At 41.4% G+C, this 288,358-nt stretch overlaps 2 protein-coding genes across 4 annotated transcripts in view; both read right to left on the reverse strand.

The window, feature by feature from the left end:
* ARHGAP15 (Rho GTPase activating protein 15) overlaps positions 1–13,617 on the reverse strand; it is a 487,468-nt gene extending 473,851 nt beyond the window's left edge. For both annotated transcript variants that reach the window (XM_063116582.1, XM_063116583.1), the window contains exons 1-2: positions 13,502–13,617; positions 8,865–9,044 (exon numbers count right to left, since the gene is read on the reverse strand). In XM_063116582.1, the coding sequence (XP_062972652.1) occupies positions 8,865–9,029 (165 nt within the window). In that variant the 5' untranslated portion in view covers positions 9,030–9,044; positions 13,502–13,617. The remainder of the gene's footprint in view (positions 1–8,864; positions 9,045–13,501) is intronic.
* A 31,360-nt stretch (positions 13,618–44,977) lies between these two features.
* On the reverse strand, positions 44,978–167,905 carry KYNU (kynureninase). Of its 2 annotated transcripts, none has more exons than XM_063116586.1 (14): positions 167,864–167,905; positions 163,570–163,761; positions 139,631–139,751; positions 122,341–122,363; positions 115,459–115,520; positions 111,592–111,663; positions 109,349–109,423; positions 105,404–105,550; positions 87,159–87,257; positions 86,641–86,714; positions 56,908–56,960; positions 55,475–55,560; positions 49,793–50,023; positions 44,978–47,429 (listed from the first exon to the last, which is right to left on the reverse strand). In XM_063116586.1, the coding sequence occupies exons 2-14, from the start codon at positions 163,736–163,738 to the stop codon at positions 47,313–47,315; spliced, it is 1,329 nt and encodes a 442-aa protein (XP_062972656.1). In that variant the 5' UTR covers positions 163,739–163,761; positions 167,864–167,905; the 3' UTR covers positions 44,978–47,312. The 2 variants fall into 2 exon arrangements, with proteins under 2 accessions (XP_062972656.1, XP_062972655.1); XM_063116585.1 differs by having other exon boundaries at positions 122,281–122,363.
* Positions 167,906–288,358: the final 120,453 nt, after the last annotated feature.

Consider the following 288,358-nt stretch of genomic DNA (forward strand, 5'->3'; position numbering starts at 1 on the left):
AATTAGTGAAAACATCCCAGTTAAAGCTCTGACTATGGTATTCATCATATACCCACCTTGTAAGTTGGGTTCTGATAAATTGTTCTGATAATTTAGAACAATTATAAGTTCTGATAAATTGCAAACATGTGGTAAAATTATCTTCTGGTTTACAGGGATGATATGAACATTACAGTGTCAGCCAGAATTTATCCCTTTGGATATTGTCATTTTGTCCCATGGCACGTTACAGTAAACATCAAAATGGTAGTGCAATATAATTCAATTCAGTGTTTGTCGTGTGCAATGTCTATGTGTTAACTACAGGTTGAGAAAATCAGATGGCATAAGCAGTAAAGGCACAATCCTATGCAGGTTTAGACAGAAAAAGTCCTACAACTCATGACATTCCCCAGCCAGCCATTCTGGTAGATCATGCTGGGAGATGTAAAACTTTTTTTTCTGTTTAAACATGCATAGGATTATGCTCTAAAAGAATTTACGTTTTGAGGTAATCTGAAGCAGCAATTTTTTATTAGAAAACAGAACCTTATGGGCATCTTGCCCAGTCTTGCTTGAGAAAATGTTTTTGCCAGTGTCTATATTTTCCCCCTAGGAAAGTACAAAGTAGAAAGCAAAACAAATTGCCAAAAAAGAAAAGAAAAAAGAGAAGAGCCCTTCCATTAAATATGCTCCTCCAAAAATGTGTTCTAATGATTTTTCCAAGAAGGAAATAATCCATTTTTCAACTAAAACTACCTGCAGCTATAACCAGGGGTGGTGTGGTGGTGGGGGGGTGAAGGCTCATGGAACTGGAAACATTTTTCTGAAAGGACTGCAGACTCTTTTAATTAACACTAAACAGATCACATATTTACACGGAAGTCAAAATATTTTGGAAGCCGATAATCCTGTAAGCCTTAACGCTGTAGAAAAACAAGAAATAAATGCAAAGTGTTGCTGTTACACATGCCTGCCTGATCAATGGAGTTCACATATTGATCTATAAATGGAGTTGACAGTCTGTGTTGGCTGCACATTTTCCAAGCAGCTCTATTTTTGTACAAAACCAATACGGGCAATTACCTTTCTTTGAGATGCCAACTCTTATCAATTCAATGTGATTTAATGTCATTTTAATTAAATATCAGGATCTACTTCAGGACAATTTCCACAAACAAAGCCTCAAACTTCACTATAAGCTTGATATGAAGTAAACACACACAACAGCCTTGCCTCTGCTGACGTGGCTCAAAAAACTCCACTCAACAGAAGGGCTGGTAATTTTAGCCATTTTATTTGTCTCTTTGACTACTCATAACTTTTGCAAGTAGTTGAGAAGGGAGGGAAGTATGCAAGAAACAAAGGGAAATTGCTTACTACTTGTGTGATACTGTATTAGAGAAATAAATAAGACAACCAAGCCTATTTCATCCAATAAAAAAGAACTCTAATCCATTAACGTTTGGGAATGACTAAACAGATTCTAACGCTTCATGTGTTGAATGAGACAAAATGCACTTCTGTGAGATTTTAAACATGGAAATGGTGAATATACATAGACACCAAGGGAACAAATATTAACAGGGAACACAGGAAGACCTCTTGCTTAATAGAGTCAATGCCCAGCCTTAAGATTAGTGCTATTTAGATGAGGCACATAAGAAAAGAGCCATGCTAAATCCGATCAAGGGTCTATCTAGTCCAGGATTCGGTTCACACCAGCTGTCTGTGGAAAGCCTACAAGTAGGACACAAGTGCAATATCACTTCTCATGCATGTTTCCCAACAACTGTATACAGAGGCATTTAATCCATCACTGCCTACCCTTAGCAGCATGGACATTCCCATTGTAAACCAGTTACAACTACAGAAAACTTAGGGCTCATCTTCACCAAGCAGGATATTCCACTATGAAAGCAGATTTATTATTATTATTATTATTATTATTTATTTATTTATTTATTTATTTATTTATAATAATATAGTGGTATATAGTGGTAGTACTGAACTGCACTGACAGCTGTTGGGGCCCATGACACATCTACATCAAGTAGGATATAGAGGTATGAAAGCAGTATATGGTATGTGTCAATGGGCCCCAACAGTTGTCAGTGCACTTCAATGCTACTATAAAGCAGTAGTGTGGCTCCTGCCGTTTATATACCGCTTTCATAGTGTAATATCCTGCTTAGTGTAGATGAGCCCTTAGTATCTTCACGCTCCAACTTACTAGCTGACAACATTAGTCCTATACAATTACCTCAGATGTCTTTTAGAAACATTATATCCCATCCATCTCCCTTATTACATGTAATGCTGAAAGCAAGATGACCTCAAACACAACTCTAAATGTTAGACAGCCATACACACAAATAAAATGAAGCATTGTACTGGATCAAATGAACTTTGATAGGTCATGATTGTGTTGCAAGATCTTATAGGTACATTTTATTTTTTTTCAACTATGTTTTATTTGTTTGTTTGTTTGGGTATGGCTGGCAGCAGGTTTTGAAGGGTTAGACAAATTCAGTGGGCAGTATCTAATGCTGCTCTCGTGCTAGTGGGACCAACCGCTAGCACAATGGTCATTCTGCCATGCCCAGCATAGCCTGGGCATGGGGAGGCATTTGTGGGCGGGGGAGAGTGGAGACGTGCCCAGCCAAGATTGGCTGGGTGCTGGTATGGTGCCACATAGGGGAGGGGTGACAGACCTCATAAATTGGGGGCTCTCTCTCCCTTCCCCCTCTTTGCTGTGCTGCTCCCTCCCTCCCTCCCTCCCTGTAGGCAGTGTGAGCTTGCTGGTTGCCTTTAGGAGCTGAGTAGGAATTTTTTACTCTTGAACTGAATTGTGCAGGAGTTTTTTCATCTACTCCACAATGTGATACAGTTTGGGTGTATTAATAGGTTAATCTGATGCTAATTTGGTCACATTTTTCTATTTGGCGCTAGGTACGGGCATCCAGAGTGGGAGTGGGAATGGTGAGCATTCAATTGACACATTTCACAGTGACTGGTAAATCTGAGGCTCCCAGCTTTGAACCCCGCGGCCTGCCTGGGAGATAAGCCTTACCTTTGGGGCCAACCCTACTCACCCACTCACAGCTGGACAGCCTGAGATAGGGCGTGACAAAAGAAGGTCCACTGACCCCACAAGGGGCAGGCCCGGGGAAGGTGAAAGACGCAGCGCCTACCCTTGGGCCATGAATGCCTCGCCCAACTTCAGGGGCCTGGCAACAGGCCATACTGGATGCCTGTTAGGATTCATACCCTCTTGCAGATCATTTAATAAAATGTGGCCCTGTTTAAATCCAACTGTTGTTGTTTCGTCTCCTTAATTATCGACCTTCTCACCACAATAGAAAGATAGTGGTTCTGGGAACAATCAGAAATGAACAGATCACTCATTTCCAGAATGGGGCAGGTGAGTGGAGCTCACAGAGGGACCATTGCTGAACTGTCCCATTACAGAAACAAGCATTTCTCCTAATTTCTGGGGTTGCTTTAGGAAGTACTAGCTCCTGTTGCACTAGCAGTTGGTCCTGCAGGCACAACAGAATGAGTGGAGGCGCAATATTAGAACATAAGTGTCATATTGGATACTGACCACTGAGTTGGATAAGAATAATTGGCCCAGAATCAAACGTTCCAATACGGCAGGCTTGGTATGATATAGTAGATGGCTATAAATGAATATAAGGGAAAATAACTAGAGTTGATCATACAGCTTTTATTGATTAATGGATTAATCAATTAAGCCTGCATATATATTTCTATAAATATATTAATTGCTTTAAACAATTTAATCAATTTCTAAGTTTTCAGATGAAGCAATCAGGTATCATAGAAGGCACCATGTTAGAAGCACCATGAAAGCACCATGGTCCCTCCTGTTTTGGGTAGTAGGGCCAAAGTCTCTTCTAGGATGACACCTGCTACCTGCAGTTCTTTTAAGTACTTCTATTAAAAAAATAATTCACCATTTAACGATTTTTAAAAAGGTCATGCCTGATTAATTGGGCGGCACTTTCTTAGTTGATCAACGCAGTTTAAACAAATTATATAACCAATGAATTACTGGAATGTTGCAGCATAAAAATGACTGTACAATTCTAGTGAAACAGAGTGAATAAGCGAACAGAGTACTGGATTTAGAAGTTATGAGTTCCTTTTCTCCATTTTACGATCTGTAAGTTGTACTGACACTTTGTTATTGTATAATAAGTATGTGAAGAATTTTTTATTAAAATGAATATGAAAATATCACTCATGAATTAGCGAATATTGCATAGGATAATTTACTATTTACAATAACGGTTGTAAAGTGAAATTAGAACCAATTGTGCAGATTTTTAGAGGTTCCTCATTAAAATGGTCATTAACAAGTCCTGTTAAAATCATAAGTATTCAGGAGAATAGGAGAAAAGTACATGTCTTTTACCATGAAGCTGATTATAACAAATTCCAACTCCTTTTGCTTTGTCTCCTATTATTGACGTATGTTTTTGTATCTTGCCAAATGTAAAAAGGAACATGTAGTCTTAAAATCCCACAAATTGCAATCTAATGTGTGTAGTGTACAAATGGAACAGATATTATTTAATTTCCAAAAATATGGGGAAGAGAAACATTTTTTCTGGAAAAGGTTTTCTTTTATAGGACTTTCATTAAAGATCCATTATGAATCATGCCTTTCTGCTCTGATATGTTGACACTCAAGCAATACCAAATTATATGTAAATCTTTCCAATTCAGAATCCCTCTGGTTTCTCAGGATATATTTTGAAATGTTTGGATTTTTCGCTTAAGACTTTGGCCTTTCCCGTTTGCCTTTCGCCAGCCACTTAACAGGCTTGCTCAAGCAAATATGCCAAAATACTTTTCATTCTGTCAATATCTAGTCAAAAACTCTGCATGAAAAAAAAATAGAGAGATGAAAATACTAGAAAGAGCGAGGAAATTATGAGCATGGCAAGCTTTCAATCTATTATATCAGAGCCAAGTTTGCATGGTGAAATGACATACCCTGCGTCTCTATAATTAGCTGCTAAGAAAACACAACTTTTTCAGCTCCCTACAAAAGAACACAAATTGCAACTGCTATGCTTATGGAAAACCCAGCAGCAAATGTTTGCTTCTGATGCAACTTTGAGAATCCCATTTTTAAAAAAAAAACAAAAAAATCATCCCTACATATTCTCCCCCTCCCCCACCAACACAGAAAGTTATGTAACAAGGTAATACCAACAATGAGAAACTGCATGATAAAATCCTGCCCAAAAGTGAAAAATGCTAATTTTGTCTCATTTAGCAGCTGGATACAGAAATGCTCATTAGTTTTAAGAGGGTTAATCCTTTTAACTTTTGCATATTGATATGCCAATTATGCCTAATTGTACAAGAGGCATCAGTCAAGGTAATAGTGCATAAACACATGAAAGTTATTAAGTACATCCCAACATGTAATAAAGTAGGTGTTAATTGGTAGCTGAGTTCTGCAGGCTATTGAGGTGGATAATTCATTGAGAGATGGATCACTTGTAATTTCTCTACATAATTCCTTTTGCAGTCTCATGCTGTGATGTTTTCATGCTTGTCAAAAACAACTGCAGCCTAGTGCCTTTTGTTAAACACAGCCAATAAAATATGTTAGGCATCATTAAATATACTTAACTTTTAAACTTTTTCAAAGGTACAGTTCTTACTGATAATACATTATACTATTTCCAAATAAATTACTGTAAGCACTATTTTAACTTCCTAGCTGAAGAACATCTCAATTATGGGTTTTCTGGGTGTGTGTTTTTAAAGAGCTACGTGCAAATGTGTCACAGGCAAGTGATAGTCTTAAATTGGAAAGTAAACATAAGGAAATGAATGTTTCATCAGTCACTGCATTGATATCTACGAATGGTTTTTCCCCCAGTCCCGAAATGTTGCACCAGTTTCTCTGAGCTAAACATTCACTTCAGCTAACTGAGAGAAGAATAATTAAAATCACGTCTTTGCTGAGCTATGCTGATGAAACGGCTGTGGTTAATTTTGCATTTGAACATGGGGGTAAAAATAGCAGGGTGAAGGAAAAAAACCTCACAACTGCAGGAGGCTTATTCCATTTACTACCTCAGTTAAAGAGCTGAATATTTCATATGGGTTCATCATACCAGCAAAAGAGCCAATTAATAGTTCACATGCCTCGGAAGAGCGAAACAGAAAGTATGTGTGTTGTGGTGGGGATCCTAGTACGGTTTTTGAAATATGACTTGTTTGCTATGAGCCGAAAAGCAGAGCTGGAACCCCAAACAAGTGACTAACATTGCATAAATAATTTTGCAACATCATATGGCCTCAGCTGCAAGTTGCAGCCATTATAGAGGAAAATTAACCAAGGGAGGCTCATACCAATCAGTTTGTTTAGCAGCACAGGATGAGTAAAGGGGAAGGGACATGACTGGCAACAGAGTTCACCTCTAAAGTATTTGTGTTTAAATCTTTTTAGAAGGGATAAAAAATAAATCCATGGCCATTTGGCTCTACCTGCTGTTTAAGCATTACAGTCCTTTCAGACTCCATTTTTAAACTATTGCTAATTCCCTCAAGTTTTACCTACTAGGAAGAGTCTTCATTTTTCTTTTACCTGTCTTGGTACAATTTTAGGCTGCATCTCTCAGAAGCAAAATCCTTTGTTGCAATGCTTAAAACAGACACTGCTTGCAATCCAAAACGCCACTGTGTACAGGCTTCTCTTTGCTTTCTAGGTCAAAGACATGCATGAGGGGATCAAATTCTTCGCTATCATAGATATCAAAAAGACAAAACCCCATTGAATGAATGGGCTACCGTTGGTGCACTGTGACCACAGTTTCAATGTTTTTCACATTAATTATTTGAAGTACCACTTTATTCACTTATTTTAAAGACTGCCTACACTCCTATGAACTGCCCATGTCATAAGGTTGGCATTGGTGGTCCTGTACATTGGCCCACCATAAGGTTCAGTTATGTTGTTAGATACTAGAGATGGAGCCTTTTCAGTGGTGGCTCCTAATGTATGGAACTCCCAAACGTTACACAGTTGGCCCCCATCAGTCCTGGCCATCAAAGTAGATTTAAAATATCATCTGTGTCAATTGACTTTTAATTAGGGTGACCACATGGAAAGGAAGACAGGGCTCCTGTATCTTTAACAGTTGAATAGAAAAGGAATTAAAAGTTGAAAAGGGCTCCTGCAGCTTTAATTGTTGTGCTGAAGAGGGAATTTTACCAGGTGCTGCATGCGTACAAATGACACCTGCTGAAATCCCCTTTTCTGTTCAACTGTTAAAGATACAGGAGCCCTGTCCTCCTTTTCATATGGTCACTCAACTTTTAATTGAGATTATTATTATTTGGTGTATTGCAGGCTGTTAAAATTGTTGGAAGTGAAATGATTAGATTTTAAATTTTTGGCTTTTGAACAGCATTTAGATTGCTGGGTAATGGTTGCAATATTGGTTTTGAACTTTTTTTAAGGTTTATATGCTTTACTTATTTTGATGTTTATATGACCTGATTGCCATGATCATTGCATCTTAAAGTGTTGTTGTTGTTATTATTATTATTATTCATTACATTTTTATGTGAACTGCCCAGAGAACTTTGGCTATTGGGCGGTATAAAAATGTAATAAATAAATAAAATAAAATATACCGCCCCATAGCTGAAGCTCTCTGAGCGGTTTACAAAGAAGCCACAGGGCATGCTAGCTGCCATCTGCCTAAGTAATTACCCACTCGAGCATGACTTGTTGTGTCAACTGGACCCAGGTGGATGGCTTGTTTGAGGGGAAACAACCTTCAAATGACCTATGGCATGTAATCATCTGTTATTTTAAGTTGTATCTCTTAATCAGTTGTGATTTTCTTGTTTAATATTTTATTGTTTAATATGTCCGTAAACTGCCTTGAGGGGATTATGGGCACTATCCAACTGTGTAATTCCGTTAGTGCAAATCATTTTGTGCTAGCAGAAACTAGGTTCTGAACTAGGGGCAAGAGAAGAACCCAACTAAAGTCATGGTTGCACAACAACGATTGTTGCACGTAACTCATGGGCAGCCACTTGCACAATGCAAAGATTCAATGAAGCTCTGCTAGCACTATATGAGTTTGAAGAAGGACACTGTGGGGTATTGCTCTAGGTAAGCTAAAGACATTTAAAATAAGTTAATAAATAAGAGCCAGTAGGGAGGATGGAACACTATTGGTGTGATAAGTGGCAGTGAGTGCTATAGCAGAGACAAAGCTTCAGATGCGAGGAAGGTGAATTCGATGCCTATAGTCTATTTCTCTTTCTGGTATGTCCTCTGGACTCCATAATACTGGTGGCCTTACTAAACTACCCTCAAGTCTTAAGCAGTTGTCCAACACAGCTTTAAGTGTCTGGATTTGCCCGAGAAATTGAGATAGGATTAGGATTGTGTTAATTACCACTCCTGCTCCCCGCCAAACAGTCTCTCTGCCCAAGCTGACACAGTGCTGACTTGTACATCGACATGTGTCAGTTATTTATTTATTTATTTATTTTATTTTATTTGTAGCCCACCTTTCTACCAAGAAAAATGGCATTCAAAGCAGCTTACAATCATAAACTCAAGTAAAACAATAACAAAAAAAATGCATTAAAACTCGTTGGGATTTACTCCCAGGTAAGTGCGTATAAGATTAAAGCTTTAAGAACCTAAGAGCCATGTTGAATCCGACTGAAGCCCCATTGAGTCCAGCTTTTGTGAAGAATAGGCTACCCTAAATGGGAGCAGATATTCTTGTTGATTTCAGAACCTTTCCAAAACAGCATTAATGAAAAATAATAGCAGAGAAAGAAAATCCATATGGGACAGTACTTACAGGTTCAGTGACCTTCAGATTATCAGACAGTATCATAGATTTGGTTTGGCTGTGTCTGTCATGGGGGCTGTTAGCACTTTTGAGTCTCATCTGAATAGCACCTGTGCTTTCATGGGATGGATGCAGCTTTTCAGCACTGATATCAGAAGACGCTAACTGATGCATGATTAATATGTCAACCTGAAAAATACAACAGTTGATAATGTTAAACTATGCATTATTCCAGGCTTTATTCCAGGATATTCAATAATAGGAACATAATGGAACTAGCTGGATATCTCTAAATATCAGGGTATCTTATTGGTAGGATCAATAATCTAAGGCACCTTATTACTCACCAACTCATCCAAGCTGTCTTGGAGGAAGAGTGCAGTTTACATAAAAGATTATCCTTATCTCAAAAGCCATTCTTCTGTTGTGTAATCTTTCAATAACCTTTCCAGTACATCCAGCTGGCAGGCATTATAATTTGCCTTTGCTCTTCCCATAGTCACATTTGAGAGAGATATCTCAAATTTGCTCACAGGCTAAAAATGAAGTGTTTGGCCTCCATTGAGGAACTTGTATGCAGATCTGTGTTTTTAAAATTAACCTATAAACCGTGGCCTTAGCTAGACGGGGCTTTATCCCAGGGCGAACCCCAGGATTGTCCCTGTGCATCCACATGGTGCACAGGGGATCCCGGGATCAGGGAGGGATGATCCCTCCCTTGCCCGGGGATAGAGCCCTCCACTTTGGGCCTGGTTTTTCCATGGTCTCGGGCTGAACCCAAGACCACGGAACGTGTGGCCCTTTGCCGTGGGTTGATCTGGCTTCGCACAATTCCTTGTGCAGTGCCGGGAGCCACGCATGGGGCACAGCACTCCTCAGGAGCGCTGCGTCCATCGGGGGTAGGGTGGGGGGAGCAGGGAAATTAAAAGTTTTTTTAAATAAAAAAAACCCCTTACCTTTCGGTGCTTGAGCGCTCCTGTCACTTTAAAAAAAATGGCGGGTGCGACACCTGTCCTCCTGAGGTTGTCGCACCTCACGTGTAAATGGAGAAGGGATCTCGCAATAATCACATCGTGGGATCTTCCCTCCTCCGTCATGGATTAAAAGGTAGGTCTAGCTAAGGCCTCTCTTATGCACCTACTAAAATAACATGTGGACATGTAACAAATGACTGCCAGTAGAGTGTAGAGGACAAAGTATAGGTTTTGGGGTAGAAGGGGAGGTCTCAGATTCAGACATGGAGATCACGCGTAGTGACATTACCATCTCGTATTCACACGGGCAAGTGCAAGAAACAGCTTACACATGAAAATGTCCAAAGTTATTACATCACAGAAAATACTAGTTTTTAACATCTTTGATGTAATAACTTGAAGATGTTCATGTGGAGACAATCTCAGACAAAGACTAAAATGAGATGGTAAAGAATGTATATTTAAACTTTACTACCTCCAAAATTAATGTAAGAAGTCTGCTTCTCCTGAAGTAAAATAGGACTACATTTAACTCTAATAAGCAAAGTGAACTAGATTGGTAAGATATTACTGAGGCAGATATCCACAACACAAAATATTAATAATGTTCACAGATCCGCTTCTGCACTTTCAAAATGCTAAACCTGCTTATCTGGTCTGAGACACATAAAATATTTTGTAGCTTCAGCCATTTCACTTATATTGTGGGCATGATATTTTTCTTACTTGGGACCTTGGGCTATTATTAAATCTGTCAGCTCTCATAACTATAGGGTTGTCAGGCCCTATTTGTACTTAGGTGGGAAATCTGTAAGAAAAGCCTAAGAGCTGCAGGAAGCATGGACACTTTGATGCAACGAATGCCATCTTCCGGATGAAATGCAAAGCAACATTTGCCAAACATTTGCCAGCAATTCTCTGGCTGCACCAGCTGCTTTTTATGTGATATGTGCAGCAAAATGTAACACAACTAGCTGGTGCAAGCCATACTGCATCCTCTCCTGTCCAAGCCTTCATGTATGCAGCTCGTTGCTTGCATTGGCACCTCAAAAGGTACCAAACATAGAATCATAGAATAGTTGAGCTGGAAGGAGCCTATAAGGCCATCAAGTCCAACCCCCTGCTCAATGTAGGAATCCACATTAAACCATGCCTCACAGCTGTCCAGCTGCATTTTGAATGCCTCTAGTATGAGAGAGCCCATTACCTCCCTAGGTAATTGGTTCCATTGTTGTACTGCTCAAATGGTTGGGAAGTTTTTCCTGATGTCCAGCTGGAATCTGGCTTCCTGTAACTTCAGCCCATTATTCTGTGTCCTGCACTCAGGGATGATCAAGAAGAGATCCTGGCCCTCCTCTGTGTGACAATGTTTCAAGTACTTCAAGAGTGCTATCATGTCTCCCCTCAGTCAACTTTTCTCAAGGTTAAACATACCCAGTTCTTTCAGTCTCTTCTCATTAGGCTTTGTTTCCGGACCACTGATCATCCTCGTTGCCCTCCTCTGGACCCCCTCCAGCTTGTCAACATCCTTCTTGAAGTGTGGTGCCCAGAACTGAACACAGTACTCAAGCTAACTGGGGGGGGGGACAAGGGGGGAAGAATGGGGTGCTCCCTCCCTTGTGGGATTTCCAACCCCCCCTTTAAATTGTATTTATTTTTCCTTAACAAGGCTCCGCAGAGATGTGGAGCCTTGCTCCAATCTAAAAAAGTTGGGGTAAATCCCCGACTTCTTTATTGTGGAGCTTCGGGGCTTTGCCCTTGGATTGATTCAGAGTGGCAGCTGCGTCATGTAGATCATGTGCCACCACTCCGAAGCAATGCAGGGGCAAACCGCCCATGTGGACGAGCCCCTGGGCAATAAAGCACTGGAACTGGAAGAAAGATGCTATTTCCACAAGCCAATAGGTCTCAGTTGAAAACTTCTTGGTCAGCCCTAGGTCTCCTGAAATGGCTTGCTTTCCAGAAACACCTGGTTCAGGAAGCTCCAGGTCATCCTCTGTTGAGGTTTCCTCTGAGGGTGGAAGGTGGCATGACACATATACTGGACTAGAAATCCACTTTACATTTGGGAGTGGAGAGTGTATCTTCCTCTCCTCTCGCTTGTCCCATACACCTGTGAAGAGTTCCATCAAAGTGTCAGCTCAAATGTGTGGAAGTCCAAAGTTGTATTATCTCTCCTTCACCAATTGTAACATGGTAAGAATATTATGAATATATATGGGCCTCTAGCATCACACAGAGAATGGGTTTGCACCACATGCTAAGCTATACTCAGTGTTTGAGGGTGGGTTGTTGATGAATGTGGGCTGTTGGTTGAACCATAGGTTAACATGTTCTCTGAACCCAGGATATTTTCCACAGGGTGGCTTGTAAACCATGCAGTGTGCCTTATTTTTCTCAAACAAGCCACTCTGAGAACCTATGCTTCATTGCTGAGCTGTTCAGAGAGGTTAACAAGCCACCCTGTGGAAAATGTCCTGGGTTCAGACAACACACTAACCCATGGTTCAACAATAAACCACATTCAACCACTGAGGCAGTTTCTTACGTTCCTATGAGAGATCATCAACCCTGGAAATGCAGACACTAGGAAGTAGAACAGGTTAATGCGACTTTTGAGACTCGTTCTGTATGTTTAAAAGGTTACTTTAGAAATAGCCTTTAGCTGTGCAGATTCCCTGCAATTATACCCACCTAAATATTCATTCTATGGTGCTGGTGAGAATGTGAAATTACCAAGGAAGTGCAAGGGGGAGGATTCTTTCAATGAGATAGTTGGTGGCAGATGAGATAGCTGCCTAACATTTGAGGATATGGGGTGGAAGGGAAAGTGGCATAAGGACAAGGAGAATCTTTGGAGATGTAAACTTTTCAGAAAAACAACAACTTGCCATTGCTCAAGAATTTGTAACTCTGGGGTTCTAGTTAATGATGCAGGAGGCAGCAGTTTCCACCCTATCTCTTCATGAGCACTGTAGAGCAAAACTGGTATGTGCTCCCTCTGCCTCTGTTGGACATTTTTGCATCAGCATTTAGAGAACTCTCTTACGCTTCTAGTATCGCTGATATGGCTCCACCACTGATTTTTAATACAAATGTGCTGCTGTAGCTAAGCACGTTTTTCATTCTTAATGATATGCCCACAGGAAACTATTTTTTTACTAGCATTCCCACTGTTTATTACGATTGCTGCTGTACTTCAGCAGTGGGGTATCCTACCAAAAGTTGCTAATGCAGCTTTTGTCATCGTGCCAGAATTTCTTTTAATTTCTGTTAATTTCTTCAGTATTTCACTGGTCCTATACCCACCATCCCTTTTTCAGAAATGGTCCTCCAATAAGTGTTTGCTGACCATGTTTCTAAAACAAGTGATATTCCAAAGTTGGCTAACATTTTATGGCAAAGAAAGGCCAAGCATTTGAAAATGTAAAAATAATTCTCAGCTGTGCAGCCAGTATAAATATTGATAGCAATATATGGACCTTTCTTCACATTAAGCCTTTGCGTGTGCGCATGGGTCTGGGGGTCTGAATAAGTTGTGTGTGTACTATATTTAATATAACAATGTATTGGTATCTTTCTGTTTCTCTCTCTCTCTCCCTTCCTCCCCCTCCCTCCACAACATACAACAGGTTGCATGTAAGGGTTTAGAAGTACATTAGTTGTACTTACCTACAGATTGCTGCACATCATCTTCTCAGCCAACATCCAGTTGCAACTTTAAAGCAGGAAATGGAAAATATGAAAACGGTTACATATCTGAAGGCTACCACTCTCCTTTCGCCTGAAGCAACAGTAAGCAAGCAAGGAGGAAAACACAATGAAACCACTTCCTGTTTGAGGGAGTTGAACACCCCCACAGTAAGTCATACATGCAGTTTTACATATAGGACTCAAGTGAACACTATTACCGGCAAACACTCTAGCATGAAAATTAAAGAAAGTTAAACTTATTACACATTTTCAGAAGGCAAGCAGTACAATGAAAAGGAAATACAATGAGGAATTAGCATAGCTGGTTTGAACCAACTTCCTTTTCCTCTGCTTTCTTTAGAAAATAAAACTTGCAAAAATTTACTTGGGCATGTTGCAGGCAGATACTTGGTTCGGTTGCCTTTTGCCATCTAATTATTTCTTGAATTGCAGCTCAAACTTCTACAAGTAATTTACGTTTGCACACAAAATTAAGATTTCGGTTTTGCGTCTCAGGCAAGCTTAATGTGCAACTCTTAATGATTCTGCTTTATCAATTTCCTGTTTGAAAATTACCTACATGAGAGATTTTAAGCTCTGGATCTTCGTTCTACTAGACAAAGCCTAAAAATTACTACTGTCTTTAATAATTTTCTAAAATTAGGGCACAAGCCACTACGAAGATGCAATTTCCATTTATGTCAATGTGGCTTATGTGGGAGAATTTTCTAGTGGTTAATCAGCAGTGGTTCACTGAATGGTGACCAGCTTCCACAGCTGCTGCATGCTGACACCTTGGCTTGAGGAAATTGTGAGGCACAGGGCTTGCTACCACAGATTTATGCAAGCACACAGCTGTTGAATGGGTAGAAGAGCTCTGGGCAGGCCATCCACACTACACACTTCTCCCTACTCAGCTGTACAGTGCCGAGGTAACAAGGCCTGTGGTTGTGGTATTACATTGTGATGCTGTCCAGCTTTGCCATCAAGCTTCTTGCTCCATGCAGTAGCAATCAAAAGTGAAGGATTGTACCTTGCAGCAAACAGCTGCCTATTGTCTCTTTATCATTCAGACTCTAGAAATTAGGAATGTGAAACTTTTATTTATTTCGTTTATTTATTACATTTTTATACTGCCCATCAGCTGAAGCTCTCTGGGCAGTGCACAATTAAAACCCATAAAATACAAGTATAAATTTAAAACATTAAAAGTTTAAAACCAGCTACATTAAAGACCAGGGAAAGCCTGTGTAAAAAGGTATGTCTTCAGGAGACGTTTAAAAGATTTTCTGCCTCCTGAACTGCACAAGGGAGGGTCCTCCAGAGGGTGGGTGCCACCACAGAGAAGGCCCGCCACCGAGATTCTTCCTGGCAGCATTCCAGTCATCTCAGAATAAACTTTTGGCTTATATCAGGAATGGGCCAAATTTGGCCTGCCAGATCTTCCCTTATAGCCTGCCAGATTTCTGCTGAGGCCCCTCCCTACAGCTCTTTCCCCCCCCACCCCCAAGAAGGGAGTAGAGTTAGGGTGACCATATGAAAAGGAGGACAGGACTCCTGTATCTTTAACACTTGAATAGAAAAGGGAATTTCAGCAGGTGTCATTTGTATATATGGAGAACCTGCTGAAATTCCCTCTTCATCACAACAGTTAAAGTGCAGGAGCTATACTAGAGTGACCAGATTTAAAAGAGGGCAGGGCACCTGCAGCTTTAACTATTGTGATGAAGAGGAAATTCACCAGGTTTCCCATAAATACAAACAACACCTGCTGAAATTTCCTTTTCTATGCAACTGTTAAAGATACAGGAGCCCTGTCCTCCTTTTCATATGGTTACCCTAAGTAGAGTGCCATTTGGTGCCACAGCCACAAGGTGCCTGAAGCACCTCAAAGTGGTGATTCCCAAGCCTCAACTGAGCTGTAGGGAAAGGCAAGGGCCGAGCTAAAATGCCTCACTGGAGTGCCGGGAGCCCATTGAAGCGGAAGCACTTCCAAGAAAATTGAGGGCTGAGTGAAGCTGGCTTACCAGGGAACTGTAGTGTTTGTGATAGGCCCATTCCTTGAGCCAAGCCAGGATTTCTGAATGACCTGGATTAAGCACAAATAATCCATGAAGGAAGGAGCGCTTGTCTCTCGAAAAGGTCTCCTCAGGAGAAAGTGCCCCCTTAGAAGTAGGGGTCTGGAAAGTGAGCTCTGAGTCCAGCAGACTTTGAACTTAAAAGCCTTCACTAGAAACCAGCCAACTTTGGAACAACTTGGTCTATCCTTCTTTTATCTTGAATCCTGAACAGTGCCTGTGACTGATGCCGTTTCCTGACCTTTTGGACTACCTAACAACTGCTTCTGGACTGCGTAACATGTGTGACTGATTTACTGTGTTTGATTTCTTGCTTGTTATCCGGAATCCTGACCACTCCTGTTGTTTCCTGTTCCTCTTCTCTGGCTGACTATGCTGTGACCTCTGCCTAGATTTAAACCACCTGTAGGCTTGTTTGCTGACTCAACTGCGTTTAGAACTTGCTAGAGCCAAAGCAGGACATTACTATTATTTACATAAGAGCTGTGCTGGATCAGACCAAGCTCCTTCTAGTCCAGCTAACCAGCTGCCCACAGGGAACCCACAAGCAGGACATGAGTGCAACAGCACCTTCCTGCCCATGTTTCCCAGAAGCTGGTGTACATAGGCATACTGCCGCTGCTACTGGAGGTAGCTTATAGCTATCATGACTAGTAGACATTGATAGCCCCATCCTCCAAGAATTTGTCCAATCCCCTTTTAATTCTTTCCAAATTGGTGGCCATCACTATATCTTGTGGAAGTGAATTCGTCATTTAACTATGTGCTGTGTATTTATTTTATTTATTTATTTATTACCTTTTTATACCGCCCAATAGCCAAAGCTCTCTGGGCAGTTCACAAAAAAGGCTGTACTTTTTTTGTACAGGCTGTAAAGAAGTACTTCCTTTTATCAGTCCTGAATCTCCCACCAATCAGCTTCATGGGGTGATCCCGGGTTCTACTGTTGTGAGAGAAGGACACACCCAGAATAACATTGTACACCTTTATCACCCCTTACTCACCTCTTTTCTAAGCTAAACAGGTACTGGGGATTTATGTATTGCTTCTTGCCAAAAATGTAATGTAAATTGCTTAGAGAATTTAATATACTAAGTATATTATGGTATTTATTTATAAATAGTATAAATAAATACCATAAAATATAATCCAAAATAAACCCCATACAATGTGAAAAGTGTTCATCCATAATTAGTGCCGGCTCCAGGTTTTTGAGGTCCCTTGGACAAGGTATCCTCAATGGGGGCCCTCCCTCACTAAGTATGTTCTCACTGCCATTGACTGGGTTCGTATGACACAACAATCCATCATGGGTAACTACAAACCTAGACTATTCAACCATCTGAACATAGACTGCTTCCTGCATTATTTTTGAGCATCAAGCACCCTGACAACATGTGGCTTGTTCTAGGGCTTGTTCAACCCATGACGGGTTGGCATGTTGTTCAAACCCAGCAGAGCCAATCCATCATTGGTTGCGACGATTGGGCACAGAGCCGCTCAGCAGGAGCAGCAAACTGCCCTGCAGCTCTTCTCGATTGCGCCTGCCCGTTTGTCTCAAGCCTCCTCCGCTAATGACTGCCCCTCCAATGATGTCCAAAAGGCACTTTGGAGGGGCTGTCACTTGTTCCCCAAGCCCTTTTAAAAAATTACTTTGGCAACAGAAATGTGTTCAATGGGCCATAAGGTTTTTGTTTGTTTGTTTTGTTTTTAAATCTTCTTTTGTTGGTCTATATGCAGTTTCATCTTGCCAATTTTTGTGTGTGCCTCCTAATATACTTCATTCCTTTGACAGCTGAAACATACAAGGGCTTTGAGAAGGCAAAGCTATACATGTTGGACAGCCGCAAGTGTGCACCTGCACAACTCTGAAAGACCGACAAATCATCATCATCATCAGATGATGATAATAATAATAATAATAATAATAATAATAATAATAATGGCCCCATTTATGCAAATTTCTGCCCCAATTTTTTTTAAAATTATTACAGCCCCATTTGCACAAATTACTGGGGCTGGTTGTTGTTGTTGTTGTTATTTTTAAAGCCAGGGAAGGAAAGGGGGCCACAATCAGAACAGGGAGGGGTACAGGAGGAACTTTTCCTAATGACTGCAGAACTTAACAGGAAATGCTAGGAAATGAACTTCTAAAGAACATATACCAACCAGGGGAGCTGCATGTTACATGCTCTTTGATCTTTTAACTTTTTAAAAATCTTTTATTTTTTTTATCTCAGCCTGTTGCTGTTTTATCTTAGCGTGTGGTTGTTTTGCTGTTGTTGTTTTATAATCTTTGACGTGGAAAAGGCTCGAACAAGGGTCAGCTGGCTCTGGAATTGTTTAACTGCTTAATCTTGGCATAGTTGAAACTCCCTCCTCCATGGTTGGGAGGGGTACAGAACAGGCAGACAATGAATCTTCTTTCATAAAGAATGCTAGGTTATTGGTTGGAGGTTTGAGGGGGAAGGATGGGCAGAATAAGCCACCATGAGGCTGATTGTTGGGAGCACCATGGGTTGTTCTGAAAATATTCCACAGTGCGTAGCTGAATCGCAGGATAGGTTGTCATCTTGTGAGAACCTGCACATTGTCACCAGTTGGTATTGCGGCTCATTCTCACCATTGCTACCACTTGCAGAGAGCCCATGAGCAAGCAACAGTATTTACTGCTCCTCCTTCTCACCACCACTGTTGTCTGGGCAACAGCAAGAGAAAGGTGAACAAGCAGGTTGCAAAGATGAAGAGGAGGACCAACTCCTTGTCCTGTTAGGGTGTGGGACCTTGGCTGGTCCCAAACCACACCTATACTTGATGCCAACCCGGTCCACAATTCAGAATAATACCCTCCTCCCTACCAAGAATAAATACCATAAAAACAGCACAGAACTATTGGGCTATAATTAATGTCCGAATGCCTGGGGAAATAAATACATCTTTTGCTGGTGTAGAAAAGATGACAGTGTCAGTACCAGGTGAGCTTCCTTGGAGAAACCATTCCATAACTGGGGCATACACAGAAGGACCTCTGAAGCTGACCTCGGGAACTGGGCAGGCTCATACAAAGAGAAGCAGTCCTTGAAGTATTGGGATGCCAAACCATGTATGGCTTTACATGCACTTATGCAGAAGCCATTTGTAGTAGTTCACCAGGCTGACTTTATATCACAAGGGCTACTGAGATAGAAGAGTCTTTGGGAGCCACTGGGCGAGTTGCTATGATCCTAAAAGCAGGATTGAAGATGCCAGGGATTAAGAAAATAAGGAGGTAGGGAAATCAATGGCAAAAAGAAAGCATAGTCCATACCCAGAAATGTTGTGAAGGGCCTTATTGCAAAATAGTCAGATATAATTTGATTGTTCAAATCGGGCTTTTCAGGTCGCTGACATTCAGATATCTCCTCAATCGGTGCTCTTACATCTTCAGCTGTCCAAAACAGATCAGGAAGGGGTAGGGACCCATATTTCATTATCCAAAGCTAGCATGGAAGAATTGTGCCCGGTGAGGGCTTTGTCCAAATATTTGATCATTCAAGGGGACAGGCCTGGCCCTTTGTTTTGTCATCACAATGCACCCTTAACTAAATTCCAATTTTGGGCGGTGTCTAAGAAGGCCTTGTTAGCCTTGGGCTTGCACAATGTAAAATTTGGCACCCATTCGTTTCGGATAGGGGCAGCATCAACGGCGGCTGCCATGGGCTTTTCCACTGACAGGATTCAGGCAATTGGAAGGCGGCGGTCCAAAGCCTTCAAATCATACGTCAGAAAGTTGCATGACTGAAGGTCACAGGTTGCCAAATTATTAATTTCTACATGTCTGTCCTAGAGCACTGGAGAGGCCATGCCCCAGTTCGAGTGCTTTTATGCGGTCACAGCATGGTCTTTTGGGCCAGCAGGAGGGCTGCCAGTTCAACCTTTGGAACCCAGTTGGTTATGTGCCGGCAAGCCAGCATTCAATGGATGGGCAGACATGGCATGCACTGGGAGCGTCTCCTGCCCACCTTATTCCAGCAGGTGGTGAGTGCCCCGCCCCAGGTTCTTGTTATACACCTGGCTGGAAATGAGCTGGGGTTGCTGAAAGGCAAAGCCCTCAGCTTACAGGCGGTGGCTAATTTCCAGGTTATATGGCAACGCTGGCCTGGAGTGGTTATTGTGTGGTCTTGTGTGCTGCCCAGATTCATCTGGCGTAACGGCCACAACCACGGGGCTATGGAAAGAGCCTGTAAGAAGGTAAACACGGCAATATTCAGAGAACTGGCCAAACTTGGGGATTTCAGCATTCGGCATCCTGATATTCTGTTAAGTAGGAGGGAGCTATATAGGCAAGTTGGTGTGCATTTGTCTGACGCAGGTAATGACATTTTCTTGAGAGATTTGCAGAGGGAACTCACCCAAATAATTTTAGCTAGGTTTGTGGGGGAGAGCATCTAACCAAGTTGCTTGTTCTCTGTGGTGCTAGGTACGGGCATTCAGAGTGGTGGGGGAATGGTGAGCATTCACTTGGCACTGTTCACAGTGACTGGTAAGTCCGAGGCTCCCAGCTTTGAGCCCCATGGCCTGCCTGGGAGATACGACTTACCTTTGGGGCTGACTGTACTCACCCACTTCAAGCTGGACGGCGTGAGTTAGGGCGTGACAAAGGAAGGTTCCTCAACCCCACAAGGGGCAGGCCCGGGGGAAGGCGAAAGATGTGGCGCCTACCCTTGGGCCCCGAATGGCTCGCCCAACTTCAGGGGCCTGGCAACAGGTCATACTGAATGCCCGTTAGGATTCATTCCCTCTTGCAGATCATATAATAAATGTGGCCCTGTTTAAATCCAGCTGTAAAGTTGTTTCGTCTCTTATTTATTGTCGCGTCTTCTTATTCTTGATCTTCACCCCCACAATAAGGAGGTAGGGAAATCAATGGCAAAAAGGAAGCGTAGTCTATACCCAGAAATGTTGTGGAGGGCCTTATTGCAAAGTAGTCAGATATAAATATAGGTAACAATGTATTTAAAGTTAATTTATTAAATCTTAACAACGTTTAGGCTGTAATCCTATGCAAGTTTAGATAAAAAGGCCCTACGTCTCCCAACATTGGGATTGTAGGACTTTTTACTGTCTAAACATGCACAGGACAGTGATTTTAATTTGATAAATTAAAGTGCTTTCCAGTTTACAGCAGGGCAGTACACTACCTGCATAGTTTTCTTTAAATTGCACAGGTACAATCACTGGAGAGTTACTGTTATTTTAATAATAGCTGAACATTCAGGGAGGAGCCTGGAATAGCCATGGCAGTGGGATGGGAACAGGCCCCATGGGAACATGGGGCCTTCTGTACATACAGCCCTGATGAAACAGTATTTATAAAATGAGGCCTATAGACCCAAGGGAGTAGTGTTTAGGAAATGAAAACTAAAGCATTTAGAAAATGAGGCCTGAAGCTTTGAGTGTGTCCTTTATGTTACCAAAATACGGAACTTCTTTAAAAAAAATGCTCCACTTCTAAACTAATACCATGGTGAAGGAAGTATTGTGTAAACTCTGAGGTATTGTGTAAACTCTCTGAAATACTGCTTCCTCTTGTCACAGATAGTACAAGTCAGTACCACTCATATACTATTAAAAAAGATATTTGCATATTGCTTAAACTTGAGCCTCCCTAGCTTCCTGTCTAAAAATATCTGAAATTTCGATATGAATGTGAGAAAAGGGTTACTAGAATTGAAAGCTCTATCAATTTTAATAGTTTCCCTTCCCTCATAAATATACATTTTACTTCTAGGCTACAATCTTGTACAAAACTGGCAATAACTGGTACTTTTGAACTCAATTGGGCTTAGTCTGTAAATCAGGGGATGATCAAGGGAAGCACAACAAACCTGAAGTTTAAATTGTACCAAAATGAGTGTCCCAGACAGAAAATGAAATATTGTGATTGTATACCTCATGAAATAATATGAAAGATCATCAAGAAAGTTTTTTTTTTTCAATTCCAGGGTTTTTGGGGGAAAAAAGATTGTAAGAAGTTTTGAAATGACCAGAGCTAACATAATAATAATAATAATAATAATAATAATAATAATAATAATAATAATAATAGGAATTTTGTAAGAGTTCCCAAGATTTCATACAAGCTCATTGTAAGGGGCCTAATGTTTACTATAACACTGAATCAAAGAATAAATTGAATTGATTAATGAATGGAAAAGCATTAATCCTATAACACTAAATTAATTAATGCTTTTCTCTGTTGCTTGCAGCTTTTGGGTACCACTGAAAAACAAACAAGTCTAAATGGGGTTAGGATGCCAATTCGGCTGCACAACTTCAGACTGCAGGTGCATCAAAAAAGTCCCTCAAAAACCATTGACATCGTTTTCTGTGTGGAAACAATTATTTTGTATTGTCATCTCTCTCTCTCTCTCTCTCTCTCTCTCTCTCTCTCTCTCTCTCTCTCTCTCTCTCTCTCTCATACACACACACACACACACACACACACACACACACACACAGAGGTTTACCCTTACCAGTGAGCTGAGTAGTTTTAAGCATAAGCACCCAGCACTGTGGCCAATTATATACATATGGGTAAATGCCTGATGAACTAAAATAGGGGTAGACAACAGTGTACCTTAACATTCTTGGCACTTGCAGAGGTAAATTACCTGTTCCATTTTTTTATTATTTTATTCATAATGGCAGCTGGGAGCAATTCAAAGCAAAGTAAGAGCTTCCAGCTGCTGCCACCTTTAATTCCCATGAATGTCTCTGCACCACACATGGGGTTTAGATATGTCCTTAGACAACGAATATGGTGGGCAGATGTAGTCTGATGCTTTCCTCTGCACCATGCCCAGCCATGAGGGATGGGGGGAGGGGAACAGAAAAAAGGTCCCACGTCTGCTTGGTAAGCTGAGTGGTAGAGGTGGAGACAGCAGCGGTGGGGAGGTCTAGGGAGAGCAGCAGGATGTCAGAGGGGTCCAGGGGAGCCACCTGTGAACAATCTGGGCAAGGGGAAGTGGATGGTACGTTTGCAAATCTGAATGGATGGGGGCTTCATGTTTGTGTGTGAGAAAGAGGCTGAGTTTGGACAACACACTAATCAATGGTTGTTTCCCATTCTGTGCCTATTACCCTGCCCCCCCCCCCCAGTTGATTAGTGTGTCAGCAGAACTCAGCCAGAGAGAAAGGGTTTAGGCTGTAGGGTGACCCTATAGAAAGGAGGACAGGGCTCCTGTATCTTTAACAGTTGCAGAGAAAAGGGAATTTCAGCAGGTGTCACTTGGATGCATGCAGCGCCTGGTGAAATTCCCACTTCATCACAACAATTAAGCTGACCTCTTTTGTAACTTTAGGGGGATTTTGGAGAAATCGTGAAACAGATCAGACTTTTTCATGTGCTTGCAGTGAGGAGGGGGAGGGAAGAATGTGTGTGTGCTGGGGGACATGGGGGTGCGTGCATATGTGGAAGAGAGAGGGGGAAGGGAGGGAGCAAGTGTATGGGTGGAGAGCTGTGCTGAGAGAGTGTTTATAGGGGAGAATGAGTTGGTTGCATAGGTGTGCGCAGCACATTTCATTAGGGTGTGCCCCCAGGGATTTTTTTTAAAGTAAACATTTATTTTCATTCATCAAACAAGCTAAAGAAACTTCTTAGTGTGGCAGGAGGGGGGAGGGAATTACTTTCCAATTGGAGTGAAGGAGGGGACATTGCACTTTCCTGCCCTCCCTGCTCCAATCAGGGCCTTTCCCCTCCACATGCCCCCCCCCCGATTGGAGTAGTGGGGTGGCTGAGAAAGCATCTCAAACTCTCCTTGCAACACTAATGGTTGATTGGGTTTGGGTTGGAGAAAGGGAAAGCTGAAGGGGGGGTTGTGGCAGGGAAGAGTGTTTTCTATCCAGGGCCTCTGGAAACAGCCCCCTCCCTCTGTGGCCTCCTCTGCCTCCTTCCTTGCACACCCATCGCCCAAGGAAGATGCAGCCACTCAAAGTGGGTGTCACGCCTTGTCTCACCTCCCAAGTCCTGACCTTGCCTGCCCGCTGCCAGGCAACTTACTTTTCCACAGCGCATCTGTCCTGAGAGTGGCTCCAGGACCTGGGGCTGCACGCTGGAAGGAGCTCAGTGGAAAATTAAGTTGCCTGGCCGGTGCCTTTCATGGGGTTTTTTCACACATATGAGACCTGCTCAGGCTGCCTCATTCACAGGAACTCAATCTGAAGCACAGGGTGAGCCAAAGCCCCTGTGTGCCCCTCCATGAGCGAGGCCCTCGGGGATTGGGGGGGCTTCCTTGCAAGGAGACATGCCCAGGGGAGGGCAGTGGCTGGGAAGCTTCCAACTCACCTGAGGCCTCTCTGGGATAACCGCAGCTCCCTGTCTCCACTTTCCCACCTGCAGCAGGAAATTAGGGGAGGATAGTGCTGGGATGGGCATCTCTTGGTGGCGGCCCAGCGCACCCCTGGGACGGAGCCATCCTCAGGGCTCTGGCACTCCCGTGGTCCCCCTGGGCCGAAGTCCAGCGTGGAGGGACCTGCCTCACCTCAAGCCTGCCTTACCTGCTCAGCGTCCTTTGCTGGGGCAGCTGTTCAAGGCACCAGGCCCACGGCAGTAGGAGAAAAAGGCGTGTCAGCTAAGGAAAGTCAGCCAGTGGGCCAACAGAGATGGGAGCGGGAGGCACTGTGCCTGCTTTATTTCTGGAAAGCACACTGGCTGTCACCGATGGGAGTGGGATGGGTGGGAAAGTGTAGGGCCCTCTGAAGATATTAAGGTGTGCCTGGGCACACCCTGTGTGCACACCTATGATTGGCCAGAAGAAGGTGATGGGGTTGGGGAGATAATAAGTTTGCCTTCTGTGAAATAGGTTTCTGTTGACACTAAAAGCTATGGGTTCAAAGGGCCTGTTTAGTAGGAGGGAACTCAGGCCCATCTCTACCTAGTACTGAATGTTTTGGATAGGTTAATTTGTTGTAAATCACCATCAGAAGCCGGGTCAAACAACACTGGATCCAGGAAAGCATCAAAGAGTAGTCAGGGTCCGGTCCAAGGTCAAGATAAGTCCAGGCAAGTTCAAGGCGCTGGTATGCAAGCGACAAAGTCAAGGCACCAAGAACAATAGATGCTTCCAGCGTCACTTCTGAGTTCTGGCAAGTCTTTTATGGGGATTGTGGTGATTGGGGATTGTTGACAGCTGCATGGGCCTTCAGCTAGCTTCTGCCTGTTCCCGTGAAGGGCCACCCCCCAAACACTCCCAGGCTCAGCTGTTCCTCCTTTGTTTAATCCCTCAAACTGAAGCGCCACATAATTGTCCTTTGCATGTGGCTGCCATTTTGTGGTGGCACCCCCTCTTCCCCCAAATACACGGAACCAGTGAAAAGTGAGTTTTGCTTGCTAAAAGGAGATATTCCCTGTCCCACAACACACACAAAAGGTTATAGAAGCCTAGCTTCTATAATGAAACTTTTGATTAAAGTTCTAGTAGAAAATAATTTAGCATTACTTCCAAATTTTCTCTCCATACATTTATTTTTGTGGCGACACTAAGTTTCAGCACCAAATATATTGGATTCTGTAAAACACAGCTAGAGGCTTCTCTGATGCCCCCCCCCCGTGTAACCCATCATAATTATTTCTGTAGAGGTGTGCTAGAAGTGGTCAAATAATGTGTGAATATCCCTCCTCACCCACCCATAAGTAAGCTGCGAGCAACTGTGCATCCTCTCATTTAGGGGTTGCTGTCATTAAAAGACATTGTCAGAGAACTGATATTTGACAAGCTGGAAGCTGTGCCTGGCGCCATTCACAACAAACCTTCACTTATAATAGCCAACGTGTATGTATAAAGCCAGCACCACAAACACATGCTGATGCATTATTTAAAGAATGGTTTTGACAGGGTTTAGGAACATGTCAACTGCAAATGCAGAGTGTCCTCATTTGTGAGAACATTAGACCTTTGGGTGCTAAGAGCACCATGACAGAAGTACTGTGGTGAAAAAAAGAAGTGGGGAAAGAAATTCAGTTTAAACAATGAGCCTCTCTTGAAAAATATGTCAGGTTCTTTACCACTGTCAATATTCTGAAAAGATTGACTGATTACTATGATATTGGTGTGGAAATTGTACTTACTTTTAGAAGTACAATTAACTTTTAACTTTTATCCTTTAAAGCAAAGTTATTTCTTAGGAATAGTAACACAAGTATTCACCAACCACAAAGGTTCAGAATAATTCAATTTCCCATTGTTTTTTTTTAAGTCACAGATATTGAAAGGGCATATCTGAAAGGGGTATTCCCCCCCCCCCAGAAGCAGGAGTGAACTTTTGAAAACCATGCGGTGCTCTATAACAGGACAGTGCTCTATCCCCTTAAGGCAGGGAGGCACAAGATACGATCTTCCAAGCCAATGAAAGCCTACCTGCCACACCTCATGATCTTCCAGATGATTGGCTGCACCTCCCGTTCATTTCACATTCTCATACAGATAGCAGAAATGCATTATTGAACACTAGTAATCCACCATACATGGTTGGCAAGCTGTGTTCAAGTCGGTGGGGCTGAGCCCGGATGGATCACAGGAATTACTGGCCTGCTGTAAGTTCAAATTTGTGGCAAAGCAACAAGACTTAGAGAATCCTGCACCTCAGTCCTGACAAGGGTGAATTTGCAGGGTCTTCAGCACTTACTGAGACTTCCGTTTCCTAGAAGAAGAGTACTGGAGACCTGTGGTGTTTCTTTTATTAAAAAATAATAATGTTTATTTACACTGTGCTCAGGGTGAAGGTCTACAACATCACAAAGCCAAGCAAAACACTGCTTCCTCTCAGCTGACCAAGGATCTTTTCCCAGACAAAAGCCACTCTCCTTTCATCTTAGATTCTCCCTTGCCCCTGATTCATTTCCCCCCTCCCCCCCTCAGGCCTTGTAGAACAAAGGTTACCAATGAAAGTAAACCTTTGGATAGGAAAGGAAAGGAACCTCTTGTGCAAGCACTTGAGTCATTGCTGACTCCTAGAGGGACGCCTGCTTTTGCTGACGTTTTCTTGGCAGACTTTGTAGCGGGGTGGTTTGCCATTGCCTTCCCCAGTCGCAGTTATCTTTCTCCCAGCTAGCTGGGTACTCATTTTACTGACCTCGGAAGGATGAAAGGCTGAGTCGACCTGAGCTGGCTGCCTGAGAACCAGCTTCCACTGGGATCGAACTCAGGCCGTGGGGAGAGTTTCGGCTGCAGTAACTGCCACTTAACACTCTGTGCCACACGAGGCTCTAAACCTTTGGATAACTTGCCCAAAAAGACTGCATTGGGGGGCAAATCTTCTGTCTCTTTGTACTCTGCAGCACTGAAAGGTAAGGGAACCATGGAGGTAATATAGACTAAGCCCAAACACTTAACAGTATTATCTTTGGGTACTGTTTACCTGGAACATGGACAAGGAGGTTTGGCATGGGTATGAAGGATATCATTTGGGAAGGACCATATTTTAATAACAGATGAAGTATTTTGGATGCAGATTCAATCCAATGCTTAATTATAGAGAGAAATGTAGAGAGTCTCTTAATAAAATCTACAAGCCCATCTCCATTCAATTTTAGTCAAATGATGCCCCCTCCCAAGAGCCTTCTAGAAACAGTAGTGAAGGGGGAGTCACAAAACGTAAGGGGTTGAGTCCCCTCAGGCATGCCTATAATTATAGCATTGGCTCAATCCCTGGCATCAATATTAGGTAGCATGTGATGTGAAAAACTTAACATCTAAATTAGAATTGTTCCAATTGGTTCATCCACAATGTGTCGTTATTTCCTTGTGTCTCCCTCTATCCACAACTTGGAGACTGCTGAAACCTCACAGTAGTTAAGTAATTTACATAGACCACTATATACATTAGACATAAAAGAAGAAAAGCATTGTCTCGAAGGATGCATTTTACCTCTTTTACCAATAACGTTCGATAATCCGATCCTTTGCAAGTATTTCATTTTGAATTTGCACTTTAAGTACTTTGCCTTTTGATTCATAATAGTTTAATTTACCATAATTTGATTTGCCTTTTAGTTTGAATTTGTAAAATTTGTCTTCATTTGTGAAAATTGGTTAATGCATCTGTTTAGTGTGCCTAATTAATCTAATTCATCATTGTGAAAGAGAAACTGACATAACCAAGCCTAGAAATATTAAGAAATTTAATATAAATCAACCTCGTCCCATCCGTGTGTCACATATGCATGTATTTTATTCTACTGTTGAATGATGTAATTAACAAAATCAAAATTTCATTTCATTTTGTGATGTCCTAATTTTTGATATTTGTGACATTCCAAGTTCTTTATTAAAACGAAATTCTATACAATTTCAAACAACACAATTAAAAAGAAATTAATAAGTGTGAGCCAAATTCTGCATGAGTTCTTAAAATATTACTATGTATACAAATATACTTCCTCCATCTCATGTATTTAGTATTAGCTATATGCACATATATACAAAGACTCTTCTGCCATTTCATATCAGGCTGGTTCAGTGTGGTTTAGTGTTATGCGGAGAAGCCATGGCCTTGCACATTTGTCCCATCCCTCTCTTGCAGCTGTGAGATTGGAAGCATCCACTCTTGCTTTTAAATTACATAGAGTTTCCTGCTATATCTGAACTTGGGGAACTATGGCTAGTTTAAACTAGAGTTAGTAAACAAACCAGGAACATAATTCATGGTTTGATTCTGGCTTGTTTACACAAACAATACTCCAAATTAACCAGAATTCTCCCAAGACCTGGTGTAATGGGGAACTATTTGTATTTTAAAAGTAAATGCAGAAGTTTCTAATCTCCCCACAGTCTCACCAGACGAGGCAGGGAGAGCATGAGAACCAAAGGCTCATTCACATGTAATCTGAATACGCTTTTTTATGCTTTTTATGCTTTTAAGTTTTGTATATTTGTTTTTAATGTTCTGTGTTTTAATCTTTGTAAACTGCCCAGAGATCTTCAGCTATGGGGCAGTATATAAATGTAAATAATAATAATAATAATAACAACAATAGTAATAATAATAACAGTAATAATAATAAAAATAATAAGGGATGTGCTCCGCTCCGATTAGAATCGGAGAATCAGAAGCGAATTGGCCTGCTCCGCCTTGCCCAGAGGCGGAGTAGAAGCGGACCGTGGACCCTTAGAAGCAAGGCGAAGAGAAGCACCCATAGGCGGAGCGCTTCTCTTTCCGTGGAGTGCTCCGATCGCCATTTTGAAAAATTTTGCCCATAGGATTGCATTGTGGAAAAGAAAAGGGGATAACTGTCTTGTTTTTTAAGCTATCTTTCTGAAACTTCTTGTGCTTAGAGAGTCGTGGCTGGGGGTCATTTTGAGCCTACTCTCAGCTCTCTGCGTGGTGCAGTTCGCTTGCTAGAACTTTTTGAAAAAATATGTAAAAAAAACCGGGAAAAGGTACCTTTTCGAAGGTCTGAGGGGCAGAGTCAACTCCCGGTCATGATCACATGATCCCAAAGTTGGAGGAGGGGATAGGCAAAATGGGTAACTTGGGATTCTGGGAAACCTCTCTTTCTACTCTGAAGGGACTTTTCCCAGTGTTTTTTAAAACAGTAGCCTCTAACGTTCACAGCAAACACAGCACTGCTACCCACCATAACCTTGGGGAACAACTGAATAGATGTGGTGCAAGGGGATGAGGTCCCCTAGGGCATGTGGACGTGCCCTGTGCTGAAGCTAATGCCTGTCGTGAGTTGAAGTAACAGGTAGCTTCTTGGCATAGAAGCAGCTGAGCTAATGCCTTTCATGAGTTGAAGTGAAAGGTTACTTCTTAATCCCCCTCCCCTTGCGCACGTCCACTTCCCTCTTACTGGTAAAAGACAGATATAGCCTTTTAAAAAAAATTCTTCTTGTTGTTTATTCAGCAGCACTGCTGCTTTTAATTCCACCCCTCCTTTATTTATTTATTTATTCCATTTTACACCCCATAGCCCAAGCTCTCCTGGCTTTTCCTCTTCAGTGAAGTCAGGCAGGCTTTCATTGTGGTTCAACTCCTTATTGTTGTTGTTGTTGTTGTTGTTATTAATTGCTATTAATATTAATTAGTACTGCGATTATTAACATTATTATTTTGTTGTTTAGTAATGGCTGTGATCACAGTGCAGTCAATCAACTCTGAAGCAAAGATCACAAAGCTTTACTCTTATCCTCCTAGCCTCCTAGTAGTTATAGGATGCAAAAGAAAAAGCATCTCTCTGTGCTGCTCCCACCTCACAGGGATGGTTTGCATTACTGGCTTTGAAATTATCCTTGGCTCATTTCCTTATGCCCCCAGAAATGTCTGCTGCCTGCCTGCCTTCCCTCCCTCCTCCCCTGCCCACCTCGCAGGGATGGTTTGTGTGTGTCTTGCTTTGACTCAGGGCATAAGTCCTTCCTGCGCTCACTTAGACTTTTGAAAGTTCCAAATCAATTTTTCAAGTGTGGAAGAAGATTCATATAGGTTTATCTCTACTCCCCAATTCATGGCATGTTGGGATTTCCTTTGAAATGGCCCCATTGAGCTGTCTGCAGCTTTAAATCCCTGAGATACTGGGGTGTCCGATTTTCATAAATTCCCCAAAAATCAGGGGATGATGGGATTGGCTTGAGTCTTGGCATGCATGTGTATCCATGGATAAGCTATCATGGTGCCAAGTTTGAGGTTTCTAACGTGAAAATTGTCAGAGATATCAAAAGGGGTGTGAATTGGGGTTAGGGGTGGTGCGTTAGAGGCTTAAGCCCCGCCAAAAAACAGGTGATGATGGGATTTGCTTGAAACTTGGCATGAATATGGATCTAGATGGCATCTGTGAGGGTGCCCACTTGTCGGAGAACAGTCCATGCCTGAAAATGGGGGGTCCAATTTTCATAAATTCCCAAAAAAACAGGGGATGATGGGATTGGCTTGAGGCTTGGCAACTTGCAAGCATGTATGGATAAGCTATTATGGTGCCGAGTTTGAGGTTTTACTTTCTAACGTGAAAATTGACGGAGATATAGAAAAGGGGTGTTTGTTTGAATTGCGGCTAGGGGTGCTGCGTTGGAGGTTAAAGGTCCTCCCCAAATCAGGGGATGATGGAATCTGCTTGAAACTTGCCATGAATGCGGATGTGCCTGCTTCCAAGGTTTTTTATCTGTCAAAATGTCGGAGAACAGTCCATGTCTGAAAATGGGGTGTCCGATTTTCATAAATTCCCCTAACATCAGGGGATGATGGGATTGGCTTGAAACTTGGTGTCCATGTGGACACATGGATAAGCTGTCTTGGCACCAAACGTGAGGTTTCTGACGTGTAAATTGACGTAGTTCTAGCATGGGACTTGATTTGGGGTGAGTTAAAAGGTTTAAGCCCCGCCAAAAATCAGGGGATGATGGGATTTGCTTGAAACTTGGCATGAATGTGGATATAGATGGCATCTGTGAGAGGGTGCCTGCTTCCAAGTTTTTATCTTTCAAAATGTCGGAGAACAGTCCATGTCTGAAAATGGGGTGTCTGGTTTTCATAAATTCCCCAAAAATCAGGGGAGGCTTGGATTGGCTTGAGTATTGGCATACATGTGTATACTTGCATGAGGTGTCATGGTGCCAAACTTGAGGTTTCTAACTTTAACAGAAAAAAAAATTGTATACTTTTTTGGATTTCAATGCAAGCCTATGGGGGAAAAGCGGAGCTCCGATCCGGATCTGGAGCTCCGCAGCGGAGCGGAGCAGACTATAGGCGGAGCGGGACGGAGCAAAGCGGCCCGATCCGCAAATTGCAGATCTGGAAGAGAAGCGGATCGGGGGTCCGTGCACACCCCTAATAATAATAATAATAATAATAATAATAATAATAATAGGAAAGTACAGTTTATCATTAAGGCTGAAAAGCACCTTTGTGTCCCAATTCAATATTACATCCTCCCATGTCAATTTATAACTCTAATCACTTAAAACTGTCAAGCTTCTCTATTGCCCTTCTTGTTGACCCTTCCTTCTTGAAATCTGATATAAAATATGTTGTTGAAGAAGAAAAGTTGCTCTTTCCATTACAACCAAGTGAAATGGGACTGAAAATTATGTAGGTGATTCTATTCCAGGCCTCCACAGATTGCTACTAGCCAAATGCTAGTGGATCACAACTGCAAAATGGGGTGGGGGTGGGTAGGGGACACAAGTTGTTAAACATAAGGGTTAGAATCCAATGAGGTCCTCCTGGTAATGGAATGGCTTTTGTCAGTGAAACTGGCGGAGAGGCCATTTCCGCTGCCGCTCCTGTGTCCTCAAAATCTGCTCCAGAATAGTATAGAGGAGTGCAGAGGGGCTGCAAGGGGGAAAGAGAGCAGGAGAAAGCCCCTGTGATGTTTTACTGTTTAGAGTTAAGTTGTAAAGTATAAAGTATTAAGAATTGTAGAGTTTAAAAGGTAGTACTTACAGTGTGTATGTTGCAGGTTGGTAAGTATGAGTCATGAAAGAGTTAATGAGTGCTGGATGAATGTAAGTGTTGATTGGATGATGTTATTATTATTATTATTATTATTATTTATATAGCACCATCAATGTACATGGTGCTGTACAGAGTAAAACAGTAAATAGCAAGACTCTGCCGCATAGGCTTACAATCTAATAAAATCATAGTAAAACAATAAGGAGGGGAAGAGAATGCAAACAGGCACAGGGTAGGGTAAGCAGGCACAGGGTAGGGGAAAACTAACAGTATAAAGTCTGCGCAACATCAAGTTTTAAAAGCTTTAGGAAAAAGAAAAGTTTTTAGTTGAGCTTTAAAAGCTGCGATTGAACTTGTAGTTCTCAAATGTTCTGGAAGAGCGTTCCAGGCGTAAGGGGCAGCAGAAGAAAATGGACGGAGCCGAGCAAGGGAAGTAGAGGCCCTTGGGCAGGCGAGAAACATGGCATCAGAGGAGCGAAGAGCACGAGCGGGGCAATAGTGTGAGATGAGAGAGGAGAGATAGGAAGGAGCTAGACCGTGAAAAGCTTTGAAGGTTAACAGGAGAAGTTTATATTGGATTCTGAAGTGAATTGGAAGCCAATGAAGAGATTTCAGAAGCGGAGTAACATGGTCAGAGCGGCGAGCCAAGAAGATGATCTTTGCGGCAGAGTGGTGAACAGAAACCAACGGACTGATGTGAGAAGAAGGAAGGCCAGAGAGAAGAAGGTTGCAGTAGTCCAACCGTGAAATAACCAGTGCATGAACAAGCATCTTGGCGGAAGAGACAGACAAAAATGATCGAATCCTGGCAATATTATACAGGAAAAAACGACAAGATTTAGCTACTGCCTCAATATGAGGAATAAAGGAGAGCGAGGAGTCAAATATAAAGCCAAGGCTACGAGCTTCCTTGACCGGAGTAAGCGTAACATCATTGACAGTAAGAGAGAACGAGAGATGAGGAGAAGGTTTAGGAGGAAAAATGAGCAATTCAGTCTTTGCCATATTGAGTTTCAAACGACGATGAAGCAGCCAAGCTGAGATATCTGAAAGACATGCCGAGATACGATCGTGAACATCAGGAGAAAGTTCCGGAGATGACAGATATAGTTGTGTATCATCGGCATACAGATGATATTGGAGGCCATGAGATTGAATAAGCTTGCCCAAGGGCAACATGTATAAGGAAAACAACAACGGGCCAAGCACCGAGCCTTGCGGGACCCCTACTGAAAGTGGAAAGGAGGAAGACGAGCTGCCATTAGCCAACACGCTGAAAGAGCGACCCGCTAGATAGGAGACAAACCAGTTATAGACAGAGCCACAAAATCCAAGGTCATGAAGGGAATCTAAGAGAAGATCATGATCAACCGTGTCAAAGGCTTCAGTTAGATCAAGGAGAATAAGAACGGAATAATGGCCTTTAGACTTGGCAGTAAGGAGATCATTGGTGATCTTAGTAAGGGCTGTTTCGGTGGAATGCAGAGGACGGAATCCAGATTGAAGTGGATCCAAAGCAGAGTTACTAGAAAGAAAGTCAAGACAGCGAGAGTAGACCGCCCGCTCCAGGATCTTTGAAACAAACGGCAACAAAGAGACAGGTCGGTAGTTAGACAGAGATAGCCTATCAAGAGTAGGTTTCTTGAGAATGGGAGAGACTGTAGCATGTTTAAAAGCAGAAGGAAATGAACCAGAGGACAGAGAAAGATTAATAATATGAAGCAAGGAAGGGAGGATAGCAGGAATAAGATTAATAAAGACACGAGAAGGAATCGGATCACGAGAACAAGTGGAAGGCTTCGAAGAGCGCAGTATTGGTGGGGAGTGCCTGGATTAGCTGTGTGTGAAAGGGGGAGGAGTCAGAAGACTGAGCTGAATAAAAGAGAACTGCTTCTGAGGTAAAGTGTGGAGAGAGAAAGGTTTGAGTTAAGAAGGGTTTGCGTGTTTTGGGAGATCAAAGGGTGGGAAGAGGATAGTGTAGTTAGAGTGGGTAGAGTAGGCAGGAGGACTACTGAAAGTTATATTGTGAAACGTTTAAGTGAATGAACCAAAGAAACCATTACGCTCTGTGCTTGTAACCATACACTTGTAACTGAAGGAAAACAATATGCTTTGAACCTGAACAATCTTCTTGTTAAATAAATATCATTTAATTAATCCTGGTGTGGACAGTGAAGTACCTGAGAAAGGGTATGAGTGAAATCTATGGTGGCAGCGGAAGGGAGAAGGTTTGGATAAAGTTGTTGATCTGGGCTGATGTGGGGCCTAAGCTGAAGCAGGCGCGCCACAGAGACAGACTTGGCATCTATAGCCCTAACTTGTGCACCTGAGGTGGGTCCTTTGGAGTCGCAAAAGTAGTGAAGTGATCTAGGAGGCTACCCAGTGGAGGGTGGACATCTCTCCCGTGGCAGCAGGTGGATTAAGAAGGGTCTTAGGGCCAAGGGAGAGTGTCACAGCCCCATCACGCAATCAAGTTCGATTCCAGCCATAATGTCACAATACATAGCTGAGAGGCCACATTTGGACAAATAGGTTACAAGTTGTACAAGCTATTCGCATAACTCATTAAGTTAAAAGTTAAGAGACTGTTTGGATCTTTAGAAACTTGGACATAGCTGTTATAATGAAGACTACTTACATGCTAGAGAAAAATCAAATGTATGATACTAATTTTGTTAAAAACACACACCATGAGATTCATAATTTAGAATGATAATTTTCATGACATCCTTATTGACTTTTTGTTTTTTTTAAAAAATGAAGACAATCACATGGATTTTTTAAAATTCCCTTTAAGCATTGCTAGTGAGATCCTTATTTTTCAATCATATCAATTTACCACAATACCTTAATAATTCTGATTTTCTTTTATTTTTAAATATTTGCTTTTGGTTTTTATATGTGTATATATCAGCGGGCTTCCTATTCCTAGTATTTGCATCAATATATGGAAAAGTATGTCTAGGATAATTTACATTTCTGCTACTACCTTTATCAGCATTATTAATATTACTAATGCTATCGACATTTTATGTATCATAAGGTTTTTTATATATTTGTATTTTTCTCTTTTTATATAGAAATTGAGATACATTAAGTACATTTAATAAATTAAAAGACATTAAAAAAGGAACAAATGAAGTAAGTGATTAAGGACTATCAGATGAAAGTTGAGTGAGACCACTGCATGTCCTACGTAAGACATTTGTGCAAATAAGATGGTACAGAAATATTCTTGATGATGATGATGATGATGATGATGATGATGATGATGATGATAGCAAGGTATAAGTTTACTTAGACTAGAATTCTATACCCACTCACCTTGGAGTAGGCCTTGTTGAACTCAGTGAGACTTACATCTGAGTAGCCATGTATAGAATTGCACTGTAAATAAATATAGAGCCATGGGTTGTTGATTTTTTTAAAAATAGCATTCATAAATTTCACAAGGTCAGTTGGCAGCAAGTGCCCCTTAATCCATTTACTTAACAACAAAAAACCTCTCATCAGCATGAAGTCAATCGCACACATTTTAAATTGATAAGAGAATAAGCCAGTAAATTTGTATTTCTTCCACTTTTTCCAGTGTTTAAATTTAAAAAGAAAGATACTGAAGGGAAATGGAAAATGACACCATTTCCCCCTATGGTCTTTTGAAGACTGAATGATTTCATACACATACATACACGATTCTACACGAAACAGATTCTGGGCTAATTTTTCTTTCTAGAAGCTTTAAAGTACAAAACTCATCAAACATCTTGTCCTCTGAGACAATGTCATCACAGTTCAAAGAATGAACAGCCTTGCAAAAACAATGTCTTATTTCACTGCATGCTTGAGCTGATGAAATTAAACTAGTTTTTATCTACTCCATAACTAAAAAAAGACAAGGAATAATAAAGCCTTCAAAGCCTCTGAAAAACAATATTTTACACATTCAGTAACATGTATATAAAAATGTACACCAGAAGGTAAAACTTTCTTTTTAATATTTTTTCTAGAGGATTCGTTTGTAAGATTCTACATTCTTAAATTGAAAACAAAAGTTATACAAGTTATTCATGTTAATGAGGGACCTTGTAATTAATTCTGATTTAGAGATTAATGAACTTCAAACATATTTAAATTTGGTCAGGAATTTCACTGTATTCCTTTCAACTGAACCTTGCTTCAAAATACACTTGTAACCAGCCTATCTCACTGTATTTTCAAGATCTTGTTCATAGGATACCACACAGAAGATATTAACATGTTTATTTTATTTTACTTTTAAAACTTTTTTGATATATTTCTTAGACATCTTTCAAGACTACAACCTTTCCAAGATGACTTACAATATAGAATACAACCCAATATCAATATAACAAGGTCATTAGGTTTAAATAAATGTAAGAATGAACCAGTTAAAATCTGAAAACTTAATCAACAAAAGTAATTTATATATATATATATATATATATATATATATATATATATGCCAAACAAAACAATACCTGTTTAAACCTGCATAAAAATAACCAATCATATATATCTCAGTAGGAAATGGCATAGGGCAGGGACCATTTTTGAGAAGTCTTTATTTCTAGAGCCTGCTAACCTTACAGCTCTTAACTGTGGACCAGTGAGTAGGGCCTCAGATGATTTTAACACACAGGCAGTTGATAAGGGAGTAGGCATTTCTGCAAATAACCTGGGCACAAACCATTTAAGATTTTAAAGCTCGAAACCAGCACCTTGAATTGGTGCCAGAAATGTGATGGCCAGGGCAACTGGTATAGAAGTCGTATAGTATGACCCACCTGACTAACCCTTTCAAGAATGTGAGTGGCTATATTCTGAAGCAGCCGAAGTTTCTGAGTAATCTTCAAATACAGCCCCACATAGAGTGCATTACAGTAGTATAGACTGGATGTAACTAACACATGTGTAACTTTGGCTAGGTCAACATGGTGCCTCCTGAAAATGTTGTTGCTCTGGGAAGCCTTCCTAATGACCAGCCACGGTTTATCTTGCACTTGGTTTCTTTTAAAAATGTACTTTAAATGTGTTTTTATTCTGTTTTTATTCTATTTTATTTTGTCCACCACTCTGGAATTCTAAATGGTGAGCGGTATATAAATATTGTAAATAAATAAATAAAATAAACTTCCTAGAGAAGGCCTCAGCTGATATGTTGTTAAAAAGTTGTTAAAAAGGCTCAGGCTCAGTTTCAGGTTATCTGAAAGACCGTATTCTCCCATATGAGCCTGCCCGTGCCCCGAGATCTTCTGGGGAGGCCTTTCTCTCAGTCCCACCAACATCCTACGCATGCCTCATGGGTACGCAGGGGAGGGCCTTGGTGGCTGCTCCAATGCTCTGGAATTCCCTTCCCAGGGAGGCTAGGCTGGCTCCCTCTGTGCTACAGTTTTGGAAGCAGGCAAAACTTTTTTGTTTCAGCAGTCTTTTGGAACTATACTGGACCTGTGTTGATGTATTGGACCCCCCCCCTTTTTAAACCTGTTACAGTTTTTAAATTTTTAACATGTTTTTAATTTTACTGTAGGTTTTAACTTTTGTAATTTATATTTATAAGTTTTAATTGTACATGTTTTAATCTTGTAAACCGCCGAGTCCCAGTACTGGGGAAAAGGCGGGATAATAATAATAATGAAGAGGAGGAGGAGGAGGAGGAGGAGGAACTCCTGGATATTGCTGCCAGCTGTACTTCCATGGGCAGTGATAAGCCTAGAAGCAACTCCTAGAAGCGCTGCAGAGGCCACCAGTGAGGGAGGAAGCAGCAGCCAGGCACCTCTCCACCGTGCCTGGGTCCAGCTCCAGCTGAGAGACCCCTCCCTCCTGCTACCAACTGTCAACTGCTGAACTTTCCAACTAAGATTGTAGTGCCTGAATTTGCTTTCCTTTCCCCCTCCCACTCCTCCCTCCCAATCCCCTTTCTTTTTGTGTCATGTCTTTTAGATTGTAAGCCTGTGGGCAGGGACTGTCAAGAAATACTTTTGTAAGCCGCTGTGAGAGCCTTTTTTGGCTGAATGGCGGCATAAAAATCCTTAAATAAATAAATAAATAAATAAATAAAACTCCTAGCTTTGGACTTGGCCTTTCAGGGAGAGTGTGGCCTATCTAACAGCACCTGAATCCTTCTACCCAGACCTGCAGATTTCCTCACCCACAGCAGTTCCATATTGTCTGGATTAAGCTTCAGTTTAGACACACTCATCCGTCCATTAGGGAGGGGTCATAGAGCACAGAGCCCCTGCTTTGCATTCAGAAGGCCCCAAGTTAAATCCCCAGCAACTCCAGGTAGGGCTGGGACAGAATCCTGCCTGAAATCCTGGAAAGCGGATACCAGTCAGTGTTGACAATACTGGGCTTGATGGATCAAGGGTCTAACTCAGTATAAGGGAGTTTCCTCTGTTCCATCCCAAAACTATCCCCTAAACACCAACTTTAGAGTTTGTTTGCTTGTTTAAAATATTTATTATAAACCACTTAACATTCTAAAATACCTAAGTGCTGTACAAAGTAAACCTCAGTTAAAACACAATAAAACCGTAAAATATAAATTCAGTGCAATACTGTGGCTGGTAATATACATAGCTAAAATCTTGGAAGACATGCTTGAATTAAAAAAGAAGAAGCTGTTAATAGGTGCTAAACACAATGTATTATATCCATGAGAAGAGAGTTACACAAAACTGAAGCTGCTACACTAAAAGCCTTGCTCTGAGTAGTCACAGTGTGACCACAGGAGCATGTGGTTCTACCAAAAGAGCTTCTGTAGATGATCACAGTGAGCGGGCAGGAGTATAAGAGGCTTAACAGTCCCTCAAGAAACCTAGTCCCAACTGGGCCTCCCTGGGATTAATAGGTGGAAAACAAGTTGAGCTTCACATTATCCACATATTGGTGAAGTGACACTGCAGCCCAAACCTCCGAATGACTCCCCACCAGCCGTTTCATGTAGATGTTGATTAGTATGTGAAGACTGAGCCATGATATGTGCTCCAAAGAGCAAACTGCTCCCTTTCACCACTTATCAGTCAAGTCTGAAATGGATAAGGGATGACAACAGGGAATTCCAATTTGCTATCAATTCTCTGTGGTATCATGAACAAATTATTATCTTTCACCCTTAGTTTGTCAACTGTAAAACAGAAATAACAAGAAGGGCTCTGTGTCAAAGACAAGCATAGCTAGGCACCTTCTAAGGGCCCACACCCCAGCAGGAAGAGCCCCTGGAATTGCTCCTCCTCTTCACCATTGCAACCTGCTTGTTTACCTGCCTCTCACTCTGGCCCAGACAATACTGGTGGTGGTGGTGATGATGGTGGTGAGAAGCACTAGATGCACTGCCTGCTTGCTTATTGATGAGAAAGAGGATGAGGAGCGAAAACAGCTGAAGACAGTGGTGGTGAGAGGTAGACTCACTGAGAAGGGGGCCCATTGAGGGTCTCTTGACCCCCAAACCTGGAGCTAGCACTAGCTCTGGAAGAAATTCCAGGCTGCTGACACACTCAGTTTTAGCGAACACAATGGTAACATCTGCATGTTGCTGCCTTCTGCTGTTCAATTGAGGGAAATGCACCCACCCCAGTGCTGCAGTTTTAAGGGTACCCCCATCCCCCAGTCTTCTGCATGCATGGAGGAATATAGAAAGAAAGGTCACAAATAGAACAATAGAATTGGACGAGATCTTGGTGGCCCATCTCGTTAAGCTTCCTGGTCCATGCAGGATCTGCAATGCAGGTTCCAACTACAGCAACCCTGATCCTTTGCAAACTGTAAGCAGAACAGTTTGTTCAGAAGTCTCCATAGACGGTTCTTTGGGTTGTCTACATGCTGCTGACTGCACAAATCTGAAAAGTAGGGGTGTGCTCCGCTCCGATTAGAATCAGAGAATCAGAAGCGAATTGGCCTGCTCCGCCTTGCCCAGAGGCGGAGTAGAAGCAGACCATGGACCCTTAGAAGCATGGTGAAGAGAAGCAGCCATAGGAGAAGCGCTTCTCTTTTCGCGGAGCGCTCCGCCCGCCATTTTGGATCATTTCGCCCATAGGATTGCATTGTGGAAAAGAATAGTGGATAACTGTGTTGTTTTTTAAGCTATCTTTCTGAAACTTCTTGTGCTTAGAGAGTCGTGGCTGGGGGTCATTTTGAGCCTACTCTCAGCTCTCTGCGTGGTGCGGTTCGCTTGCTATAATTTTTTAAAAAAATATGTAAAAAAACCAGGAAAGGGTAAAAGTGGCGGTTGTTGTTGTTTTTTAGCGATGACAGGCACATTCAGCTCCCAATCCTGATGAGAATTGATCACCTCATGAAGCATCCTCCAATCCCAGCATTGGAGGGGGGACTAAGGCAGAGCCACCCTGAGAGCTTTCTCCTTCAGCCTCTTTGTGGTTTGGCGTTCATGGAGAGAGGAGTTAGTTTATAGGTGCTGCTGCTGTGTTTGGAGTTGGAGGAGATTAGGTTAGGAGTTAGCTTGGGTTGTGTGAGTGTTTGTTTGCTTGTTTCAAGCAAATCCCATCATCCCCTGATTTTTGGCGGGGCTTTAACCTCTAACACATCACCCGTAACCCCAATTCACACCCCTTTCAATATCTCCGTCAATTTTCACATTAGAAACCTTAAACTCGGAACCATGATATCTTATCCATGTATACACATGCATGCCAAGCCTCAAGCCAATCTAAGCCTCCCCTGATTTTGAGGGAATTTTTGAAAATCGGACACCCCAGTATCTCAGGGATTTAAAGCTGCAGACAGCTCAATGGGGCCATTTCAAAGGAAATCCCAACATGCCATGAATTGGGGAGTAGATAAACCTATATGAATCTTCTTCCACACTTGAGAAATTGATTTGGAACTTCAAAAAGTCTAAGTGAGCGCAGGAAGGACTTATCCCCTGAGTCAAAGCAAGACACACACAAACCATCCCTGCGAGGCGGTCACAGAGGAGGAGGACAGGGGGGCAGATCTAGTATGGGGGAGTCAGTCCCGGCAGATGCCCCACCACAGCAGCACACCAGGGGGAAGGCACGCAGGCAGGCAGGCAGCTGACATTTCTGGGGGCACAAGGAAGTGATGCAAGGATGGCTTGTTTCTTTCTAAGCCAGCAGTAACACATTGCAAAGTGCAAACCATCCCTGCGAGGCGGTCACAGAGGAGGAGGAGGACAGGCGGGTAGAGAGCCAGGCAGAGATACGCCATAGATCTAGTATGGGGGAGTCAGTCCCGGCAGATGCCCCACCACGGACTTGCCCGTTTGATTTTCACAGCAGGAGAGGCGGCCTGCTTACTGGTGCCAGCCTGAGCCTTCCCTTGACCACCACTGCTTTCAGCACGCCCAGCCACAGACGTGCTCCCTCTTCTCATGATAATAATATAATACTAATACTAATACTACTACTAATAATATGTATAATAATATAATACTAATACTAATACTAATACTAATACTAATATGTATTTAGGGAAATGCGACAAGTGTGTATGCTTCAAACTGGATTTGAAATGCTCAAACTGTATTGGCTGTTTTGCACTTCACAAGCAGTGCACACAGCACACTCACACAATAACACAGTCACACACACAGTCCAAGTAACACACAGAGAGAGAGAGAGAGAGAACAAATTTCACCATCGCCATTTCTCCCAACCTACTGGTTTCATTCTGGCAGGACATAGGAATCTTGGAAGCCTCCATGTTTGTGGCCATCCGAGCAGCGAGGGCAGTCCATTGGATTCTGCCCTTAGTAAATCAATAATATATTCACTGGGAAAAGTAACTTAGTATAATTTGCTTCAGCCAAGTAGATCACTTGATATTTGTATTGCTATTTAACAAGTTATCAGTGAAATTATACTGTCAATGTTAATACAAGAAACTGACAAGGAACTGGATGGAACAATTTCCCTATGTATTTATGTGTATTTGGCAATATGGTGGCAAAAATTACACTTTTTTTAAAGTGAAGGATTTGTAACATTTCCCCCATAATTCATGAGTGTCAAATAGTTGCTATATTATGCTTATTGAGCCTTGATGTCACTTTTTGGAAGATTTGTTGAGATAGAGAGAGACACAGAGAGAGAGAGAGAGAGAGAATTTTGTAATGTATCTAACACACACACACACACACACACACACACACACACACACACACACACACATATATATATATATATATATATATATATATATATATATGAGCAAATTCTAAGTAAAATAAAAATGTCCTTCTGCTCATTAAGTGATTTTATGCATGTACTGTACCCTTCAATCATATTACCTTGCAAAAAAAAAACAACTTCTGGAATGCACATTTTGAATGCATGATCCATTGCTTAGTTGTTCTTTTCTTTTTTTAAAAAAAAAGCTGTTTCATATTATTTGATTAATGGCTCAAAACTGAATACAAAGATAAAGGGGACTTTGAAATTCATACCTTGGAGTATTAAAATGTACTTTGGACTAGATGTAAATGTCAGGGAGAAAAAAGATCTAATGAACTCTTTATTGGCAAAATACAGCTCTGCAGCTGCATTGAATTTAAAACATTTTTCTTTTTTGTGTGTGTAGAGCATTTGATTTCAGTTCAGAAGTAACCATTGAGAAGTGTACTTACTGTATGGGCCCTCATCTAGCATTTATAATGCCTTGGTTTAAGGTCCGTACAAGGCTGGATCTACACTACTGCTTTAAAGTGCTTTAAAGCGCTTTACAACAGTTTTGACAACTGTATATGCAGTGTGTCCTGGGCCCCAACAGTTGTCAAAACTGTTATAAAGTGCTTTTAAAGCAGTAGTGCAGAAACTAACACATTTTGTTGACATATAGTGGATGCTACCAGAAGTGATGATGTGCAGCCACAAAAGTATTTTCCTTTCAGGAAAATTACAGCACCATAAGTTTCCATTTTCCCCTGATGTCTTTGTGGCCATAATAATGGTTTCAGGATTTAAATTCTTTGCTGTTATTGTGACTTCAAAGCTTTAAAAAAACTGCAATTGAATGAAGCAGTTCATCTGTCATTATTCAAATAAGAAGCAATTATGATGAAATGAAGATAGAATTCCATGGAGAAATGCCCCAATCAATTTTCACTTATATTTAACAGGAAACATAAAATGATGCATAGAAGAGTACATTTAAGGAATAAAAAACTAGGAACATTAAGAATAAGGAATTACTGTTCTTTATCATGTTTGATAGAACCATAGGAGCCCTGTAAATGTTTCACAAATATTGACAGAAGTTTAGTCTTGTAGGCAGCAATTCTCACACAGGTTTAAAGTCCACTCGTTTTACTCTGAAGAAAAATAACCCAAGGATTACACCTATAATAGACAACCCCATAAACGTGTTACTAAACTCACACATTAAAATTTCAAGATCTGATTAAAACGTTCATTTCCATTAGGACTATTTCAAACAGTACACCTGTACTGAATTTCACTTCAACTAAATCTAAAACTATTTATTAAGATTTTTTTAGTGAAGTAAAAGCAGCTTTTCAAGCAGCACAAGGGTTGCTTTTGAAATATTTTTTTTAAAAAAGTTAAAATTCCCACTTTTGCATATCATGTTAGTTACGTACTAATTACCGTGTGCCCCAAGATTTCACTACAATCATTTTGGCAGTGATAGATTTATTTATTTATTTATTTATTTATTTATGGCATTTTTATACCGCCCAATAGCCGAAGCTCTCTGGACGGTTCAGAAAAAATAATTTACACAATCAGCAAGTTAATCATGACTGTCACATTCCACTAGTTTAAATGTGTTTTAGTCATGACTAGCTTTTGCTGGATACTGCCGAACAAAGTTTTATATATCTTTCTGTTGTTTTCACTTGTTTCTTCTCCTTAAATGCCTTCCACCTATCATTTCAACCAGGAAAGAACATTGCACAATTAAGTGCAAGGCAGTTCTTTATTTTAAATATGATGTTACCATGTGTTACATGTGGACAGAGCTAAGAATTTGATGTCCTACTTGCCACAAACACTGTTTTTTTTGTTTCCAATGCTGTCAAAAGACAGCTTTAGAAATGTAAGTTTAAACCCTTTATTTTCTGTGTGGTAGCTCTTCTAGTAGATATATTCTCACTAAATAATATGTAAAATGCTGACACCTAATGTTAAGTTTGAGTATTATCCATGAGATGTATTTTTTTAAAATTCAGGAACAAAATTATTGTGCTATAGTTGCTGGAAAGTCCCACTGCTGATATCAAAGTACCAAGAAAAAGCATAGTAACTGGCTGCTCTGTTACATCACCTTCTCACAGCTGGATATAGCTAAATGCTCCAGGTGAGCATGAAATGTAAACAAGCATGAAGTTTGCTTCAGCTATGAGTATAGTCATAGTTCAATAGTAGGACACATTCTTTGTATTCCCAAGGACCCAGATACAACTCCTGGTGACTCCAGTTTTTTTAAAAAAATCTCAGGTATCAGAGATGGAGACTTCTGCCTCAAATTCTGAAGACTACTGCCAGCCAGAATAGATAGTACTGGAAAATATATCAGTCCTATGTCTGTCAGCATTTAAGCCTGCAGCAGGTCTTGAACTACTACCCTGAGGGATGTCAGGAAGAAGTTCAGCCTGTGCAGCCCCACCCAGCCCTTTCTCAAGAAGGAAATTGTAGGGAGATTAGTCATGGCAATCTCCTTAAACTAATAGGAGGTAATCAGAGGCCATGTCTACACTGGGGAGGGGAGGGGGGAGGATCTCACGATATGCTGATCGTGAGATCCTCCCCTTTGTCCACACATGGTGCACGACATCCAGGGAGGAAGGAGGACATCGCGCCTGCCATTTTTTTCTACTGAAGATAAGCGCACGAGAGCTCCAACGAAAAGGTCAGTTTAAAAAAACACAATCCCTCTCCCCCCACCTCACCCCACCCCTCCCCCGATGAGGATATTTGTGAGGAGCTGGGATGAAACTGGGACAGCCACCCACACCTCCCATGGTCTCTGGACAGTCCTGAGACTGCAGGAATAATTGCGCTAAAAGCCGTCCCAGTTATTCTGGGGAAATGGAGGGATCTTCCCTCCCTGCCCCCAAGATCCCCTGTGCGTCATGTGGATGCACAGGGATAATCCTGGGGTGATCCCCAGGATAAGGCATGGTCTAGACATGCCCAGAGACTCATCACACAGGGGAAAATAAAGTTTTCTTACTGTTGCTTCTCAGCCCATGCGTTTGTCCCTCATTACTTCCTCTTTTGAAAGAGGAAGTAAACAACGTGTACATGGTCCATTCAGTGGGCTGTTTTGATTGCGCTGCTTCTCCTGCACACAGCAGGAAATTGCGGCAACTTCCGTCTCAAAAAATAAGTCGGATTTACTGGGGTGTTTTTTTGTGGCGCGAAGAAGGCTAGAAGGGGTGAGAGGCAGGTAGGAGGCAAACATCACTGTGAGAGGGACCTGCAAAAATCTGTGAGTGCCCAGCAATGAGCATACAACAAAACACTCATCTGATGGAGTTGTCAATTAGGCGATATTCCCTGACCTCTATAAATATTCTTGTCAGTGCGTATGGAGAGAAGTGGAGATCCTAAGTAGGTGGGGGGCAGCTTTACTGGGCATTTTAGTCTGACAAAACTTTTTTAAAAAAATCCCCACAGCATCCTGGAACTAATGGGGAAAGTTATGGCTGGCAGAGTGAAGGGCCCATTCTGGGCATTCTCTTGGACCACAGAGGGGCTTTGGTTTCAAATTAAAGATCCTGCTCTGGAACACTCCATTTGTGTGGGGTGGGGGGATTACATACATGTAGCTTTCTGCAGACAGACCATCAGTTTGCTAGTGGAGCTCCTCTCCGCCATATCCTAAACACCCTGGAACAGCTCTCAGAACTGTTCACAATCATTCTTCATCTTCCCATTCCTTTTAGGGTAACTTCCACGCTCATTCATATTGCCATGTTCATCTCATATAGAACATGCTCTTTATGGATTATATTTACCTATAGGCATCATGCAGGGGAAATTAAAATATAAGACCAATATAAAAGTTTGCCACAATGGCAGGAATGAATCTGGTTAGATATACTGTGATGGTAGAAGTACAAGATCACTGCGTGATGCTGGCCTCTTGTTGCTCCTTACATATTCAGAGAGCATAGCGTCTAAATATTTTTCGTATGGCCCACTGGTTTGACAAGGTGCTAGTTTATAGTGAGTTTACTAAGAAGCAAACACTTCCCTCTTTAAGAGCACCTGTGGAATACCTTTATACCCATGATTCAATACTGAAGCAGGAGTGAAACCCTATTTACTTCATGAAAGTGTCCCACAAATCATTGAGCACTTGAAAATCAGAAGTGTGATATCACAGCATACCAAAAAGTGACTGCCATTCTTTGAAAACTGGTAAAGCAATGAAGAATGTCAGAGGTATGACATTAACACACATGCCCCCATGATCATGGAAACCCAACTCTATCAGGGGTGACCTGTATCTGATGTATATGGCATATTTTTCTCTTACTACTGACCTTTTAGAAAAAGCTGGTTTTTGGTTCACAGTGTAATGTAAATTCCCTTCAAAAAATACTCTTTTTCTGCTGTTGATCCCATGATCTTTAAGAAGTTACTTTGAAACACAGAAACAACAGCATATAGATTTAAAATCATATAATATCATCGGTAAAGGATAGGAGATTTTGAATGTAAATCTCCTGAAAACTCATGTATGGAAAGTAGATTAGGTTTACTCCCTCTTCCATCCCATGGAATATTATACAAATACCAGTTCCATCTTGTATAAATTCTGCCCATCAACAATACCTCAAAAATGGCCAGAAATGAATGGAACAATTTAAAGACCTTTAAACCAACAAAATGTTGAGATGCACAGCATATAAGAGATCATTTTTACATTCTTAATTTATTTATTATTTATTTATTTATTGCATTTCTATACCGCCCAATAACCGGCGCTCTCTTAAATTCTGGTTATATGATGAATAGGAATGTGTGAATTTAGTTTAACACAAATTCAAATGCCCTTTAATATAAATTGTGATTAAAATATAAAGCACATTAATTTCTGGAGTCCAAATGAGTGGAAATACTAGTTTCAATAAAAAGTACATTGAAAATAACTATTCAAGTAAAATCAGTTTTTAGGAGTAAATCAGTGGAACTTAGCCCAGTCTAGCAGAAACAAACAAACAAAATTATCAAATACATTGATGCAACTTAGGTATAAGTAGTTTAAAAGATATAGCAGCACCAGCTATAAGATCAAGAAAGTAGTGTAGTGTTTTCTCCTTATTTTGCAGATGTAATTGCAGATCCCAAGATTTCAATAAATCTGTGTACGTCATGGAATGAATTGTAGAGAGGAACAGGGGCAAAGCGGAGAGCATTGGGTTCCCGCAAGTCACACTGCAAAAACAGAAAATAAACATGCTGTAATTTTTTTTAAAGCTTTTACCCTTTGCTTGGTACCATTAGAATACAACAGAATGCTTGCAGCTGTTCCCTCTTTGTCTCCAAACTGTTCATTTCACAGTGAACCCATGGCATGTAGAGGCTTCTGAGCAGCAGTGGTTATGGTTCCAGTGCAGGAGACAGTCACTAATGCAGGAATAATGGGATGAGGAATCCCACTGCTTTGGGAGCACGTTTCGGTTTCTGCTATAAAGCAGAGAACACGGTAAAGCTGACTTTCATACATGTACAACGAAGAATAACTAATTTTGATTTTCAGGCAGGGGTTCTAAAAAGAAAAGGAAAGTAAGGAAAACGGCAGGCAGAGCTTTGATGTTCCTATCTCCAATACCTATGTGCGAGAAACGAACAGTGCGCTGGCGGCCCCAGAAGGCCTGGTGTTCTAGAACGTTGGGTGCTCGGGGATTCTGAGAATTCTTGTGAAGAGAACGGATAGTGGGTGGGAAATACGTTTAATATAATGGGGGGAAAGTAAGAATTATAAAGTAGGTCAGGTCAGAGTAGTTTCCTTTGCCTCTATGAATTATACTCTGACAAGTAAGTAGTAGTTTATAGTCTTTCATGGCAGTGACTCAGTGAAAGAAGTATACTCATTTCAAATTATACATTACGAAGTCACTTTTAATAGATTCATAAGCACTGCTATGAACAGACTAATGGTCCATCCATCTCACTTCTGTGTTTTGTCAATAGACAACAAGATACAGAGAGGGTACAGTAAGATATTAAATCCAACATGACCTGACTAGACTTCTCCTTGCTCTTCTCGGCCTTGCAGCCCCCTGCGGGCCTTCCAAACCTGCTCAAACCTGCCTAACAAACGTCTCTCGTTACAAATATATTCTTTTAGGAAAACAATCATATATTGACAAACTAAAACCCTACACTGTGTGATATTTATTGCCGCAAAAAAGAAAGAAAAGAACAGAAAAAATTCTGTCAGAGTTTAGACTCATATATGCCACCTTGATTCCTTACCCACAATTTCCATCTCTCCAAACTTGCCTTGCTTGAGCTCTTCCTTCTCCCTAGTCCTACTTTCTAGCTTTGCCCAATGTTTGTTTTCTTCTAGGGTTGAACCAAATCTGTACCCCCAATTCACCTCCCAAATGTCTGCCAGCAAATGGCATGTTTCGGGGGAAAGGTATTTTCAGTGGCTTTTGAGGGGGAAATGGTTTGGGTGATTTAGGTGTGGAGAGGAGATGGGGCACTTATTTTTTTTACTGTAGTGGTGGTATGGTGCTGCTGCTGCTTTTTTACTCTAGAAGAAATGGTGATTGCTGCTTCAATAACAACTCTTTTAATTTTTTTATAGTTAAAAAAGCCATCAGTGGTTGGACCAGAGAGCAATATTCCCCCCATCCCTTAAAATTACCATGGAACGACGCAGGTCACAATCTCTTCAATATTTCCTGGGTCCCTGATGTTCAGCCAACTATTAAGCCATTAGGGATGTATGAGAAATTAGTTCGTTTATTTTTTAAACTTTTTTTTTACCAGAATTGATCCAATTTGCACTTCCCGGACCTGAGAACATACTCAAATGCAATTTGTGGTCAAAGTCCATACCTTTCCAAGCTTGCAATTTAATTCAAGTGGGTAGGAAGAGCTTAGTAACTGACTGTAACAAGGTGGCCCAAGGGCTTTTCAATTTTTTTTGTCTACATCATCATCATCTAATTATTATTAATATTAATATTATTCATCCAGTGTCCCTGAAATAACACTATTGCATCACACAGCATCGTTTCCAGGAACATTCTTCCACTCCCATTTTGGGAGCATGCAGTAAGAGTTGTTCTTCTTAGCTGCTCAATGTGGCTTTTGTCTTTAAAGAAGCTTCAAAAACAGAAGAAAAAAAATAGATATAAAATCGTTGGACCACTTCATTTAACTGTAACCTAGCTAGATTCCTGCACAGCCAGAAGCACCCACCCACCTGCTGAATATTCCGTTTTCGGGATTTTCATACCAGTCTTAGTGTTTTGGTTTAAGCCTTATGCTTGAAAATTCTCATCAAGTTATGCCTTTTATGGGAAATTTCCCCAGCAAAAAAGAAATACACTGGTGCAAGAAAAGGTATAATCTTACCAATTTTGTTTATCTTGTTCCATGGAAACTGCATGGTAGCACTACCATAAATACATTTATTTATAATGATTGAAGAAGAATCATATCAGTATTCTGACATCTTACCCACCATTACTCTTCCCTAAACATCACAATACACAAGTAATTCTAGAATTATTAACCCATGGGATGAAAGGAATCAGCAACATAAAGCCTTGATTACTTACAGCGACTCCTCTTTTTTCTAATTCTTTAAACACAGATTTAATTGGAATGGAGAAAGCCACTGTGAGCTGGCATCCTCTTTCTTCAGTATGAGAAGGTGTGATTATTTTTACAAAGGGCTTCTCAGGGTCATTTCTATCTTCGCTGTAGTAATGCTTTATCAAGTATTCCAAATAACCAGTAAGAAGAATGGATTTTCTTCTCAGAAGTTTCATTGTAGTTTTGCCAAAGATCTAAATTTAAAATAAAGAAAACAACTACATCATTGTCAGTATAACAACCAAAACTGTAGAGTAATACTCCATTCCCGACACAGACAATGTTATATGGATTACTTTAACTATGCAAAAACAAAACAAAAAACCATTTGATAATTGTATGGCTTGTTCAAAAAACAAGGACAGTAACCTTAATATGTTAAATAAGTCCTCTTTCTAAACAGAACATCTGCATGTTGTTTTGAGATTTAGGACAGATTCAAGAATTCATGTTCACCAATTTTCTTCCCACCCTACAGTGCTGAAGTAACATTCCAAGAAGACGTGTCAAAATACTTATACCGTAAGTACAAAACATTTAACTATCTGGACATCTTACAAAAGTTGTGGCTTCTCCAAAACTGCTAGCCCTATGCACAACTGGTGGGGTGTTTAGGGGATAGCAGCCCCTCAAAACTCATTTTCAGGGCTAATAATTACCTCACAAGGTACAGGGGTGAAACCAGCAGCATCTATTTGGGAACAGTGTATATAATGGCCAATCTAATTGACTTTGTTGGGACATCCCCACCCCCTATTTTCTGACTCTTCCAAAATGGGGGCTGTTAATTACATCGTAAGGTACATGGCTGAGATACTTTGTAGTGGTACCTTCCTGTATCTTAAAATATCCAAACTGCTTTATATGCAGCCAAGGTCAATAGTGGCAAAAATGGGTCCTCCTTGATTGTGGTATCCTAGTTCTGGAATTCTCTCCCCAAGGAGTCTTTGTTGCCAGGTTGTCTTGGCATTTTATGGGATGTGACCAATACTGCTCAAGTGCCAGCAGAACACAATGCTTGGGTAATGGGGACTTAGTGCTTTGGATAGGAATCGGAAACAAATTGAGATGCCCATTTCTGGAATGGGCAAGATCAACGGAGCATGAATCAGGAAATTATGCCTTATGCTATTTTATTGTTGATCATTGTTTTAAACTTTCTATCTAAGTTCCTTTCAAGCTGAAGTGTGGATCTAAATTCTAAAAATTAGGGAGCAATTCTATGGCCCCTAAATAGCATCTGAGGACCATAGGATTGTTTGGAGTCCCTACTCTGAGGATTTGAATGTTCACCACCTGGCCTCAGCTTGGCATGTCATGTAATGTGAACATAAGGGGGTAAAAATATTGCTTGCCTCTTTGTGGAAGGTAACCAGAGGTAAGCTACTGTTGCACAAACTTTGGGAAACCAGGAGATTTTAGATTCCTCCCTGCTGATGTAGCCCGTATAAAACCTGTTCACTTGAGATTTTGCAAAAGAAATATATGCTGCTAGGAAAAATGTCCGCACAGCAAACAACCTTTCCTTGTAAAAGGCAAGAAATCATTCTTGCTGTGCATTAGCGCTTATATTGTTTAGCATTTCCTTTAGAAAATGCTCCCTCTGTTTAATGTATCCCAGTGCAAGATGGCAGACAGTTTTGTAAGCCATCTCTTGCTAGAGACAGATACTATTTCACTGCACTACAGCAATTAGCACAAGGGAATCCTGATTGTGCCAAAAGAGTAATGCAGGCACAGAAAGGCAAGTCCATAGAAACTGATGAGCTCTCATTGCCTTTGACCCCCTGCCGAGGGCGAAATGGCAGATCCCCCTCCCTGTTTTGAAGAGCACCATCTGGGTCAGAGCACAGTAGCATCTCTAAGGTCACATAACGTTTACAAAAATACAAAAGATGTTTAAAGACAAACAAAATTAATTGCCAAACAGAAAAAAGTATTGCTATGCTCCTTTGCAGTTTCACAGTGTAGAATTTAACACTGGGGGGGGGGAGAGGAAACTAAAATTACTGGTAATTCTCTGGTTTATTTATTTTAGAAAATTATTTCCTATTTCCAGATGGTTTGAGAATGTCCCTAACCAAGACTGTACAGGCTGAGATGAGTAAAAACTTTGAAAATTGCAGGATATGAAAAATTATAAACCATATTCTTTATTCAAGGATGTGTTCACAAAATTAGCTTCTGAGAAATATCAGCATTTAAACGCAATAAGAGTCAACATATTATGCAGCTCCAAATATTGTGAATTGTTCTCTATCAGCAATTGCAGATAGCAGCAAAGTACACTGGACCTTCTGTGCACAGAAATTACATTTTATACAATCTTTGCATTAATTTCCCTGACCTGGGATTAGGAACGCAGCTATTTATTTATTGAAAGTTATTTTTAGGCCACCTTTAAGGGTAAAACCTTAAATGAGAGGAAAAAGAAGTTCTATGAGAAGGAAGTTGAAATAAGAGTATTCCCTTTGTCAAGTGAACATTAGGTCAAGGTATATTAACTGCTCCAATTTTTCCCCCAACATTTTACTGAAATTTGGGGAGTCTGCTTGGTATTTGGTGTATAGGTTACTTCAAACATTCTCTGTAGGAACCCAGCAGAGTCACTGCTGACATCCTTATAACACTTTTAAAGTTTCCACCCACCTTCATTCTGTTCTCCCAAGCACTGACAGATAAATTCATAAAGGGCGTTAAAGTATCTGATTCTACATTATAGATGAACTGTCAGATGTAAATCTAGGTGTAAACAACTGTGCTCAAAGTGTCTGGCTTTTTTGTATATGGCCCAGGTCATCTCCTAATCAACTAGCAGTTAAAATAGAAAGCTAACCTTAAATACAATGGAATTACTGTGGTATTTTATGAGCCCAAGTGGTATTACTTTGTAGCCATTATAACTATAAGACAAACTTGACCTAATGACTTGGCACTATGTGTGTTTTAGAGTAGAGAACAGTGCAATTTATTTTGTAAGGCAAAATTTCAACATTACATAATGTTAAGTAAAACCAGTGACCTACTGCACCAAGGTATGACTAGGTAAGTCTGATCAATATTTCAGAGTCAGACCCACATAAGTTTAAAATGAAGCTTATGTTCATTTCCCCCACCTTTAAAGGCCCATTCACACCCTGAAAAGTTGAGAGAGGGCATTATGTCATTTTTTCCCCAAGGGACAGGAGAAAATCTGTAAATATTCAGGAGAGCAGGGCTGACTAGTGGCAACAGCAGCTCCCCCCTTTCCTGTAAATCAGAGATGACCAGAAAGTAGATCTCCAGAGGTTTTGGACTTCAATTCCCAGCATTCCTCACTATTGGTTAGGGCTTCTGGAAGTTGAAGTCCAAAACATATGCAGATCTATCTTCTGCCCACACCTAGTTTAAGTCATACTTTTGCCTCCACTGCACGCAGCAACAGCACTACTATCAGCACCCATGTTCCTCCACATTACCTCACTTGGAACACTATGTCATGATGTACTGTCATTGGACAATGGTGTGTGTGTGTGTGTGTGTGTGTGTGTGTGTGTGTAAGGGTGACCCCTACCACTGGCAGTGGGGGAAGTAAAAGTATATTTTTTAAAGCAAGAAGCCAGAATGCTACTGCCACCACTTTTCATGGTAAGCTCCTCACACAAATCCCCTCTCTAATTTCCATATTTTCTTCCTCCTTCCTGGCCTCAAGCCCACCCACTCCAATTTTCACAGAAAATGTTCCTTGCAGGACGTTTGGCTCAGCATCAGCTGCAGACTACACCCTATTTGTCTTTACTGCGTCCTTGGTTGTTGTTGTTGTAAAAAATCCATATATGAATATGCAAGTGCAACTTTTATATAACAAGTAATATCAGGCTGGAGACAGATGTAGGGACAGGTGAATCTGTCAAGCTTGGTCTTGTTCAGGAACTCATCCACAGCTAGGCTTGTTCTGGCTTGTTCTGCATTGGATCATAAGCCTTTGTTTCATGTACAGAAATGTGAACATATTTCTGTATGCCTTTTTCAAAAATGTGTGCATTTTATTGTTTTGCATATATACATCCATTGACTACAGTGTGTTTTTCTGCATATTTTGAAAGTGAATATTTTCAAATGTATATTCATTTGCCTATTTTCAAATAGGCACATTTTTTAGTGTATTTTCTTCCGTTTTGCAAAATCCATCACAAATTTGGAAAAGTATAGATTTCCAACCACAAATTGTTTTCAGCTCTGTGTTTGGTTCTGGAAGATATGAATGGGGTAATCTTGCATAAATATGCAAACCCAACACATTTCTCACCTATGCCTAGACAGATGTAATACAAAAGAGCTCACGGTGCTAGAACACACTTCCTTTAAAAATGAATAATAGAATCAGAGTTGGAAGTGACCTTGGAGATCATCTAACCCAACCCTCTGCTCAGTGCACGTTCTGCAATGCAGGATGCAGCTACAGCATCCCTGACAGAAGTCCATCCAGCCTATGCTTAAATGTCTACACAAAGGAGAACCCACCACTTGCCAAGGCAGTCTATTGCACTGCCGCATAGCCTTCACTTTTAGGATGTTTCTCCTAACGTTTAGCCAAAATCTGTTTCCTTTGGAGTAACTGAGAACAACTCTGCTCTATCTTCTGCATGACAGCCTTTCCGATATTTGCAGACTATCACAGCTCTAGTAGGAATGTCTGAGAAGTCTGGTTTGGGGGTTGAGCTTGGCAAGTTTTTGTCAGCTCAGCCCCCAAGACCCCGGCTCACAGATCCCTGATCTGGCTCGACTTGATGCATTCCGAATCAGGCAAGCGCATGTTTTCCTGCTTGTTTTTTGTTTGTGTGGAATTTGCAGAAATAACAATTTGCACAAATTTGCAGCCGTAAATAGCACAATTTGTACAAAATTGCAGTTGTAAATGCTCCTTTACATCTACATTTTATGAACACAATTTTGGACAAATTGCAATTTCTGTAAATATTCCCAGCTGTGAATTTGCACAAATCAAAGTTTGTTGACAAAAAAGACGCAAACTTTCACTGGGCACCTGCAGACTGTCTGGTGGCTCGCCCCACATGCATACTGGGGTTGGGCAAATGCCAAGCAGAGCATGATTAGGACTCAGAGGAGTTCACCCATCCCCTGCTACCTTCTCCTACAAACAGAGTGCTCTGCGGCTTTGTGTCTCAAATGGAAGCAGTGAAACCTCCACTTTTCTCAGCTGAAAGAGGAAGATGTGGCAGAAGTAGTAACCTGTCAGACAAGCAAGCAAAAGCAATAAGAATCTAGAGGCAGATGTCAAAGCACTTTTATATACATTTGTCTTCAGCCATAGTTTTATTACCATATGGAAGACAATGGTCCCATTCAGAAGACACCTTAAACCATGGCTTTAACCATGGTGGTTAAGCCAGAAAGCCAGGCTGTATTCAGAAAGCACCATAAACCATGGCTTTAACCACGGTGGTTAAGTCAGAAAGCCTTATTCACCTTGGTTAAAGCCATGGTTTAAGGTGTCTTCTGAACACATCCTGGCTTTCTAGCTTAACCACTGTGGTTAAAGCCGTGGTTTAACGTGTCTTCTGAATGGGGCCACCGTTTGTTAATAATACAGAAGTTGCTTCTTATGTTAGTGCTTTATCTATCACGATACAGTATTTACTCACCTCTAAACTAGCATGAAGAGCACACACCAATAAAATGGGAGGATTTGATAATCGAAATCCATCGATTCCAGGACTCAGTTGCAATTCTGTAAGATGAATATGTTCTATTAGATTCCTAGCTTTTGTGGGTTTGTTGAAATATTTTTCTTAGTGAAATCTGTGATGAGAAAAGTAGTACCCTCGTTTTAAGAATCTTAGACCTTTTGAAAAACTTTATAACAGCTACTGGCCCAGTTCAGACATAATAACCCCAGTTCAATAAACTAAGGTTTACCAAACCAGGAACAAGTCATGCCCTCCTGTCTCACAACTCCTCTTTCCTCTTCCTTTTTCTCTAACATCTTAATTCAATATGTCCAAAATTGGCTAAACCACAGTTTCTTGAGGCACCTAAACCAGGAAACAGGTTTAAATAGTCCTTACAAACCAGCATATCAAGCCACAAATATCAAGTGACTGTACAAACCGAGTTAGACACTATTAAAATAGTAAAATCAAATGCATATATACCTCACATAAAAGACAGACGGTTTATGTGATAAATGGGCTGTATCAACTGGTAAATTATGGGAACAGAGGATGTAAGGAACTTGTTGAATTTGCCTTGATGGGAATCATGGTGTTGCTCTGTGCTATTCTTACCTAAGTATCTGATCAGTTCTGACTATAGTTGTGTATTATAATGTGCATGCTTTAAGTTTATGAAATGGCAGTATATGGATGTAATGATTTGGACAGAAAATTGCAATATCTATTTATCCATCCGTCTGAATGGCATTTTTCTTAACATGCTAGTTCTTGGCCTCCTCTCTTTTTTCTAGCAGGCGGTTTGTTTGTTTCCCCCCTTATTTTTAAATTGATATCCTACCCTTTAAAGGGCTGTGCCCTCAGGGCAAATCACAATAGAAGCAAAACAATATAATATATCTTTAAAAACCCAATATATAGTTACTTTTCAAGCTGTTACAGACTACGGCAATTAATTTAGCAATATGTGATGAGCTTCACCGATCCCAAATATTTTTTTAGGTTTGGCTGACAGCTTAAAGTCGTTTATAGTTGTTTTTAGACGTATGTTTTTTGTGTATGCTGCATGTTTTTATGGTTTTAAATTTTGTATATTGTTTTTAATTGTTTTAATCTTATGTAAACTGCCCAGAGAGCTTCGGCTATGTGACGGTATAGAAATGTAAACCACAACAACAACACGTACATACATAAAGAGGACCACAGTGAAGATCCTCTAAATGAGTAGTAGTAATTTGGTCTTGATAAATTTTTGGTCATTTTAAAAAAAAAACTTTTTAGGGCTGTCTTGAGAGAGGATTGATGACCATCTTGCAGGAGCTTCCTTACTCCTGCTGCAATCTATATAACTGGAAATAAAACATAATATAAACCCTTATGTAAAACTGAATGGGAAATATACATACTGTTTTCCATGAGAAACCTGGTTTTGAATTCATGACCCCACCATCCTATTAACCTTCAACAAATAAAGGGGAAAAGGGTAATGGCAGAATTAGTGACAGAATTAAATATTTCTTTCACATTTTATAATAAGATATACATGAAGAAACTATATGCATGGTGTCAATGATGCAGTTCCTCAAATACCACACAGCCAGGGTCAGGCTTGGATACGAGTTTTAGGATCTGAGAAAGCTTCTCAGAAAGAAGAGATCACCATTGCCGCCCCCTGAATTCTGCTCATTTTAAAATCTGAGCTGGAGAAAAATTGTCTCTTCATACCCAGCCAGCGTTAACCTTATGTAATGGCCATGCTGTGTAAATTCAGTCTTGTTTAATTTCAGAACCTACACCAAATGGGTAACCAAGCTAACTCCAAGCAGGCAAACATCACCACAGATAAAATTGCAAATTGAAATATTTAAGGCTTTATTTTAGAAAATTACAAATTTAAAGGAAGTACCATGGTGGTTATATGAGCATTAGAAATATCCTCTGAGAAAGAGAATGTAACAAAATATGAAATTAATTAAAAGATTTGCAATTGACAAAGCTGGCACTACAAATGTAGCTAGCGAGATCACAACTTGAACTGTCATTGAACATTGTTATGACTCCTTCTTATCCTCCTGTTTACTACTTGCAGTTTAAAGCTAAACTAAATACACTAAACATTATTCATTCTCCCGTTTACTTCCTCCTGCACATTCCTTGAATATAAAACTTAGCATTGCTAAGTTCCTCTAGGCATGTGAAGAATTACAAGTAGAAACTAGAGGGAAAGGAAAAACTGAAGATTTGGGAATAATTCTAAATTCCATCGTCAGAAATAACTCTTAATTCCCAACCTCTGAAAATACTCCAAGTTCTAACTTCAAAAATAATTTTAAGTTCTAAATTTTAAGAGTCTAGAGAGGTCCATAGTTATCGAAATCCTTGGGTCCAGTGGTCCAGAGAAGATTAGAGGCAAAGCTGCAAAAGAGCTAAGTGAGTTGCAGGCCTCACTATACACTTGTTCTTGTCAAAGATGGGGGTGGGAAATAAGTGATGAGACAACCGTCTTCCAATCCAAAATGGGGTGCATGAGTGATTATACCATTCATTCACCAATTAGAACCAAAGTGTCTATTTATTCCCGCCAGTAACATAGCATTTTATGCTCATGTGGTTTGGGAATATTTTAGGCACCTGTATAAAAGAGTTAATCAGAGACCTAGGCACATTGTCTTGATCATATCTCACTTGTACGTCTTTCTAGAGCTCACGTTCATCTTTGGTCATATCATTCCCAATATTTCTATTCGTGCTTTGTTATGATTTCTTAACCAATAGGCATTGAGCTTCAGCATTTTTATTAGCATATGTACAACAGTAACTTTGTCAAATGCTATTTTTCCTCCTCAGTTCTTCTGTTTACTCATACACTCATATCAGCTGTCTGCCAGCACATCTTGGTCTGTGAAGCCACTTGTAAAGACAACTGCATTTCCCCCCTCTTCTTCAAAGTAAGTCCTGCAAAGTCTTAGAGTTGTTATAAGGCAGTAGTCAACTGCGTCATTCTGTTAGTGCAAATGACATTGAGCAAGCAAAAACTAGGTTTTGAACTATGCGCAAGAGAAGAATTCAACTAAAGTTAGATTTGCACAAGCATGGTTGCGCAAGCAGTTTTGTATTATGCTTGTGCAACCCATTGTGATATCTGTTGCGCAACTGCTTTGCACCCATTGTGCAACTGCTTCACAACCAGTTGCACAAGAGTAATGGGCAACCACTTGCACAATGAAAAGATTCAGCAGCACTTCACAATTGAATTTGTGGAATGTCACCATTGGATGCTGTCCATAATGCCCTAGCACCTATTAGTATAGAATCAAAACTTCAAAGTCTTCTTACCCATGGGTCAGGGGTCTAAAATATAAGTCTGGGTGCTTCTTAAATATGAGTCTAGAGTCTTTTAGGGGATCTTCTTGTAGATCTCCCAGAAACCCTCATTCAGGTCATTCAACCAGTCCAGATCAAATTGGCCATCTAATTAGCCATCTTCAGAACAAAATTAGCCATCTTCAGAGCAAAATGATTTAACCTTTTAGAACCAAATTAACACTTTGTGTGGCCAGGAAAAGTTCCCACCAAGGGACCTCTCCTGGCTCTGAAAAGTATTTGAAAGCTGGAATCTTGAAGACTCTTCCCTAATCGCCAGCTGCAACTGACAACATTCTGTGGGAATGAGCAACTTTCACCAAGACCTCTCCTGGCTGTCTCAAACTGTCAAAAGCAACCATGAAAATGGGGTTCCTGTATGCAATGTAACTACAAAAGAGGTGGATTTGAAAATGCCACACCTGTTGTGGGAAAAGCATGCCCCCTCTTGGTCCAGAGAGTTTCCTGAGAACAGCCTATTTACCCAAGCCTGATCACATTTGATTGCCTGAGATATGTGGGAACAATCCCTGACTGCAATGGTGAAACTAGAGCTGGATGTTGGGGTCAAAATCCAACCCCCCCCCAAATATTCATCCAGACAGCAGCAAGTGATGGGGGCAGGGGCAAACAGTCCCCGCATTAGCACTTGGACCAGAATGGACATGAAGGGACCCATCAGACCCGACATTGTTGGCCGCAGGAACCTTTCTTCATTAAAAAAAAAATGAATTAGAGTTAGGAGACACCTGACTGTGCATGTCCCTTGTTATAGATGCTCATTCTAATATTTTTACTTTAAAACATATCCTTTTCTACTAATACTACTACTACTAATAATAATGCTTATTCTCAAATAAATGTGTTTAGCATCAGGGCAGCAGAAGCAAACTCCATTTTATTCCTGTAATCATAATGGAGTTTTTTGTTGTTGAAAGGAATGCATTTGTGCTCCTGTTTGTCCCAAAAGGACAAACTGAGGGTTCAGTTTAAATGCTCACAAAAGGCTTGCAGGTACCCGAAAAGCACTCACCCCCCGCCAACTCCTACCTTACCTTTTGGGTCAGAGAAAGAAGTGGTGAAGGTAGTAGGTGCTCTAGAGGCTCCAGAATTTGTTTTCCCACTGGGAATAGGAATGCAACTACCTGTCCCATAATCCATGGTAGGGAATGGACATAATTTGCATCATTTCCATGGGGCCATTGGAGGAGTCTTTGGGATGGCATAGGTCAATTAATGATACCAGTGCAACACAAGAACCAGTCATAATGTTGTGCTGCAACAGTAGTCACTATATTCTATCCTGAATATATATTTCATGTAACTCGTTTTATTTATTTATTTATTTATTTACTTACAGGATTTATACATCGCTCTAAATCTAATAAGTTTCCTAAGTGGTGAACTCCTGGGATTTGGCTTTTAGTCAATCACCCTATATACAAATGACTATTAGAATATCTTGTACCAAATAAAGTGTTTGATTTTTTAAAACTTGTGAATATTATACTTCTGGGGAAATAAATTCTTTACAATCCTCTCTAATCTATAGCAGAGTATCATTACAAACAGCAGAGTTGTGAAACATCACACTAGTGCTTAGTATTATTGCTGCCATTCAAATTTCTATTGAAACCACTAACAAAATAATAGCATTTGTTTATGACATAACATTACATTGTCAAAATATATAAAACACAATAAAATTAATGCCCGAGAGATCTGAATCCGGATGCTTTGAATCACATACAAAACGTCAGCAACGGCTTTACAGTTTCAAGGTACACTATATTTTACCATAAAACACAGTGTTAGTACATATTACTGTTATTACAACATCCCAATCTAGTCAACGTTGCAAGTCTTACATCATTTTAATAGGCTTTGTTTAGCAAAACAAAAAAGAAACAAAAAAAACATTAACAGATTATCATGTTTCACAAAAAGAAGTTCTAAGATAAAAAAAATGTTAGAGTAAGAAAATGACTTAAATAAACCATCTCAGAATGTTTAGTGGATAATATTAGTTTGATCATTGGGCAGGTAAGACATTAATCTTGAGTGCCGGCCATTAGGGGACATTGCAACCAGGTCACAGCCTTCCATGATTTTACCTGTGTTAGTATTTGTCCGAGCCCTTATAACAGCTAAAAGAAAGTTATTATCACGTTGGAAGGATTAATGTTCACCTCCCATAATGCAATGGACTGAGGATTTAAGAATTCTATCAATATCTGAATGGGTGGTATATAGATGCCACTTGCAAGTGGATAAATGTGGATATTTGGTCTGCTTTTCCAGAAACCAATGCATAACTCTCTCCCCCTGTTTTTTAATGAATGGTGTATCCTATGCATGTAATGCTTGTACTTTTTCTTTCCCACAATTTTTTTTCTGTTCTGTTTTCTTAAATTCACAAGAAAAAAATAAAATAAAAGATGAAGGAAGATGAGAGAGAAAAAAGAGACTGTTTTGTGATCTCTATATAACCACTGTATAATCTACCAAGTACTGATTAAAAGCCCTCATGTGGGCTCTATACTTCTTCCCTATGTTAATCAGCAAAATGGCCATGAAAGAAAAAGGTCATTTGTCAGCTCTGCTACAACAACCCCAAAAACACTGAAAGGAGAATAAGAAATACAGGTTGGAAGGATAGGAGCCAGGAAGAGAGAGCATAAAGGGAGGAGGAGGCGGCAATATGGGTCAGTCATGAAGGCCTTGAGTATTCATCAAAACCACAAACAAAACCACAAACTTGTACTCTAATTCTTAGTCAGGCAGCACATATTCAATGTTCAATAGCATTTTTTCTACACAAATGGTAGGTGAAACAGGAAGAACCAACACAGAATCAGTTTACTGAAAAAGCTGAAAACCTCCAAGTATTTCTGAAGGCCAACATAACTCATTACTTTATGAATAAAATTGTTCCATGCATTATATACGCCAGATGCTGGGGAATATGGGTGGGAGGGTGTGCTGTTGTGGGTCCCTGGTCGACAGCTGGTTGGCCACTGTGTGAACAGAGTGCTGGATTAGATGTACCCTTGGCCTGATCCAGTAGGGCTCATCTTATTATCATTCATTAGCACTTTTCTTGAATACCAGAAGGAAGCAGCTACATAAGAAAGGTGATATTGGATGCAGATCAGTCCCAGGGGGACAACTGAGTACTGAGACTGCTCCCTACATTTTATTTCTTCTTCCAAGATCAAAATTAAAACCAAAACAACAAACAAATCAGGAATAAAACACCCGATTGATTCCACACATTTTCTCACTAAGAGGACAACATATGAATCAGTTTTGTAACCTTTGTGACAATATTCCAAAACTAGTCTAGAGTAGAAACATTCTTGGTAATGATGGGACAAAAATTAGAGAACAAAATTATAAAGAGAACTGAAATCTCCAAATGCTTGAGAAGTTAGCTTTTGATGGTGACCTTATTATCCTTCAACATTCTGCCCACCCCCTTCTCCACCTAAAACACAGAATATGTTGTTTTATAACTCCTTAGATACAACTCGGGATGTTATAGTTGCATTTAATTCTCAGTTGTTCTTAGTTGTACATTTGGGTCTATTCTACCTTCATCTTAATGGCCTACATAAATATTTATGACTGGAGAAGGGGCTGAAAAATTGGAACTCTCAAGAAGTATTGATCTTGAAAGGGGTGAGGGAGAAACATAAAATTAAGTCTGCTACCTTCCTGCCAAATATCAGCCTGTTATTCAAAATAGCTGAGGTGTTAAGACATAACTATAATGGTTTATAAATATATGTTATAAAAATAAGAGGCAGCAAAATTGCATGGTAAGATACTATACTAAAACTGATTGAATAGCAAATATTCTGCATGCAGAATCACTACTTGGGATGCATTAACTATCAAGATACACTTGGTTTCTCAATAGCAAGAACATGCTTAATGCATATGGCTTCTTCACTTTGGCCAAAGCTTATTATTAGGGATGACTAAAGTCAGCCAGAGAAATTCTATGGTAGAATCCATACGGCAGCAGTTGTCAGGACAACTACATTTCCCATGGTCTTCTAGACTTTGTGCCATGATGCATCTTTACCCAATAATCCTATTCAGATTATTAGTTCCCAGGGGTACAGCATGCGTGAAGGGCCTATTGAAAACGTCCCCCCAATCATAGAAAACGTTGCTTCTATGGCACCTTCAACCAACTTCGGCTGGTGTGAACAGCTGTAACCTTACCTGGACATAAAAGCCTAGCCTCAGTGCCCTGTGCACCTCCAGATTACACCACTATAATGTATTTAACATGGGACTGCCTTTGAAGATGGTTCAGAAAGTGCAATCAGTGCAACATACAGCTGTGAGGATACAAACTGGGACTGAGAGTTCTGATCATATTTGGCCTGTGCTTCTCCAATTACACTGGGTCCCAGTTTGTTTGTAGGCTCAATTTAAGTTCTGGTTTTGGCCTTTGGAGCCTTTGTGACTCGGGACCACAATACCTGAAGGACCATGTGTCTGCACATTTGCCTTCCCATACACTACTAGTCTATTCAAAGGAGGTTATTCGTCACATGCTCTCACCATCTGTAGTGTGAGAGGTGACTTTAAAGTAAAGAGGGCACCCCAACTAGAATGGTCTCCACAGAGAGGTTCACCTGGTACTCACCTTGATATCATTTTGGTACCAAGCAACAATCTCTCTCACTCCACCCACTCGCCCATGGCTTTAAATCCTTTCTATGTTTACTTTTACACTCCTTTGTTTTTGTTTGTATTTCTGCTGACTGATTTTTTGTGGCTCTTTTTTATTGCGGTTAGCGATGGGGTGAAAATCCACCTGGGCCTGTGAGGGCAACGGACGCCCCCATGTCCAGCCCTCACAGGCGCCAATGGATGAGCCCAGTGGATTTTTGCCCCAATGCTGCCAAAGGACAAAGGGGGCTCAGTTCCAGGCAGAACTCAGTTCACTCAGACCTGCGTGCACCCTTTGTCTTTCCCCCCTGCTGTGATAATGGTGGCTACTATTGACACAGAGGGGGGAAATACACAATTTCCCCAAGCTGGGGAAAGGCCCCCATCAGTTGGGGGTGGGGGAGAAAAGCCATTTTCACCAAGGTTGGGGAAATCGTGTACTTCCCCCCTCCACTTTAATGGTGGCAGCAGAGTGAAAGATCATTTGCGCAAGGTTTTAAGAGAGCCTTTAATGCCACAACTGGCGCAGGGGAAAGACAAAGCACACTTTCCAGGGGCTCCAGAAAGTGTGCATTTCCCCTGGGGAATTGCACACTTTCCGGAGGCCCTGGAAACTGCGCTATGCCAAGTGTTCAGCCGGGTCAGCCGAACAGGACCGCCAAGCAGTGCTTGGAGAACTTGCGGAGTGAGCATCCCATGAGTTCTATAGTTCCTAATTTGTGGTGCATTAGTATTTTAGTTTAGTTTCATTGTAATTTGAACTTTTTATAAATCCCTTAAACAAACAAACAAAATGATAAAGTAGTAACAGTATGCTGACAGAGCAGGTAATAGCTTCAGTATTTATATAGTTGCTTGCCCAATTTCAAGGCTGAAATGAAATATAATTAGGAATTCTAAAGCATATTTCAGAGGCCGGGTTTCTACCTTCACAGCATGCTCCCATTTTGCCAATCAAGAGGTAGCAAGACAGAAGATTTTTTAAAGAGCAAGTATCATGCCCAAAAGGATCATCATTTGCCCCTATTGCTTTCAAGCACGGCTACTCTAGGGAGCAATCCCATCAGTAAGTATTTTTATTTAGCTCAGTTTTCCCTTCACATCTTTATGGTTAGAATGAAGCATTGGGCATTCACAACTTGACTTGTTTCGTTTGTAGTTGCATTAATGATGCAATGGCGTGGGATATAATGATTGCTATGTATATGCGGTGTAGACATCAAAGGAGATCCAGTTTAAAGAACATAAGGGAAAAAACCAAAAATATTCCTTTGACCCATGCTTCTGAATAACAGATGAGCATACTCCTCATTTATAATTTATAACCTGGAGGATCATGGGGTTCATTTGCGTTCTAGGAAGGAAAAAAAGAATCCTATCGACACCAAGTACTGATTGTAGCTTGAGTTTTCCAATTCTGAACTAAGCTTCTTCACCAAAATCAGTCATCAGTTCTGACAAAACAAATTGTTCATTCCTCATCAACAAGAAATGAAATAATAGCTGTTGTTAAACTATTAAAAATTGTTTTTTTCTCTCTCCTCTGGGCTGTAGTTTATCCACATTCTTACCCTGAACTTTTAAATCTTTTTCCTGGTTCCCCAATACTTCTCTTTTTCATGTTCAACTTTGAGAGGAACACACTGGGCTTTTTCAGATCATGGGTTCTGATGATGCTCTGTGATGTAGTTTTGCCTGCAGCGTTCTGCTTGGCATCAGCTTGTGCCAAGTTTCTCAGGAAAGAAATCAGTTGGAAAGAGATCAGCACCACAGGAAGCTCCAGGTAGTGGTGGAATTGGAAGACAGGCAAGTTTGCCTGAATGTTGTTCCAACAAATATCAAAGCAAGACTAGGGCTTAAATAGAAAGTTACCAGCCTTTAAGCTGGATAGCTTTGCCTCCAAATGAACTATTTGACTCTTAAAGGGCCCAGTCTGTTTCAGCAACCTCACACTTTAACAATGTGAAAGTGGTTGTGGCATGCCAGTGTCTTTGTGATGCAAGTCCTCAGAGTCTGAGGACAGTAATGCAACATCCTTTAGATAGAGAGGGGCGGCCCTTGGGTTTCTTCTGGAAAAAATGGGTTCTGAGCAGATAGAAGGCTCACAATGTCTTTGCATGGCCAAGTCTTCTACTGTTGACTCTAGAACCTCTTCTGAGAACAGGGGGTAGAATCCTCTGGGAATGATGGGTGAGGTTGCTGGTCCATTGACAAGCACTCATAAGTTAAGACCACCATTTATAAAACACTGTAAGTGCATGTACCATTTTATGAAGTTATCATTTCTGCAAAGCTCTTGAGCACAGGTATAACAGGCCACATCTTCCCCAACCAGCTATATCAATGATATCCACTATGCTGCAACAACACCATATCTGTATTTTTCAGAACACATTAAAATACACACACTTTGTCACTCTTCCCCAGTTTTAACAGGTATCACATTGCTATTCAAAGGCTAAAATGAGAGAAGAATGGTAAAATATATGTTTTAAACCTGAAAAGCCTAATAAAAATAACAACAAAATTAAATCTAGGTAGCTATCTCACTGCTATACTACTTGGCCATGTGCTTATAAGGAAGATCTGTAGAGTCTGAAAGCATTTATATTTCAGGTAATTATTAATTTCATACCGCTATAGTTCAAGTCCTTCACCCACTGTGATGTACTTTTCTTGCCCTTTTCATCTCGGTACAAATGTTATCTAATTATGAACTGTGTTTGATTCATGGACATCATTGCTGTACATTATTAGCAGATTGCTCTCTTAGTAAAGAGCAGTAGATATCGTACAGTCCTATGAAAAGCTGTGATTTTCAAACCATGTTTGTCAAAATGACCAAGGGAATATTACTACCGTAATAAAGGCAGATAAGCAAGACGTTCTTTGCTGCTGAACATTTTGGGATTTTAGTGGTTGGTAAAATAAGTCATCTCTCTCTCTCTCTCTCTCTCTCTCTCTCTCTCTCTCTCTCGTTTTATAATATCTAAAAACAGCCAAGCTGTCTTAAGTCCAGTAGCAAAACTTGAGAGGGGAAAACCCTCTAATAGCATGGCAGTGATCCAGTAACAGGCATAACTATGCTGCTTTGATTGTGACATATAAAATGTCACAATTTGGAGTAATCATTTTACCTAAGTAACTGAATGTCTTTGTATCTGTTATTTGTGTCTTTAGTGGAAGGTTTAATTTAAGAATTGCAGTAAATGGGGCAAGATATATTCACTCTGCATGAAAAGAAAAGAAAAGAAAAAAGAAAAGAGCACAGCCTGTTTAGCCAACCAAGTGCAAGGTGATTTACAGCTGATAGGGGTCTGAAGACAGAAGGTGCACATGTCCTCTTTAAAGATTGATTTTTTTCCTTGTTAGTCTTTTAGATTCAGTTCAACTGGGAATACACCAATCTCAGAACATGTCCCTCCATATTACCGCTCCAGGTCAAAACAAAAGGAGATTGAGTTCACTTTTATAACAAGATACAAGTTTTCTGTGCTCAGAGTATGTGAAAGAGAAATGGTCATTATGCTGGGAATCCAATCAGGGTTTGTTGGATTCATACAGAACTCCTTTGGAAGCCTCTAAGGCTTTTGAGATGAGGAAAGGTAATTTCATTCACAGAGAGCAGGCAGAGAAAAAGTGAGGAAGCTGCAAAAAGAGCTGGAGTCTAAATTAAATCCTCAGAAAAAATCTTATCCAAACAACCCCTCTAAGGCTAATGAAGTTGAATTAAAACTGTTAAATCAGCTTATGATCAACTATTATTGTAGAGTACACATATATCACTTCGATTAGCCAAATACTCCATCTGGGGGTGGGGGTGGGATACAGCCAGAAATGCTTTTGAAACAACTACCACGAATACCAACTCCCTGCTTTCTTTTACAAATTAAAAATCAATCTGGGAGCCAATTTATTCATACAGATTATTAATAAAGTTCACAGTAATTATTCGAAAAGCATTAGACAATACTGAGTTCCAAAATGGTAAAAAATAAATAACACAATGTGTTCCTGATTTTAAAAAAGCATATGAAAATGTGATAGAACTTTCTAAAATGCTTCAATTATATTAGAGATAATGCAAGATAAGCTCTTAAAAGTTTTTTCTGAGATGCAACTTGTTCTTTAAAGCGGATTTTGACTTTTATGATGCAGTTAGTAAATAATTTTGTCTTTCTTTAGTTCCTTGAATGAATCCCCAAAGAGTATGCATGTAGTCAGAGTCCTAATGATGTATGCATCAGAGTGAATGATATTATACAGCCTTACATTTCTGAATATAGAGACCAATATATTTTAAAGACTGCAATTACAAAGACTATCTTGACTGGGTTACTTTTTAACAAGTATCATTTCAAATTGTATTTTGAGTTGAATGACATATATATATATCAGAAAGCAATGTAAAATGGTGATGCAAGACCTTATGGAATTTAAAATATTTTCCATTGCTAACAATAACTCAGGGAGGAAATACTTTGATTGATATTGTTTCCACAGACACTTCACAAATTCATTTTGTTTCTAATATTATTTTAAAGACTTCCCCTCAAGTGTGGTTGTGTGCAAAGTTACTCTAACTAGAGATATACAGAAAAATGTCTTAAAAAATTGTTACTGGTAAATAAATATGATATATATGGTTTTAAGCAGAAATGGAATTGAATTATCCTATTCTGCCTTGTCAGTGGATCAATGTTTTGGCAACTATACCTGTCATTTCTATAGATCTCAGGCTGCGTCGTATTCAGCAAAATCTTTTGTGTCTGTTGGGACACGACAGTCTCTAAATAAGGGATTGTCTAATTCAGCTAATTGCAGGAGGTGCAATGTCTTTTAAACATATTTTTGACCAAGTCCAGGATTTGCTTCTTTTTTAGGAGGAGGTTGTTATAACGATAAATTTTGTACTGGAACTATCTTTCATATTTGCTGATGTACATGCTCTTTTAAATTATATACCTGCTTGGTGGAAATTAATGAATGGTTAGCATAAATGGACTCCATGCCATTTTGACAACTAAAATACTGCTATTACAACATTGGAAAGATAAATACTCATCTCCTATAATGCAATTTATTGAGAACCTTACAATATGTATACCAACTTTAAATGGATAGTTATTTGGATATCTGGTCCACTTGTGTTATTGCTAGAAAGTTGTATTTTCACATATCTGCATTTTGTATGTATTCATTGCTACGGATATATACAAATTCGTGCATGCATTTTTTTAAAGAAAGAAATTCCATTGTCTGCTCCTTGATGGAATCGGGTTTTTTAACCAAATTTTCATTCTATTTATGCTAATTCATAATAGCATGAATGTGTATTAATGCTAATGCACACTTGCATAAATCTGCATTAGTTAATGCTAATGTGCATTTGTTTTAATGCAAATTAGCACAAATCTCCTGTCAAAGTGAAAAGACAGCCTGCAAGTCTGTCGAATCCAAGAAAACCAGTCTACTTTTTTAATGAGGGGAAACATTCTGTGTGCAAGGCTATAAATCTGTGAGTATCAACGTCACACTGAGCCATTAATTGCAAACTAACAGAAGCCAAGACACCTATTTGGCTATTGCACCTGTTACATGCTGAATATTTAAAGTAGCCCATGTCACAATATTTTGTGGAATATCTTGAAAAATAACATAACTGCTTTCTAAAAATATATATACCACCTACCTACCAGCTCCAGAAGTTCTGCAGAATTTTAGACTGTCCCCAATTATTTTGATTCTTTGTTGTTTCCTTGACACTCTGTCTGCCAAATACTCTCACACATTCTATATCTTCTTCGTGGCCTGCTCTCAAAATGGGCATGTGTAATCACAAACTTCTAACATGCATTCACTATGAAGCGGACTGAAGTGCTGAAGGCAAGTTTGCATATTCCGTACATAATGGGAGAGAGCCAGCCCATAAAAACGTCTTTGGCTTCTATTAATGGACAATTGTCTCCAGTGTTAAAATGACCTTTTTGATGACTCACTGCATAACTAAACATGCTGTGATAAAGTTACTGGGAGGGAAAGCAGAGGGCATTTTTCAGCCATGTTGCAAACCTACTTTTATGAATGAACTGGCTGGTGATCACAACAAAAAACTGCATATTGGTTGAAAGCACTGGTGGGTGCATTGTTATGTTTCCCCAGATTAGATGGAAAGAAGGGTCGAGGGGGCTGAATGGAGAAGGGAAAAGATGTATTGGCTTCAACCAGCATCTAGAAATGTGGTTAGCTAAACTAAAGGGGAGCATCTGAAGAAAGCATGAGTGGAAAGATGCTATAGGTTAACTGAACAGAAACCTACATGTCTTAGGGGCAAACAACGTGTTACATGCAAAGGCATGTAATGAATCCTTGATCGATAGACAAGCATATGGAACCTCATGGAAAGAAAACCAGCTTGCGGTGGGGGTGGGGGTTGAATGGAAAATGCCTAGTAAAGAAATGGTTATGAATCTCTATTGCCCATCATGTCTTCTCTCAAACTTTCAGCCTTTTGAGGCTGTTTTATCTTAAAAGCCGTCCATGAATGTGTATGTAACGTGTAGTTTGCCCCTGTCTCCCTTAATATTCCTTCCAATATTAAAAAAAAAAATGTCCTTGGATATTTGCCATTTACTTGGAGAATCCAAGAACTGAACCCTGCAGGCCTATTGTGTGCCTAGATTGGCCTAATAAATCACATCTCCCAAGACAACGTCCCATTAAACCTAATTAGCCAAAGCCTTTATTCCTAAACTGCCTCTTCTCAGGGGAAGTTTTAACTTTTGGTTTTCAAATGAGCTAGAGGCACTTTAAAAGCTTTCCCTCTTCATTTGGCAGCAAAAAAAAAAAGCTTATTTTTGAGTGCAGTCAAGGGTACGTTAAGAAGTTGGTGTAAAATTTTCATACAGTTCATGAGCATTTTAAGGTAATTTTGCTACAATATATGAGGAATATATATTTATCTGCACCACAGATAAATTCATTTGGCTTTGTGCAAAATCTCAATGCAGCTGTCATCTGAACCAAAAACATCTAAACCAGAGTTCCCTAATCTTACCCCCCACAAGATGTGTTGGACTACAATGGCCATCATCCCCAGCCAAGGCATGCTGTTAGAACCCAGCTATCCCTTTGCCTTTTCTTCATGTAATCCTTCTTAAAGCTCCATCACACCTTGGAAGAAATTCTGGCTAACACTGGCTACCGTCAATTCTCCATGGACACTCAGTTACTTCCTGTTTTCAAACAGGAAGTAAACAAGGTGCACGAGGGCCATTCAGTCCCTGGTTGTGAACATGCTGCTTCTCTCACACACAGCAGGAGAGTGCAGCAACCAGACTTTTTCTGGTTTTTCTTGCCGCACAAGGAAGACCAGAACGGGTGGAAGGCGCATGAGAGGCAGATGACGTCATGTGAGTTACCTCCGAGGAATCCGTGAGTGCCCAGTAACGAGTGTGCAATAAAACACTCATTGGATGGAGCTATTAGAAAAGAATTGCTGTTTGCTAGTAATATGAGCAAATCTTTGAAAAAAATGAACTTCTGAACACTTTCTTTATTGCATAAAACTCTGCATCTCATTTTGTGAACCATAACGTTTATGGATGTTACATACAGAACTCCCTTTATTATACTCTTGAAAAAGAGGCTAGATAATTCATTTCTTGTGTGTGTTGGTATGCATGTGTATGTATGTAAAATGTTTTTATGGATATGCTTCCATATCACTGTAAAGTCATCACATCTGCTATTCAGTCTTAAATCCTACTTCAAATGGGGCATTTTCCTTAGCATGTTAGTAATCTGTGTAACGGTTTTGAGATTTGTGGGGGTGGACAGGACACACATTATATATAGTCCATGATAGTGTTACTGAAGCCTTGTGCAGTTGTTAAGGTGTTAATTTTGTTTCCACCTCAAAATGTATGTGTGGGGCAGAGGCAGATCACATTTGCTGGCCCAGGCTCCACGTGTTCACAGTATTGCTAGCATAGGAGCTTCTGTGTGTAAAATGATTCCTGCTGCACTACATATTCGTCTGTACATGGAAATGGAATACTGTAGAGGGCTCAGGATTGGCCAGAAGGGCGGGTCTGTACTTTGATCCCTTGCCTCTGTAACTGACTAATATTTTTGTTATTCTATCAAAGTTTTGTATTTCTCGGTGGAAATGTATAAGATCTATAAAGGTATGTTGGTGAAAGTGGGAAAAAATAGGGGAGGGAAATCCCAGTTAAGTCACAGTTTTAGAGAATCAGGAATGTACTATGTCCTCCTCTTGTACATAGCACATAGTATGTGAGCCATAACAAGTGATCTAAAATTGGGTAGAGCAGTCACAACTAGTTATGAACACATTTAGGCTTTGGCAGTTTCATCACAGTCAAAGGAAGCAAATGAAGAAACAAAAACAATCTCTCTTTTATTGGAGGGGGGGAATGTAATGTTTATCAGATTTTTTTCCCAAAGTTCCTCATTTTATCCTCACATCAACCTTTTTGATATAGGTTAGGCTGAGAGATAAAGAGTCTCAGGGTCACCGGGTGAACTTCTTGGATGAGTAGAAATTTGAAGCTAGGTCTCTCCCAAATCCTAGACCAACACTCTAATCATTACACATACTGTGTCTGGGTAATGTAAAACTGAAATATGCTAAGACAAGCGTGACCTATCTTTGTAGCAAATGAGCCTCATGAAAATGCTAAATGTTATATAGTGCAATACTTGCACAGACTACAGTACACAAACAACCCACATGAATTAGGGACGATCCTATACGTGCTTAGTCAGAAAAGAAAAGGGCTTTTTTTTCTGTCGACACATACATAAGAAAGCGCCCTTAGCGCAGTTTTGCCTCTCAATCTGTTGACCCAGAAAGGAGGCTGCAGCATAACATGGGTCGAGGCAGGCAAAAGTGCAGATCTGTCTCATGCCAGAACAAGGCCCAGTGAACTAATGAAGTGCAGGGATCTCACAAACACCTACTGCATGTGCTACTTTTGGCAATCCTTGTGCAGGTTGCCCACACACATGCTTACAAGATAAAATCATGCTGATGAGCATAGCAGGGACCACACAATAAAAAACAAAACAAAAGCAGTTCAGCTATCTGGCAAAGAAGAAGTCATATGAAGTTATTCTAAGCCCTTTTTCAAAAGCACAGCCTGGTGTGCAAGCCATGTCTCCCCATCCCTTTGAATAGCTGTTTGCTTCTATCATTAAAAACATGAGATGCTTTTTAGACATCTCCTATTTCTTGTACTTAGAGCACCCCCACTATAATATTATACAAACTTTCTTCTAGTTTAAAACCCTACCTGCTGATAAGCCTGCTTTAAGTTAAAGACTTCATAATAAATCTTTCGTTTTAAATACTAGGCTATGTACCGTTTTGCTTTAATCCTCTGCCAAGGCTGATCTATTATTCTCTCAGCTGCTTTACATATATACATTATATATACCCTTTCATCTTTTAAAATTGTACTTATTTGCAAGGATTCAGCTTTGGAAAAGTTGCTCCTATTCAGAATTCAGTTGCTTAAGGGGAAAAAAGAGTGGGCAAAGACTTCTGATGTGCTGCCTGAACTGGTCAGCAAACATGCCATCCCCACCCCCCCTATTGGGTCATATTAACGATCAGTCTAGGAGAATATCCTGCCATGGCTATCTACCCTACTCTTAAGAAGTGTATAATAGCATAGCATGACCACACATGATCCATTCTTAGCTTTCAGCAGGATAGGTTTCAGAGAATTTCAGACCATAATGATGCCCCTCTTTTCTCAACATCTAAATCCACACTTATAAATTCCCATAATCCTTTCATTTCAAGTCACTAGTTTATACCCTTAAAGGCTGCTGTAGATGTCATAAGGAGATTAACTTCCTTTTACAATGAGAGTAACTCACATTTCAACACACCTTTGCTACGTGAAAGCCAGTTGTGGTGTAGAGGCTAAAGTGTTGGACTGGGACTCCTGAGATCTAGGTTTTAGTCCCCACTTGGCCATGAAGCTCACTGGGTAACTTTGGACCAGTCACTGACTGGGATCGGACAATCAATGGAGGGAACAATGCAGTCTGGATTGTTGCTCCTACACGGGTTGGTCATATGACTGGCATTTCCTTAATTACATTCTGCATGGTTTACTTTATTGACTGAACCTGACATGTGGCATAGAGGGGGGTGGCTTGCAGTACGGGTTGTGGGGTGAGTGAGAAGTCACTCCTGCCATGCCGCATTCAGATGACACAGCAACTCATGTTGCAGGTAATTAGGGAACTGCCAGTCACGCAACCAGTGTGGACAGAGGGAAACAACCCATAGTGCATTGTTCCCCCCACTGATCATCCAAATGTGGCCAATGATTGTCAACCTAACTGACCTCACAATGTTGTTGGAGAGGAAGACTGCCATGTAAGACACTTTGGGTTCCTTGCAAGAGGAAAAAAAGGTGGGCTATAAATGTAATAATAAATAAGCGGTAGAGGTTCCCCCCCTTCCTGTCTTTCATTACTAGACTTCGGGATCATCCAATGAAACTGAATTACATGGAATTCAGGAAGACAAAAATAAATACTTCTTCGCAGAACCTGCAATTATGGAATTTGTTCCCACAAGACAGCAGGGTCTGCTCTATCATGAACCAAGGTGATCCCTTCAACTCATATGGAAGATTTGGTGCAGGTGACCAAGTGAGGGCACACCTATCTTCTGCTGCTGCTGCCTCCAATCTTTTTTTGTTACATGCTCATGTTCCTCTGCCACCAACCTCTGCCTAGGAGCACTGTTCCTGTTGCTTCTTGCCAATATCTTTCTTTCTGAGAAAGAGTGCTCACATCCTTCCTCAGAGAGAAAGTCAATGGGGCACGATCTGACCACACACAACTGTAGGAAAACCACCAGCTTTCTGCGGTAAGAAAAACTGCTTCTAAAAAGACAAAAAAATGTTCCCGCTGTGGAAAAATGATAGTGGTGGTGCATCTACAAAAGAGTAGGCATGCTTCTTCAGAGCAAGACACTGTGTATGATGCCACAATCAGCTCTAGGAACATTGCTATTTTTGCTTTGCTGCAGCAGGAGTAATCTATTTTAAAGATGTTTTCCCTGCCACAGCATCAGGATGTGTGAGTCAGCAAGTCTTGACCTCATCAAATTCCATCTTCAAGCTCATTCTGACTCGTATCCATATCAGAATGTGAACTTTGCTTTTGCTTTTTTCACACATTTTTTTGTTTTTTCATGCACATTTCCTCAAATGTATACTTCAATTGTGCACATTCTTGAAGCCTACACATTTTTCTCACATTGATTCAAGCATGTTTGTGCGTGTTTTCTGAAAGTACACGTTTTTCATGCACATTTTCCAAATGTACACATTTTTAACACGATCCCCCGCCGCCCCCGCGAATCACATTACAAGTTCAGAAATGTATGGACTTCAACCTCAGCTTGAGTTCAGGTCCATAGTCGTGCCTGGGAGGTGCAAACTGGGAAAAATATGGTAAAAACTGATTTTCTCAAAAATGGATTTCTCAAATTCCTCATACATTCCTACCACAGCAAGGCAGTGGCGCTCCATCAGCTGAGTCTGGTGCCTTCTCAGGTTTCAACTCAGTGAGAGGAACAGCAACCGTAAGGAGCAGGTGGGTTGCTGCGGATGGAGAGGGAGGAAGCGGGAAGGTGCAAAAGGGAGAGAAAGCAGCAAAGGGGAAGCAGGGAATCTGCCTTAGGCAGTCAGTGAAGAATCTTAGCCAGGCCTAAAAGACATGGTAATAGCCATCCACTTAAGACAGCTTTAAAAGGATAAAGCTATCAGTGGCTACCAGTCATGACAGCATCATGCCTCTGAATACCACCTGCTGGTGAACAACAGTAACTGAGGGCTGTTGACCTCATGTTGTGCTTGTGGGCTTCCCATATGCAACTATATTGTTCACTACTGCGGGAAAAAGTATGCTGGACTAGATAGGCCTTTGATCGGATCCACTAGGGGGCTGTCTATATGCGGGAAAGCCCTGCGGTGGTGGTGGTGGAACTGCACTGCATCAGACAATGCAAGCGCAGGTTCGCAGCCACCACGAGGCTTCCCTGCAATGCTGTGTTCTGAAAAGTCAGGGATTTACCTCAACTTTTTCAAACAGAGAAATGTCAACACAGCACTTCCACTGTGTAATGCAGCTCTAGGACCAATCTGGGTTTAACCCAGGGGGTGGAGAGTGGTGGAAGGTGACCAACGATTGGTCACCTTCCATCAGGAAGAGGGTGGAGCTCTGGGACCTGGATGGCTGCCCATAAACCCTGCACTCCCTCCTCGGCATCGAGATTGCCCACCGCCGCCCTGGGAGAGGGAAAGCATGTGGTTGAACTAGGCACCATGAATACAGCCCCTAGGGTTCTTCTTATGTTGTCATAGTTTAACAAAAATATTTCAAAGGGAGGCTTTAGCATGAAACTGATGACCTAGAATATATCAGCAAATTCAATTCTATTGAATTCATACTTAATCAGGATTGACTGGAGGTATCTTTCACACTACACAACTTAATGGTCTCTTTTTCAAGTGTTAAATTAGTGTGGCAGAAAAGATACTACCATCACATGCTGTGACTGGGTTTATGAAGAAGTCACACTGTTCTTACTGTATATATCTAGGCTGTGCATAGAAATGTGACAGACCTACTGGTACCCAAGAGCATTGCCCTTGAGTACCAGTAGGTCTGTCACATTTCTCTCTCACTATCTCTGTGCCTAGTAAATGAAGATTACACTTCCTACATGTTCACAGAACTTTAGGCCACAATAAATGTATGAGTCAGATAATTAATTGTCATTTTAGTATTGGAAATGCCATTTTTTGAGCTTTTGAAATGGTATGTCAAAAGCAGAATCGTGAGTGTCACAGTGCATGCACACGAACAACAGGCTCACCATAGACTGATGTAGTTGGGAATCAACACAGTCAAATCTTCCTGTCACTACTCTTCACTGAAGGCTGTCGTTTCAACCCTTCCTGCAGCTTTGTGGTGAAGCTCGAATTCTGGGTTGAGTTGTGAGTTCTGCTTATGGTGTCCAAGTCAGCACAAATCCAGATTAGAAAGTTATTCAGCTCAGTCAAGAGGCCCTTCTCACTGACTCAGTGCCAGCTCACATCCAATTAGCTACACTTTGTTGCCTTCTGTCACTCCTGCCTCCGCACATTCTATAATTCATCTTGCTATGTCTCGCAAAACACCTGTTCCTGTCCTCCATTAAGAAAAGACTCCATCATACCCTTTCTTATTTCTTTTCAAAACCATTTATTCTGCAAAGCCTTTCCTGCATTACTATAGCAATGGCTTTACAATGCATCCTGCTACTAGTTAATACTCCTCTGACCTTTCCTCACTATTCCTTTATCCCCTTCAGTTTCATTTCATCCAACTTACTTAGAGAACATGACACTTGATATGTGCTCATTTTTAGAGTCTCTTTAGATCTGGCACTATGTGAAAGGATAAAATATTCCCATCTCTCAAACCATACTTGATTTTATACATATCCTCTCTCTATTAATTTGCATGGTACTGAAATCATGCTCAGCAGTCTTCCAGGCTCAGGTCTGGAGCCTATATATATAATGACAGTGTTACATTAGAGATCATCTCCTCTTCTAAAAGAGGGGCTAGTGTTACAGGCAGTTTGCATTTTAAATTGCAGGGATCAGCAATTTTTAAAACTGTGATCTTTCAGATCCAATCTAAACCTAGCAACATATTCCTACTTAATCTATTTATTCTGAAACCTCATCTGCGAACCTTTCAATGTGTGGTGATTCTTTAAATTTGTCATCTGAAAGTGACAAGAGTACTCACCAATATCTTATGTGAAGATGGATGCTAAGTATTCATTTAGTTCTGGCAGGCATCCTACTTTTAATGTATTTAAAATTCTTATTGTTAAGTAAGAAAAGTAATGAAAAGCCTTACTTATGGATCCATCCTGTGAACCACTGAATAGACATCATTTTATAGGGCTGGCTTTGGTACCTCGACATTGATGCCACAGCTGATATGCTGATAAGAGTTGCTTCCTACCTGTGGTGTAACACAATTGTGCTCCTTTGATGGGAGAAACCCAATAAGACCTGCTGCTTCTTACGGGCATTTCAGACCAAGTGAAGCAGAGACTGACACGTATTTGTACCAGTAGCACATTCTTTAGCATGAAATGAGCACTTAATCTCTAAAATGGTTACACTGTAGATTATTATGGCTTCTCTGACCTGGTCACCGACTGTATATGTCAGACACGTGGGAGATGGTTGTCATTACTGAGGGCTGATCTATACTCCACGCATGAACTGCCATAGCTGTGTTCCCTCCATTTGATGGTATTGGCCTTGCACACTCAATCCTTGGGTCTATATATGTCAGTAGTGTTCAACTAGAAAGCACTGTGTGCATTGAAGTACACTCAGAAACATCTATATATAATGTAAACAATTTGTGCAACCATGTAATCACAACTATGTACAGGCCTGTATGTATTTGCACATGAGCTCAAAAATCAGGTAGAAAAAAAGTATAATGACATACTTCTTTCAACCAGACCTACATATGGCAGCAAAACCATTCTCGATATGCTCAAGATGCTCTCTACTTTACTAACTTTTTACATGTCTTAAAGCTAAGCTTTGCCATTGAAAACAAGGACTAGGTTTAGGGATAGAAACGTGTTTGAGATTGGAGAGTCTCTATGAATTATAAACCTCAACCTTTCAAATAGAGAGGATCAAATTCAAGTTGAGCCAAGCCTCCTTCAAACTTCCCTCAACTCAAATAGGGGCTATTCCCCTGCCTACACTGGATATTGGCCTCTCCCTCCTTTCCACTCTGATGCCTAGTATGATGTTATATAGCAAAAGCAGATTGGGAAATGATGTTTTCTCAAGGGCTGATATCCAATTAAATTTCCCAGATATAGGGCAGATGGGAGTCGTCTTGCTGCTGCTACCACCAAAGCCAGGAGCCAGGTAAGAAAGTAGGATGAGCAGGTAGGTGAGAAGCAATTTGGAAGGATTTGAGAAGGGGATGGGGGAAAGCGGCTTGGAGGGGTGGGTGGGGAAGGGATTGGATACTATCATTTTCTGAAGTTGTAATTTTTTTTTGCATTTGGGCTCAGAATAAACTGAGGCATTTTTAATGTTTTGGTGATATTTGTCTGATTTCCTGGTCCCAATGGAGGGTTCCCCATCACTAGTTCCAATATACTTTGTATCACAATGTTATTGTGTACTATTAAATATGAGATGCTGACGTTCTGCTTAGGCTCCTAGCTTTTGCATATAGGAATTTAAGTACCATCAGTCTTGTTTCATCTTGGTTAAGAGAAAACCCATCCTCATGTTGTAGCCTTCTCTTAATATTCCCAAGAATCTAACACCCTACTGAATCTACACTTCTCTGAACCTTTGTATTCATAATTAATCTCACCTCATTATTTCTTCCTAGCTTCCTATGAGAACATAAGACGTGCCATGCTGGATCAGATGAAAGGTTCATGTTGTCCAGCACTCTGTTCAGACAGTGGCCAACAAGCTGTCGACCAGGGACCAACAAAGCAGGACACGGTGCAACAGCACCCTCCCTCCTATGTTCCCCAGCAACTGGTATTCACAGGCTTAATGCCTTGGATATGGAGGTAGCAAATAACCATCAGGGATAGTAGCCATTGATATCCTTCTCCTCCTGGAATTTATCCATGCCCCTTTTAAAGCCATCCAAATTGGTGGCCATCGCTACATCTTGTGGTAGTGAATTCCATAATTTAACTATGTGCTGTGTGAAGAAGGAAGGAACCTCTCGTGCAAGCACTGAGTCATTACTGACTCTTGGAGGTACGCCAGCTTTTGCTGACGTTTTCTTGGCAGGCCTTATAGCGGGGTGGTTTGCCATTGCCTTCCACGGCTGTTATTACCTTTCCCCCAGCTAACTGGGTACTCATTTTACCGACCTCGGGAGGATGGAAGGCTGAGTTGAACCGAGCCGGCTGCCTGAAACCAGCTTCCACTGGGATCGAACTCAGGTCGTGGGGAGAGTTTCAGCTGCAGAAACTGCTGCTTTACTGTTCTGCGCCACACAAGGCTCTTTGTGTGAAGAAGCACTTCAGTTTATTTGTCTTGAATCTCTGGGTTTTAGTATTTTGAAAGAGGGAGAAAAATGTCTTCCTATCCACATTCTCTACACCATGCAAAATTTTGTACACCTCTATCATGTCTCCCCTAACCCTTCCTTTTTCCAAGCAAAACAATCCCAGTTGTTGTAACCTTCCCTCATAGGGGAGATGTTCCAGCTCCTTAAACTCTTTAGCTGCCCTTCTCTGTGCTTTCTCCAGCTCTACAATATGTTTTTTTAGTTGTGGTGACACAAAATATTCTAAGTGTGATCACATCCTAGGTTTGAATAAATGCAGTATGATACTGGCAGTTTTGTTCTCAATTCTTTTTTTTATAATTCCTAACATGGAGTTTGCCTTCTTTACAACAGCCATACACTGGGTGGACATTTTCATCAAGCTGTCCACCACAACCCCAAGATCTCTTTCTTGGTTGGAAACCGCCAACTCAGATCCCAACCGGTTATATTTGAAGTTGGGTTTTTTTGGTCCCAATGTGCATCACCTTACATTTGCTTACGTTGAATTGCATCTGCCATTTGGATCTCTACTCTCCCAGCTTGGAGAGATTCTTTTGGAGTTCCTCACAATCCATTTTTGTTTTAACCACCTTAAATAAGTTGGTGTCATCGGCAAACTTGGCCACTTCACTGGTAATTCCAGTTCATTCATAAACACATTGAAAAGAATTGGTCCCAATACAGATCATGCTGGCTTTCACAAAATTTATCAATAGTATCCCTTATTAATATGTAGTTCCTATGGATTGAGAAACAAAGGTAAGGGGGAAATATATGAATGACCCTGAATGCAAAGGAGGCTTGCAGCACAGGATGTTAATTTGTGCCTAGTGTTTTTGAAAAGATTTAATGTTAATATGCATCTCTGAACCAAAGCAACACAAATTATATTAGAAAGCACAATTGCATCTTAATACATCTTGATAAGATGTATTAAGCATTAACTGCTTTACTGGTAACAAGAATAAGGACCCTTCAGTCGCACAGCCCATTGGCATTTTGTTTAAAGAAAGCTATAATTTGCAGCATATGTTTTAATTTAATAAATTTCAGACAAATTACTTTCCTATAAATATCAATAATGTGAAGAGAATATGAAAGATGAGAATTTTTAAAAAATCTATATTAAGCAGGGGGAAAGGTTACCATAATATTGGCCACAGGGTGAAAACGATTGATCAAATCATTTAAATGACAACTAGGAGATCAAGTGGATAGGAATTTAATTACTCATTTAAGAAGAGGCTAAAAGGCAAAGAAATGAAATCATAGTCCCAGTTATACATTGAACCTGTCTGGCCACTGGGTGTCATCCTTGATCCAAATGACGATTAAAGACCTTCCAGACACAGCATAACGTCTGCTACTTCAATAGCAGTTAAATTCCACTCCATTTGATTGTATAGCATACGGCAAATTGTTCTGCATTTAAATTAGCTATAAAATGGAATACTATGACATAGACAAATTCGCTTTTGTCTCACTGCCTTATTGGGAGACCTGAAACATCCTGGTGACGTGGGTGGAAAACAAAAAGGAGAGAAAGACGACGAGGAAGTGATTGCTTCAGACTAAGATGAACAATTTGAGGACTGATCTTATAGTCCCAAATAAATACTAAATACCTACACAGGCTAACTTTAAAGATTTCACATTACCAGGTATAACCAGTTTTTCTCACCTAATTTCCCTTGCCTTTGTCTTCCCCATTGTTGATTTTCGATAGTAATATGTATATTATTAATGTGACTGTATATCATGGGACTATAACACCAATGGGACTATAACATACTACTTTTTCTTCTTTTACTACTATTACAAAATGACCTCAGACAATATGAGTTGGATCCCCATTGTGAATGGAAAGGGTTTATTATTATTATTATATTTCTATACCGCCCAATAGCCAAAGCTCTCTGAGCGGTTCACAAAGGTTTGTTCTATCCGTAGAAAGACCTGGTTACAGCAGAGGCTACCAGGGACATTGTGCTGGTGTGTGTGTGTGTGTGTGTGGTTGTGGGGCGATGATGGCCCCCATCAGTTCATAGATGAAGCCACCTTTCCCCCCTCCCCACAATTATCCAGGAAGGGACAGCACATAATAACATACCACCACCCCTTCTAGACCATTTTCATAAGCATTTACATCCTGTGCGTTAAGTCCCATACTTCCTAGCTACTCTAACAAAGCCTGAACTCCTAAAAAAAGAAAGAAAAAGTCTTACCACTTCATAAGATTTAAAGATATATATATATATATATATTAAAAAATGATGTTGGTTAAACAGTGCATATTTTAAAAGGATTTTTCTTTAAATATCCACACAGAAATGGGACAGATAAGACTTAAAAGAAAATACATGCAAAATTATCATGAACTGGATGAAGGCTGTTCTGTCCAGTCCTTGCAAAGTCTTCCTGCTTCAAAAAGGGAATGTGGTGGATAATTTTTGCCAATTCCCTCTTTCCTTGCAGCCACTAGTGCCACCCTCCCATACTGTTCCAGAGGGTTCCAGACAACTCTTCCCGTGTGATGAGATCTGAGCAGAGATTAAATCCAACGTTGTGCAAGTGGACTTCTGTTCATGCAATAGAAATTCCCCTTATTCTCTTCCCACAGCAGTCTCCGCCATCTCTCAAATCTGCTTCAGAGGGTCCCCCAGCCCTTTGGAGTAGATTTGTGGTCTGTGCAGAAGGCTGCAGGAAGGAGAGGAAATCCATTTCTCTACTGGTTTCTCTTCTGCTGGCAGATAGTCAGATACATAAGAAAGAATGAATAAAAGGAAATAGTGTAGAATAACTACCTCTTTAAGGCTATAGGAAGGCTGCATTAATGTGCATTTCATGTAGTCTGAACTAGAAGGAGGACACACAAGTTTTCAAGGCTACACAAATAGGATAGTTTGGATTCCTGGATCTGAGGTCACAGACAGTGCTCCAACCTTGGATGCAAGAGTCTGTGATCCCCACCCCCTCCCCCTCGCAGCTGGGTCAGAGAAAATTGCACCGGCAACCTTGGAAAGCAGCAAAACTGTGTTTCTGTAGGTGGGGAGGGGGCTGGGGAGTCCATCTTCCCACCGGCTCTGCAGAGCCCCAGCTAGATGGATGAAAATGCCTGTCTAGCAAAAATACAGAGCAGGTGAAGCTCAGATTGCCTCCACACTCCTCCTGTTCTGCATAGAATGCCCTTCAACCTCCGACTTCAGAGGCTGATGGGCATCTTGATAGGACTACACCCGCAAGAACTCAATAGCATGATTTAGGGGGGCTAGAGTTCTCTCCCATCTGATCCCCATGCCCACACTGGCCTCAGGACCATGCTTCAGATATGACTATATCTTGCCCTATACACTGAAGAAAATAACTGAGCCATCCCAGCCCAAAACGGTTTCCCCAACTGGTTTCTTGGACTACATTTTTAATGTACAGGACTGGGACCCTACTATTATTATTCCAGCAGCAGGCAAAGTTACTAATAGGCAGTATCTGTCACCCTCTTTCAAAGGAATAAGGGGTGCATGCCAAAATGGGAATGCTTAATTGTTGTTACTAATCCTAAAGTGAATTGTTATCTTCCTTATGAAATGAATTCCTGACTTTATTAAATTCCTACGGAGCATAAAAAACTAATGCTCCCAAACATACAGGTTTTTTACAATTTACACAGTAATCTTCAACATGGTTGTTCTTTCTGAGCGTTGCCTTCCCTCTCCAAAAGAAATAGTACCTTCCCAGAATATTTTAAGTATACACCTGCAAATGTCAAACAAAGTTGGAGAACAGTAGACAGATACTGCAGCCATTATATACAGCTAATAGGATGTAATTCACATTGCTGGTATTTTATAAGAAACACTAACCTTTGACACCCCAGATCAGTTTCAGTTCTTTAATTTGGATGATGTAAATTACAGGAAGAAAGCTATTTCTGAATATTTGCACAACTATAATTGCAATATATACAGTAACTGTGTCTATAATTATATAATGAGGTATATAATTCTTTGTATAAGCTCAGAGAAAAAGTAAGGCAGGTTCATGGAATATAATCATGCAGACCAAGGTAGATTCATGGAATATAATCATACAGTAAGGAAGACAAGTGAATGGAAAACAAAGAAAGCATTTAAAGGAGTATCAAACTTCTGACATTTATCTCAAGCAAATCAGAGTTTGTGAGAATCAGCTTCTAAATTGCTCTTAAGTCCCATAATGAGTTCTCAATTGCAATGGCCAAGATGATTCCAAGAATTAATCAGAATTATTGTGTCTAGACTGTTGTGAATAATATTATTATCTGTCTAGACAGCCAAGGCATTGTATCTAATTCAGCAGTGCTTGCACCATAATACCTATTTTCTCTGAAACCTCATTTAGATCCCCTTATTCTAGCTAACATCAAAATATCTACCAGAAATTTCTTAAAACATTGCCACTGGAAAGAAATATTATATAATTATGTCACTATACTTAAAGTATGTAATAAATGGACTGAAAAGTGTTTTTATACAACAAGCCTCTCATCAAATAGCACTTCATTTGCATAGATTATAAAGGCTTTGATAATATATATCTTCACCTCATGCTTCCTAGCTTTATATCTAGATATAATTTAATAAAACATGCCATTATTATAGGGCTATTAGCCACAGATTTCTCTTTTCGTTCACCAACCAGAGATAAAAGTATAATTTAATAAAAGCTTGTAACAGAAAGTAGATTCCCAAAAGGAATGCGGGATGGCCTGTATGTGGGATGGAATTACTGCATCATCACTGTTTTCGTGGAAAAAAGGCACAACTGTTTATCATTTGTTAAATACAATCCACATATCTACATTCAAGGTTGTTCTTCTGAAGAGGAGCCACAATGTTTTGCATAAAAGAAAATGTGATCTTTTCCCCAGATAGCACATTGTTTATTGTTATGATTTCCAAGTGGAAGATGGTTGCATAAATGTCATAATCACTTTTCTATGAAGCTATTGCTAATGTGGCTCAGCTCACCTTGTTGTCTCTTCACCAAATTTCTGGGCATTTTTTTTTAATTCTACATTTTCAGTTATTAAAAAAAAAACACCTTGGAAACAGTGTACTTCCCTGATGAGCACCTGTTCTAAATTATATTATTTCCAAATAATGAACAACAGCAGCAATGTCGCATAGCTGTTCCTCACCATTTTGTAAGTTTTAGGGTGGTGTTTCTCACTGTTACCACCACTTCCTGCTTGCACTCAGAGTCAGGACGTTGGCTGGGTAACTTCCTGTGCTCCATTGCTGTATGCAGGGCTGCATTGCGTTAAAGCATCGTCATGAACTATTCTTTAGATTTCTCTTGTGTGTGGTTCTATGTGTGTATGTGTATGTACTCTATCCCCACAGGCTTGGTCTGTCCTATACATGCTGAATATGGAAGCCTGCTCCTTTTTCCAAGCTCTTTCCCCCACTTCCACAGTTTCATGAAGCCCGGCAGCAGCAGCAACACTATATTCCCCCAGCAAAGCTATTCCTGTATCTATCAGATTCAGCTGAGGTATTGTGCTTCTAGCGCTGACTTGCAAGAGTATCAAACAAAGCCCAAAATACAATTTCTTCAGTGTGATCAGTGCTATAGAGCCTTAGAAAGTAGGGCTAGTTAAATCAACAAGGAGCACTCAATGCAGTAGTCGAGGTATGTGGGTGAATTGAAAACAAGCACTGTGGACACACAGCTTATATAGGAAGAAATGACCCTCTTGATCACTTAATTCCCCAGTTAGAAAAACTCTGCTAAGAAGTTTCTCTCTGCTGGCCTGAAGAACCTCTCATTGTCCTTCTCTCACTCTGGCTAGCTATCTTGTTAATATAGTGAGTAAAGAACTGATGCCTGATCCTCTAAATTCCCAGTTTGAAACTAGAGACACCTGACAAAATGCTAATATAGTCAGGCCCTAAAAGTAGAGCAACACAGAAGCCTGTTGTAGTCCTTTAAGTTCCTTTGCACATTTTTTTCAAATGTGTGCATGTTGTGTTGATTTGCAGAATGTTTCACAAGCTCGACATGTACATTATTTCTGACTGCAAATTGCATTCAAGTCCACATTTGGGTCCAAGAGGTGCAAATTAGTTAAATCCATTTAAAACACCCACCCACACCCACACCCTGATGGAACAAATTTCTCACACACCCCTACCTAGACCGTCCATATTTTACTTGCATGTGAGTAAGATGCTATCAGCCCCCATGAATGAAGGCGCAATAGACAGTTTGTATGTATAAAACGCATGCAAGCGTGTAAAGTGCTGTTTCAGAATTGTACATGATCTTAACACAATTTTGAAACAGCAATTGCAATGCAATGCTTGTTTGACAACTTTAGTCATTTCCTGAAAAACGTGTACACTGAGCTACCTGTGAAACTATATCTTGAAATATATAGAATGGCAATATTATAGCAATTTAACTTCCTACTAATAGCACTATGCAAAATCACAGTGATGTCTTCAGGCACAAAGTCTTAACACAAATAACACTTGTTGGTTTGCAGCATAATCCTATGCATGTTTACTCAGAAATATGTTCCAATGTGTTCAATTGTGCTTTCTCCCTAGTAAGTGTGTTTACACATTTATCTGAAAATAATTACCAATGAATTCATTAGGATTACTTCTGTGTAAACATCGGATTGCACTGTTGCAGCACAATCTTATACGTGTTTGTTACTACCAGGTAAGTGTGAAAAGGATTGCAGTTTTAGTGTACATTTCCATGCTTTCATAGGGTTGGGTTTTGTAGCATTGTTTTCATAGCAAATTTAGCCCATTAAAATCTTTGAATTTTATCTAACACTCATACAAGTAGAGAAAATGTATTCAACAAACTTTTCAATTTTAGCACAGATCTTAAGACAGGAAAATGTGAAGCATACTTACGCTGGTTTCACAGTCTGGGAATGTTTCTCATGAATGTAAGCACCAGCTAGACCTCCTGCTCCCGAATTCAGGTACTATAAAATAGAAGTCAGCATTTAAGTATATTCTTGGTTTTATTGTGCATGTAAGTGCAAAGTGACCTCGTTCTTGGAAAGTGCAGACTGACTTTGATTTAAGTATAATGTGAATGTGAACCAGTAAGACAGACGTTCCTTAAACCAACTTCATCTCTGTAAAGTGGTTTCTTCCGCTACTTCTTGACATTATTGGAACTTCTTTCCCTAGAAACATGCAGAAGGCTCAACATCTTAACGTCCATTTTTAATTGATATTCTATACTTAGCTATATAGTTTTCTTGATAATATATAATTATATATATATTATTTCACATGCATTATCTGATATAAACCCTGAAATAGGTTTATATCAAATAAATAATGAAGTGTTCTCTTCAGCATTTAACCAACTGTTCCATTTTGCTCAAAGTCTGTCCATATCTAAAAAAAATATATCTCACCTTATAGGAACACCAGCAGGCAAAGTCTACTCCCCACTCATGTAAATGCAGTTCTATGTTGCCAACAGCATGAGCCAGGTCAAATCCAACAAAGCAACCCTTATGGATAGAGAAGTAGTTTTACATTTGGTTTGTAAATACAGTAAGCAACAGCATTTCCATGCAACTGAATATATCTACCTTTTTATTCAGCTATAATGATAGAACTAGAGACAGACATATATCAGCTTGACAAAGGTTTTGCATATGCTGGCAATATGGCCTATTCATGCCTTTAAAAATGACCACTTTCCTTGCTTAACTTCCTTGCACAAATGCCTGAGCATACCCCTTACACTGTAGGAAGTTCTGACAAAATGCTCCATCTGAGTTGGAAATAATGGGGATTGTGAGGTAAGTTTATTTATTTATTTATTTATTATTTCTATACCGCCCAATAGCCGAAGCTCTCTGGGCAGTTCACAAAAATTAAAACCATGAAGAGCATAATAAAACAACCAACAATTTAAAAACGCAAATACAAAGTACAATATGAAAAGCATGACCAGGATAAAACCACACAGCAAAAATTGATATAGGTTAAAATATGAAATTAAAACAGCACAGTTTAAATTTAAGTTAAATTAGGTGTTAAAATACTGAGAAAATAAAAAGGTCTTCAGCTGGTGATAAAAGGAAAACAATGTAGGCACCAAGCGAACCTTTCTGGGGAGCTCGTTCCACAGCCGGGGTGCCACAGCAGAGAAAGCCCTCCCCCTAGTAGCCACCTGCCTCACTTCCTTCAGCAGGGGCTCACGGAGAAGGACCCCTGTGGATGATCTTAAGGTCCGGGCAGGCACATATGGGAGGAGGCGTTTCTTCAAATAACCTGGCCCCAAGCCGTTTAGGGCTTTGAATGTTAATACTAGCACTTTGAATCGGACCCAGACCTGGACTGGCAGTCAATGAAGTTGTAAAAGGACTGGCGTAATATGATCTCGTCGGCCAGTCCCTGTTAGTAGGTGGGCTGCCCTGTTTTGTACCAGCTGAAGTTTCCAGACCGTTTTCAAAGGCAGCCCCACGTATAACGCATTGCAGTAATCCAAATGAGAGGTTATCAGAGCATGGATAACTGTAGCTAGGCTATCTCTGTCCGGATAAGGGCGTAATTGGTAAATCAGCCTGAGCTGATAAAAGGTGCTCTTTGCCACTGAGTTCACCTGTGCCTCAAGTGACAGTTCTGGATCCAAAAGCACCCCCAAACTATGGACCCGATCCTTTAGGGAGAGTGCAACCCCGTCCAGGACAGGGTAAACATCACCTCGCCGGACAGATGAAGCACCTGCTAACAGTACCTCTGTCTTGTCTGGATTGAGTCTCAGTTTGTTAGCCCTCATCCAGTCCATTACCGTGCCCAGGCACTGGTTCAGAACAGCCACTGCCTCACCTGGGTTTGATGAAAAGGAAAGGTAGAGCTGGGTATCATCCGCATATTGGTGACACCTCAGTCTACCTAAGTTAGAAGAACCTTTCAAAATAATAACAAAATGTCATTTTTTTATGTTTAGTGAAATCCTACAACTAGCTGGCCCCAGTCCAGTTGAAGGCATATCATTTGTGGGGAGGGTTTGGAAAGTGGAACACCCTTGCTGCAGTTTTGAAAGGATGTAACTGAGTTTTCACTGAATGTTGCTGAACAGGGAGTTAAAAGTGAATGTTGAGATCAAGTGAAAGAATCAAACTGCTAGATTCTTGAGGCAGCTGAATAGGTTGCAGATTCCTAGAAAGGGAGGAGCTTGCATTGTTTCTCTTTTTTAAAAAAAAATGGAAGCCAAGAGAGCTCCTGTGTTTGAGTGGTATAGTGGGAACATCTTTATAATCTAAGTACTTTTAAAAATTAACATGCTTGAAAAATCACAAAACAACACCAAGGAAGCAGTTATTGTAGTCAGTAGAAATGATGTCACAGGGAATAGCTGTTGTTCATGCTCCTTACACAACCTTGTTCCACACAGCACTATTGCAATAGCGCCACTAGCTGAATCAGAAACTGAATTTTTTCTACCAACAAGGCATTACTAGGGAGCCTGGAAGTCTGCAAAACAGGTGACACTGCTATCATTGCCACCCAACCATATGACTCATTAAGGCAAATACTACTCACCACCTAGGGAATGTTGCCTGCAATGTTTTGCAAATGCAAATATACCAGCATGCTTTTTTCAGTCCAAGGCATGCAAACAAAAGTAAAAGATTTTGCCCCTGGTAAGTCACTATGCATGGTTGGTAGGCATACAGAAAAGTAGATCAAAAATTGTGCATGCCAGGAATGTGCTGTTTCCCAACAACAGGCATGTTAGCTGTGGAAAGGTCATTTGGATTCTTAGCAAGCCATAACTGCTTTTGGAGACGTGCAAAAATGTTGCTTCTTTGCAAGTTACTGTTGATTTCCAATGTCCACATATACAAAGTTCAATGTATAAGTACAAAATATAGATAATGTTATGGAATGTTTCTCACATTGTTTATGGGTTGGAATTTAGAAGCATACACAAAATGTATTGTCAGGTTGTAGTTTTAATCCATTATTATTTTACAAAGATAGGATTCTGTTTTGCAGATGGAAATCAGGTTGTCTGTAAAGTTATGCAGGTTCTGTGAATATGTATTTGTGTATACTCTGATTTTGTTAGGTCTTAAATATCTGTATTTCTCATTTATTGCAGAGGTATTTCCAATATTTCTATATCGTGGAAATAACACATTCATAACTAGAAATAAGAAGAGCAGGGTCCAAAAACTTTAGTAAGGATTTTGGAATATTATTTCCTCCATAGTTTTATATGGATTTTACTTGTGAAACTGGAAGAAAATATTAGACACAAACTATTTTTTGTACATAGAAATTACCACTTGATGGCAGCATTTTTAAAGTAAAGAATAATACAAAAAACAGGAGTACAGAATTACAGTATTTTGGAGCTAAAGGAAAATTATAGTACATTTTGTGTATGGACTACAAATCGAAGAATATTATACATATTTTTAAAAGCCTTTTTATATGTAAGGTGGGAGAATGAACAGAGAGGACATAAATTCCCAAATCTTTTATCCAATAATAACATAAAGGCTTTGGAACTATCAGCTTCTGTCGTTTGCTCCATCTAAATTATTAAAACAATACTTTGGTATATTAAATCTCCTCTAAACTATCTAGCTCTCAGAAAGTAATTGCATTTATAAGTGTGACATGCTAATTCTAATGAAGCCACTAATGAGGCTGTCAGCCTATAAAATTCTCTCAAAATGAAGGGATGAACTTTCAGGCCTCATCACTTGCCAAATATAACTGGAAATGATGGGTAAAAAATTATAGATGGGGTGAGCAAAAGGTAGACAATAATCTACTGATGGATTACTGGATGGCATTCTTGGAAAGAATGCTGGACTACAGATGTTGCTCCTCAACAGGGACGAACGCTTCCTCTTTCTTCAGATGGAGGAGGTAGTAGTAAGAGGAAGTAAACAAAGATGATGCAGCCCATTCAGTGGATGGGGTTTCTTTGTTTGCTCTGCTTTTCCTGAACACAGCAGGAAACGGTGGCATGTTTCACTAGAGGGGGGGAAATGAATTTTGCTAGGTCTTTTTTTTTTTTTTTGGAGACGGGCAAACGATCAGAAGAAGCAGGAGATGTGCAGGAGGCAGACAGCAGTGTGAATAGGACCCACGAAAAACCGTGAGTGCCCATTAACGAGTGTGCTATAAAATGTTCATCCGATGATACTCTCTGTATACCAGTTGCAGGGGAACATGAGTGGGAGGGTGCTATTCACTTGTGTTCTACTTGTGGGTTTCCTGCAGGCAGCTGTTTGACCACTCTACAAACAGAGTACTGGAAGAGGTAAACCTTTGGTCTAGTCCAGAATGGTTCTTATCTTCTTGTATTAAGATAATAGAGGAAGCAGAAGATTTTTATTTATTTTTAATTAAAAAACATTTTTATAGTGCCACCTCGCCATTTCTGGCATTGTGGCGCTTTACAATAAAACATAAAGCAATTTCCATTAAAAACCCTCAACCCACATTGAAATTTAAACCACTCTTCCCCCAAACTCTTGTGAAAGTAAAAACACCTTACAGAGGCATTTAAAACAATTGACAGTAGGAGCCTGTCTAATCTCCGGTGGCAAATTTTTCCACAACTGGGGACCAACCACTGGAAAAGCCCTGACCCCCGCACATTCCAAATTGTAGCGGGGGACCATCAGGGCACCCTGGTCCTGAGAGCGAGTCTGCTAATGGTGGGACACAGGAGTGACGCGAGCACTCAAGTAACCAGGGCCCAGGCAGGGCTTTATACATAGTTAACAAAACCTTGTAGCACACCCTAGCAGCCACTGGCAGCCAGTGAAGCTCTTGAAACACCGAAGTGATAGAAGACCACTTCAGAAGCCCCTTAGATGTCACTTGCACTTTGTCTTCCAACACTTTCTGTAACATGCAAAGGTGCCCTGAATGTGTAAACGAGCCATCACAAACCATGTAACAGAGTTAGAAGCTCTGTATCACCCAACTTCTCTTCAAATGCAATGCTTTTCAATTGAGAATACACCTTTTTACTTGTTTTGGAATTGCATTAAACTTGTTTAACATCCATGAATGAACACAAAGAGGCCTGGAGCAGAAACATTGTTTCTTTCACAAACTGTTGTGGAAAGAGATGGGATGAACTTGTTTTTGAAAAATTGTGAGCATTATAGAAAGTAAAACAGACACATTTGTCCATCTTTATTTTAAACTAGCCAGAATTTATTATGGGGAGGAAGGAATTCTGAGTAGCTTAAATAATGGTTTTTGAAACAAGCCTAATTGGAAGCATTTTTCCCCTAATGTATGCATTTTTGTACACTTTTTTTAAAATCAGAGAATATATTGCAAAATCACCAAAATGCAAATACCAAAGGATAATAACTTCCAAGCTAGTACGGTTCACATATTAGTTCAAGATGTGCAAATTAGGTCAGTTCATATTAAACAGCAAATGAAATGAATTCATCTCCCATTGCTACTTTAAAACAGGAAGTGGATGCTTCCAATTTCCTCACTGATGAACTAAACATTCTGTTCCTTCTGGTCATCAAGTTCTGGGTAATCAAGTGGTGAGAAAAGAAAGTGATTGACATGCAGGTGTGATGATGAATGGACTATCTGCATTAGTTTGATGAAGAAGGAACTTAACTATTTTTGTTATCAAAGATGCCTCCCGTATAAAGAGTAGTATAATATTTCAATTACATTATGGGAACTTTATGTTGTGCTTATATATAACTCAATGTTTTAGTTAGTGTCTTGTACAAACCTTCTCTTTCTTTAACCTTGGATTAAGTGGAAATCTTCCCTTAATTTAACCTTGGAGTTGTAGCAATTAGCTAAAGGGAAAATGCCAAAAGCTCATTTGGGGAGAGGCTGGTGAGAAAAAGAGTATCACTCATACCAATGAAATTAGGATACTTTACTATGTTAGGAGAGAAAGTAAGATACCGTATTTTCCAGCGTATAAGACGACTGGGCGTATAAGACGACCCCCAACTTTTGAGAAGATTTTCCTAGGTTAAAAAGTCATCTTATACTGGGCGTATAAGACGACCCCCAACTTTTGAGAAGATTTTCCTGGGTTAAAAAGTAGTCTTATACGCCAGAAAATACAGTATTTAATATACTTCCTATTGGCTAGGATTGAAGAAGAAATCTGGATTATCTACACAGGGTTTTCAAGAGAGAGAAAAAAATCACACTTTCTGTTCTGTAACTAATAAGGCTTGGGACTACAATACCTAATGAATGCCTTTCCCAACATGAATCTACCTGTACACTACGTTCAACATCTAAGGTCCTTCTCCAGGTGCCTACAATGAGGGAAGCTTGGAGGACAGCAACAAGGGAGAGGACCCTTCTGTGGTGGCCTCCCAATTATGGAATGATCTCCCCAATGAGGCCCACCTGGTGCCAACATCGATACCTTTTCAGCGCCAAGTTAAACATTTTCTCCTTCCCCAGGCATTTAGCAATATGTGATGAGCTTTACTGATCCTAGATTTGTTTTAAAAGCTGTTTATAGTTGTTTTTAAATGTATGTTTCTGTGTATTTTGCATGTTTTTGTAGTTTTAAATTTTGTAGTTTTAAATTTTGTAGTTTTAAATTTTGTATATTGTTTTTAAGTGTCTTAATCTTATGTAAACTGCCCAGATGTAAGTATTAAAATGTAAGTATATAAATATAAATCATCATCATCTTCAGATACCTGTAAATGTTAGCCCCTTTGTTGCAGATATATGTAAAATTAATCTAGCAAGCTTAGCTGGGCTCATATAACTGTATGGGATTCCCTAGTGTCCATTTTGTTTGCCTACATGCCAGGTATTTATCCTTTACTGAGAAAGTTCTCCAGGATCAGAGAGAAAAGCAAGGTAGGAATCAGCAAGAGGTAATCATTGTCTTGACATGAGTGACTAAAAGATGGCTTGTATTAAGACAGGCCTACACAGTTTGTGATCCATCAAGCAAAGCACAGCCTAGCAGTCATGTATGGGGATTCACCTGGGGCTTGATAGTCCTTCTGTTGTTGCTGTTTGTCTAATATATAAAAAAGGAGGGTTATGAAGTATCTAGAGGCTGGTGGACTGTGTTCAGCCCCACAGAAAGTACTGTGTGTGTGTGTGTGTGTGTGTGTGTGTTTATTAGAATATAAAAAAGCTAGGTCTATCTATACTGATCTTATGCCATGTCTAGTTGAGATCTGAACATAATGTGCCAAAATTCTGATTTATACAATGAAGTTGAAAAAATAGCTTGAGGTGATTTTTCAAGCTTAATTTAGTTCGTTTAATATTTAATAGTGAAGCTGTCTATGTGCAAAGCTGTTCGCTCTGACAGTAATTGCAGCATAGGAAGGGAAAAGAAAATAAGTAACTTAATTAGTAAATACTTGGCACTAGGATTCTTCAATGCCTATTAATTCTCTAAGGGCTTCTTCACATGAGCAAAATAAAGCACGCTTGTGGCTGGCCACTCCCAGAAGTTTGCACATCCTTTTGATGACGACAACATCACCAGAACATCTCCCACAGCTCCCCCCTCTTTTCTGTTATAAAATAGTTCAAAGAAAAGCTGGAATAAACCGTAATGGCTTGAAATCGGTAGTGTATAAAGCTGGGGTTGAGCTATGCATTGCCATGGAAGGATTTTCCCATGTCTGCGATCAAGGGAGAAGAGCCTGCTCCAGTTGGATTCTCCCTCCATACCCCCAGGGCTAACTGACATCTTGATCCTTTGGGGTTGAAGAAAGAGAAAGGAAACATGAGCAGGCAGAGGAAACATCAGGGCCTGCTCCAGTTTGACTCACCTCCTTCAGGAGAAGGACTATCATAGAATCCTGCTCCAGCCAGGATAGTAAAGTTGGAAGGGGCCCATAAGGCCATTGAGTCCAACACCCTGCACAATGCAGGAATCCAGTTTATAGCATACTTGACAGATAGTTGTCCAGTTGCCTCTTGAATGCCTCTAGTGTGGGAGAGCTCACAACTTCCCTAGCTCACTAGTTCCATTGTCGTACTGCTCTAACAGTCAGGAAGTTTTTCCTGATGTCCAACCGGAATCTGGCTACCTGTAACTTCAGCCCTGTACTCTGGGATGATCGAGAAGAGATCCTGACCCTCCTCTGTGTGACAACCTTTTAAGTATTTGAAGAGTGATATCATGTCTCCTCTCAATCTTCTATTCTCCAGGCTAAACATGCCCAGTTGCTTCAGTCTCTCTTCATAGGGCTTTGTTTCCAGACCCCTGATCATCCTTTTTGTGCTTCTCTGAACATGCTCTAGCTTGTTTGCGTCCTTCTTGAATTGTGGTGCCCAGAACTGGACGCAATAGTCTAGATCAATACTCAAATCAGCCCTTTTGCTGGTCTGCTTAATTTATCTCTCTAAGTGTGCTGAGGGTCCTATGTCTACTCAGAAGAAAGTCCTGGTTTTCTTAGGGAGTGTGAGGAAACAGACTTTCTCTCCCCTCCTTTGCACACATGCCAGGGAGGAACGTCCTCTCTCGATTCAAACTTTCAAAGGAGCCCTGGGAAACTGAAGGAACTTCCGCCTTGTCACTCCTCTCCTCTGTCAATTGTCAACCAGGAAGCACAACAGCCCAAGGTAAACAACGTGATTTCCCTTAGTGTAGTTCTCACAGTGTAAGAGCTAGGAATATAGGTAATAGACGCAGTAGCCACAGGAGCAAGCTAAAGGCTTCTGTGCCCCACATCCTTAAAGAAGACCAGAGGAATATTTCCATACATGTCTACACCAGTACACCCTGTTCAGCTTTGTTCACTCCATTTTTGTACAGTGGGTGGACTGAGTAATGAGGAAATGCTGATATCAGAAGTTACTTGTGTGTGTCCCTGCTGTCATCTAAGGATATACACATCGGGGAGTGTACTTGATAAAAGCTCATTATCGCATTCATTAAACAACCTGCTTATAAGAATGTATAATTCATGCAAAACGTTTAGGCTCTGTAGTGAAGGATTCTGTAAGTAATGTTGTAAGGACTAGTCTCTTAGCCATACAATTTTTTTAAAAAAATACATCACCCCCTTTTTGTTTCTGCCATCTTTGACTTATCCTAAATATTCAAATTTATTTCTGTTCTTTCATATCTAGGGTTATTAATTTGATGACACAATATGCGTTGATGTCCTCTAGCATAGATGGCTTTAAAACAGGAGTTGATACATTCATAGAATCACGATTTCTAAATGGAACCTCCATATTTGCTGGTAGCATGCCACATTGGCAGTTGTTAAGGGAGCAACACTGGGACTGTCCTGCTTGTGGGATGCCTAGAGGCATTTGGTTGGCAGCTGCAGGAAGCAAAATGCTGCACTAGATGGGCCTTTAGTCTCATCTAGAAGGGCTTTTATGTTCTGTCTTCCTCTTATTAATATTCTCTGCACTAGTATATTCTATACCAGCCTTCTCCAACCTGGGGACTTCAGGTTGTTTTACACTTCAACTACCATCAGCCCCAGCCAGCATAGTCAATTGTCAGGAATGCTGGGAGGTAGTCTAAAACATCTGGAAGGCATCAGGCTGGGGAAGGTTGTCATGCATACTAATAGCAAATACATTATCTGAGTGTGGATCCATATGTAGCCAAAATGGCACCGTGCTACTACCTCATAGTATGCAGAAGTACAAAAGAACTTCAGTAAAAGAAATTAAGGGTGAGACACGAAAACAGCCCAATTAGGCCACAGAATACTGACTTGAAGGAAAGAAATGGAAAACTGGTGGGGAGGGGGAATGAAAAGGTATATCCTGGAAGAGGGCATGGCTGGCTGGCAGGCTGCCACCTTGAACAGAAACACTCCACAGCAACATTTTATGGCAGATCCGCTTGCCATTCCTATAATTTAACAATGGAGTAGGTATTTCCTTTGGCTCAAAAAATGATATTTTCTAGAATAGTTCCAAAATATTTAAGATACTGTTTTGAACAATCCCCACGCACCCCTTCTTGGAGATTCAGTCTACCTGTACTTGTGTTCAACACCTTTATCTATAGAACAATAATACAAAATTAAATGCAGATTGCAATTTGGCTGACTTAAACCCACTGAAAAAAACGTGGATCTGAAGGATTAGTAATACTAACGCAGACAACACACCTGAAGCAAAAGGTCAAAAAGCCTCAATTTACTGCACAGCCTATGATAGCATGAAGCTGATCACATGCAAATGCATACACCCCAAATGTATGCCTTTTGATCTTGCACTAGATTGCTTCATAGGAAGGCTTCATCATTAAGTGGGAAGTCAGTGGAGAGTATAGATCAGTTGTTCTTACCTGGATATTTTGCTGTCTCAGTTGGACAAGATGATACTCAGCTGACTGGAGTGTCAACTAAATCTTACTTGAACACTATGTGTGTCTTCCATGACAACTGAGGGAAGGAGGCTACTTTAGGGGGCATGGCGCAGACAGCTCTTCTTCCAACACCTCACCACTGCTCCCTGCCCCCCAGCATGTGCTGCCTGAGGCAACAAGCTCACTCTGCCTAATGATAGGCTGGTGCTATAAAAGCTTTTAGCTGAACCCTCCAGGTTTCTAAGATGCCTAGGTATCATTACCTCTATAACTACGCAGCCTATAAGGGTCTTTAATTATTGCAGAACTCTGCAATATGCATGCACTAAAGCTTTTCACTGTGTATGAAACAATCCCACGAAGGTGATACATTATGAATAAAGTTGCATAAGAGTTCTTGAATATACTCACTCCTAAAATAAGAAAGCTCCCTCTAAATAAAATGGGGATACAAGAAAGGTTGGGTTTTTTTGAAACCCGGCTTTATGGTTTAGAATCCCTGAGTGCAACTGCAAGGACCTGCCATTGGCACTTCTGCTGCTACTTCCGCTTCTTGCCATGGTCACCTCTGCAGCTAGGAAGCAGGAAGTTGGCAGATTGGGAAATTTACCTCCCAGTCTGCTGACTTCCTACTTCTTTGCTTCTGGGGTGACTGCAGCAGGAGGCAGAAGCTGTAGAGGGGCTGAGCAGAGTGGAGGTGAGTGGGATGAAACAATGGGGGTGAGAACAGAGGAAGAGGGGGCAGAAGCAGGAGGGGCTGGAATAAGGAAGGAGATGTGGCAGAGGAAGGAAACGCTAAGCAAGAAGAAGGGGTGGAGGAGGAGAAAGGGAGCAAAAACAAAAGTGGGAATCATGGAAGGGGAGCAAGAAAATGTGCTGGTGGACCTGAAAAAAAATATAGGGGAGGGGTGAGGGTGCAGACACATGTGTCTGTGGCCTGAAAAAACTGTCATGGGCCTGAAAAGGTTGAATACCCTGGATTTAAATAGTTGGAGTTGCACAGTTGTAAACATATTAATGTATATTGCACTTCAGTTAGCTTCCACAAAAGTTCAAAATGTCATGATACTCAAACGTTTGACTCTCCATGATGGTGAGATGTCTAAAGTGGACATCCTAGCTACACGTATTTGCCCATTTAGTATATAGGAGTTAAGCAAGTAAATAAGCATCGGACCAAGGCATAATTCCATTAGGCACTTACAAAAAACTCAGTTGATGAGATATCACATATTATAATACCATTACCTAGCTTCTTTTCATGAATAACAATAAAGAGAAATTGCAGCAGCAGCACACACACACACAGACACACAAGCCTGCAGGTCTTTTTCAGTATTTCTATCATGTGCCAATGTTAAAAGTGTGATTTAAATATCAGGACACAAATCAATTGATAAGCTTTAATGGAGACACTGTGGTCTAGACTTCTTTCCAAATGTAGTTTTCATTCCAAATATACTTTTATATATAAAGCGGTATTTCCATGTACTTCCTTCTGATGACATTAGGAGTGTTTCAAACATTAAATTATATAATGACTCATCTAGGTGAATTATCATTCTTTCTTTAAGATGTGCATTGGGGCTGGTGAGTTTACATATCACAAACCAAATTAAATAAATAGAACCAAATTAAATAAATAGAACTAGCAATTCTCTAAACAGTGACTTGTGACGTGAGGCCATAGTACACACTGATGTTTGATAACAAACTTATGAAATTGTTAAAGGTTCCTAAATTGATTCTCAATTTTGTATTGGTAAAGAGACTCCCAGCTATTCTTGAACGATTTCATGAAATGCTTTCAGAACCATCGCCACCCCACCCAAAAGAAAACATTTTGTGTGTGAGTCCCTTCTTAGTTCTCATGTATGTAGTACAACACTTATAGATCTGGTTCACATGACACAACAGTCCACCATGGCTTAATTTACCTGTGGGAGCTATCACATTGTGCCAGGTACCCATGGATGCCATGGTACCAGCTTACCATGGCTTGTAGTGTCATGCACACCCAGGCATCAGGGATTGGTGTCAACATAGGGCTCAGGCTTCCTGGTTTGATTTCAGATATTGAGTCAGATTTGGAGGCAGAGCAAGAAGTTCAGTCAAGACAGAGAACAAGGAAGAAATTCCCTAAGACTCTCTAGAAGCAAAAGGGGAATCTTCCTAGGAGGTTGTAAAACAGGAAACCCAGGTTTAGATACTGTCTTCTCCCTCCCCCTCCTTGGGACCTCAACCTCTGCCAGAGGGGGAGGGAGCCGACGAGACCACATCACGCCAGTCCTTTTCCAGCTTCATTGGCTGCCAGTCCAGGTCTGGGCCCGATTCAAAGTGCTGGTATTGACATTTAAAGCCCTAAACGGCTTGGGGCCAGGCTATCTGAAGGAATGCCTCCTCCCATATGTACCTGCCTGGACCTTAAGGTCATCATCAGAGGTCCTTCTCTGTGAGCCCCTGCCAAAGGAAGTGAGGCAGGTGGCTACCAGGAGGAGGACCTTCTCTGCTGTGGCACCCCGGTTGTGTAATGAGCTCCCTAAGGAGGCTCGCTTGGCACCTACATTATATTCTTTTAGATACCTTTTTATTCTCCCAGTATTTTAACAGTGTATAAATTAATTTTAACTTGCTGTTTTAAATTTGTCTTTTAAATTTGTATTTTTGCATTGCTGCTGTTTTTATCTTGGTTGTGCTTTTATATTGTATTTTATATTATGGTTTAATACTGTTGTTTTATACTTGAATTGTCTTAATTTTGTAAACCGCCCAGAGAGCTTCGGCTATTGGGTGGTATAGAAATGCAATAAATAAATAAATAAGTGGGTGGAAATGAAAGGAAGTGAGAGGTGGTCTGCCAGACTGGCTGCACTTCAGAAGTTGGGTCAAGAGGACCCACCCTGAAGGAGGAGTCTGGTAAAAGCCTGTTGGACATGGCGGGAAACTGTCCATTTAGATGACAGGCAACTGCCTTGCTTTGCTTGGCTAATTAGGCTTAGAGGACAGCTCCTAGAAGACATAATGCACAGAAGCTACATGTGTATTATCTACTATGTGGATTACACAGTAAGTCTATGTTACCTCACATTTGGGTGGGAGGGCTTTGAATCCAAACCCTTGAACACCCCATGCTACTTGGATTCGCATGACATCTCAAGCCACAGCAAGCCAGGTGCCTGTGGGCACCATGAAAAATACCATACACAACATGACAGCCACAATGGGTAAATTAAGACATAGTAAGCTTTTGTGTTGTGCAAACCAGGTCATAGAGGCAGGTTTCCAAACAATTTATCGCAGTTTTTAAAGCTATTTTGATTAAGCTATTTAAGCTATAAATCTATCCATTGAAAGAATACTGGCAGAACATCTGTTTAATCAAAAGTGGTTCTATCCTGTCTCTGTCCTGCATTAATGTTTACTATGTGTTTCATTTTTATATGCTGTGAACCTACCCATGTTATAAAATTACATGTTTCCAACTTTCCTCTATTGGCAGGCAGCTGATGATGTAATGTAGAGCAGGGGATGGACAACATAGAATAACATAATGTCAGGACCAAAGTACTTTTCACAATCCAGCCCTACCATCAGGTAGAATGAGGCAGCCACTTCAGGCAGCAGACAGGGAGGATAGGGAGCACCCTGACGTCTTCAAGTGCAGTGAATAAAGCTGTCCTGTTGTTAAAGTAAGCTTCATTGGCCAGACTGTTTAATTTCTACATGGAATGTCCACTTTGGTCTGCAAATTTCTGGGGCCAGCCCTGAACTTCTACTAGGTCTTACAGAAGATAAAAGAGGGATTTTCTGTGGTGGGCATATATAATCTTTAGCTTGGCCTAAGGGTAGGAGCTATGGATTAATGTGTAGAATGTCTCTACTTATTGCAAGAGACTGGACATATTAGGTCTACCATGGATTATCAATATGAATCTCACCTGTTGATTACATTTACCAGAAGAAGACTTGTCTCTCTCCCTGTCCCCCAACCTCTATTCAGATATTAAGATTGGTGTGTATATATTAAGGAGGTATGGATTGTGAAAAATGTTTCACAGATTGTCAGCTGCCTTTCATTCTGTCATCCACACATCAAGGGAATAGATTTTTTGTTTCCAAATTTGCGCAAATGCACATTTGCACAAATTTGGATGTGTGCAGATGCACAAATTCCCACCAAATGTGCATTTTACACTTTACCCTATGGGGGAAATGCATATTTTTGGCGGGGCTTTATTTTTGTTAATTTTTCTTTGATGAAATTTGTGCAAAATTCCCAAAAGGTATAAAAAGGGTCTGCGAGTCTATGGACTCTGCCCAAAGGGAAAAGCTGGACCACTGTGGAATGCGTGGTTCAGATTCATAAAAATCCAAACTCATTTGGCTCTGTTGTGGATTTCTCCAACATTTGTATGTACGTAAGTGACAGTCAATTCCACATGTAGTGTGAATTGTTTCCCTTGGGAGAATTTTATGAGCCCAAGTTTAAAGGTGTTTAGGAACTTAGAATAATGCGTAGTGATCTTATCTGAACAAGTGTTACATTTTTATTATTTCTTACTAATATATACTCTGTAGAATATATATTTTTAATGTAATTACTAGTTTTAATATTTGTTTAATTGGAACTAAAAATGGGTGTCTTACTATTGCAATCTGCCTAGATCTTTTTTGTTTAGGTGCAATCCAAATTTTAATAAAAATTAAAAAAACAATACAAATGCACTATTTACAAAAATGATCAACAGTTTAAGTGAAAACTTTCTTAATAAATGGAGTGATATTTCTGGGAAGTTCACCTACTATTTAGCATTGCTAGCATGTCCAGTGTGAATCTCTCCCTCCTTGCATTTGCTTTTTTTTTAAAGGCATGCCTAGCTAGATAAGGCATATCCAATAAAAGATACACCTCCTGAAATTCTGTTGACCTCTTGATAAGAAAACCTAATTGACAATTGTTCTTTCTGATTCCTAAGGTTAAAAAGAATCCCTGAGATATGTCCATAGAGCCTGCCTTTTTAGTAAATTCCCCAAGGCTGAGTCACTGAAAATGAGTTACCTCATGGAGGTGATATACTCAGTAATCTGCCTGTCTCCTTTTAAATTGCTGAGCTGAATAAGAATAGTGTCAGCACCACCAGGAGCTCACCTGCCCTCCTGACAGAAGGCAAAATACTGCAATAGCAGATGCTGCTGAGCAGAGGAAAAGGCAGCCACTGAGCCAATTGCTGATGAAATACATGAATTCCTCGTCTTATCTTGACACAAATTAAGCATCAACAGTCTTGGTAATTTTTAATGTGTTGAAGTAAAAATAAAGGCAATGTTCCAGTGGCTGTGTTGAACTGGTCTTGCAATTACTTCAGCAATTGCACAGATCACCACTCACTACATCCTGTAAAATAAAGTGAATGGGAACAGGATAGACTGGACATGTCAGTGGAATCACAAGAAGCAATTTAACATAACAAAGTGCATTGAAAATGACAACCTGCCATGTAAACGCAGTCTAATTTTATCCTTTAATAAGATTAAATTACATTATAAAACTAAATTAGCAGCAATCTCAGACTTCATATAGATATGCACTTTTATGGAGTACTACACTGCACAAATGCCACAGTCTTACCAGTCTAAGCACCAACACCTAAGTTCTAAGTGTGGGTGTTTTCCATTATCGTCTCCCTCCCCAGGACCTTGATCAGGATCCCTACCACTGGGAAGTCTAGGAGCTGCAGAGTTCCCAACTGCCCCAGGAGATAAGGTACCCCATCCCAAGGACCAGCTTGGCCCTGGTTGATAGGCAGCACACCCAAAGTGGGAGGATTATTATTCCCTACAATCACCATGGTACCTTCACAGAAGTATAGTTGAAACAGCCTCAGACATTTTCCACTAAAGCTTTCACAATTCACCATTGTCTTTAAAAAGTATCCTATTATATGTTATTATGTATTGATTTTTCACTTTTTGTTGGTCGCCTTGAAAGCCTGCTGTCAGCCAGAAAGGTGATACACACACTTTTAAATAAATGAATAATAAATGAATACCCATATCCTAGGCATTGCATGAAAGGTATAATAGTATGCTGGATTTGACCTAGTTGCACTTTATTTTTTGTTTGCTTTTTCCAGGAGCACACAGTACAAATACTTCAAACATGTCTTCTATTCTGTGGTAAACATGTGAACAGAAACCCTCAAAATTCAGCATAACTTTCAAGGACTGATCAAGGACAATGGCTGTGTATACCCTGCAATCCTCCTCCTCCTCCTCCTCCTCCTCCTCCTCCTCCTCCTCCTCCTCCTCCTCCTTCTCCTTCTTAATTCTGAACCCTAAGAGCCAACATTGAACAAGCTGAATAAATTATACATATTAAGAAAATGTGCATTGATTTGTATCAGCTAGATTAGAACAGCTCTGCCGACCTGTCCCAATCCAGAAACAAGTATTTCTGCTCATTTCAGGACTTCCTAAATCCCTGTTGAACAAGTGGTAGGCACTGCTCATGGAACAGAATCAGCAGTGCCCCCCACTTCTGGAACAGAATCAGTGGTAGGCCCCACTTGCAGAGTGGCCCACTTGGATACTGCCCAAAATATATTCAGAACTTAATAGATGGCAATATTAATGTTGTATAAAGCTGAGTATAGTTTAGAAAAAATGGGGAATGCATAATTCTTGCAATATTTTGAAAACTTATTTTTGTTGGTCTCCCTTACAGATGAAAAGCTTCCCATAGCTGAGATGGTTAACATTCAACTATAAAGTCACTCCAGAAAACCAGGGGAGTGATTTTCTGCAACAACAGAATGAATAGCTAGTTGAACTATGGATCACTTGGGTTTTTCTTGAAAGGGTTAGGACAAACTGATAGGTGGCTTGGTCTGGTACATTCAACAGCACTTAAGTGTGAATGCAGTACATTTTGGAAATAATTTTATGCAATGATGCTGGAGTTTAAGGGAAAGAATAGGTTCATGTGTCAGTTGACTGGCACTCCATGACTTTTAATCTTCATTTACCAGATAGATAGTGCTGAATTAAAGGATATAGGGGCTATGCTGTTGCATAATCTGGGGCCCTTGGTACTCTGACTTCAATTCCAAACAACTTCCTGTACTAGCATTCAAAAAAAGAGTCACAGAAACTAGATGGCAGACACTGAATCACGTGTTTTATACTATATTCCTTATGTTAGCTAGGCAAGCTAACTGCATTTTAGCTTTGCCACGAATGAGAACAGTAATGCTGCTCATCTGTCAGGTGATATATGAACAGTCACTGCGCTAAAAGAGCCAATCAACAGTTGAGTAGATAGCAGTTTCATTCTAATAGGTATCGGTTGCAAACAATTACATAAAACCTAAAGCTTCAATTTGGCTGGGGCCCTGCTCTGTCGCAACAGTGGGCAGACTTCAGGCTTGCAGGATCTATTTTTGGTTTTTGCTAGAACCAGAGCCAGGAGCAAAATACTGGCTCAGGAATGCAGTCATAGAATTGGCACTGCTCTGAGCTCAGGCTGAGTCCAGGAAATTGTTTTCAGTACTAGAACTTGTGCTCTCACCCAAAGCCTTTCACACAGAGACCTACTCCAGGATCAGAGGCAGTAAGCCTATATACTCCAGTCACTGGGGAACATGGGTAGGAGGGTGCTGTTGCACTGTGTCCTGCCTGTGGATTCCTGGTCGACAGCTGGTTGGCCACTGTGTGAACACAGTGCTGGACTAGATGGACCCTTGGTCTGATCTTATGTTCCAATACCCCCGCCCCCCAGTTTTATGATTTCAGCAGTCTAATTTAGGAGGGACAAAAGGCTTTTGGCTGTTGCTACTGTTAAACCATTGCGATTTAGAAACCCTTCCTGATCTACTGCAAATCTGCCAGTAGATCCCTATCTACCTTCTGCCCACCCCTGGTCTATAGCATATTTAGCATACTGGCTAATTCAGTCTGGTTCCCTGGCTTAATGAAAGAGGAAGGATGTAATTTACCTAAACTTCTCTTTCCACAACCTTATTGCTTCCCTTTCTCTACCTCAGCATTATGTCATGAACTGACAGATCTAAAAAGTGACATTTTAGGGTGCTTTAAAACAACATCAGTGTTATTAATATTCTGATTATTGTCAAAATTTAACCAACCCAATTGTTCCCTAGCAGCAGTCAATCTATACTGGCAATGAGTTCCTTTTCATTTCTACTACAACCATGGCTTGTGACATTTCAATTCATTTTCACAAAAGTGACAAGACTACAGTTAGGAACATGAGATGCTTTCATTTTTTTGGTGGGGCAGGAATGGGTGATTCTTTAAAAATTGATCTAAGGAATATTTCAGCAATTATACCTTCTCTTGACCAGCCTTTGTTATTCTCGGGATGTCAAACAGCTGTCCTGTGTAGTACTGCACACCACTGAACAGAATTGTGGCAATGGAGTCTCCTTCCTTCTCAATTACAGCAAGGATATCTTCAGTTCTCAAGGTCTCCTCCCCCTGAAATAAAGTAAAGCACATATTTTAGATCAGACTTGGCAGTAACGAAACTGTCATTTCTTGTTTCATAATCTATTTTTTTATGATGTGCCTTGCTGACTGCAGTAAGTGATCAAAAGCAAATCCCTAACATGGCAGTAATCTACAAAAGTAAGTGCCCTGGAGTAACCTTTGAATGGGCAAATAATCATTAGTAACATAGCTTGAAGGTGGTAAAAAGTCTTTTTTTAAAGGCTGTTCATTTTGCTTCCTTACATGCTTTGCTTGCCTGAACACTTCAAGACTGCCTTAATTGGTTGGATTAAACAAAATTAAATTCCAATGCAAAGAGCATATACTTTGAGGTGGACAAGCCTAGGGCTGCTGTGAACCTTCCCAAGGAACTACCACACAGCTTGTTACTAATGATGCATTACCAATAGAAAATTCACTCAGTCTAAAAATATGCACTTGGAATTGAAAATGGAAATTATGGTCTCTCCACATGAACACATTACCGTTGTCCATATGCAAAATATAGTACATTTCTTTCCTACATTTATTTATTTATTCATGTATTACTACATTGGTAACCCAACCCAAGATGTAACACTAACCTCTCTCTAGGGATGAACGGATTTTGTAAATCCGTTCTATCTGTGTTTCACGGATGGTCAGAGACAGTTCTGTCGTCCATTCATTGATGGACTTGGATGTATTTTTAACCACATTTTCATTCTACTTGTGCAGATGCACACTTGTGCAAATGTGCAATAGTTAATGCAAATTAGCGCTAATGCAAATTAACACAAATCCCACCACCACCAGGCCACCCAAAAGTGAAAAAAGATCTGCAAATCTGCAGAATTTGCATGACTTGGAATCCACTGCAGAATCCTCAGATCCGATTCATAGAAATCCGTACTCATTTGAATCCATTGTGGATTTCTCCAGCAGCCCTGCCTCTAGCTTAAATTCATAGAGAATAGGTCTGTCAATCACTATTAGTCATGATGACAGAAGGATCTCCAGATTCAAAGCTAAATATGCCACCAAACACAAGCTTTGGGGGTGGGGTGGGGTTCCTGTCTTTCAGCTCTGCTTGTAAGCGCACTGGAGGCCACTGTGGTTGACTGCTGTGGGAAACAAGATACTGGACTAGATGGACCTTTGATCTGATCTAGCAGAGTTCTTCTTTGAACCGGTATACTTAGCCTGAAAGCTTTCCTGTGTCTTGTGAAATACTTCTGGAGAGCTGGTACAGTGTAGTCAGTAAGAGACTGAGATTTAAATTAGGAAATCCACAGTTCAATTCAAAACCTTAGCCTTACACCACCTAGTCATTATGCTTCAGCTCCCCATCACTTATCTGCAATATGGGGATAATAATGCTCACTTATCTTGTAAGAATGTTCTAAAGATTTCTAAAAAATCATTTGAACCAGTCCAAACATTCAAAGAGCACTATAAAAAATACTAAATATTTTTTTAAAAAACTATAATGTCATAATAATGCCTATTGAAGTGAAATTGGGGAATTTGCAGAAAAGGTACCATGGTTAAGGCATTGGGGGAAGGAAATACTGCAACAGATACCTTAAGGGACAAGTGGTGTCAATTACTCTGCATCTTGTGACTCTAAGCCATATCAAGATTTTAGTATGCAGCTCTCAGGATTAGAAAGCTTTGCCAAAACTGGCATGCACACAACAACATAAAAAATGCCATGCTGAGCCCGGCTCAGCAATATTTTTTTATGACATTTCGAATTTGTACCAAACCCGCCCCCCAAAAGACTAAAAAGCTGCCCCCCACATCCCTCATCATACTTCTCAGACAAACTGCATATCCCACAGAAAGCTATTATTATTTTTTACTGTATTTGTATTTCAGAAAACAATAGGATTCATATAATCTAAAAATGCAAAAACCCTGAAGTCATTAAATACAGAGAAATTTCAACAAGAAAAAAAATACTTTTGATGCTTTAAAGACAATATCGCCACTCCCTCATTTCCTCTGAGCAAGGGATCATGTAAAACATACCACCACCAAGGGATCAATTAAGCAGTGAAAACTCCAAATGAAATTAGACAAGACACTGCAAAGAACTAGGATAAGATTTGCTGATTTGAAAGTAACTTCTATTATCGTTACGATCTTTGAACATCTATCAAGGACTTGGGAGTAGCTTCTCACTTTTTTGAAAAATACTTTTTTTCAAAATCAAAAGGTCATCAGCAGTTCTACTGAAAAATTACAAATGTTCTTCATGCCAAGGAAGGAAAGTAATGCAATCATATATAATGATCTAAATTGCATACCCCTCCAAACAGAAACTTAACTGTTGCTGTGGTAATAAAGGAAAAAGTATGTTTTCTTCATAGGATCTCTTTGAGAGATAATATCTATATAGAGTGATGCTTATGAATATATACTCAGGGGATGTGCAGTATAAGAAATATAGAGCGTAATGTTGATCTTCTTGAGATTATTCATTTATTTAGATTTGTAGTCCAAATCTAAAATCCAACATTTTTAAAAGTGTGTGTGTGTCTGTCTATCGATCTTTGGGCTAATTCCAACATCATATTAGCAGAGATCTACTATCTTTCCGTCTCTCTCCTCCCCACTTCAGACTTCTACCCCACTCTAAAATCCACTACAGGGGGTTTCCCAACCATACACAGATGATTTTAAGGGAGCATAAAGGATGCAGGGGAGGGAGGGGAGCGAATTATTTCCCTTACAGTTCTGTTTATGGAACTGTTTCCATCAGTGGAATGACTGCATTGGATCCAACCCTATATATATATATGCCTGTGTCAGACTGTTTTTATATAGTCCTAAAATACATCCATAATTTTAAAAACCTGAAATGTATGTATTTATGTCCTACTCTTATATAAGAATAGTATCTGGAAAGCTAAAGAAAAAAACAAAATTACTGTATATTGTATTACAAAGGAATGAATGATGCTTTTATTTATTTATTTATTTATTTATTTTATTTTATTTTATTTATTACATATTTATACCGCCCAATAGCTGAAGCTCTCTGGGCAGTTCACAAAAATTATACTGTCAAGCAGGGGTGGTCATCGCTCTAGATTTTTGCCCTGTAATTCCTATCAGGCAAAGCCAGTCTAGTCAATAGTGATGGATGCTGGGAAGGTGTAGGTTAACACATCTGGAGGTCACAAGTTGTCAACCTCTGCTATAAAGTACAACATCAAAGTATGTAAAGTATAACATAAGCAAGGGCTTTATAATGGACCCACATGGAAGCATTTTTAGGTCTAAAGAACATGCATGCATTCATCACACTCATGACCCACAAACTATATAAGAGACTGACAACACAATTCTCTACATGTCTACTCAGAGGTAAGTCCAGCTGATTACAGGTTTACTCCCAGTTGACGGAGTACAGGACTACAGATATATTCTATCACTCATCTGTATAGCATACGCAGGACACCATAAGCTGTGTAACACCAGTGGGAAGTCACCAAGGGGAACCCTGCATCACATCACACCTTCTTTCCCCTTGGAATACATTTTGTACTTTTGTTTTGAACAAAGCATGGAGGTGGGATCTGCCCTGGGTATACCGGTTCTACATAGAAAAGGCCCACAAGGCAGGCAGATATGGGAGAAGATTTTAACAATAACAATATGTGTGTGTTTATTGTAAATTTCTTTACCACAGTCTCAAAACATGAGGTTGGATTACTTATAATAAGCTGCAAAGAAAGAAACATAATTCTACAAATCTCCCTTCTTGAGAAGATATAATATAAAGTAGCCTTTACAAACCTTTCGTGGCTCTATCATAAGCATACTCTTCTCCTTATCAAGCCCATGAAGTTGGAGCTGAGACTCGACCGCATACTGTAAACAAAAAATTCTGAGTGTTTCAAGTGAGCAGGTATAAAAAACAAGATCAACGTTTCTTTCACATAGCCACAGTTACCAGATGTATGCATGGAGGTGGAAGGATGTGAAAGGGGGAAAGGATCCCTTTCTGGGGGAGGTGGACAGAGTAGTCCATGCCTTAATCTTCTTGCATATAAATTATTCTACATGAAACTGTCCTTGAAAAGTGGACCAGTCTCAAATACTTCTCTGGCATCCTATTTGTTCCCTAACTCAATTCAATGTGCTGATCCTCACTGATATCGCCCTAAACAACTTGGGACGTGGGTTTATGAAAGGCTTCCTCTTCCCCTGCCCAGAGCCTGGGTCCCCATCTGAGGCCCTATTACATGTCAAAGTTCCTAGAGAGCGGAGGGCTCAAGGGCTTCTTGTGCAGTAGCACCCTAGTTGCAAAACTCCCTCCTCAGGCTGGTTAGGTCGACTCCCTTATTATTGGCCTTTAGCCGGCTGGTAAAAATTGTTCTGCAGAACTTTTAGTGATCAATCCTGCTCTTTCATTTTGGAAGGTTCCCCTCTTTTTGCTGCAATACATGTATTTCATCAGTTTAGTTTTTAGTTTTTGTAAAGGTACCTTATTTATTAAATAATGTTATGAAAAGTATTTACAGTTTGGTTTCATGCCCGATGGGGCCCTTAAAGAAACATACAATTTAAGTGGTAGTATTTACTTATTTTTATGGTTTTGCTGTAAATTGCCTTGAACACTCCTTGAGCGGAAGCGGAAACTAAAAAAAAAAAAAAACATTCAAGAAAGAAAGAAAGAAGTCTGCAAAATGTTTCCAGTCCCACTTACTACCTCTGTTTACCTCCTAAATAGGAAAAAGACCGTATCTCCATGATGGAGCATAGCTTTGCACGCAGAAGCATTTAGGTTCAATGTCAGTTAAAAATATTAGGTAGCAGGTAGTGAGAAAAGGCTGAGAGCCTGGAGAGCCATGAACAACCAGAGGAGACAACACTGGGTTAGAGAGACAAATAGTCTGACCTGGTATAAGGCAGCTCTTATAAAAGCTTTTGCTAAGCCAAGAGCTCACTGTTTTGATAACAGAAAGTGAGCCAAGAGCTCAATGTTTTGATAATAGAAAGGTTATCTGGGGTGGGGTACTGTGCTAATCTTAATGTTGATGCCCGATAGAGCTGATAAGGCACTTTAAGCCTTATGGGGATAGAAGAGTTTGTGTTATCTTGTTTTGGACCCATCATTTGTTTGAGCTTAGCTCGTTGGCATGTAAGTTTTAGGGATTCATTCTTCACATGTTTAGCTTCAACAATGTAATCAGTAATGTTGCCTGTGATGGTGGCACTTGCATTCCACACAGCATTCCAAATGGAATGGTCCTCTTGCTGGGAAAAAACAATCACATTTCCTCAGCAACAAAGAACATACTTCTGTTTGAGTTACTGAGAAACTGTGACATTATCCCAAAAGAAGCACTTCCTTGAGGAAAGATATGTATGCATGAGCAAAAAATGGAATCGTTTTTGCAAATGACTGCTGGTCTAGAAAGGCTCTGAATCGCACCCTATGTGAGTTGCATTTGGAGGGATTTTTATTGTGCCTCAGTGATCAAATTTCTCATCAATTTCTAAGTGTTTACCGAGTTTGATAAAGTAGCAATGAGTCACAAATCTGAAGATTAATTTGCTGAAATCCGTGCTGCATGGACTATTGTCTCATTTTATAGCACACAAATGATGTTTGAATTAGTAATCTAAAGCACCATCGACAAGCAGTTCTCTAACTGTCTAGGGATATAAAACTGTTAATGTTGTAAGCTTTATATTGATTTGGTTTCATAAAGTAAAACAGCAACAAGAATTAATAAAACATTTACAACCTGTTGTTGATTTAGGCCAACAGCTTGCTCAATGTCTTTAAAACGACTAATCAATCAATGTGGCCATTCAATCTTTCATTCCGCAAGGTTTTATTTGAACAAAAGGAATAAAGGCACGATCAGTAAAATATGCCAAGCCCAGAAGTGTGTGACTATATTTGCTTTTGCTTTTTAGATTTGTTGTTCTTTATAGGATCAAGCTAATGAATAGTCGGATATGATTGCTAGCATGCCTTTGAAACATACAATGTAGTACACAACTATGATGTAATATTGATTCCTTACATGGTCAGAGGGAAAAGCTTTGGCTTCCAGGAGGATTTTATAGCGATCTGAAGTAGGCTTAAAAAATGACAGCTGTAAAAAAAAAAAAAATACAGTGATTTTTTTTTAAAAAAAACTGACATGTAGAAGTCGCAAATGCCATACAATCTGGTGATCAATACCTCCGATAAGAAACAATACATAATTTCAGATATCGTTCTATGCCATTCGTCAGATTTTCCTGCTTGAATGGGAAAAATGTTTGTAAAGTCCCACATGAATTCATATACAAAAACTATAGTTGCATGCAGGAGTGTTGGAATATCTTCTTTCAGCCCATTGACCATTTGAATGCAAGAGTGTTATGGATTTTAATTCCATCCTATATCTTTTAAAGATATTGCACACATTCTTTCTTTTCCCGTAAGGATTTTGTGTTGACAAGAGAACATGCATATTGTATGAAATAGTAATCTGTGGGTGAACAAAAAAAAATCCAGTTAACTAACCACGGGTTGTTTAGAAGATGAATGGGAGAGTGAGTACATCTCGGTCCCCATATGCCCACCCACTCCTTCTCTGATAAACAATCCAGGGATGCCACCATGTGTTCAAACTCTGGGGTGTTCGTTCCCCAACAATCCAGAGTTCCAAGTTTGTATGTCACAGAAACAATTCAGGGACAAAGCATTCCTGGGTTGTTTATCACAGCATGAGCTGGCGAGTGCACGAGAACCAGAATGCAAACACATTCCCACTCATCTTCCAAACATTGTTAACTGTGGGTTGTTAGGATGTATGAACTGGATCACTGTTTAGGTCCACAATATCATATATACAACTTTTGAAAAGCTTTTGCAGATAGGTCACTTGATGGATGAAAATGTGTTTCATTCTAGTAAACTTTTGGACCGCTTCACACAGGTGCCAGCAAGCAGGCCTGACCCAACTACTCACAGATACAGCCAGCAGCAATTTTCACACAGGCAATTATCTAGCTTCTATGATCATGGGGATTGTTGCCAGCTATATCTGTAATTGACAGATTCATAAATGTTACACTTCTCACATTCCTGGAGACACACAGAGCTTCTCAGAGATAGGTTAAAATGTCATGAGTGAATTAGGCTTTTGTTTTCTACTTTACAGCTGAGAATTAATTAGGGTCCTATTATCCCCGATAAAAAGTTCCATGCCAGTTAGAGAGGTGGGTGAGCCAACAGTGGCTTACAGTACATTTTCCCCAAAATCAGGAAATGGCTTGGCCAATTTTTGAGCTTATTCAAAGTCGGCCTGGCCTACCTTTACCCTACCGGTTCCCCCACCCCATATACTCCCAAATCATTCTGCTTCACCTAGTCACTGTCCACCCCCAAACATAAGCAGGTGCCTGCAGGGCACCTGCAGAACACAGGCAAGCCCTCTAGGGACTGGAGTATCTTGGATCATGGCAGGGAGTGGGTGATCGCAGCGGGGGCAGGCAATTGCAGCAGCAGTTTGGCCATGACAGCCTACCATTCCTGGGCCCTGGTAAATGCAACTCTCCAGGCTGTGCATGCTGCTCCCAGTAGGCTATTGTAAGCTATTTCTCCCTTATGGAATCCTAGGGCTGTGCATTAAAATGGTGGTTCCATTATAAAATGGCCTCTGTGATTCAGATTTCCAAATCCAAGGCCCGAGGCTTGCACAGCTCTATTCATTGCTTCCAAATGTGATGATGGACACTAGCATAGAAGGCGTTAAAAAAGAAATATGCAACACATTCATGGACAACAGATCTATCAACTAGGGGTGTGCACGGACCCCCCGCTCCGCCCCGCGGGCCGATCCGAAAATTTCGGATCGGCCCGCTCCGCGCCGCTCCGCCCATACTCCGCTCCTCTTCGCCACAGAGCTCCGAATCGGAGCTCCGCAGAGGAGGGGAGTGGTGCCAGGTAAGGCCGGGAGAGGAGGGCGGGGGGGTTACCAGGCCCTGCCGCTGTCGCCGCATGGGCGACAGCGACAGCGGCAGGGCCCGGTAAACCCCACTTACCTTTCCGGCGGAGCTCCGGATTGAGGCGAAGGAACCGCCTTCACCTCGATCCTCTTCGCCACGCTCCGCCGGCCCCCCAATCCTCTTCGCCTCTGCCTTAAGGGGAGGCGAAGCACCCCGCTCCGCTTCTAATTCGCCAGTCCGATTAGAAGCAGAGCACATCCCTACTATCAACAGCTATTAACCATGATGGCTAAAATGGAACATTCATGTTTGGAGGCAGTATAGTTCTGAATATCAGGTACTGTAGTGAGTAGCATTTTGACTGTACGTTATCTTGGAGCCTACAGCTTTCTGACCATCAATCAGCTTTAAGTATTTCTAAAGTGTGCAACCATTAAGCTTTTCACTGTGAGATTTCCTCGAATAAAAGTGTGTGTTCCATGTCAGTTTTCCAGCACGTGTGAATGCCAGAGGGAAGGCGACCCATGACAAGTAGTGAGGAACAAATAGGGGTGTACAAAGTGGGTCTTCTCCACCTTGAAATTCGAGCCAGAGCTCTGTTGAGGCAATTCTCTACCCTGATTTTGGAGCAGCTTCCCTTACTCCACTCTGTCGGATTACCCATCGGAAAACTGCCCAGTTTTGGATAACCACTTTAGTCAATGGAAATCTATCAAGTGCTTACAGCTCCCTCACTTTTAAAGATAAAGAGATGAAACTTAGTACGGTTATAGCCCTTACATAGGTCTTTAGACATGCCAAGTCTGGAACAGATGCCTTCAAGCCTTGATTTTTTAGGATTTTTTTTTAAGTTCATGGTTTAAAAATTATTTTTTTTTAAAAAAAAAACAACCACTGTCATTTTTAAAGATAAATAGATGAAACTTAGCACAATCATATCTCTTAAATAGGGTTTTAGGCATGCCAAGTTTGTAGGAGATCCATTCATGCCTAGAATTTTTAAATCCCCCCCCCCACAAAGCATTATCCCCCTTAAACAGACACACACACGTTAATCCACCCCTGTGCATTTATGGAGGGAGCTTTTATCCTTTACTTTGCTAATGCAGAGCTCCACTGCTGCTGGTGGAAGTTTCTACTCTAGCCTTCTCCAACCTGGTACCCTCCAGATCTAGTGGGTGGATCCCCTTCCCCTGCACAGGAAGCCCAGCCAGCCAATAGGAATAATAGTTTAACTGAAATAAAGAGCCTGCCTGACTCAGGTGTAGAAGCTTACGGACTCATGATGCCAGCCAACACAGCAGCACTTTCAGTGTGGATGATTGACTTCTATGAGTCAGAGCAGAAACACACTCCCTCTCCCCCCATGACCTGAATCAGCAGCCAGTTATAGTGTTTCCCACTCCCCTGAACACTGCGATTGGAAGAGAACATGGGCATGGACTGCGGCAATTCCTAATTGGTTAGCCACAGATGCCATTATTTATTTATTTATTTAGCACCAACAATGTACTTGGGGATGTACAGTATGTACAAATAAAACAGCAACAATACCAAAGCTACCCCTCAGCCCACTCAGTGTCTTCCAAATATGGAGATATTCAATTGAGTCTCTCTCTCTCTCTCTCTCTCTCTCTCTCTCTCTCTCTCTCTCACACACACACACACACACACACACACACACACACACAGCATTGGTACCTGAAAAAAAATATAATTTTGCTCTGATATTAATCAATGGGTTTGGAAGCAGCCATTCTCTGCTCTGGAAGATCGAATGCTCCACGGATGTTCACGGTTACCAGATAATTCCAGGGCAGAGAGCACACCCCTAACAAATAACACCTTCTTACCCATCTCAAGGCATCAAGCTTGGTTGGAAAAAAGAATTCTGTACTAGATATACCATAGACTGATATAGCAAGGCAATTCTTCTACTCTTTATGACTTACCATTAAGAGATGCAGATTAACTGTCAAGCCGTTCATTAATGCTATCTCTTCTTTACGAGCCCCTGAAAAGCAATAACACAGATGTTTCCATTTTCCTTTTGTCCTGTGCAAGGTCTGCTCCAATGATGTGCAAAACCACATGACATTGCCTTATAGTCCCTAATGACTGAAACGTAAATGTACATTTGATGTGTCACCATGGACATTTATAAAAAAAATCCCTGGCTGGCTCAGTACACCAGTCTAACAGGACAATATTTATTTTTACCAGCCTGTTGAAGCAAATAAAGCAGATAATGAAGGAGCAGCCTTTCCTTTTTTGAAGTCCACCTGATGATCTGTTATAATAATTAACACCTTGGCCAAATTCAGCACCAGTGTACTTCTGCCATTAAATATATCTCCCATATAAGGGGCAATCATCTATTTTTAAAGTGATAATTGTGATATCAAGCTAAAATGCATCCTTAAGAAAAACAGACTTTCAAGCCTAAAAATTATTCAAGCCTTCACAACACTAAACATAACACTGGTTTGTAAGATAACTAGTTAGAAGCTGGGAATAGTTAAACTATCACATTCAACTATGGAGCTTTGTGGTAACAAATAAAACAACTAAATGTAATGGGTAGAACAAGCACAACTAATGGATTTTTCCAATATACTGGCATTGATAATCTCTTTCTAACTCCTATTAGTCAATGTGGATGAATAAAGTTGAAAAGGATGACTAAATTCACATTAAAAATGGAAGAATATAGAAAAAGAAAAACCACCAGCCTCAGGTGTTAGAGGAAAATATTCACACTAACCAGAAAGACATGCATATACACCTTATAAAACTTCTAATTTTGGTTTGACGTGTTAAGTCATCTCTATCGAGGCTTGCATCTGAAGACAGAAAATAGCAGGAAGCACCCGAGGGTTAATGCTAACAGTGGGATGAGAAAAGAGAAGAAGCTGATAATTTTAAAGCAAAAAGGCAGAAAGAAGACTTTAGATGCAAATGCTTCTTTTCTCTCCCACAATTTAGTAGAATGGAGAGTCCCCTCCCCTCCCTACAATGAAGCCAAGTTAAAAGATAGGAATATTAGCATCAAATGTTGCATTTATCAGGTGGATAACAAGTTGCTATGTGCTATGATTAACCCAGGACTCCCAAGCTTTGAGTATTTTTTTCTACAGTCCCACTTCCAGTGGACTCTACCTGGTAAAACCTTGCATGGCTGAGAAAGACCTCTTTTTACCTTTGTTTAAATGCAACCCTGACACTAAGGACCTCTGTTCTAGGTACATAACATAAGGAATGAACAGTATAACTCTTTCTCTCTTATCAGCTTTTTATTCCCCACTGTAATTCTCTTTCCTTTCCCCTTCCCAAAAGCTGAAGTAATCACTACAGAGCCTCCTTGGCAGCAACACTTCTCATTCCTCCCGTCTCTCTCACTCTCATCCCTGGGTTGGCCTTCAATAGTAAACCAGTAACTTGCCTATTTGATATATCTTCTCAATATAATTCTTTTCTAAAAAAGCTTTGATCTTGTCTTTTTTGCTCCTCAAGTACCCTACAAGGGCACTCCACTATCCAAACTTTGTGCTCTAGTAAACCTGCTGGTTTCTGGGTCTCAAGGGTCAAGGGTGCAATGGGAAATAGATCACCAAGCACATTTGAGCACCATTATTCCCAGTCATTTGTGTTCTAGAGGGGGTTAGTCCCTGAACAAAGCAAAATAAGTTTGCAGATGTGTGTAGAAATGCATGCCCCTAACAAGCATGTTAACAAATACTTTCTGCCTTCTTTGATGCCTCTTCCTATTCCATGATAGATCAAGGTTGATGACCGTTGAAATACACTACAACTCTCTGAACCTAGTGAAACGTAAGACCCAAATCATGGTCCTTTTAGGACCTGACTGATCCTCTTTCAAAGTATATCCAGAATACAACTATAATTACTTTTCTTTCAGTTACAGTTCAAAAGCATGGAACAAAAATAAATAGTTAATCAGAAGTTCACCTTTAGATGCATGCCAATATCCTAAATTGAATATGACACCACATCTGTCATGTAAGTCTTGGTCTGTTGTAAATGATATATATATATTAAAAGCTTTTCTTTATTGGATTTCGGCACCCACAAAACAAACCTTATCTATGCCCTCAGAAAATCGTTATCCTTCATAACCTGCACTGCATTTCGGAAATGATGCTTCTGTGATCCAATTAATCTATTACAATATTCAAAGACAAGTATCCAGTAGACAAAATGAAGTTTTCTCTCTCTGTCTCATTACTCAGCACCGCATATCCTGGACAGCATAAACCCCCCATACGTCCTTCCTGATAAATCTTCTTTGTAATGGAAAAAGCAGAGCTTATATTCCTGCCACTATTTCCACTGTAACTTTAGGAAATACTGTGATTGTGCTAGATTGTTAGTGCAACAGGAGCCAAATCCTTGTCATAACTGTGTGTGAGCAATAGAGTGAATAAGAGAATGACAAGATGAGCTGAAAGCTCTCCCATTCTAAAAAAATAATAATAGGTTTGGGTATTTCAAACAACCCTTATCATCCAAAGTCACTGCAAATCAGTTCAGTATTCATTTTCTTCTCAGTATAGTCCTGGCTGAGCACAATTGTACAAGATGAGCAATAGAGTTAATCTTATTCCATCAGAAGGTGATACTACCAAGGTTGTAACGTATTAATAAAGTGCAGCAGAAAAAAAGAATAATTTCTATTCCCCTGTTATGTTGCTCAATGTAGGAATTGGGGGCGGGGAGGTGGAGAGAGTCTGGGTCTCTGGTGACCTTGACTCTGCATTTCACAATGTATTTACTATTGGAGCCTTCACTTAACAAGAAAATGTGTGCTCATTTAATAAGCAAGGTGTTATAGAGCCATAAACCTTTAAATGGCCAAAAGAAAAGTCATTTACTGTCTTGATTCTATTCCTGAATAAATCCCACAAGACAATCTCACTTTTTTATTCTGCAGACGCAGCTCCAGCAGTTCCTCCTCCTCTATAAAATGTTAAGTATTAACAATATAGCAACTTTAAAAAAGTGTATTATCTCATGTCAAGCCTACCAAAAGAACAGAATGCTTTGCCTAACACCCCCCCCCCCGGAACTGTGCTATATGTTACTGGAAACAATACATATTTGTCTTAAATACTACACTGAGCAGAGAGGATCTTAATGATGTTTTATCTTGTATTTGTCCTCTTTGCATTTTCTCTTTTTATCTAAAGGCAAAAGATGTAGCCATTACCCAGGTGAGATTGTTGCCATCATGGGACTGCAATTTGGAATGCTTGAAAACATAATTTGTTCCCGTTATGGAAAAGCAGCACATTAACATGCAAAATCAATAAAGTGAAATTGGCGACAATAAAATCCTAGGCCTTGGAAGCTAATGACAAGCTACACTTTGCAACTCAGTTGTATGGCCAGTGGGGCCGGGGAGGGGGAGTGTCACAAGAGCATGAATATCACAGCGGACTTTAGCCTCTGGTGAGCAACAGAGCTATGAAATACTACCCAAAGCACACAGGAAAACGGGTTAAACAGTGTGAGGATCTTCTGTTATAGATTGTTTACGATCTATATGAAACCCCAGTCTAGAGAATACAAATAGGCTTCTGCATGCAGATATACAGTGCTGGGTATAGACAGTGGATAATGGGTGGAAGGGCCCCACTGAGCTGACACTCTGGTTGTGAGAGAGAATGGATAAATGCCTCCAGCAAATTCTAAAAGCCCACTAGTCTTTAAATAACGCATTGAAAATAAAAAGCATCTGAATGCTGTTGATACAATAAAAAGAATGAGGGAAAGCTTTTTTTATATATTATTTTTATACTCTTCTCCTTTTGCGTCAGAAATGGTGTTATGTGTAGCTGCATATGTGGGTTTCAGATCTAAAAATAACTAGATTCTTTTTTTTCTGACCAAGGGAACAAGCAAAGTGTAAAACAGATTTATTGGCTGTCTAGCAGATTTTACATTAAATTTTCTCATGTTACATTCACAGCCAGTAATTGCTTTGTTTCTTGCTATGCTGCTCTCTCTGCCTTCTCTTCTTTTTGGTTCGCATTGCTATTTTATGGAACCCCGTTTGGTGTTTTTTTAAGTGGACAGTGGAAACAATAGCTTTTCTGAAGACTTTGCTGAAGACCAGAATGGCAACGCTGCAGCAAGGAAACCATGCGTGGCCTACACTGCCATGGAGACTGAGCAGTTCTGACTCAAGGTAAAACATAGAGCAAGCGTGTCAAGGAGGAGGCAGGAAAGCCAGATGCTTGCAACCAACCACGGAGTTCCAGAGAGCTCCACTGTGCTCACCTTCACAGATTCTAGCAACCACACAGGCAGCACACAAGAGAAGGATAAATAAGGCCACACAGGCCAGATCCAGTATTGCATAGACATAAGATGAAAATCATAGGATAGTAGAGTTGGAAGGGGCCTATAAGGCCATCGAGTCCAACCTCCTGCTCAATGCAGGAATCCACCTTAAATAGAATCATAGAATAGAATTTAGGGCAGGGATGGAGGACCTCATTCAGCCTGATAGCTGAATTCAGGTTTGCAGATGTTCCCGCTGACTGCATTCCAGCGTTGGGAGTGGCCAAAGACAAAACAGGTGGGACCAATACCAACCCATTTCAGTTTACAGTTCTTCCTGCCAGTAACTATACCTTAAGAAAGTCATTTCAACCTTTTTACAATAGGGGAATGACTGTACAAAAGCTGAGAAACCACAAAATGTTCAGTGATCAGCAGAAACCACATCTTCTTCCATCACCAATGGAAGAAGGTGTGGCTGGGGAATCCTGGAAGGTCAAACTGGGAGGGATTTGGTCCCTGTGCCTGTGGTCCCTTGAATTAGGAGGTGAGGGAGCCTTCCAGATTATCCCTATTACAAAGTCAAAGATGGCAAATATTCCCAGATAGGCACTATAATGACTGCTCTGTGACTCCTCCCCTCCTTAAATATTCATAACATTTAATGAATATAATGACTCTCACCCCCCTCCTTAAATATTCAGTGCTTTGACTGGGCTTTTCATTGTTCAGAGGCCAGGCACCAACAAGGTGCATCTTGTTGCATCTATGAAGGTGCATCTATCTATTTACTAGTGATGAGGGTTGGGTTTGTCTATGAATATTATTATATGTAGATATTCTTTGCTCTATGTAGTGGCAGGTCTAGATGAGTGCGTTGCACACCAATTATAATATGACTGAATCTGTGAACAAATGATAGTTATACAGATGTTCTTCCTTTTTACCTACTGTATGTCTATGGGAACACACAGAAATAAAATACATATTTGAAGAAATGAAACAGAAAGCCAAAACTGTAAGCTATGAATGGTCTTTCAAGAATGTATTTAGGAATGTGCATTGTTTTCCATCTTTTCCAGCTGCTCTATCAGACAGCCAGGAGGTTTCTACATTCCCTCCCCATTGTAGGTAAACATCTTCTAACTAACACAGCACAATGATTCCATGAATTTCACAGCAGTAATATAAACTTAGCTGCCAACCAGGCAAACGAAGTGTTCCATTCTTAATTATCTATGGTACTTCTTATATTCTAATTTGGCAGAGCTGAAACAAAAAAAGAGCCCCATTATAATTTCTCTATTTGTTCAGGTACCTCCAACTTGCAGAATACAGGAAAGCATATATATCATAGAAAGAGACTAGAATCTCTTGTTTCAGAAAAGAATACATACTTCAATCTATCCATCATATTACCAGTTTTGTGCTATGTAAACAATGAAGGGAATATGAGATGTGTCTTGAATTCTGACAGTCCTTTACATGGCTCAGTTATAGGATCTGGATGGATAGAAACATTGGGCTAAGACAAGGCAAAGATGCATTGAAAACTGCCAGACACATCTTGAGACAAATTCATCTCTTGTCAAAACTTGTCCTTGGAAGTTCACAGAAATTATCATATAGAATTTCATTAACAAAAAGAGAAAACCAAACACACACACACATACACGTATCATAGGATTTCTATATAACCTTTTATTTCACAGCAAATGTACACTTCACAGCTGTTCTGTATGCTTTATAAGCACGCTTCCTTCAAGGTAGTGCATCTATTGTGGGGATACTGGGTTTTCATATCACTCATAGCGCAATCATTTGTGACTGGGAATATGCAATACTAATCCTTACCTAAATAGTGAGTGCATCCATTTCTTTTGTGAAATATGGATGTACAACTATTACAATCATCTACTGAATATTGCTTGTGATGTAATTAGTATGGAGTGACCCAACTGTTCACATCACCTGTCCTCTCCCTTCCCTGTAAATTCTTTAGACAATTTGACAGGTAATACTAATCCTATTTTTTTAAAATAAAAATAAAAATCTGTACCATTAATTTTTGTAAACATTTGGCTCTCTTGACAGCAATTAAAGGCATTATCATGTAACAGACAGCCATTGCTTTGTAAACAAAAGAAACTATCACTGATTCACTGTGACATGAAAAGACATTTGTAGGGGTGCCAAGTTTCCTTTGGTTTAATGCTTTAGACCAAGTACTTTATGGTGATCCCAGAGCCCAACACTGCAATTAGTTTCATGATATATATTGGGTCATATATTACGATCTGTATTAAATCTTCTCATTTCAGAGTTTTAAAATACAATGTCACCTCTCATACTTACTGAGAAGCAATCAGAAAAGGAAAGTGCTTGGAACATTTTGGAAGAAAAGGTCTATGTTTGAATTTTTAGATTATTTTTTTAAAAAATGGCCTCGAATGACATTTGTCTTCTCTTACCCACAATATCAGCCATAAGCTCCACGATGCATTCATCTGCCAATGCCCAAGGTCGCTTACCAATGAAATGTCCATGAACACCTCTGAAAAAGAGAATAGATGAAAATTCATATTCGTCCCCTTGGCATGGTGATAACAACAAGAACATAGCACTCATTGCGGAATTGGTAGAGAACATGAATGAAATTGTGTTATTGTACCAGATGCAACCACAGCAAACAAGCAATATATATACCATTATCTAGTGTAGTTTGGATTGGATACAGATAAAACCAAGTTGAAAGACTTAGGACAGATTATAACGAGCTACCTTCCTGCTTTGCTAGAAATAGAAAAAGAAATGCTGCAGTATTCAAGAAGCAGAACTGTAATTTGGCAAAGAAAATAAAAGAAAGCAGCCTGGCATCTACTAGCCTGGCATTTTCATAAATATGCTTATTTCTCCATTTGTCCTGCTCCAACTGGCTCAGTCCAGGTATGAATGGAAACAAAGAGAGTCACAGTGTTGACGTCAACTTATTGACTGCCCATGTTCAACAAAGGATGTAATAAACAGAGCTTCATCCAGAGAGCTTTGGCTATTGGCAGTATGGAAGCATCATAGAGCATGGGCACATCATTATCATCCTTACTAACAGTAAATGTGGGTGATCAAGTAGAAACAAAAAGGAGTTGGGGTTTTAATGGGGTCCAAAAATAAGTTAGTGATTTCTTCATAATCAAGGAATTTCCAAGATACTGGAAAATATGTTCGTAAATTAAAATATAAAGAAATTATAGAGAAATCCTATGAGTGTCCCCAGGGACAATAGGAATTTTCAGATTTCCCCTCCTGAAGCCATAGGCAATCCGATAACCTCAGGAGGGGGACTCTGGATCCCAATCCCTCCACCTGCCATGGAAATAATTCCCAAGGTCGCAAAAGCAACTTTGGAGAGGTGAGGAGTGACATACCAGTGGACATTTGGATCTTATGGACTCTCCAGTGGTCCCCGCCCCAGTGGTGCGACCTCTCTAGATGGGCTCAGAAGTTTATCGGCGGGGGGGATAAACACGAGAATAGAGAGGCAAAAATTGCCTCTATCACGCCTTCTGCTCTGCCGGAGCACTTCTTCAAAGGGCATAAGATTGCACCCTAGAAGAAGAAAACCAAGCCTCTGAGCTTGGTTAATTAGACAGGAATACTGTGGGGAAAGGAGGGAAACTGGAAGTCTGTCAGACTGAATAAGTCTAGAATTTAAGTCTATGGCTAAGCCATGAAAAGTTGAAAGATGTCAGCTGTGTAAGAGGAACCAAAAATGGGGGGGGAGGGGAGGGTGGAGAGAAAGAGGGGAACTGGCCTGCGTGAGACCCTAATAACTTATCATATTCTGGAAAGGTTGGAGACATGTACACCAGGAAGTTAAAACTCCTCCCTGTACTATATGTCCCCTATACAATATGCCACCCCAATCCCCATACTATACAGCAGTAAAGTGCTTAGACTAGAGCTAACAGCCATGCTTGATCCTGAATCCTTTAGCGCTATATGCCACAGCATTTCAGGAGGGAGGGAAAGTACTTCCCTGAAGACCCTTGCAATATACAAGTCTATTAGGGTAATCAAATCCTAGGCATGTTTTCAGGGCTAATGCAAACGTTTATGTCCATCATATGGTGTTTGTAGCATCAGGTTATCAACGGCATCAGAGCCATAAGAGTTCAGCCGTCACAGAGGGCTGTAATATTACCAGCACTCATAATGCTTTTCAATGGGGACACTTCAACTCTTCATCAGCAAGCGATTCAGTAGTGAGACATAATATGAAAAACAACCTTCATTTTCAGTGTTTCATAATTTCCAAGTGTTCTGAGTCAGGACTAGTTAAGACTCATTCACATATCCCATTTGTATGTGTCTATCAAGCACAAGAGCGATATGCAGGACTGAGCACTTTTGTTTAGAAATGTAATTGTAAATGTAATGTCACTTACCTGTTGCACTAATACTTATAATTCAATAAACAAAAAACCTACGGTTTACAAAACAACGTTAAAGGCTCTACAGTTTTCAACCAAACTCCAAAAAGCAGGGAAATTGAGAGTTAAGGCTCACAGGCCTATAACGCCACATCCTCCCTAAGGAGGCAGAAAGTGCCAGCGAAATTCTCATTCTCCCAAAGCAGATATAAACTATGAGGACAGGGTGGAGCATTCCTGATGCTTATACAAGATTACAAAGCTTCACAACCTAAGGGATGCAATCCTATGCAATCTGCCCTGAGTATTCATAACTCAGAGGCATACAAGTATCCTATAAAGAGCAGGAGGTGCCTTGTGCCTCCAGCTCTGCATTTAAGCTAGATGGGGATTTTCACCTGCCTAGCAGAGACTTCAGGGAGGGGGAGGGAAGGAGGCTAGGGCAGCCATAGAATATGTCATATGGCTGACCCCTAGTCTCCCAACTCCACCCCTGGGAATGCCCACTTTTCCCTTTCTCTGTGCTCTGTTCTCCAAGTGTGGAGCGATAGCTGGCACAGTTCTCTCCAAGCCAGCTACGAGGGGAAGGGTGACGGGACTTGGAGCACAGTTTCCTGGCTCCAAGGTTGGAGCCCTGTTTCTTACCTCAGAGCCAGGAGACCAAAATATCCTATTTCCCCCAGATGTTGTCTAGAGGAGATAGGATTACTCCCAAAATCACTTTGTATTTAAGAAATTTGTGCAGTGCTGTCCTATGCATAGTTAAGACATCTAAGCCCATTGAAATCAAAATATTTAGTCACCTGTAACTCTGCATAAGAAGCTATACTTACTAGGATTATCAACATTTAGAAGACTACTGCAGGATACCACTTTCAAACACTGTGAAATACACTTGGCATGTGAAATGCCAAACCACATGTGGTTGAAATGGATTAGTATAGAGGCAGTGTCAAGAGGAAAAAAGAAACAGCTAGGCCAGGTAGGAGAATGTGAAAGACAAGAAGCTGTGTACAAACAACATAGAAGAGAAAAGATGATATCATTCTAAACAAACCACAATAATTGTGGTCTTATCACAAAGAAGTGGGGGGTAACTCTGTAACAAAATGCTAATATGTCAGCAAGCAAATTGTATGGGCCAGATATCTGAGCAACTAAATGAGAATGGCTGGCCCCTCTAATAATGTAGCAGAAATTAGCCTCCCTTCCACCAAAAGCTTCTTATGTTAAGCCACCTCTTAAAACACACACACACACACACACACACACACACACACACACACCTCAAACTCCACATGTGTGGTTCTGAAATCTCTCAACTAAAGGGACATTCTAGGACCTGCAGTGCATCTTTAGGGAGAACTCATTTTCTCAGTAGGATTGGACAGATCAATCTAAATTTCAGCTTGTGTCAATTTCACTTCCTTATTTTTAAATTCTATTTTTTAATGTTCTGCTTGCTCATTAATATGCTTCTTAAAAAAAACACCTCACTTTTTAAAGACATCATTCCATGAAGTGGTCTGAGGGCTGCCTTTTAACCCTACCCTGCCCCACGATTTTAGGACCACAAATAGCCACTTGATGCAGCTAGAATCTGCAGATGCTGCTGCTAAACATGGTAAGGATAGGGCCACAAATGCAATGGGATGTACTGACGTATCCAGGAACAGTGCATGGGGGAAAATACGGCTGTCACCCATGGCACGGTCCAGTGCTCCCAGGGGCATTTGTGGCCCCATCTTCAACATGTGCACCAGCGGTCCATGCTTTTTAGGCCAAGCAGCTATTATTGGAAAAAGTATTATAAAAGCAATCCTCAGACCACTTTTCAGAACTCACTGGACTATAATTGTTTATTCGTCAGGAGGAACCTATAATGCCAAGGGAATGGGAAAGAATGCAAGTGTGATTCAGACACATTCCAGCACGTCATAGAAACACTACTGAATTTGCCTTGAGGGAGAGATAAAGGAAGACTCAAGACTCCCATAGTCAAGGATGGCTACATACCTCAGAGTTGAGGAACTTCAGGTTACTCTTCTTTCGAGATACATTTCTTTCTTTTTTTAGTTTTTTCTTCATTAAAATCAAAGAATTTGGTCTACTACCTCCATTGTGCTGTTCCATTTGTGAGTGGTGAAACATGGGGTGGGGAGAGTCATTTTGAATGGGTGAATTTTAGAGGTGAAATAAACTTATCCCTAGCCACATTGTGCTTCTCTTGGCAGCCATCAGCAGGAAGTCACATTTGCTTTCAGAATACCTTGGTAATATCATATAGAAGGGAAATAGCTGCCCCTGTTTTTTCATTTGTGTGTGTGGCAGCTGTCATTTTCCACCCTCAGAATGCAAGGAATTACACTCTATCCAGAACATTGTGCTGAGAAAAAAGAGGGGTGCCAGTAGCACTATTCCTACCCTTTCACCCCCAATATCCTAGAATCTGCTTAGGCAAACAAAGTTAAGTAGTTTCAGGCAGTATTTTATGTAGAAGAAAAATTCCCTTGATGAGGATTTTGAGAAATGCTCAAAATGCATTGTGAACCTAATACATCTACATCTATTTTTGCAAGTGGCTTATTTTCTATACCATTTTTGACCCTCACTTGTTCACTTTAGAAACAATTGCCATTGAATGCCACCTACCAATAAGTTTCTGTGAACTTTTTGACCCATGATGTCGTCCTCCCACCAAAATCCCCACATGGTTTCAATGTCCTTTTTCATAGCATCCTCTGAATTCCAAGCCCAAAATTCAAAACTTTGAATTTTCAGCTCAGACCTATCACTGCCTGATTACTGGAACCCACCTTGATCTCCACATGACCTTATCCCTGCATAACAATACTGGATACCATTTTGAGACTTTTTTCCAGCTCTGTTGACTGAGTCATACCTCAGTAAACAAAATGAAGGAAGATTAGAGTTAATCCATTTGGTTCCAAGATGTGTATCACTATTTTTTAGGGTTTTTTCTAGAAGCCACACTGAAATATCATATATGTCTGCTGAAGTCAATTTGTTGACTGCACTGGAATTTCAGTCAAGCTCTAGCGACTTAATAGGGCAAGAGAAGCTAGCTGTAACCAGATATTGGCCTGGTTCAGACAACACGCTAAACCATGCTGCTTAACCACAAAATGGTTAATGGAATGCATTAAGGTCAATTAACCATTTTGTGGTTAAGCAGCATGGTTTAGCATGTTGTCTGAACCAGGCCACTGTTTCAGTGCAGTTCGGGAGACATTTTGTCTTATGTTTTGTGCTAATATTCCCTGCCCCACCACCAAATGATACCACTACTTATAACATTTGGACGCTCATAACTACATAGGTGAGACCAATTGCAAAATCCCTTCACACCTGATTGCTTCCCAGCTAAGAGGAAGTCAACCATTCCAAAAATTAGTGATAGCACAGGAAAAAGATGTGGCAATGCACTTCCCCACCACTACATTACAAAGGGACCCAAAGTAATTCTTCTTGGACTTGGGGTCCATCTTCAACCATTTCAATGCATGGTGGCTATGAGAAAAACTTTGCCCATATTGATGCCAGTCATGTTGTCCTGTGAACAACAGTCATATGCAACTTCCGCCAAACAATGTAATTACGTAGACACTGGTTCAGTTTTCACCATTGCGCAATGTGCAATGGTGCAAATGCCTGAGAAACAATACTAGTAGCAACAGCAATTATTTTTTTCTTTTTATATTTTACTGATTTTAATATAAACACATCAATGAAATTTTAAACGTTGAATTTCATATGCTTAGCCTTCCACATCCCCAGGTGAATTCCCTACCCTTTCTCCCCTTCAACACTGGTCTTATAATTTAAACCTTTCATAAAATACCCTTCTTATTGAAAGATTTGAACACCAAACAAAATAAGCCACAGTACAATTAATTAAAAGTAAATGAGACCTTAACATGCTTACAGACTAAATAAAATATAGGATATTAAGTGAAGCACACTGTAACTGTTACGGAGAAGAAATTTAAATGATGCTTGGGAGAATGAAGCTCCCAGAACTAGTTCCTGATTTACATATTTTTTTTTTGTTTCTTTGCTTAAGACCCTTAACATGCTTTGGGAAAATGCAGGAAGCTGAAGAGAAATTAGGGAAGTTTTCTCTGCACTCTACCCTTCAAAAATCCTAATAGAATTAGCAGTTATGAAATAACTCTCTAACGGTGGGTTATAGACAGTGGGATGAAATAGCATTGAATGCTATTTTCCATTTTCCCCACTTCCTGTATTTTGTAATGCCCTTCCCTTTGAATTTAGCTGGTGAAAGCTGCCTTCACCCACGTGCAGTTCTAATACACAATTTCAAAAATAATTTCCAGGCTACGATGAAAAACTGATATGAACCTAAGATTGCAGAATATTTTATTTTTGGAAGAACGAAGTATGAACATTCAAAGTATAGCACAAGGTGGAAAGAAAGTACTAATTATAGTTGTCTATATTATTGGTAGGTGTATCTAATGGTTTTTATTCTTTTGTGACAACCAATATAAATTCCGAGACCGTGCATCTATGTGTCGATAGATAGATAGATAGATAGATCAACATATAACTATATATAGTGAAGGCAAAGTCTTGGGAGTCCTTTATTCTAATCACATGCCACTCCATAAGCCTTTCCTGAGAGCACAATACATTTTATTACATTTAGGCTGTAAAATTGGGGCCCTGAATCAGAGAATGTATATCTTTGCACATTAGGCTACTCCACTCCATGAGGGTAATAACTTCTAAGGAGGCTTTGGCCATTGGTATTCTACCCCTAATATTTCAGAAAATAATATGTGATTGTTGGAAGAAACCTATGATTTTAATAAGAGGAAGCTATTAAATTAGTACATGGAAGGTAGCATCATTGTACATTACGGTATAAAGACAAAACTATTGCTTCTACTATCTGGGTGTTGTTGTTTTTTGTCATATTAATATTACCTATACTGAGTCAGACTACTGATCCATCTGGCTCAGTACTGGTTCTCCAAAGTCTCAGGGTAGAGATGAATGAACCTGTCAGCTTCACTTTTTCCCCACATTTGACTTTCTTAAAATTTCAAGTTCTCTCTCTTCCAAATACGAAGAAATTTGCAAATTTTGGTAAATTCGTATGACAACCTAACCAAAACAAATTTCTTCTCTATCTGCATGGGCAAAATTCCATAAGTACACCTATTGCCAGCATGGAGAAAGCCTGACATGTAGCTGTTAAAGATGAGGAGCATGTCAGAAATGAAATGATGTCAAACCTAATTGAGCATCACAAACCTGACTGAACTTACAGGGCCTTAGCTAGACCTATGTTTTAATCACGAGATCCCCCTCTGCTCACACGCGGCGCATGACAACCTCAGAGAGAAAGGCGTTGCGCCTGCCATTTTAAAAATTATTTTTAAAGAGGCAGCAGTGCATGAGCGATCGTGTGCAAGAGGTAGTTTTTTTTTAAAAAAAATCCCTGCTCCCCCCACCCCCAATGGGCACAGTGCTCCTGAGGAGCTCTGTACCCAGTGCGTGGGGCCCAGCTCCTCATGAGGAATCCCGAGGAACCAGGACAAACCACGGTGCCTGGCCACACATTCCGCGGTCTCAGGTTCAGCCCAAGACCGCAGAAAAAACGTGCCTAAAGGATAGTGCAAGATCCCGGGGCAAGGGAGGGATCATCCTGGGATTTCGCCCCATCTAGCTATGGCCAGGGATTCAAATCCAGACTTAAGCTAAGCACTCAAAGTCCCAGGCCTGGATGGACAAACCTCTAAATTCTGGTTCTCTCACTTTCATTTTTTAATCTCAAATTCATTTAATCCTGTATTTGAACAAACCTGCAAATTTTGCTAGATTGTGATCAAAAAAAGAACTGAAACAAAATCTTCATGCATCCCTATGTCAGAGAACTTCCATAGCTATTATCCTGGAAACAGAGCATGCAGTACGAGTGCTCTGTAACTGATCTACCAATCCTTCACAAATTAATACTTACCCAGCACTGTCTTTGTTCACCAAGACAGCATAATTCTGTATTAAGTGCTGTCAGGCAGCAATTCTTTGTACCTTGAATTCTCCCACTGTGATGGGTTATGTTGCTGCTGCCACACTTTCTAACTGACTTCTTGCAAGTCATTTGCACATTCCCCTTACCTGCCATTTGTGAATCCTTCAGTTTACTTTAGGAGGCAGGTAAGGGCCCTACCAAGAAACTGGGTAGGCAGTAAGCCAGCAGTGATAATTGCAACTTCAGCAAGACAGTTAAAGGCAAAAAGAATTCTTTAGACTGCTGTAAAAGTTTTTGGAAGGGACTTTTTGAATGACTTATATTCTACTAATGAAGAACAAACTGGCTTTCTGATGTAATCCTAGTGCTTAAAATACGTGGGGCAGATTCCTCGAGGAAACCTTCATTTTCATTCACTTTGATGGGGCATGCACAGGAGAATGTCCTGATAGATGGCTCTAACTGGTTGAAGACACCATATAAAAACAGGACTCACGTTGTTCACAGTACCCTGAACCTTGTCAGAACAGCGTAAGAGCTCATCAGTATTACCTCTTCCTACCTGTCCACTCTCTTGCTTGCTACTACTGCAACTTCCTCCTCTTCTGACTTAGGAAAGCTAACAAAGTGTCCTGCAGGCAGGGCCCTCTAATGGGAAAAGGCTGTGTCACTGCTGCCTCAGGCAACCTGCTGTAGGGCATTTTCTTAAGCTTCGCCAGCTCAAAAAGGAGGAAAATGTGGCAGAAGCAGTGATAACAAGAAAGAAGCAGGAAAGGGAGAAATGGCTGAAGAGGTTTTCTAGCAGTTCAGTGACACATATTGGCTACTAATGCAGTGGAAGAATTAATTGTGTCTGTCCTTAAATTAACTGGTAGGATTTAGACCTTCACCTACATTTGTTCTGTCATTTTACAAGATTCATTGATCCCCTTTAGAAACAATCCTATACTATATATTTAATGTAAAGTTCCTATGAGCTACTATAGATATTTCACTGTGATTATACTGGGGTGAGGTGGCAGGAATCTGTGTAGGACAAATCTGAATCCAACGAAAAATTAAGCATAAAGCAATAACAGTAAGGCAATTATATAGACAGAAGTATTTTTGTTGTGACTCATGGACTAATTTAATCTAATCCAAAGTAATTTCAGTTCAGCATTTTGATACACATTTTATTCTGTGTAGCATAAGGGAAATAGTAAGAATATAGGCTATAGATTTTGCATGTACTAAATTCTCAAATACTGAGCACGGAATAGATTGAAAGCTCTGGAAATGGCCCTGGTTTTTTTTTAAAAAAATAAAGTACCTTATACACACACTTATCAGACTAATTTTATAAACCATTTATCCAACTGAAGCCTTACTTCTTCCTAATTCCCATCCTGAAATCTATGTGACCTATAAGATATCTTAACCATTTCACAAGAAGAGATGAAGAATGGATACAGTAGGTAGAATATAAAATGATAATTTAAAAAGGTTTCCCACAAACCTGAACTAAATCCCCAAGTTTTTCAGACTTGCAATACTGTACCATATCAGTTCAATATATATATTTTTCAAAACTGGAGAGAAAAAACAAGAAGACACTAATTGAAGATAACATCTGTATAAGAAGAGATGGGTTTAACAAGATGGTTGGTAAAATATGTTAAACCCTTTAAACAGAATATTTGTTTAATTATGTCACAGCAGCCCATCATTAATGAAATGAAAGAAATAAAATTAACTTAAAAAAAAAAGATAGTGAAGCATTATAACAATTTCAAGAGCAGTAAGTGTGTTAGTCGATTGCAACAAAAATTAACAAAAATCTTGTGGCACCTTAAAGACTAACAAATGCATTCTGGTATAAGCTTTTTTCATAGAATCATAGAATCATAGAATAGTAGAGTTGGAAGGGGCCTAAAAGGCCATCGAGTCCAACCCCCTGTTCAATGCAGGAATCCACCTTAGAGCATACTTGACAGATGGTTGTCCAGCTGCCTCTTGAATGCCTCTAGTGTGGGAGAGCCCACAATCTCCTTAGGTAAGTGATTCCATTGTCGTACTGCTCTAACAGTCAGGAAGTTTTTCCTGATGTCTAGCCGGAATCTGACTTCCTGTAACTTGAGCCTGTTATTCCGTTTCCTGCACTCTGGGAGGATTGAGAAGAGATCCTGGCCCTCCTCTGTGTGACAACCTTTTAAGTATTTGCAGAGTGCTATCATGTCTCCCCTCAACCTTCTCTTCTCCAGGCTAAACATGCCCAGTTGTTTCAGTCTCTCTTCATAGGGCTTTGTTTCCAGACCACTGATCATCCTGGTTGACCCCCTCTGAACACGCTCCAGCTTGTCTGCATCCTTCTTGAAGTGTGGTGCCTAAAACTGGATGCAATACTCTAGATGAGGCCTAACCAGGGCCGAATAGAGAGGAACCAGTACCTCACGTGATTTGGAAACTATACTTCTATTAATGCAGCCCAAAATAGCATTTGCCTTCCTTGCAACCATATCACACTGTTGGCTCATATTCAGTTTGTGATCTACAACAATTCCAAGATCTTTTTCGCTTGTAGTATTGCTGAGCCAAGTATCCCCCATCTTTTAACTGTGCATTTGGTTTCTATTTCCTAGATGTAGAACTTAGCATTTATCCCTATTAAATTTCATTCTGTTGTTTTCAGCCCAGCACTCCAGCCTATCAAGATCACTTTGAAGTTTATTTCTGTCTTCCAGGGTATTAGGTATCCCAATTTTGTGTCATCTGCAAATTTGATAAGCATTCCCTGCACCTCCTCATCCAAATCATTAATAAAAATGTTGAAGAGCACTGGGCCCAGGACTGAGCCCTGTGGTACCCCACTCATTACCTCACCCCAGTTTGAGAAGGTACCATTGATAAGCACTCTTTAAGACCGATTCTGTAGCCAACTGTGAATCCATCTAGTAGTTATTCCATCTAGCCCACTTTTAGATAGTTTGTTAATCAGAATATCATGGGGCACTTTGTCAAAAGCTTTGCTGAAGTCAAGATATATTACATCCACAGCATTCCCACAGTCCACAAGGGAGGTTACCCAATCAAAAAATGAGATCAAATTAGTCTGACAGGATTTGTTTTCTGGCATACGTTTCAACAGATTCATAACAGGTTAACATCAAATTGGCAATTTTACTGTATATACACAAGTTTGGGTAGGAGCAGAAGAAGGAATTTCAGAGGGAATTGAAATGCAAAAAGTCATAAAGCATTGGGTGATAACACAGTCATCATTGCAATGGTGAGCTGATTAACATGAATGGGAACTATCTTCAGTCACTACTGGCTGGAAATTGATTCTGCTAGAAGCAAAATGTTTCTAATGCCAAAACCCTTTAGCCTTCCACATCTTGTGTTTGTATTGGACATTCTGCACTGACTTTTCTAAATATAAGCTGCTCTTCTCTGACTGTTCTATTTTGGTCTGGCCTTATTTTGACATTTACTTTTCTTTAGGTTTCCTGAAAAAACAGAGTGCTATCTACTGTGTGCTTCTGATATTTCCTCAATAAATTTCTTTGACCTGACTTTAGATATTTTTGGCAAGGGGTCTTTTTGAAAATATTTGACTACATGAGCTGAACTAACATTGTTGTATGTATGTGCACATATCCATACAAGTTGGATATCATCATCATTTATTTATTTTTCTTTCATAGCTGTGCTCTGTCAGCAGCAATTGAAGACATTTCTTTTTAAACTCTGAGTCAAACTCTATTTGGCTCTGCTCTTAATTAATTGTATTCACTGACTGCTAGTTTTGATTCTCTGTGTTTTTGTCTTTATTGCTGTTTGCCAAGTTCCTCTCTTAACGGGGAGCCATGATTTGTGGAAGCATGCAGACCAGCGGCAAAGGGAGACAGTGAAGAGCAGTCAGTGCTTTGATCAGGTGGGGGCCAAAGAGATGAATCCAGCAGAGCGAGATCTCTCCTTCCTTCTTGCTCCTGTTCAACCTGACTCCCCTAAAGGCAGACCTCCCATGAGGCTGCAGGGTTGCAGTTGCTGACTTTACCCCCGGTAGTAAGATGTCTTGCAGTTGAAAAAGTAGTTGCCAGTTAATAGGGCTTGGAAAGAATTCCAAGTGCATACCAATAGGCAAAGACCAATTTTTGCCTTCCCCATTGTAAATAGGTGATCTGGACTATCAGTAAATTCTTTGTGGATGCTTCATTTTATAACATTTGTCACAACTTATGTAGGCTGGATCCATTGGTGAGGAGGAACAGGACTGGGCTCCCTGCTCCCACGTGATAAGGATTCCCATAAGGGATCTCAGGGATGTAGCACCAAGACCAGACTAGCATGGAGGCTGCAAGGTGGCCACATCCGGGGTGGTGGAAAGGGGTTCACATTGCCAGTCTATGCCATGGTGTGCCCCTGGCCCTGTCATCCACGACCAATGCTCCTGGTATGCAGGCCAGGAAGGGAAATCGGTCAACTAGTGGACTGGCCACCGACAGGATCCATGCCATCTGTGGCCGCCAAGCCTACTAATTTGTCTAATTTGTTCTCTTCCCTTCACCAACCGGACCCAATTCAGTGCTGCCCACACAGTTACTTGTTCTAAATGTGTAGTAATGATTGTATTTATTTTAATTTAATTTATTTATTTATTTATTTATTTATTATATTTCTATACTGCCCAATAGCCGAAGCTCTCTGGGCAGTTCACAAAAATTAAAAACATTCAAAGTATAAAACAACAGTATAAAATACAATATAAAAGCTCAACCAGATAAAAACAGCAGCAATGCAAAATTACAAATTTAAAACACCAAGTTAAAATTTATTTATAGACTGTTAAAATGCTGGGAGAATAAAAAGGTCTTCACCAGGCGTCTAAAAGCATATAACGTAGGTGCCAAGCGAACCTCCTTAGGGAGCTCATTCCACAGCCGGGGTGCCACAGCGGAGAAGGCCCTCCTCCTGGTAGCCACCTGCCTCACCTCCTTTGGTAGGGGCTCGCGGAGAAGGACCCCTGAGGATGACCTTAGGGTCCAGGCAGGAATATATGGGAGGAGGCGTTCCTTCAGATAGCCTGGCCCCAAGCCATTTAGGGCTTTAAATGTTAATACCATCACTTTGAATCGGGCCCAGACCTGGACTGGCAGCCAATGAAGCTGGAAAAGGACTGGCGTAATGTGGTCTCATCGGCCAGTCCCTGTTAGTAACCGTACTGTTAGTAACCGTACGTTAGAAACTCCAACCGTACCAGTTGAAGTTTCCGGACCGTTTTCAAAGGCAGCCCCACGTATAACACATTGCAGTAATCCAAACAAGAGGTTATCAGAGCATGGATAACTGTAGCTAGGCTATCTCTTTCCAGATAAGGGCGTAGGTGGTATATCAGCCTAAGCTGATAAAAGGTGCTCTTTGCCACTGAGTTCACCTGGGCCTAATTCTTCTCTTTTTTTGTAAGTCTCTTTGAGGAACTGCTGTTTTGTAGGGGGGAAACAGCATACATTTCTTAAATAAAAACAAACAAACTCTAGTTCCAATTCAGTTCTCCAAGTTTTGTCATTTATGTAGCCAATATAGCAGCACCCACACATAAGAAGGAGGTATCAGCCAATTCAGGGGAACTCCAAAGTTTCCAAAAGTACAAAAAATCTATAGGAACAAAATAGCCCAATAAGGAATGAGTGACCACAGAATGCTAAGTGGATGTTGTGAGGAAACAAATAGAAAACCAGGAGGGAGGGGAAAAAGAATGAAGTGTTTTGTAAAGGAGGATGGAGAAAGATATGTGACCAATACTATATTCCCATGTACTTCAACAGTGAACCCCTGGTGCATCTGGTAAGGTGGCATCCTGCTGTGTAGCCTGAGTAAGCATATGTTCTAGGTTCTGTTCCTGAATATACATCCAGTTCTTAAGCTCTTTCAAAGAGTGCTTTGTGCAGTTGAAAATGCACAGCTCTTTTGAGATGTAAGTTGAGAGTTGTTAAGAAGGTGGGTCAGCCATTAAGTAATTTTCTGATTTATTTATTTATTTATTTATTTATTACATTTTTATACCGCCCAATAGTCGAAGCTCTCTGGGCGGTTCACAAAAAATAAAACCACAATAAAACAACCAACAGGTTAAAAGCACAATTACAAAATACAGTATAAAAAGCACAACCAGGATAAAACCACGCAGCAAAATTGATATAGGATTAAAATACAGAGTTAAAACAGCAAAATTTAAATTTAAGTTAAAATTAAGTGTTAAAATACTGAGAGAATAAAAAGGTCTTATTTATTTATTTATTTATTACATTTTTATACCGCCCAATAGCCGAAGCTCTATTGGGCGGTATTTCTTCAGCTGGCAATGAAAGCAGTACAGTGTAGGCGCCAGGCGGACCTCTCTGGGGAGCTCATTCCACAACCAGGGTGCCACAGCGGAGAAAGCCCTCCTTCTAGTAGCCACCTGCCTCACTTCCTTTGGCGGGGGCTCACAGAGAAGGGCTCCTGTAGATAATCTTAAGGTCCAGGCAGGTACATATGGGAGGAGGCGTTCCTTCAAATAACCTGGCCCCAAACCGTTTAGGGCTTTAAATGTCAATACCAGCACTTTGAATAGGGCCCGGACCTGGACTAGCAGCCAATGAAGCTGGAAAAGGACTGGCGTAATGTGATCTCGCTGGCCAGTCCCTGTTAGTAAATGGGCTGCCCTGTTTTGTACCAGCTGAAGCTCCCAGACCGTTTTCAAAGGCAGCCCCACGTATAATGCATTGCAGTAATCCAAGCGAGAGGTTATCAGAGCATGGATAACTGTAGCTAAGCTATCTCTGTCCAGATAAGGGCGTAGTTGGTATATCAACCTAAACTGATAAAAGGTGCTCTTTGCCACTGAGTTCACCTGTACCTCAAGGGACAGTTCTGGATCCAAGAGCTCCCCCAAACTACGGACCCGATCCTTTAGGGAGAGTGCAACCCTGTTCAGGACAGGGCAAACATCACCTCGCCGGACAGATGAACCACCCGCTAACAGTACCTCCGTCTTGTCTGGATTGAGTCTCAGTTTGTTAGCCCTCATCCAGTCCATTACCGTGCCCAGGCACTGGTTCAGAACAGTCACTGCCTCACCTGGGTTTGATGAAAAGGATAGGTAGAGCTGGGTATCATCCGCATATTGATGACACCTCAGTCCACATCTCCGGATAACCTCCCCCAGCGGCTTCATGTATATGTTAAACAGCATAGGGGATAAGATAGAGCCCTGTGGAACCCCATGGCTTAGGACCCATGGCACAGAGCAATAATCCCCCAGCACCACCTTCTGGAATTGGCCATCCAAGTAGGAGCGGAACCACTGCAACGCAGTACCTCCAACTCCCAGCTCAGACAACCTATCCAGAAGGATACCATGGTCGATGATATCGAAGGCTGCTGAGAGGTCCAGGAGAACCAACAGGGTCACACTCCCCCTGTCTCTCTCCCGACAGAGGTCATCCCACAGGGCGACCAAGGCAGTTTCTGTTCCAAAACCAGGCCTGAAACCCGATTGAAATGGATCTAGATAATCCGTTTCATTCAAGAGTGCCTGGAGTTGTCCTGCAATTTGCTGACTAGACTACCGATATCAGAAGTAGAGATCATTGCACACTAGACAAAGTGATACTTGGTCTCTGCTGACAATCTGGCTTTCATTTACCTCAGATTCCCAGAAATATGTGACTTTACTGTCAGTCTGGGTCTTCCTAAAACCATCTAATCAGGAGGCCAAAGATGCTCTCTCTCAGACCATTCTCTCTTCAAGGAACTCTGCACATTCTCTGAAACTCAAGCAGGTAATTTGTAACTAGATAAATTATATTTATTCATTTATTTGTTTTGGAATTCTGTGACTAGGTTCAGAAGCCATGTTTAAATATCCTTAAAAAAACTGCACATAGAAATTGATGGAGAAATCCAAGATTTTAAAGTTTTTAATTGGGCACCAGTTTGAACCAGGAAAACGTATTCATCCCAAAGCCCAAAGCCCAGAAAGTAGCAGCAAAGAGAAGACTTCCTGTTCTTTCTAAGTTCTTATTTAGTGTGAAATGTTTTTAAAACCACCTTCATAATACAAATTCCAAAGCAAATGAAGTTCATGATTTGCATACTGCAGATTGGAAGGAGCTGTATAACTTCTAAAAAAACATGCAAAGGATTATGTGGTAGATGTGAGAGAAGCGGTTTCAACTAGTGATGTCACAGACATCCGACTGAGTTCAGGAGTCTGACCAACTCCTCCATGTCTGCCCTCCTGGACCCAGTCATATGCCTCCAGCACACTCATGGATCAATGCTCTGAGCACCCATAAGGCCCAATGAGTGCTTGGCAGTTGTATGTCCTAGTCTGGAGCCTCCAATATATGACACAACAGAGGCTCCGGAAATTACATATTTCCCCCATTATGTAAAATGCAGACTTTATGGCCACCATTAACACAATGGGGTAAATGAGCAATATCTGGAGTGAGGGCAGATGGCTGTAGAGCACACATTTGGGCCTCGCTGAGTCTCAAAAGAAGCTTGCCCAATGAGCAACAGTGGGGGCGAGTCTCCAACAGTTTGGATGCAGGTGAGTTCACCCATCTCTAGAACTTTCAACATACATTATTTGCCCCGAAACCAAACACCTTGGAATATAGTGGTTCTTGTTCAAACCACTGTAACCATAATCCAGAATGTCTTGTTTTCACCTAACATTCCTTCACAAAGACAATAACATGTGTGGAAAAAATGAAGCAATGAAAAGGAAAAGTGTGGGAGATGAAATATGATCCCTTCAGACCTCATTTGAATGGAGAAGAGAACTATTTAACTTTAACCTCCTGAATGAAGTCAGCCATTTCCTTGATGTAGTACGATAATCATAGAAAAATGGGCAGGATTGCAGTTTTTAAATGGCTGGCAAAACTGCAGAGTTAGATGTACTAAATGAACAACAGAGAGACAAGTGCTAACCAAAGTTCAAATGATCCCCTTCACTCCTTCCTTCCCTCACAGTGATCTAAAAAGCAGACTGCCATTATTATTAAGTGCGACTCCTATTTTAAAGGGAGAACAGATAAGTGCAATTCTATACACATCTGACCCATGGAGGTCAATGAGACTTACTCCCAGATAAGTGTGTTTAGGATAGAAGCCCTAGTGCAATTTGCATTATCAGGTTTGCCATTTGTTATCTTGTTTATGGAAAATAAAACATGCCTAGAGAGTTAGTGGAGAACATGTCTTTATTCACCCTTCTTCACAGTTTTTCACATTAAAAATCTATATACAAAATTTAAAACCAGAAAAACAGCTAACATTTAAAACAATTTTTAAAACCATATTTAGTAATTTGTGCCATTGGGAAGTACTCACATTTTAGCCCACTTATCCAGTTCTTCTTCCAAGTAAATTTTGGTTTTCTTTGACTGAAGGCCGAGGGAGTTACCAGCAAAGTAGATGCAGTCTTCATTGTCATTCACTAAAACTGGATCGGCTAAAGTGGAGAAAAATCCAAGAAGGCCATTAAAAACACTATCACTATTACCTTCTTATAAAATATTACACATAGAAAATGACAGATCCATTCACAGTTGATGAACTCAGCATACGACTACCAAAAGGTTATATTGCTGAAATAGGCTTCTTGTACACAAATCAGGAGAATACTTATGAGATAGATTAAAAAATCCCCTTCACTAATGCATGCACAATATCACAACATAAACAGTTCTACACAATCTATTTATTAAATATAGACATCATAACATTTATGATGGTACAGTTCCATGCTGGACAAGCATGGAGGATATATCAGCTGTGTAAAAAAGTATGGTAAGAGCAAGTTATTTCCTTAGTCTCTCAGTAACAAAGGGAAAACATTGGGTCAAGAATGCATGACATCTAACAAAGGTACCCCACTTGAAGCATTAGGGTCTTTCTAGTATTAATTGTAGTATCACAGCTAGATTTTTATTCAGCTCCAACAGAATGCTTGATGCTATAGATCATACAAACGTGACACAATCCCTACATCTAAATATAAAACTTTATGTGCAGGGACTTGGTGCTGTCATTCAGAGAATCCAATGCCTCAAGCCACATGATATTCTAAGTTCAGTCAGCAGCGGCCTGGTCATCTACAGTGTAAAAAACAGATGGAGGTCTATTACAGGTAATGTGCAGAGGACCAGCAGCACAAGATTCTCCCAGGACAGCACATCTTTAGAGCAAGGGTAGGTTGCTGTGGCCTTCCGGATGTCCCATCAACCCTCACCACTTACTATGTTGGCTAGGGATGATGAAATTGTAGGCCAAAACATCTGGAGAGCACAACTTGTCCACCCCTGGTTTAGAGGATTCTTAAGGTTTACTTTAATCAGAGAATGGAGAAATTTCCCTGCAGTATAGGCAGGAATAAACTACTACTTGGGTATACTGCCACCATGTCTTTACATCCATCTCACCCTGAGCAAGGGGACTCTCAGACCTTCCAGGACACCCTGGAGGGTGCAAAAATAAGGGTTCAATGCAACATCCTCTATTTTGAACCCCCAAGCTTAACACGTAACATGGTATCAATGAACCACACAGAAGGCACTGAATGAAGTAGTGAGGTTTACCTGGAAGGAGGCACAAACAACTCTTGAGGTACACATGATTTTTTTTAGGTAGGGGGAAGAGGAAAGAATAAAAAGTTATACAGATCAAAAAAAGAACTTTTGGAACAGCACCCCAGGCAAAATAACAAAGCAATACCTAAGCCTATCCTATGCGTTACCAATGTAGGGGTCTCCCCAGTTCAGGATCCAAGAATCCGCAAGCTGACACAGGTACGTGGAGATGATTGGGCATCTCTCAGCCTCCCCTTTTTATCTTCAGACCCTTGACAACTCACACCACCTTTGTAGCCAGTCGTTCACCCAGAGTATTATTCTTTCCCTTTCTAATCCTCTTCCAAGAACTGGGAGGATGGATGAGAAAACTATCTGGGCCCCAAAGTTCTTGAGTTTCCTTCCCAGAGCTTCAAAGTCTGATGCAATTTCTTCGTAGCTCCACTTGGCAATATCATTTGTTCCCATATGGATGAGAAAAAAATGATATGTGGAGAGAGCTCCCTTCTGTACAGAAATAAAATGACACTTTTGAAATTATCTCACAGTCAGAGTACAGAATCAGAAATGGAGTTCTTGACAGTATCAAACTGGGAACTTGGAAAGCTCAGATGCTGATACACATGTAATCAAGTTCACGTAAGTCTAAAAGAATAGTAAGGAATGGATGCAAGCTGAAAGTAACTTGTTCTGCTATTCAGTTCAGTGTTATAGGCATCAACCAACAAAAGTAGATATCCAAATATCTTTGTTGCTTCGGAGCCTCTCCTGGGTGGGAGGGAACACTAATGAATTGAGGGGCTCAGGGAAAAATGGAAATTGCTGAAAATTTGGTGATGTCGCCTTGGGCGAGCAGAAACTCTGCTCACGGAAGGTGCTGCTGTCTAATTGTCATCATTCCCCTTTCCCCGTCTGCACCACAGCCCACATCATTGAGGAGGGCCCTCTGACTCTCTTGCAAGGTATTTTTGGTGGCTTGGGAGGGTGCCAGGGGAAGGAAGGGGTGGAAAAATTCCCCCTGCCAGTGCTTTGTTGGATCCAAGTCAGAATCTTTTTCTTGAAGGGAGCAGCAATGAAGTTTAATTCCAAATTTTAAAAAGCAACAGTTAAGAAGCAATATGTGTATTTGTGTGTATGTGTGTATGGATTCCTCTAAAATGTACTTTATTACTCTAGAAATGTAATTAATAAATACATTTTGTATAATGTTTTATATAATACCAAAGATTAGTCCATTCCCTAAGCTGGAACCATATTAAAATTAAAGCATTTCTTTATAGTTTTATCATATTGTCATGATGAATTGTGGATGGCAATTTTCATTTGTATAGAGGAAGATAACTGTTGGAAATGTTTTCCTCTCACTGGGGGTGGGTGGAGTAAGATATCATGTCCATAAATTAGAGGTCAAGAGAGGTGATTAGCTTTTTTATCACCTTTTACTGCAGTTTTCTGCCACAGTCATAAGAAATGGTGTTCCGTTTATTGGCAGAGCACATTTTTGTATGTATCAGCCATTGATAGCTTGTACCAGAATGTGTACAAATGGACAGCTTGAGCAAATGTATTAAAATTTACATAAAACACTTATTATATAAATAAGACATAATAATGAGTTTACATTTGTCTGCAGCAATTTCATTTTAGGGCTGTAGGAAAACAGATTAAATAACTGCAAAGCTCTTCAGACTATGTTTTTGTGATATTACTTTGAACTCAACCACTAATGCATTTGCCAGAAGTAAGAGACAACCAAGATAACTTCTTAATTAAAGCTTTAAAGGCTTTTTAAAACGCCTAAATCACAAGAGCAGTTTCAATCTAATCTATATTACTGAAGCTTTTGCTGTTTTTCATCAGCTTCCCTTCTGAAATGAGCAATAACAGAGGTGTAAATATTATTCACACTTCCAAATTGGCTCTGTTCACAGGCCTTTGTTATTCTGAAGGACAATAATGGAGTCTCATTGAGATGAGAAGAAGCTAGTAAATTTCACTAGGACTCCTTAAATTCCAGTCAAGCATTATAAGAGGTAATGGTATATTTTGGGCTGAGACTGATTATCCTTAAATCATGCGATGGTTATGGTGTATAGTCTGATGTGTCAGGCACTCTAGTTGTAGTTGCCATCAACCTTGATTTACTGGTGGTCTTTAGAGCCCAGATGTGTGATGCACAGAGACCATGAAGAAGAACAGAGCTTCGGCTGTTGGGTGGTATAAAAATGAAATAAAACAAACAAACATAGGATCACTGCACCCATTCTTCCCAGCCAAAGTCCCAATGAAACAATCAACAACTTTGTAGGTAACCACAGAAAATCCCAGACACATCAGCCAATGTGATGGATGTAACAAAAGGCTTACAGCTCCCTCATTTCTAAAGATAAAGAGTTGAAACTTGGCACTTTGATAGCTCTTAAGGCAGACTTTAGGCATGTCAAGTTTGAATGACATCCCTTAATCAGTTGATTTTGTACGATTTTTTTAATTCCCCCCTCAAACCATTCACCCGCATAAACACACACACCTACAGTACCTGATTCTGCTTTAATCCACCCCTGCGCATTTATGGAAGGAGCTTTTATCCTCCATAAATGTGTAGGGATGGATTAATACAGAATAAGAGGTGTATGTGTGTGCATTTATGTGGGTGAATGGTTTGAGGGGAATTTTTTTTAAAGAAAATTGTAAAAAATCAACCGATGAAGGTATCTCATTCAAATTTGGCATGCCTAAAGTCTGCCGGAGGAGATTTGTCAACTTAGCAGTCTTTTAGTGTTTAAGAAAGTTATAAAGACTGATCTCTTCCAGCATGCCTATCCAGTGGAATTTTAGGATGATTTTAGGATTTTTTTTGGATGTTTTAACAATGTATATGTTTTTAATCAGTATTTTATACTTACTGTTGTTCCCTGCCTCATTCAAAATGGACAAGTGGGTAAGAAATTTATTATTATTATTATTATTAGTAGTAGTAGTAGTAGTAGTTGTTATTATTGTTGTTATCATGGTGCCAAGTTTCATCTCTTTATCTTTAAAAATGAGAGCTTTTTTTATTTAAAAAAATAAAACCTCAAACTTAATTCCCCCCTAAATAGTAAGGAATGAATAGATCTGCTTCAAATTTTGCATGGATAAAGTCCTACTTAAGAGCTACCATGGTGCCAAGTTTCATCTCTTTCTCTTTAAAAATGAAGGAACTGTAAGCATTTTGGTTAATTTCCATTGACTGTAATTTCATGGTGAAGAAAACCTGCTCTGCACACGCCTATTGTCTAGTTTTACAACATTTCATTGGCTGGGTGCCATTTCTGTGGACAATGAGGGTGGGACTGGAGCAGTGTAAATCTGTTCAACTGACTCAGCACAAGTCAGCATGCTGGAGGTAGGGTGACCATATGACAGGAAAAACCTGGATTTGTCAGGATTTTTGGTAACAAATCCAGGAAGGGGGGAATTATGAAATTTGAAGAAAAATCCATATTTTTCCCATCCTTCACATTTACTTTACTGGAAATTAACAAAAAAAGATTACATCTGTCATTTTTAAAGATAAAGAGATGAAACTTGGCACCATGGTAGCTTTTAGGTAGGGCTTTAGCCATATCAAAATTGAAGCATATCCATTCATCCGTTGATTTTTAGATTTTTTTTAAATTTGAGGTTTCAAAATTATTATTTTAAAAAATTGTTATTTGTAAAGATATAGAGATGAAACTTGGCACCTTGATTGCTCTTAAGGAGGACTTTAGCCATGCCAAGTTTGAAGCGGTTCACCTCATATCCACCCCATATGCCAAGTTCACCTCATATCCTTCAAACTCAGGTTGTCAAACGTCCTCTTTGGGGACTTGCACCTTGAGCAGTTTCAGCCATTGGCATCAAGGGGATCTTCAGTTTTTAGCTAAGAAGTGCTGGGTGATCAGGACACCTTTCCTTTTGCAGATTTGGTGGGCAGTCGGGTACCTGGAGCTCAGCAGAAGCAAGGCATTCACAACTCAAAATTTTGGAAAGGAGAAGTCTGTCAAAACAGCCCACAGGGCAAAACAGAATGGGCCAGAGGCCTTTTTCTCAAAGTTCCACATCATGAGTAATGAAGGGTCATCCTTAAAGAAAAAACTCTCATGACCAAAAGTGAGGTTCCAGTCGAGAGAGAGGCTCTCATCTTTGTGGATGCCCTGTTGGAATCTGGCATGTCATTGCTTTGCTTCACTTTGTTCACTTGTGAGCTAGGCTCTGTCTGCACTGCTGGGATGCAATGCAGAACATTTGAAGTGTGTCTCAGAGAAAAATAGATTTGCATCTTTGGCTAGCTGGCATATCTCTTAGAGACAGAGTTAGACTGAAGACACAACTCAGAGATGTCTGTAGCTGAGCCCTGAGAGGCTAGTGGGCTACACAGAGCCTTTTAAAGAGTGTCTCAGAGTCTAGTGTTGGTGCAGGCAGAGGCAGCTGCTGGTGGAGATTTTTTAAAATGACAAGAGTCACCAGATGTGACCAAGCTATAAGCTGTCACCATACCCCCGGCCACAGGGTACAAGTGCACAGCCTGGCTGGACTGTTGGGAGACTTTGGCAGAGAGAGGGGTAGGGGATTGTTTGAGGCTGGAGATGTTGGCTGGCTGGCATAAGGCAGAGAGAGGCTGTAGGCAACCATGGTGCACCTGTAGCTTGGCCCTGAGAGGCTGGCTTGTCACCCAGAGTATTTTAAGAGTGCATCCGAGTCGAGTGGTTGTGCGGGAGGAGAGGAGGTGGAGGCGGAGGCGGCTGGTGGCAGAGGTTTTTAAAGTAAGAGACACCAGACATGACCAAGCAATAAGTTGCAATAAGCAATATCCCCAACCAAGTGTGCAGCCCAGCTGGACTGTCAGCAGACTTTGGCAGAGAGAGGGAGGGGGGATTGCTTGAGGCTGAAGGCTTTGGTTTGGCTGCAATGACTTAGCGAGACAACAGAGGCTGCACAGACAACCCAGAGACACCAATGTAACTTAACCTCATGGTGCTGGCTTGCAACGCAGGGCATTAGAAAGAGGGTCTCAGAGTCACACGTTTGTGTAGGAAGTAGACAGGAGTTCAGAGTCTAGACGTGCGAAGTGGTGATAATGCACAAGCCTTGAAAAGCTAATGCAATGAGTGAGAAGTGTGAATGGGCGAAGTAGTGTCCACTGCCCACAACACCCACCCTAATGTTAGAGTAGAGAAACTTGTGACAATCATACACAAGTTTTTTTTAAAAATTGAAATGTAAAAATAAAAAAAACCAGCTGGCAGCAAACCCCATTATCAGCAGCAGCAGCTTGCAGCGGAGTGAGGATACAGTCAGAAAAGATATTTGAGGGAAGGGAAGAATGTATCACATAGAGTATAGCAAAAGCTTCAAAGTACAGCAAAAGCTACAAAAGTAGGAGTAAGTGAAGTTATTTTCAGATACACTGAATGTCTCACTTGTTCTTAATTTCAGTGATTTTAACATGTTATATAGAACAGGCTGGTCTTTACTGTGTGCTGTAAAATCAGATATGTGACCAATGCTATGTTCAGGTGGGCACACCTCATTGGTGCTGGAACCCCCCGCCCCCCGGTGCCAGCCATGTTGGTGGGCATGTCCCCTTCAGGGCGGCAGCCATGTTGTCCTACTTTTTGGTTTCCAAAATATGGTCACCCTTCTCGGTTGGACTACTGCAATCTTCTTCTCACATCAGTTCATTGGTTTCTGTTCACCACTCTGCTGCTAAGATCTAGGGTGACGATATTTTGGAAACCAAAAAGGAGGACAACATGGTCGCCCCCAAGGGGGCATGTCCAGTACCAAGGGGGCATGCCCACCCAAACATAGCCTTGGTCACATGTCTGATTTTACAGCACACATTTAAGACAAATCTGTTCTACAAAACATCTTAATGTTAAAATCACTGAAATAAGGAACAAGTGAGAGATTCAATGTATCTGAAATTAAATTCACTCACTCCTACTTTCGTAGGTTTTGCTGTACTTTGAAGCTTTTTCTATACTCTGTGTTACATTCTCCCCTTCCCTCAAATATCTTTTCTGACTGTATCTTCACTCATTGCAAGCTGCTGTTGTTGTTAACAGGGTTTGCTACTGCCCCCAGATCTGTTTCAAATTTGGTATGGCTAAAGCTCTACCTAAAATCTATCATGGTGCCAAATTTCAGCTCTTTATCTTTAAAAATGACAGTTTAAAAATAATAATTTTAAAACCTCATTTTAAAAAAAATTCCTAAAAAATCAATGGATGAACGGATCTGTTTCAAATTTGGTGTGGCTAAAGCTCTACCTAAATCCTATCATGGTACAAAGTTTCATCTCTTTATCTTTAAAAATGACAATTTTAAAAATAATAATTTTAAAACCTCAATTTAAAAAAAAAATCCTAAAAAAATCAATGGATGAACGGATCTGTTTCAAATTTGGTGTGGCTAAAGCTCTACCTAAATCCTATCATGGTACAAAGTTTCATCTCTTTAACTTTAAAAATGACAATTTTAAAAATAATAATTTTAAAACCTCAAATTTTAAAAAAATTCTAAAAAATCAATGGATTAACGGATCTATTTCAAATTTGGTATTGCTAAAGCTCTATCTAAGTCCTTTCATGGTGCAAAGTTTCATCTCTTTAACTTTAAAAATGACGATTTTAAAAATAGTAATTTTAAAACCTCAATTTTTAAAAAAATCCTAAAAAATCAATTGGTAAACGGATCTGTTTCAAATTTTGTATGACTAAAGCCCTTCCTAAGAGCTATCATTTTGCCAAGTTTCATGTCTTTATCTTAAAAAATGATGTATAAGCATTTTTGTTAATTCCCATTAGAGCTGTTCTTTGAAAAAAATCCAGATTTCCCCACCCCCTCCCGGATTTGCCATCAGAAACCCAGACAAATCTGGGCAAATCCGGTCATATGGTCACCCTACTAAGATCATCTTCTTGGCTCGCCGCTCTGACCATGTTACGCCACTTCTGAAATCTCTTCATTGGCTTCCAATTCACCTCAGAATCCAATATAAACTTCTCCTGTTGACCTACAAAGCTTTTCACAGTCTAGCTCCTTCCTATCTTTCCTCTCTCATCTCACACTATTGCCCCGCTCGTGCTCTTCGCTACTCTGATGCCATGTTTCTTATCTCCCCAAGGGTCTCTACTTCCCTTGCTCGGCTTCGTCCATTTTCTTCCGCTGCCCCTTACGCCTGGAATGCTCTTCCAGAACATTTGCGAACTATAAGTTCAATCATAGTTTTTAAAGCTCAGCTAAAAACTTTTCTTTTTTCTAAAGCTTTTAAAACTTGATTTTGATCTTACTTTTATACTGTTAGTTTTACTCTACCCTGTGCCTGTTTGGTGCATTCTCTTCCCCTTCTTATTGTTTTATTATGATTTTATTAGAATGTAAGCCTATGTGTCAGGGTTTTGCTATTTTATTGTTTTACTCTGTACAGCACCATGTACACTGATGGTGCTATATAAATAAATAATAATAAAAATACATCTCTTCAAAGCACACACACACACACACACGCAACAAAGGACATGGTGTGAGAGCAGCAATACATAGGGCAGAAGAGCACTTTAACCCCGCATGAAGGAAATAAACAGGACTTTCCCTGCTCTAGAAAACACAAAATTGGAAAGGAAGAGGCGGGGTGACTGCAGGACAGGCACAATGTCATGTGAGTACCACGCTGCAAAACAGCAAACCAGGCATGATAAGAGTGTGATAAAATGCTGGTGTGATGGAGCCCTTAGTGGTGGATGGTTTTTAATCATTCTGAGAGGAAATAGGATTGAAGGGGCAGTAGTATTATCAGGCAGTAAAGTAATACCTTATATATGTGTTTGAGTGTGTGACTGTAAGAAAGAAACTGGGAGAGCTATAAAATAAGATGAGTTAGCTATAAAGCAAGATTAGTTACAGACTGGTTACTACTCAAAAGCATGTCTGTGTGTCTAACTGATAACTGGAAGTATGTCGTGTTTTACTATGTTCATCCTGAACCTGTGAAATTATGTTCATTTTCATACAATTCTGGTATGGTATTTGTCAAAACAACTTACTATTGGTTCATGTTTATACTACTTACTTATACTTTGTCTCCATTAAAAGATTCACTGGTTGTAGCATTAAGAAAACTATGCAATAATGTCTCCGCCAAATAAATAAACAATGGACTCTGGTTATTAACTGCCTGCTTAGGGGGGAGTACTAGAAGGCATTATGGGAACTTGTAGAAGATATGCAGTGCCAGACAAATATCTGTTACACTTTAATTTCTACACAAGCTGGGAGAAATGGGCAAGAGCTCTCTGTGGAGAAATTTGCTTCTACATATGAAGTTGCAATTTCTGGATCCAGGTGAGTACATCTGCATCTATTCAAATATATTTCGATAAATATATTTCGATAAATTTAGTGTCCTGAGCAAGCACTAGACTTTACTGAAGACTTTACACTAGACTTTACTAGACTTTACATTTACCTTCTGCATTTCTCGACTAGACCAGCTGAATCTCTACCACAAGACTGCAGAAGGAAGTGGCTTGGAGTAAACGGTTCATCAGACAAGTGTTTTATTGCACACTCACTACTGCCCACTTACGGATGTGCGTGCATCCTTTAGACGACGTCCACCTCCCGTGAGCCTCCTGCTCCCTCCTCTTGTTTTTTGTAGCTAAATAGACTCCATTTTTAAAAAACAGAATGTGCCACAATCTCCTGCTGTGTGCTGGAAAAGCAGCACAATAGAAACGGCCTCTGAATGGGCCACATGGTCTTTCTTTACTTCCTCTTTCCCCTCTGGGAAGAATGAGGAAGTGCGGAGAAGCGACAGTAAGGAAACGTGATGATGCTCTAAGTCCCTTGGTAGCTTCACCCTTGATGTATGCCTTGATTTACTATGTATTCCAAGCTGTCACTGAAATGAATGTTTTGAGAATGAGGTTAAGCTATTATAAGCATCTCCCCCACCCTTAATAGTATACCTGCTTTATGGGATGTGCTTTACCTCACTTTCAAGACAATACTACTACAGAGTGTTTTATGTAAAATATATAAAGAACTTGGATAATCTCTTTTAGCTTCAGGAGTGAGACATCTAGGATCCATTTGGTATACAGATAAATGTCAAGCAAGATCACTCATGCTTGTACACACCATGCAAATTATACTTGTGCCTATTGTTGTTTAGACCTGTAGCTGGCATTGATGACAACTTAAGAAAAACAACAGTAATCATATTCCAGGAGTTTGATAATACTTTGGTATCACTTTTCTGAATGTGTTGTCCCAACCTGTCAACAACAGTGGCAGTCAGAACTAAGCAGAATATTCCAACAAAGGTATATGGAGTGGCATAATTAATTCCAGAGCCTTGGAAATGGATGTTCCTGTTAATGCTGTCCCAAAAGGCATTCAGCATATTTCACACATGGACTCATTACTGGCTAACGTTTAGACTAGTATATCTCTTTTTAAAATTCTCAGTTAGCACAACTGGAGAGGAGATGGTAGATATAAGAAGTTTCCAACATGTTGCAAGCCAGAATTTAACAGTAGAGGTCTATACGTATTTAAAATGTATGTCTCATAGTTTACTCTAATTGGCATCAAACGATTATTGCAGACTTCACTGAAAAGGGCATTAGGTCCTACCTGCACATACAAAGGATCATTAACCACTCCTCCAAGTTCTATAACTCTGCTGAGAGAAACTCAATGATGCTGGGTTTTAGCATTAAGCACTAAGAAAATGGCTTGGGTTTGCAGTAAATTTTAATTGTTCCACCTGAGTTTTCACTGAAGATGCCTCTGTGTGGGGCCTTCTTACAGTAGATCTGATTCCTGCAGTTCAAAGAGATTTTCAGCACCAGCTACTTCCCACCCCACATCTACAAAGCATATAGACCGTTGCAGTTCCGAGTTACAGGACATGCGGTCCACTAAACTCACTATGTACTGTGGCCTGCAGTTAATGTATACCATGTGGTACTTGACTTTTCAGAGGAACTTTCCTGAACATCTTGGTTTGATGTTAAAGCAATGAACTGGACTCAGAGATGCTCCCAAACAGTCTAGTATCATCTGTGAATGCACCTACTGCTGTGCTCTCTTCTTTGCAATGACTTGCTGTGAAGTTGTTGTTTTGCTAAAAAAAATGCTTCTAGAACAGCAAAAGAATATTCTAAAGAAAGAATAAAACTGTTGTAAAAATAAGCTTTTCTACATAAGTTTATCAAATATCAGCTTCTGACTTCTTTGAATTATTGATTAAACATCACCTTGTAGATAGGACTAGCAGGCATGAACAAGTTTGAGACATATATAGTCCATGTAAGCAAACAGCATGATGCCAGCTTAGCATCCAGAATCAAATCAATCTGGACTGGGCTGTACTGTGTGCTCAAACATGCTCATCTGGGACCTGTAACAGATTTGGTTTCTACAGTGGATATAAAAACTTTTCATAGCAGAAGATTACATAAATTGAAGATGTACAGTGATTTGTTCTGGTGAAGTTACATTTAATTCCATTCATTTATTACATTTCTATACCGCCCAATAGCTGGGCAGTTTCCAGAGATCAAAACCCTTAAGAATATGGAAAAAACCTTTTTCTTCCCAACCTGCAAATTGTCTATACTTAAATTGATCTCTGAATCGGGGGTGGTCTAAAATTGGTCAGCGGTTCTAACTTAACCTGCATCTTTTTCTGTACCAAGTGCTTATTGAAGGAATGAACACCCATGCTTTTTTATAGTGGTGCTGTGGGAACATTTATATTGTTGTTGAGTGTTTTCTTTTACACTGTTTGTTTATTGTATTTGTCCTTACTTGAAAATCAATAAAAATAGTATTTAAAAAAACAAAACCTTAAGAATAAATTATAAAATCTATTTACAAGCAAACATATAAACAAACAGCAAACATAGAGACATACATATCTTAAACAATTTTTAAAAATAAACAATAAGAAAACCTCTTCAAAGCAGGAGAACATTCTACTTTAGCTGAGTTAGATTTCAGCATTAGGGCAAATCCAATGGCAAGTCTAAATACAGGCAAATATGGTCAAGCACAGAGGTATCAAGTTGTTCAAGGCAGTAGAATGCAGGAAACAGGAAATAAAAGTGTGAGTTCCAAAAGAAAGGTCTGAAGAACAACCAAACTTAAAACAAAGGCAAGCAGTCAAACACAAACACAAGCAGGAGTCAAAGGATCAGCAGCACAGGGCTTCCATGATAGAGCATGATACAAGGGTTCAAGGCACAGAAACTGGAAGTAAAGAACATTTCCAGACACTACCAAGCACTAACTGAAAGCTTAGATAGCCAGCACCACCCAGGGCTCAGCTGCAGTTCATTACTGTCTCTCTGAAGAAAGTCCTACTCACACAGAGGGCTTTACTTTGAGAAGCCTTCCTTGCAACTGAGCACTCATTCTCATAGGAGTCTTACTGGCCTGTCTCTTGAGACAAAAACTTTCGCAGGGGCTAGATGATCACTTAGTACCTGTTTCAGAGGTGGAGTTCCCCTCCACTTGTGGGGATGGATTCATGGCCATCTGCCCTGAGGGCCCAGGAATCTCAGGTCTTCTGACCTGGGCTGTTCCTCAACATTGCCCATCTCTCCTCTGAGAAGGATTTCTTCCACAGGTAACCAACTCCTATGTACTGTGCCACATGTGTTGGAGGGCCCTCTTGCCATGGGAAATTGACACAATTTCCACCATGGGTTTTCCCCATGGTGGATCCTGGAACTTGGGAGTCCTACTCTCCTTCCCAGTGCAAAGCAATGCTCTACTGTTGTGCTGGCTGCTGCAGCTCATCCTTCTCCTGCTGCAGGCAAGGTTTGTGGACCCTGGAGTGGTGACTAAAGTAAGGAGTAAGTGTTTAGAGCAGATGCAAAACATGCAATGCATGTATTTTTTGTGAACCGCCCAGAGAGCTTCGGCTATTGGGTGGTAGAGAAATGAAATAAATAAATAAATAAATAAATTTTACTACAACTGATACAAGCCATCATGAAATGAAATTATGAAGAAGAATCAATTGGTAAATTGATTTGTAAGAGTAAATAATTCCATATTTAGCTTTCTATCTCTTATAGCTAAGGCTTTCCAACTTATACAAAGCTAAATAGTATTGTCTTGCTGAAATTATCACCTCTCTTTCCTCCACACCAAAAATGTGTTTAATATTGTCTTAACCTTTTGGTATATTCAAGTCGTATGAATTAGTTGCATGGATTCTACAGCTATTGCAAAATCTTGAGGATCTTCCATGATTATATGTTCTGTTTTCCTTTATTAATCTCGGCTTCACTTAGCTGATAAATGACTGGAAGCCTTAGTCTGGTGTTTTGTTAAGTGCCACCAGTAAGCTAACACAAAGCCATTAAAGACATTCCATCAATCAAACTGCCTAATTGTCTCATTTCTGGTAGACTAACAAAAAAAATCTTACAAAAAGGATTAGTTTCTGTAAATGATGGTCCTATTTTAACCACATTATAGATATTTGGATGATGCATGAAATTTTTAAAAATGCATGCTTTAAAATAAAGGTCAGATCCTGACATCTTTAAACACAGCAGACAACATTGTTCAGCATTACTTACCTACATGCTACTGTGTGATTCAACTCTCTGATAAGTTGGTGGTTTTCTTTTTCAACAAGGCCCCATCCTCCCACATCAAAATGAAGCAGCAGATGAATGACAGGAGAGAAGAACAGCAGTGCAGTAAAGAGGAGAGCAGAAGACAGTACTAACAGGCATGAGCCACACAGCTGATACTTGTTGAAAGAATCAGTTTCAGTCAACAGGGAAGGAATGATTGCCACCCACGTCCTGTAGCCATCAAAGTAGTTCAAATAACAAATATTGGTACTTTAGGTAATTGGATGGGATCATTCAGTTTCTCTATGGGCTAGTAAGTTTTTTGGAATCATTTGCAGGGCTGCCAACAAACAGAACCCCAGCAAAAATTTTGGAGGGCCCAGTACAAACTTCTAACACAACCATCCTCACACACCCCCACACATGCCATGAACCCAAGCAAAACACACAATCTCAAGAGTTATGAAAGAAAACTTTCTATTTTAATTTTGGAACTACATTTTCTACATGTTTTTTTCCAAATTACACTGTTGTCCACACTGGGGCTTTTCTCCAAATACCATCCCCACGTCCACATTCAGTCCCAAGGAAACTCCCACAAAACTTGCTATTTTGTATCTTTTGGACTGGTCTTAATAATAAAGAACTTATCCTGTCAGTGTTTTGGGGTTTTAAAATTCTAATGGATCAAGAGGGCTGCAAACATTTTATAAACAGACCAATTCACTTTAAAGCTTTATATTCTGGTCTTTGCCATTGCAAAATCATGAACTGCATAAATAAGAGAACTAATTTGAGGGATGTATTTATTTGTGGCATTTATATACTGTGAATATAGAAAAATCCACAAGTGGTTCAGAATATTAAAGTACATTTAGATACAATACTGAAAACACAACATAAAAACTGCAATATTAAATAAACATGGCAAAAACTATTTAGGAGCAGCAAAACAGAGCAGCATGATTTAGGACAGGCAAGGAAAGCCTGGGTGAAATTTTTAGGAGGCATTTGAAAGATGCCACATTTTCTGCCTCCTGAACTGCATTGGAGAGAGGTTTCCAGAGGGTGAGAAGGCCTGCCATCCAAGTTCTTCATGGTGATGTTCCGTTCACTTTGGAATGACAGGCAAGGCCTCTCTCTTGCAAGTTTGCACTCAATAGACAAAACCTACAGGGTGAGGGTGGTGGCTTAACTAGTCTCACCCCACAGTAGAATGGCTACAGTTTTTGATTTGATGAACACAAGCATGGTGAACACTAGCATCCTTTCAATTTCTGCCACAGTCATGGGCAGCGTGTAAAAATATCCATAGTGTTGCTGTTTTTGTAAATCTCAGTTAATATTCTTTTCCAAATGTAGGTTTTTTTTCTCAGATATTACATAAAGAAAATTCTCAGAAAGTTCTTCAGGATATTTGTGAAGTAGACATTTACTCATATATAATAGGGGCCTGTAATTCCTACAAGCAGCACTGGCTCCCATTGTCCTTTGGATCAATGGCCCTGTTTATTATTATTATCTGGCTTTGTACCACACGCCAGTTGTCCCTCCCTCCTGCCTATGCTGAAACTCTGAGGCTGATAACTCTTGAGAGAGAGCATGACACATAGGGAATCACAATTGTGACAGCAGCATGAGAGCTCATGGGGCAAACGCCGGCCATGGTTTTGAGTAATTGGACCTTTTATACCTGTAATTTTGCATAAATGGCTCTATTTATGGTTGCCATTGATGCAAAACGTGAGCAGCAAGCAAGGTCAGGTGGCTGGCAGGTATCTGGCAAGCAGTGTGTGAGGCAGGCAAAGGTGAGTTCCCCATCTCTAGATGACACCATTTAGGATTAAATCCATATTAATCTAATTAAGTTATCATGTAGTCCTGAGAAAACCAATAACTACTTATTTCAAAAGAGCCATTCTGATTATTTATTAACAATATTTATATACCACTTCTCATTTGAAACAATGCCTGAAATGGTTTACAAAGGAATCAAAACAAGCAAAAACAAAACCACTCACACACAATTTTTTATACCACTAACTGAGGTCCCACACTCTTTGAGCAGTCACCATTTTCATGGCAGCTGCTTTGTATGAACTGTTCCTATCTGGCCATTTATATTGATTGTCACATGGATGTAAAGTAACACGTAGTAGAATGTGAGAGAAACTCCAAAGCAGCAATCTATGGCAGCTACAGTGTAGGTGAAATTGCATAGAAGCACATAACATGTAGACGGCCTAAGGCTGTCCCTGAGATAGAACTTTGCAGACATTACTGCACTGAATAGTTATGCAAAAAATTAACTGTGTAAGTAGTGTAGCATATGTGATAATGTGCGCAAATGTCAGTTTCATTTGACAGCTGTCAAAGGAGCTGCCAAAGGTTGCCATGGTTATTGCAAATGTGAGGGAAAGGGGGAGTGGAGTGTATATCTCTTTGAAAAAGAGTCTCTCCTTGTCGTAATGCTATATTCAGCCTATATACAGTCTCCTCTTGTCAGTTAACTTGCACATTTGACAGCCGAAACCTACAAGGTATAGTACAAGGCAAGCCTATCTTGGAAAGTTGGAGTTGTGCATTCATGCAACTCCAAAAATCAAACAACAACATTAAAAAAAAAAAGAATACAGGAACATTTGCACACATCACCAGAGCCAAAAAATAATTTAAAAAATAGCCCCCACTTTGCACGTTTCCCCAAAAAGTTTTGAAAAAACTGCTAGTGAGAGGAAGTGAAAGCTCCTCCAAAGTGCCCCACCCATGGAAGGGTGTTACTCACTCATGGGCAAGATCACTCAGTAAGAGATGCAGGGGTTTCTGCTAGGGCTGTGCTCTGCTTCGCTTCGGAGCATAGAAGCAATAGCGAGGCGGCCTGATTCGCCTCTGACAAAGGCAAAGCAGGTCGGGGTGCTGCAGATCGAGGCGAAGAGGATCGAGACCAAGTGGATCCTTCGCCTTGATCCGGAGCTCCGAAAAAAAGGTAAGTGGGGGCTTACCTGGCGCTGCTGCAGTCCGTGTGGCGACGGCGGCAGAGCCAGGTAAGGGGGCAGGGGGAAGAGTCTTACCTGCCCTTCTGCTTTGAGCCTCGGGCTCAGTTGAAGCCACTGCTGGAACATGACAGACTTAGGTAAGTCCCTTCCCCCCTGCCCCATTACCTGGCTCCACCGCCATCGCCGCACAGACTGCGGTGGCGCCAGGTAAGGCCCCCCTCCCTCCTCCCCCTTTACCTGCATCCATCGCGTTCCGGCAGCGGCTTCAACTGAGCCTGAGGACTCAAACCGGAAGACCAGGCCGCGGCAGCCTAGTGTTCCAGTTTGAGTCCTCAGGCTCAGTTAAAGCAGCTGCTGGACCGCGATGGACACAGGTAAGGGGGGAGGAGGGAGGGGGGCCTTACCTGGCGCCACCACTGCTGCTGCTGCCGCCACTACAGAGCTCCGATTCAGATCTGGAGCGTCTCAGCAGAGCGGAGCGGACCATAGGCGGATCGACGCAGGGTGGAGTGGACCCGATCCAGAATTTGTGGCCCGGGAGCGGATCGGGGGGTCCGTGCACAGCCCTAGTTTCTGCTGCTTTTGCCAAGTGGCCTGCCAATGCCCACAACCCATGATGGAGTGATCAAGGAGGCAGGAGGGGAAGAACAACACACAGGCCCTTTCTACACCTAAGGATTATCCCAGGAAAATGGAGGGATCATCCCTGCCTGCTCTCAGGATCCCCTGTGTGTCATTTGCATGCACAGGGATGATCCTGGGACGATCCCTGGAAAAAAGGCAGGTGTAGAAATGGCCACAGTGAGCCTGATTGCCTGTCAGGCTCACCATGGGTTGTTTGGATGACAACCCACACTGTGTGACTTATTTTGCAGAACGGGTTATACTGTCATGTGAACTCAGCCACTGTGTCCCATGCTTCCACTCCCAACATCTACTGAAGAGGTACTTGTTTTGTAATAAGTTATTATCATCTCTTTGTAAGGTGCGCTCTAGTTGTTGCTGATGAAGGCAGGGAGGAAGACACTGCCTTTGCATCCGCCAGACTATTTCACCTGCAATACCTAATACTACCCTGTCTGTCCCACTAAAGTGGTCCCTGCAACATTTATTAATGATCACAAACACAAGGATGAAGGGTGTGAGTTTCTAGCAAGGCTGCTTGCTTAATTATGAAATCAAGACTGTAGAATGTTCATAAAGAAGGAATTATCAATGCATATTTGAGGGCTTTCAACGGAACCCTCCACTCCTCCAATTAGCAGATTGGAGAAATGTCATGTGACATTTGTGTATTATGTATGCTTTTACATTTGCATCAAGTATCTATTCCCAAACTAGACAGACTGCCAAAATCATTAATACGAATTATTTAAAAGATCTTTCAAAGCCAGAATGGAAGTAAGATATTCCAACTGCTATTTATATACCAGTTAGTGAATAATTCTGAAATATAAATGAGAAAACGTCATAAGGTTTGAACAACTCTTTAAAAAGAGATCAAGAGCAATGATTATAAATTCCTTGACTAGATTGACCCTTTGCTCTAAAAGGCATTCACTTTGAAAGCTTTTGTTACCATAAACTTCAATACTTTTAATTATTACATTTAATGGATACTTCGGTTAGGCTCTCCTTTGGAGAAGTTCTTGGAAAAGAACTTGGGGGGTTTCAAATGCAGCTTCAAAGGAAGGTGAGCTTTAAGTGCTCCTGAATTCTTCTCTCAGAGGAGAAGGTTATCAAAGGCTACAAGTCCTGATGGTTATAAGCTACCTCCAGTAACGGAGGCAGTATGCCTATGTACACCAGTTGCTGGGAAGGTGATGTTACACTCTTGCCCCGCATGTGGGTTTCCTGTCAACAGCTAGTTGGCCACTGCATGAACAGGATGCTGGACTAGATGGACTCTTGGGTCACAGCTAGACCGGGCGAAATCCCGAGATGATACCCAGGAACATTCCTGTGCGTCCACATGCCGTGCAGGTGATCCTGGGATCAGGGAGGGATGATGCCTCCCTTGCCCCGGGATCTTGCCCTCCCCTTTGGCCCCAGTTTTTCCGCGGTCCCGAGCTGAGCCCGAGACCACGGAACATGTGGCCAGGTGCTGCAGGTTGACCTGGCTCCGTGCGATTCCTCACACGGAGCTCCGCCCATCAGGAGTAGGATGGGGGGAGTGGGGAAAATAATTTAAATTAAAAAACCCACTTACCTTTAGCGCACAAGCGTTCATGCGCTGCTGCCCCTTAATAATTTTTTTTAATGGTGGGTGCAACGCCTCTCCTGAGGTTGTTGTGCCTTGCGTGTAAACAAAGGAGGGATCTTCCATTAAACACAACGTAAGATCTTCCCTCCTCCGTCGAGGGCTATCAGGTAGGTCTAGCTAAGGCCTTGGTCTGATCCAGCATGGCTTTTTTATAATCTTCTCTGCCTCAGATTAAAAAATGGCATGGAAAAGAATTGTCAGTTTCCCTAATTCACATGGGACATGAGAGCGCACTCTCTTAGCTCAGCAAAGTTTGTCAGGAATCATCCATTCCAGCCTGGCAGAACTGTAGGGATCTCTAAGAATGGGCTGATCTCTTGGAAATCAATCAAACCTGCAGAGCTGTCACTTGCTGTGATAGCCAGATGCTGAAGCACCTGGTCCATGCAGTCCAAGGGTTGGGAGAAAGCGTATGTCCTGCTCTGAACCCAGAAATGGTTGGCACCATGTTACACCCTTAGACTTCACTCCTGCAGTCTCAAAAACCTGCCTGCATTGAATTACATTTCTCTATTACATTGAATGGTGCAGAGTTAGGCTGAGACATGGTTCATTTTTCTGAGCCTTGGATTGGCTCAGAAAAATAATTTGAAATCTCCCTTCCCTTTTTCTTTTCTTTTCTTTTTTTTTTTTTTTTTTTTTTGAAGAAAAAACATTGGATCATTTCCTAGTTAATTCAACGTGAGCTTGGATGAGCTCACTCATCACCTAGGCAATATGTCTCATGAAACAAGAAGGGCTATCACCTGATTACAGAAATCTTAGCCAATTAATAATTAATTAATAATTCCCATCAATTACTTGGTTGATCCATGAACTAACCCACTGTGTGTGTGTGTGTGTGAATAAAACGATAGTTTTAAGTTTTAAGCTCTTCAATTACTCTAATGTTCAGCCAACCACTGAATAGTACTACAGCCCAGAGGGGCGAGGGGCCATGCTAGCAGCAGCCTTGAGTGAGGTGATATGTCCTGGAGCAGTCTGTCCTTAAATTTCAAGCTCCGGGGCAAGGAAATGGGTGTTTTGTTTGATAACAGGAATGGGCTGCTCCTTAACCGGCACCGTTGAGACATCAGGCTTATGGAACCTGTCCAGAGATGCCAGGGTTACACTCACCGTGAGGGCATATGCCCATAACAGTTTGACCCTACTTCTCCCTAAGAGGGAGAAAAGAACATGGGCTGCTATTTTATCAAAGGAGGGGAGTTGCCCCTTATCTGGCACCATTTGATAGTAGTCAAGCAGCCCTTTCAGACATTAGGTGTATGGAACCTGGCTGAAGTGCCATGGTAACACTCATTATAGTTGAGTGATGGTATATGTCCATTGCAGTTGTAACCCTACTTCACCATAGGGGGAATAAATACGGGCTGCTATGTATCAGGAAGGGGCTGCCCCTTATCTGGTAATGATGGCCAAGAAGCCCCTTCAGACATTGGGCCATGAAATTATTTACTGTACATTTAATGTTGATAATTGTGTCCTTTGGCAGAGTGACAGAGGAGACCACAGCCCATGGGGATATGGCGTGGCATCGGGGCCAGCCATAGAGTGATGTGAGCAACTGTTGGCTCCTCATGTGCATACACAGTAAGATGTTCTGGGCCAGTCGTAGAGGATGTGAGCAGCCGCCAGCACACAGCTGGGTCTCGGTCCATCAGCCTCCATCCAGTGGTTGGGGAGTTATGGCTCGTGCTTGGGTGGTCTCCTGCATCTGCTGTTCAGGGTGGCAGGAGAGGCATGCTGTGGGGGTGTCTCCTCCTGAAAGAAGTCATTGGCGAACACAGTATGGTGTTCTGGGACAGCCATAGAGGACGCGAGCAGCTGCTGGCACACAGCTGGGTCTCGGTCCATCAGCCTCCGTCCAGTGGTTGGGGAGGCGCAGCTTGCGCTGGGCAGTCCCTGCATCTGCTGTGAGAGCCAGCTGTGCCAGGGCCACTGAAGGTGTTGGTGTGCACATGGGTTGGGAACATCTCGGCCTTCTGAAGGGAAAGGCCCTAATTTATAAACCAAGAGAGATTTTGAGTTTATCTGGGGCTGGTGGCCTAGCACATGGTTAGTATGGTCTCACATGCTCTGAGACTCCGATGGCATGAGGTTGGAATGCCGGCTGTTTAAATAGAGCAGTGGAAACATTAATAGGGAAATTAGGTGGTTTCTTCAGGATCAACAGGGTTTTCCAATCCCTTATCCCCAGATCTTTACTTCCAGAGGGGATCTTTATAGGGCAGTAGGAGTCCACCTCTCTGATGCAGGGAATGGTATCTTCCTGCAGGATCTGCGTGTGGGCCTGATGGAATTTTCCAAATCAGGTGGGGGTAGGGGGTCAAGGCTGAGGCCTGGCCCCCACCTTTTGGCAAGGTTGTGCGGGAATTTTGGGAAGTCCGGATAGGGATGGTGAGCGCTCTGGCACCTTTATGGTGACTGGCAAGCCAGAGGTCCTGCTCCTCGGGGGCTTTGCAGCTTTCGTGTGAGGATATGGTTTGCCTTTGGGGACCTTCTTGTCTCATCTACTCGGCTGTGCAGCCTGAGTGGAGATGACGCAGGTCAGTCTCACCAAACACACAAGTGTAGTTGAAAAGGGGGATGGGTCACCCAACCCCTGTTTTCAGCTGAGTGGCTCACCCTGATGGGCAGGCTAGTTGTCTGAGGAAATAAGCTTGATTCCCGCATGTTCACGCACAGATCCATGGAGGGGAGAATCTCCATGTGTAAAATAAGATCATCTACAGGGGCCCTTCTCCGTGAGCCCCTGCCAAAGGAAGTGAGGCAGGTGGCTACTAGGAGGAGGGCTTTCTCCGTTGTGGCACCCCGGCTGTGGAATGAGCTCCCCAGAGAGGTCCGCCTGGCGCCTACACTGTACTCCTTTCGTCACCAGCTGAAGACCTTTTTATTCTCCCAGTATTTTAACACTTACTTTTAATTTAAATTTAAATTTTACTGTTTTAACTCTGTATTTTAATTTTATATCAATTTTGCTGCGTGTTTTTTATTCTGGTTGTGCTTTTTATATTGTATTGTGTATTTGTGCTTTTAACCTGTTGATTGTCTTGCTATGATTTTAATTTTTGTGACCCGCCCAGAGAGCTTCGGCTATTGGGCGGTATAGAAATGTAATAAATAAATAAATAAATAAATAAATAAAAATAAGAGGCCCTATTTAATCCCAAGCTCTGGTGTCTGTGTGTTTATTTCTGGGACTTCCTCCTCTGCTCACAATGCATTTAAAAAACAAAAACAAAAACATGCTTCCCAATTAATTAGGAATATTGTTTAATTGATCAAGTTCTTTTTTCAATTTGCATAACAATAAATGGAGTGAGCAATCCTATGTCCCCTAGACAGTGACTGGGGGGACACAGGATTTTTTGGTTTCCTGGCTTTGAGCTTGTAAACAGGGCTCTCAACTGGTGGCCAGCAAACCATGCTCTCTCTCCCCTAGTAGCTGGTGCAGAGAGACCATGGCGGCTACCTCTCCATGCTTGCAGAGATGGAGAAAAGGAGGTGTTCCTAAGGGAGGAGAGGGAAGGAGACGGGGGATGTGGGGTTACAAGGTATCACCAGCCACGCTCAGCCTACTTCCCGAAGCCTCCACTAGATGGACAAAATCATGAAGCGCCTCCTGCCCTGCTCTGGATCCTCATAAGTTAGGGTGGGTAGCAGTGCTGTGTTTCCTATCTGTTAGTATATGATTTCAGGTTGTGTTTGTGCATTTGGTGGAGCTACTGTTTTAAAAAACACTGGGAAAACTCCATTCAGAGTAGAAAGAGAAGTTTCCCAGAATCCCAAGTTACCCGTTTTGCCTATCCCCTCCTCCAACTTTGGGATCATGTGATCATGACCGGGAGTTGACTCTGCCCCTCAGACCTTCGAAAAGGTACCTTTTCCTGCTGTTTTTAACCAATTTTTTCAAAAAATTCTAGCAAGCGAACCGCAGCACACAGAGAGCTGAGAGTAGGCTCAAAATGACCCCCAGCCATGACTCTCTAAGCACAAGAAGTTTCAGAAAGATAGCTTAAAAAACAATACAGTTATCCCCTATTCTTTTCCGCAATACAATCCTATGGGCGAAATTTTTCAAAATGGTGATCGGATTGAGCCGCGAAAAGAGAAGCGCTCCGTGTATGGGTGCTTCTCTTCACCGTGCTTCTACAGGTCCCCGGTCCGCTTCTACTCCGCTTCTGGGCAAGGCAGAGCAGGCCAATTCGCTTCTGATTCTCCGCTTCTAATCGGAGCGGAGCACATCCCTAGTTTTCAGGGCACATCTCATGGGACTGCGCCCTAAACATACACAGCATAAGCATTTAGACTGCCTTTTATATTGCCACAAAACAACCTACATACTCATGTTCCACTTCTACTCATTCAAACTGGGGTTTATGCACGATACCTTCCAACAATTAACAATTCCAACAATTTTATAAAATAGCAGTGCAAAACTTTTATGTATGGCAGAAGCAGTAGTTTCTTTGGGCAATAAGTAACTGGAAGCAAGGCAGCTCAAATCCATTAAGGAGAAACATTCCTGCCTATAATTTTCAATCAGTCTTCATATTGTTCAAAGAGACTGAGTGACAGCATAAGCACCACATAAGTGCTGTATTGTATTCTTTCATTTTATTCAAGATGGGAATGAGAGCATAAAGCATTCAACTTGATGTACTGATTTAGCAATGCAGGAGACCTGCTGTGTTCAGAGATATGGTTGTACGCGATCCATTTATGCTTTAAGTGGCAATGATTCCCACAGCTTTACGATAAACATATGCAAGAAGATGCAAAGTCAACTTGGTATAATTGGAATTCTTACTTTGAGGCAGATCCTTCACTTTGGGGATATGGAAACATTCACGGAAGTGTTTTAGTTCATCTTGTTCATCTAAGTACGAAGCAACTTTCTTATCTTCTGGACTGCACGCTAGCTGTGAGGCAATGGTTTCTATAATGGTCACTGGTGAGCCATGAGATGACAGATCCATTTTCAAGTTATTTATTTCTCAGACTAAAAATGAAAAAGGAAAAAAAATCCATTTAAATTTTATGCCACACATATTGGCTAGCATCTGATGTGAAAATTATAGCTATGTCTGTTGAGTTAGACTACAAGCTTTTAAAAGTGAAATGCTTGGGAGTGTAAGAGAAAAGTAAGAAGTTCTCAATTCCCAGCATTTTTCGAGGCAGCATACTGCTGTAGCCCTAAAGCTATTAGTTTTAAATACTATGCATTCCATATAAAGCTATATCAGCAACTTCTGTGTTCTACCACTGCTCCAGCAGCAGTAACAAATTCTATAGTGTCATTCACACTTGCAGAATCAGAAGGCTGCAGGCAGCATTGTTTTTTCTGCAATCTGTGCTCCTGAAAATAGCAGGTGCTTCGCCACATTTAAACTTGTGTTTCCAAGCCTGTGCAGTCTTTAGACTCCTTTGCTTCTTGATTCACAGAAGCTATTCAAGAGAATGGAACTTTTTAGATTGAGAGGCATGACTGGAAATGGGCAGTCCTGAGCTGTTAACGACTTTTAGCAACTCTGCAAGGGGAAGACTCAATTTTAGGATTCTGGGCAATACAAAACATGAGGTTTAAAACCCAAGCAATGGTTCCCCACATTTCTTCTCAATGACATGATTCAAATTCAGGTCTACTTCAGTATTTATCAGATTGTTTGCATCACTGGAAAACACATCTTGATGAATTGGTGTGTTTCTTACTGTGTGACAGGAAGCAGCAACTCAATGCAAAGTGCAAATGAGATGCCTAGTAGAAGTGAAATACACAATCACATCTTCCAAATTTTTCCTATAGTACGTTTTGTCTTCCCAATCCCCATCTTCACTTGATTCTGTTTTCCCTTACTTGGCCAGAATTCTAGTTGAGCTAAGGTGTGGTGAGTACAAAGCAAAAAATCTGAGCATTCAAATATGTTGCCACCTACAGGCCAACGTAATACATAATAATTTGTCAGTGAGAAAAATGAAACAAAATCAAACCTATTATATAAATCAGTATGAATCGATAGACTCTATAACAATTGTAGGAAGGCTGCTCAATACAGGCCCAGAATTTCGTATGATAGGATACTATCACTTTAAGAAGTTTGGCTTGACACCTTGTGAAAAGATAGGCTTAAACGGCTTGAATGGGAAAAGGACTCAGCAATCTTGTCACAAGGTCATTAGCATTTGGCCACAGATCCAGGAGAGAAATTCAGCAATATAGTACAATCAAAGCACACCAAAACTGAGCACTTCATTATTCGATCAGGCACAATAATTTATTTATTTATTTATTTATTACATTTTTATACCGCCCAATAGCCGAAGCTCTCTGGGCGGTTCACAAAAATTAAAACCACAATAAAACACCCAACAGTTTAAAACACAATAATCAGAATGGAGGGATGAATACACCCCAGGCAGAGAGTCACAGATCTTCAGGATATTGCATAAGTAGTGATCACTGCAGTAGGCAGGCAGCAGTTTCCATTTCCACCCCTCAAGCATTGCAATCTCAGGGAAGTACTGTCTTAATTAGATCTAGCCCATCTTGAGCACGGCTTGCAAATTGGAATCTGCCCCATTGAGACCACTGTTTGCCCTGACCTGAGTCTTTGTCCTATTTTTGGTTTGTTTGGTTTAAGTTGGACCTAGAGATTTTGTAATCCTTGTTAAAACACTGTAACAGGGGCGATAACATGTGGCCCATGGGCCTCATGCAGTCTCTGCCACCCCATTTGACTTTTCTTAACCTCCCAAAATGGCACTTTGAGTGCTCTGTGGCCACTAAAGGGTGCTAAAGGGTTAGATTTCACGAGCTAAATAGAACCCTTTTAGAAGTACAGAGCACTTTGCCACTGAATTTGGGATGCAAACTTGGGATTTTTAAATTTTTTAAAATTTATTTTGCTTAGGGTGACCATATGAAAAGGAGGACAGGGCTCCTGTATCTTTAACAGTTGTATTGAAAAGGGAATTTCAGCAGGTGTCATTTGTATATATGGAGAACCTGGGGAAATTTCCTCTTCATCACAGCAGTTAAAGTCGCAGGTGCCCTGCCCTCTTTTAAATCTGGTCACAGTATAGCTGCAGTATAGCTCCTGCAGCTTTAACTGTTGTGATGAAGAGAAAATTTCACCAGGTTCTCCATATGTATGAGCCTCGTGTGGCGCAGAGCGGTAAAGCAGCAGTTTCTGCAGCTGAAACTCTCCCCATGGCTTGAGTTCGATCCCAGCGGAAGCTGGTTTCAGGCAGCCAGCTCGGGTCGATTCAGCCTTCCATCCTCCCGAGGTCGGTAAAATGAGTACCCAGGTAGCTGGGGGAAAGGTAATATCGGCCAGGGAAGGCAACAGCAAACCACCCAGCTATAAGGCCTGCCAAGAAAATGTCAGTGAAAGCTGGTGTCCCTCCAAGAGTCAGTAATGACTCAGTGCTTGCACGAGAGGTTCCTTCCTTTTCCCCATATATACAAATGACACCTGCTGAAATTCCCTTTTCTATGCAACTGTTAAAGATACAGGAGCACTGTCCTCCTTTTCATATGGTCACCCTAATTTTGCTATTCTATGCCCCCATGGACTGCACAATGACCCACAGAATGTGGCCTATGGAGGTCTAGGTCTAGGGGACAAATGGTTCCTGGATCTCTCAAAGTTGCCCATCCCAGCACTATATTAAAAAAAAAAAACCTGGACAAGGGTCTTTAGTGTTCTGGTGATTCCCACCAGTCCTACTGGCTTTCAAACCCTCACTACTCGGCTGCAATCACTTTGGTTGCATGACAAACCAATACGGAAAGGTATTAGCATGCTCTGGACAAGCCAAGGTTTGCAGGGGGTGATGCAAAAACAGCCCAGTGGTGAGGGAGGGAGGGGGAATGGAATGGCATCTCCTGGAAGACAGCAAGCATGACGAAGAACACTTCAGACTCCCAACATTGTTTGTAGGTCACATCTGGAAGGCGTAACTGGACCCAGAGGGCTTTCTCTGTTTTGACACCCCGACTGTGGAATGCCCTCCCCTTGGAGGCCCGACTGGCGCCAACGCTTATTTTATTCTGGCGCCAACTGAAAACATGGCTTTTTTAACAAAGCTTTTAATGGTTGAATTCACTAGGCACATTGTTTTAACTGTTTTAATAGTTTTACTGCTTTAAAATTATATATTGTTTTAACTTGGTTTATGGTTTAATTTGTTTTTAGCTGTGTATATTTACTGTTTTATACTGTATGCTTTTATCTGTACACCACCCTGAAATCTTATTGATATAGGGTGGGATATAAATGTTTTAAATAAATAAATAAATCATTTCATGGGAGACCCCAAACCCAAATGACTAGATGTTTTCCTCCTAAACTGTAATTATGTACACACAGGCACATCCGTATTGCATTTGGTACACCTGAACAGTGAGTTTCATTTAATCTGGATTCTTAGTTTTATTAAATTTTGATATAAATACAGAGTTAAATGCACAAACCTTAACTATTCAATTTACTACCAGCATTATGAAATAAGATAAAATATCTAAAATGTAAAGCAATCAAAATCTTGTTACAGAATGGATTTCCAGAGGCTAAACTTTGAGTGAAGAATAAGGAAAAGCATTTTACTTGTAGAATAAAAATTAGGCTTATGTCACAAGCCTAAAGTTAAGTGGTTTTAAGTTATTTCATTTCAGTGGGAGATTTAAGCACAAAGTTCATGTTATACCATTACATTCAATGTTAGTATTAAAATGCTTAACTTTAGCTGTTTTACAAACTAGGTCTGGAAAAAATGAAATAAATTAAACTTCCCCTCGCTCAAACTACTGCTGAGCCAAACTCACCAAAGGGACGTTTTTCCTAAACATTGATTTTTCCAGTAATATTATTTTTGTTGAAAACTTAGATGTTTGCGTCCTTCTGAAACTGAAATCCCACCACGTTTTACATGGTTCATGTAAGGAATTTGTCAACAGGGGAAAAATAATTCATTTCAAAAACAAAATTAATGTTTAACCCCATCTTTTGCTTTAAAGATTAGTTTATTTTGCTTTCTCCTTTCAGCCCCATAGTTTCTGTCCAACTTCCTTTCTAATTTTATCAAAGACAGAGTTTTCTTACCTTCAGCTAAGAAGAGATGTCGTTTGTAAAAAATGATGCACGTTTTCCACCAAAGTCCAGTTCATCCCCCGCCCTTCTGTTTGTTTTTTCTTTATTCTCTTGGACTTTGATACCCCACCCACATGGACTCAACAGACTCACCACAAGATTTGGCAATCTCCATTCTTTAACACACCAGATGCAGTCTAAATTAAACAAGCTAGGAAAACCATTATATATTCTATCAACACAAATATCTGTCACACTACACATAAATGCTACTTTAAAAAGCAATATGAAACTATCAAACAGCAATGTCATGGCTTTTGTATCTCCTTGGCATTGCTAACAGGAAACTCTAACTGTCCCCCGCAAAATCCCAGCTCTAAAACCCCCACGTACATTGAGGAAACCAAGAGTAGATTTTCAGGTAACAGGACTTCTGAAGTTGGTTCAGGGTGCAAATCCCAATTTTCTAGACTGGATATGTGCTCAGAGGCACCCTGTTCCTTAATTCTTAGTGTCTGCCTGCCTGCCTGCCTAAACTGCTATTTTGCACCTAGCTCCTGTTGGTGGACTTCAGGGCTGTAGTAAAAACAAAGTAGATCCCACAAGCCTGAAGTCTGACCACCACTGTGGTCCTTGTTCCTTATTTACTAAGCTTGGCTATATGAAGGCTAAAGGAGCCTTATGTGAATTCCTGTTCAGGTGCCACTTTATTTGAACATCTAGTGAAGAAGGAACAAAGTGTTGCATATGTTTATAATCCTGAAGAAGCACTATTTAGCGAAACAGAAGTATGCACCAGACTGCTGTTGAAATTTGAAACATCCATGCTGTAAAGGAAGAACGCCCAGCAAACTGCACGGACCCTTGGTTTGGACACTCAAAGCTCACACAGAATGAGGTTTAAGACCATTTATTCAGGATAAGGGTAGGAAATACATGGGATTCAGCAGAATAAAACTTAGTTACATGCATAAAGTACCAGAACCCAGAGTTAGCAAGCTAAAATCTAAAACTACAGATCATACGTCACCCAGACCAGACTCAGCCGACTCTTCTTCTTTATACTATCCTTTTCACTCCATTCCCCCCTCCCTTCAGCTTTGATGCAAGGAGTTACTTCACACTTCAGCCCGGGATGGCTAATCACTCAAGGCCACAAGACAGTTACAATCGGATGGCTCCGTCTTCTCCCCCTCACGCAGCTGGTCTGGATCTTATCTCCCCTCCTATAGAACCATAAAAACCATAAAATTCATGCATTAAAAAACATGCCAGTCCCAAGATCCACTTAACCCTTACACATGCTAAATATAATTCTACAGAGGAATTCAAACTGATATGAATGTAATATAAGCTGTATACTCTGTAATATTTAAACCAATAATTTCATGTTTGGAAAGTCTACATACTGTGGGTATTGAAACCAATAATTATCATTTAAAAACGTTGTATACTGTGAAAATTGTTATTATTTATATTTACATATACTATATTACTAGAAGCATATATATGGAATTATTGGGCTAAAGAAATCAATATATGAATACGCTTAGTATCATAAAGTAGTGGGTTTTGAATTTTTATTGTGGTTGGAGGCTGGATACCCTCGTTTATTTCTACAATATTTAGACACCTATATATACAGCCACTATTGGCAAGGAAAACAAAGAAAACCAGGCATGAGATACTACTGTATTTGCTATGTGATCAGCACATACCACATTCAGAACTGCAACATTTATATACTTGCCTTGAAAGCACACTAAAAATTAGGGGTGTGCATGGACCCCCCGCTCCGCTTCACTTCCAGATCCGCGATTTTCGGATTGGGCCGCTTCACCCCGCCCCTGCTCCGCCCATTTCCACTCCGCTCCACTCGGAGCTCCAGATCCAGATCGGAGCTCTGTTTTCCCCCCCCATAGGCTTGCATTGAAAGCTAAAAAAGTAAACAACTTTTTTTCTGTTCAAGTTAGAAACCTCACGTTTGGCACCATGACACCTCATGGACGTATACACATGCATGCCAAGTTTCAAGGCAATCCCATCATCCCCTGATTTTTGGGGAATTTATGAAAATCGGGCACCCCATTCAGACCCCTTTCCATAGCTCCGTCAATTTGCACGTTAGAAACCTCAAACTCACCACCATGACAGCTTATCTATGTGTCCACATGGACACCCAGACTCAAGGCAGTCCCATCATCCCCTGATTTTTGGCGGGGCTCTAACCTCTAACGCACCACCCATAACCCTAAGTCACACCTCTCGATAGCTCCGTCAATTTGCACGTTAGAAATCTCAAACTCGGCACCATGATAGCTTATCCACGTGTCCACATGGACGCCAAGTTTCAAGGAAATCCCATCATCCCCTGATTTTTGGGGAATTTATGAAAATCGGGCACCCCATTCACACCCCTTTCGATAGCTCCGTCAATTTGCACGTTAAAAAAACCCCTCAAACTCACCACCATGACAGCTTATCCAGGGATACATACCCCGCACGCCGAGACTCAAGGCAGTCCCATCATCCCCTGTTTTTTGGCAGGGCTTAAACCTGCAGACATCTCAATGGGGCCATTTCAAAGGAAATCCCAACATGCCATGAACTGGGGAGTAGAGATAAACCTATGAAATCTTCTTCCACACTTGAAAAATGGATTTGGAACTTCCAAAACTCCAAGTGAGCGCAGGAAGGACTTCTCCCCTGAGTCAAAGCCAGACACACACAACATCCCTGCAAGGCGGGCAGGGGAGGAGAGAGGGAAGGCAGGCAGGCAGGCAGCAGACATTTCTGGGGGCATAAGGAAGTGAGCCAAGGATAAGCCAGTAATGCATATAAAATGGAATAAATAAATAAATAAATAAATAAATAAATGAAGGAGGGGTAGAATTAAAAGCAGCAGTGTTGCTGAATAAACAACAAGAACTTTTTAAAAAAGGCTATATCTGTCTTTTACCAGCAATAGGGGGACGTGCCCAGGGGAGGGGGAAGCAGCAGCTGCCAATTTGACTGGTGGTCAACCAGTCTTTTAAGAAGCAAGGCTGTCAGTTCAACTCATGAAAGCCATTGCTTCACCACAACAGAAAAGTGGAACTGTCACTTCAACTCATGATAGGCATTGCTCCACTGGGTTACTCTCTTTGGAAGGCTCTGATGGCCTTCCAAGTACAGGAGAGAGTGGGGGCATGTCCACAATGAGATGCCCTAGGGGAGCTCATCCCCTTGCACCACATCTTTTCAGTTATTCCCCAAAGTTAGGGTGGGTAGCAGTGCTCTCTTATTATTGGCTTAGTATATGATTTCAGGTTGTGTTTGTGCATTTGGTGGGGCTACTGTTTTAAAAAAACACTGGGAAAAGTCCGTTCAGACTAAGAAAGAGAAGTTCCCAGAATCCCAAGTTACCCGTTTTGCCTATCCCCTCCTCCAACTTTGGGATCATGTGATCATGACCGGGAGTTGACTCTGCCCCTCAGCAATCGAAAAGGTAATCTTTTTTCCAACTTTACCCTACTTTTTTAAAAATTCTAGCACGCGACCCGCACCACACAGAGAGCTGAGAGTAGTCCCAAAATGACCCCCATCCACGACTCTCTGAGCACAAGAATTTTCAGAACGATAGCTTAAAAAACAACCCAGTTATCCCCGATTCTTTTCCGCAATGCAATCCTATGGGCGAAAACCGCCGTTTGACCCACGCTGTCCCTGTTTGTAATGTTTGTTTACCCGATTTTTTAAAAAATATAGCACGCGACCCACACGACGCAGAGAGGTGAGAGTAGTCTCAAAATGACCCCCATCCACGACTGTCTAAGCACAAGAATTTTCAGAACGATAGCTTCAAAAACAACCCAGTTATCTATGGGCGAAATGTTTCAAGATTGCGATCGGAGCGGTCCGCCTGAAAGAGGAGCTCCGAAAAATGGGCGCTTCTCTTCGCCTTGCTTCTAGGGGTCCGCGGTCCGCTTCTACTCCGCCTCTGGGCAAGGCGGAGCAGGCCAATTCGCTCCTGCTTCTGCGCTTCTAATCGGAGCGGAGCACATGCCTACTAAAAATAATGGGATTGTAGTGGAATTGTTCCGTTTGGCTTAGCAAGTCCCCTGCTGGAGAAGGGGAGTCTGACTCAGCCAGCCCAGACACACGCCCCTTCCCTGCCACTTGTTAACCCTTTACAGTCTAGGTTCTCAAGGAAACCACGCCACACTCCAGAATAGGGACCAAATGCTTTTACGCTTTACACACAAACTTTCATAAGGGTCCACACATTAAGGTTAAGGGGAAGAACACGGACAAAGGAAAATCACACATAAGACAGCAGGGACTGACACTTCACCCTTCCCTTTCACACGCTCAAGCTTAACAGAATTCACACTCAGTCCCCTCTTAACCACCCCCACCAGCCGTAACTCTGGCAAGGTCCCTTGCCCCCAAACTGTACCCAAACCTATTCTAAAACAAACCAAACACTTAACTCTGAGACTCAACCTTTGTTGCTCACCCCGACTTGGCTTTACGCCACTCGAGCTAAACTCCTTCCCTCAGCATCTGTGTGGGGCTTCTGCCATCCAGCCAGTCCAGCCTGGATGCTTTGACTCACCACACACACACTGGACTCCTAACACCCACAGGTAAGAGGCTGGACCCTTAGGTGCCTAAGCCTTTTATCCCTTTCTGGAACCCCCTTGTCACCAGACCCACCCTGACCAATAGAAACCCCATAGCAACCCACACTTCTCCCAAAGGGAGGGGGAATGCTCCCAGACATTGCACAGCTGCAACCTGTTACTCCCCCTGGTACCAGCTTGGGGAGGCGTTACCAGATGCCAGGCACTTCTCGCCCAGCGCGGCCTTGGCATTTCACTTGCTACTCCCTTTTCAGACACAAAGAAACCCCTCTCCCTCTCCTTGGGATGAAGCAAAAGATGTTCTCTTAAAGGAACCATGGGCTCAGCCCATGACAGGGATCAAAGTCTTGGTCTTATCTATAAAGCTTCATCCCTGTTTCCCTCAAATTATCCCCTACAGCGCTAAGCTGGCATTATTGTTGTTGTTGTTGTTGTTGTTGCTAAATCACACCCTGCATGGCAGCACTCCTAAGATCCTTTGCAAAGGGTTTAAGGGGGAAATGTAAAAAAAAAAATCATAAAAAATCAATGGATGACCCAATCTGATTCAAATTTGGTATGCTTAAAGCTCTCCTTAATATGTATTACTGTGCCAATTTTGATGTCTTTATCTTTAAAGCTTACTCAGATGTAAGCATTTGTTTAAATTTTCTTTAAACATATCAAATCCTGCTCCTGCGCCCCAGTGGCCACTCAGAAAACAACAAATGATTCACTTGAAAACTACTAGCAAAATACCTTGATTCTTTTCCCTTCATGGCACAATTAAAGCAGGATGCTTGGGAGTATTTCACAGTCAAAACAGATTATAAACTGGAAAACTTCAGAGTACTTCACAATAAAAGCATATTATAAACTGGAAAACTTTGGAGTTCTTTGCACACAATTGCACAGTATAACGCTGGTGTGATAAAGCTCATAATGTCTACAAGCTGGGAACTTTGCCCTCTGTATTCTACTGTCTAGGTATAATCAGATTGTTTTTATTTTTATATCTATATTTTAATAATTATTTTAATTTGAATGTAGAATTTAACAGATTGTTGCTATTGCATGATTTGATTAAAAAGCATCAGTCTCTCAGCTGGATTTTACTAGAACTAGATTCCCTTAAAAGTAAGTTTGCTTATTCCTCTAACTTGAGACCAAGATACTCTCTCTCATACCACCCTCCCCACAATGAACTTTGCTCTTGCTCTGGGACATAAGACTACTGACATATATAACATGTAACTAGTGAAGTTACATTGACTTTTTGGAATTTTGTGTGCGTGATTGTTGAAAACGGTATATGTAATGAGTCGTGGGCCCCAACAGTTGCCAGTACCATTATAAAGCAGTAGTGTAGATCCTGCCTAGGTTTTGAGCAAGAAACTCTCCAAGCAGCTGGTCAGACTCATGTGTCAGAAGGTTCATCCTGAATGGTAGCAGCCTATCAGTAATTCTTGGAGGTGGGGGTTGTCAAGAAAAGCTATTTTCCCTCCCAGTCCATAACATACCCCACCTCTGATTAGCTCATGCAATATAGGCTTTATTGCTTATAATCCCTGCTTTCCTTCTGTAAGGAACCAAAAAGAAATTCCGAGTATGGCTGACATATTCCATTTACTGCATATTGGCAACTTTGTTGCTTACATTGAATCTTCTCCACTTCCACCAAGAGAGAGTCTCTTGACCTGGTTTTGTCATACTTCTTGTACCTTTTAAACCCAACTTTAGTTTTTCAGGATGCCTAGCTTGTTTCTTCTCTGCCTTACTGATCCCTATCCCCTTTCTTCCTAATGAGGACCCTTCCTTCTAAATTTATAGAACAGCACACGTTAGCTTTTGTGAAATCACAACTGTCACTTTCATAACCATGCTGAGTTCTGGAATTTTCTTGCTTGCTTTTTCTTCCCTATTTTTATTTCATCTGAGATTTGGAGCACACATCCCTTTGCTATATGCAGTTGTTCTCCATTGTATGACCTGTTGCTCACCTCTTCTTTCAGTCTTAATGTTTCTGTACCAACTAGTTCAGTCTCTTTTCAGTCTTTTAAGCTACTGCTAAGCTACATTCTCCTAGTACAATAGACCAGAGTGGTAGAAATAAGTACATCTTAACATGGAGCCATATTTCTGTTAGCAGTTGGATGTCAAAGGAATATAAAAAGCTGCCTTATACCAAGTCTGACTATTGGTCCATCTTGCCCTACATGGCTTAGAACCCAGTTACCTTCTGGAGTGTCTTCTCCCTTGCCTCTGCCTGGATATCAAAATCGCATGGGGATGCCCTCTTCCTGGTGCCACATTAGCCTGGAGTTTCATACGTGGCGAGCTGAGAGAGGGCATTCTCTATACAGGCACCGAAACCTATTTAGGAACCATTTTGGGCTCTTTGTGAGGAAGGGTTAGATATAAACCAAAGAACAACAACAATAACATATTTAATATGAGAAAAGCACAGCTCGTTAATTAATGTAATGTACATTTTCTGAAGCAGTGTTGGGGAGGGGGGAGATTCCTGAGAGATCCTCAGTGGTGTGGACTTTTCAAAATATTTCCAATGCCTTATATCTCAAAGGTGTTTTTTTCCAGTAGCCCAAAGTGGGTGAATCAAAACGTTAGCGCTGGGGTGGATGGGAATCAGTAACACACACTTATCTTCCTCAGGATAGTCACCTGAAAAAAGAAAAGTGTATTACAACTTTGAAAGTGCCATTTTTACTGGTATTATATCCATTTATTATGTTACTAATTAAGACTGCAATCCTATTACCTAAAGAACAAGACCCACTAAATTCAGTAGGGCTTACTTCTGAATAAGCACACATAGGGGTGCACTATAAATGTATGACACAGCTTATTTTTAGAAATGGGAAAATATAGCATTGGAAAATTTCCTGTGGAGAATTTCCCATCCCACATCATTGGTGATCAGTGAAGTGCTAGAAAATACACATTTAGTTTAGTCTGAATCACTATTGGGTGGATGGATGGATGCCGATTAGAAAGCAAATAGAACAGACCTAGATTAACTCTCCTCAGCATTTGACTTAGCCAATAGTGTCCTGATATCTTCCCCATTTGAACAACAGTTGAGTCAGTTTTCAAGGGCCCTTTATTAGTATTCCCTGAGGCACTTCTAGAATATTTTTAAGCCAATTGCAATTGTCTCACTTGCAGAGAGAACAAACCTATCAGTTTCTGGTGAGTTGCTTCAAGGAAGGTTACAGGTCTCCATAGGGACTGTCTGTGATCTTTAGAAAGTGCATTTCCCTCTAGCAAGTCATAAACACTCAGGAGAATTGCTAAATGTCACTCAACCTATTACTGAACATTGTGATGTTGCACTTGTCTTTTTGCTTGCATTATGGTGCAATCTCCTTTTAAGTACATTAAAAAATCTTCTTTGCATGCAAAAAGTGGATTGAGTCAGCTGTGTAGAATACCATGTTACTTTACCTAGCCTAGAGAAAATAACGTTTTAAATAATCTATATAAGGTATATTATTTTTTATGCCACAGGGTGGATCACAATTAAATGACCATCTATTTGCTGCTTTAATGGAAGCCCTTGACATGTCCTTTATGTACTAGTTTCTTAGAAACATGACTTTGCTGAACTATTTCATTCCTATGTTCAGAGGCTTTAGGAACATAGGAACCTGCCTTATACTGAGTCAGATCTTTGGTCCATCTAGCCAAGTACTGTCAGTGCTGACTGGCAGCTGTTCTCCAGGCTTTCAGGGAGAATTCTTTCCTTAGCCCTACCCGGAGATATCAGCGATTGAACCTGGGACTTTCTGTATGTGTTCTAACACTGAGCTAAGCCCCCTGAGGTTGGTGACACCCTATGTACATGGAAAAGAGGCAGTTAAGTTTGAGAGATTACACATTTTTTAAAAAAACCCACACACAGACATGTAGGTCAACCCTTCAAGGGCTGTATCACTTGACTGTATATAAAGGATTGCACGGCTGTTAGTTCCCTCACATTGAAACATGTTAGGGAACTTTCTTGCATGTAGAAAACTAGCATAAGAGGGTGAGGCCAGACCATACATTTTGCCCTTGATTTCCTGGTTTTAAGTGTATTAAAAGATACAATACCTCAGTTTGCTCCCAGCCCCAGTAGTGGTGGCCCAGACCACCCAGGCGGCGGACACCAGCGGCGGCCCAGGCCAGGTGGCAAAAGAGGACAGCGGCTGCTGCTAATGATGGTGATGCTGATAATGGTGCTGATAATGATAATGGATGCTGCTGCTGATAATGATAATGGATGCTGCTGCTGATAATGATAATGATGGTGATGCTGATACACAAATATAATGTTGTGTAAATGGCGGCCATAAATGGGCCATCTACACAACATTATGACCCCCTATTTACACAACATTAACTTCATGGAAAAACACAAACCACCATTTTGCAGAGACTTGAGGGCTTGCTGAGGGGACAAGTGGCTGCCCATCGGGTGACCCCTGACTGCACTGTGGCTCGCACCATGTGCTGAATAGGGAAGGCCTGTGGGCAGGGGACTGTGGAGCAGGGGGCAAAGCACACATGAGTAAGTTCACACATCCCTAGGAACTGACCTTGGGGTCATCTAATCCAACTCAGTGCTCAATTCAGGATGCAGCTACAGCATCTTTAAGAGATGGCCGTGGAGCCTCTATTTAAATACCACCTCTTGAGGCAGACAGTTCCACTATCAAACAGCTCTCATCTTTAGAAACTGATTCCTAATATGCAGCGGAATTATCCTTCCTTGCTGTTTCCACCCATTGGTTCTAGTCCTTTGTTCTGGAGCAACAGAGAACAAGCCTGCTCATCCACCTTCTGCATGACAGCCCCTCAGGTATTGAAGACTGCTCTCATGTCTTAATCTTCTCTACTTCAGGCCAAACATGCTCAGCTCTGTCAACCGTTCATCATTGTCCTTAGTTTCCAGACCCGTCATCATCACAGACCCCCACCACAAGTTTCAGCCACTACATGGAGGCTGCTTGAAATAGCCTCGGTATGGCAGCTGCTCCATGAGGTGCCAATAATGTGGAAAAATTCTCCATGGGATAGCAATCCTCCATGCAGTGAGCGTCTGTAAACATTACGGCACCAAAACCATGTATCAGCTATTTGTAGCTTTGGATAGCTGTGTTTTGGGAGGGCAGGGGCTTACTATTATAGAGTCAACCACATACTTAAGCCTCAGGTCTTCCCACAAGCCCTCCGACAGCCTGTTCCCATATGTGGTTTTTGCTTCCCTGCTCTGCGTGTTTGCTTTCCAGCCAGCACTGTCGTGCCTTCTTCCCAAGAGCGGAGGGAAGAGGACGATGTCCCGTAGCATAGCACACTGTCAATGATAATTATATACTTTGTCCCAGAAAATCAGGACATGAATCCATAATAGACTTGTTAATTCATTTTCCAGTGTTGCTAGAGCTGGCTGTTAGATTCATCACAGCCATTTCTATTTATAAGTTTCATTTTGTATGTGTGCAATGAAAACAAGAACATCTCCTTCTTCCTCTCCTGTTCTCCGCCAATCCTGCATGCATACCTCTATTGGCCATGGTTAGCCCATTTTGTAACATGGGTACCAATGTGTCATTGTTTTTAAATCCCCTGCAACTCTGTTTTTAAATCCCCTGTGTGATTTAGCCATCTCATCTGTGCTTGCAGCTCGGAGGGCTAGTCGTGTCAGATATGTACACAGCCATCAGTGTTCAAAATCTTGAGATCAACTTGGCAGAAAAAAATGCCATCTTAAACAAGTCAAAGGATTATGATTTCCAGACTCAACTACTCTTTGTTCCTGAAATGAATGGGGCTTCTTTGCCTGGCCCTTTGGAATCCTACCTACCTTTCTGTCAGATGGCTCAATCAATATTCCTGAAGATTTGACTAATTATGTTAATCTGATCTTACCAACGTCTCCTTGAGTCCCCATCTCCATTCGATCTGCATGCCAATAGTTAACTGGAACATTTCAAATAAATTCTAGCCCCAATAAAAGGTTTTTCTTACATAACAGAGAAATAGGGCTACCTAATTCGGTTTTGTCTAGTTCCCAGTTTATACCAAAATCTATGTTAGTCAGACCATGTGTCCCTAAAGCCCAGCATTGTCAACACTGACTGGCAGCAGTTCTCCAGGGTTTCAGCTAGCAGACTTTCCAGCCCCACCTGGACATGCTGGGGATTGAAGCATGGATCTTCTGCATGCAAAGCAGGCGCTTTACCACCGAGCCAGGGCCCCTCCCTGAATTATGGAATTAGGGTAATATCATTATTAAGCCAACTCAGAGGTCACAAAAAATGTGCAAGCTTTTGAGATCTCCAGATTTCTTCATCAGGCACAAGGCCCCTGTCTTTACAGCAGTGCTTTGGTGACACGAGGCACCTTGCTCCCATACTTGTGTTCCTTCCCAGCGTCTGCACAGGAAAGAATGCAAGTGTGAACTTTCCCGGTCTTTAAAAGTTTTAAAAGAATAAAATGGTGGGGGAGGAGAGGCACGGGGCCATTCCTCCCCCTTTTTTATTTTATTGTCTGTATCTGCGCAGCTGCATGGATACAGATAATAAAAAAAATAAAAATGGGGAAAGAATGAGGCAGCCAGAGGAAGACGTGAGGGGGCAGGGACTCGGGGTGAAACACCTCCCCTTCCTCTGGCTGCCTGTTTGTCCCCCATTTTTTTAAAAAAACATTACCTGTATCTGTGCAGCTGCCCAGAGACAGATAATAAAATTTTAAAAGCGGAGGAGGAAAGGTCCTGTTCCTCTCCTCCCCCCATTGGTTTTTGTTTTTGTTTTTACTTTTAAAGGTGCACCATGGGCTCCGCTGCTAAAAAAAGTCAGGATAAGTGCCCAACTTTTCTGGAGCGGAGTTTCCAGGGTTTGCCCCCGAATGGCTTCGCAATGGCGGCTGCGTCATGTCGATGACGTGCCGCTACTGCGAATCCACCCTGGGGCAAACCCTTCATGTAGACACGTCCAAGGTTGTGTGTGGGGAGGAAGAAAACAAAAAAGAGCTGACTTGATGCTGAACTCATGAAGTCTGCATGGTCATACACTGAAGATGAAATGTGGAAGAAGGTTGCATACATTCAAATTCGTTACACGTGATGTAATAGTTTGAGGTTGCACCTGGGACTGACAGGGTAAACAAACAAACAAATGGTTGATCTCTCGTTTTTGAAAATATAAAATCCAGCTGTTCCTTGGAACTGAATTATTGTTCTCAGCAGACTGTTTGTGCCTTTACTCAGCTGGAGTGGAAGAAAGATCCTTGCTTTCGAACATCGTCTCAGTAAAATCTTTGCAACTTTAGGATTAGAGCCTGACTTAAAGCATTACATATCTGAAGCTATATCGGTACCCTAGATATTTAGGTTATAAACCTGAAGGCAGGGTGTAGTCTCTTTGAATTTATTGTACATAGTCCTGCTGGTGCTAAATAAACAAAAACACATTTTGTGTTTTGGCTTTCTTCCCACTCCGTTTTCCTAAATAAATCATGCTTTTCTTTAATAGGGCTTTGCTTTTGTCTAGATGTGGAAAAGTAGCTTGAAATGCTAGTTAAAAACACATCTGTCTTGATTTAGTACAGTTCAGTAGTTTTGAAAGGTACCTCAAGTTAAAAAAAGTGTTCATAGACCGACCTCAAGCCTACTTCTAACAGACGCAGAGCAAAAGGCATGACTATCTTCTCTTGTTCATTCTAACTTGACTACAGAAGCTGAGAATGTATTTGCATATCTAGTTAAAAGTGGCTATGAGCTCTCAGACTAAGAAAGGCTTCAACTCCTGCCACAGAGAGGGAAATATTGAAGTGGTATCAAAAATGTATTTATTTACAATATTTATATACCACTCCCTGTCCCAAGATTACTGAGCGGTGAACAAATAGAATGAAAGAATAAAAATAGCATGAAAAATTACATTTAAAAAACAAACAAAGTTCAGATAAAACTGCAGCTGGTCGTTCAGGGAAAGCTTACTGGAACAACAATGTTTTCAGGAAGCTTTCAAAAGTAATATAACGTTGGTGCCTGCCTGACCTCCAAAGGCAGGGAATTCCATAGGAAGGGGGCCACCACACTGAAGGCTCTTCTCCTGATGGATTCCAATCAGACCATAGGTCCACGTGGCACCGCTAACAACAAACCCTCAGATTACATCAGTGACTGGGCAGGTTGGTAAGGGAGAAGGAGCTCTCTCATGTATCCCAGTCCCAAGTTGGTTAGAGCTTTGTACATTAATACTAAAACCTTAAAGCTGGCCCGGTAGCAAGTAGGCTTCATGGAAAGGATGAATACAAGACAGAAAGATAGGGCCACTCCTTTGTAAAGACCTATGCATTACAGTCTGTACATGTTCACTCTGAAGTAAGTCCCACTAATTTCAGTGGGACTTACTCCCAAGTAAGTATGGATTGGATTGCAGGCTAAATTATGGCTGCAAAGTTCTTTGAACCTGCCTTGCTCTTCCTTGGCAAGTGGCTGCCTGCGTCTTTTCTAACCTCAGTAGCCATGTAACTTCCTTTTTCCTTTATGGCATTTCTGAACATTATTACAGCTTTCCAATGTGGCATTCTGCCAGGCACGGAGCAAAATGATGGATAGCTAGTCATGCTGTGAGCAGTTTATTGTAGTTAAGGTCAATTCTTGAATCATCTCAGCCCATTTTTTTTCCTATTCCGCTTGAGGGGAAAAGCCCTTTTCATATTTTCCGTAGTTTGTATAAACCTTTCAATTCTTTCCCTATGGGAGAGAGCGAGCCGCTGCTTAGAATTATTTAAATGTTTCAGTTGATAACATCATATGAAAAGGTTTCTCTTAAATTCTGGTTCTTCATCAGATTATATCATGGGGAGGCAGCTAGAAGCAGAAGAAGCCTTACTAAGGCCACCACAGCGATAAAAACAACAAGTTTTGTTGTCATTAATGTCATTAACACATCGGCCATCACTTTAAAATGATTGACTGAATCATTGTGGCATGTAGGTTGTTGCTTGACCACTGATTGTGTCTTTCCTTATGCAATTCAATACAGAAGGGGGGCAGGGGAAGGGGAATAAAAAACATAATTTCTCAAAAATGATGATTGGCCACAGATGAGAAAGCTGCCCCTAAGGTATATCTCTGTGATTTTATAATAGGATAAACATCCAATAGATGTTTGGCATACTTGTGTAAAAGGTCCTAGTCTGCTCAGCATTCTTTTATTGTGGCTTATATTTCATTGCAGCATGTTTTCCAGTGCTCCAGGATTAGGATGGTACAGTGCCAGCCCAAGCTATTTTTCTGCCTGAAGTGGGGTCACATACCCTTGGCAGGGCCAGCCCTTTAAAATGTCTTGCTACACCATTCAGATGCTAAGACCTGTCTTTCATCTATCTCCCCACATTCCTCCACAGTGGTGTCATGTCACCTTAACCCATCACATATACTAAGCATGCTCAAGTGCAATAAGGCATACTCAGAACAACAAAAGGAAGGTTTGATTAGTATCCAATGCTGCCCTTGAGTGGGTGGCCCAGGCATGCTGGCAGCTGCTCGTACACAGATCTTTTGATAATGCAGTGATCCTCCTGCACATCTCCCGCTTCTTCTGTTGTTTTTTGCACTACAAAATAAGACCCGGAAAATCCGTTTCTTCTTGGCACTGACAATAATTGGCACCACTTCCTGTTGTGTGCTGGAGAAGCTGTGCTTTAAAAACGCCCACTGAATGGGCCATGTGGTTGCTACTTGCTCCCTCTTTCTTCCCTGTGTGAAGAAAGAGGAAGCTGTTTGTCCCTACCGTGGGACAGAAACAGGAGGCAAAGCAACGGTAGGGAATCACGATTCCACCATCACCCCTGGTCTGAAAATGCTCATAGACTGCCAAAAAGCATTACTGCTGCATCACTAGTTTGGTATGGAAATTGCTTATTGATTCCCAAAAACAACAATAATGTAATTTATGAAAACTGGGGAAAGTCCAGGTTTTTAATATATTAAAACTTAGGGTTTGTATCATTATTACCTAGAGATAATTAGGTTTCAAACTTACTTATAATAAACTATTCATTGTAATCCCAGTACCCTTTCATATAAAATATACATCAACATTTATACAAATGTATCTGAAATAGAGAATTGAGTGTTTTTCTGGACTAATTCTAATCTGTAAGAAATCAATGCAATCTGGCCACAGTAAGTGATTTTCAGCCATTTTCCATTTTCAGTCAAGCAGCAATGAACTAAGTAATTGGGAAGCATCACTAGTGGATATATTGTACCTAAAAGATTAAGTATATACTATTACCCCCCAAAATCAAACTCATAAGTCTGAAACAATCCTACCCTTTCTTCAGATAGAAATACAGAAGGGATATATGCACAACAATTACCTACCTACATTACATGATTACATTTGCTTCTTAAAAATAGTCTTCTTATCCCAGGCTATTAAAGCTTATTCAGTACCATTGGGAGAAAAATTATTCAGGTATGCAGCATGGGCTACGCATGGATTCACCATATGAATACATTACTCGCAGAAGAACTGTAAAATAAGCTTTGCATAAAGACTCTGGTCATTACAAATGCTATAGGGCTACTTTAAAAGTGTGGTATTAGAATATGCTTTGGTTGGCATGCAGTCTTATCAAACAATTGTTATTACTGGTAACTGTCTGTGCATGAACTATACAGCTAAAAGGGCTGCTTCTCTGCATGATTCTAGCTAATCAGAGATCTCACAGTGAACATAATGATGTCACGGCACCATGTAGCCAATCAGATTTGGCTGCAGTGGGTGATATTACTAAAGACAATGGAAAGGTTTCCTAAGAAGTACCATTTAATGCCGCTGTGTAGATATATTGCTAGGATGTCATATTTTAAAGCAGAAATTGGTAAATGAAGTCAGGAATGGGATGGTGGATGGGTGCAGGCTGCTATTTACATACTAAGCTCTACAGTTTATTTACTCTTGGCCACGAAGAGCAATAAACAGAAACTACATTAAGAGTTTTACCTCACCACCAAAACTATTAATAACCATCATAAAAGAAATATAATGGGGCTGAGGAGAATTTCTAGAGGGTCTTTCATGCTTTGGAATAACCTATGTCTAGCAGAATCAATGCCAACTGAAAAATAAGTAAATATATGTACTATGTAGGCTGCAATCCTATATTCTATCCTGTACTCATGATCTATTTGCTCCCTCTTCTACAGTGGGACAATCCAAAACATGTTGAGATTCATCTCCTTCAGATGATTTAACCTGAACAGGATGCTTCCCAGCTCCTTTCAGCTTCCCCCCAGAATTTAGTTTAAAAGCTGCTCTGCCACCATTATAATAACAATAATAATAATAATTATAATTCTTACCCACCTCTCCACCTGAATCGAGGCGGGGAATAACAATGAATATAAAACACATTAAAAACTGATTAAAAACATAGCATACATGAAACATCCTTAAAACATCAATAATAATAATTTATGTTTAGTGCCAGCAGTCTGGTTCCATTTTGGTTTAAGTGCAGCCCATCCCTCTTTTACAGGACCGGCTTATCCCAAAACGGTCCCCAGCGACTAACAAATCTGAACCTCTCCTCTCTGCACTATCGTCTCATCCATGCATTGAGACTTCTTAGCTGCGCCTGTCTAGCTGGCCCTGCACGTAGAATTGGTTGCATTTCAGAGAAAGCCACCTTGGTGGTCCTGGATCTCAACCTCCTGCCTAGCAACCTAAATTTGGCTTCCAGGACCTCATGACTACATTCCCCCACATTGTTGGTACCAATATGGACCACAACAACTGAGTCCACCCCTGCACTGTCTACTATGCTATCTAGATGGTGCGTGATGTCTGCAACTTTTGCACCAGGCAGGCAATTTCCTATGCGATCTATACGCCTATCACAAACACAGCTGACTATGGGCTTTGCTAGACCTACCGGGTGTTCCGTCGTTGAGGAGTGGTGAAAGCGGCTTTTCCTGTTCAGCCGTGACACCTCATGATCCACACCTGCCTTTGATTTGTGGCGGAAGTTTGCGCCGGTTGTGCTGCTGCCGCTGCGAGCACGGTTGCGCAGCCACACCGGCCTGATTGCCACGGCTTTTTTTTTTCGCTCGCCACACGGTTTGCGCAAGTCCGAAAGACCGCAAACTTGCGCAGCCGTCAGCGATGCCGCTGCTGGCCCCGGCGGCGGCGGAGCCGCCGGCTGCAGTCGCAGTGCCAGCTGAAGTGCTGCAGGTGCTGTTGAGGGTCAACATTGATGCGCTCACTTCCTGATGGGGGTCATGGCGGGTGTAATATGACCCGAGGTCAATCGTCTGCATGGGCACTCTGTGCCTACATCTCCCATCATGCCTCTGAAGTGTCGCCGCCGATGACCGCCTCTGTGCCCTCTGCCCAATCCCAAGGAGCCAACTCACATCTGGCCGTAGCCATGGCAGCAGCCCACAAATAGCTCTGCCGTCTGCCAGCCTGGTACCCACACCAACAGGCAGCGTACAGCACCGCCATTATGCGGTCACGGTGGCTGCCCACCGCGAGGAGTCACCAACTTCCCATGAAGGCGGACTGTGGGATGCCCGGCTTTCCGAAAACTGACCCACGCAGAGGTTGCAGTAGAAAAAACAGGCGCACATGCCCCAGCCATCCCCAGCAGCGCACCAGCCACTTTTCCATTCCTCCGTTCCGGCGCAAACTGTCACTGAGGAAATAAAAAAAAGCCGCTCCGCCGCACTGCCCCAGCTGGCGGGCTGGGCGTGTTGGGTTATTGTGCCAGAACTTTTCTCTCTCTAGAACTCTGTTTGTGCTCAGAAACAAACACACATCACACAGGTCTTACACAGCAGAGCTGGTTTATTTCCTTCAGGCTTCTGTGCAGTTCAATTCAGATCAGTTCAGATCAGCACACTGAGGCATGCACAGAGAGCAGTGATCATAGAGCAGTGATCAGTGAGCAGTGATCAGTAAGCAGTGATCAGTAAGCAGTGATCACTGCTCTATGATCACTGCTCTCTGTGCATGCCTCAGTGTGCTGATCTGAACTGATCTGAATTGAACTGCACAGAAGCCTGAAGGAAATAAACCAGCTCTGCTGTGTAAGACCTGTGTGATGTGTGTTTGTTTCTGAGCACAAACAGAGTTCTAGAGAGAGAAAAGTTCTGGCACAATAACCCAACAAAGGTTATGGGCCCAGTCCAGTCCAGGAAGCCTACGCCAGCCTAATCCAGGCAGAAGAACCAGAACTTGGTGGGAACGGTGCAGTATCAGAACCAGAACCAGGAGTCTGCTAAAACAGAAAACTGTTGATGAAGGAAGACATCAAGCTAAAGCCAGTGCTGCAAAGTGAGGAAAAATCTCAGTCGGCTGACTCTGAGGAGGACTCTGAGCAGGAGGACGGTGAGATACAAATTCCTAAAGCAGAGGGAATGGCAAGAGCTAATATGTCTGGTTTGCATCAATTGTTGGAAAAGCTGAATGACTCTAACTATGCATTATGGTCTTACAAAATGCAAATGTATCTGATTCAGGCTGAACTGTGGTATGTAGTCACAGAGGATCCACCAGATAGAGCAAATCCACAGAATGCTAAATGGTTTAAGGACGATGCAAAAGCAATGGCAGTTATTGCATTAGCTGTGGAAGACTCTCAAATTTCCTTCATTCAGTTTTTGAATACATCAAAAGAGTGCTGGAATGCGCTACAAGCTGTATATCAAAGAGAAACAGCGGGCAGTAAAATAATTCTAACCCGGAAGCTGTATGGAATGAAGCTGAAACCAGGGGAGTCTATGTCAAACCATTTGAAAAGCATGAGAGAAATCTTCAATCAACTCAGGGCACGAGGGATGGAGTTTACAACTATACACCAAGTCTATGTGATTTTGTCAAGTCTTGATTCATCGTACGACGCGGTTGTCACCATGATGGAAAGTCAAGAGGAGAAAAATTTAACCCTCGAGTATGTAGCTGGAAAACTACTGGAAACCTATGCAAGAAGACAAGCTTCAAAACAACAGAGCCTTAAACATCCTGTGGCTGAATTTCAACAAAGCCATAAATCTTCTGACGTAGTGGCTGCATTAAAGGCAAGAAAATGCTTTAATTGTGGTTCCACAGGACACGTAAGGCGGGATTGCAACAACAAGAAGAAAAAGCAGTCGACAGCAAAGTGGAGAGAAGAAAACAACATGAATGAAGCTGAATCAACAAAGAAGTGTCTTCTAGCAAGAGTCAAAGAGACAATGAATCCTTGGTTTTTGGACTCTGGGGCTTCAATAAGTATGGCAAAAGACAAACTTTCATTTGTAACCTTGGAAACTTCTACTTCAGAGCAAAAGTGTGTTACCCTTGCAAATGGAACAAAAATCCAGATTTGTGGTGTGGGTAATGTATATTTTGATTGTCTGGGAGTTGAACTACAAAGTGTTTTATATGTACCAGAATTAGAAACAAACCTTCTAAGTGTGTTTCAGTTAACAGAAATGGGATATGAGGTTTGTTTTACTGAAGAAAATTGTACTATAAAACAAGGAAACAAGGTGTGTGTGCAGGGAATAATGAAAGAATCTTTGTATGTAATTAATACTTGTACAGAAAATGAAGTTGTAGCCAGCAAAGTCACAACAAAAACAATAGCCAATTGCAAACCACACCAAGAATGTATCCATTTAACTCATAAAAGGTTTGGTCATGCTAACTATAAAACAATTTCTAAGATTCCAGAATTGTGTGAAGGGGTGAAAATCAAACCATGTTCTAACTATGTAGAATGTAATGTATGCAGTGAAACCAAGTGTCATAAGTCAAACATTCCAAAACATAGTGAGAGAACAACAAAAAGAATTTTTGAATTAATACATGCAGATCTTGCAGGTCCTTTTGAGACAAGTCAAGGAGGAAACAGATTTTTCTTGTCTATTGTTGATGATTACAGTAGATTTGGATTTGTGTATGTGTTAAAACAGAAGAGTGAAACTTTTGGAAAGTTTAAAGCCTTTGTTAAGTGGAGTAAAAATAGATTTAAAGAACCTATAGCTAATCTAAGAACGGACCGGGGAGGTGAATTTCTTAGCAACCAATTAAAAAAATTCCTCAGTGATGAGGGTATACAACATGACCTTACTGCTCCATATTCACCATTTCAAAATGGAGTTGCAGAAAGGAAAAACAGAACCTTGCAGAACATGTTAAGAGCTCTATTGAAAGAGTCAGGATTGTCTAACCTGTTCTGGGCAGAAGCTTTGTCCACCTCAAATTATTTGTTAAACAGGCTTTACCACTCTGTACATGAAAAAACCCCATATGAAATGTTTTACAAAAGAAAACCTAGAGTGTCACATATAAGGGTTTTTGGAAGTAAATGTTTTGCTCATGTTCAGAAAGAAAACAGACCAGGAAAGCTAGCTCAAAGAGGTTTGGAATGTAAACTGTTGGGATATGATACACAAACAAAAGGCTATCGTTTGTGGTCTCCATATCACAAAAGTGTAATTGTGAGCAGAGATGTAGTTTTTCATGAACAAATGCAGGAAACAAAACAGTATGTAAGTTTGCCTGTAGAACAGAAAGCTGTAGAAACAGAAGAAATTCCTGAACAATCTCAGCAAGAGAGGGAGGGGGAAGAAACTGTAAAGGAGGAAACTGTGCCTGTAACTATGCCAAAGCGATCAGAAAGGGAACGCAAAGCTCCAATTCGTTACTCAGATGAATACCAAAGCAAACAGGTTTCTCATAGAGCTTTACTAATAGCCTATGAACCTACTTCATTTGAGGAAATTCAGGAAATGGAACCTACAGAAGCTCAGGGCTGGCATGAAGCAATGTCAGAGGAAATCAGAGCAATGGAAAAAAATGAAACGTGGGAGCTAGTACCTTTACCTGAAGGTCGTAAAGCCATTACCAGTAAATGAGTATTCAAAGTAAAACAAAATGAGAAAGGACAGGTGGAACGTTCAATGGTAAAACAAAAAGAGATGCTTTAAAGCTAGGTCTCAGATTGTAACACAATTTAAACAACATGCGCAAGAGGAGGACTGTTAAGTATATGAAAAGAAATACTTGCTTAGTCATTAAAATTGTGTGTGTATGGCTATCTCAGGGTTAAACAGAGAAATTCTATCTGTGGGCAATTACCTTGAGATAGAGGCTGTTCTGGGAACCTTGCCAAGATTCTAAGTTAGCCTCATCACAGCTGTATGTAATGTAGATAAGAATTGTGTAAGATGTGTATATAGTTTCTCACTTTGTAAAATGGAACTGATCACTGCTTACTGATCACTGCTCTATGATCACTGCTCTCTGTGTATGCCTCAGTGTGCTGATCTGAACTGATCTGAATTGAACTGCACAGAAGCCTGAAGGAAATAAACCAGCTCTGCTGTGTAAGACCTGTGTGATGTGTGTTTGTTTCTGAGCACAAACAGAGTTCCAGAAGGAGAAAAGTTCTGGCACAATAACCCAACAGGGCGCAAATGGCGGACGCGGCTTGACCGAAGCCGCTGGCCACTCCCCTTAGCATGCCTTTTCTTGACCAGTGCGGACCGCAGTGACCTCACATCCTCCCACACGTACTCTGAATTACCGCGGGTCGGCAGGAAAAGGCACACTTGAACTCACTTTTTTAAAGCCGGGATAACGAGGCTTTACCGCAGGATAACGGCAGATCTTCGTGAACGTCATCTGGAAGCCTCGACACGACTGCGGAAGGTAACGCGCGCTACAGCCTCGTCTAGTAACGCCCTATGTGCCTAATGATCGAATCTCCCACTACCACAAGCCCCCCACTCCCTGGAGGCAGATCCTCAGTGCAAGAGAATATTAAATAGAATCTTCCTCACTAGTGACTTAAACTGTTATTTAAATCATTAAAATTAAGTCCTTCAGAGAAGTGATGTAAATCAAATCAACCCTCTTTTTGGCCCTATGATTTATTTAATGCTCACTTGCACTGCAGTACATTGATAACTTGAAAGACATTGACAGTGGGACATACAGTCTGGAAACTGCAGCAAACACACACCACTTCCAAAACTAATTTGATAAATTCTCTGGTTAAACTGGACAGTGGGTGGAGTAGAACATAGGGCAGTGTAAATCCACAGAAACACTGAATTAGAATGGGAAAGGGGGGGGAATCCCTTCAACCCTTGTCACAAAAGCATTGTTCTGCCAGCACAGTGCAGTAGTTTCACTGGCCTATGGCAAGATTATATTTTTCAGAACACGATGGCATGAGACAATATGGAGGAATGTGTAATCAACGGGGGAGGGGAAACCTTGTTTGGAAAACCCCATTGGATGATTTCAAGCTGAAGTAAGAGATGCTGCATTGCTGCCTGCTATAAATTTTATGCTTTCCTCTTAAATGGCTGGAAATCCTGGGATTTTAATGAAAATGTGATACAGCTTTGAATATAGCTCCTCTGGGTGGCTCACGCAGCACTACACAATTCAGTGCCTCCCCGGGGCACGCATATGGAGGGAAAGATGCGGCGTTAGTTTTCTGTTAAAATTTAGCTACTGTATCAGAGATCAATCTTACCTCCGACGGAGAATTAATAGGCTTATACCAAGTATTTATTACTGTAGCCCATCAAGATGATTTATAGCACACTATGTGGCCATTAAGATATTATGTTATTATGAAGACATATGCTTTTCTTATTATACCAGCGGTTCCATAGTGTTTGTTGCACAAATTTCATCCTGCCTGACAAGCAACATATTCTGAAGCTGAGAACTTTGATCTCTAATGTTGTTTCAGCAATTTATGAAAGTGCAGAGCTGGAAGGGACTGAGGTCCAGGTACCACATGCTAGTGAAATCCTTCTCATGGGCAAATGTAATGTGCAAACTAATGATGACATCTGATGAAGTAGATTCTAGTCTTATGCAATAATACATTCATTTGTCTTTAAAGTGCTACAAGACACCTTTCATAATTTCAGTTATCACAGTTACTATGATTGTGCAATTACGGTAAAATGCATTCATGTGTATCTGAGCAACATTACATTTTTCAGCGAAACCCTGTCTTTTGGAATAGTTGAGAGGAATTTGGAGGAAAATAGGAGTGCTTCCAGATGATGCTCTTATCCCACTATCACCCTGCCTCCTTCACAGAAATTTACCGGGTGGGGGAGGCACTCAGACATTGCTGTTATCCAGTCATAGCCCTCAACTTCTTCCGCCTTTTTTCTTCACAGAAAATCGGGTCAGGAAAAATGAGAGAATAGGACCCGTCTGTCTGGAGACACCCTAAAACCCTACCCAGCTTTCATGTTTGAAACCAACCCTGAAAATAACCTGTTCTTAAGACAGGATCCACTGTGAGCAGCTTCTCTAACAAATTGAACTACACCTTTCAGAGTACCGTCTACACAACCCACCCTACATCATATGGAGCCCCAGTTGAGGAGCATTTTTGGAGCCTCTTCCATTTGTTTGACATATGAAAACCTTTTTCTTTTCTTTTCTTTTTAGCATTTGTAGCCCGTTTTGTGACTCATCCCTATCATATTAGATAATACATATGCAAGCGTGGGTATGATTGCCATCACTTATCTGCACACTATTTCTTGAACAGGAACTGGAGTTGTAAATTTCCCCATGAATAATGATAATAAAAATGAATATCAATACAACACAAGCCATGCAGGTCAGTGTTGCTAGTTTTATTTTATTTTTAACGAGATAGGCATTCTATCATGTTAAAATCTATCATGTTAAAATGTACATGAAATTGAATTAGAAGACATTGGAGAACTCCTAGCTTTCATAAAACCCATCAATACAATTTATAATACAATTTAATTTTTAAATACCTATTACCCATTTCAGTCTTGCTAAGGGGAAATATGCCCCAAACTCCATTTTATTTAGATCCTTATGTATTTAGCCATAACAACACTTTATTGTCAAGGGTTTCTGAAATAAGACAGATATATAAGCAAACCACGGGGTGCAATTTTGTTGTATGTGATTGCGAGAAAGAGAGAAAAAAAGAGAGATTCCATTTATCTTGACATCTAAAGTTAGAACACTCCAGTCAGCAAAAACATTAAAAACACTTACATTTTCCCCCCTGAAACTTTAAAACTCCTTGCAAGGAAATTACTGGAAATGGTACTTAACCTTTATATGCCATGATCGTGGAATGTCTAGGCCCACACTCTCTACAGGCAGACCAATTAAGCAGTAAATATATGAAGCTGTAATAATGCCAACAACAACTTCCAAGCATTAAACTATATGCAAGAGAAATTTAAGAGTTAAGCCTACATCATCTTCCAGTAACATTTTAACAAAAAACGCATATTTCATAAATTTAGTCTCAAAAGGTTTTTTTGTGGGAGGGAATCATTAAGCATAAAAAAGTTTTAATCCCTCATTAAGAGTTGCCTTAACTCTACAATATATACATATATTTCTTCTAGACAGTGATCATATAAAAGATTAATGCGATGAGCGTGCTTTTTTTTATAAAACATGACATTTATTGAAGTTCATTTTTTATAAATTTACTATAAAAGATTACAATCACTACCCTGTAGTAACAATGGTAATATATTGCAAGAGATGGCTTTACTCTGTCCATGGCCAAGGTGCTAGATCTACACTAATGCTTTATAACAGTACTGAAGAGCACTGATAACTGTTGGGGTACAATTCACATTCCATATACTGCTGTCATAGTGTTATTTCCTGCTTTTTATTCCACATTATACAAAGTACCACAACAAATGTCGCTGTTTGTCCTACGAGTTTTAAATGCTCAAGAGGGATCTAGCATTATTTATTTATTTATTAAAACATTTGTATCCTGCCCTACTATCACTGGGATCTCAGGGCAGCATACAGATAAAATCAGAACGAATGAATGAATGAATGAAATCTTTATTGCTAAAAATTGGGATAAAATCAGAACAATATAAACATAAATAATTTAAAAAGCTAAAAATCTATTACATTTGTTGACATATTAAAAATGGTAAAAATAAATAAATAAAAGCAATAAAACAATTAAAATTATATGTAACCATGGGGAATTTAGCACTTGGCTAAATGAAAAGCCATGTTTTAACTTGGCGCCAAAATTAAGCCAGTGTCAGCGCCAGTTGGGCTTCCAAGGGGAGGGCATTCCACAAGCGGGGTGCCACAACAGAGAAAGCCCTCTCTCACATCCCACCATAATGTATGTCTCGCGTTGGTGGGACGCAGAGGAGGGCTCCTCCAACAGATCTCAAATCTTGGACAGACATATATCAGGAGAGGCGCTCTCTCAAGTACCAAGGTACCAAGCCATTTAGGGCTTTGAATGTAATTGCCAACACCTTGAATTCCGTCCGGCAGGCAATGTAATTCTTTTAAGTCTAGCTGCTACATTTTGCACCTGCTGCAACTTCCAAGTAATCTTCAAGGGCAGTCCTATGGAGAATGCACTGCAGTAGCCGAATTGGGAAGTTACCAGTGCATGGACTACTGTGGCTAGGGTTCCCTGTCCCGGAAAGGCTGTAGCTGGTGGATCAACCGAAGCTGACCCCAAGTTCTCTGGGCCACGGAGTCCACCTGGGCCTCCAGTGACAAGGATGGTACTCCCAAGGTATGCCCCCCTTTGCATTTTAATATGTTACAAAATAGCTTCTGTGAGTGGTACTGACTCCATTTTGAAGCAGCCAAAACCCCATCTGCAGCAGGAATGAGGCTGAGAGCATTCACACAAGGATAGACCATGTAATCATTTTCTGATAGACTTCTTCAAATGGATTCCCCAGAGACAAAGGTGGGGGTAAAATTAAGCAGAATATGAATGCTGGATGGCAAGAGTCATACCTGGTCATGCACTTGCTAATGCAGCCCTGTTGCTGAACTCCAGTCTGAACACATGTCCTTCTTCTTCTTCTTCTTCTTCTTCTTCTTCTTCTTCTTCTTCTTCTTCTTCTTCTTCTTATTATTATTATTTATTTATATAGCACCATCAATGTACATGGTGCTGTACAGAGTAAAACAGTAAATAGCAAGACTCTGCCGCATAGGCTTACAATCTAATAAAGCAATCATTACTGAGTAAAGTCATCTTTTGTAAAGAGAAGGTTTTCAGCAAGTACAGCCATCATCCCCAGTCACCCTCTTTTGTTATGTCTCTCTCCCATAGCAAGTAGCATCTTTAGATCAGATAAAAACTCTCAGGTTTTAGAAAAGGGGGGCTGGCTCGCTCGCTCTTTTACCAGAAGCACAGGGCCATACTACTGAACCCTGCTTGTGAGAGCAAGCTGCCATTGGTCAGTGCTTTGCCTTCCCTATCCAAGGCTCCCTGTATTCTTTTCCTCTTCACTTGAGACCAGGAGTTGCAACGCTCACCAGTTCATGTCTACAGGAAAGGGCTCCAGCCCAAGGAAAGGTATATTGCCTTTAAAGATTCTCTCTACTTTTTCCCCCTGCTGTGTGTATATGCTCTTAAGTTTCAGAAAGTCTATTTTTCAGTCTTGAAACTACTTCTAAGCCTCCACTTGCTCAGCTAATTTCCCCAAAACTAGCTTGTGCATTTGTATCTGTTTCAACCTCAATAAATGTGCCATTGTGGCGTTATCCTCTTCAATGGTGTAGATTTCTTGAGTAAGAATCGCCTTACTTAGCCACAGATGCTCTATTGCCAATGTCAAAAGATTCATTATACGCGGGTGTAAGTCTCATTAGAATGTGTGCAAGTTTGTACACGGGTCTAACAAGAGCACATCACGTAACAATATGAACCTGCTCGAATGAATATAAAAACCCAAATGCAGTTAGACTCCAATATGGAGGGCTTCTGCCCTAAAAGGTAGCAAAGAAATATTTTAAAAACAAAACAATAAACATTTGTACTGTCACACTGATCCAGTTCCCCAATAAAAAAAAAATGTAAACAAAAATGCATATATTAGGGGAAAGTGTGCATAAAAATGCACATTTTCATGAAAACAATACAGAAAATATATTTTAAAAATAATTTCAAAAATTAATATTTTTGGCAAAATTTCATACAGAAGTTTATGTATTAGCAGAAATGCATATATTTGGCGAAAGGCCACTTTGCAGAATTTTCTCTGAATATTCCCCATTTTTTTGTGGTGAGCGCCATTCCTTGCCCCATGGCCTTGAATAATGCTTGGTCTGGGTTACCAGGGGGCAGGATGCTAGCACTATAGTTGATGATGCTAGTTGCAACAGCAGCAAATCAAAAATGAGGGGGGAGGGAGGAATAAACCACAGCTCATGGTGAGCCCCACCCACAAGAAACTGGGGAAATTTGGTGAAATGGTCCCACAATTCCTCTGCCCACAAATAGGGTGAAAAATTCTGGGAGTCATTTGCACAAACCCTATTGAGCTTCTAGACACATGTTGGGATACAAATGTGAGCAATCATTATGACAATTAAGTAATGATTAAGGAAATGCTCCCTTATATTATATACAGTACAGCCCTGTGTATTCTGTTCAATTGGGCCATGCATGTTGTGACATGTTTTCCCTCTCATTCAAAGAGGTTTTAGTCTTCTACTCTTAATAGCATTTGACTTATGATGGCTGCAGTACTCTCACTATTTCTCTTAAGCCAATACAACAAGGAAAACTTTTTTGTACTACTTCCCTATCATAAAACAGTGGGCAAAAGAAAAACAAAAAACAAAGGGAGATTAAATAAACTATGATCAATGCATACGGTATGCGATTCACTCTGTAGGGCATATTTCAACTTCATCCACTCAAAAGCAGTTACATTGTCCAAAATGAAAAGCTTGCAGTTGTCTAGGAGCAACAAAGGCAAGTAATTTATCCCCAGTTGGATTCGTTCATCAGGTTTGTCATCCTTTATCGTTGATCTTCTATACATGAACATGTTTCTCCCTGTCTTATTTGCTTTTTCAGATCCCAGCCCCAACCAAACAAGATGGATGTGCTAAAATCGCTTGATTCAGGCTATGTTAACTGCCTCTTGTTGAATCTTGGAAGACAGAAGAATGAAAGAACGTTGACATAGCCCAGAGGTATTGGTTGCATATTGATAAGTAAAGGAGGAAAACAAAATACGTTTAGGCACAAAACACCCCCACCCTAAGACATTTTGCTGCCTGAAGTGAAGGATAAGATGCTTTCCCTTCCCATTCCAGAAGCCAGCCAGACGGGCAGTTGACCCTGGCTCCAACATTAGTGATGGACATCCTCCTCCACCACACCTGACAGCAACAGGCTAGTTTAGGGGCACTGAGCAGGCTGCGTGATACTCATAGCTATGTCCTGCAACACTTCACTGATGTTGTGCACCTGGCAACATCTGCCGTCTGCCTCACTTTGGCTGTCAAACTGGTCCTGACCCACACCCCACCACGGAAAAACACATAGACACACAAGCACAGATATGGGAAATCCACATAGGAATCAATGGAACCCTCTTTTGTCATGGGTGCAAGCTTATTGAAGTGCACTGACACTTTTTCAATAGGTGAGCCACTGAAACCTTCATATAAGTATCCCACCTCCCCAGGGCCCTGCATGCAAGTTATTTGTGCTCTACAGATGACACAAGCCACCAAAGTGGGACAACCTTGGGTTGTCAGGGTGGTTTGTCACCCCAAAGTAAGCCACACTGCAGGAAGCAATCTAAGTTTGGATGACACAACAACCCATCATGCCTAGATACCCATGATGGGTTGTTTGTCTTGCACACCCAGTCATTGTGTATTTTCAAAAACTAAGGCCTTAGCTAGACCTAAGGATTATCCCAGGAAAATGGAGGGGTCATCCCTGCCTGCTCTCAGGATCCCCTGTGTGTCATATGGATGCACAGGGATGATCCCGGGTCAATCCCTGGATATAGGCCTGGTCTAGCCATGGCCTAGGTCTGCTTTAAAAGGACAGGAATGTGTCTTTTGCTAACAAGGGACAGTAGATTTTTTGACCTGTCAACTAATTTATAGCAGTAGAGGTACTTGAGCACAGCAGTAAATATAATGAGGACAGCCTGCCTGAGAGGATAAAAGCAGGAGCTAACTGTTGAAGGCAGCATTTTTATTTTATTTACACAAAGCTAAGTGAATTGTACAAATGACCTGGAAAACCAACTACCCATCAGGCAGCACTTCCATAAAGCCAGGATAAAATAGAATATGGTGGTGTGATAACTGGAATCGGCAGAGGCTACTGCTAGCTATGGTGCTTATACATTCCTCTGCAGTTTTGTTCAGATAATAAGCAGCCTTTGGCAACTATTGTAATGGAAATAATAAAGGCGATGTAGGATGAAGTTAAAAGTCCAGTTAGGTGTTGACAAACTCCCAAAATCAAGAAAAAAAAATCCTGAAGTTTCATGCCACTCTCTTCCCTATGCATATTCAGCACCGCCTCTATAAGAACCGGTGCATCTACAGTTCGTATGTGCAGTGATTCTTTAGAAAATTGTGCTGAATGTACTTAGGGATGGACTAAGAACGGCAGGTTGGGCATAATCCCACCATCCCATCTGGGCACTCAGTGCCTAAGTTTACAAAGAGTACACAGTCTATCTGTGGTGTCGATAAATGGAAAGGAGTTAACCTGCAAATTTTCCAGAGTAGTATCCATGAGATTGGATTGGAATCTTGGTTGCTGTTAAGAGAAATAACTGGGAAATGTTGCAGGTTACAGCCTCCAGGTAAATTTGCATATGGAGACATATATGTGTCCCCTTTAAAAGTATATCCATGAGCACAAAGCATCATAAATAACCCTAAAGCTTCAATATGATGTGCACTTACTTGGAAGTGGGACTTAGTTCCAAGTAAGCCTGCAGAAGATCAGGATGTAAGGGGATGTGTGTGTGTGTGCGTGTGTGTGCTGTTGATGTGAAAATCAGACAATGGTTTGTAAATAAAGACAAAATGCTCTTGAAATGTCATCCTTTAAAAAAGATTGAAGATTGGCGATATATCCCATTTCCCTGCTAAATGTCTATAGGCTGAGAAACAGATATAAATCAAGAACAACATAGCTAAGAATGTTGTTAAACAAAAGGAAACTAAATCCAGTAGCACTGCCACTGGAACATGTGGACACTTGAAGATTTGGGAAATGTGCAGTGAGATCAAGGCCCTCAAGTTAGAGGTGCATGGAAAGGAAGATCTGGAAGGATCGCCCATCTATCTTTCCCGGTTGTACTAAATGTGTGCACAAAATGACTTGTGTGAGAGCTAAACTTATTGACTACTAATTCCTGGGCTGAGGAGGTCCTCGGAGGCACCTTGCTCCTCAATTTTATGTCAATCCCCTCCCTTAGCCACTATTTTCACCTGCTTCTGATGCAAGGCAGGCTATTGAAGAATAAACCAATGCAATGATCAGAGAGTGTCTTTAGCGGAGTGCCAATGAGATGGTTCAGTGAAGAAAGTCACCAGTGGCCACTGCATGGCAAGAGAGGCAAATTTTCCATTTTTCGTCCCTGTGTGAGGAGGGTAAGGTAACCAGCTGCAAGGAGAGCTTGCTAGAGGAAGAAGAAGCGTTGCTAGCTTCTCCTCAGCTAGACATTTTATTCCAAGCATGCTCAGGAACATAATTTCTTGATGAAGAGGCGAGGGGATTAGCAGCTTCCTTTGCCTCCTAATTCAGTTTCGTAGGCAAAGAAAACGAACTACCATCTTTCTCAGCAAGAAATGACACTGATGCTCAGGAACATCATTTCCAGTGAAGGACTTCTCCTTGCAAAGAGAATTGAGAAAAGTCTCTTTTTAAAAAACAAGATAAAAGTCTCCATTGCAGAGCATTCTGTCTTCCTGTGATGGTACCAGGGTTAGTGGCTAATCGTCCCTATGTACGTGATGTCTTGCCTTACTGCCAAAAGGACTATGACAGCCCAGTGGTAAGAGCTAGTCACCTATGACTGATGGAACGTTACAGGGGGCTCGTCCACATGGGTGCTTTGCACCTGGATTGCTTCGGAGTGGCGGCACATGATCTACATGACGCAGCTGCTACTCCAAATCAATTCAGGGGCAAAGCCCTGAAGCTCCACACTAAAGAAGTCGGGAATTTACCCCAACTTCTTTAGATTGGCGCATGGTGCAAGGCTCCGTGCCTCTGTGGAGTGTTGTTAAGGAAAAAAGAAATAAAATATAAAGGGGGGGGGGGTTGGAAATCCTGCCAGGGAGGAAGCACCCCGTTCCTCCGCCCTTGTTAGCTGTAAATGTGATCCTTCGCATTTACAGCTAACCCCCCCAAAACCCATGTCAGCTCCATTTTCTCATTAAAACCCCCACTAACCAGCACGGATGCTCCCAGGCACCCCTCGTCAGTGCTCAGGTAGGCGGGCACGGCAGTGGCAGCGCCTGGAAACCCTCAACTGTGCTCCTTCCCATGTAGACGCTGGGAAGGAGCATCAATGCGGCTGTGCCCCAACTTGCACTACCGGGCACAGCATTATCGAAGTCCTATAGATGAGGGCAGGGATAAAGATGGGAGCCTTTGTCTATATTTTCACCACCCCTTTGGAACACCATCTTGGAACTTATGGGTGATCCATGCCTTCTGCATATGAAACTTCTCTATATAGCATAGGTTATTTAGTGAGTAAAACTGCTACACCTTACTTCTCCCACTTCCCTTAACCTTAATAAACCTTCTTAACTGGAACCTGGGGTATGACAGTGTACTCTGACATTCCATGGCTCATTCTTCCTACATGCCAGATCATTCATTCAAGCAACATTCTTGGTTAAAGGAGAAGTAGGAGGCAATGGATTGAACTCTGCCTAGCGGTGGCCGGGGTGCTTTACTAAGAGTTGGTAGATCTTGAAGTGCTGGTGCTCTTCATGACAGTCCTCATAGCCATGCCCCCAAGGAGAGGCCAAAAATGCAGGCAGCTGTGTTGATCCATATCAATAAACCAGTTCTAGCCAGTGTCGTTTCTACCAGGAGCAGACCAGGGGCGTATTTATACGAGGGCGCCTCAAGCCCCCACTATCCCGCACTTACACTCCTGTGAGGTAGTCCCCACAGCAAGGAAAGTAAATGTGGCAGAGGATGGGGTGGACTGTAGTCTGCTCCAGGCCGGTGGGCGCTGCAAGGCTCTTCACCAGTAGTGGAGCCAAGCTGACACGCTCCCCAGCCCAGACAAGGCAGCAGCCCCAGCCTGGCGTCAGCCTAGCAGGAGGACGCAGGCTAAGCCACCCACCAGAGACACTCACACAGGCAGATGGAGAAGCAACAACCCTACCTCTCCCCTCCATGGCCCCCAGTGCGGTGCTGCTGCTCCTCACCTTGCCGGAGCACTTGCCGATGTGTACAGGAAGGCACTGCTGAACGAGGAGCAAGATCCACAATACAAGGCAAGGCGGGTGGAGTGAGAGGGAGCCATCAGCTGTGCCGGAGGCTTTCCAGCGACCAATCAGGGATCACTATTGCCTTGGAAATGCCTCCAACACAAAGTCAGAAGATGCTGACAGACTCGGGGTGCGCCGTCACCTTGCTGGAAGAGGAAAAAGTCAGGGAAACCTCAACCTTTTAATTTCAGATCTTTGAAGGAAAGCCCTGGGGTGGTTCCGCGATGGCTGCAGCATCGTACAAATGACATGCTGCTACTGCGGAGCCACCTCGGGGCCAGACCACCCCAAAATACTTTGCATTACAATGATATATTGTTGTTAAGAAAATCAGTTCCCAAACCTAACCCAACCCCAGCTACTCTGAGTATTGCAGTTAAGTGCAAAGGGAACAGGAAATTCTGCAGAGGAGTAATGGGGGATAACAACAGCTTCCCTGCTGATCAAAAAGTCCAATGCTGCACCTCTAAGAGCCCGAGCTCCACGACACCACTGATTAACTCACAGATCATGAGACTCCCTGACTTGAAGGGCGGTGGCAGCACATGTTAAGTAAAGTATCAGAGGCAGTAAGTCTGGATACACCAGTGGCTAAGGAACATGGGTGGGAGAGTGCTGTTGCACCATGTCCTGCTTGTGGATCCCTGGTCGACAGCTGGTTGGCCACTCTGTGAACAGAGTGTTGGACTAGATGGACCCTTGGTCTGATCCAGCAGGGCTATTCTTACATTCTTAAGTAAATGGGAGCGAAGCAATTTAGCCAGGAGAGAAGGCCCTCCTGTCTCCCACAAGCCGTACCTGATTACCCCTTCCCCCTTGTCAAGGATAAGATTGGGGCGGGGTGGTGGTGCTGGTGGGAGCTTGTTAGGTAGTGGGGGGGAGCAAACTTGGTTACAAGCCATAGTTTGATTTGGAATGGTTTGGGCCCAGATCAACATTGGGGTAAGACTTGTGAGTTTGTATTAATCCACCTCACCTCCTTTTCTAGATACCCCTCCGCAAAAGGTCATACAAAATGGGCATTGTCTGGAAGGTTCCTTTCCCAAGATCCTCACTTTTCTGACATCTGTCTGGATTGCAAGATCTGCAGCTAACCATGCATTATATTAAAGCAATTACATTTACTAGCAGGAAAGAACAAGGCTGTTAAAGTCCATTCTATAATTATATCTCTCTTTAATAAAACCTGCCAACTACCCCAAAGCAAAGAAGACCTGTCTTTTCAAATAGTCGTCTCAAAAAACAATTCAAGCAAATAAAACCAAATCAGCTCTAGTAATTGGCTAAAAATTACAACATTTAATGATACAAATGATTCCAGAATGATGTTTAATGAAAGCTGCAGTTTTCAGCAACCAAGAGCAAAATTCAGCCACCTTTTCTAAACTGTGTCATTGACCTCCTTAGATTAATACCCTGTTAATCTATGAAAATTGGGAACAAATGCTTCAATTAAATGCAATTAACTGGCAATTAATTTAGCAATAAACAGATGGCTAGAAAATCCTCCTATAATTGAATCACGGTTCATGGGGAAGACAATATGACTTATTGATACAATAAAATGAAATAAATTAGACAAAATGGATACCAAGTAAGTATCACCGACCTCTTGTCTTTAAAAACAAAAGACCTGGTTCAGGTAACTGAATGTGTATAAAAAATATTGGAGACAATTTAGGAATAAGAGCATGTGTTTTCTAGAGATGATTTTGAAAAGTAAACCCATTATGAAGTCCTGCCGGTATTATTGACCCAAACTTTGTGTTATAGCAAGAGACATGTTGGTCAATTTTATGGCAATGTTAATTAATAACATTCAACAACCCTGATGGATCTATTACAGGGGCATGCAGTTTGTAATTATCCCAGAAATATGCTGAACAACAGTATATCCAAATGTCAGCTGGAGGGATCACAGCTCAGTGGTAGAACATATGTTTTTCATGCAGAAGTTTCCACCCACAACATGCCCAGAACAAGGTGGATGGTGCAAAAGTGGCATCAAGTCAGAACAGTGAACATGGATCAGAGGAGCCAAAATAGCACAGCATTCCAGGTACTAGTCAAGAACACAGAAAACTGCCCTATACCAAATCAGATCATGGGTCCATCAGGTTTAGTATCTACATCAGCCTTCCCCAACCTGGCACCTGTCGTGGAAATGTGTGAATGGGCTGTTTTGTCTGTGCCCACCCTGTTTTGATGTAAGCCCTTTCTATTAAAAATTAAGTTCTATAGCAATTTGATACAAACTGTAGCTGAAAATATATTGAGCAACACTTGCTCAACCAACAAGAAGTGTTGACACATTAGTCAGAGTGTGAGCCTCCCAGCGAGGACAGGAAGAGTAGTAACCACAAAGGAACAGATGTTCCAAGATTTCAATACCCATCTACGTATTGTTTTTCTAGTCTTAGCATTATCTGCACTTTTCACATGCATAAATGCCATGTCACATGACGGTGTCAACACCAGCAGTTAGAGGGTGGAGTAAGATGTCTGCAAGGCAAGATACAGATGGAGATGTATTTCCTGTAACTATTGCAATACCCATTTATGGTATTCTAGTCAGAGAAATGCTTAAACTCTGTACATGCCTAAATGCTTTGCTTCTCATTGGTTATTTCATTGCAGAGCTGTATTATGATTGGTGAGAAAGTTCTGCCATTGTATCTGAGGAGAACTGACCCTATAAATATGTTAACCTTTCCTGAAATTGTTGGGCAGTTCCTCAGGTTTTCTAAGACTGTCACCTTGCAGCACTGCAGGCTGCTCGTAATAAACCTTCTAAAGAGAGAGAAATTGTGTCTTGAGAGTCTGTGACCACCACTCAGCGAACCACAGGAACCCACCCTTTTAGGTTCCACTACACATCCTCCAAATGTTTTGGACTACAACTCCCAGTATTCCCAAACATTGGCCATTTTGGTTGGGGCTTGTGGGACTTGAAGTCCAAAACATCTGGAATACTTGATTGGAGAAAACTGGTCTACACTGGCTGGCAGAAGTCCCCTAGAGTTTTTTCTGGTCTCTGTGGAGGTGCTGCTTACTGATCCCATGACTTTTTGCAGGCAGGCAAAACATGTGCTCTCCCACTGGACTACAGCCCTATCAGAGGTAAGTGTATGCAGTCAACATCCAGCAGAGGTGAAGATCCAAGGCAGCCATCAAGAAAAGACAGCAAGAGCTCAGTAGAGTCAATACAGCTACATGCAGCTCAGATTGAAAAGTGAACTCTGAGGCCAGGCATTTGTCAGGCCCTCTGCTCAAGGATTGGCCCATAGAGTCAGCTGACTGGATGCTCAGGCAGGCTGCTGCTGCAACCTAGGTAGCACCTTGTTCATCTTGCCAGATGCACAGTTGGAAGAAAGTGCTGGTGGCAGAGGAGATAGAGTCACCAGAGCCTGACTGCACCCAGCCCCACAGCACCTTACACAGGCATGTACTGAACATACTGCCTTGAATGCCTTGGAGGAAGGGCAGAATTCAAAGGTGGCAAACAAATAATAATAAAACCAGAGAGCCAAACACAAATCAAAACTATCTTGGGGCACTTGCATCTGTATTTTCTGAAATATGTCATATGTTTCCAAAGTTACCAGATGAATGTAGTGCCATGAGAACTCTAATGGTGTGCAAGCCACACTGTATTCATCCTGTCAGCAAGAATCAAAGTTAAGCTGTTCTATCACCACATAAATTGGTCATGTAAATCATCCAATGAGTATTGCTTGTGAGCGGTAATAACTATCAATCAAGTAACTATTATCACTGGGTATTATCATCCCACCATCATTTGTCACCATCCATTATAGCATAATCCATCCATTTACTACACACACACACACATTTTATTGGAGCAAGCTTGTGAGAAAGTTGCCTTTTGCCCATGTAAGTTCATGCCCTAATAAATTTGTTCATCTGTAGAGTGCAAGATTTCTCCTTCCCTTTTCATTGTATGGATTAACACCACTAGACTCACTATTATCAGAGTGGTGTCCTATCTTAAGGAAAGCAGGCCCCACAAACAGCCAGGGAACCAGGAAGCCCAGTCAACAGACTGGGATGCTGCTGGAGAGAACCAGGCTTAAAAAGGTAGCAACTATCCTCGCCTTCCTGATCCTAGATAGCCCTCGGCTGCAGATACACACACAGAGTGAGGCGAGAGGGAATGAAGAAGGTGGGGCACAAGACTTGCAGGACCACAGGCAGAACACAAGGATAGCAGCTTCTTCAAATGGAGTTTAAGGTCTGAGGCCTCTTCAAGCCCCAACCAGCCTTTCCCAGGCTCCTCTCTGTTGCTTGAAAAGTGGTGGCAGACCATGAGCATAGAGATGAGCATTTTGTTGCCTCTCCATGCATTTCTACCTGCTGGCGAGTGGCCCTGTGAAGTGAGAGGTGTTGAATGTGGCGGGTTTGCTCCTTGGGGGCATTAAGGTCAGAGGAGCTGGATTTGGAGACCCTGGTTCAACGATGTCAGGCCCGAGGACTGCAGTTTGTGGTTCATCATCAGGATCCAGTTTTTGCTCCTCTGCTGGTGATATGGTTGAAACAGATTCAATGGGCTCTTCCTCCTCTCTGTCTGACTCCAAGATACAGTGCAAGTCCAGGGTCATGAATGTGAAGCCTTGTAATATGAGCCTCCTATACTTTATGCATCTGATTAGATAGGAACTTGCCTATAGTAGGGTGACCATATTTGGGAAACCAAAAAGAGGACACCTAGTGTGTGTGTGGGGAAGCAGCTTTCTGAGTCCTGCAGAAAGTACGTTATTCCCCCGCCACCTTAAAGAACCCGATTGGAGTGGAGGAGGGGAAAGGATTTCATTCTGCACCACCACCACCCACTCCAATTGGGGCCTTTTCTATAATGTCCACGAATGACCCACTTTCCCCTTTAAGACCTCAACTGGAGCTCGGGGTGGGGGAATGATGTGCCTCAAGAAAGCATGTCATTCACTCCTGCCATGCTAATGGCAGCCTTAAAGGGGAAGGTGTGTCATTCCAGGACATTATTGAAAATTATAGAAAATCCCCCCTGACACTATGGAAAGAACAAAAACCAGGACAAATCCAGGGAAATCCTGACAGTTGGTCACCCTAGCCTATAGGGGCTCATACAATACTACCAGTCTACTCTTTAAAAATGCAAGGCAATGGCCACTGATAAATCCATTGAGTTTTATTAATATTCATAGGTGAGACTTTAAATATCTGACATGCAGAGTTTGCAAGATGTGATAGTTGGACAAAATGTGTTAGTGATTATTCTGGTCTTATTCTGCAAGAGAAATTGAAGAATTTATTCTAGAGAAATCGGCCAGGTTAACTCTTGTAAGAAGAAAGGAGTCCGGAACCCTTTAAGGCATGGAAGGAAAACCTTCGAGAAATCTTGATATTGAGGGAAGTTCTCACTTCTCTCAAAAGTCTTCACAATGGGTGGCAAAAAGAAAGTAGACAAAGAGTGCAGAGATGGGTGAGAAAACAGGACTATGTATGATAATACAAAAAGAATGAAAGGAACAGAGAGAAACTGAAAATTAGCTACAGCGGAGCTGCACCAGCAGAAAAAAGGACAGGAAAAAAGCAAAGGTTTTTAGAAGAGTCAAAGATCTAACGGCACACAATAATTAAAGTAAAATTAGAGCATTTAAGTGGGATGAGAACAGAAGACCATTCATTTTGTTCACTAAACAGCAACCTTTTAAGCTAATTGGACATTTTTAGTATCATTAGTTTCCAGTAAATAGAGTCAAAGGCTTGGCATTCACTGTGAAGAAGGGAACACACAGAATCTGCAAGAGATCAGCAAACCATCTCAAACAAAACACAGAGATGAATGAATCCTATCTTGCTATCAGATCTCCTTCCTTTTTCCAGTCACTCCAGACCACGCATATTATTGAAATGGTAAAAAGAAATCAATCAAGGGGGGGAATTATAGAAGCATTTAATTTTTGTGGGGGGAGAAAACAGACAGAGACACGTGTGTGCGTGTGCGTGTGTGTGTGTGTGTGTGTGTGAGAGAGAGAGAGAGAGAGAGAGAGCATGTGTGCCTTTCATCAGCCTTTTACACTCAGCCAATAATGTTTGATCACCCTTGTCACAGTTTTAGTTGTCTTGGTTTTCATGGCTACAAACATTATGACTTGAACATTAAATTATCCTGCCCTTTGTAAAATATAGCTGATGATATAAAGCCCGACTTTCCACATTGGTGAATACTCCACATTGATTCCATGCTACATTAATATGGTACTGCTTGTAATTTCATCCCTCAGTACCAACCCCATCTAATTTCATCCTTTAATTTCATTGACTATGGCCTCAAGGGACTATAATTTTCACTCTGCTCTTCTAACTCCTGTGTGCTGTTATCCTTTGGCATGGATACAGAAAGCAAGTATTTGTGGGTGTGGGTGTTCAGAGTAGAAGGAGAGACAAAATACCATTTGTTTGCATGGGCTAGTTTGAAAGCCATGATGAAATGGGCCTTTCACTCTGTTTACAGTTGACACAAAGGGCACCATCAACAGGAAAGAGGTGGTAGTCATCAAAAGGATCTATTTCTGCTTCCTCTGGACCTGTGGCTTGGAGAATTGTACAGTTCTTGTCAGCGGTAGAGTGATGATTCATTGTCATCTCCCTTAATCACATAAATCCCCACTAATTTTGCACATAAGCCAAATTGTGTGTGTGGGTGGTCAGTCTGGACATGTATGCTCTTAGGCTTATTACAGTTTGCACAAAGGCCATGCAATAATTTTACCAAATATAAAAATACGACTAGATGACAAATATCAAAACATAAAAAACCCCAATCCATTCCCATACAGCTAGTTAGATGGAAAATATAACCATAGACACACAAAAATGTGTTCATTTGCTATACCTCAATGATTTTTCCTTGGTTGTAAGACGTATCCTGTGGGTAAATAAACAGACTGCTTGTTCCTCTTTCCTGGTATCAAAAAATTGCCCATTAAACATTTGCCTGATAGACGCTTTCTAAAATAACCTTGCAGCCACCCCTTATTAAAACCCAGCAGCATTTCAGTAACTTTAAGATGGGATTCTAGGTGTCAGACCGTTAGTTTGCTGCTATCACAGTTTCAGCTGCCACCTACCTAAAATCAGTTCAGTAAGTTTTAGGTATAACTCAAATCTACCCATTTGTAAACACAAACTATCTGTGTACTTACAGCTGATTGCAACAAGCAGGTATAAGCATCCAGGGCTTTGATCATTTGTCAGACTTCCCAAGTATATACAAAGATCATAATATTCATTCAAGATCCAACTCTGTCCCTCTGCTAATCTCATGTCAGAACAATTCTCTCCACCATTATCCATTTGTTGCCACATGCCATGTTAGAACGTTTTAAATTAACCCCCTGAAAACAGGTTACGAATGCCTGGCATCAGGTCATGAGTCAGCACTTCAGAAAACAATTGCAGAAGTTTGTCTTCCCTCCCTCCCTCTCCCTTAAGTGATAAACACTTGAAATCAAGAGTGAGTTTACTTGTAAGGTGTTTGAAATCCAAATGAACCAGTCGACCAGACTCCATTTCAATCAGAATTACCAGAAGAACAGAAGCTTTACAGCTGTAATACCCCTGAATCTTTGAAAAGCCTAGGAGGCAACTCTTGAAGCTTCAATGCATGAGAACATGAGAAGTGCCATGCTGGATCAGACCAAGGGTTCTAGTATTTTGAGAGAGGGAGAAAAATGTCTCCCTATCCACATTCTCCATACCATGCATAATTTTGTACACCTCTATCATGTCTCCCTTTAGCCTCTTTTTTCCAAGCTAAACAATCCCAGTTGATGTAACCTTCCCTCATAGGGGAGATGCTCCAGCCCCTTACTCATTTTAGTTTTCATTTTCTGCACTTTTTCCAACTCCATAATATGTGGAGTGATGACCAGAACTGAACACAGTATTCTAAGTGTGGTTGCACCATACATTTGAATAAAGGCTGTATGATACTGGCAGTTTTATTCTCAATTCTTTTTCTTATAATGCCTTTTCTTATAATGCCTTCTTTACAGAGGCCACACACTAGTTGGACATTTTCAGTGTCCACCACAATCCCAAGATCTCTTTTTTGTTTGGTCACCACCAGCTCAGATCCTATTAGTTTATACTTGAAGTTGGCGCTATTTGCCTCAACGTGCATCACCTTATACTTGCTTACATTGGATTGCATCTGCCATTTGGATGCTCACTCTCCTAGATTGGAGAGATTCCTTTGGAGCTCTTCACAATCCCTTTATATTTTAACAACCTTAAATAGAATCATAGAATCATAGAATAGCAGAGTTGGAAGGGGCCTACAAGGCCATCGAGTCCAACCCCCTGCTCAATGCAGGAATCCACCCTAAAGCATCCCTGACAGATGGTTGTCCAGCTGCCTCTTGAATGCCTCTAGTGTGGGAGAGCCCACAACCTCCCTAGGTAGCTGATTCCACCGTCGCACTGCTCTAACAGTCAGGAAGTTTTTCCTGATGTCCAGCCAGAATCTGGCTTCCTTTAACTTGAGCCCGTTATTCCGTGTCCTGCACTCTGGGAGGATCGAGCAGAGATCCTGGCCCTCCTCTGTGTGACAACCTTTTAAGTATTTGAATAGTGCTATCATGTCTCCCCTCAATCTTCTCTTCTCCAGGCTAAACATGCCCAGTTCTTTCAGTCTCTCTTCATAGGGCTTTGTTTCTAGACCTCTGATCATCCTGGTTGCCCTCTTCTGAACACGCTCCAGCTTGTCTGCGTCCTTCTTGAATTGTGGAGCCCAGAACTGGATGCAATACTCTAGATGAGGCCTAACCAGGGCCGAATAGAGAGGAACCAGTACCTCATGTGATTTGGAAGCTATACTTCTATTAATGCAGCTCAAAATAGCATTTGCCTTTCTTGCAGCCATATCGCACTGTTGGCTCATATTCAGCTTGCAATCTACAACAATTCCAAGATCCTTCTCGTTTGTAGTATTGCTGAGCCAAGTGTCCCCCATCTTGTAACTGTGCATTTGGTTTCTATTCCCTAAATGTAGAACTTGGCATTTATCCCTATTAAATTTCATTATGTTGTTTTTAGCCCAGCACTCCAGCCTATCAAGATCACTTTGAAGTTTGTTTCTGTCTTCCAGGGTATTAGCTATCCCACCCAATTTGGTGTCATCTGCAAATTTGATCAGCGTTCCTTGCACCGCCTCGTCCAAATCATTAATAAAAATATTGAAGAGCACTGGGCCCAGGACTGAGCCCTGCGGCACCCCACTCGTTGCCTCTCCCCAGTTTGAGAAGGTTCCATTGATAAGTACTCTTTGAGTCCGATTCTGTAGCCAACTGTGGATCCACCTAATAGTTGTTCCATCTAGCCCACTTTTAGCTAGTTTGTTAATGAGAATGTCATGTGGTACTTTGTCAAAAGCTTTGCTGAAGTCAAGATATATGACATCCACAGCATTCCCACAGTCCACAAGGGAGGTTATCCTATCAAAAAATGAGATCAAATTAGTCTGACAGGATTTGTTCCTGACAAATCCATGTTGGCTTCTAGTAATCACCGCATTGATTTCAAGGTGTTTACAGATTGACTTCTTTATAATCTGCTCCAGAATTTTCCCAGGGATGGATCTCAGACTGACTGGTCTGTAGTTCCCAGGTTCCTCCTTTTTGCCCTTTTAGAAGATAGGGACAACATTAGCCCTCCTCCAGTCGTCCGGCACCTCACCCGTCTTCCATGATTTTGCAAAGATAATAGACAAAGGTTCTGAGAGTTCTTCCGCTAGCTCCTTCATTACTCTTGGATGCAGTTCATTGGGCCCTGGAGATTTGAACTCATTCAAGGAAATTAGGTGTTCTTTGACCATTTGTTTATCAATCTCAAACTGCAATCCTGCCCCCTCAACTTCTGCTTCACTTTTTCCAGGGGGGTCATAGACCCGCTTTTGGGAAAAGACCGAGGCAAAGTAGGAATTGAGCACTTCAGCCTTTTCTTTGTCTTCTGTTATCAATTTGCCATCCTCATTAAGCAGTTGAACCACCATTTCTTTCCTCTGTCTTTTACTACTCACGTATCTGAAGAAAGCCTTTTTATTGCTTTTAGCATCCCTCGCTAATCTCAGCTCATTCACAGCTTTAGCCTTCCTGACGCCATTTTGGCACTTCTGCGCCACTTGTCTGTACTCTTCTTTTGTAGCCTGGCCTTCCTTCCACTTCCTATATGTATCCCTTTTTGTTTTCAGTTCATCAATAAGCTTTTTGTGGAGCCACATTGGTTTCCTCTGTTGTCTTCTATCTTTTCTCCTTGTTGGAATTGTTTGTAACTGTGCCTTTAAAATTTCATTTTTTAGATACTCCCACCCATCCCATTCTCTTTAGGCTCCCTTGCCACGGGACCTTACTTATTATAGTTCTGAGTTTATTAAAATCAGCTTTCCTAAAATCCAGAGTACGTGTATGGCTATGCTTGACTTTTGTCTCCTTCATAATCAAGAATTCAAGTATGACGTGGTCACTTTCCCCCAGAGTTCCCGTAACTGCCACTTTATCCACTAAGTCATCCCTATTGGTCAATAACAAGTCAAGGATTGCCGATCCTCTAGTTCCTTCCACCACTTTCTGTAGGAGAAAATTATCACCCACACATGTCAGGAATTTCTTGGAAGGGCCGCTTTTGGCAGTAATGGTCTCCCAACAGATATCAGGGTAATTGAAGTCCCCCATCACTACTACATCACACTTCCTTGAAACACTGGCAATTTGTTTCTCAAAAGTTTCGTCCTCGTCTTCTCCTTGATTGGGTGGTCGGTAGTAGACTCCGATTATCATATTCTTTTTATTCCTAGCCCCATTTATTTTAATCCAGACACTCTCGACGGGGCTCCCAATCTCATCCGCCTGTATTTCTGTGCAGGGATAGGTATTTTTAACATATAGTGCAACTCCACCTCCCTTTCTATTTCTTCTGTTCTTTTTGAACAAGTTATATCCTTCAATTGCTATATTCCAGTCATGGGAGTCATCCCACCAAGTTTCAGTTATACCTATCAAGTCGTATTTGCCTTCATGTAATAAGAGTTCAAGTTCATTCTGTTTGTTTCCCATGCTCTGAGCATTAGTATATAGACATCGAAGACCATGTGTTTTATAGTCTGGCTTTGTTCCTACATTGTTGCAGACACTATTTTGGGACACTATTGGAGCTGTTCTCTGTACTGTGGTGCATTGGCCTTCATCCATTGTTGCCTCAAAATGTACTTCTCCCACCCCCGCAAGATTCAGTTTAAAGCCCTCCTGATGAAGTTCTTCATGCTGTGGCCGAACTCATTCTTTCCAGCCCTTGTGAGGTGCAACCCATCCCTTGCCAGCAGTCCATGTTCCAAGTAGCGTAGCCCGTGGTCCCAGAATCCAAAACTCTCACAACGGCACCACCTTCGAAGCCAGTCGTTCATCCGGAGTATTTTTCTTTCCCTTTCTAATCCTCTTCCAAGAACCGGGAGGATGGATGAGAAAACTACCTGGGCCCCAAAGTTCTTCAGTTTCCTTCCCAGAACTTCAAAGTCTGAAATGATTTCTTCGTAGCTCTGCTTGGCGACATAATTTGTTCCCACATGGATGAGAAGAAAGGGGTATGTGTCCGTGGGCTTTATGAGCTTCGGTAACCCTTCAGTCACATCTCTAATCTGTGCTCCAGGGAGACAGCACACCTGGCGAGTCCATGGGTCTTCATGACATACTTGGGTTTCAATCCCACGCAGCAGGGAGTCTCCCACAATGACTACTCTTCTCTTCTTCTTGGTTGACCAAAATAATTTGGTGTTGTCGGCAAACTTGGCCACTTCACTGCTCCCTCCTAATTCCATATCATTTATGAACAGGTTGAAAAGAATTGGTCCCAATCCCAATCCCTGTGGGACCCCACTATTTACTTCCCTCCATTGGGAGAATTGACCATTTATTCCTACTCTCTCTTTTCTGTTCTCTAAGTTATTATTGATCCATAAGAGGACCTCTCCTCTTACTCCATGATTGCTAAGTTTGTTCAGGAATCTTTCGTGAGGGACTTTATCAAAAGCCTTTTGGAAGTCCAAGTAATCAATATCCACTGGATCACCCCTGTCTACATGTTTGTTGACACACGCAAAGAATTCTAGTAGATTAGTGAGACAGGACTTGCCTTGGTGGAAGCCATGTTGATTCTTCTTCAGCAGGACTTGCCCTTCTATATGCTTACTCATTTTGTCTTTAATAATGCTTTCAACCAATTTACCTGGAACAGATGTCTAACTGGCCTGTGGTCATTGTTACCAATTGGTTCAACAACATTTACATTTTGTGTTAGGTCCTGAGCAGCACCACTTAGGATTAAGTTCAGGGTTGCCTCCCCTCTGGTCGGTTCCATGACCAACTGTTCCAGGGCCCAGTCATTTAGGACATCAAGAAATTTAACCTCTTTGTCATGACTGGAATATGAATTTATCCAGTCAATGTGAGGATAATTGAAGTCAGACATTATTACAGCACTTTGGAGGCCTCCCTGATTTCATTCTCCATCTCAAGGTCACATTTTGGTGTGGGGGGTGACAGCACTTGCCTAGCACTACATTAGTTTTGGGGCACTGCATTTTCACCCACAGCACTTCTGTGGAAGAGTCTTCCTCATTTAGGTGCTCTAGTTTGTATGCAATAGAGTGGTCTTTCTGATCACCATGAACCTCTTCAGCTAGATGCCATGACCCAGTCTGTCTCTAATCTCATAATGCACAGTTAGTATCTAGTTCAGAAATGGCCACCAATAGATGATCAGTTGGCTGGTTCTTCTTTGCACTCCTCACTCCCATGACTATTTTATCAGGTCTTCTTGGGCCCTAGCAAGTTTTAAGTAAGGTGTGATTAAAATAGTTACCTGCAGTTAAGCTCATGGTGACCCTTTCAGATTACACGTTAAGCCATGGTGCTTAGGCATCTTGAGCTAAACATTATGGCTTAGTGTGTTGTGTGAACCATGACCATGGTGGCTGCATAACCATGGTTTAAACACACACACTCACCATTTGCTGCAAAAGGGTTAAAGGCCTAACCATGGCCTAGTGTGTTGTCTGAACAGGCCATTGTTTCCAATGTGTTCAAAGTTTCAATAAATAAATTCTTCCACAAGAGGCGTTCTTGCTCTACTTTCCTCCCCTCCTTTGAAGTCCCCAACTTTTGTCTTTTGCTCTGTTCTCGCTACACCCTGTCAGCAGGTGACCTAATTAAATCCCATGCCCAGGGCTTCTCTCACAGAGTTAGTTTGTACAACAGCTAACTCAGAGATACCATTGTTTCCAAACTGCTATCAAGGATCTTCGCTTCTACCTCCCCCACTGGTGCTTCACTGGACCAACTCCAAGGCTGTAGTCGTGTGTGTGTGTGTGTCCCCTTTCATTTTCCTCCTCTTCCCTCATAGGAAGGCAACTTTTTTCAAACAGATATCACAGCTTGTTTTCTCCACAGACCCATTAACATGGCCCTTCCCCACCCTGGTGTTTTAGACTGGAACTCCTAGCATTCCTGATCACTGGCCACACTGGCTGAGGTTGATTAGTGTTGAAATCCAAAACATGACATTGTTTTGCCCACATACCATTCTTTTCATCCTTGCACTGACTTCTGGTCCACTCCCATGACAGGGACAAACTCCTTGTCCTTACTTTCAGAGGCCTCCAGCCTTGTTACTCCCTCTTCTGCTGCTCTCTCTTCTCTTCCCACCCTCAAAGCCCAGTGCCTATAACCTTTGCTCCTCCAAATCCAGAAGTTAGAATCTGCCTCCTGTTCCCAAAACTGACTCAATCCTTCCTCTTTGCCACCTCTTAGGCCTGCAATTCACTCCCAGAGAATTCACACCTACATATTGCAATCTCTCTCTCTCTCTCTCTCTCTCTCTCTCTCTCTCTCTCTCTTCAAATGTCTTTTCAAAACCCTTTTTTCCCCCTCTCTGAAGCCTTTGGCTTAACCTCTTGACCTTCACTTATACTGAAAATAAGCCTCAGTACATTCAGCCAAATTCATATTCTTCCCTTGATACCGTGACTTTCATCTTCTTCTTTCCCATTTTCTCCCTTGTCTTGAATTAGCCTGGATACCAATGCCCTATTCAGATGAGTATATACTTAATGAGTATATACTAACACGAGTGCCCTGCCTCTAACATTGCACACGTTATGTAGCCCTCCTCCTTGGCATCTGTGTGCAGAGTGCGGACATCAGCAGGGAGCAGGCCTCCGTGTATACAATGCCGAGACCTCCTTTCTGCAGATGTTTGTGTTCTGTACACAGATGCCAGGGGGCAGAGCTATGCAGTGCAGCACCATCGCTCCCAGTTAGCACGTTGGCATGCACGGTACGCAGAATGCCCAAATAGCACTAGACTGGACTCAAGAATATAGAAGCTGCTTGACCTAATCTAGAGCATTTGGGATCTAGAAGATGTTTGACCTGAGCTAGAGTTCTAGTATTTGAAAGGGGGTTGAAAGGAGGCATTCGAAGGGTCTGTCTCATTTTGAGCCTGTCCCAACCAATGCATGTCTGGATCAGAGTTCAAAATGGAGCTTGTTTTCTGCCTCATCCCCTGCTCCTTCTCTGCCAGTTCAACTGCCTTACATTTGTGTAAGGTAGAGGTCTGCCTGGCATTTATTATAGTTTTAATTTTTGTGAACCGCCCAGAGAGCTTCGGCTATTGGGCGGTATAAAAATGTAATAAAATAAATAAATAAATAAATAAATTTACGTTGCGCTCCTTTCGGTGCCAGGGGAAGACCTGTTTATTTTCCCAATATTTTAACATTTTAGTATCCTAGTCTTTTAGCTGAGCTGCTTTAAATTTGTATTTTAAATCTCTCCATTGCTGCTAGGTCTTCTTCTGGTTATACTTTTATATCGTGGTTTTAAGCTTCCATATTTTATGCTGTACCTTCCAGTTTTAATTTTTGTGAACCACCCAGAGAGCTTCAGCAATTGGGCAGTACAGAAATTAAATAAAACAAACTAATAAATAGGATAGAACAACTGCTTTACATTTGAGAACTCATGTGATGTAGTGGTTGGAGTGTTGGACAGGGACTTGGGAGTTCTGGGTTCAAATCACCAGTCACTGACTCTCAGCCTACCCTATCTCACGGAGTTGTTGTGAGAAAAAAATGGAGAGGAGGAGGAGGAGGATCGTGTAAGCTGCCTTGGGTTCCTTGAAAACCGGGGGGTGGGGAGAGAGAGCTGGAAATCAAAGGTAATAAAATGCAATAAATAAAGGGAATGGTGGAAAAAAATTAGCTCAGTTTGTGAAAGGGAGAGGGAGGGTTGTGAAAGGTAGGTTCACTACCAAAGCTCAGCAGCATGATTTTAACTAGGGCTGTGCACTGCCTCGGCCCGAATCTGAGCGATGCACAACCTCAGCCCAAATCTAAGTCCCAACAGCAGCTTTGGGTTTGTTGGGTGGAGAGGGAGGAAGTTGGGAATCTCAGCTTTCCTGTATTGCCTGCTGTGCGGCTCGCACCCAGGAACCCTACAAAGGCTGAACCACCTCAGGGTTGAGGAGGTGAATCTCCCGTTGATGCCCGAGGTGAGGTAGGCAAGCCCTGAGAAAGCCCGAGTTGAATCAGGGCCATTTTGGAGCCTCTGAATCGGCCTCCAAGGTGAAACGGAGAAGGGGGCTGTGCACAGCTGTAATTCTAGCAGGTTCTAGAGTTACGTAGGCTGGCAGGCAGCCCTACTGACTCACTCCCCAGTTTAATACTGAATGAGGCTCACTCCTGCCATCAGTTTACCACCACCACAACGCTTTTACAAAGGTAAGGCTTTTATTTTGCTTGTGAAGGATCTATACCATTTCTTGCGAATACTCTCAAAGCCCCACATGGGCTTTTCTTTTGGGAACAGGGGAGTATTTGCAAGAAAAGTTTGAATAACCCATACTTTTTTTTTTTGAGGTGATAGTTTGCCCATCCATCTCAGTGAACGTTTATAGGTAGAATTGAATTGTATAAGTCATGTTTCGTGCTGAGAAGCCAATTCTGCCAATTCATTCATGTAGAACTCTTGCTGGTGATAATCTGTTGGAGCTCTGTAGGAGTTAGGTTTCCTACAAAATCAAGCTCTGTTATCCTGGATTTTGTCCAATTCAAACTGAGCTATAGGTATCAAGAGTTAGAGAAGTTAGATGGATCGAACTACTTTTACGGAATGATGAGTGAATGCTAAACATCCGCTCCAATGTCACTGTAAGTTACATCTGTGTCCCAAATCATGGAAGGAGAACACTGCCTAAGGCAAATGATCTTTCCCATTGGCTAGGGGACCCCAAGTCTGCAAAAGAGAAGAGCAGGATTGCACCCCAGCAGGATACAACCGCCTTCCTCAACCTGGTGCCCTCCAGATGTTTTGTCTTCAATCAGCCCCAGCCAGCATGCCTAGTGGTCATGAATGTTGGGAGTTGAAGTCCAAAACCTCTTCCAAGGACCTAGTTGGAGAAGGCTGCCATGTGACATACAGTTGAACAACCATTCCTAATCCAGGGTCCCTAACTGTTTTTGGACTACCACTCCAATCATTACTGACCATCGTCCTGACTGCCTGGGGATGGTGGAATTTGTAGTCCTACAAGATCTGGAGACCCCTGGTTGAGGAAGGCTGCTGTAGAGAGTGGGGTTGGATTTTACTGAGCCTTTGGCACCAGGGTAAGTGGGAGGTGAGATAGCTTCCTGCATTTTCCCAGGGCATCTAACTTGTGATGATCCTCTGATTCCCTAGAGGAAAGTATTCATTTTCTTTCACCGGGATCTAGGGGCCCACCTACATGAGTGATTTACTCTGGCAATGCTGCGTCTCAGCCGCCTTAGGGACACATGACACTTCAAAGCAACAGTGTGGTTTCCTGCCTGAAAATCTGCATTTTCATAGACGTTTAGTCCTGGATTTCCTTCTTGCTGCCGCTTCAATGTGGTTCATGCAGTATGTGCCCTGATCCCCCAAAATAAATTCAGCTCAGTATGGTGGGTGTGCCTAGGGGTGTATTTGGGTCTTACGTCACTGCTATGCAATGCCCCTTTCCTTTTATTTTCCCCCAAACACCTCACTCATTCGCAGCTGTAGGGCTAAACATGTCTACTCAGAAATAATTCTCATTGACCTGCACTGCACTCACCCAACGAAGGACCACAGGGGTGGGGATGGCTATTGTTCTGAATCTGAGTCTATCCAGAGGTGTGAAGCATTGCTAAAGGGTTGATGAGTTTAAAAGGTTGTTTACCCTCACCCCCAAATGAGCCTGCGCCTTTTTGTTGTTGTTGTTGAAAACTCCACTTCTGCTCTGAGAACAGCCTGGTAAACATGTCAACTTGGAAATCATACCCGCTGACTTCCACTGAGGCCCTATGGCTTTGCAGCTACAGAAGGGCAGAGGTGAGGGAAAGGAATGAAAGAAAAGGGCTTGGCTTGGGCACTGCTGAATCTTCCTCCTCCTCCTCCCAGGAAAGGCCCACTGTGGAGCCTGGGGCACCACAGAACCTCCATTGCGCCATCCACTCTCGGCCCCCATGGCTGGGCTGCTCTTGCTGAGCACATTTCTCGAGGCTGCTGGAGAGAGGAAGGGGCATGCAGATGTGCACACATACACATATACACACACACACTTCTCCCATGGTCTGAGCTTTGATTTTCACTGTACTTAAGAGTGGAGTGGGGAAGCCTATGGTATTTTTTTTAAGCTTGTGATTGCTGTGGACTCACCTGTCTGCCATGCCCAAGTGGGGCATGTTTTTGTGGGGAGGGGGGGAGATATCCTGCTGTTATTGGCTTGTGTACTGTGTAAGGAACAAATTTGATTTCCCAAAATTACGGTCGGGTTGCAAAACATTTCTGTTTAGATGGCCTCCAGGTTTATTGTGAAATTTGGGGGGAGCACAACGTATGTTGTCATTGATTAATATTGTTCTTCACAATGAGGCATTTTTGTCCAATGTCATCTTATAACTGGAAAGTGAGCCAGAAGCATCTTTCTTGTTTCAACTTATAGTGAAAAGCCCCTTTATACAAGGGAGAAATGCAGGGTGGAGCTGGAACTGCTCTGGGGACCAATGAACAGCCAATAGATGCCGTAGAAGTGTCCATCAGCACACATGTCCCCTCTGCACCGTCGCTGTTGTGCAGCACGTTATTCTCCTAATGGCACCATTGGTAGTTCATGGACCAGCAGTCCCCACCTTGAGCTATGAAAGCAGTCCTACTGCTGGAGTAAGAGAATTACTCATCCATCCTACAAGTTGCTCTCTCACTGCAGTGGCTTAAACTATATGGAACTCTTGTCCTTTCAGTTTGTTTGAAGCATCACATGGATGAATAAACAGCGCAAAAAATTCCATCTATGACACAAAGCTAGGGGAGGGGGGAGGGAATAACCCATCAAATTAGCAAAACAATAATTTGTCAGAAAAGTATGGTGCATAGAAATAAATAAACAAACCGACCACCTAACAAAACAAAAATGCCTCTTAAATTAATAAATACAACTTGCAAGAAAAAGGACAGGAAGGTTTGGCATACAGGATTTCCAGTCTGTCATCTCTATCCTTACATCAGAGAATGCGAAGCTGTTCAGAACTGACAAGCCGTACTCTGAAAGGATAGCATTTCATAACGTCTTTGTGAAAGCAAAACAGGGGCCCTTATTCATCCACCCAGCCCCTCCTTTTAAAAATAGAGTCTCTGCTACTAAATAGACACCTGGGGACATGAGATATTTAAGCTGTCAGTGATCATTCTTGCCCAGAACTGTCTAGGTGATAGGTAGAAAGGCTTCAATTTTTTCTTGAATGTACAAAGGGTGAGGGGCGGGCAGGGAGAGGGGGAGGAATGTGACATCTCTGTGAAGAAACTACTACAATCATAGAACCTGTAAATTTTCATGTCTCCGTTTGCTGCATTAGGTGTAGCTCGTAGCTCAAAGCTTTACGGTCAAGGAATGGAGAACAGTATGGTCCCACAGGAGGAGGACTACTAAGACAAAAAGAGAGCGGGGAGAATAATTTCTCAGCTCCTTCTATGAAGGAAACCATGGACACTTTTATATTTTACAACTTTCCCTTACTTCAGGGGCTGACTTTGTGGTCTAGGCATCATGCCTGAAACAATTAGACTCCCTGGAACCAAAGGTTCATATCCTGACAGGGTCAACTCAGCTCTTCCTCCTTCTGCAGCAGCAACAATCAAACAAAGGGTGGTGCAGTTTTATTGGCTGTGAGAGCTTTTAGACACAGACACTGAAAACTCACAAAGCCCTGTTTGGACATAAAAGTATCTGTGGGATTTTTGATATGAGCAGCGGTTGGCTCCTCGTATTTCAGTCTTTAAAAAGAAACATTGCGTCAAGCCCTTGGGGGTGGTGTCTGTGTGTTTGTTTTTGGCATCTTATAAGGAGGTGAAGTGGAATTTGTGGAACTGCACCATTGACACACAAAATATACAGACTTTAGAGAAACCAGTGAAGATTGAACACCTCTGCAAAATAAGCCAATAATCTGATCCGTTGCCATCTTGGGGGGAATGGGGCCGCAGTTCCTGGGGCCATGAAGCTGGTGGGAGGGCCCATTTAGAAGGTCTGTAGAACCTAATCGAAACCTTCCATCAAATACACCATATGGTGTTTGCATTCCCTTTGTCCTATCTAGCATTGCCTATAGCATTTATAGTTAGAACAGAGAGTTTCTCAAATAGAATTTGACATATGAATCAGTGTGGAAGAGGGCCCTTGCATGAGCTCTCAGTTTGCTGCCTTTTCTCCTTTGCCCGGGGTAGAATAATCCTATGGGTGACTTATGGCAGAGGAGGTGGATCCGCTGGCAGGGCCATGGGTGCATCCATAGCCCTACTGGTTCACTATGTCCATAGTGGGAGGTGGGAACCGATTTCTCTTCAATCCACCCACCCCAATGTTGACAAAGGGAGAGAATTACCTATGACAATCCTGTGGACGTGTTAGGGAAACCATGGGACTTTGGAAGTGACTATCCATGCCTGGCCCTGACACCCTCCTAACATGCCCCATTTCCTAGTCCCTCCAGAAGTGGAACACCATTTGGGGAACAGTAGACCTTTCCACCTGCATATTGTGGGACCTCCAGCAGTGTAAGTATCCTCCCACAAACAGAACTTCCTCTCCACCACAGGAGTTGCACTTAACTCTGCTTCCTTAGGCCCTGCAGCCAGGAAGCATTCATTAAAGAACTGAATGGTGGTTTCTTGCCCAGACCCCACCCCTCCACTCCCTGGTAATTAGGAACATAGAAAGACAAGAAGCTGCCTTATACTGTGTCAGACCTTGGGCCACCGGGCCCAGTCCTGTAGATACTGACTGGCAGCAGCTCTCTAGGTTTTCAGGCAGGATTCTTTCCTTGCCCTACCAGGAGAAGCCGGGGATGGATCTTGGGACCTTCTGTATTCCAAACGTGCACTCGATCACAGTGAGCTACAGCCCCTCCAATAATTCTGAAGGCAGATTATGATAACTCATTAATTTGTACTAATAAATTTGTACGCTTAGACATATGGTTGTTTTTTAAAAAAACTTTTGTATACTGCTCCACATATAGAAAGAATCCAGAGCAGTGAACAATAAAAGCTATTTTGGCTAGTGCAACCTTCCACTGAAGAAAAGGGATGCTTCACTCATTCCAAACTGCAGCTTGTTTGAGGGGGATGGTTGTGTGTGAGAGAGGTAGTCAGCCATGCAGTCTGATTCTGCAGTGTTCTTTGCTCTGCATTTCCTCCTGTTTTCTAGTATTAGGATACCGCATTTAACAGGAATGGTGGGATTTAAACTTAATTCAGAGTTTGCTAAAATGGAATGATTAAATAATATACCCCAGCACACAAAAGGTGATGCAGACTCCATCTGATTTCCCAGACCAAGAATGCCTAGTATCCTTGGTTGAACTAGGGTCATACAGAGACATTTATCCTGATCATATTGTCTTGGAAGTGAGTCCTTAACTACAAGCATGTGCATTTAGGGGCATTTAAGGTAAAAACATGATTTGAAGCCAGCTACACTTTTAGAAAACCATCACACCTGAGCCATTAAATTTCTACTATATGGGAATGGACTAAAACATTTGGTGACCATTGTTGTCAAGAAACCACAAAACATGAAATGTGAATATTGTTCTGAGTTTGTACGGTTGCTCCCACAGCTAGGATTACTACTGGTAGCAAACATTTTGAAGATGAGTTTGATGTGTTAATCCTTGAGATTCTGAAAACCTGCCAGAGTATTTCTTTATTCTCCTGATGTTTTAGCATATATCGGTGTAGGACTGTGTTGATTACAGCTATAAAATACAAATTGGTTCACATCTTTCTACCCAAGACTGTGTGAGGATTAAATCCATAATACCCAGCCTGATACTTCTGATAAATCTTAACTGAAAATTCCAAAACCATGCTGCATACAAATTTCTCTGCTCTTGAATGTATTTCTAATCATAGAGGAGTGCAATCATTCCTTGCGAAAAGTCAGCCGTTTCTTGGATACAGCACTCACACTAGATGTGAACATGGCCTCAAGCATGGTTGACAAAAGAAGTTCTTTCTGCTATCTTTCTGCTTGTGGGTTTCACACAGGCAGCTGGCTGGTCACCATGTGAACGAAATGATGGATTAGATGGACCTTGGCTTGATCCAGCATAGTTTTCCTTCTGTTCTTAAGGGTACTGAATGTCTTCTGTGGTGATGTCTCATTTACATCACTTACCTGAAGTTTAGAGCTGGTTGTTCTGTAGAGTTCTTGACACAATCTGTCAGGAGCTGCTGGGGCTAGATGTAGCTCTGTGTACAGCAATCCATTCTAACAACAGATAGGGTACAGGATTGAGCCTCTCCTCAAATGTAAGGAGTGCCCAGGGACTGGAGTAACCCCATCCACCCAGACTGGCCATAGACAGTCCTCAACAGGAAGTTCTGTTCAAGTTGGGCAACAACAGTCTTTCCTAGCTTTGGTTCTTGGCTTGTTCCAACTTTAGTGCTGACATCCAGTTCTGCCTCTCAGCTTGACCACTTAGTACTGACCCCGGCTTGGCTCCTGGCTCTTTCTCAAAGTTAGTGGCTCTGTCACTAACATTCCTGGAGGGTCCAGGAGTTCAGAATTTATTGCTCAACTAGCAAACTAATTTGAAAGGAAAGGAATGCCAGTTGCAGCAACATTTATGTCCGAAAAGCTGTAGTATATCAGGATTTGAATCTTAAGTATGTCTCCCAATGATGTCAATGTAACTCATTTGCTCTCTTTTGTCCTTGCCCCTTCTGATTTTTTTATCCACTGATATGCAAATCAGCAAATATTTACCAAGCTGTTCCTTTCTTTCTCTCCACCACCACAACTCTCCCCTTATTCATGACGCATATTCTAGGAATCTCTTCTCTTGAGATCTCTCATTCACACTCTTGCGTGTGCACCTCCTTGCCCTATACTTTCAGTCTGTTAAAATGACTGTGGTTGGATCCATCAATAAGTTAATGTCCCAATAAGATTGGAAATCAATGATATTACTGTCCCCCTCTCCACCCCCAGAAGTGTGGTATGATAGGAGCATGGCCCACGATATGCATAGTCATCCCACTGTGGTCTGCAGTGAGAAGGTTTTGCAGGGTTTTTTAGTGCTCCAAAATCATGTGAGAGTTGCCTGACATCATCATCATCATCATCATCATCATCATCATCATCATCATCATTTCTGTTATTATATTCCACCTTTCCTCCAAGGATCTCAAAGCAGCATCTATGATTTAACCAGTGTATATGAGTATTAGCCTCGCAAATACCCTTTGAAAAAGAGTGATTGGTCTAAGGTCAACCTGTGACCTTTACAGCTGAAAAGGGCTGGCTCTGTGGAGAGTTGTTGTTGTTGTTATTATTATTATTTATTACATTTATATACCGCCCCTTAGCTGAAGCTCTCTGGGCAGTTTACAAAAGTTAAAAACAGTGAACATTAAAAAGAAATATTCAAAAATTAAAACAATAAAAAGCATAAAATAGAAACAAAACCAAACGATATCCACTTAAAACAACTATTCTGGGGTCAGTTCAAAAAACTCAGCATATGCTATTAAATGCTTGGGAGAAGAGAAAAGTCTTGACCTGACGCTGAAAAGATAACAATGTTTGCGCCAGGCGAGCCTCGTTGGGGAGATAATTCCATAACTGAGGGGCCACCACTGAAAAGGCCCTCTTTGGATACAGTAGATCCAAGGCCAGCATTGCCCTTCCCTGGAATTTCCTCAGAACGACCCCTTCTATTCCTGCTAGTGATGGAGTTTTGCCCATGGAGCATTTTGCAAGCACATCAGGGGCCTCTGTGGTAGCTGTGTTACCCCACTGGTAGAGCCCCTGTCCTCTGACAGCAGGGCGCTTCCATACTCTCTCCTAACCCCCTCAGCCAGCCTTCAGCAGGGGTGAGGATTGCTCTATAAGACCACTTTGCATCAAAAACCTTTGCAAAGATGAAATCCAAAGTAATTTAAAACCTGAAAATATGGTGCAGTGAGAATGCTTCTTTAAAACAAACACACACACACACACATACACACACACGCACACACAAAATGGCTTTTGCACAAAAAACTAATTATGCATCTCCTGTGCTTAACTTGCTTTGAAATTTCTAGGTTCACCTTCCCAAATTGTTTTTTCAACTATCAAACTTACCTTAGCTGCAGCAGAAATTCTTTGAACTTGATATATGTAAATGATCTCTTTGTATTTAGCATTAAACAGCAGGGCCACACAAAAGAGTGAAATACTACAGCTTCATTTCCCGTCTTCTTCTTCTTCTTAAAGTATCCCAGTGCTATTATGATACAAAGGCTGTAGAAAATTTGCACTTTTAACTGAAACATCCCGCAGAGTTCTATTCTTGTTATTGAAGGAGAAAAAATTAGTGCATTGGACATCATGCATCCTGTAGCCATGACAATGGTGGAACTAGATGTACAGGGGCTGATCGCTACCATTGTGAAGAGCCACGGCGTTGTTTTCTCTCTCTTTGTGTGCAAAAGCCCTTGAAAGTGCAAAGAAGGCGTGGGATTTGATTAGCAAGTGACTTAATAACCAAGATAGTAGCCCATGTCCCGAGCATGCCAGCCAAAAATTATTTCTGCGCTCTGCAGTTTTTGGCAAAGAGTGACACCATGGGCTAGCCACAGAGCGTCTTTATAAGTGGCCATGAAGTTTCGCTCTGAGAATGTTTTCAGCTTAGCTTAAAAGGCATAACAATAGCCAGTCAAGGACAATGTGTACACACGGGGGCAAGTGTAATCAAGAGATTTCACACATATTTGTGCAGCCTGAGAAATATCCTTAATATGTAGGGACACAGTCAAGGGGAAGAGCATGAAAGATGAATTATCTGGCTCCCAGCTACAGCTCGCCTGTGGATAGGAGCAGATTGACTCAGCTAAATACAACAAGCATCAGGAACAAGAGATTACAAACACCTGCTGCCTATGTGTAGGTAACAAGTCCAGCAGAATTCCTCATATTCTGCTGTCCCCTGGCCTTTCACAGCTCCTCCTTCCTTGATTTTTAGTTGATAATTCCATCATCCTTCCAATATGATGGAACTGAAAGCAGAAAGGTTGGGGTAACAGCATTCTAATTAATGTTCTATAAACTTCTAAGCAATTGGCCGCTGAAAATGGAGAATTGGTTGATATCATTATGTGGGTTTATTAATGTGGCATCCAGTAGACTGGAATTGAGAGGGATGCAATGGAAATCCATCACACCAAGCAAAGTTCATCACTCACTTGCAGCAGGGCCTGGCAAAGAGGGAATAGCCTTTGTCAAGGTCCAAAAGCAAGCAAGAAGAAGCTTGCAGTAGAAGCTCCATAGTAATCAAAGGACTAAAAGGCTGGTTTTGTGAATCCAAGACCTTCCCCAACATGGGTCCCTCCAGATGTTTTGGCCTACAGTTTCCATAATTACTGACCAAAGGACTGGTGGAAGTTGTAGGCCAAACCATCTGGAGGGAGGGCTGGCCTAGGTAAACAGTTTATCATGTGGTAACATAGTTCCTGATAAGACACTCTGTACCTGAATGGTCCATGCTCTCTCAAAGAAAAGTCCCCTGTATGAGAACTGGGATGGTCAACTGCTGGAGGACATGTACCGTATCCCCCATCCCATCCCTGGCATCCCTCTCACCATAGGTCTTCAGCAGTGCCTCTGACATCATGCCAGTCCATTTCCACAGCACCAACACTTGAGCTGGGTGGAGGCAGCCCTGAGGTAGACAGGAGGGAAGGCCACTGCTGCTAACAGCTAGACAAAAGATGTCGTCATTAGGCAGGCAGCCAACGTCTCCCGCCAGGCAGCAGGTGCCACATCCAACAGGCTGAGCAATGCCATCAGGTGGGAAGTAGATGCTGCTGCCTCCACCAACTTCACAGTAGCTCCACCCTGGGTAACAGAAGTAGGCCGAGGGGGGTCTGGACTTGATATCCAGGGAGTGTGGGGGTGGGATTAGGCCACAACATGCTTACTACATCTTTTTCATATTTGAGCCAGTGCCCCTCCATGCTAGTGGGAGATGCAGAGATTCCTCTCCCTCATGCCAAGCTCCTGCTGCTTGCTGCTGCCTCCTGTGTTGCAGTTCACCTTGCTCAGTAGAAGGGACCTTTCTATCCATCAGGGGTTGCAGGCCCAGAGAAGGAGCATTTTCCTCCATGGAAGATGTGGGAGGCAAGCATGGTTGGCATGTGGGATGGGGGAGGAGCCTTGGCTACATCCTCCTCACTGAAGGACAGTATGGATGGCTGCTTGTGGATGGAGTGACCATCCAGTGCCCACCTCCTGATATGTAGGGTGGCGAGAAAGAGAAGGACAAGGCATGCTGACCGAGATGGCTTCTTGTCTCCCCCAAAGCCTGGGACACCAGACCCTGTCTGAGATTCTCTCAGGACAGCTAGAGATTTGGTAGAAGAGTACTGGATTCTCTCTGTCCTTCAGAATGCCTGGGGTGGGTAGATATCCAGCTGTGCCTGACCACTGCCACCTTCAGGACCAGGTGGCTTCTCCTCCTTGCATGCATTGCTGTTTCCTATGCTATCTCCTCACCTACTCACTCTTCTTGCCTCTTTCCCCAGTGCGGGGAGCTGCCTTCAGAAGCCTGGCAGCCTCTTTCCTTGTCACATGGCCAGTAATCTAGGGAGTGACCAGGGGTGCCTGAGATCTGTCTCCCCCAATCTTTCCACTGCCTGCCTGGCGGTACCAGGGATGTCACCCATTCCTCCAGTTCTCCACCGCCTTCCCAGAGCTTGCTTTCCCACAGGTGTAGGAAAGAGATTCTTGAGAGGGTTCTACCTTTAAAGGGGTCCTAAACATCTTTTAACATAAATAAAATAGAACAAATTCCATCTACTAACCCCTAGCAGTTTTGACTGAGAAGCATCTAGAATGGAGTGGATCCTGAAAAGTAAGGACAGGAGCCTTGGATTGCCAGCTAATGGTCCAGCAAAGTTCTGGAGCCTTTGGGAGCTGCATGTCAGAGAAAAGCAGGTGTGTGTGGGGTCTCTTATGGTCCCACCTTCACCTGTTGCCCATAGGCTTGCACAGCACATTTCATTAGGTGGCTCGGCCAGTTTTTTTTTTTAAGGGTTTCACAGCACATAATTAAGACAAACGTGTTCTACATAACATCTTAATGTAAAAATCACTGAAATAAAGAACATGAGACATTCAATGTATCTGAAATTAACACCACTGGCTATGGAAGTTAAAGAACTATGGCAATAGGGGAAAGTTACATGTATTCTGTTAGTCACATTAGTCACCAGCAACACATCATATATTTTTTTTATTCTTTTACAGAAAACATTCAGAAATTAGGCCTCCTAATTGGTTTCATGAAGGAAGGACTTCTTCACACAGCACATAGTTAAGTTATGGAACTCACTACCACAGGATGTGGTGATGGCCACCAATCTGGATGGCTTTAAAAGGGGGTTGGATAAGTTCCTGGAGGCAAAGGCTATCAATGGCTACTAGCCCTGATGGTTGTGTGCTATCTCCAGTATTTGAGGCAACAAGCCTGCGTGCACCAGTTGCTGAGGAAAATGGGAGGGAGGATGCTGTTGCACCATGTCCTGCTTGTTCATCCCTGGCCAATGGCTGGTTGGCCACTGTGTGAACAGAGTGCTGGGCTAGATGGACCCTTGGTCTGATCCAGCATGGCGCTTATGTTCTTAAAATACATCCACACCAATATCAGGAAAGCTGTCACACTTAAAACATGTTCAATAGTCAGGAAATTTCTGAATCAGTAAAAGACAGCATGAGTTGGTAAAGCCCATTATGTTTATCTAGAAAAACCACCATAAGTAAGAAAAGAAAGATGATAATAAATAGTAATGGCAACCCTGTTAATTTTTTAAAATGATTTTTTAAAGAAGGATGAACAGTTATCAGCAATTGTTTCAAAATATACAACATCCCAATTATATCAAACAAATTGGCGAGGAAGGTCTATGGGTCAAAATGCATTATTTAAAAATGAATTGCTCCTTTCTAGCACCAACTAGAGTTCCACTTCTTCCTTTTCACTACTCAAGCAAGCAAGCCAAACCACATACCACAGAAGATGACTAAAAACAACTATCTATATCTATGTTGGGAAAGAATTTCCTTCATGACTCAAAATTCCTGATCCCACCCAGCAAAGGTTTTGGGAAATCTCGCTCATATTGGCATAGGTTGAGATATTTTGCTGGTCAAAATTACCATCAGTAGAACTCCAATGGAAATACCTTAATGGAAATGTCTTTGTGACTTTTAGCAATTTTACTTTGAGCTTTCAGTCTAGAGAAACTGCAGGTGGATGATATGAAATAACTAACTATTACAGGAGAAGTGAAAAACCCGTCTCCTTCCCACACTCCACTATGCCTATTGGCACAAGAGCTAATAGTTAAATCCAAAAAAAAATAATCAGTGAATTAATTGGAAAACCTTAGGAAAAGTCAAAGCAATTCTGTGATTTGTATCACTGCTTCGGTGTGCTGAACTATCCTTGTCATTTTATGAAAGGGGTATGAATTAATCCAACCAGGGGTTTCTTCTATTTTATTTCTATGGGGAAAATAAATGTAATGAAGTCCAGAACTCAGATGCAAGGAATGGAAGGGGGGAAATCAAGTCAGGGATTTGGATTTTTAAATTGTTGAGGGGGGAATTTACAGACCTGATGGTCCCCGACCTTTTTGGCACCAGGGACCGGTTTCATGGAAGACAATTTTTCCACGGACCAGAGGGGTGGTGGTTGAGGGGATGGTTTTGGGATGATTCACACCCATTACATTTATGGTGCATTTTATTTCTATTATTATTACATTGTAATATATAATGAAATAATTATATAACTCACCATAATGCAGAATCAGTGGAAGCCCTGAGCATGTTTTCCTGCAACTAGGTGGGTTAGGCTGAGAGTCTGTGACTGGCCCAAAGTCACCCAGTGGGTTTCAATGGCCAAGTGGGGACTAGAACCTGGATCTGGAAAGTCCCAGTCCAACACTGAATGGAGAACCTCCAGCCCACAGACTGGATGCAGCCCCTGGGGGTTTCCATCCCTGTGCAAGCAAGCTTCTTTTGCTGTTAACTCTGATCACTGATTGGGGATAAGAGGATATTTAAAAGCATTTAACCTTTAAATATCCTGCAAAGAATGGGACAGTTGCAAAGATTTTGAGCAGTGTGTTTTGCAGGCAAGAGAGCTGCTGCACAGAATTAAGATGTGCATTTTACAGACCAGAGACCAGGAGGGAATCTACACGTCATTGTGAGGGCGCTTGCATGCGCCCCCAGTGCGTCCCCACAACGACTGTGTAGACGGAGAAAGAAGAGACGGAGGAAGAGGAGGAGGAGGAGGCGGCGCCTGGGAAACTGGCCGCGTCCTTGCCGCTGCTGCCGCCGCCCTTCTGCTGTCAGGATAAGAGCCACCCAGGTCGGAGAGCTCGGCGGAAGCGGAAGCTGAGCTCTCCGACCCGGGTGGCTCTTATTCCGGCAGCAGGAGGCCAGCGGGGTGGCGGTGGCAAGGACGCGGCCGGTTCCCCAGCCTCCTCCTCCTCCGCCTCTTCCTCCGTCTCTTCTTTCTCCGTCTACACAGTTGTTGTGGGGGCGCATGCAAGCGCCCTCACAACGACATGTAGATTCCCTCCTGCTTACTTGTGAGTAGACATGCAGAGACTTTGAATTTGGGATGCTCTTTAAAAGTGTTGTGGAGTAATTCAGACATTCAGATGTCTTGTCCTGCTTGCTTCTGAGTAGGGCTAGACACACAGAGAGACGCGCGGGCAGGCAGCGCTGCTTGCACCTGCCAGGCGGCCAGGTAGTGCGTGCTCGCCCAGAACCCCCTTCCTCCTCCCTCAGCAGCAGGAAAGGAGGCACCCCACCACCTGCTACACTTGCGCACACGAGGAAGAACAAGCAGGAGGAGGAGCAGGAGAAAGAAGGTAGGGGCAGCCGCGGCCACTTAGATAACTCACCTCAGTTTCCCCGCAGTCGAGCTCTGCGCAGCTGCCTTTGGCCCACGTGTTCCACACACACACACACACACTGCAATGGGAAGTTTCCCCGGGCCTGAGATTCGGCGGTTACCTCCTCCCTCCTCAGTTGATGGCCCTAGAAGAGAGGCTTGCCCAAAACGTTTGAAGAGTGGGCGGGGCTTAGACTGTGTCTTTACTAGTGGATAAGCATGGTGGATTAGGGTGTTCAGCTGAACTTGTTGAACCTGTTTTCTGCATGCCAATGCTGTTGCCTGACTGTTTGTCATGGAGCATGCCAGGGCAAGTACATTGACAACACTGCAGGAAGCAGCTGGGAGTGTGCCTGTCTGTCTCAGGGGGTGGGGTGGGCATCGTTCTTCATCTGCATGGCACGCGGGGGGGGGGGGGAGGCTTTCCTTGGTCCCAATGGTAGTACCTCTTGAAGAACCGTCTATACAGAGCAAAAGTCTCTCTCTCTCTCTCTCTCTCTCTCTCTCTCTCTCTCTCTCTCTCTCTCTCTCTCTCTCTCTCTCTCTCCCTCCCTCTGCCCCCCTCTCTCTCATGCACACACATAGAACAATGATGAGCAGAAGCAGGCCATGGCCCCTAGACCTGGATGGACAGCAGGTGTTTGTGAGGGAGGGCAGAAGAAAGCATGAGTTATACCACCCAAGAGCTCAGTTGGAATTCATGCAGTAGGATGGGCTGCAGCCCAGATGTAGAACACCTGGTTTGCATTCAGAAGATCCCCAGTTCAATTCCCAGCATCTCCAGGGCGAGGAAAGAATCCTGCCTGGAATCCTGTAAAGTCACTGTCAGTCAGTGTTGACAATACTGAGCCAGATGGAGCAAGGGTCAGACTCAGTATTCTCTGTTTCTCCCCACCATTGGGGGTGGTGTGGCCAGGTGGAAAAGAGAACAGAAGTCCTGCACCTTTAATAATTTTGTAGAAAAGAGGAATTTCAGCAGGTGTAGTCTGCATGGCAAGGCAGAGGAAGCCTGCAGAGATTGTGAGTGATGGTCTCCTTGTGTGAGGCTTATATACTGGTGGTGTGCTGTGATTGGGTGTTGAGCTACATGTTCTCACATGGGCAGTGTGTAAGGTAGGGGCACGTTTTTGTAGTTGTTGGTTATTTCATCCCACCTTCTATCCGAGTCAAAAGGGGGGGGGGGTAAAATAGCTACACCTGATTCAGTTCTGGTGTAAAGTTCCACTGTTTATGTGGCCATGAACTGAAAGGGATAGAGCATACGCCTGCTGCACCTACATTCCACCCATGTCATGTTCCACCAGTGAATCTTTTGTTGCAGCACCATAGCACCAGTTCTGCTGCATCCTAAGGTCTCTCAGCCAGCAGATCTTCAGGTTAGGAACCCCAAAACTTTGGGATTTTGCAAGTGACGGCCCAGCTGTGTTTGAGCACACCTGTGTGTTTTGTAAAAATACTGTCCCTGTAAAAATACTGAGGTGGAAACCGTATCACATGTGTTACTGTCCTGTAGATTTTATCAAGGGGCTAGGAATGATCTTCTGAACCCCATCTTACAACCTTTTCCTGATCACCCAACTGAATTCTTAATGTCCCTATTATTTTATTTATTTATTTATTTATTTAAGGATTTTTATGCTGCCATTCAGCCAAAAAAGGCTCTCACGGCGGCTTACAAAAGTATTTCTTGACAGTCCCTGCCCACAGGCTTACAATCTAAAAGACATGACACAAAAGGAAAGGGGATTGGGAGGGGGGAGGAGGAGGAGGGGGAAAAGGAAAGCAAATTCAGGCACTACAATCTTAGTTAGAAAGTTCTTACTTATTACTTCGGAACACAGACAAATCAATCACTAAGCAGGTGGCCAAGTTTTTGAACTTGGCCATTTCTATTAGATCCTCTATGATTACTTGTCTTTTTAATAGCTAACTGTATGCTAAGTGTTTCTGTATGTAACTTTTGTTGGAATGGTCAATTGACTGCAATAAATTGTTGTTGTTGACCCATCTGGGTCATGCCTTGTTCTTGTTTGATTCCTGCAATGAGCAGGGGTTTGGACTCGATAGCCTTGTAGGTCCCTTCCAACACTACTATTCTATGATTCTAAGTGCTTATTGATAGATGGTCTCAACTTCATCATGGAAGCTGAATACTTGTGAATATAACAAAGTATTTTTATACAATAAAAAATATGTTTCTAACCTCTGGACTGCTGTTTAAATGATGTTCTGAAAAGTGACCCTTATGATTGTTAGGTACAAGGAATCCTTCAAGCGAGTCCATTTGTACTGCTTTCAGAAACTCACCATGAGTTCCTAACTATTTCAGAATAATTGCCATTAGCAGTATTTCTACTGAGCTGTACAGCTTGACTGAACATAAAAATTTCAAATTCAAAATGTCAACATTCCTGAAAAGTTCAACTCCAATTTAATATAGAATTTCATTCAACTTGTAATGGGCTGACCCATAAAGGACAGCGTTAGGTCATGCTGAAAATAATTCTCTTTGGGTAGCAATAGACAAGCCAACTGAAATGTTCAAATCTAACAGCCTGTCTGCAAATGTACGGCATCAGACAGAATGGATGTGGCCTGAAAAATTCACCTTTCTCCTGTGTTTTGAACTTGCTTTGAACAACTTGGCCATTGTCCAGGATATTTCTCCTTCTCCTGATACACAGCTCTGCATGTGCTCCTATACACACATGGAGCTCCTGTGTGAACAAGTGCAGAAGAAAGTACTGAAGCCTTCCAATGAAGAAGCCTTGGCAGGTCAGAGGGGCTCTTTTCAGTGTGCTGAAAAGCTCCTGCAGCAAAAAGAAGGGATGAGAAAAACTTAATTCCCTTTTCCTTTTAATACAAGTTTACTAGTTACCCACAATCTGTTTTTCCCTCTGAGATTCTGCAAGCAAAGAAGACACTGGAGTGCATGTAGTTTCACATGATATGCAGGAGCTGTGTCCCTACTCTTCAACAATGGATCTACAAAGTAAGTCAATGCAATACCCGTGTATTTGCCTAGGGTTGCTGAACAGTCTCCTGCCTTCTGCATGTATTAAAGCATGGGTAAGCAAGCTTTGCAGGCCCATGGGCACATTTGGCAATTTGAAACTCCTGGCAGCCATTTTATCCACCATAAAATGGCTGTCAGGAGGCGTGACTCAGGAGGGAGCTGAGCCCAATACTCTAAACAAGTTTAGATCCTGCTTTCTCCAACTGGCATCCTCCAGTTTGTAGTTGACTACAATTTCCAACAGCCCCAGCCATCATTGCCAATTGCCATGCTGGTTGGGGACTATGGCAGTCTACATCTGGCAGGGTACCAGGTTGGGGAAGGTCATTTGAAATACAATGTTGATGTCTCTGAAAGAATCACTGTCTTTCGCTGAGGGAATGACAATGGCTGGATAAAATCAGCTATTCATTCATGCAGGATTTGTGGATTACCAGGCAAACACAACAATTATACATGTTTGTGATTGGAGGGAGGATATAAGGTAATGGCATGTTCCATTGACGTAGCTTGCATTAGTAGAACATGAATTTGACCTTGAGTCGAGCCTTACGGATGAGATAAAAACAAATCATGATGGTATCTGAAAAAATAATTGCTCCCTTTCTCTTATTTTTTGTTATCTTTATAAAAAGAAGAAGTACAGCATGGGTTTCAAGCACACTGAATATAAACTGCATCACTCAAATTAATGCTAGATGATAGTCTATGATAGACACAGATTTCAGTGAATGTTAGAGAAATATTATGTCATGCAGTTTGCTTGAAAAATTTATGGGCCATATACTTCTGTTCTGCATGACCAAACTATAACCCCCTTTTCTAGATTCCTCTATAACCCACTATTTGATGGTCAACACAATATGTGATTCCTGGATGGCCTATCCGGCTAGTAGCTAAAAGGCTGTTATGGAAGATATCTGAGGTTACCCGTACCTGGAAGAGATACTAAAGGCAACATTTGTGCAATGGACCTGAGAAGCTGGGTGAGCAGCTTGCACAAACATTTCCAGTTGGGTTTTAGGATCCTGGGATAATCATAGAATCATAGAGCTGGAAGGGGCCTATAAGGCCATCGAGTCCAACCCCTTGCTCAATGCAGGAATCCACCCTAAAGCATCCTTGACAGATGGTTGTCCAGCTGCCTCTTGAATGCCTCTAGTGTGGGAGAGCCCACAACTTCCCTAGGTAACTGGTTCCATTGTCGTACTGCTCTAACAGTCAGGAAGTTTTTCCTGATGTCCATGTACCTGTAATCCACTCATTACATTTGGGGGATAGCATTCTGTCTGTTTGTATGGGTCCAACTACAATTTACATTTAATATGTAACATGCAGCTCTGTGAAGAAATAGAAATGAGATTGTCTCTGTGATGTCTGACTGTCCCTTTTGATGCCGAATGGGCTACACCTGACAGGACTAGCCTCGCCACTCGCACTCAGGATTAAATTCAACCCCTTCCCCTGTGCTGATGACACTTATGAGGGTTCAGGTTTACTGCTGCTGCCTCTGTCTCGCCGTTACTCTTTTAGGCCCTACTGCCTCACAGCCCAGCATCCCAGCTCTCCGTTCTTCTTTCTGCTGCCACCATCAACTGTACTCTCTTCAGACACTCTTTCACAGACCACACCAGTTGTTCTAATTAATTGGAATTTATTAACGGAAGTAATTGCATGTAAACAAGCTTAATGGTTTCTTCAGTTGCAGTGCATATGGTTTCAATGCGCATTGGTTTCTGTAAGTTCTCTCTTAAAAGGTTTCGCTGTGGAATTCTACTGTTCTCTATCATAAATATCTGTATTTTCAACACAATATCCCACCTAAATCTTTCCTATCCAGTATCCGTCTATCAATCTCTTCACACCCTATAATCCAACCCTCTCTCTCCTTTATCATACACTCTCATACATTCATCTACTACTCAGCTCTTGTCAGTGGAAACTATATATATATATATATATATATATATATATATATATATATATACATTTCTCTAACTCCTGCCACTCTCACGTTACCACCCAATCTAGGCACTCCCCCGCCACCATCTAATCAGTACTCAGGCATTTACTTCCCCTCCTTCTAACCTATACTTACTAGGCTTGTAAACATAACTATAAGTACATTTAGACCTACTTATTTCTTGGAACTTGAATACATTTTATAACCTTTTAAAACTATTCATCCAAACATGCATCTTACACAATAACTTTAGCAAATAATTACATTTAATGCAGCTGAACATCACAGTCTCCATCGGTGTCTGTGGGAATTTTTTTGGGGTGGTAGTGGTGGAATGCACAGTGGACCTGTATGTACTCTTTGTTGCTTAGAGTCACATTCCATGCCATTTTGAAACTTACACCAAGTAAAAGAAGATCCTGGACATTGAACAGTACTAATGCAGAAGTGTATTACATTCAAGAAGCAACATGAACACCAGAAAACTTTATTTGGAGTGAAGGATTAAAACACACACACATGTAGGAACAAAAGGGGGGAACCAAATGTATAAACACCCTACAGCTGTCTTGAGAATATCGTATCATATTTTATGATATCACTGCCAATATAACTTCACACCACTTGCCTAGAATGGTTTCATTCACCTTGGAAACACTGGTGAACACTCTTTAGAGTAGTCTTTCCAGACCTGGTGTCCTCCAAATGTTTTGGACTACAGCTCACAGCATCCCTGACCATGCTTGTTGGGGCTAGTGGGAGTTGAAGTCCAAAACATCTGGAAGTCACCAGGTTGGGGAAGGCGGCTCAAGTTAATAGCAGTCAAGTCTGTGGAGAGTGTCTTTAGCAGTGGGAGCAAAAATGGGTATGCTTGATCAAGGTTTTGAGTTCTAGAGGAACCTGGACTACTAACTTTAGTTTTCCTGTTAGTATCAGCCACTTCTTACACCAGCTAACAATACAGCTTTTGCATGGCTTCAATATCGAACTCCGACAATTCTTTTGAAATTGCATATTTTTCCTGGAATTGCACATTTTGTGTATGGTTGCACACTTAAAAAAACTGCTGATAGCATCAGAGAACAGGCCCACCATTTCTGGTAGATGTGGTGACTGAACAGCAGCCAGGCCTGGGCACTATGGGCCTTCCTAGACGAGGCCTTAGCCCGCCTTGAGACCTGGTTTCCCTGCTGTGCGTCCAGATGATGCACAGGGGAATCCGGGCCCAGGCCGCACTGAGGCCTCCTCCAATGCGCCATAAGCAAAGTCACTTATGGTGCGCTTTTTTCGCAGCCCCGGCCTCAGGCCGGAGCTGTGAAACGTCTGGGAAGGTCCATGGCTTTTTGCGGCTACTCGCTTACTCGCGAGTAGCCGCGAAAAGCTGCGGACCTGGCACAGCGCTCATACAAGCGCTGTGCCCATCGGGCCGGGGGGGGGGGAAGAGAGGGGCAGGGGGCAGAATGGCAAGGGGGGATGGCAAGGGGGGAAGGCAGGTGAGAGAGCGCCGTGCGCCGCCACCCGAGCAAGCAGGCGAGCGGCGCTTGCCCGGGCAATGCCGCCCCATACCAGGCCTTGCCCGGGCAAGCGGCGCTCTCTCACCCGCCCTCCCCCCTTGCCATCCCCCCTTGCCATCCTCCCCCCCCCCGGTTTTAAAAAAAACCCTTACCTTACCGGAGTCTTCGGGCCACACGCGGACCCTTTAAACTAAAAAAAAAAAAAATGCCAGATGCTGCAGGGCTTGCGTCGTCCCTGTGCATCCGGCGTGTGGAACCCTGGGCGAGGCACGCTAACGTTTGCGCGCCTTGGCCCCACCTCCCCGCCCGGGATAAGCCGGCAGGTCTAGCAAAGCCCTATGTCTAACAAGATCTGTAGGCATGGCCTCTGAGAAACTTGTATGCCAGATCTATCCCTCTGTTGTTTTTTAATGGATAGACCTGTGTCTGTACAATGTCTTTCCACCTACAGTTGACGCCGTCAATTCTTTCCCTGACTCCTTTTATCCTTGAAATGGGCTTCAGGCCAATTACCATTACAAGGTAAAGGCATGGTCAATATTGTGTTATTGTGGTGCGTGTGTGTGTGTGTGTGTGTGTGTGAGAGAGAGAGAGAGAACTGCTAAACTTGCAATGTACACCTATGCTCTGCTCTGTAGGCAACTCACAGCAGATACAGTTACCTTGGCAACCAGGTTATTTATTACTACAATACATGATAAAACAGTAACTTCAGAGGAGCTGTGTCCCAGCTCCAAGGCCTGTCCTAAGAGAGACATGGCGAGAAGCTCCACTTGGGCCTCCTGCAAGAGCTAAAAATAGCAGGTTTACCTAAAGAGCAGGTTTTCCTACACCTCAAAACCCCCTCTTGGGCCGTTATTGAATTGCATTGCTGCTGCAATCAACTTAACAGCCCCATCTGCATTTCCCTAAAATACCAACACATTAGGAGACTATATAGCAAAACTGGACCAAACTGCAGGGTTGTCTTACACTATTCTCCCCCCTACTCCAATTGGAAATAACATTGGTGTAACCCACACTTTCTCAGCTACAGCCCAGCCTCCTGTAATTGGTAATTATATTATTATTATTATTATTATTATTATTATTATTATTATTATTATTATTATTATTTATACCACCCCATAGTGGAAGCTCTCTGGATGGTTTACATAAGATTAAAACAATTAAAAACAATATACAAAATTTTAAACCACAAGAACGTACAACATACACAGAAATGTACATCTAAAAACAATTATAAACAACTATAAAAACAGATCCAAAATAAATGAAACTCATCACATATTGCTAAATGCCTGGAAAAAGAGGAAAAAAATTAATGAGGCGTTCCGTCAGATATTGTGGTCCCAAGCCGTGTAAGGCTTTATACCTTAGAACCAGCATCTTGAATCGGCTTGGAAATGTACAGGCAGCCAATGCAAGCGGGCCAGAGTCGGTCTTATTATAGCCTGCTGTTTTTCTCTCGGAAGGAACCCAAGGCAGTTTGTATGGTCCTCCTCCATGTTATGATGAACTTTATCTGCACACATTGTCACCATCTTTTTTTTTTATGTCTATAAGTTGAAGGGGAAAAAATATTAACAAGACCTGAGTTAGAAACATCATGAACTACTGTCTTTGCGAGTAACTACTTTCCTGGATTTCTTAACTGTTTATTATCAGGCTGCAATTACTTTTCTAACAGGGAAAATGGCCAAAAGGTTTAACACACTCAAAAGAAGTTTAGTTGGTTCTAACAAAGTTATCCAACTATGCATTTTGGTAGTTTAAGAGTTGTATGATGAAGTTGCTAGAAATTTAAAATTGTAACATTTGATGTAGATTGTAGGATTTCAAGAAGTTAGAACCCAAGAACTGTAAAAAAAAGAAAAGGTGTTTTAGAATCCCAGAAACTACTAAAATAAAGTATTTGAAATAAAATGAAGAGACACCTTTCTGCCTCCTCATCTGGTCTGGGGACCAGGAACAGCAAAGAAATATTCTCCAGTCTTGATGCCTCAGTCTGGTGGTGGTGTACTTTTGGTGATGGGGAAGAGCAAGTGAAGATTTGCTCAGGAGTAAATCCCACTATATTTAATGGGAGTTACTCCCTAGTAACTGTAAATTTGCAGGTTAAAAGCATGAGTTATTATAATCTACATTACATTCTCAACTCCCCCTTGCCAGTGTGCCACGTTCAGTTTGCAATCTATCAGCAAATGTTTAAGATGCCATGCAGCTCTTTGCTGATTCCCAAGCATTCCATCCTCACCATGTGGATTTGGGACTGAAAGACCAAGAAAAAATGGAGGGAAAGTTTTAAGCAAGCACAGTTTGGGACATTGCATAGTCCTGTTCTGAAAGCAACCAAGAGGTTAATTAGCTTGTGTTCTATAAAATGTGAGTTATAGTAATTGGGTAGTATCCAACAGTGACATTCTGCAAATTCAAACAGCACTGGCAGAGCTCTGCTGAATCTTTCCAATGCGCACGTGGTTACCCATTCCTCTTGCACAACCATATGTCCAAGCAGTTGCGCAGCTGGTTGCAAAACAGGTCATACAACAGGTGCAAAGCAGCTGCACAACCTGTTGCACAACGGGTTGCACAAGCATCATGCAAAACTGTTTGTGCAACCATGCTTGCACAAATGCAACTTTAGTTTGATTCTTCTTTTGCACATAGTTCAAAAACTAGTTTCTGCTAGTGTTACATCATTTGCACTCCTGGAATGACACAGTTCGATACCTCTGATTATTTCTAATTAGGCATATATATTTGCATGTGCAAATATATTCAATTTTTTTTCCCAGATGGACCAGAACCCCAGAACTTTTAGGTACCTAACATCACTCCTGCTTTCCCTGCTCTCAAATAGTTTCCCCAAAGAATAGGACTTATCCCACCTATCATAGGCTGACCATATGAAAAGGAGGACAAGGTTCCTGTATCTTTAACAGTTGTATTGAAAATGTATATATTTTGTATATACGGAGATATACATATATATCATTTGTATATATGGAGAACCTGGTGAAATTTCCTCTTCATCACAACAGTTAAAGCTGCAGGTGCCCTGCCCTCTTTTAAATCTGATCACTCTAGTATAGCTCCTGCACTTTAACTGTTGTGATGAAGACGTAATTTCATCAGGTTCTCCATATATATAGGGTGACATATGAAAAGGAGGACAGGGCTCCTGTCTCTTTAACAGTTGCATAGAAAAGGGAATTTCAGCAGGTGTCATTTGCATATATGGAGAACCTGGTGGAATTTCCTCTTCATCACAACAGTTAAAGCTGCAGGAGCTATACTAGAGTGATCAGATTTAAAAGAGGGCAGGGCACCTGCAGCTTTAACTGTTGGGATGAAGAGGAAATTTCCCCAGGTTCCCCATATATACAAATGACACCTGCTGAAATTCCCTTTTCAATACAACTGTTAAAGATACAGGAGCCCTGTCCTCCTTTCAATATGGTCACCCTAACCTATCACACACACCCAAAGCTTTCTCTGTGTCCCAGCTTTTCACACAGTATTATAACTGCTTTCTCCCTTTTCTACCATATTTGATTTAAGCCTGAACTCTCCAAACAGTAGGTTAAATTATTAACCTGTGCCTGGAGTTGCCTACTTCAGACAGCAGATAGAGGGAATGATGGAAGGAGCTCCCCATCTACTCGCCAACTAAAAATACAATAGGTTTTTAAGAGAGAAGGACATGGTAGAACTTTTCCCCCCAACTGCTGTAGGTGCAGAGATTGATTGTATTGAAAAGGTTTCAGTCATCTGAGGCTCCACTCAGACTCTGGAAGGATGCAATCCAGACATGGACTTCTGACTTTCTCTGCTATTTGTGAAAACCAAGCCTTGTGACTTAAAATGCAGGGCTTTCAAGGGTTCCATCAGATTAAAATACGATACATTCACAAGAAAAGGAAACCATTGTCTGTGGAGTGGGAGCTAGAAGCAGAAGCTAGGAACTCTTTCATTCCCATTTACCAAATTCCAATTCTGTTCCATTCTCATTTTAATCCTCATTCAGTCTCTCCTTACTGTTCTCAGTCTCAGCTTTTCCATCACCCTTGGTAGTAATGCTCTCAAAGAGATGCATGAGGGCTCATTAGTCGATAAAGCATTCTGAAGATGTATAAAGACCTAAATTATATATAGGAATTAGATTCCTTATATGTATCAGTACAGCATGAAATGTTATTCAAAGCTGCCAAACTACACAGTGGGTTACGTTTCATTAATCACAGTCTACAGCATAAAGAAATAATCAACAGTATTAAAAAAAAAAGTTGACTACTTTCAATGGTAGTTTTGTAAAGCCTTTATTCTTATATCCATATTTTATTAAATGCCAGAAAGCGGCAAACCTCTTATTATTATTTTTTAAAAAGTTAAGCCCAGGCTGATTTATTGATGGCTGTGCTTAATTTTTAAAACATTTTCTCCTTGAGAAATTAGTCGTCTGTCAGCACTCCTAATGTACACACAGTCTGGAGTCACCGTATTCAGCATAAGAGGCTTAGAATTAATGTTTAATTCTGCGGTTCTTGGTGTGTGTTTTTTAACCTTAGCCATGCTGCAGAATCTGTTTGATAGTTGACTAAGCAAAGCAAAACCCTTCAGTCAGCTCCATGGTATTTCTCTGTCTGGCTGCAGTATGATAAGTTTTAAGAACAGCATGTGTTCCCAGTCTCTGCAAACTCCATGCATCCAATATGCAGAATCCTGTTGATTCTGACATTTCCCTGAACAATCAGCAGAAAGGAAGGAGTTAATGGGAAAATAGTTTCTGCTGTGCCCAGGCAGTTAATAAGATTAAATTTAAAAGTTACCTAAGTACTTGTAAAGTTCTAAAAGGTAGACCATCAAAGTTATTGAGCAGTAGTTCATCAAAGAGCCTATGCTTTGCACTGAGGAGGGGGCACAGTTTCCTACAAGGGTGTGCTATTTGTATGTCCCCTGGCACATGTGGTAGACAACTGGTTGTGCATTTTGACCCTTGATAGAAAAACAAACTTAAGGTGTGAATTCTGTACAGTGAACAGTTGGCAATAAAGAGAAATGTAGTAGTATCAGGTTAAAAAGAGAAGTAAAAAGGAACAAAGGAAGACAGTTAAGACAAGTTGGGGCCAAATTGACTTAAGTGGATGCTTATAGGTGGTAACTACAGAAAGATTGTAACTACACAATGCCATTTAATTGATAGCACTAGGAGTTGTCCATCTGAAGCACCCTAGATGAAAGGAAAGATGAGTGTAACAAAGCATCAAAGCATTCCTTACTGTCACAATTCCGAGAGCTAGTGAAAATTTGGACATCTGTTAAATCTTGTAGGGTTGCTGGCATGCAAGACTCTTTGCTCAGACCCCCTTCCCTTTCTTGAGTTTGGAAATATGCTCCTCCCACCACCCATTCATATTTGCCCAGAAATAATGCTTGTAGTACAGAGAATTATTCTTTCCTCACCTGGTGAAATCTCTTTCAGTGTCTGTGGTGTGTACACTGGATGGAAGCAAAGGGGGAAATGTTTGCTTGGTGGAAGGACACCTCTTTCTCCATGTTTGCTTTGAAATGTTGCATTTATATCATATTGTTGCTGACTACCAGAAGGTGAGATGTACAAAATTATTACCATGCTTCACCCTGAAAACACATGTCTATTACTTGGTAAATTGAAGTGGCTTACCATTTTGTTAGCTTTTAAAAGTTTTTGTTGTTGTTTTGATATCCAAAGGAAAATATTGCCAATAGCAAAGTACCATACTACGGTCCACTACATCTAACAGAACCAGAATGGCAAATTTGTTTCTAGCCACTTGCGTATCTTGGTTCACCTGGAATCTATACCAATCCCTAATCAATGAAACACATGCTGCCCAATCCTAGCTAGAGTTAGCATTGATTATGATAGCCTTATTCTTGAGGGAACTGTAGCGTTAGTAGTATGCTTACATTCTATTTGGGTTAATGAAATAATGACATTGAAGCAAATGTGCCCAATTGTTTATTGAATAGAGCCTAAGTCTGTATAGCCACCAAGTTCTTGTTAATGCTATCTGTGCCCCTTCCCGTCACACACTATGGTGTCTGTTGTATGGAGAACATCCATTAATTTCAACCATTCCGTATACACAGCTGCAGAAACAGAAGCTCTATCCCTTTTTAGTACCTTCTCAATAGTTTTTTTTTCTTTTTAAAGGGGCTTTCTTGGGATGCGGGCATGCATGGCATTAACAAGTGAGCATTATTAACCGTGCATACATTTTATAGCATAAATCTCTCTGAATACATTAAAATTAAAATGTTTTTATGCCACAGTAAACCAGATGAACTCCCGCAACCTTGCTCAAACCTGTCAAGCTAAAACCAGGACTGCAAATACTTTGGGGGAAAGAGACACTGAACAACCTTCAAGGCAATCACAAAAAAGCCCATAGTTACTAACGTAAAACAAGAAATTCCAAATAAGGCGTCTTTGCCCAGCGTAAGACAAACACGCCTAGAGACAAGCATGACTGCAATGTTTTAACGACTGACCTTGTAGAGACAAAATGACTGTCAGGTGGATGCAAAGTTAATGATGACAGTTCCAGAGCAATACATTAACAGCATAATGATTATTGCTTTTTTAAAACACACCCACACACACACACCATATATTACTTAAATGCCATGTGTGTAGAGCACTTTGTCTTGGCACAGAAAATGAGGGCAAGGAGGACTTTGAGGTAGAGTCAGTGGACTTGAGCTTGGGCCCAAGTTTATTTGTCTCTAGCTGTGGCGATTTTCCATTTAAGGTCTGATCGTGAATGTCTTATACCAAACAATCATTAGCTTAGGACACCATCTGTCCTTAAAACATCACTGTTTTCTTCCTTACATCCCTGTTGTGATAGGGATTCAGAAGTCTTCTCTGGCTTCTACTGAGAAGCTTCTTATGAATGAATTGTGACAATTTACTTTAGAATAAAAATATAACAGGCACCCAGAGCCCATATCATCATGAGAAACAACACCATGAGAAACAGAGCGCTCCTCCTCCAAACATCCTATACATATTGTAATGAATCAAACTCCTCCCAATCACCTTTTTTTCTGCACATATATTTCAGCAAACAACATGTTCAACAGGGTGAAGCTGTGACAGAACTCCAAATATGGATTTCAGCCTGACACAGCCATCCTGCTAAGTAGGTACTAAAGAAACCACAAGAGGATGCATGACCAGGACTTCTCAGGCTATGGATTGGTTAGTTTCAATTTCCCTCTCAGGGAGCTGTCATGTAAAGTAAATTACATCTGGAAGTCCCCATGCCTGGCTGCTAGCTTCTGCACTGCCTGGCTAATTGGCACAAACAAGCACACAGAGTAGTATCCAATGTGACTTACAGTAGTACAACATCATTTGGTTAGCATGCATCTCACATTGGATACTGCACCCACACTCAAGCTATTGATTGGTCAGTTTAAATATCCTTTTTGGGAGCTGCCCATTACACCTCCCACAACAAAGGTATACCATTGGTTATAAAAGAAACTGGCAAAAAATGTAGACAAGACCAAGCCAGGCTGGGTACACAGGAATATAAAAAGCTGCCTTATACTGAGGCAAACCATTGGTCCATCTAGCTCAGTACTGTCAACACTGACTGGCAGCAGCTCTCCATATTCCTTTCTTCACCCTATCTGGAGAAGCTGGGGATCAAACCTGGGACCTTCTGCATGCAAAGCAAGTACTCTCTCACAGTAAGCTATGGCCCCTTCTGCTGGCTGTAGAAGATTCAGTGAAGGGGCTAATCACAAAGTAAGGCAACAGGACAGGCAAGCAGTCAGGTACATGGGGTCAGGCTAAGGAAGGAGCAGTCAAGATAGCAGGCAGAGGTCAAAGCTCAGACAGATACATTATACAGCCCAAGGGCAGTACTACAGAAATTCAATCACAAGACAAAAATACACAATAGTAAACAAGATTTCCGACCCTGACTAGGCAGACCCTAAAGGCTTTTATCATCAGAGCTTGTTGAGCCCCACCCAGGCTCAACTGCAGTACATCAGAGATCTCTATACAGAGCTCTACTCATGAGGAGTCACCTTCTCCTGAGGAGTCCTTTTTCTGCAAACAGGAATTCCTTCACCTGGCCATGGTCTCAGCCTGCACCTTCAGGCACTGGTGTTCTCAGGGGCTAAATGGTGGCTCAGCATCCTCCTCTGACTTGGAAGCAGAACTTTCCACCTTCTGAAAAAAGGGGGGCAGTCTGAAGTCCTCTTTCCTGAGGCCCCAGGAACTTTCTGATCAGTCCCAGGATCACCTGAAACCTCTCGTCGCCCAAAGACATTTGGCTCAGAAGGCTCCAGATAGTCTATGCTGGCTAGGTGTGATGGGAATTGTTGTCCAACAACTTCTGAAGAACCACACGTTCCTCACTCCTGATTCAGAGCTATTTGCAATTGAAATTCAAGAGCTAAAGCAAAATGTTCACGGTTTTATGTTTTGATAGGCAACAGCCATTGAAACTAGCAGTCATCTGGAGTGGAGGAATCAGTGGGCCATCTAATTCAAAGAAAGAGAGGGCAATGCCTGATGTGGCTCTACCGGTTAATTTAAATAATGAGTCACCAGGTAGGCAATCAAATCTAGGTCAGGACATTTAGCAGACTGAAAATAATGAGTCTGACAACAACCGCACTAACAAAACAATCCAGATTATAATGACAGCCCTGAATGACAACCCTAATGTAATCAGACAGCGTGCACAACCTGTAAATAGACAGAATAAAGGGAACTAAATTGCATATGGAGACAAAACATGTTCGCAACTATTATACAAAAAAATATGTTTGTTTAAAACGGCAAACGTTGACTCTGAGATCCAACATGCAATATTTATGTGGTTTCTGAACTGTCAATGTGTAAAAGGAATCAGGGAAAACAGACACAGAACATACTTTACATTCAAAGCAAAGAGGATGAAATTATTTTGGTTGGCTTTACAAAGTGGGAACTGAGATGGGTCTTGGGTTTGTCTAGTGAAAGAGGAAGTTATCTGTTAGTCCAGAAGGCAATTGCTCAATGATAAGGACCATTTTCTTTCATATTTTTCTAAGTTGGGGCAAATGTGTGGCAAGCGTTTTAAGAATACAGGCAGTGTGCCATATCAATCAACTGGTGAAAATATGGTTACTGCGTGCAATCCAGAGTGGCTTCACATTTTTAAAAAGTGATGAAAAAGGAAGCAAGAGCAGACCACATTTCACTTTTAACATGTGGAGGTGAAACCTGCATTTTATTTCAATGTTAATATACTTCTCCCCATTCAAGAATTTCAGGGCAGTGAACAAATAGGATAAAATAATAAAAACATTTTTTCCCAAAGAAACAAACTGTGGCTGGTCATTCAGGGAAAGCATCCTAGAACAACAACATTTTCAGGAGATGCTGGAAGGAAGGCAAGGATGGTACCTGCCTGACCTCCAAAAGTAGGGAATTCTATAGGAAGGAGGGCACCACACTGAAGGCTATTCTCCTTGTGGACTCCAATTGGACCATAAGTCCATATGGAACCACCAGGAGCATGCCCTCAGATGACAGGGCAGGTTGATAGTGGAGAAGGCGCTTTCTCAGGTATCCTGGTCCCAAGATGTTTAGAGCTTTGTACACTAGTACTAGAACTTAAACCTGGCCCAGTAGCCAATAGAAGCCAGTGCAGTTCCCTCAGCAAAGGAGTTGCATGCTGGAAAGGTGCAGCTTCCAGAGGAGCTTTAAGGACAGCCTCACATACAGCACATTTACATTGTGGGAAGAGCCATGTGATTCAAATGTGGACAGAGCTTGCATCCCCCACTTCATCTTACCAGAGCTAAACAGAAGCTCCACGTTCGCAAGCTTCCTATTTGCATGTTACCGTATTTCTTCGATTCTAAGACACCATCGATTGTAAGACGCACACTAATTTCAGTACCACCAACAGAAAAAAAGCGTTGAGTCTAAGAAATAATAAATGCACCCGCAATTCTAAGATGCACCCCGTTTTTAGAGATGTTTATATGGGGGGAAAAGTGTGTCTTAGAATCGAAGAAATACGGTATCTCAGAATCACAGAAATCTCACATTCAATGGCCCTGTTCAGCTTTAACCATGGTGAAAAAGGGGAAAAGCCTTATTCACCATGGTTAAATCTGTGGCTTAAGATGTCCCTTACATTAGTGCAACATCATTTATGTCGGTGTTCATCTCACATTGGATACTGCTCCCACTCACTCTCTGTCTCACTCTCTTAGTCAGTCACAGAATAGTTCAAAATTTATTCCCACAGAGTGCTTCTGCTGCTCTAATGCCCAATTATAATATGCTCTGAAATGGCCACTATTTCTCCTGTGTGTAGCTCCTCTGCATGTGCCAAGCAAGACAAATATTTACAATTCTCAAACCATGATTGACTGAAGCACTTATCTTTCCACCCATTGCTCTGCCACTCATCCTGAGTCCCTTAGGGCCTGGGTGGGGAGGGGCATGCAGGTCCCCCACCACCACCACGTATGGCATCCAGGCAGTTTAGTCTTCCACAAAACCCTCCCTTCCTGGTGCCTTGTGAGCAGACTTTGGCAAACCCTTAGCTGAGCAGAAGTCATGAGAATGGAGCATCCTCACAGCTGTGTCCCAATAAGCTACCAGATAAGAATTGCTGATAAGGACTGCTGTGCTGATCCTACACTGCCCTGGACATAACACAAGCAATAATACAAACACAAGCTGCAATAGGGATTTACACTGGGGATTTTCAGGTGATGGGAGGGGGAAACAGGCAGCAGAGCTCTCTCCCACCCAATGAATGGATCATGCCTGATATATATACACTCATGCGCACATATAGAGCAAGAGAGAGAACAACATCATTTGAGATTTGGTTACAGCTCAGACCCCTCAGTTTACAATCTTTAGGTTCAGAGCAATTGCCCTAGAGAACAACAATAGGGGATTGTGAAGGGCTGTAACTCAGTAATGGTAGAATATATTCTTTGCATGCCAAAGACTCTGAAAATGAGCTTCTTACTTTGCCCCTGTGGATGAGAAAGTATAGCCAGGGGTGACCCGAGGCTATTCAAAAGTTCAATACATTTCAAAGATTTATTTAAAATTCAAGCAGGAAAACAGAGACTGCTTTTCAACCTGTGAAAGATAAAAACATATTACACGAGAAACATCCTAAGGAAATACACGTAAATGATTTATGGAAGAAAGTAAATGCAAAAGAACATTAGGTATAGAAGGAACTGGGAAACATGTCATGTTTACAGAGAAAATGGAGTTGTAATCATGAACCACAAAGCAGTGTGACTCCTACATGCAGAGATTATAGCAGGCAAACCAAACTACAGTGTAACTTTTGCTGAGGCCTACTAGAAAAACAGTATTAGAAAAACTGTACTTGAACATCAAAAGAAACAGTTACGAAATATAAAACTAAGAAAGGCAAAACTTCCAGCAGTTTAAATTGTGACTTAGCACCTGGTGAAATTCCCTCTTCATCACAACAGTTGAAGCTTCAGGAACCCTGCCTTTTTTTTGTATCTGGTCACTCTAGTATAGCTCCTGCAGCTTTAACTGTTGTGATGAAGGGGGAATTTCACCAGGTGCTGCATGCATACAAATGACACCTGCTGAAATTCCCCTTTCAATACAATTGTTAAAGATATAGGAACCCTGTCCTTCTTTTGATATGGTCAGCCTATTAGCCTAAAGTTTCCAAATATACAGCAGTGTAGCCTAAGGGTAGTATCCAAAGTTAGCCCTACTTACAGTAGACACATTGAAATGAATGGGACTAACCCATTCTGGGTTAGTCCCATTATTCTGGTTGTGCTTTTTATATTGTATTGTGTATTTGTGCTTTTAACCTGTTGATTGTCTTAGTATGATTTTAATTTTTGTGAACCGCCCAGAGAGCTTTGGCTATTGGGCAGTATAGAAATGAAATAAATAAATAAACAAACAAATAAATAAATCCCATTCATTTCAATATGTCTGTTCTAAATAGGACTAACATTGGATACTGCCCTAAAACTGCAGAGGAAAGGAGGTAATAGTGGGAGTGTGGGATGGCTAGGCTGGACATCCTGAGTGGTCCAATCAGAACCAAATGTGCATGGTCCCTAGAAGGTTGGATGGCCTTGTAAGTGCACAGGCCCATATGGGCAGAGGGCCTTTCATTGCTGTACCACAGCCTGGGTTAGAACTAGAACTGTAACAGCCCGTTGTTATTTCTGCTGTAGGAGCAAGCAAATTATAATGATTGAGCACGTTCATGGATTTACTGCTGATAGAGGTGCTGCCAAACACTTTTGAAAGGCATTATCATTTGTCATGGTTGCAGAGAAGAAAATTGCAAGGAAAGGCTTTAAGGTTCCGTTGTGTCCATTCAAACCTTATTGCAGAGCAAAAGTTTTACTCTACACCTGATGCTCCAGATTGGGGATCAAGATGCCCAACTTCAGAGGCCCTTGTAAATGAGCTCCAAAGAAGCACAGCCACTTCCTTGTCTGGCTAATGGGATGCGTTCCCTTCTGCATTTTCCTTTCAATTTGGCCCAAAGGATCGTCTACACTCACCTGCATTTGCCTTGCACCTGTTCCCAAAGAACAATTTCACTTAAAGATGAAAAGCCAGGCTGTCAGCTTTTTTTTTTAAAAAAAAAATGTCCCTACCTTTATCATGCCACATTGATTTGCACATTCTGACAACCTGGCCCCAAATACTCTAAACTGTGCCCAAAATAGGCCAGGCACCACCTGTTTGTTCTAAGCAACAAGATTACTAATTCATGTAGACAAAATGTGCAACAGCAGCAAGGTGTTATCTGTTGACTGTCATTCCACAATCCATCATCCACATGATGCCGCAGGCAACCAGCATTCTGCTCACTTGTACTCACTTGAGTTTGCTCATATGTCTGGATTCATGTCTATTTCCATAGTTGCTTCATTCATTTATGACTGATAAATAAATAAAAGTAGCTAGTGGCAAATTAGAGTGGCCCAAAGTGTGAAGTTAGGTAAACAAGGGGCTAAAACTTAACTTATTCTATTGCCTTTGAAGGACATTGTTTCCTTGTCAGTTTTTCTGCCTCTGGATTCTAGAGCTTGTCTTCCTTGCTTAACGCAGATCTTTGTCAATGGAATAGAAGGGTGGTTCTGCATATTAACAGTGCTCCTATCTGTTTGCCAATGACCTCTGCAAGAGAACCCCTGCAGACAAATCCTCACAAAACACTGGGAATCTAAGGCAGCCTTCTCCAGTTGGCACCCTCTGGATGTCTTGGACTGCAAATCCCATCATTGGGATTTTATACTGTATTTTGTATTTGTGCTATTAGATTGTTGGTTGTTTTATTATGTTCTTCATGGTTTTAATTTTTGTGAACCGCCCAGGGAGCTTCGGCTATTGGGCGGTATAAAAATGTAATAAATAAATAAATAAATCATTGGCCTTGCTGGCTAGGAATGATGTGGTCCAACACTTCTGAAAGGTACCAGGTTGGGAAAGGCTGATCTAAACCATTCCTTCACAGGCACTATCAAACATCAACTGTAGTGAGACCATAGCATTGTGGATCTTCCCTCTCCTGCCCCATTGGCTGCATGTACTGCAGCCACAGGCATGCAGCATTGTGAAAATAAGCAAAATGACAGTCCACTCTCTTGTTTTGAGCCTTAGGTAACATATATCAATCTTGCTTTACAAATTGTTGAGCATTAGTGCTATGGCTCCAGTAATCCCTTGTGCCTGTCTATGTGCTGTTCTCTAATTGTCAACAGCGGAAGGAATTTGGGCAGTGCTTTACATGTAGAAGAGGTTCTAAGTTCAATTCCTGGCATCCTCAACCCTAACCCTCAAGGGCGACTGGGGACAGCACTCAGCTTTGATGACCTCCTGCCACTCTTTTGCTCAGTACAAAGAGAATACTGGGCAAATAATAATAATAATAATAATAATAATAATAATAATAATAATAATAATAATAATAATAATACTCTGAACCCAAACTGCTTTGGGAATTGAGATTAGGAGACACAACAAAATATGGCAACGAATCTTTGCTAACTCCTTGCTCTGGTTCAAGGTTCTAGCCAGCCATTCCTTGATAGCAGGGCATGCCACTCTTCCTGCTGCCTATTCATTTTTTTCTTTGCCCATTGTCATAGTACGTTCTGTGTCTTTTGAGCCAGTTTGGACCTCATTGAGCCTTTTCTTTTTGAATACTTTGCCTTCATGACACTTGCCACGTCTTTTTCAGTAGCCTCGTTTTGGCTACTAACATGTTGGCATTCACCAACTGTTCTCTCTTAGAAGGAGTGATATACTTAGCAGTTGTGCCCCTGCCATTATACATTTGCCTGTAGATTTTTTTTACAAACACACAGTAACTCTTCACCGCTTCTTTTTCCAACAAGAACCAGACATAATACTATCCATTTGCTAAGAAAGAGGTGGCAAAGCCACAGTATGAGTAGTGAACAGTATAAAAAATAGTTTCTTTGTGGTTGCAGTTATTTTGGTGAAAAGAACTGTGAATAATATTATTAATGATCACATTATTTATTAGGGGTGTGCACGGACCCCCCGCTCCGCTTCACTTGCAGATCTGCCATTTTCCGGATCGGGCCGCTCCGCTCCGCCCACTCCCGCTCCGCTCTGCCCGGAGCTCCGGATCCGGATCCGGAGCTCCGTTTCCCCCCCCCATAGGCTTGCATTGAAAGCTAAAAAATTATACAACTTTTTTTCTGTTCAAGTTAGAAACCTCATGTTTGGCACCATGACACCTCATGGGGATATACACACGCATGCCAAGTTTCAAAGCAATCCCATCATCCCCTGATTTTTGGCGAATTTTTGAAAATCGGGCACCCCACACACAACATCCCTGCGAGGTGGGCAGGGGAGGAGGGAGGGAAGGCAGGCAGGCATGCAGCTGGCATTTCTGGGGGCATAAGGAAGTGAGCCAAGGATAAGCCAGTAATGCATATAAAATGGAATAAATCAATAAATAAACAAAGGAGGGGTGGAATTAAAAGCAGCAGTGTTGCTCAATAAACAGCAAGAAGATTTTTTAAAAAAAGGCTATATCTGTCTTTTACCAGCAATAGGGGGACGTGCCCGGGGGAGGGGGAAGTAGCTGCCAGTTCAAGACAGCCACCAACAGCTCTGAGAAGAAGTAAAACGCTCACTTCAACTCATAACAGGCATTGCTCCACCACTGAAAAGTGAGCATTCACTTCAACTCATGATAGGCATTGCTCCACCGTTTTACTCTCTTTGGAAGGCTCTAATGGCCTTCCAGTGCAGGAGAGAGTGGGGGCACGTCCACGATGAGATGCCCTAGGGGAGCTCATCCCCTTGCACCACATCTTTTCAGTTGTTCACCAAAGTTAGGGTGGGGAGCAGTGCTGTGTTTCTATCTCTTATTCTTGGCTTAGTATATGATTTCAGGTTGTGTTTGTGCATTTGGTGGGGCTACTGTGTTAAAAAACACGGGGAAAAGCCCGTTCAGATGAAGAAAGAGAAGTTTCCCAGAATCCCAAGTTACCCGTTTTGCCTATGCCCTCCTCCAACTTTGGGATCATCATGACCGGGAGCTGACTCTGCCCCTCAGCCCTTTGAAAAAGGTATTTTTCCCGCCGATTTTTTTAAAACTTCTAGCGCGCGACCCGTACGATGCAGAAAGTTGAGAGTAGTCTCAAAATGACCCCCATCCACGACTCTCTGTGCACAAGAATTTTCAGAATGATCGCTTAACCCCCCCCAGTTATCCCCGATTCTTTCCCTCAATGCAATCCTATGGGCGAAAAGCCGAAAACGCCGTTTGAGCCGCGCGGTTGACCCGATTTTCACAAAAATATAGCACGCGACCCAGACAACGCAGAGAGGTGAGAGTGGTCTCAAAATGACCCCCATCCACGACTCTCTGAGCACAAGAATTTCTAGAACGATAGCTTCAAAAACAACCTAGTTATGCGTGATTATTTGCCGCAATGCAATCCTATGGCGAAATGTTTTCAAGATGGCGACCGGAGCGCTCCGCCTGAACTAGGAACTCCGAAAAATGGCCGCTTCTCTTCGCCTTGCTTCTAGGGGGTCCGCGGTCCGCTCCTACTCCGCCTCTGGGTAAGGCGGAGCAGGCCAATCCGCTACTGCTTCTACGCTCCTAATCGGAGCGGATCACACCCCTATTATTTATTGCATAGTAAAACTGTGCATGACAGAAGAAGAGCAGAATGCAAAATGTCCCAAGTCTATCTGGGTTCCAGGTCTATGTGGCCCAACATTCTGTTGCCTAGACTAATGGCAATAACATTTATACTTTTTAAAGAGATGTGATTGAGGTTTTGTGGGGTTGAGTGGGGAGGGGACAAAATGGAATGCAAACGGGTCTCGGAATGAGCTATAAGGTTCATTACTTTCCCGCATAATTATCAGCAGTGGATTGCATTCAGTGCTGTGTATCTGGGCTTACCATAAATTGTATTATTCTTCAGAAAGTTCAGCCATTCTCTACAATTCAGTTCTTGCAGTTCTAGGTTCAAGAGCTTTAAAACATTTGCCTAGCTGACCTGTTAATAGCAAGACGCCTGCTGCGGCAGTGATTTTCGACATCTTAGGTAGTTGTTACACTATATGGATGATTGAAAGTTCAGTGGCAGAAGTAATTCTTTTCCTAGCCAGATCAAGCTAGAGCATTCATACAAAAGTAATAAGCACAATATTTTACTTAATCAGGTCCCCTTGGAAAAACGTGGGGGGATAGTGTTCTTGGCAGCTCGTGCTGATTACGTGTGTGTCCCATTATTCTAAAGCCCATCTGACAACCTCACAGCGAAAACTGCCTTTCAGTGAGTACTACCACTGAGTCTCTTTTAAATTTTTTACCTCAGTTCCCAGCCAGTTCTAGCTTAAACAGCACATATAATTGCCTAATAAGCAGTTCATACGAAGAGTGTAATTTCAAAGTGAAATGTTGGATCCATCAACTTCTTTAAGTGAAATAGCAATTACAGAAGCTTTTTTATCTTCTGCATTTCAAGTTTCTTTGCAGAAGGTGGTGGTGGGGGGGAAGAGTTACCTGGAAACTTTTTTTTTTAATAAGAATTAATTAAACTTTCATACAGAACCCATTGTTAAATGTACATATTTATAAAGCAATTAGGAAGCTTTATTCTTAAAATTCATTTGTTTTAGAAATGGATAAAATCTGCAGCCATATGGGGTGAAAATATAGGGGTTTCCTTCCAGTTTCTGAATACCTTGGCCAGATCTACACCAGACAGAATATAACACTTGGAAAGTGGTTTGAAAACAGCATAGGGAAAGTGTCAGGGGCCCCAACAATTGTCAATATTGTTATAAACCATTTTAAAGCAGTAGTGTAGATCCTGCCTTGATGTCATTTTGCTGGAGGACTAATTCCTTTTGCATTTTCCCAACCTTTCTCAAAAGTAAGTTCTACTGAAATTTTATTGTTGGTCTACAGGTTACTACATACCACCTTTTTAATTGCATTCAGAAAGAAGGAGAACCTCTTTAAGCCATGATGGGTTAATAAACTACTCACAGGAGCTTATTTTGAAAATAAGCTACCTACAGAAGGCTAGGAAATACAGGGTTAAATTTGTCAATATGCCCTTGGGTAGCCATATATTACACTATATTCACACTGATGGGGTGCTTTGTAGTGACTTTCACAAGACTTCATTTGAAAGTTTAATCCACTCTTTAGTAGACTGGGTGATCTCTCCCTCTCTCTAGTCCCTGAGAAAACATTATGAGCTTCTCTACATGAATGAATTATTGCACAGTCATAACTGGCCATTCACAGAAGTTTGCAGTTCCATTACATGATGATGTCAACCTTCAGGACATCTCTTGCACCTTCCCCAAGAAATCTCCCCAAAAACAACCTCAGAGATAATCCAGTATCTAAAATAACTGGGATTAATTCCATCACTGTTCCATTGAGCTTTATGAAACATTGGCCAGAGGGGAAGGTTTCAATTACAAAGCACGTGGTCATGCCTGAAGGAGCCCATATTGAATGTGGAAAGGCCCCAAGGAAAAAACAAAAGCCTTGTAAGGGGGAACATTTTTTCCTTAATGTAGAGATGTTTCATGTGTGGCTAAGCAGCATTCCATCCTTGTCATATAATACTACTAATAATAGTATTATTATATAACAAAACAGGGCAGCCCATTTACTAACAGGGACTGGCCGGTAAGATCACATTATGCCAGTCCTTTTACAACTTCATTTGCTGCCAGTCCAGGTCCAGGCCCGATTCAAAGTGCTGGTATTGACATTTAAAGCCCTAAACGGTTTGGGGCCAGGTTATTTGAAGGAACGCCTCCTCCCATATGTACCATATGTACGTGCCCGGACCTTAAGATCATCTACAGGGGCCCTTCTCCGTGAGCCCCTGCCAAAGGAAGTGAGGCAGGTGGCTACCAGGAGGAGGGCTTTCTCTGCTGTGTGGCACCCCGGTTGTGGAATGAGCTCCCCAGAGAGGTCCTCCTGGCGCCTACACTGTACTCCTTTCGTCGCCAGTTGAAGACCTTTTTGTTCTCTCAGTATTTTAACACTTAATTTTAACTTAAATTTAAATTTTACTGTTTTAACTCTGTATTTTAATTTTATATCAATTTTGCTGCGTGGTTTTTATTCTGGTTGAGCTTTTTATATTGTATTTTGTATTTGTGCTTTTAACCTGTTGGTTGTCTTACTATGGTTTTAATTTTTGTGAACCGCCCAGAGAGCTTCAGCTATTGGGCGGTATAGAAATGTATTAAAATAATAATAATAATAATAATAATAATAATAATAATAATAATAATAATAATAATTTATTTCTTACCCGTATCTCCCTTTGGATCAAGGTGGGGAACAACATTAGTACAACAATACAATATAAATCAAATACATAAAATTAATTAAAAGAGCATATAAAACCAATACAAAATAACAATCAACACATCTTTAAACATTCTTAGGTTTCAGATTCATCTGGGTAGGCCTGCCAGAAAAGGCTAGTCTTTAAAGCTGCATTAAATTCAGAGAGAGTTGATGAATCTCCTCCGGCAGGCCATTCCACAGTCTTGGGGCAAAGGAACAAAAGGTCTTCTGGGTAACAGTTGTCAGCCTAGTTTTGGCTGACTGAAGTAAGTTCTCCCAGAGGACCTGAGTGTGCAGGGCGGATTGTATGGGAGAAGGTGATCCCATCGGTAACCTGGATCCAAACCATGTAAGGCTTTAAAAGTAACGACCAACACTTTGTATTTTGCCCGGAAACTAATTGGCCGCCAGTGGAGTGGTTTTAATGTTGGGGTAATATGCTCACCCCTAGATGTACCAGTGACCAACATGGGTGTCATATTTTGAACTAATTGAAATTTCCGAACAAGGTACAAAGGTCACCCTATGTATAGTGCATTGCAGAAGTTGAGCATTGAAGTTACCAGTGTGTGCACTACCGTCTTTAAGTATATATAATGAAGAAAAGGCCACACAGAGGAGGATGTGAACCGCCCAGAGAGCTTCAGCTATTGGGCGGTATAAAAATGTAATAAATAAATAAATAAATGCAAAACCAACAACAACTTTAATAAATAAAACTTACTGAGAACAGAGTTTGCAACATACTGCTGAAGGGAACACTGAAGAGGAAACTAAAAGCACAGTTGGGCATTTCTAGGAGGGCCAATGCACTACAATCCCAATGGCATAGGGGCATTCCAAGAGCCAGCCATATGTGCTTCCACATGCCGACTGCCCACATCTGAGCTATAATGATGAGCATGACTTACCACATGGATCCTGCTAATTTCATGGAGCGTTTCCACACCAATGAGAGGCATCTTTATGAATATCCATTGCTGTCATGGAAACAGTCCATTCCAACTGAGAGGATCCATATGGCGAGATGAGCTAGATGTGATGGCCTCCTGTACAGAACTGCAAATACATGAAGATTGAACCATTCTTAAATGAATGCATTCAGCTGCCAATCATCAAGACCAGATTTATGTATTAATATTAATAGCTTGACAATTGCAACATCAAATGATGACTTGCATGGGCTGAACAGAAGTGGCTATGGCAGATGTAATACCACAAATAAAAACTTTTATGTAAAAGAAAAGAAAAAAGGTATAGACCTCCATGGACCAAATGATGCCAAAGGGAGCATGGCCAACCCCTGTGTTAGCAGTTCTGCTACAACAACTTCCACAACATACAACAAACCATCATGAGTTGTCCAATGCCTTGCAGAATGCCTTGTGTGACAGCTTGAGGAATGGCTGTCCAAAGTATTCATGGTTAAGTTTGTCATGGGCTGCTATCAGGGATATGTCTTTTAATTAATAGAATTCCTTTTCCATATTCCATACCTGTTCACTTTGTGCCAATTCTGATAGCTTTTAGGTGACAGGTGAAAACAAATTTGTTTTCTTCAGCTTTCAGCTGCAATTGTATAGTTCTTGTTGTTGTATATAAATTGTTTATAAATTATGTTGTAGGCCAACTTGGGAATTTTGTATAGAGAGTCAGGTTTTAAATCAATCAATATATACATGTACATGTGTATGAACTGGACCTGAGGATAGGGGCTGTGTTTATTGTGCCATCTGCTTATGGCTACCATGGCCTGAAATTATTGTTATTATTATTTAAAAAAAACAACACTTGGAAGCATTGCTTGGACTCTCTCTGGCATCTGTCTTAATGGCCTGGATCCCGACTGACATATTCATGAATGAGCTGCCTGTTAGAACATTAAAGGCATTTAGGCATGTAGATGTCTTCTGTCTAGCAGTAAGGGAGATGTAACATAGTAACCAGATATAATTGTAAGTGACAGGCAGTAGTGCAAGGCAGTCTTGTTCCACTTGCCTTACAGAGCAGGTCACTGTGGCTGAGTCAAAGCAAACCAGACTCTGCGTCATCACAGCTATGCCAATCTATTAGGGCTGGCTGTCCACAACTGAAAATTCTTTTCTTTTCTTTTCATTGATTAAACACCTTCCTTTTAACCACTTAATTGATTACTTTTAAATAAAGTATCTTATTTCCAAAAACGCAATGTAAGTGCTTATTGAGGATATCGAAGGAACTGTTAAGATAACTGAAGGAACAACAGCTGCCACATTGCTGGGGGCGGGGAGCCCATCTTCAGTATTTCCTGTACAATAACATATTGGAGCCAAAATAGTCCCAATATATATATTAAATGCGTAGATGTCTGTCTCAGCCCCAGAGACAGTGCCAGACAGTGATATGGTTCACTGGAGAAACTGCAGATGGCTGCAGCACAGCAATCAAGGGAGGAAGGGGATTCCCATCCTTACCCTGAGCTGCTAGGAGACAGCAGTGGATGGGAAGGGGATGCTGAAGCCAGGACTATGCAAGTGAGAGTATAAGTGAATAATTGTTGTGGTGTGACTGCAGGCTGCTGAAATCAACAAGGAGGACTCTCTGCACAGGAACTGCACACTTGCATGGTGTCACCTCCAGCTGACTTCCCACTCCACTGCTGCTTCCTGGTCCCTCACAGTAAGGGTGGGAATGCCGCTTGGCCATATTTGAAACACACCCACCCAAAAAAGGACACCAATATACATAAAATGTACTTAAGCTACTTCATATGTATAGAGGCAAATGTAGAAAGAATTGTTATAATTTAATACAGTACATCTCACCATAGTGTGGAAGACTGTGACCAGGAGGTGAGCGGTGTGCCTTGCTCAGTCTGCTGTCCAGGTGCTGTTGCTGGGCAACTTCTAGGCCCAGCTCTTCCTTCTAATGGTTCTTTATCTCTAAATCAGATTTAGACTGGACAGCCCTTCAAATAGAAGACACCTTCAAATAGAGGACTCTCCTCCTATTCTTCGTTTGGAGAGGGGCTCTCCATAGAGTCCTAAGCCTTCTTCTCTGAAGAGGGTTCTCCATAGTCTGGGTAGGAAAGGATCCTGACACATCTACACTGGCAGGCAGGGTTTCAGACAGGTCATCTGGAGATGCCAGAGGTAGAACCTGAGATCTTCTGCACACAAAACATATCCTCTACCACTGAATTACAGACCTTCTCCCATGTAGGGTGAGATAGGTAGGCTAGAGCAAGGATGGTTCGTATATGAAATATATGGCAATCGTATTCATAAAGATAATCAATCTATTTAATGGCCATGGTCCTAGTGTACAACACCCTAAACAACTTGGGACCAGGATACCTGAAAGAGCAGGTATCTTGCTCGCCCTTACTAACCTGCTCAGTGACTGAGATAATTGGAAGGTATGCTCCAGGTTGTTCCACATGGACCTTTGGCCCAATCGGACTCCACCAGGAGAAGAGCCTTTAGTGTGGTGGCCCTTTCTCTTTGGAACTCCCTGTCCCTGGAGGTCAGGCAGGCAGCAACACTAGGCTGCTTCCAGTGCCTCCTGAAAACAACTCTTTTCCAGGAAGCCTTCCTCAACTAAACAGCCACTGTTTTTATTGGTCCTTTGTTTTAAATTGAAACATTTAAATTTGCTGTTTTTAATCTTTTCTTTTTTCTGTTTCATTCCTATGCGCAATGCTCCAGAATCTATTTTAGATATGGAGAGGTATATAAATATTGAAAATAAATTTAAAAATATCTCTTTAATTTCAAACTTTATTTGGAAACCATGAAATTCTTTAGCTTTCTGACTATCTGTGCTATATAATTGTTGTATAGAAAGGACAGTGGGTGAACAGCAAGTTGAATAGTGTCTTTTAGCTTCTACCACATACTATGCTATGTCTCCTGTACAACATATGGAACTGGCTTGAATCCCGTGAAGGAGGAAGGTAAGGGGGCGGGGTGGGTGGGTGGTTTCTCTTGCGCCGCCACCGCCACCGCCGTCCATATAGTGACGGCGGCGAAGCCGGATCTCGCTTTGCGGAGCGGGAGACGGGCGGAGCGGCGCGAAGAGGATCGGGCCCGATCCGGATTTTCCAAATCTTGCCACGAAGCGGATTGGGGGGTCCGTGCACACCCCTAGTACATACAGTACATTACAGCAGTCAAGTCTAGAATTTACCTGAGCATGTAAAATGGTAAATGTTCTGAGGCACTGTGTTTCTTTCCTCATTCCTGCAGTGGCCTTTTGTCACCCTACTTCCTTGCCTGCTATAGTGAGCTGGGAAGATGTTGGGCAAGGGAACCAGTGGAAGAACAAGTCAAGAAGGGTAACAGCTCTGGGTTTCAAAGCAATTAAACATATAGGACTTGACAACATTTACTATAGGTTTATGAGGTGGATTGAGAGATGCATGCAAATAGTAAGCATGGCTAATTATTAATTTTCTCTGAAAAAGTGATCTCTGTTAGTTTTTCGATTCCAGATATCAATTGATTCTAGACATAGATATAATTAAAAGAGTGTAACATTTACAGTTATTCAACTGGTCTTCCAGTGATTGCAATTTATAGTATTTACTGCTTTGTTCTAGCATGAAGGTTATGATGATCCTAGAATTGACCTAGGATGAATTCAGTCCAGTCTCTGCCAGGAAACAGGCAGAGTGGAACTACCTGAAGAGAGGCAACAAAATCATCCTGAATGTTCCTATTAGGTCCATCATACATCAGGAATATCTCTTTCAGTGTGTTTTGCTGGTGTTTGACCATTTCCTGCAAAGTGTTAACTGTATACAAACATGTTGGCTGAATCAACTGAAATTCAGGTTTCAGAGTAACTTGGATAGCTTTTGCTTGTAAGTTCATCATACACAAGAGAGTCCTTCATGCATCTAATGGAAGGGGCAGGGTTCAGTGTCCTTCAAGTGTCTTCTGCCCTGCCTCAAGAGATCATTCTAGGCAAAAACAGAACCATGAAAGTATCCCCTCTTCCCATTAACCTTTGAATTGAGAGCAAACAAACATTTATTTCAAGAGTTTCCAATCTGTTCGCTAAGACCAACCAACTCTGAATATGAAACAAATCCTTACAACAAGGCAAGAGGAAATGCTGAAAAGAGGCCAAGGCAGTCATTCATTAACTGTTAGTAAATGTCCTTAAAAATATCCTGAAACACATCCTATAATGGCTGGTTTGCACGTGTGTGTCAGATAGAGAAGAGAAAACTATGCTTCATTAAATCATACTACATTCCACTGTCACAGAAAATTGAAAAATGTCTTAATTTGTTATCAGTTAAAACATTAATCAGTGGTTAATTGTAATTACTTGGCCTGTGGAAAATGTGTGAATGGAATTAAATTGTAACTACAAGTCAAATAAACTTTGCTTTTGCTATTGATTTAAACATTTTTAAGACAGATGTTCAATATGGTTTGCTTAGCAATTTTCCCTCCTCTTATGCTTGATCAATGTGCTGAATAACAATTGAACTGAGGGTTTGCACAAATTTTCTGTTTCACACATAAGTTACCTTGTAATTAACAACATTCTGAATAATAGAGGACAGCACTTTTCAATATTTCTGTCCATAATTTTAATCCAAGACATTTGCAAGACATGTAATCTTTTGTTGCCTGAATTATACACTTTGATGTTCCATTTTATAATGAGAAGATAAGTAAAATTCCTGTTCGTTACATTTTAATGAAGTAACACAAAACTCCAGTGCAGTACCTAGTTATTCACACTTGAGACCGATTGAAAGGTACAGAACTGAAAGTATGTGCAACTGGGTATGGGATTGGACCTGTGTAATTGTGTGCAGGATTAAGCCTTAGAAGGCACAGAGAAGAGCATATGAGACTTTCAGCAAGGAAAAAATTATCTAATTTAATTGATGATGATAATAGCAGTAGTAGTTGTTGTAAAAAGTTGAAAAAAGTGCTTCCAATAGTGGTGGTGGTACTAAAGACAGCTTAAATTCTGTGTTAATACTTTTTATTATTGCAGTAACACATTAAATTCTTCAGAGTGCTTTACCATTCTGAGCGCATTTATTCTCACAACAACCCTTTAAGGAAGGCTAAGTGGGAAGAGGTGGGGAGAGTGAGAGAGAAAATGAATTTGTAGGTTTGGATATTAAAATAGAAGGCCATGAGTATTTTGTCTGGTGGCCTTCATAGAATAGTTGAGTTGGAAGGGGCCTATAAGGCCATCGATTCCAACCCCCTCCTCAATGCAGGAATCCACATTAAAGCATATCTGTCAGATGGCTGTCCAGATACGTCTTGAATGGCTGTCCGGATCCATCTAGGTAGGTAGTTGGTTCTATTATCATACTGCTTTAACAGTCAGGAAGTTTTTCCTGGTGTTCAGCCAGAATCTGGCTTCTTGTAACTTGAGCCCGTTATTCCATGTCCTGCGCTCTGGGATGATCAAGAAGAGATCCTGGTTCTCCTATGTGTGACAACTTTTCAAGTACTTAAAGAGTGCAATCATGCCTCCCCTCAGTATTCTCTTCTCAAGGCTTAACATGCCCATTTTTTTCAGTCTCTGCACATAGGGCTTTGTTTCCAGGCCCCTGATTATCCTCCCTGCCCTCCTCCGAACCTCCTCCAGGTTGTCTGCATCCTTCTTGAAGTGTGGTGTCCAGAATTGGATGCAGTAATCAATATGAGGCCGAACCAGTATCAAATAGAGTGGAACCAGTACCTCACGTGATTTTGGAAGCTATACTTCTATTAATGCAGCCCAAAACAGCATTTGCTTTTTTTGCAGCCACATCACACTGTTGGCTCTTATTCAGATTGTGATCTACAACAATTCCAAGATTCCTCTTGCTTGTAGTATTGCTAAGCCAAGTATCCTCCAATTTGTAACTGTGCATTTGATGTCTTTTCCCTATTGAATAGTATCCAAAGGGAAACCTCAAGTTTTTTAAATGTGCAGAGTAACTACAACGGTCAGTTTAGTTCTGGCAGGATTACACATGGTAGATGGTGCATGATGGCACATGGTAAAACAGTCCATAATGGATCTTGTTGGAAGTGTGGGATATATAAGAGAGCTTCAGCTATTGGGTGGTATAGAAATATATTAAATGAATAATAAATAAATAAAAGTCAAGGTATTAATTAAATGTGCAATAAAATAATGTGATAAAGATATTCTTGGATGGTGCCAATCCATGGATTGGAAGAGTAGGAATTGCGTGTTCAAATGCTTCCTATTGTAATTTTTTTAAAAATCTATTCACATGGAAAGTGAGCACATCAGAGAGATTTGGATGCTTCACGAGCTTTCCATGTACATTACTTTTTGTACAATTTTGAAATTATTGTTTTATAATGAGAAGGTTAATAAAATTCCTGTTCATTACATTTCAGTGGAGTAAGACAAAGTCTGCAGTGTAGTGTCTAGGCATTTATTTATTTATTTATTTATTTTATTACATTTATATACCGCCCCACAGCTGAATCTCTCTGGGCGGTTTACAACAATTAATGTGTATGCACACTTGAGACTGATTGAAAGATACAGAACTGAAAGTATGTGCAACTGGGTATAGGATTGTGTCAGTTGCACTTGTTAACATTAAGCATGTGTAACAGTGAGCAGGAGTAAACCTTAGAAGATGTAGAGAAGAAAGTGTGAGACCTTCAGCAATTAAAAATATCCAATTGAATTGATGATGATGATGATGATGATGATAGGAATAGTAGCAGTTGGTAATAAATGCTTCCAATCTGTAATAGTAGTAATGGTGGTGGTACCAAGAGACATATAACCTGCATATGTTTGCATTATTATTATTATTATTATTATTATTATTATTATTATTATTATTATTATTGACATAAAACTCCTTACCGGAAGCCTCAAATGGTACAGTCCAGGAAAGATGATACCATAGAATCATAGAACAGCAGAGTTGGAAGGAGCCTACAAGGCCATCGAGTCCAACCTCCTACTCAGTGCAGGAATCCACCCTAAAGCATCCCTGACAGATGGTTATCCAGCTGCCTCTTGAAGGCCTCTAGTGTGGGAGAGCCCACAACCGCCCTAGGGAACTGGTTCCATTGTCATACTGCTCTAACAGTCAGGAATTTTTTCCTGATGTCCAGCCAGAATCTGGCTTCCTGTAAATTGAACCCATTATTCCGTGTCCTGCACTCTGGGAGGACCGAGAAGGGATCCTGGCCCTCCTCTGTGTAACAACCTTTTAAGTATTTTAAGAGTGATATCATGTCTCCCTTCAATCTTCTCTTCTCCAGGCTAAACATGCCCAGTTGTTTCAGTCTCTCTTCATAGGGCTTTGTTTCCAGAACCTCTGATCATCCTGGTTGCCCTCCTCTGAACACGCTCCAGCTTGTCTGCATCCTTCTTGAATTGTGGAGCCCAGAACTGGACGCAATACTCTAGATGAAGCCTAACCAGGGCCGAATAGAGAAGAACCAGTACTTCACGTGATTTGGAAGCTATACTTCTATTAATGCAGCCCAAAATAGCATTTGCTGTCCTATGTTTCAAGGGATTTTCAACTACTAAGCATAGAATCCTTTGGGGCATTCATTACCTCTAGAACAGGAACATGATGAGCACATGCCATGCTCTTTTCTTGTAGTCAGGGGACAATATAGCAACTGGGGCAGAAAAGGAGACTCCACTGACTATACAAATACAAACACCTCTTTCAATCACAATAGCAGCTAAAGCCACCACTTAGGGTTACTGTGTGAAACTATACACTTTTCAGGCAGACAACATAGCCTCCTTACTAGCACTGAAGCAATTGCATTTTGGAAAAAGTCACACAATGATCAGAATGTAATAAGCCCATGCTTTGGATCACAATTCAAAGAAGAGAAAATGGGCAGACTGCTGAAAACTCACTTTTTCAATTAGGCGTCTTCTCACAGAAAGGTGAAAAGCAATCTATAATCAAAACTTTGAGTGCCAGCAGAGTTAATGAAGCTGCTGTCAAAAGAGATAATACAAATGAAATGATATCAGCAAAGTATCATATCAGCTTTTTTTTTCTTCCCCCCCCCCCTTTGCACTTGGTCATACTCATTCAATTAATCCAGGTTGCCCCTTTCCTTAAAGGACAAACCAGTACAATCATTCAATCAGCTGTAAATTCTAACAACCCTCAAACCCTCTACACACAAAACAATTCCTACACAGCAGTTTTGTATGTAAGTACATAAGCAGTTTCAACATACATTAGATGTAGCTTATTGGCACGGATGAAACCTGAGGCAATTCATCATTAATGGGGCATATATATATATATATATATATATATATATATATATATATTCATTTCAAAGAGTTCCCCTCTCTGCGCCACCATTTATTCATCACATTTAAACCACTTAAAAGAAGCGACTTCAGCAGGAAGTATTATTTATTGGAGTTCTTCTGTATGCTAATAGCTGGCTGGGGCTTCCAGTAGAGTAGCCCTTGAGGACAAACCAAGGAGGCAGATTCCACCATTAATTATTATTATTATCATTATTATTATTATTATTAAAAAACAAGATGGTGCTTAACAGTGCCTCGGTTCTCTATTATACATTTGAAAAAACAGTGATAGAAAATGTCCTTCAAAGATTCAAAAGGATAGGTGTAAAACTTTCCCAAAGGGAGTCCTTTTTCTGACCTGAATTCAGGTTAGCTATAACGTGCATTTTACTGCCCTCCCCTTCCTCTCAGATTTAATTCACTGCAATATAGTCATTATGCCTGTGATTCTGGTCTTACAATGCAGTCCTGTTGATGTCTACTCAGAAGGAAGGCCTATTGAGTTCACTGGGATTTACTCCTGGCTCAGGTAAGTGTGGATTGCAGCCTTAGCCATACTTCACATTACAAGTAGCCTTATTTCAGGCAGGCCTTATAATAAGTATAATGAGCTCAAAAACACCTGGTGGGAAAATCATTATTTTTAAATCACCCTTTACAGGACATAATGCATCCGTCAGAGCAGTCTCTCTTTTTGCATCCCGTTGTTACATCTCCTTGTTTAATTCAACTCTGGTATATCATTTCTGAATGCTCTGCCCATTGCACACCCTGATGATGCCTTCATAACCGGGAAATAGAAGATAAAATATGTCCACTTACCAAGGAAGAAGGGAATTACATGCATCAAAGGGTAAATACTTTCTATCTAGGACAAATGAGGTCACTTTGTTAATGTTCTCTTTTTCACTTTGGCTGTTCTTTACCCCATCATTTCCTCCGGAAAGAAAATAAGTTCAAAAATGTCTCCCCAGCATTTACTTTACTGGGAGAAAGTTGCAGAAACAATTATTTCTCAGTGGCCAATGAAATATAAGTCCAATAATGGTGTGATAGGACATAGTAGTCTGTCACCCAAAGTGAAGAGATGACCTTCTCTCTAGGCTTTTATAGCTGGAGGTGCTTGGCTAATGGCCTTTGGTGGCAGGTGTCTAGTCCAAACTATTGGAAAATGTGATACACCCCACCTGTGTAGGCAGGGGGCTGAAGATAACAGTTCTGCAGTTTGAATCTGATCAGGGGATGAGAAAGTAAAGGACCATGTAAGAGGCAGTCCCTGAAATTTCTTAGTACTCAGTCAATTGGGGAATGAGGAAAATACCTCACTGCTGGGGATCAACCCAGGAACATTTGAAGCACAATTAAATGAAAGTGTCATTGAGCAGCTGCAGAGTGCAATAGTTTGAGACAGGAAATTGCCATTAGGGAACAGGTGAAAGACTTCCAGACCCAGCGTATTTTTCCACAACACATGGAAAGCCCATTTGTAGAAGTAAGTCTACCTTTGTAAGCTTTCTACAGCTTGGAGATCAGGGGTGGAGCCACAAGCCACCTGAACTTGGGGGTGGGGCCAAAAATGCAGCCCAACAGCCACTTTGCCACCTCACATGATTGATGTATGAAGGGGATTCACATGTTGCACAAATTCCAACTGTTTGGATTAGACACCCGCCATCAAAAGCTTTTAAGCCAGTCCCTGGAAACTACTATGTGAAAGCCAAGGCAGCATCTGGAACTTTCTATCCATCAGGCAAATCGGGAGTGAGGAACAATATTTTCAGTTCTGTCTGTGAAATGGTCACCTACTTATGTCCACAAAAACTTATCTTTATACAGATTTTAAACAAAATTTAACTACTTATTTGACTACTTATTTGATAGCATAACTATGTTTCATGATCAAACATGCCCTCATTCAAAAACTCATTTCACTTAAATGCATCCTCCTCCCATGACTACAAAAGCACTTGTAGCTTTTGTTCTTTAAGTAGAAGAAGCTTGTCTGAAGTTAGCAAGAGCATCCATGCTGTAGGGGAATGGGGGAAGGGTAGGTGGGAGTTAAATTAGGAAAGCTTGTTTGATAAGCTGACTGACAACTTAGCAAGTTGAGTGCTGAATCCCAATTGTAATTAACACATAGTAAAGTAGGCAGCATCTAAAAGCAGCTAAGTAACTTGTAGAGATGGAAAAGGATACACCTTAAAAGCACCTAATTAACCCACATAGAAGGGAAACAAGAAGCTTTGAAGCATATCCCTCATAGTGTGAAAAAGTAAGCAATTAACAGCCTTTAAATGTAGTGTGTTGCCTCAGAAGTTGCTGCCATCCAAGCAGTGTCTTTGAAAAAGTGTTGAGAAGTTTGATTCACCAATACTCAGCAGAGCATTTGAAGTCCACAAAAACAAAGTTTGAAAGGCCCAGAGAATTGCACAGTGGCCTTTTCGGAGGACCTTTTGGCCTTCTTAGATTTGATTTTTGGTATTTGTGGTATGCTTTCTCTGTCTTTAGTTAAACATTAGGTACTGAATTCTTATGACAGCCACACTCAGAAGGAGCTGCTGTGTGGTCTGTGCAGCACCATGTACATCAATGGTGCTATATAAATAAATAATAATAATAATAAGTAGAACTGTCTTGAAATGAGCCAATATGGTGTGATGGTGAGAGTGTTGGCCCTGGGTGACCCAGGTTCAAGTCCTCGCTGAGCAATGAAGCTTGCCAGGTGACTATGGGCCAGACACTGACTCTCAATGGTTGGATGAAATGGGCTCCTTGGAAGAAAAGGTGGGATATAAATGTAACAAACAAACAAATAAGGAATGCTTCCCAAATAGTCCTCATCTGATTTCCCCCCCCCCTCAGATTTTGGAGTTCTAAATTGGCTCTTTCGTTCTGAAGTGGAACCAACACATTAGGAATTCTCCATTGTTCTGGGTTGTTTTTTTTTTTTTGGTATTCTGAATTTGGTCAGAGCATTGCACATGTGTGCTATACTACAACTTTTGGATCTCTCATGTCTGTCCTTTATTATAGCACTTGTAGGTACTCCTAAAACACTACAAGAGAACCAAACAGGAATGAGTGTCCAAGAGGGATGGGAGTTCAGTCATCATGCCACACACCACAGAAATCACATGAGGGGAAGGACAAGAACATGTTCATCAGCCCCACATAGGGTGGGGAAGGCATGAAGTGGGAAGCCTACTCAACAAGTGTAGGCTCCTCTGCAATTTAGAATCCTGTGTAACTAACAGTGCTAAATCTCATAGAGAACCTAAACACATAGCACAGGCTCTGCTCTTCATGGGTACTACAAGATGTAGTGATGGCCACCAATTTAGTTGGCTTTAAAAGGGGATTGGTTAAATTCCTGAAGGCTATCAATGGCTATTAGTCCTGATGGCTATGTGCTACCTCTAGTAGCAGAGGCAGTAAGTCTGTGTGCATCAGTTGCTGGGAAACATGGGTGGGAGGGTGCTGTTCCACGTATATCCTGCTTGTAGGTTCGTAGTTGACAGTTGGATGGCCACTGTGTTAACAGAGTGCTGGGTTAGATGGACCATTGGTCTGATCCAGCATGGCCCTTCTTATGTTCATACTTTCTTCCAAATATGTGGACAGTGGGGTACAGGCCTCTTTCTTTCCCACAGTTATTATTGTGTGAGGCATTATGATTGAATAGATCTGGAGATCCTATCAGGATGGCATTTCTGCAGGATTTTAACAGTGGCACATGCATGTCGGTAAGACTGGGGTGGGGTGAAGGAGATAAAAATGAACTGAAGGAACGAAAAGCTGAGGCAAACAGATATGCTCTGCTCCAAGTTGAACCAAAATTCAGGATGAGTGAAATGCAGAGGGGAATATTAAACCCATGGAATAATAAAAGATTGCTGACCATTTCCTTCCTCCAGACTCACGAGTGAGCAGAGTGGCGTTGCTTGCACCCAGGCGGTTAGGAGAGCCAAGGCAGGGCTGGCTGTAAGGGCAAAGTGCTGGGGTGCAGCTGCACAATTTAAAACCTCCTCTGCTGCTGCCTCTTTCGCCCATTGTTTTGACCCCGTTAAGTTTAATAAGGTTAAATCAAGTTGGTGCTCTTAAAACCTGAAGAACTTGTGTTGTGTCTTTATTCTGGGGGCGCAGATGCAATGGGACAGCGAAAATATGTCTATCCCTATGAAACCTTTGAATTTTTTTTTTCTCAGATTCACTGGAAAGGTCAACCTTTTGCTTCCCAAATTCCTTTTCCTGTTGATATTAAGAGGACTAAAAGGAAGTCCATAAATAACAAGAGGCTGTGAATGAGACGCCGAACAAGCATTGGTACAAGAATGTACATATTTGCAATTAGGTTGATCTTGCAAGCCTTGCCAAGCCTTGCCTATAAATAACAACATTGATCTCAGAGGAAATACCTTACCAATTCAAAGTGAAGCTTTTTGTGAGTAGGAATAATTATTCCTATGAGCAAAGCTAGAACAATCAATGGCAACATATTTAACTTGTACAATTACTTCTATAACTGCAGAGCTATTGCATAGACACTTTGTTCTACATATAAATGAATATGAATCTCTCTCTCTCTCCCTCCCTCCCTCCCTCAGAATTTGTCATTAATTCATGTAGAATAAGAGAGCTGATGAATAATATTACTGCCTTTTTGTCAATATTGAATTGCAGTTTATGTCTTAGACCAGAATTCCTCACCATTCTGGAGGACTGCAAGTTGCCAACTGCTTTAGACTAAGAAACTTCAAGTCACTATTAAAAATATATTTTTAAAACATATATTTAACAGAATGTCAGGCAATGATTCCATCTTAGAACCACTATCACGGTTCGTGAACCTAAAACCTTTCATTCCATTTATGGAGTCTTCACATATTTTGCAGAGGATATGTCCAATTAAGATACATCCAAAAGCTGCTGTGAATACACATATATGTGCAATTTGTGCAATTTCAAGTAGGCTCCATATATGAAAATAATTGCCATTTATAGGTCCACAATAGGTGTACATTTGTTGCTTTTCTGAAATAGTGCATTAGCATTATGAAAAATTGAACTGTGCTTGCTCACTATAGGATATGCTGAGCTCAGATGTCTGAATTAGGAGATTGGAATTTTGATGCTAGCCCTAATCCCTCGGCCCTAAGTAAGTTACCTAAACCCATTTTGCATTTCTCTGATGTAATTACTACAAATCACTGCATGGAATATATGGTTACATTCAGATCTCTTCCATCCCGTCCCATTTTTTGAAACTCTGAAGTACCCATATGAATTTGTGAGCTGCCTAATAGAAATGGTAATATCTAATAGCATATTAGTCTCCTATTTGCTTTGAATATTCTTTGCAGAAGTATCTTTTCTGCCCACATACTCATCAGTTCGCTTTATTGCATCTTTTTTACATTTTCATTATTCTTTGCTCCATTAATAAAACTATTTGCATGAAAGAAAGTACAAATTATGTTCTTACAGGTCCTTTACAAGGAACATTAATAAATATGGGCCAATTATGCGGATTATTAGTACTTTTATGGTGTACCTTCTTATTTCTGTCTTGTCTTTCACATTACTGTAATAATTGCTTGATTGACAAATGTCTGAGCACTACATACATGTAACAATTTATTATAAATGATATAACATCATTAGTATTCATTTATGAAGTATAAGGTCAGGGTTGTATCCAGGCTTAGGGTGATATCCAACATTATGTCAATAGGTTTTCACTTATACAACAGGACTTCTCCTTTTCTGCCTCCTTGAAACCCCCAATAATCTGCTCTGGAAGGCTCTCCAACCCTCTGGAGCAGATTTTGGGAGGGTTGCAGGTTTAGGGGGAATTGCCCCACTTCCTATTCCACTGACAGAAGCTGGTCCCTCAATGGAAGGGGTTAATGAGATGCCATGCTCAGTCAAATTTAGAGCACACTGATTGCAATCAAGGGAACCTAAGTCAGGCATGACTAACATAAGTACCATTAGTTTCAATCAGTCCAGTCTAAGTATGCCTAGGTCTGTATACGTCCCTAACAGCTCAATCCTATAATGTTTACTCAAACATAAGACCCATTGAGGTGAGTGGGTATAGCAGCCTTCCCTAGTGTTATCCAGATGTTTTAGACTATCAGCCCCAGACAGCATAGGCAATGGTCAGAGATGCTGGGAGTTGTAGTCCAAAGCATCTGGAGGCACCAGGTTTGGGAAAGCTGTGGTATGGGATTGAAGCCCTAGTCGTTGTTGTTTTTCAACTATCCAAATAACAGTAAATTAAATATATTTTAACATATTCAAGTGATTCTTTGTAAATGGGAATAATGCTTTGACAGGTCAATACTAGATGGGTTAAATAAAGGGCAGCTATCAAATATAAATATAAATCCAAGGAAGATGCAGGGATATTGAAACATGTTATCTAAGGCTAGACATAGCTGTCACATTTGAAGAGGTGGTTTGGTGGTGCTATCATTGCTGACAAATATTTATTTTGATATGTATTTTCTGGTCAAAGAGGTTCTGCAGGGTTGTTTAATGCACTCCTGGGTGCACTTGAGAAAACAGTTTCTCCACTCAGAAGGAAAATCAAGGCTGATCAACAGTTGTATGGACAGCTACCCTGGGTGCCAATTGGCTATTGTCAGTGACATCAATAAGGCTTGGGGCATGCCTAAGCCACTCTTTGGACTGTGGCCAGTAATACTGTATCACAGTACCCACTGTCTGGTTTTGGTGTCTGGTTTTGCATGATCTCTAGTGTAGTATATGCCCAGGGTTCAGAGGAGAACAACTATTCTGTTCCATTATTATTATTATTATTATTATTATTATTATTATTATTTTATATTATTTCCTCTGCCCTGTATACCAATCATCCTAAATTCCAGTTCAACTAGGACAACATCTAAAAATAATTCCTAGATTGCTTCTTGTGAAATTTGCTGAAGCTTTCCTCCCTTCTATATTGCCAATGTGGAATTTGCATTGATAAAATAAATAAAAAAACTAACCCAAAAGAAGATTCAATCTCAATATGATTATACATATGATTGTGTTAGAGAAATTCCCCAAACTGTGTTCCTGTAGCTGCCTAAACCTAAAGCAGCAATAGACACTCAGCAGAAGGTTAGCCAAAGGGTTTTGCATGAGCTGGAAAACCAGGAGTGAAATCAGAAGGAAATTTTGGAGCTGATGTCTATAAATCAGTAACTTCAAATGCAGTTGTGTGTATTAGAGGTTAAAAATGCCCACAAATGGGGAAATGATAAATAAATCTGAAAAGCTCACCTGAAGCCCCTTACTCCAAGGTGAATAAAAGTACAGAAGCATGGACACTTCTGGCCCTGGCCCCTACCTTTGTGACTCCTCATGGAGAAAAGCAAAGTGCCTAGTCTTCACTTTATACGTCAAGGTTGCCCTAAACCTTTTGCCCAACACCCAATAGCAAAAATATCAGGGAAAGAAGGCCTTGAGGACAGAAGCAAGTTTCCCATTCCCTAGACATAGAGGCATCCAAACCATTGAGGGCCCTCTGATCAGGGATTTTAAAATGAAGACTAGGCTCTTTACTTTTCTCCATGACGAGACATGAAGGTGGGGGGCAGAGCCAGAAGTGTCCATGCTTCTGTACTTTTATTCACCTTTTCAAATTTCTTTATCAATTGCATCAAGATTTTTTTATGGGTTTTACTGAATGCAGAGATTTCACCCCTGGCCCTGAGCTTCTGCCCATCTGGTATGAGCAAACCAAATCAAGCTTGTTTTTAGAGATGTCTTATTAATATGCAGAAGTACCCCTGCAAATTGGTAAAGCACCACACTGGAAAAGAATCGTGATATGGTCACGTACACAATCACACCAGGACTTAGTTTTACAGTTTTCTTCCATTTTTTTAAAAAAATATTATTTTTGTTAGTCAGTTCACACATGCTCGTTGGTAATGCAGAGGGTAAAATGATACAAAATGGACTGAAGGAAGTGAAAGCTGATTGGAAACATTATTGTAAGTGTTTGTACAAAATTCAGGAATTTAACAAAACAGGATGCATCAATTTCTCTTTGGAAATAAGTCCAGGTAATTCTGAACTCCAAAACCTGGGGAGAAATCCAGAAGACTGGAATTTTTTGGAAACATCCCTCATGCTGTTTCCATCTTTCCTGTAAAACAGAGAAAGGTTGTTGATAAAAGGAAATGGAATCTAAGAGAAAGAAAGAAAAATGTCTAAAAGTCTCCAATTTTATATAACTTGGTAGTGACAGGGATAAGACTGTAATAAATATTTACCGAGGTGCACATTATGAATAGCTTTGAGATGAGCCATTTTCACTGCATATTCATAACCTGTAAAATTCATAATCATTCATCAACTTGCCAGAATCTTTTTCTAAAAGTGTTGTTTATCAAAGTGTTTGAAGAAAAGAGTAATATGGTAAAAGGGTTTAAACATCTCTGAAGAATTAAAATGAGGCTGAAGTTATCAGTAATGTTTATATTCATGGAAATCATTATTGTCTGAGCAATTTTTGCAAAACTTTTCTTTCGGAAAAGTTGATAACACAGCCTGACGCATAACACTGCATTTTTATGAGGTTTTGGACTATTCCATTTGATATCCTGAAGGCTCTATTGTTGTATGTACTGAGGAGGGATCAGGCTTAAACCTTCTGAGGTATTTGTATGTTAATGACTTTTTCTCCCTTGAGTTAATAGTATAATGTGGCAAATTCACAATATATGACTAACCTTTTATATGGTCATAATGATGATGTTCTGTAACTTGTGTGACATTCATGTCAGAGATAATCTGCATACAGAAGGATAGAAATCCTTTTCTGAGCAAAGTAATAATACCTGGCAATTCAGCAAGGACATTATTTTGCATAAAGATTAAAGAGGAAGAGTACCAAGAAGCAAACTTGCCTCACTCCCCTTCTTTCATTTTTGGCTTGGAGTCTGAAGACGCGCCAGTGCCAATAATAGTCATATGCCAAAACATGAACAATTTTGAAAACCTTATCCATGTTTGGGTTCTATTGGGATCTGTTGAATGCATCTGAGAGCTCAATTTGAATAATCAATGTTCACAAAACCAAAGCTACAAATACATTACTAATTTCTAACCACTGGCTCAAATGTTTTATCTAAATATACTGTAATATTAACTAGGGCTATGCATGGACCCCCCCCCCCAAACTGCTTTGTGGCCTGATCCAGAACTTCCAGATCGGGCCCGAACTGCTTCGGGTGAATCCGCCTGTCCCCTGCTCTGCTCTGCGAACAGTGGCACCAGGTAAGTTTTCCCCTCATCATTTTGATGACACCTTGATATTGGGCATACTCAAAAACATACGTGGAATGAGATTTCATATTAAACTCTCATCTGAGCTAACATGGATGAATTAGTTCTTTTCTAATTAAATAATGAATTCACTAAGCGTAAGTTCACCCATAACTAGGCATGTCTACTCATTTTTATCCTTATCTCTCCCCATTCTTCCCATATGATTTTTTTTGCATCTCATATCCTCATATCCTTATGAACCTCCAGCAGGATGACAACACCATAATAGCTGGGGAAGCCAACACAGCAAGACCAACGGACATGTTGAAACATCCCTAGAAACTCTGCCACAACACATCAGTTGTTGCATACTAACAATGCCTCAGGTTGCGAAATGAAGGGTAGCAATATCTCCACAAAGGAAGTTTCCACACGATATGCTTGTTAGGTGAACAAGCTTTTGCAAACAGAGAGGGGAGTGTGGTATAGTGGCTAAGGTGTTGGACTGGGAGTCGGGAGATCTGGGTTCTAGTCCCCAGTTGCCCATGGAAAGTTTGGAAACCCACTGGGTGACTTCGGGCCAGTCACAGTTTCTCAGTCCAACCTACCTCACAGGGTTGTTGTTGTGAGGATAAAATGTAGCAGAGGAGGAGGATTATGTATGCTGCCTTGGGTTCCTTGGAGGAAAAAAAGCAGGATATAAATGTAATAAATAATAATAATAATAATAATAATAATAATAATAATAATAATAATGGCGGTTACTTAGTCAAGGTAGAATGGATGTATTTTGGGATAATGACACTTGCTCCTTTAACACATCAGATAATCTATGAGTGTTACATCTCCTTCATTCAGGAAAGGAAGACAACTAGTTGTTTTTAAATCTTGTCCTAGAAAAGTTTAAACAAAAGAAATATCTGGACCTAGATATTTATCTAAATTTATCCCATACAACAGGGGTGGGGAACTTCAAGCCTATGGGCCTAATCGGCCCTGGAAAGGTTATTATCCATCTGGTTCACAGAGGCCACAGCTAGACCTAAGGTTTATCCTGGGATCATCCAGGGTTGGCCCCTGCCTGAGCACTGGATCCCCTGTGTGTCACCTAGATGAACAGGTTTGACCCTTGGACGATCCAGGGATAAACTTTAGGTCTAGCTATGGTCAGAGTCTCCTTGGCTTCCTTCAGGAAATGTAGCTTAGCCAGCAAGCCCCTCCCATTGAAAGGATCGGTTATCCCAGATGAAAGAACAGAGATCATAGAATAGTGGGGATGCAGGTGGCAGAGAAAGTGGACGGTGCAGGAAGGAGCTGCCAGTGCTGGAAGGAGCTCTCACCAGCAGCTGAGCCTGTTTGCATGCTGCACACCTCCCCCATTGAGATAATATATGGTGTCCAAAGCCCCAGGGACTCATCCACCCTGCACCTTCCCACATAAGTCAACATGTGAAGCGGATGAAGCATGTTCTGGATGAGCCGGAGGCTGGACCACTCCAGCCACTACCTCAGTCATGATGGCTTCACCCAAGTGACACTTTCTCACATTGGGAAGAACTCCACATGGACGAAGTAGCCCTGAATGAGCCAGCAGCTGAAGTGCTAAGGTGATCATGGGCTCATCTGCACCAAGCAGGATATTGCACTATGAAAGTGGTATATAAAAGGCAGGAGCCACACCAAGCAGGATATAGGCGGTATGAAAGTGGTATTTGGTATGTGCCAATGGGCCCCACCAGTGGTCAGTGCACTTCAATACCGCTATAAAGCAGTAGTGTGGCTCCTGCCTTTTATATACCGCTTTCATAGTGGAATATCCTGCTTGGTGTAGATGAGCTCCATATGAAAAAGAGGATAGGGCTCCTTTAACACATGTATAGAAAGGGGAACTTCAGCAGGTTCATTTGTATATATGCAGCACCTGGTGAAATTCCCTCTTCATCACAACAGTTAAAACTGCCCTCTTGACCAGATACAAAAGAATTTCACTAGGTGCTGCATGCGTACCAATGGCACCTGCTGAAATTCTCTTTTCAATGCACTGTCCTCTTTTCCACATGGTCACCCTAGCTTTGGCCACCAACTCAGTCACAGAAGCTTCCCTCATTGGGGAGAATGTTGTGTGGATGAAGCAGCTGGAACACACTTCCAGGCACTTAGTTAGGGTGTTCTTACTGGACCTCCAGCTGGCATTTCAGCAGGGGACTGGATGATGTCAGAGGGCATGACCAGGCCTATGACATCTTGGGGGAGGTATGGTGACACCCCCTGATGTCATCTCACTGACAAAGGAAGTTCAGCCCCTAAACGCCAAAAATGTTCCCCATCCTTGCCATATAAGTATTGTTGAACTCAAACACAGGTTTTCCATCCATACTGGCACTACGACCTCCCTCTCAGTCAATTCCTGTAGCGAGAATAAGTCACTCCACACCAACCAGGCCTGATTATACACCAGCAACCAATGTGAGAAGGAAGAGTTAAGTCGACGCCTACACTGCATGGTAACCTGTGGTGCCAAGCCCAACCTATTCCCTGATGCACCTTATACTGCTGAAGGCGTAGGTGTGATGGGAGAGACTTGCAATATACTGCTGTTCCATTACTGCTGTCAAAGCTGGGCTACATGCCACTGGCATTATGGTAGGGGGAATCTTCAGTTTGCACGGGTCTCTGTAGAGGCCTCCCTGACCTCTCTGTTAGCAACACCACATACCACTATTTCAAAATAGCCCCAATTTACCTTGGAGATGACAGAGGTGGAGGTGGCAGTGGGTGTTTTTAGAACCTAGTGGAGCATCTTTTCCCATCAAAGACTGGAACTACAAGACTCAGAAGCCCTGGTGGGAATGTCATGTTGCACACAAAATTCCCATCAACAAGAAAGCCTTGGTGGCCTTCAGTGGAACCAATGTGCACAGGGTCTGTTTCCCACTGGTGATTCTGGGGCTTGTCCTAGTCCCTGGTAGGAAAGGTCACCCCACCAGGCTTTGGGAGCATCTACTTCCCCCTTCCTCTGCCCCAAGGTAAGTTTCTTGGCTTTGAGGCAGGGGGAAGGAGAGGAAGTGGTGAGTCACAGGTTAGAGGTGAGGACAGCCCAGCCCAGCTTGCAGCAGGCTGTGAGTAGAGCTGTGTTCCTCCTGATCTTACACACAAGAATTTCAGAAGGGGTTCTTCTTGTCCATGTGAACCCCCCTCTTTGAATGCTCGTCACACCCCTACATCAATGATTTAAAACTATTGATGTCTTGGCACTTAACACTATGGAGCCTGAAACGGGGTTAAATGCATCTTCCTGCCGCTGGGGATTAGATAACTGTAATAAAGTGGATTTAATGCACTTAAGGTAGAAGCACCTTAAAATATGGATTTTGGAAGACAACTCCATCTCAGCTCACTGAAATGCTGAGGTGGTGCAAATTTGGTAAATCTATATGTGTGTGTGTATATATACACATACACCCACACACTCACAATGGAGCAGATTTCTCACCCATCCCTAGTTGCTTCCCTGCTGTAGATGTGTGTTCTTCTTTCCTGCCAGCAACGCCATGTGCTCCTCGGGTACGACAGAGCTTAGCAACAACCAATCCCACCAAGCAGCCATCACTAGAAGAAAAGGGGGTGCTACAAGTTATGGTGAACGTTATTCTACTGAATGGAAATGGGTGGAAATTACCATAGGCACCATTTCCCCCTAGAATGAGCTTGAAAAATGCCTCTCATCTGGAAGGCTTCTGTAGTGTTCAAAATCCATATTTGGAAAATCAAGTCTGACAGCAGAAAGTACCATAATAGCCTCCCTTAAGTTGTTAAGTTAAATAAGTAGATTTTGTGAAGACGAATGTGTAAAAACGTAGATGGTATTTTTAAGCAGCTGTATTTTGCTTAACATAATGACTCGATTCAATGGGCCTCAAGTAAAAAGAAAGTTATGTGTAATTGATACTCAATAAGTTCCTCTACACAATTATCTTCTTAAAATATGGGTTGGACACACAAGAGGATTGCAGTATCAGGAGGGAAAAGAATGCAATCTTCAAATAAATTAACCCAGGCAACTTGTATTTAGAAAACCCAGAGGGCTGGGGTGGGTGGGTGAGTTTGTGATTATAATATATTTTTGCAAATGTTTCTGAATATGTTGAGAAACATGATTGGCATGGCTTAAGGTATACTCTGCATATATAAAAAGAGAGAAAGACAGCTTGGTATAGTACTTAGAGTGTTGGACTGGGGCTTGAGGGATCCCAAGTTCTAGACTCACTTGGCCATGAAGCTCATGGGCTGACTTTGGGCCACTCACTGACTCTCAGTTTAACCTACCTCACAAGGTTGTTCTGAGGATAAAATGGAAAGCCAGAAAACCAGGTAAACTGCCCTGGGTTCCTTGAAAGAGGAAAAACAGAGGTGGGGTATCCATGGTAATAAATAAACAAATAAGACAAGATGATGAAAAAGAAATGTCTGAGTGCATGCTCAGAAATAATCTCCTCTAATTCAGAAAACCTTGAGCCCATTGGTGGGCAACTTGTGAGTGAAGAAGGCAAGACAGTAAGACACAGCTGTATAGATTGAAAATCGAGCCACGTTTAATACATTTGATCTGCAAAGGGGGATCCCTGGGTGGCTATTCCATTATACCGGCACTGGTCCTTCAGTGTCATCAGGTGAAACTTTCTTTGCCTGCTGGATGTTGATTATAGAATCAGCACCTCCCAGGATATGTCTATTTGGGGAAAGCAGGGGACATCCTCTGTCACATCTCGCCGGGCCATGAAACACTGGGTGTGCAAGATGGCCACAGGCAATCCTTATTCCCCTGCCGGGGCTGCAAAAGCCTCTGTGGGACGTCCTCAGTCATTACCTGCCACCACCAATATTGCCTCAGAATGATCACCATTAGGCTGATGCTAAGGCCATTAGCATCAGCCCTCTCATTAGCCTTCCTTCTCCCCTTTTCTTACTCTTACAAACATTCAAAATTGTAACCATAGCTGAAGCAAGGAAAACAAAAGCCAAACTGAAACTGAAGGCTGCTTAAGCTGTGCCTGCATTCTAAGCATTATTATTTTTGCATATGTGAATTAAACGTAGATCAATCTGTAAGGCCTTAGCAAGACCTAAGGTTTATCCCGGGATTGTCCTGGGGTCAACTCTGTTCATATAAATGACACATAGGATATCCTGGGAGCAGGCAGGGACGATCGCAGGATAAACCTTAGGTCTAGCTAAGGCCTAGGTTTGGGTTTCTCTCGGGCAGGATCTGCACTGCTGCTTTAAAGTGCTTTATAACAGTTTTGACAAATGTTGGGGCCCAGGACACACTCCACATACAGTTGTCAAAACTGTTATAAAGCACTTTAATGCAGTAGTGTAGATCCGGCCTCAGTTTCTAAATAATTTTTCTCATGTTAAGTTCAGTTTGTCCTGTAATTTGATCATTATTTTTAAAACTTTGCATGAAATTATGTACACATTTTTATCTGATTTCTTCTAATATCTGCATGTTTTCTTTTTTCCCTTTTTTTTGGTATGCCTATCGCTTGAAATTTCTTGCCCATCTCTGCTGTGAACTCTGGGAAGCATAGCAGGTTGTTGGTGTCGTTGCCTAATATACATTTTTTTTTGCAAGTTATTATCCTAATGTAATGCATTTTTGAACAACTGCATTTTTATGTGTACTTTCCCATATCATATGTATTTTTGTACTCATTACAAAATTTGGAGATGTGCAAATTTTAAAAGCTATCCAAATTTCAGGATGCCCATTGGTTCAATTTTTTCCCCATCTCTAACATGAACTCTGGGAAGCATAGTTTTGGAATTCCTCCTTATTCACTGACCAATTAAGCAAAACAACTACAATTCTCAGAGTTCCCATGTGCAATGGAGTGCTAACAGATGTTCACAAGCCTCTATTGAAGAGAACTGGAAAGTTTGCAACTGCTCTAGGCTGCTTTTTCTCTCTCCTTTGCCCACAACTTGTAAGTTTGAGAAATGGAAGATGGGAATAAATTAGCAGACAAGGGCTCGTAACTAGAGGCACTCTCCTGACCTAGGGCTTCCAAGATTTAGAGAATGTATCATTTTATTTATTCAACATATATGAATAAAAGAAAAAGTTCAGGCTCCAAAAATGCTCAGAAAGAGCCAGCCCATTCCAAATTGAGATGGACATGTTTTGCACTTATCTATAAAAACTTGTGATTATGAAGAGTTTACGGGGAAATGGCCATCGCACGGGATATCACTCAGGCTTCTAATGTCTCTGCTCCACATCAAAACATCACCTTTGAAATTCATTTTATGATATTAATGAGATCTGTTCTGCTATTTTATTTAATGAGAAGGCCTTCCTCAACCTGTATATCAGGTGGGGTCAATTTTGGGACCCCCAGCACCAATTTCAACCTCTTGGGGCCCACACTGAATTTCAGTGGCAGCAGCAGCGATACAATCTGCAGTTTGCCACTGAATTTCACACATCTTAATTGGAAGCTATTTGTGGGGTGGGAGTGGACAATGGGGGCTGCTGGGGAGGGGGGCACATGCAGCCTGTGTGTTGCCGACCACTGCTGTACATGTTGTTTGTTTGAAACTAAGTCATCCCATGGTGCTCAATGACACTTGCTCCAAGGTAGGACTCTAGCCTTAGAGTCCAGTAATAAGCATATTTATTGGAAACATTTTGCACTGTGTTCAGTGTCTTACTCCTGAGGTCTTTGGTTGTCATCATTAAAAAAGAGCTAATGGTACGATGTGAACATTAGGGCCCAGTTTAGCTCCTTACTCCCACCTTTCTCATTCTCAACACAAGCATATTAAAACACAAAGGGATTGTGAAGAGCTCCAAAGGGATCTCTCCAAGCTGGGAGAGTGGGCATCCAAATGGCAGATGTGGTTCAATGTAAGCAAGTGCAAGGTGATGCACGTTGGCGGGGGAAAACCCAACTTCAAGTATAACCTAATGGAATCTGAGCTGGTGGTGACCAAAGAAGAAAGAGATCTTGGGATTGTGTTGCACAGCGTGATGAAAATGTCCACCCAGTGTGCGGCCGCTGTAAAGAAGGCAAACTCCATGTTAGGCATTATAAGAAAATGAATTGAGAATAAAATGGCCAGTATCATACTGCCTTTATACAAATCTATGATGTGACTACACTTAGAATACTGTGTACAGTTCTAGTCACCACACCTAAAAAAGGATATTATAGAGCTAGAAAAGGGCAACTAAAATGAGTGAGGGGCTGGAGCATCCCCCCTATGAGGGAAGGTTACATCAACTGGGATTGTTTAGCTTGGAAAAAAGGAGGCTAAGGGGAGACATGATAGAGGTGCACAAAATTATGCATAATATGGAGAATGTGGATAGGGAGACATATTTTTCTCCCTCTCTCAAAATACTAAAACCCGAGGTCATCCCATGAAGCTGATTGGTGGGAGATACAGGACAAATAAAAGGAAGCACTTCTTCACACAGCGCATAGATAATTATGGAACTCACTACCACAAGATGTAGTGATGGCCACCAATTTGGATGGCTTTAAAAGGGGGTTGGATAAATTCCTGGAGGCAAAGGCTATTAATGGCTACTAGCCCTGATGGTTGTGTGCTATCTCCAGTATTTGAGGCAGTAAGCCTGTGTGCACCAATTGCTGGGGAACCTGGGTGGGAGAGTGCCGTTGCACCATGTCCTGCCTGTTCCTCCCTGGCTGATGGCTGGTTGGCCACTGTGTGAACAGAGTGTTGGACTAGATGGACCCTTGGTCTGATCCAGCAGGGCACTTCTTATGTTCTTATATTCTTATAATTAAATCAGCAGTTTATTTAAAATTGTAGACTAATATGAGAAAACGTAAATTTGCTTAATTTCCATCCTTTAAATTAATTGCATGATTTTGCTTTTTATTCACAGAATTTGGCTTAACTTGGCCACAGAATTTTATTTTTTCTTTCAAGTATATACTCAGACCTGCTTTGTCCTATTACAAGACATCAGCACTTTAGGTGAGGCTTTATTCTTCTTTGCTAACTTGATCGGCAGTTGCTTATTACCCTTGTATGCAAATGTTATCAATGAGTTATTATTAGTAGTATAAAGATAAAGCTCCTTGATCCTACAATCACTTCATAACCATCCTATTAGGCACTTCACTGACATACAGTAATAAGGCCATTCTCGGTTAACACACATTGTACAAGTTAGATGAGACAAAGTAATTTATCACAATCCAAGCATTACACAGTCATATGCAAGGATAATTTTCTCTCTCAAGAGTAGCACTCAGCCTGAAATTCCTGCTCACCCATGAAGCTTACTGGCTGGCTTTGGGCAAGCCTCCATCCTTCAATCTAGCCTGCCTCTCTCACAACATTGTTGCTGAGAAGAAAAAGAAATCAATGAGCTTCCAGACAAGGATTTTATTGTGCAGTTGCTCTCCCTCATTAATGGAATTTTACTGGGGAGGGGAGAGAGAGGATCTAATAATGCATCTTTTTTTCTTACCAGAAATCTGTAAAGGAAAGATTTAATAGTTGCACAATGCTTTTGGAGCCTTCCATCTGGAGGCACTACTGGAATCAGTAGAAAAAGAACTTTTTTGTTTTGTTTTCTGTGACTGTCTTACTTTTTTATTTTGCTGGGCAACTGGTCACTGAACTTCTTTCTTGAACCTAGGAGCTGAACCACACTGACCCATTATAGAAAACTGGGAAATGTAGAAATTTAATTTGTGCTGCCATGTTTTGCTGTCCTGCATACACCACACCAATTGCACACTTCTTTGGGAGTAAACCCCAGTAAAAACACACCTGCAAGCTTGCATACATGGCCACTTTATAGCCGCCATTTGCTTAAGATGTCTTTTACAGAAACAACGAGCCAAATGCAAAATGGCAGTTGGTGAGGAGTTGGACACCAGTGGCCACTTCTCAGGCATCTATGGACCACCAAGCAGCTCACCCAGGAAGTGGATCTGGGGTGGGTAAGTGGTGGCAGTTCTGCCAAGCTTCTCATGGGGTGGGGGTGATTTGACCATCACTAGTCTGGGCCAGACCAAGAAGCAGATGAACAAACAGGTTGCAGTGGTGAAGAGGGGGAGCAAATCTAGAAGGCTCTTGTGTGGCACCCCCCAATAGCCAAAGCTCTCTGGGCAGTTTACAAAAATTAAAACCATAGAAACCATTTAAAATATAAAACAAACAGTACAAAAGCATAATATAAAATACAATATAAAAACACAGCCAGGATAAAATCATGCAGCAATGTAGAAATTAATACCAATTTAATATACAAATGTAAAACAGCAAAGTTAAAATTAATTTGATAGACTGTTAAAATGCTGAGAGAATAAAAAGGTCTTCACCTGGCATCTAAAAGAGTATAGTATAGGTGCCAGGTGAACCTCTTTAAGGAGCTCATTCCACAGCCGGGGTGCCACAGCAGAGAAGGCCCTCCTCCTGGTAGCCACCTGCCTCACTTCCTTTGGCAGGGGCTCATGGAGAAGGACCCCTGAGGATGATGTTAGGGTCTGGGCAGGTATATATGAGAGGAGGCATTCCTTCAGATAGCCGTTTAGGGCTTTGAATGTTAATGTCCTGTTTGTGGCTTATAGCCTTATATTTCAGTTTGGATGTTTTCATCATTTGTCAATAAATAAATCTATAACTGGCCAATAGATGGAGGTGATGACTTTGCACAATATTTTGAAGTCTGTCAAAAACAACAAGAGCCTGCCAAGTAAATTGTAAAATGAAAAGTTGCAACTTCTACTCCTGTGAGTCCTCTGTGTACGCTGATTGTGTCTGACCACAAGTAAAGGCAGGCTAACAAAGACAATATTTTGTGCATACCTACAACACAGTCCAATGGCTTTTTCATCTTGATGTGCTTGTAATATAATGAATGTTTGCCCTTGGCTTTAAACAGACACAACTGGTCTGTTAAATGAAACAAAGGCTGCATTGTTAATTAGTTTAATTATTTGATACGTTTCAAAATCAAAAAAGTAACGGCCTTGAAAATTTTAACATACTTTTCCAGGACTGAGTGCCATTAAGCTTTACTCGAGTGGTTTGACTGCAATAGAGAGGTTATAAAGTCAAGTCCAGCCATGCTTAATAGAATGAGAATTGCACATTAGTTCAAGAATAGTTTTTAGGAGGCAAAGGTACGACTCTAAGGAAGCCAAGATATACTTGCAAAGAATATGCAGAATGGCAATTAGGTAGTGTTGGAATGAGACAGACAAACTGAATAATAATAGGAACCATATCATTCAAACCATGTCCTGTATTTGAAAAGAAACACACAAAAAACTATATTACATTGTAAAACACACTTGTCGTTCCCTGGATGCAGGAATTACAGCCTGGTGGTTCTATCACAGGGAACAAGGAGAGGCCATTTGAGAATCATGCTGCACCAATCACAGTCCCAAGGCAGCAATGTCACTCTCCTTGGAAGACGGAGGGTGAAAACATGAAGGGTAGGCGGGGAGTTACTGCCTCAGGAAACCCAGGCAACAGCCCTGTGAGAGAGCAAAGGCTCCAAACTTGTCTTAGGCCATAGCTAGACCTAAGGTTTATCCCAGGATTGTCCAGGGGTCAAACCTGTTCATCTAAGTGCCACACAGGGCATCCAGCGCTCAGGCAGGGACGAACCCGGGATGATCCTGGGATAAACCTTAGGTCTAGCTACGGCCTTAGTAAGGCAGTAGCACCACAACCATCTACTCCTTATAAGTCCTGATTAGGACGTAGAGAACCCATGCGGCACTTCCCTGTGAATTCACTGAGCACTGCTCAGCTGGCCTTGTTCCAGGAGCCAACCTGGATGACCGCTCGGTGAAGTGCACTTTCCAGGGAATCCGGGAAGTGTGCAATTCCCCCGGCACACCATTAGCATGCCGGGGGAATTGCAGACCTTCTGGAGGCCCTGGAAAGCACACTTTGCTTTCCCCTCCCTTGCACCAATTGTGGCCTTAAAGGCCCTCTTAAGAGGGCCTTTAAGGCCACAAATGGCTCAGGAGAGGAGGAGGAGGCAAAGCACATTTTCTGGGGCCTCTGGAAGTTGAGGCAAAAATCCGCTGAACGCATCTGCTTAGGCATGTGAGGGATGGACACAGTGGCGTCCACTGCCCTTGCAGACCCAGGCAGAAAAAAAGTATCATTGGAAAAATACTCAAAATGCAGGATGAACCAAATTTCAGACTGGAAAAATGAGAAGCCAATATTGACAGATTCCCCACCCTTAAATATGTAAAGAAACTGACCTTCATCCTGTTTTCTATATGTTTATCATACAAGAACTAAACCAAAGATGTAAAGAAGAGGCCACAAAGTTGGATTTTTAATATAGCAACAACACAGGAATAATTTGCATAGAGTCTCTGAAAGTGCATGATGAGTATCAATATGATAAGAGTCTTTAGGCTGTTTCTCACTACAGCTTTACTTGGACTAACAGAATGTTGAGGGTGTTAACACTCCATAAGTTAACAAATGTTAGACAGAAGGCAGGGTGGCTCCTATTTAGAGGAAGTGAAGAAACGGCGTATTGGAGATAGCTGCGTATGAAACTCAGATAGGGAACATGGCAACAGTATCATAACTTAAGCTTGAAATATAAGCAGGCAAATCTGGAAGCTGTTATGATAGCACGGAAGTAGTGCAAGCGTGGAACATAATTCTTATACATACAGAAGGTGTCAAAAGAGACACTGTTTTTTCTTCACTGTCCCCGATGTAGCATTTTGTGGGTAGTCTGAAGTATATGATGAAGTTTTTCACTATAAGGGAGCCTATTCATTTCTATTATATGGTGGACAGTAAGGTGATTTGTTATATGAAATATATAGCAACTGCAGCAGCATGGAGATAGAAAGGAAATGTGCATTCCCATCTTTACCTTTCATGCCAGGAGATGGCCATGGAGATGGGGGTGCTTGTAGGTTTTCCATCGACAACCAAATGATGGACTAGATGGACCCTTGGTCTGATCTAGCATGGCTGTTCTTGTGTTCTTACGGGGTGTCACAGCCAGCAATGTGCAAATACACAGCTCCTGAGGGACCTTTGCTGCCAGCTGCTGTACAGCATCCCCACCTCTATCTCTTGTACAAAAAGGTAAGGGTGGGATGGAATAGCCCTAATTCTCTATTGCAACGCCATGGTCACGACTGGTTTCATTTAGCAAACTTCCACGGCACCACTGCTACGCATTTCAAATTCAGGCCAGTGGACAGCTTTCACCTCTATTGAATATGGATGCTCTTGTGAGAGCTCTACATATTCATTGATTCACTCTCATGTTCAAGGAATTGCTCTACTGGACCTCCTATTTGATAGAAAGTGTACATAATCTTCCAAGGATGGTCTACTATTAATAAAAAAATCTAGATAAAATCTCCTTCATTTTCATTCAGAGAAGTGCAAGGGAACTGGGGGCCTTGCTAGACCAGGGGTTAGCGTGGTGCGAGGCCCGTGCTCATCCCTGTGCATCCAGATGACGCACAGGGTATCCTGGCCTCAGCCAGGCCTCGAGCCGCCCTGGCACCGCACTAGTGGGAACCTCTTGTAGTGCGGTTCTTCCCCCAGTCCTGGCCTCAGGTCAGGCTGAGGCCGGGACCACGGATGTGTAGCCAGGTCCGCCACTTTTCCCAGCTACCGGATTTACTCCCGAGTAGCCAGGAAAAGCGGTGGAAGGGCCGCAGCACTCCACAGGAGTGCTGCAGCCACCAGGGCTATGGTGGGGACATGGGGGGGCAGGAAACAGAGGCCGGAGAGATCGGGGAGAATCGCAGCCCAGGGGACATTGGGGGGAATTGTGGGTGGGGGAACATCAGGCGGGGGATCAGAGATCATGGATGGGGGGCAGGGGAAGGAGAATGGGGCCAGGGGGTGGGTGGGGGAAGGAGGATGGGGCCGGAGGGCCAGGTGGGGGAAGGAGAACGGGGATGGGGGGCGGGTGGGGGAAGGAGAATGGGGATGGGGGGTGGGTGGGGAAGGAGAACAGGGCCGGGGGGTGGGTGGGGGAAGGAGAACGGGAATGGCGGGTGGGCAAGGGAAGTAGTGTTTTTTTTAAAAAAACAAACACCTACTCACCTTTCCTGTGTCCTGCCACTTTAAAAAAAAAATTAAAAATGGCGGCTGCGACGGCTCTCCTTCAGAGCTCATCATGGCTCGCGTCTGAATAAGGGCAAGATCTTGCATTATTCATAACACGAGGTCTCCCCTCCTCTCCCCCAGATTCTCACTGAGGTCTAGCATGGCCCTTGGTTGTTTCACACGTGTGCTCATTGGGCTGGTTCACTCATCACAATAGGCCAGAGTTCCTGGAGAATCCTGTCTTATTGCTTATGGGCAACATCCTCATGCACACTGTCGGATTGCTCTTGCTCCAAGGAAGAGTGGCTAGCAAATCACAGGCCTTCTTTCATGCTTTGTTTATCGTTATGTGAAAATCAGGTGTGTCTCCCATAAGCCAGCAACAAACTTTGGTTTATGACTAGTTTTCACACAATGCTAACAAATCACAGAATGGAAGGTTCAAGATTTGTTTATCTCATAAACAATAAGCCAGGTTCCACCAAGCGTGCTTTGCCTCCCCCCGGGGCCATAAAGATGCAAGATTTTAAGAGGGCCTTTATGGCCATGATTGGCATGGGGGGGGGGGAGGAACCACACAATTACCCAAGGCTGGGAAAACAGTGTATTTCCTCCCTCCGCTCAAATTTAAGGACCCCATCGGCATGTGGGGGGAGAGCCTTAGGGAAATTGTGTATTCCCCCCCCCCCCGCTGCATTAATGGCGGCCACCATTAATGCAGTGGGGGGAAAGGAAAAAGGGGGCAGGACACAGCATTGGGGCAAAAATCCACTGGGGGCATCCACTGCCCTTGCTGGCCCAGGTGGATTTTTACCCCAACGCTAAGAGGCATGCTGCTTCTGATACTGGATAGATATAGTCATGAGAACTAGTAGAGACTGATAGCCTTATCCTCCATGAATTTATCTAATTCCTTTTAAAAGTTTGCTTTAAAAATCATCACTACATCTTGTGGCAGCAAATTCAATAGTTGAACTAATTCACTGTGTGAAGTGCATCCTTTTGTCTGCCTGGAATCTCTCACTATTCAGCTTCTTTGGATGACCCCCAGGTTCTACTATTATCTCTGCCCACTTCTTCCACACCAAGCATCATTTTATAGACCTCTGCCATGTTCCCTTGCCCCCTTACTCACAAGGAAAGGGGAAACTAGAAGCTAGTAATATACAGAGATGTCAGTGCAATAACATTGCATGAATCCATTAGATTTTTAGATGAGCTATTTTTGCAACCTAGAGAGCTACGTTTTCTTTTACTTTTTGCACTTCATCACCCTATAGGTTTTTTTTAACATCAAAGATGTCTTTTTCTTGCTGCTGTTTCTCCCCCCTTTTAATAATATTATTGATGCATAATTTAGGGACTGATGATTTCCAAGGTATTTGTTGATGATAAGTAAAAGGCAAACTTTGTTCTTTCGGCTTTTCATCTCTTTCATTATCAAAGCCACAATGTTAGGCCATGGTTCTGAACTGGATTGAATGGCATTTACATGGAAGTTAATACAGTTAGGATTGGACTCTTAATCCCATGCAGAATATATTGATCCTGATCTGGATCTGCTACAATCACTGGGAGTTTCGCAGAGTTAGCCCCAGGATTGGGCTAAACAAATTATTGGGCTAAACAAATTAAAATTAGTACTCAGCAATCCTATATGCATCTGTGACAAATGACTCCAAATGTACAATTATTCTTCCTCGGATTCAGAGAATCAGAAATAGACATCATAAAGTCATGTCTTCTTATTACTATGATTATTCTCTTATTTCTGCTTTGTGAACTCCTTCCCCCCTTCACATGTTTTAATGTGATTTTAGATTGTAAGCCTCTAGGCAGGGTATTGCTGTTTTATTTGTATATTTTGTAC

This window comes from Elgaria multicarinata, chromosome 2 (assembly GCF_023053635.1).
Source record: "Elgaria multicarinata webbii isolate HBS135686 ecotype San Diego chromosome 2, rElgMul1.1.pri, whole genome shotgun sequence".
NCBI lineage: Eukaryota > Metazoa > Chordata > Lepidosauria > Squamata > Anguidae > Elgaria > Elgaria multicarinata.

What these genes read in the sequence shown, in the direction of transcription:
- KYNU (XM_063116585.1), bottom strand. Translation starts at nt 163,738, where the DNA reads ATGGATCTGTCATCTCATGGCTCACCAGTGACCATTATAGAAACCATT. An exon ending in GCTTATGGCTGATATTGTGG is followed by an intron (nt 115,521 to 122,280) that starts GTAAGAGAAGAC and finishes ATTGCTTTTCAG; the next exon opens with GGGCTCGTAAAGAAGAGATA. An exon ending in CCTGCTGGTGTTCCTATAAG is followed by an intron (nt 86,715 to 87,158) that starts GTGAGATATATT and finishes TCTATTTTATAG; the next exon opens with TACCTGAATTCGGGAGCAGG.